The sequence below is a fragment of the Jaculus jaculus genome, chromosome X (assembly GCF_020740685.1).
Source record: "Jaculus jaculus isolate mJacJac1 chromosome X, mJacJac1.mat.Y.cur, whole genome shotgun sequence".
NCBI lineage: Eukaryota > Metazoa > Chordata > Mammalia > Rodentia > Dipodidae > Jaculus > Jaculus jaculus.
The window spans coordinates 133,726,188-134,014,545 of NC_059125.1; the positions used below are offsets into that span (position 1 = coordinate 133,726,188).

At 40.7% G+C, this 288,358-nt stretch overlaps 3 protein-coding genes and 1 pseudogene across 8 annotated transcripts; 1 reads left to right on the plus strand and 3 right to left on the minus strand.

The window, feature by feature from the left end:
• Window positions 1–49,018: 49,018 nt before the first annotated feature.
• Window positions 49,019–114,487, plus strand: Fhl1 (four and a half LIM domains 1). 4 transcript variants are annotated; one of them, XM_045140395.1, is made up of 8 exons: window positions 49,019–49,037; window positions 71,143–71,215; window positions 109,179–109,360; window positions 110,178–110,352; window positions 110,926–111,095; window positions 111,550–111,736; window positions 112,353–112,552; window positions 112,970–114,487. In XM_045140395.1, exons 3-8 carry the CDS (start codon window positions 109,205–109,207, stop codon window positions 113,051–113,053), a joined length of 972 nt encoding a protein of 323 aa, XP_044996330.1. In that variant the 5' UTR covers window positions 49,019–49,037; window positions 71,143–71,215; window positions 109,179–109,204; the 3' UTR covers window positions 113,054–114,487. The 4 variants fall into 4 exon arrangements, with proteins under 4 accessions (XP_044996330.1, XP_044996329.1, XP_044996333.1 ...); XM_045140394.1 differs by lacking the exon at window positions 49,019–49,037 and adding an exon at window positions 49,286–49,394; XM_045140398.1 differs by lacking the exons at window positions 49,019–49,037; window positions 112,353–112,552 and adding an exon at window positions 49,286–49,394.
• On the minus strand, window positions 103,337–103,432 carry LOC123456968 (annotated as a pseudogene).
• Window positions 114,488–116,902: 2,415 nt separating the features above from the next.
• On the minus strand, window positions 116,903–169,184 carry LOC123456581 (MAP7 domain-containing protein 3-like). Its single transcript, XM_045139956.1, has 23 exons — window positions 169,178–169,184; window positions 167,793–168,001; window positions 166,579–166,706; window positions 166,139–166,344; window positions 164,955–165,072; window positions 159,363–159,495; window positions 146,358–146,460; window positions 145,228–145,402; window positions 144,216–144,490; window positions 141,467–141,678; window positions 140,673–140,800; window positions 140,234–140,439; window positions 139,020–139,137; window positions 137,335–137,467; window positions 135,024–135,096; window positions 128,055–128,683; window positions 127,264–127,391; window positions 126,516–126,721; window positions 123,798–123,832; window positions 120,161–120,263; window positions 118,510–118,684; window positions 117,753–118,126; window positions 116,903–117,065 (listed from the first exon to the last, which is right to left on the minus strand). Exons 1-23 carry the CDS (start codon window positions 169,182–169,184, stop codon window positions 117,061–117,063), a joined length of 3,879 nt encoding a protein of 1,292 aa, XP_044995891.1. The 3' UTR covers window positions 116,903–117,060.
• A 2,785-nt stretch (window positions 169,185–171,969) lies between these two features.
• On the minus strand, window positions 171,970–202,916 carry LOC101609068 (MAP7 domain-containing protein 3). Of its 3 annotated transcripts, none has more exons than XM_045140897.1 (16): window positions 202,582–202,916; window positions 194,158–194,247; window positions 193,986–194,069; window positions 192,627–192,790; window positions 189,278–189,389; window positions 186,600–186,692; window positions 183,983–184,608; window positions 183,195–183,319; window positions 182,755–182,960; window positions 181,576–181,693; window positions 179,918–180,050; window positions 176,956–177,009; window positions 175,534–175,636; window positions 174,503–174,674; window positions 173,244–173,617; window positions 171,970–172,694 (listed from the first exon to the last, which is right to left on the minus strand). In XM_045140897.1, the coding sequence occupies exons 1-16, from the start codon at window positions 202,814–202,816 to the stop codon at window positions 172,690–172,692; spliced, it is 2,694 nt and encodes an 897-aa protein (XP_044996832.1). In that variant the 5' UTR covers window positions 202,817–202,916; the 3' UTR covers window positions 171,970–172,689. The 3 variants fall into 3 exon arrangements, with proteins under 3 accessions (XP_044996832.1, XP_044996834.1, XP_044996833.1); XM_045140899.1 differs by having other exon boundaries at window positions 183,983–184,161; window positions 202,582–202,915; XM_045140898.1 differs by lacking the exon at window positions 193,986–194,069 and having other exon boundaries at window positions 202,582–202,915.
• Between the last annotated feature and the right edge of the window lie 85,442 nt (window positions 202,917–288,358).

Consider the following 288,358-nt stretch of genomic DNA (forward strand, 5'->3'; position numbering starts at 1 on the left):
TCCATCTTTGTGAATAATCCACTGGAAGGATGATACAGCTTGGGGGCAGAGAGGCTAGCTAGAAAGCTGCTATAAATCTAGAGACAAGAAATATTATAGCAGCCTGGCTCCTGGTTACCCAAAGTGTGGGCCAAGATCAGCAGAGCATAGATCAGCTGGGTGTCAGGTTCTGGGTTTGAAAATGAGGAACTGAGACAAGCTGTTTCTTTGGCTCAGGGATCTTAGAACCTACATTTCTTTTGCATGGTATGTGTGTGGTATGCATCCATGTTCATGTGTGTGGAAGTTTCACATACACGTGCATGTGTGTGGAGGCCAGAAATTGATGCCAGTTGTCTTCTTCAGTGGCTCCCCATCTTATTGTTGAGACAGGGTTTCTCTTCCTCCCTCTCTCTGGGCTCACAGATTTGACTAGACAAACTTGTGAGCAAGTCGTGGGGACCTACCAGCCTTCACCTCTCAAGTTCTGGAATCACAGGCATGTGTGGCCATACTTGGCTTTTACATGGGGACTGGGGATCTGAACTTAGGCCCTTATGATTGTGTGGTGATTTTATTACCCACTGAGTGTCATCTTTCCAGCCCCAGTATCTGTACTTTAATAATATCCCAGGTGACTGATGTCCACATCAAAGTCTGAGAAGACTTGACCAAGACTACAGAGGAATAGAGAGGAGACTATACCTATGGAGACTTTTTAAGAGAAGCTGATAGCATTCACCCTTTAGTATAGCGACCTTTAAAAATTACCTATTTTTCCATTTGCTTACATCTCCACTTCTTTATTTTTTTAACTTATTTATTTATTTGACAGAGAGAGAGAGAGAGAGAGAGAGAGAGAAAGAGACAGAGAGAGAGCTAGCATGGGCACACCAGGGCCTCCAGCTACTGCAAACGAACTCCAGATGCATGGGCCACCTTGTGCATCTGGTTCATGTGAGTCCTGGGGAAGTCAGACCTGGGTCCACTGGCTTTGCAGGCAAGTGCCTTAACAGTTAAGCCATCCCTCCAGCCCCACTTTTTTTCTGAGTTTTTCTTTTTTGGTTTTTTGAGGTAGGGTCTCGCCCTAGCTTAGGCTGGCCTGGAATTCACTATGTAGTCTCAGGGTGGCCTCGAACTCTTGGTGATCTTCTCACCTCTGCCTCCCAAGTGCTGGGATTAAAGGCATGTGCCACCACACCCGGCTCTAAGTCCCACTTTTTAAAAATTCAAATCATCAACTTTTATTATCCTTAGTATCCTTAGCAGAAGGGTCAAGCCTGAAGTCCATACCAGAGCTCCAACTGACCTCACAGTCTCCTGGGTTGGGTTACCACCACAGCTGAGGAGATGGCCTTCTCATTGGGTTTGGAGTTTCCTGTAGCCAGAAAGTTGATTTCTTTTCAGGCACCCCAGCAGATGGCCCCTAAAGCAGTTCAAAATCAATCAAATGTAAAATAAAACAGTGTTGGATATTTTTTTTTTTGTTTTTGCCAAAGCAGATTGAGACTCCAGCTGTTCCAATAATTTATTTAAGTCTCTTCAAAGATGACAGTTGACTTTCATTTAGAAGTGCAGATGGGGAGGAAGGAATTGAATTACCTTAAGAAATTCAGAAAAGTGAACCGTGAGTTCTTTATTTCACTTGCCAAGGACAAAAGGTGTCCTTGGCTTTGTTGTGGATACACATCTTAAATCCAGAAGTTCATGTTTCTCTCAGTTGTCTTTAAAATATGGGCAGTCAATGTGGAACATCATTAAATACTAGAAGATGTAAAGAAGAATCCCTCCCCATGAGTAACAATTCCCATATGCCTTTTTAGGAGGAAACTGACTTCATCCTTGAGTCAAGATGTTCATTCCTATTATATTGAAAGGACAGTTACTTCTGCTGCTGACCTCTTGCTTTCTGCCCTTCCAAAATTCTAAGAAAAGCTGCCAATTAATGAAACAGAGCTCTTGTTGTTAGACTGTGGTGGCCATGGTGGAACTGCATGGAATTTCTTACTGAGGTTAGAGTAAAAAGGACTCAACACCAATTCAGCAGATATCCGTTGCGTGCTTACAAGTTGAAGGTACTGTATGAACAGGGTTGTTAGTTTCAGTCAGCCGAAGGTAACTATGATGAAATTATGGAAACTCCCATTCTCTCTCTGTCTCTCTTCTATCTCTCTCTGCTTGCAAATAAATAAATTGTAAAGTTTGACAAAAAACAAAAAGGGGTGGAGAGATGGCTTAGCAGTTAAGGCATTTGCCTTCGAAGCCAAAGGACCCAGGTTCAATACCCCAGAACCCAAGAAATCCAGGTGCACAAGGGGCACACATGTTCTGGAGTTTGTTTGCAGTGGCTGGAGGCCCTGGCGTGCCCATTTTCTCTCTGTCTCTTCTCTCTCTCTCTCCTTTCAAATAAATAATTTAAAAAATTATGGAAACTCACAGGCAGGGAATTAGGTTATAAAGTTGAGAGGAATGCTGGTGAACCAGGTTCAGAAAACAGTCCTGAGACTGAGTGAAATTCAGCATCACAGTTCCAGGGAAGCTCATCCCACAGGAAAAGATTGGTGAGGTCCTTCTGCTGTTCTCCTTGGGTGATGTGGACAGTAGCCTCACCAGCACTGCTTGTGGATTCCATGCTTGTCTTCATGGCCAATGGCCAATAGGCACCGTAGCTACTGTTATCAGAATAAACTTGGAATTGTCCCTTGGTTCTTTGTAACACTAGCTCCAGATTCTGAGTCCTGGACAGAAGTCCTAGGGTAGCTGAGCATAAGGGAAGGTCACATGCCCTTGCCTGGCCTCTGGAGGGGAGGGATAGTGAGTGTCTGGCCCTTTGAATTTCCTCAGCATAAGGTGAATCTTGTCTCTCATCAGACTTCACACTGAAGATTCCCCAATACACATTTGCTATCTGAGTTGTTATGTTCAAAGCCTGGGCCTTAGGCCCTAACAAGCTATGCTTGGCCACTGTCCTCAACAAGGCAATTAAAGAGACAAATAACAGTGAAGGCAGAGAAGAGAGATTGATTCAACGTAATCACATTGGCAAGAGGAACAACAAAGAGGTATAGTGACCCCTCTCCCCAAACTCCATCTTCTGATGAGGTTTAGATTTAAAGAAAGAGAGCAAGAAGTAAACAGAGCCAGCCAGTCCAACTCAAGATGTAGTCCTGTTCATTATTGACACATCATTGTCTGGGCTCCAGTCAGTTAGCAAGGTGGTTTGATTAGTTGTCAGAATTATGTGAAACTGTTTCCTGCGAACAAGTTTTTCTTCTGGCTGACCAGATGGAGATTTCTAGGGAAATTCCAATTCCTTAGGGCTCATTGTTCTAAAAATATCTGATAGCCAAAGAGAGTCACAAGTGTTTCTCTTTAGAATATATTCATTCTTGCTAGAATGGTTGCATGTTCCATGCACAATATCTCATCCTTCCCTTTGGCTTTAAGTCACAGGGCACACTGGTTGCTTTCTCATCAAACTTCTCTACTGAGCTCCAGACTATGTCACATGCCAATATGACACCCTACTTCACTGTCTAAATAGCCATTCAAGGTTAACTTGGCTGCTAATGAGTTCTTGACTTCTCCTATCTCACCCTACAAGCTTCAGTCTCCCTGCTTGGTGAACGTTGCGACCAATCACTATGACTTTCAACCAAATGTCAGGGAATGGCCTCTATTACTGTTTCCTTTATCCGCCACAACTACATTATAAAGATTTTCTGTGGTTTCTACCTCCATATTGTAACTCAAATCTGTCTTCTTCTCACTATGTCCATCCAACCTTTCCCCTGCAGTCCAGGTGACTATCATTCTTTGGCCTGGTACAGCCACCTGCATGGCTCAGGGCCCCAGCAGGAAGCAGCACCTTCAGAAGAGATTAAGTAAAGAGTGTTTAATGGTGGGGCTATCGACCAGGGTGTGGCTAGGGCTAACCAAACACCAAAAGATGATGACGTTGGAGTACAAAAGGAGTGGCAGCAACACAGTCACAGCCAGGACCTGGTTGAGCAAGGAAATGTAAGGCCCAGATCCCTCTCCCTAGTCCCACTTGAGCATGACTAGCTGAAGTCTGAGATTTGGAAATGCCTCCTGTTATAGTAATTGAAGATATCTTTGGGCTAAGAAGAGGGACTGCCACCTCCATCCCTTCCTACTTCCCAGGGCAGTTTCTCTTCTCCTTTTCTCATAAAACTCTCTCTTTGGCTTTCCTGCTTTGTGGTGTGCACACCCCTCTTTTCTGTCTCGCCACTTTCCTTCTCTACCTCCCGCTTCATCTCTCAATCCCTTCTTATCTCTCACGCATTGCAGTCTTAAACTCAAGAAACTGTCTCCATTCCTCTATCCCAACCCCCAAATCTAACAGGAAGGAAATGGGGTGAGTTTCCTGCTTGTACCAGCCAGTGCAGGAGCTTTGGAGAGGCTGTCTACAGGAGTCAATAATCGGGGTCAGAGAAGGGCAGGGAATGCAATGGGAAGAGAGGAAAGAGATTCAGGGGAACAAACAACACTTTTGACTGGTCACTTGTATAATTTCTCTTTTTACTATCCATTAAATCCAAAAATTTATTCTCCTCAAAGAAACCAGAATGTTCCTTCATAATGCAAGTTAAATCAACCCACGTACTAGGATGACTTTAAACCTCTGACTGCTTCTCCTTACGCTCAGACCCAAAGCTCCTCCTCACTGCCTAACTGGTGTCATGATGTGGAGCTGCCTCTTATGTATCATCTCCCACCACTCTACCCCTGCTCACCGAGTTCCAGTTATGTGCACGCCAAGCTCCTTTCTGTCTTAGCCCTTAGCCTTTGCTCTCTTTGTGTGTAATTGTCTTCCCACAGCTCACTGCCTGGCTCGCTACCTTGATAACCATTAATCATTCGAGTAATGACGTCATCTAAATCACTGGAAGCCTTGTTGTTTCAGACATTGGGACTCCAGTTTCCTACTTTAAAAACTATTTTATTTATTTGTACATATAAGTATGTGAATGTGTATGGGCACACACTTTCGTACCACTTTTTTTTTTTTCTTTTTTGGTTTCTCGAGGTAGGGTCTTGCTCTAGCCCAGGTTGACCTGGAATTCACTATATAATCTCAGAGTGGCCTCGAACTCATGGCGATCCTCCTACCTCTGCCTCCCTAGTGCTGGCATTAAAGGTGTGTGCCACCACGCCCAGTGTACCACTTATTTCCCCCCTTCTGGCTTTACTTGAGTCTTGGGGAATAGATTCCAGGCCACAGGTTTTGCATGCAAGCTCCTTTAATCCTTTAATCCCTGAGCTATCTTCCCAGCCCTAGTTTTTTTTTTTTTAAACATTCAAATTGGAGTTAAGGGGTTGTAAATATAGCATGGTACAGCAGCTGCTTAGTGTGTTCATGACACAGAGTTCAATCCCCAGAACCGCAAACAGAAATTTCATTTTAATTTATATGTAATAAAATTCATAAAATATATGTTCAGCTAGGGCTGGAGAGATGGCTTAGCGGTTAAGCGCTTGCCTGTGAAGCCTAAGGATCCCGGTTCGAGGCTCGGTTCCCCAGGTCCCACGTTAGCCAGATGCACAAGGGGGCGCACGCGTCTGGAGTTCGTTTGCAGAGGCTGGAAGCCCTGGCGCGCCCATTCTCTCTCTCTCCCTCTATCTGTCTTTCTCTCTGTGTCTGTCACTCTCAAATAAATAAAAAAAAATAAAAAAATAAAAAAATAAAAATATATGTTCAGCTAGATAATTTTAGACAAGTATGTGTCAATGTGCAAACAACACCTCAATCAAGCCAGAAAGCATTTTCATCACTTCCGAAAGTTCTTTGATGTCCCATTTCAGGGAATTACCCTTCCCACCACCCAGGGATCTGATTTTCTATCACACAGGAAGTTTCACCTGTTCATAAACATTATATAAATGGAATCATATGCCACACACTTATGTATTCACTCCCTTGCTTCTGAAATGCATCCATGTTTTCACAACCAGTGAAACAGGCCAGTGATACCAGCTACACAGGCAGCTGAGGTGGTAGAAGAGCAACTTTAAGGCCTGCTTGGCTTTTGGAAATCCATCCCTGTTGCTGCACATATTAGAAGTTGACTCCCTTTACTGGAGAATAGTACTACATACTAATTCATGACAATTTGCCCTTTCTCTGGATGATATATGCATTTTTGGTCCTGGACCTCTTATTTTTTGAGTATATGGTTACAACCACATTAAGCATTTTTATATGAGTATTTTTGCAGACATATACTTGTATTTATCTTGGATATGAAATTGTTAAATTGTAGGGTAGATAAATGTTTAACTTTTTTTATTTTTGGTTTTTCGAGGTTGGGTTTCACTCTAGCTCAGACTGAAGTGGAATTCACTAGGTAGTCTCAGGGTGGCCTTGAACTCATGGTGATCCTCCTACCTCTGCCTTCCAAGTGCTAGAATTAAAGTCGTGCGCCACCATGCCAGGCTTAAATGTTTAACTTTTTAAGGATCTACTAAACAGTTTCCCAAAGTTGTTTAGCATTTTTATACTCTAAGAAACAAAGAGTGGGATTTCCTACTGCTTTATATCCTTAGTATTACTTTCTTCTGTCAGTGTTTTTGGTTCTTGCAATTATACTGCACGTGCCACCACATTCAGCTCCACAAAAGGATTTTGATGTACAACAAATAAGAGAATTGGTTTACCCACTCTGCTGTCTTCGGAGGAATAAAATGGAATTACTAAACACCTACTATGTTCCCAGCACTGGGCTGGGTCCATGAGCTATTCAAACAGGCACTATTTTAGCCTCTCAATCCTTCTCTAGTCTGCATTCTATGTTGCCTACAGTCTGCAGTGATCATAAAAAATGGCCTGCTGTAGGATCACAGGCTCCAGAATGCTTAGCTTGTTGCTTGGCTCTATAAAATACTTTAGAAGAAACTTAAAAGTTCTGGATAAACAGAGGGGGAGTTTACAAAGCTTTTGGACCTCTTGTCATCCTGCTGTTAGTATGCTTTGGGGGAAATAACAATGTCTTTTGCAATAATCTCTGCATGTTTCATATTCTGCTTGTGAGCTATAATCTATATATATATCTGTTTGGCCGCATGTAATTAAGTAATAATCAGCAAAGTTCTGAGAAACTGATCTCTGGACCAATGTGATGGAATTTTTTAAGGGTTTGGACATTTTTTTGCATGTTAATAAAAAAACAAAAAGTAAACATTTTATTTCTTCGCTTATAGCACTCGAGTATTTACACTTAATCTGTGTTTAGCCATCTGAAATAGGCCATAAGGGTGTTTGAATTCCTGGACTCCTTTCATATTTCTGGACTTCAATTGAGTGAGATGAACACATTGCAAGGGTAATCATCTGTAAACAGGGAAAATCAACCCATATTAAGCAATGGATTGTGTAACACTCCACTTTTGAAATCTAGCTCTAGTGGAATGTCTGACTCCAACAAAATTGCCCAACTTCCCTGATTCTTAAGCTCTCTGTCTTAGAAAATGAAAATGATACTTGAATTTTAATATTACCAATTAGAAGCAATAAGCAAACAAACATAGAAATTTCTGTTAGGAGAACATGTAATTGCTCATGTGAATGTGTGTGTGTGTGTGTGTTGTGTGTACTAACTTCAAAAAATCTAAGCGAATACCAGTGATCAATCTCATGGATCACTTTATCTAAAGGAAAGATAATAACTCTGTCTTCCGAGTATAAATACCCCTAGGTGTCCTTATGTTAAAAAAAAAAAAAGTAAGACAAAGGGAAATGAACATTTAGAACAGGTGATTTTAATCAAGTTGCTTTTAAGACAGAGGTTCACTTGACTATAATGCCCCAATCTAATAGAGCACAGTACAAATTTTTTTTCTCAGGTTTCCAAGCCAGGAAAAAGGTGCACTTATTCGAATAAAACATTATGGCTCATGTTATACACAGAAAACTCTTGGGTTGCTTCCTTCTTTTCTTGGTTTATCAGAGGCCCCAAGCTAGGTTTGCAATCTTCCTGTGGCATTTTGGCATATCATTTTAACTTTATTTTTAGTTTCCTTATATTTTCTTATCCATATTTTTCCTTAGTCATAAATTCAATCTATTGATTGCATTTTATTATGTCATATTACCTAGCTTGATATGACCCACCTCACATCTTTGGACAGAGGGAGAATGTAATTAATCCAACAATTTCCTTAGTTACTTATTAACTAAGGAAAGAATTATGAACCAAGAAATGTAAGCACCGTTCCTGCCAAGCACTTTTAGATGGTGAGAGAGAAATGGACTGAGGCTTCTCCTGGTTTTGCTAGGTAACTTGGTCAAAATGATCTATAAGAAGAGATCTGTATTAAGCTGTATTCAAATATCCAGTTGAATACCTTTGAAATGTTTAAAGACAAAGCTAATGTATTATGCTTTCAGCCACTTCTCATTTCTTACTGACAGCCTGTCCCTATCTTCCCAAACAAATGCTACAAAGGAGCCACAAAGGAACAGAGGGCCAAAGAGCAGAAGACAATAAGCAACTTTTTCATTGGAATAAGAATTATACTCCTTACTGTGGGTGGGCAAGCCCCAACGAAAATGGTCCTTGATTGTTTCCACAACCTCATTTTCTTCCATTCTTCCTCTTGTTCTATAGGCCACATTGGCCTCCTTTCTGGAAAAATTTCAAAGACTTTGAAATTTTTGTTCCCACTGCTTAGAAGGTTATTTGCAAGGACAGAGAGAGGAAGAAAGAGAGAAATAATGAATAAGAATGGATGTGGGTGTGCCAGGGCCTCTTGCCACTGCAAACTTCAGATGCATGCGTCATCTTTGTGTATCTGGCTTTATGTGGGTACTGGGGAGTCAAACCCGGGCCATTAGGCTTTACAAGTAAGTGTCTTTAATCACTGAGCCATATCTTCAGCCTGCTTAGAAGGTTCTGTCTCCATCTCTGGCCATACAGGGTTCCTTCTTATTGACAAGGCCTCTGCTGAATAGCAGCTCCTAGAAGAGGCTGTCTTTGCTCACCCTATGTCCTTTTGTTTGATCTTTTTATCATAACCCACAATTAGGGTTTCCATTTATCTATGTGCATTTTTCCTGTGTCATTAAGTAGCCTGCGAGCATCTCAGTTCTAGTTCACATAAAAACATCCAGTATTGTAACAGCCTCCCTCAGTGCTTCTTACCATGCCACCTTGTGAATTCCCAAAGCTCTAATCACCACCCTAAATTCACTCCCTTTGTATTCCTGAATATAATCTAGCTCTCCTTATCAGACTACAAGCTCAATAAGGTCAAGGACAGAGTCTGACTGTTTCACTTCCATATCTCTAGTCCCAGGCACAGTCTCTGATATTGGGTGAATGACACAGGCTTGACTATTATGTTTAAGAAAAGATGCCACCCAAACCTGTTCCCAAGTGAACACTGCCTGCTTTTGATTGCATTGTCCTGACTTGCAATGGTCTTGGCTGCTGATTTCAAAGAAATAATTAAAAACAAGAAATGATCATTGTGATTACTGATGTGCACCTAAATCCGAGAGGATTTGAGTGCAGTTTTTGAATAACATCATTTGAATGTAGATACAGTTAGGCAAATGTTTAGGAGACTAGAAAGCAATTTGTGTTACTAAACTTCAATGCTAAGAACCATTTTATCCCTTGTATGCACTGTGAAAGCAAGAACAGCTTCTCATTTTTGAGCACTCTTGCAAACGTAATTTGAAAAAGCCTTTTCATATTATGAAAGCAGCAATGAAACCAAATCATATAATACAAGCTATGTTAACTGCATTAGAAATTCCAGTGGTTAACTGGTGTTAACAGGGTTAACTGCTACAAGTTGGAGCAAAAGGTCCCAAATTTTCAAACTGTTCTGAGTGGAGCAGCTAGAATTTGAGGGTTGTGGTTGAGTGGAGCTGGCGGGTTGATAGAATGAAATCAATGTGGGCAACTGGGTGGGGGGAGCTGCAGAATTTCGAGGGCCATGGGGCCTCTCGAAATTGGACTCAAGTAGCTGCTCTCGAGTTCATATCGCATAACAAAAATGAATTAAGAAATATGGGAGAGGGGGTGAGGAGGGTAAAAGTCAAATTTATTAAGGAGAATATAGATTCCTGAGAGTGGGAGCATTTCACTCAAGAAAGACAGAGGGTCTTACAGGACCAGAGGTTTGGAGCTGGGAATATAAAAGTGGAAAAGCTCAAATTGTCAGAGCAAGAATGTTTAGGATTTCAGCCTGCATCCAAAGAAGAGAAAGGGGGAAAAGAAAAAAGAGTTATTTAGTTAGTTATTTAGTTAGAACTCAGACAACCTAGCAGACTCAGCAGGGGGTGTGTCTGAACAACTGCACCAAGGAGGCTTCTGTATATTTCAGCACATTATCTTATCAAGGGGATAATTATTCCTCCTACCTCTTCAACACGTCTGTAGGTGGGGTGTGGTCTCTCCTTTATAGGGGTGATCTCTTGACCAAGTGAGTGATTGAAAGGCTCCTAAAACCAGAGAACTTTGTTCTCTGGCCAGGAGGAAGTATCTTTTCCTTTCTAATGTTGCCCAGGAGGTGGGGGGTGGTGTCTTTCCTTCAATAACCTCTAAGCTTAATATCTATATATCCATAACATTTCCACCCCCAAAGACTTAAAGTCCTAAAATCAATTATGAGGTGGGTGGTAATTCAATCCAACTTTTTCAGGCTAAAATGGTGCATAGAGGGGTTTGAAGAATGTATTTTCTGTCATCCTCACTTTAATCTTGTTGGCATCTGTAGTCTCTTGGGCCTATGTTTCTAACTGGCTACCTGAAAAATAAAATTATCTTGCTCTTAATCTCTTACCAGAAGTATAGGAGCAAAATTGAGTGTCTACCTTGTACCTAATTTTCACTAGCATGGTTTTTGCCTTCCTCTTTTGCAGCTAGCTTCTTACATTGGTAATTTATCTTCATACAGTTAACAGAGTTATTTCTTTAATTTAAGAATATTGTTTCATAATAAAGCCGTAAGACTTTAACATTCAAAGTTTAGGCAAAATAACCATTACAGATGAATTTTGTCTATAACTTGTCTAGAAATTGGGATATGAGGTTTATTTAAAAGCTCGCTGGGGAGCCAGGCATGGTGGTGCATGCCTTTAATCCCAGCACTCAGGAGGCAGAGGTAGGAGGATTGCCGTGAGTTCAAGGCCACCCTGAGACTTCATAGTGAATTCCAGGTCAGCCTGGGCTAGAGACCCTACCTTGAAAAACCAAATAAAAAAAAGCTAGCTGGGGTGGGGGGTGGGGATGTGTGGTGGTTTGAATTGGGTGTTCCCCATAAACTCATGTGTTCTGAATGCCTGATGCCTAGCTAATGACAATCTAGGAATTGGATTCTTACTGGAGGAGGTACATTGTTGGTGGTAAACTTATAGGTGTTATAGCCAGTTTCCCCTTGCCAGTGTTTGGCACACTCATGCTGCTGTTGTCCAACAGATGTTGGCCTGGAGGTGATGTCCAGCTTCTGCTCATGCTGTAAGACCCCCAGAACGAGGACCCCACGCTCTGCCCGGAAATGGCGACACCCCAAATCACTCATGAGAAACGGTCTTGATGCAAACAGCAAGAGGATTTTTATTCCAAGCGTGCTGGGGCCCACAGTCGTACACCACACAGGGGTAGAGGACTGCAGAGCCCCGAATGCAGGAACGGGACAGTTTTTATGGGGTTTCTAACAAAGCCTGTGCATTAGACCAATCATTTTTTTAACATCAGGAGCCCGTGGGGTGCGAGCCAGTCAGTTTGTGCCACTCCATAGTTTCTAAGCCAATTAGTTTAATTTGTTCAAGCCCCTCGTGGACCAATCAGTCTCCTATGACCTTGGTGGTCTGAGGCAGGCTGCTATGGCTTATGGTGCGGGCTACTAAGGCTTATGGTGTAGGCTATTCACAGAAACCAAATACGTGGTTCACTTTATTACTTATTTCCCATCCTTGAGGGCTATCTCATGCCCTTTTTACCTAGTTTTATATTAGGAGTGGGCTCTGATATAATGAGAAGAGGGATTCTTTACTTGCTTCCAACAGAGAGTAAAGCCTGGAGTTTGAGGTATGCAGGGGCCCGCTTAAGCTCCCTTTGGAGTGTGATAGTATTTCTGGGCTTCTGAATTCTTGGGCCTTTCAATGCCACTGTTCGCTCTGACATCATGAAGCTTCCTCTTGAGTCTGTAAGCCAAAATAAGCCCTTTTCTCCCATCAGCTGCTTCTGGTTGGATGTTTGTCCAACAGTGTGGAGATAACTGCAGCAGTAAAATTTGTCCAAGAGGAGTGAGGTCTTTACTACTGGAAACACAATGGTTTTGGTCATTTGGAATTAATTTGCAGGAGGAATATGGAAGGATTTGAAACTTTTGTCTAAGAGATGCCTTGCAGTGCTGAAGCAGTCTCATGGACCATTCTGGTTAATGTTGAAAGACTTGAATTCAGAAAGAACTATGGACTATGAGATTTGGCTTATGAGGACAAGAAAGAACTTTGCTGCATTCTGCCTGTCTGTATCCTGAAAACTTGTTCAGAGTTGCATTGCCTAGAAATGGACTGATGTGAGCAGAAGGATATGGGATAGAAAGAAATAAAAGCTTCAGGCTAAAGATAACAGCTCCATTCAGCTGCAATTGTTTGAGAGATTACAGCTATTGAAATTGGACCAGTTTATCTGCATTGGGATAGTAGAAAAAAATTTGAAATAAAGGGGCCTTAAGGCTGAAGGAGTTTTCCTGATCTTCAAAGTCTGTCTTATTCCCCCTGGGATTAACACATTTGGTAGCCCATCTGGTACTATGGAGTATAATAAGTGCTAGAAAGAGAGGGTCATTGGATTTGCAACATGGTTTTATTTTTTGGAAATTGCCATGGGCATTGTGAAGCAAGGTTGTTGTAAGTCCCTGCTTAGAGACCCAATAGAGCCAGGAGGATGAACTATGGGTTGCAGAGGAGACTCACAGGACATATAGAAGCCCAGTCCTGTGAGAGGGCCACCAAGAGCTGCAAGCTTGGAATGATTGCTTCCTGAGCTGTGAGCAGCCTAGCTAGAGGGGTGGAATTGAAACTCCAGACTTTTTCACTGGTTAATGATACTGGACTTGCAGCTATGGAGTTAATATTTGCCCTGTTGTTTTTTTTTTTTAATTTGGGCATGTTAATTTTAATTTCCTCCCCTTTCCTCTCCTGTCTTAGAACAGAAAATGTAATTGCTGGTCTGTGTAACATAAATATAATTAGGCTAGGCTCAGAAGCTCATGATTCAACATAGACACAAAGATTCCACATCTCTCAAAACAGTATTTAACTTTGGTATGTTGGTCTGTTACGGTGTCAGGGGAATCCACATGAATACCAATGTGTGCCTCAGCACCTATGACATCACAGTGCCAAGGGCTTGCCGGGACTAACCTACGTTTGCCAAGGTCCCTGTTTGTTTTAAAACTTGCATTGGTTCAGACTATCTTTGCTACGCCCAATACCATCTTTTGAAGTGTGAATGATTATTTATTGGTATGGTTCAGTTAAGAGACCTTGGACTATAAGAGATATTTGGACAGCATTGTGATTGATAAAAATATGGGGACTTTTAAATTTGGATTGAATGCATTGCATTTACATCATGTATGGTTATCAGTTTATGGGGGTCAGGGGTGAAATATGGTGGTTTGAATTAGGTGGCCCTCTGAATGCTTGTTCCCCAGCTGATGGCAATTTGGGAATTAGATCCTTACTAAAGGAGGTGAGTTGCTGGAGGTGGGCTTACATATGTTGTAGCCCGCTTCCCTTTGTCAGTGCTTGGCCTACCATGTACAAGGTCCTGGGTTCCATGCTCAGCACCAATAAACAAAAACAGAAACAAATACTAACCTGGCTTGTGACATTTACTACTTGAACATCTGCAGAAAACTCAAAAACTCAATAGGCAGAGTTCCTAGAGGAATCAGGAACTGCTGATTAAATACAGGATCTGTAGTCTTGAACTAGAAAGACCAGTCTCTGCCTTCCTTATATATTGATGCAGGATTCCCCTGGCACTGCTTGGAGACAGTAGCACTATTGATATTTCATTTCTTAGGCATTTTGCATCTTGAGCTATTGCTTTCTCAAATTCCAAAGAAGATTACAATTCAGAACAGAATTCTATTAAACTATCTATGTGAAAATATTCAGATCCTCGATTTTCTTTTGTTTCATTTTTTAAATTTTTAAAAATTTTTATTAACATTTTCCATGATTATAAAAAAATATCCCATGGTAATTCCTTCCCTCCCCCCCCCCCCCACTTTCCCCTTTGAAATTCCATTCTCCATCATATTACCTCCCCATCTCAATCATTGTACTTACATGTATACAATATCAACCTATTAAATACCCTCCTCCCTTCCTTTCTCTTCCCTTTATATCTCCTTTTTAACTTACTGGCCCCAGCTACTAAGTTTTTTCCTTCTCACACAGAAGCCCAGTCATCCGTAGCTAGTATCCACATATGAGGGAGTTCTTGTTTGCCACTGGGCAGGCCAGTCTCACTGGCCCTATGAACTTTGGGATTATCCTGGCTCCATCTCTTATCTCCTTGGGCTTTGGGATCACAAATGCATGTGCCATGCTTCCCATGGGTGTTGGGGAACTAACTTGGATCAGTATGTGTGTGGAGCAAGCACCTTTAACCTCTCAGCCAACTCCCTAGCCCCAACGTCTTTACTAATTTTCCATACTACTAGCTGTTCTATCTAGTCTCCTCATTATTTCCTTCTCAGATAACACCTTTTTAAAGGTAGCCATATTCTTGAGCCAATCTTTCCTGCTCACTTTTCAGGACTGTTGTACATCTGTTACTCCGAGCTTTTCCCATGCCCACTCAGGTTAGATCCAATTTCTTGAGTTCAATTTCTTCCTTAGTCTTGCTTTATTCCTTGCTCTGCTACAGATACTCTTCAGTAGTTCTTTTTTTAATAAAATATTTATTTATTTATTTATTTGAGAACGACAGACACAGAGAGAAAGACAGATAGAGGGAGAGAGAGAGAATGGGCGCGCCAGGGCTTCCAGCCTGTGCAAACGAACTCCAGACGCGTGCGCCCCCTTGTGCATCTGGCTAACGTGGGACCTGGGGAACCGAGCCTCGAACCGGGGTCCTTAGGCTTCACAGGCAAGCGCTTAACCGCTAAGCCACCTCTCCAGCCCAGTAGTTCTTTTTTTAAAAAATGACTTGACAGACATTTTTTCTTCAGTAGTTTTTACAAGTTACCAGAGTCCTCTTTCCTTGTATCCATCATTGCTGTTTGTGTGCTTGACATCATTCCTTTCTATGTGTTCTCACAAAACTTTCATGATCAAGTAATTCCTGACCAAGAAACAAAAGCAAAATTGCCTAATTTCCCCGTGGATTTGGATGAAAGCTTGTAATGAAATCAAGGATGACTCTCAGAGAGACACTGGAGAAGAACTCAACTGGACTATAAAGAATTGCATGTGAGGGCTGGAGAGATAGCTTAGCAGTTAAGGTGCATGCCAGCTGCACATAGTGGCGCATACAGCTGGAGTTCATTTGCAGTGGCTATAGGCCCTGGCGTGCCCATTCTCTCTCTCTCTCTCTCTTCCTCTCTATCTCTAATAAATAAACAAATAAAAATCAAATCTTAAAAAAAGAAGAATTGCATGTGAGATGGCACACAGATTTCTGCTGTTGCTAATGCTAGTAGTATTCTACCATAGCAAGCAGGAAATGTCTTATTGAGAAAATGAGTGTTATTTTTGTTTTTATGCTCCACATACATAGGTTGGTTCACTAATAAATGTGTAAGCCAAAAAAAAAAAAAAGATAAATGAGACAGAAAGTTTCTGAGCCATTGCATTTCTGCAAAGATCTTTAACCTCACATTTGATTAGTCTTGTAGCTGGGAACAGAGTTCTGGATCAAATATTATTTTTCCCCACATTTTTAGGCATTGCACAATTATCTTATAGCATCTAATGTTGCCTGAGGCTGTTCAGATTCTTAAAGTATACTGTGTTCTGCCATTCTGGAAGATGTCTGGAATTTTCTCTTAATCCTTGTTGTGCTGGCATTTAAAACTCTTCTGAGCTTGGTGTCTTGAAGACCTTAGGTTCCTGTGTCCCTGTTGCTCTGATATCTCCCTTGAGAACATGTGCCTTGAGCACTATGTGATTCAGAGTAAGGGTGGGAGTGTAGGTAACCAGAAGCAGGGTGGAGTGAAGGTATTGTTCAAAGTACAGCTCCAGTCATGCATCTCCCTTGCTTGAATGTCTCCATGTGGCTGCTCGACCTGGAGTAGCTTGCAATACTTCTTTTCTGTAATAACTTTCCACTTTTCTTTCCAATACAATGCTTAAACTACTGAGTATATGTGAGTGTTGACTACTCAGCCCTAAACAAGACATCTATATTAGCCTTTTCCAGACCCAGGGAACATTTTGTAAAAGAGGGTGGAAAGGCTGTAAGAGCTGGAGGCTGAGGAGGATTACAGTGTCACTCTGTCTTCTGGATATGACATGACCTCTGCAATCATGCACACATAGCAGTTGAGACCAACTGCACACACAGGAAAAAAAAGGATGAAAGAAGAGAGGGGCTTGTGGAGAGGAAGGTGATCAGCAGGAGTGGGAAAGGGATGATGGAAGGGAATGGGGTGAATATGATTTGCAGTATATTGTATATATATGTATGTAATTGTCTAAAATTAAAATAATAGGTCTGGAGGTCATAGGAAAATGAGCCCTTCATGGTTCTCTTTAGCCTATGAGGCAAAGCCACCCTTTTAAACATGGCATCAGGAAACAGGTTAACCTACTTATTCTCCCTTAAAGGTTTCATTATGCCTGGTTCTGGTCTGTAGGCCAACTGAACTGTTTGTCATTTCTTTTTCTTTTCTTTCTTTCTTTCTTTCTTTCTTTTCTTTTTTTTTTTTTTTTTTTGGAGGTAGGTTCTCACTGTAGCTCAGGCTGACCTGAAACTTACTATGTAGTTTAGGGTGGCCTCAAACTCATGACAATCCCCCTACCTCTGCTACCCTAGTGATGAGATTAAAGGCATATACCACCTCACCTGGATTGTTTGGGATTTCTTAAACACAGTGTTTCTTTTTCTTTTCTTTTCTTTTTTTTTTTTGCAAGACAAACTTTATCTTTAATTTCATGTATACAAATATGTATATATAATCAAGATTGTTCAAATAATAGTATAAGAAGAGACAAAATGAAGAAGGAAGATTCAATCCACAATGCCAGGAGACAAACCCCTAACTCTCACCCCACCCACATGCATACAAATATTTTCTAATGCACAGTAACAGATCATTTAGAAGACCGTATCAGAAGGGTAACCAAATTACCTGTGTGTACATGGATGATATATGGAGTGCCTTTTAAAAGAAATTGTATTTAGGGATATTCTGAATAATAATATATTTTTAGAATCCTGTTTCCTCTTTTTTCTTTTTCTTACTATTTTTTTGTTAACAACTTCCATGATTATAAAAAATACCCCATGGTGATACCCTCCCTTCCCCCCACTTACCCTTTTAAAACTCCACTCTCCATCATACCCCCTCCCCATCTCAATCAGTCTTTCTTTTAATTTTGATGTCTTGATCTTTACCTCCTCTTATGATAGTCTTATGCAGGTAGTGTCAGGCACTGTGAGGCCATGGATATCCAGGCCATTTTGTGTCTGGTGGGAGCATGTTGTATGGAGTCCTGCCCTTCCTTTGACTCTTACATTCTTTCTGCCACCTCTTCTGCATTAGACCCTGAGCCTTAAAAGGTGTGATACAGATATTGCAGTACTGAGCACTGCAGTTATTTCTTTCCATCACCACGATACCTTCTGAGTCGTCCTAAGGTCACTGCCATCTGAAAAGAGAAGATTCTCAACCAAAAGTGAGAGTAGCATTAATATAAGGGTGTAAACACAGTGTTTCTTGATTACAAGGAATCTCTTAGGCCAAGGTTTCAAATTCATCCACATTCCTCTCAAAAATCAGCTCCAAAAGGCCAAAGCCATACAATTAGATGTCTACCAGCAAATGACACCATTCCTCAGTATGAACCTTACTGTTGCAGTCATGTTCGCATTGCTGGCAGAAATCACCCAACCAAGAGCATCTTTTGGAAAAAAAAAGAGAGAGAGAGAGAGAGAGAGAGAGAGAGAGAGAGAGAGAGAGAGAGAGAGTTTATTTTCACTTACAGACTCTAGAGGATGCTCCATGATGGCAAGGGTAAGCGATGGCATGAGCAGAGGGTGGACATCACCCCCTGGCCAACATCAAGTAGACAACAGGAACAAGAGAGTGTGCCAAACACTGGCAATACCCACAAGCCCACCCCCAACAATACACTGCCTCCAGGAGGCTTTAATTGCCAAATCTCCATCAGCTGGGAACCTAGCATTCAGAACACCTTAGTTTATGGAGGACACCTGAATAAAACCACCACAATACCCATAATCCCTCCCCCAACAATACACCTCCAACAAGGTTTCAATTCCAAAATTTCTACCATCTGGGGATCAAACATTCAGACCACATAAGTTTATGGGGGTCACCTGAATCAAATCACCACACAGTAATTTTTCTGCATCTATAGTTTAGATATTCTTTGTTGCACAAATACTTACCATTACATACACACCCATAAATAATAATATTTGAAATGCTGTAAGTACAGCTTGATGGACTATTCTTGTCAGAGTTGAAAGACCTGGATGAAGTTAGAACTATGGACTATGGGGTTTGGCTTGTGAGGGTGAGAAAAAGCTTTGCCTGGAAGGGCTAGAAACAGTTTGTGTGAGAAGCTTGCTGTTATTCCTGTGTCCTGAGAATTTGTGCAGGGTTGCATTGCATAGAAATGGACTGGTGTGAGCAGAGGGATATGGCACAGAAAGAAATCTTTAGGCTAAAACTGCTGCCTGTTCAACTGTGATTGAAAGATTACAACCCTTGAGATTGGGCCAGCTGACCTGCCCTGGGACAAGAAGAATGCAGATTCTTTTGAAGGGGCTGAATGCTGAAGAAGTGTCCTATTCTTCAAACTCTGCTTTACTCCCCTCTGAATTAACAAATTGGCACCCTACCTGGAATTGTGAAGTATAAGAAATGCAGGAAACAAAACAAAAAAAAAAAAAAAGAAAAAGAAAAAGAAATGCAGGAAAGAGAGAGTCACTGAGTTTGCAATATGGTCTTGTGTTTTGGAAATGGCCATGGGCAGGGTGAAGCAGGTTTGCTGGATGCCTGCATGGAGACCTGATAGAGCCATGAGGATGAGCCGTGGCTTGCAGTGGAGACCCAGTGGAGATGCTGGGACCACAAGATTGCTGCCAAAGAACGCTGCTGGCCCTGGATGAAGTTTTCTAGTAGTGTGAGTAGCATAGCTGGAGGGGCGAAATTGGAACTCCAGAGACGTGTTGTTGGTTAGAATTATTGGACTTGGAGATTCGTCACTGACTAGAGTTGTTGGACTTGTATCTACGGAGTTTGATGTTTGCCCTGGTTGTTTTAAATCTTGCATTGGCTGAATATTTGTTTGCTATGCCCAGTGTCATCTTTTGCAGCGTGAATGTGTATTCTGTGCCATTTTTTTTGGGGGGGGGATTTCTTGGTATTAATGCTCAGTTAAAAGACTTTGTATTATGGGGATGTTTGAACATCATTGGGATTGATAAAAATACTGGAGACCTTTAAGGGTGGACTGAATGCATTGTTTTTTACATCATGTCTGGTTATCAGTTTATGGGGCCGGGGTGGATTGTGGTGGTTTGATTCAGGTGTTCCCCCATAAACTTAGGTGTTCTGAATGCTAGGTTCCCAGCTGATGGAATTTTGGGATTAATGCCTCCTGGAGGCAGTGTATTGTTGGGGGCGGGCTTATGAGTATTATAGCCAGTTTCCACATGCTAGTGTTTGGCACACTCTCCTTTTACTATTGTTCACCTTATGTGGGCCAGGGGGTGATGTCTATCCTCTGCTCATGCCATCATTTTCCCTGCCATCATGGAGCTTCCCCTCAAGCCTGTAAGCCAAAATAAACCTTTTCTTCCCTATGGACTCTCAGGGTGGACTCAAACTCACAGCAATCCTCCTACCTCTGCTTTCTGAATGCTGGGATTAAAGGTGTGCACCAGCACACCTGGATTCACCACCAGCTGCTTTTGATGGGTACTTTGTGCCATCAACAAGAGTTTAACTACAATAGTGAAATTGGTACCAAGAAGTGAGGTTGTTGTTACTGCTAGAAACTTGAGTATGGCTTTTGGCCTTTTTAGACTGATTTGCAGGAAGAATATGGTAGTATTTAAAACCTTTGCCTAAGAGATACCTTGCATTTCTGTAGGTACAGTTTCATGGAGTTGAAAGACCTGAATGTTGTAAGAACTATGGACCATGAGGTTTGGCTTATGAGGGTGAGAAAGAGCTTTGCCTGTACTGGGATAGAGGCAATTTGTGTGAGAGGCTTGTTGCATTCTGTTTATCTGTGACCCAAGAAGTTGTGTGGAGTTGTGTGGCATAGAAATCTGATGAGAACAAATGGATATGGCACAGAAAGAAATGAAATCTTTGGGCTGAAACTGCTGCTCATTCTGGTGCTGATGTTTGGAGATTACAACTATTGAGATTGGGACAGCTGATACATTGTCAGGCATTCAGAAAAATGTTGAGTCTTTTGAAAGTAAGGGACCTGAATGCTGAAGGAATGCCCTGCTCTGCAAAAGTCAGTTTTATTCCTCTCTGGATTAACAAGATGATGGCCTACCTGGTACTATGGAATATAACAAATGCAGAAGAGGAAGGATTATTGAATTTTCAATGCAGTTTTGATTTTTGGAAATGGCAATGTGAAACAAGCTTGTTGGATTACCAGCATAGGGGCCCAATGGAAATATGAGGATGAACCGTGGGTTGAAGTAGACACCCTAGAACTTTTAGAAATTCCAGGACTTTGAGAGGGCCACAAAGGAGAACTGCCAGCTTGGGATGCATTGTTCCTCAGGATGTGAAACAAATTGTCTCATTATAGCTAGGATTAGAGTTATGAACCACCACATCTGGCCCATGGTCATCATTTTGAAAATCCACAAAAATGTTCCCAAAGCAGGTGCACCATTTAATAACTCTGCCAATAAAAGTAAAAAGTTTAATTTTTTCTACAATTTTGAAAACAAGTGTTATTGTCTATCTTTTGAATTATTCTACTAGGCAAGAAGCAGGAGTATTTTTCAATATCCATTTACTCAGTGGCTACTGATGTTGAGCATCTTACACAGGTCTTAGCCAAAAGGCAAAGAAAAGCAATGATGCTAGACATAGTTTCATGTGCTTATTGACTATTTGTATGTCTTCTTTGAAGAATTACCTATTAAAATCCTTTGCCAATCAAAATATCTTAATTAGAGCAAAAATAAAAATTATGATTTAGAACATTTAAGTGGTATTATACACATTCACATCATTGCACAGTTATCCTTAGCCATCTCTAGAACTTTTCACTGTGCAAAATGAACCTCTGTACTCATTGAACAAATTCTTCTCACTCCTCCCTTGGCAACCACCATTATACGTTCTTTATGAATGCAGCTGTACTAGATACCTCATGTAAATAGATTTATATAACATTTAAGTTCAATATACTGGTTTTGCATTTCTGAAAATAAAAACATAGTTGAAATTTTGCTAGAGATTGCATTAAGTCACATTGGAAGGCATTGTCATCTCAACAGTTTTAAATGTTCTGCTCTTTGAACATAGATGTCTTTATGTTTATTTAGGTCTTTCTTTATAGTGTTTTGTACATTTTTTTGTTTTTGGTTTTTCAAGATAGGTTCTCAGTCTAGACCAGGGTGATCTGGAATTCACTATATAGTCTCAGGCTGGCCTTGAACTCATAGTGATCCCCCTACCTCTGCCTCCCAAGGGCTGGGAATAAAGGCATATGCCACCATGCCTGGCTATGTTTTGTATTTTTCAGAGAGCAAGCTTTACAACTTGTCTTAAATTTAATCCTTAGAATAAATTTAAAAGCTAAACATTTTTTATACTTTTTTTTTTTGGTTTTTTAAGATAGACTTTCACACTCTAGTCCAGGCTGACCTGGAATTCACTATGTCACTATGTAGGCTCAGAGTGACCTTGAACTCTCAGCGATCCTCCTACCTCTGCCTCCGGAGTGCTGGGATTCAAGACATGTGTCACCACACCCAACTTTTTATACATTTTTATTGATGACTTCCATAATTACAGATAATAAGCCATGATAATTCCTCCCTTCCCTACTCTCCCCATCACAAATCCACCTTCCATAATCTTCCCCCCCTCTCAATTAGCCTCTCTTTAATTTTGATGCCATTATTTTCCTCCTATCATTAGGGTCCTGTGTAGGTAGTGACAGGCACTGTGAGGTCATGGAGATCCAGGCCAATTTGTGTCTGGAGGAGCACGTTGTAAGGAGTCCTACCCTTCTTTGGCTCTTACATTCTTTCCACCACCTCCTCCTCAATGGACTCTGAGCCTTGGAAGGTGTGATAGAGATAGATGTCTCAGTGCTGAACACTCTACTGTCATTTCTTTTCAGTACTATGGTGTCTTTCAAGTCTTCCTAGTGGTCACCACCATCAGAAAAGAAAAGCTTCTATAACCAAAAGTGTGAGTAGCATTAATATATGGTTATGAACATAAGAAAAGTACATACCAGGCAGTTTAGTGAGCATAATAGATGCACTTAACCAGACAACAGCATGTGTTACTCTCCTAGCTCAAGACTTTCACCACCATAGGTTTTTGACTAGGTTTTTAGTACCAGGCATGTATTCCCTCCCATGGAGTGGGTTTCCAGTCCAATTAGAGAGTGTTTTTTTTTCCCCCTCATAACAGACATGCCACTATTGCACCAGTTATCACATTTGGACTGGTTGGCCAATCTTAAGGCTTACAATGTCCACTGATGTTTATCACTGTTGATGACTTTTGTCTCCCACAGGGCTTCATGCAGCAAAGATTTTTCCAACTTTCTGTTATTTGGCCCACAGGGAGGAGGTTTTCAGTTCAGTTCCATCTTGATTTCTCAGTAACCTGCAGCCAAAGCATGTGGAGTCTCCAACAATATGGTCTTACTATCTAATTCTGGTGGGAAACCAAGTGCCTTGGCAATGGTCTACAATGTTTTGGGAGCATTGGCCATGTGGCCACCAACTCACTGGAAGGTATCCCATCCCTGACACTGAGATTTTTCTAATAACAATCTATGGTTTCTGAGTGCTCTACTATCCAAAGAAATAGGTTTCCATACAAGTTATTCATAACACCTTAAATTTTGATAATCTTTTTTTTTGGGGGGGGTTCAAGGTAGGGATTCACTCTAGCCCAGGCTGATCTGGAATTCAATATGTAGTCTCAGTCTTGCCTTGAACTAATAGTGATCCTCCTACTTCTGCCTCCCTAGTGCTGGGATTAAAGTGTGTAGCACCAAGCCCTTTCTTTTTCTTTTTTTTTTAATTTTTAATTTATTTATTTGAGAGCGACAGACATAGAGAGAAAGACAGATAGAGGGAGAGAGAGAGAATGGGCACGCCAGGGCTTCCAGCCTCTGCAAACGAACTCCAGACGCGTGCGCCCACTTGTGCATCTGGCTAATGTGGGACCTGGGGAACCAAGCCTCGAATTGGGGTCCGTAGGCTTTATAGGCAAGCGCTCAACCGCTAAGCCATCTCTCCAGCCCTTTTCTTTTTCTTTTTGTTGAGGCAGTTTCACTCTAGCTCAGACTGACCTGGAACTCACTCTGTAGCTCAGGCTGCCTTTCAACTCACTTCAATCCTCATATGTCAGCTTCCTGAGTGCTGGGATTAAAGGTATAAACCACCTCGTCTGGCTTGATTCCATATTTTGATGTTATTATAAATGGAATTATTTTCTTAATTTTACTTTTGTATTGTTACTGTAACATTATGAATGAGCAGTTAAAAAACCAGCATTATCAGGCTGGATAGATGATTTAGTGTTTAAGGTGCTTGCCTGTGAAGCCTAAAGACCTGAGTTTGATTCTCCCATACCCATGTAAGCCAGATACACAAGGTGGTGCATGCATCTAGAGTTCATTTGCAGTGGCTAGAGGCCCTGATGTGCAATTGTCTCTCTAACTGCCTCTCTCAAATAAATAAAATTTAAGAAACATCATTATCAATCACTAAGTTTAAAATTCTCTCAAATAAATAAAAATTAACAATTTTTTTTTAAGTTGTGGGGTAGTGAGATTGCTCAGTAGTTAGATGTGCTTGCTTGCAAATCCTGCCAGCTTTTGATTTCTCATGTTTGATTCCTCAGCTTATTCCTCAGTAAAGCCAGGTGCAGAAAGTTGCAAATGTATCTGGCATTTGTTTGTAGTGGTAAAAGACCCGGGTGTTTCCTCCACGCACATAAATAATTGTTGTTATTTAACAAGATACTTTTTGTATGGATACATCATGTGCTAGTACCATCTTTTACTTCCTCCCTGCTCCCATTCCACTGGGGTCCCTCCTCAATGAGGCTGCTTGTATTCCCCGTGGGGTTGTGGGTTATGGGTTTTGGGATCAGCAGTCAGTTATTGGGGAGGCAATGCCTCTGGGTACGATGTCCCAAACTGTTGCTCTTACATTCTTTCCACCCCCTCATCTGCAAAATTCACTGAGCCTTGATGTGTGTGTTTTAACTCTACTTCAGTGATGAGTTCTCAGGAGTCTCTGGATTTCTGCTTTGGTACGTGTTGAGTATCCTCAGCATCTGTCTCCTTCACCCTGGCGCTGCTTGTCAGGCTCTCCATGGAAGCTATATTCTTGATCATCTCTCCAATTTCTCTGTGGTTTCACCTGGGCCTTGGCTGAAATGCAAGGGGTGGTTTATCTCTTCAGGTCTTGCTACCTTCTGAAAAAGACAAACATTCTACAATGGAGAATGAAGTCAGCATAGGTTAAATAGGATAAGCATTATTTTTTTATTTTTTATTTTTTTAATTTTTATTAACATTTTCCATGATTATAAAAGAGTAAGCATTATTAATTTAGGCAGATTTTGATAGATGTGGCCTCTCTTTTAGCCAAAAAAATAGTTTTTAATCAGATGTCATTACTAATTTTAGTTTGTTGTTTACAGAGATTCCAATGTTTTACAATGGCTTACACAGTAGTACAGCTTTCAAAAGTTATCACATTAGTATGTTTTAGTAACATGGAAACAATTGACTTCACTAATGGACTTAACATTATTATAATAATCCTATGCCAACTCTATACTATCAGAGAAAAGTGAATGTGGAACTGCTTTTTTGTTATCTTAGAAATTTGTCTGCTAGTAGTTAAAGTATTTAATATGCTCCTTGGGTAAATGATTACTTCTGTAATTATAGTTCTTTCTCTAAAGAACGTGGAAAGTTCCTTGGTGCTTGTATTAACCTCTTCCTTTCTTTTTTTTAATTTTTAAAATTTTTATTAGCATTTTCCATGATTATAAAAAAAAATCCCATGATAATTCCCTCCCTCCCCACCCCCACACTTTCCCCTTTGAAATTCCATTCTCCATCATATTACCTCCCCATCACAATCATTGTACTTACATATGTACAATACCAACCTATTAAGTACCCTCCTCCCTTCCTTTCTCTACCCTTTATGTCTCCTTTTTAACTTACTGGCCTCTGATACTAAGTATTTTCATTCTCACGCAGAAGCCCAGTCATCTGTAGCTAGGATCCACATATGAGAGAGAACATGTGGCACTTGGCTTTCTGGGCCTGGGTTACCTCACTTAGTATAATCCTTTCCAGGTCCATCCATTTTTCTGCAAATTTCATAACTTCATTTTTCTTTACCGCTGAGTAGAACTCCATTGTATAAATGTGCCACATCTTCATTATCCACTCATCAGTTGAGGGACATTTAGGCTGGTTCCATTTCCCAGCTATTATAAATTGAGCAGCAATAAACATGGTTGAGCACGTATTTCTAAGGAAATGAGATGAGTCCTTTGGATATATGCCTAGGAGTGCTATAGCTGGGTCATATGGTAGATCAATCTTTAGCTGTTTTAGGAACCTCCACACTGATTTCCACAATGGCTGGACCAGATTGCATTCCCACCAGCAATGTAGAAGGGTTCCTCTTTTTCCACATCCCTGCCAACATTTATGATCATTTGTTTTCATGATGGTGGCCAATCTGACAGGAGTGAGATGGAATCTCAATGTAGTTTTAATCTGCATTTCCCTGATGGCTAGTGACATAGAACTTTTTTTTTAGTTGCTTATATGCCATTTGTATTTCTTCCTTTGAGAATGCTCTATTTAGATCCATAGCCCATATTTTGATTGGCTTGTTTGATTCCTTATTATTTAACTTTTTGAGTTCTTTGTATATCCTAGATATTAATCCTCTATCAGATATATAGCTGGTGAAGAATTTTTTCCCATTCTGTAGGTTGCCTCTTTGCTTTTTTCACTGTGTCCTTTGCAGAGCAAAATCTTTGTAATTTCATTAGGTCCCAGTGATTAATCTGTGGTTTGATTGCCTGAGCAATTGGGGTTGTATTCAGAAAGTCTTTGCCAAGACCAACATGTTGAAGGCTTTCCCGTACTTTTCCCTCTAGCAGTTTCAGAGTTTCAGGTCTGATGTTAAGGTCTTTAATCCATTTGGACTTAATTCTTGTGCATGGAGAGAGAGAAGAATCTATTTTCATCCTTCTACAGATATATATCCAGTTTTCAAAACACCATTTGCTGAAGAGGCTGTCTTTTCTCCAATGAGTATTTTTGGCATTTTTATCGAATATCAGGTGGCTATAGCTACTTGGGCTTACATCTGTGTCCTCTATTCTGTTCCACTGATCTACATGTCTGTTTTTGTGCCAGTACCACACTGTTTTTGTTACTATGGCTCTGTAGTATAGGTTAAAATCAGGTATGGTGATACTACCAGCCTTATTTTTGTTGCTCAGTATTATTTTAGACATTCGAGGTTTTTTTGTGATTCCAAATGAATTTTTGGATTGTTTTTTCTATTTCCATGAAGAATGCTTTTGGAATTTTGATAGGGATTGCATTAAATGTGTAGATTGGTTTTGGTAAGATTGCCATTTTCACAATATTGATTCTTCCAATCCAGGAACAAGGGATGTTTTTCCACTTTCTAGTGTCTTCTGCAATTTCTCGCTTGAGTGTTTTAAAGTTCTCATTGTAGAGATTCTTTACTTCCTTGGTTAGGTTTATTCCAAGGTACTTTTTTTTTTTTTGATGCAATTGTGAATGGGAGTGATTCGCTGATTTCATCCACTGTGTGTTTGTTGTTAGCATATATGAAGGCTACTGATTTCTGTGTATTTGTTTTGTATCCTGCTACATGGCTGTAGGTTTTGATCAGCTCTAACAGTTTGCTAGTAGAGTTTTTAGGGTCCTTTATGTATAGAATCATGTCATCTGTAAATAATGATAACTTGATTTCTTCCTTTCCAATTTGTATCCCTTTTATGTGTGTCTCTTGCCTTATTGCTATGGCTAAGACTTCCAAAACTATATTAAATAAAAGTGGGGACAGTGGACACCCTTGTCTTGTTCCTGATTTTAGTGGAAAAGCTTCCAGCTTTTCCCCATTTAGTATTATGTTGGCTGTAGGCTTGTCATAAGTAGCTTTTATTATATTGAGATATGTTCCTTCTATTCCCAGTCTCTGTAGGACTTTTATCATGAAGGGATGTTGGCTTTTGTCAAATGCTTTCTCTGCATCTAATGGGATGATCATGTGATTTTTGTCCTTCAACCCATTTATATAATGTATTACATTTATAGATTTGCATATATTGAACCATCCCTGCATCTCTGTAACCTCTTCCTTTCTTTCATGAACTAAAAAAATGGACCCATTCAGATGAAAATTTTCTTAAGTCCCAAGATCAGGATTCTGCTGTTACTGTTCTGGGTGAATTTTGAGTTTTGGAGTAGACATGAATTCATACTAAACTTTTCAAGTACAGAGATCATTCCTTTATTTCTTCTCAATCTTGGCTTTAAGATTTCACAGCTAGCAAACTCTTCTCTTCAAATTCCTGGATTCCTTTGCTTTATGCTTAATTAAATAATAAACAACATTATTAAAACAGTTATTATATTGGTCAAAATTCAATTATGCAGTGAACTTTAATGTTTTAATAGAAACAATGTTTTCTTTTGATCTTAAAAATTTCTATGCTAATAAGGAGTTTAAAAATGTTTATACACATGTTGGGTCAACTTTTAGAAAGAAATTTAACAGACTGGAGGTATTTGCGAAGTTGGAAGGAACCTTAGAAAGGCAGGGCAGAGTGTCTGTCAGCCAAATTCAGCCTGTAGACATGTTTTATTTGGCCCCTGTGGTATTTTAAAAATACCTAACTTAGTAGCCAACATTAAAAAAAGATCAGGCAGTTTCACATAAAAATAAGGATTTCAGACTTTTATAGAAAAAGTCAGGAAAGCTGGTCCTCATAGCAGCATCCTAGGACCAAAGTCCTCCTGTATTCCATGTCTTCCAGTAGCTTCAACTGATCACCCCAGGAGACCTTTGAGGCCACATGTGACTCCTGAGCTAATTTTTTAATAATCTTCTAAGGTTTTGAGTCTAATATGTGGAGAAATCATTACTTCCAAACTTAGTTAATAGCTAATTATTTATCAATTTCTCAATAACTGAACTCTAGGGCCAGAAGTATTATCTGTATAACAGATAACCTTAGAGAAGGGCTGGCTCCTTATTTTATATTTTCCAAGCATTTTCTTGTTTAGATGGCATCCTTACTAATTTCTGTAAGCTTTCAAAATATAATTAGCTGGCAGGATCTGAAGGAGTAACAAGTTGTATCTATGCACAATGAACCATCATTATTTTAACCTGGATCTCACAGTTTAGATCTGGCTGCTTGAAATTTTTCTTCTTTTCATTTTTTTCCTCTTCTAAACACATATGATTTACTTGTATAGCCAGGCAAATAAGTAAGCTGATATTTAGCCCTCCAGCTAGTCAATAAGTATGATTTCCATGGGGCTAGGGCTTGGTGATAGAACACTTCCCCAGCAAGCATGAAACTGTCCCATCACCATCACTGCAACAGCAGCAGCAACCACACATGTATATCTAGCTATATCTATCTACCTCCTTATTAGATACCAGTTGCTGCTGTAGGCACTTGAAATAATATAGCAAGTTAAAGGGACAAAAATCCCTTGCACATTGAACAGTTAAGGAAACAAACAGATAAATTCTGATTTTGAATTTGTTTTCTTGACTGCTCGGTCAACCTTCCTTCACACCCTCATTTGATAGTTAGAGGAGCTATTAAAACATATGGGGGGGGGCTTGGGAGATTGCACAGTGGTTAAGGCATTTGCCTGCAAAGCCTAATGACTTAGGTTCAATTCCCCAGTACCCACATAAATCCAGATACAGTGACACATGTATCTGGAGTTTGTTTGCAGCAGGTGGAGGCCCTGGTGCACTCATTCTCTCTGTCTGACACTCTTCTCTTTATATACTTGCAAATAAATAATTTCTTTTTATTTTCAAGGTATGGTCTCCCTCTAGCCCAGGCTAACCTGGAATTCACTATGGAGTCTCAGGGTGGCCTCTAACTCATGGTGATCCTCCTACCTCTGTCTCCCAAGTGCTGGCATGTGCCACCACACCAAGCTAAAAAATATTTTTTAAAAGATATATAAAGGGGTTATCATGAGAGTGACCTGGAGTTGACAGTGCTATTTCGATAGGACAGTGACAACAAAGAACCCATATGAGGGTGTGAAGTAAAGTTGTTCTAGCAGCCAAGAAAACAAATTCAAAAGCCAAGAAATAGAAACAAGTGTGTGTTCAATGAAGTGATAGGCCACTGTGGTTGGGCAAGGAAGAGGGGGAGCATGGCAGGTGCTGAGATGATAAGAGGGAGACAAGCAGTCAGGCATACAGGGTCTATAGGCCATAGCCTATGGTTTTATTCTTTTCTTTCAAAATATTTGTTTTTTTTTATGAGAGAGAGAGAGAGAGAGAGAGAGAGAGAGAGAGAGAGAGAGGAGAGAGATAGAATGGGTGTACCAGGGTCTCTAGCCACTGCAAACAAACTCAAGATGCATATACCACCTTGTGTATCTATCTGGCTTATGTGGGTACTGGGGTCCTTAGGCTTCTCAGGCAAGGTCTTAAGTACTGAACCATCATTCCAGCCCAGTTTTATTCTTTTTCAAAGCTATTGGAGGGGATCCTAGTACATGGATTATGCTTTATATTATACACTTTTTTATTTTTATTTATTTGACAGAGAAAGAGGGAGAAAGAGAGAGAGAGAGAGAGGATGGGAGTGCCAGGGCCTCCAACCCCTGCAAATGAACTCCAGATGTGTGTGCCACTTTGTGCATCTGGCTAGTGCTGGTATTGGGAAATTGAACCTAGGTCCTTTGGCTTTGCAGGCAAATGCTTTAATCGCTATGCCATCCCTCCAGCCCCAGATTATACTCCTTTACTGGAAGACCTGTTGGCAGACTGATTTAGTGTTGAGTTCTTTGTAGCCTCTTTCTGCTTTGACAGTTTTGTTGGATCACTGTGTCTGCTCACATTACCCTGGAGCTGGTTGTCAGGCTAGCAGTAAGAGAAGTGTTCATGGTGCCACTTCTATTGCAAGTTCTCCCGGGCCCTGGAAGATGTGGAAGAGGTGGCAAGTTTCATGGTGAGCAGTCAGTCATCTTCTTGTCTTTTCGATGGATCTTGACTTTGTTTTCTATGTCATCTGCAAAATAAAGCAGATTCTCCAACCAAGAGTGAGTGCAGCTTGGGATAATGTGGGTGTACAGTTATTTGAGAGTTTTTTGCTGTCCAAGCCCATTTTTCTTGACAGAGCAGTGGGGGCTTCTCTCTGAAGTATGAGTTTCCCGACTATGGGAATCTGACTTTGGTTCCAGTACCAGGTATGTGTTTTCTCCCACTGAGTGGTCCTCATGTCCAATCAGAGAACAGTTAGTTACTTGCAGAGGCTATGTGCCACCATTGCACAAGTGTGTACTTCTGGTTCAGCTGGTTGACATGCTTTTTTGTAAATTTACTTTTGCCAATTTTATACATGTATATAATATTTTTATCACACTTGCCTGCATTGCCTTTTGTCCTATTCCTACTCTTGTTGAACCCTAGTTCCCCCTAAAAGTCTCCCTTCTACTTTCATTTCTTTCTTTTGTGTAACTCACTGAGTTTAGTGAGAATTGCTTACATTAACATGAGTGGGGGTGTTATTGACCAGAGCATGGGAAGTTTACCAGTGACTACACCATTGAAGAAGTTGGGTTTCCCTGTCACCACAACCTTTAATTGCCAATAGCTCCTCAGGGAGGGGTGAGGCTTCATGAGCCCCTCCATTATTCATGATGGAATGTTGATGGATTCATCTAGTACAGAAAACCACAACTGCTGTGGTTCATAAGTGCAACATTCATATTGTGTTCAGAAGACAGCATTCCATAGCACTCCTCCCCATCCTCAGGTTCTTAAATTCTTTCTTCCCTATCTTCTACAATACTCCTAAACCTTGCGAGGGGCTATGATATAAATGCCCCACTTAAGGCCAAGCACTACACAATCCCTTATTCTCACAATTTTGACCCGTTTGTGAGTATCTGCAGTAACTACTGCTCACTGCAAAAAAAGCTTCTCTGATCAAAGCTGAAAGTAGCAATGCTTCATATTCTGAGAGTCTTCCACTATAGACTGCACAGTAGTAAGAATACAGTAGTGAGAAAATCTGTACTTTAGCATTCATGGACTAGTTTATTATTGAGGCAGGGGCTTTGGGCAATCCTTTGGAATTAAGTAGGCTGTCACTAAGAGGAATGGAAATACCACAGCTTAGGAAAGCCCCATTGATAAAAGACAGCTACTGTATAATAAAGGGAGGCATATAGATACTGTCATGTAGCACCTCTATGGGGAAGGGAGCAAGCCTATAACTCAGTGACTCAAACTAAAAAAAAAAAAAAGATTGCATTAGTATCCGTAGTGTCCCTCTCCTGTGGTAGTCAATTTCTCTACCACTGAGCAATACCCCAATGTCCCTCTTCCAGAGCAGACAAAATAGAAAGAGGAGAAGCAGGGACCAGGTGGCATGCCAGTGTTTGTCAGTGGATAAGACTTTTGTCTTGTTCTCAAAGGACTGTCAATTGTGTGTGTGTGTGTGAGAGAGAGACAGAGAGAGAGAGAGAGAGAGAGAGAGAGTTGTGCACATGGGCAAATGAGCATGTATTGCTCTTCACAATCTGATCAGAACTTTTTAAAAAAAAATTTTTAAATTAGTTTTCTGTTCAGCAAATACAGACAGTTTGGTACCATTATTAGGCTCATCCATGACCTACCCCCTCCTCATGATCAGAACTTTGAGAGCTTGTTTTGGGGTTATATCAAGGGAGCACAGCTACCCATATACCCTTTACTGAAGACCGGTTCTCTATTCAGGGGAGGTCATCCTCTTCTGCCGAGCGCGCAGCTTCAGCAGGGACACGCATGGAGCAGTGAAGGAGGAAGGGGACATGTACATAGCCAGCCAGATCAGGCGAATCCACCCTGGCCATCAATGGAGTGACTGATGTCGCAGCCAGATCACCCTCACATCCTGATTAGACCTTTGAAATAGTTCCATAATTAAGGCAGAAATCTCACAATACAGGTCACATTAATCAACATAGGTCACTTCTTCCACCACTGAACTTTAACAGTGGCATGGAGAAGGGAATTTTACTCATTTATGATAAAAACTGTGTAAACCAATGGTAAGTCATAACCCAACACTTCTGCAAACATTTTCACCGGGCTGGGTAGATGGCTTAGTGGTTAAACGTACTTGTTGAGCAAGCTCAAGGACCAGAGTTCAGTTCCCCAGAACCCATGTAAAGCCTGATGCAAGTTAGGAACACATCTGTAATTCTTTTTAAAAAGATATTTTGGGCTGGAGAGATGGCTTAGTGGTTAAGCGCTTGCCTGTGAAGCCTAAGGACCCCCGTTCAAGGCTCGATTCCCCAGGACCCATGTAGCCAGATGCACAAGGGGGCACACGCATCTGGAATTCATCTGCAGTGGCTGGAAGCCCTGGCGTGCCCATTCTCTCCCTCTCTCTCTCTCTCTCTCTCTCTCTCTCTCTGCTTCTTTCTCTGTCTATCACTCTCAAATAAATAAATAAATAAATAATAAAACCAAAAAAAGACATTTTATTTATTTATGAGAGAGCAAAAAGAGAATGGGAACCCCAGGGCCTCCAGCCAGTGCAAGTAAACTGCAGATGCATGCATCATCTTGTGCATCTGGCTTACATGGGTACTGCATACTGGCAAATCATACCTGGATCCTTAGGCTTCATGGGCAAGTGATTTAACTGCTAAGCCATCTCTCCAGCCCACATTTGTAATTCTTAACACACCTACAACAATGGGAGTTGGAGTCAGGAGAATCCTGAAACTTGTGAGCCACCTAGCCTGACTTTCACAGAGGCAAACAAGAGAAACCCTATTTTCAAACAAGGCAGAAGGAGAGGACTGACACCTCAAGATTGTCCTCTGACTCCTACATATGTACGCACATGCACACACACTCATAACACTTGCATGCAATGGGCAAGAACACATAAGGTCTATCTACTAATGTAGAAGAAGACTGGGGAGATGGCTCTGTGGTTAAAGGTGCTTGCTTGCCAAGCCTGCTGATTGGCGTTCAAGTCCCCAGTACTCACATAAAGCCAGATGCACAAAGTGGCATATGTATCTGGAGTTTGTTTTCAATGGCAATAGGCTTTGGCATGCCCATACACTGACTATATATACATATGTGTGTGTGTGTGTGTGTGTGTAATTTCTGTTCCTCGAAAATAAAATAATTAAAAAAAATAAAGTGTAAGCCAGTTGTGGTGGTGTATGCCTTTAATCATAGCACTCAGGAAGCTAAGGTAGAAGGATCACTGTGAATTTGATGCCAGCCTAAGACTACATAGCGAATTACAGGTCTTTCTGGGATAGAGTGAGACCTTCTCTCAACCCTCTAAATAATCAGATTGCTGGGACCCATTTTAATAATTGTGTGACCTTTGTCAAGTTGCCTAACGTCTCTGAGCCTTCAGGTTTTTCATTTTTAAAACAGGATAATAGGGCTGGAGAGATGGCTTAACAGTTAAGGCGCTTGCCTGCAAAATCTAAGGACCCAGGTTTGATTCTCCAGTACCACATAAGCCAGATGCACAAGTTGGCACATGCATCTGGAGTTCGTTTGCAGTGGCTGGAGCTCCTGGCATGCCCATTCTCTCTCTGTGTCTTTTCTTAAACAAACAAATAAATAAAATATTTAAAAAATAAAATAGGACAATAGACTTTCTCCTTCAGGAAGTCACTAGAAGTAATAAATGAAGTTATACACCAATAGCACTTAAGACAATGCCAGGGGCATCTAGAACTATCAGTCATTATTTATTTCCTAATTCCTGACTTAATTTTCAAAAACACAGGGTTAAGGTAGTTAACATTTTTGTGCAATTATGACAATGAATAGTGTGTTATCTGCGCTGATATATTTTGTGGGGAGAGGACAGAACAGCAAAATCCACTCTTCACTGATTGTTCTTTCTGCCTCAGTGTTACATGTCATGACTATTCTCTTTCGTCTCCCAGAGAAACTCCCCAAATATAGGCTGAATCTTGACTCAAAATGATTCATACTCCTAAACCACTTCAGCCTAGAAAAGAAGTCAGGAATTCATTTTCCTCCATTTATGTTTAATGTTTCTCACTGTATTAATCAATAAGCAATATGAATTCTGTAAATCTTTAGCATTTGGTGGCTGTTAATATTCAGCCAGTTCTAAGTGTAGCTTCATTGTCCCAGGCTGAGTGGAGCTGGGCTTATTTGAGCCATCAGCATATATGGCAGAAACTGCATGTAGCCATCTGGACAAACACAGGATTGGCCCACAGAGGACAAACCTCTGAATCCTGTGCTGATTCTGCCTCAGTGGGTCTCTCTGACCTCCTTCAGCTCCCATAATTCCATAAAGGGAATAATGGCCTGGGCTGTGTCTGACTATTATTATTTGCAAATAAAGATTCTGACACTTTTAGGTGGTTGTCAGTTCTTAAGTAACAGAAAAATGGCTGAAAACAACATGAAAATGGTCGTATGTGTATATGACTTTGTTTTGAATGACTTTTTTCTACAGTGACACTGTGCTTAAGTAGTAAACAATGGAAATTGTAGTGGATGAAAATACTTAATTAACTCCCTTTTATCAGACACCATGTCCAGTACTATATTTAGGAACTGGACTAATAAGAAAGCCACTGAAGGATTAGTCAGCACATTGGCTTGTTCAAAAGCAAACAGCAGAGGAGGTCTTTTGTCTCCACAATGAACCAGACTGAAAATATGTCTAATTTTAGCATTTCCAGAGAAGAAAAAGATGTGAAGCACAATAATCAGGAAAAATGTCACGCACAGCTTAAGTACACATTTGTCAGAGAAAAACTGCTGGCAGGGCAGCAACCTAAGTAACAGGTCTGCCTGGAAGCTAGAATTCATCATGAGTGAACTCTTTAAAATCATTTACCATTAAAATAGTCAAACCCTCCATCTATTTGGGAAGAGGTCCTGGGGAGTAACAGGGGATATTGACTAGTTGGAGGGGATTTTTCCAAGAGCAGTTTCCTATGGTCTGCTTCAGCATTTGATGGCATCAGTGCCTCTGAAAAGAAAGGTGAGGGAAATGAAAGAAAAGCTTTCTTTACAAGGCTGAGCTTCGATTTCCTTAAGCCTTTTATTTTGAGAGGGTTCAACTAGGTGGGTATAGGTGCAAGAGAGGAAGATGTGGTTGACATGTGGATCCCTTCAACATTGTCTGGTGATTCTAAGCTAGTTAAAAATGTTTACTATCTTATGAAGACAGATTGAACATCACTTTTTGTGTGCCTATGTACATGTTCACATGGGGGTGTACATGTGTGGGCAAGTGCATGAGCATGTGTATGCCCAGGTGTGCAAAGGACAAAGGACAAAATCAGGTGCATTGCTTAGGAATACTGCCTTCTTTTTAAGTATTATTTATTTTATAGGGAGAGAGAGAGAAAGAGAGAGAGCACAAATGGGTGCACCAGAGCCTTTTGCCATGGCGACTAAACTCCAGACACAAGTGTTGCTTTGTGCATCTGTCTTTATGTAGGTACTAGAAGATTAAACCTGGGCCATCAGGCTTTGTGTGCAAGCACTTTTCACTGCTGGGCCATCTCTCTACCCAGGCCTTTTTTTTTTGGTTTTTCAAGGTAGGGTCTCACTCTAGCCCAGGCTGACCTGGAATTCACTATGTAGTCTAAGGGTAGCTTCAAACTCATAGTAATCCTCCTACCTCTGCCTCCCCAGTGCTGGGATTAAAGGCGTGTGCCACCACGCCCGGCTCCAGGCCTTTAAAAAAAAAAAAAAGATAAGGCCTTTCAGCCTGTCACTGGCCTAGAGCTCACCAAGTAGGCTAGGCTACCTGTCCAGTGTCCCTCAGTGATCTGTCTTAGTTTTCCCAGTACTGGGATTATAGATACATGCCACCACCCCCGAAAGTTTACGAGGCCTCTGGGGATCAAACATAAGTCCTCATGTTTTCAATGCAAGAACTTTTCTGACTGAGCTACCTCCCCAGTCACATTTCTTTTATTTTAAAGGAATAAAAGATGGCAGAGCAATAAAATATGCATGCACATCACACACATGCAAAAATTAAGTGTATTTTAAAAACTTACTGTAACAAGGTAGAAGGGTTAATTTAGTAAATTTAGGGCTGTTTTGAAATAGGATCTTCATAGACAGACCAGATAGGCCTTGAGTTCACTATCTAATCTGGACTGGCCTCAAGCTTGTGATTCTCTTGTATTATCCTCTCAAATGCTAGGATTTCAGAAATGTGCTATAATACCCAGCTTAAATTTTGACTAATTTAGCATCAAATTTAATAAGGACAGTAATGGTTACAGCATATTAAATAAGAGAGAGTCCATGTTGATAGTAAAACAAACGTGTTCAAAAAAGGAGGAAAAAAGGATAGTTTTCCTTTATAGGAAAGTTCCAACTAATAAATATAGAAGAAATTACAAAGATCATTTGATAGCCACCATTGTAAACACTGATTCAGGCAAAGATCAATAGAAGCTAAAACTACCAGGAGAGTACATGTTGATATAATACAGCATTCACACAGGTCTGAAATATCAATTCACTGATTATTTATTAATTTTAAAGGGGCAAAGGAGCTTTTACCACCTAAATCCAGTAATCCAAGCTCACATCAACAATAACAGAGCAGGGTGACATCAGGCACCTTCATATGTGATACACTAAGAGCCTGATGGCTTTTCTGTTGTATTCCTGCCAAGAATGGGAATAGTCAGATACATTCAAATCATGTTTGAGGAAAAAGAAGTTGAGTTAGCTTTCAAAAAAAAAAACAAAAAACAAAAAACCAAGGCCGAAAAATTATCCTAACTCAAAGGAGGATGGCTGAGTATGGTAGGGCATGCCTGTAATCCAAGTACTGGGGAGGTAAAGACAGGAGAATTCTCTGGACTCACTGGATAGCCACTGTAGTCTAATTGGTGAGTTCAAGACCAGTGAGAAACTCTGTCTCAAAAATGTTGATGGTGCCTGAGTAATGACACATAAGTTTGTCCTTTATGTACTTACATATGTATCCACACACATGTGAAAATGTACACACACACATAAACACACATATACACAGAAGAAGAAACCAATTGGATAAAGAAGAAAAATTATAGAGAACCAGCAAAACAAAAGTTGCTTCATTGAAAAGATGAATAAGTTAGAAATCCTTTGGTTTTACTCAACAAGAAAACATACAGAATACTTAAAATTTGAAAATTAGACATGAAAAAATACATTATTTTCGCATTAAAGAAGTTAAAAGAATTGGGCTGGGCATGGTGGTGCACTCCTTTAATCCCAGCATTCTGAAGGCAGAGGTAGGGGGATTGCCATGAGTTCGAAGCCACCCTATGACTACAAAGTGAATTCCAGGTCAGCCTGGACTATAGTGAAATCCTACCTCGAAAAACCAAAAAAAAGGAATTATATATTATTTCTATGAATAAATATATGCCAACAGATTAGACAGCAGAAGAAATGAAAATTTTTCAGGAAAAACACACATTTCTGAAAATGACTCAAGAAGATACAGAAAATCTGGATAGAGCTACAACAAATAATGAGACAGAACTAGTAGCTTACAAATTACCTACAAATATAAAACAACACAAATTATTCATGAACTATTTCAAAAGTATAAGAGAAAGAAACTTTTTAATATTTTATTTATTTATTTGAGAGAGAGAGAGAGAGAAAGTGGCAGATAGAGAGAAGAAGAAAGAGAAAGAGAATGAGCACACCAGGGCATCTGGTCAACTGCAAACAAACTTCAGATGTATATGCCACCTTGTGTGTCTGGCTTACATGGATACTGGGAATCAAACCTGTGTCCTTAAGCTTCACAGGCAAGCACCTTAGCTGCTAAGCCATCTCTCCAACCCTAAGAAAAACCCTTTCTAACTTTTTCTGAGGCCAGTATAACAGTCAAAGGCTATACCCATCTGAACACTCCTATTACATCCAAAGCCAGAAACATTATACATCAATAACTCTTACACATATAAATGCAGTACTCTCAATAAAATAATATCCAATAATATATAAAAGCTCTTATTGCTCAGATAAAGCACAGAACACAGATGTCCATCTTTATCATTTCTGGTCAGCATTGCACTGGATGCTTTAATCAGGCAAGAAAAAGTAATAAATTGCATCTATATGGGAAATAAATAAAACTATACTTGCAAATGACATGATATTGGATATAAGATATCTTATATAGCATACATTCACAGTAAAAACCTTATTAGAACTAATAAAAGAGTTCGACAATTTGTAGGCGGAGAAGTCATCAACAATGTTAGCCAGCAGTGGACCCTGCCAGCTTTATGGCTGGCCAGCCAGACCAAGTGTACCAAATGGTGAAACTAGCTGCTCTCTGATTGGCATTGAGGCCCTCTCCATGGAAGGCAATTCCTATCTGGTACTGAGAACCTAATCAAAAGTCTAGGGCTGGGGACGTACTTTAACTTAGGAGGGAAATTACTACTGTTGTCTGGCTAGATGGATGTATTATGGCCACCAAAACTACCCTCTAAATATTTATGTTTATGCCCATATATTAATGTCCCTCTCATTTTTGGTTAGAGAAGCTTCTCTTTTCAGATGGCAGTGATGACTGGTACAACTCAACATTCCAAACTTAAAACTGAGAAGTGACAGTGGAATGTGCTTTCCCTGAGGTCTGAATTTAAATTAGACCCTCCAAAATAATCTTGCTACTTAAGTACTTACAGCTCTCAAATAAAGATGTGGAAACTGGGATAAAATAAATTAAGTCACACTAGGGCACACATTATGGAGACACACAATCACCAGGACTCCATGGACACATTCAGTGGTGAGGGAATTAGTGGGACAATCTCTGGGTTTGTTAACACTAATCTGCCTGGGAACATTGGCTGAAGTAGGTGGATTCGCCTCTCCCACTTCTTCTTTCTCCACATTCCTTCTCCTATTTTAAAAAGGAAATAATCCATTTCCTCAGCCAATCTGACTTGTGAGCATTGCCCAAGGGATAGAAACTTCCTGGTGACAAAGAGGCAGGCAGTGTTGATGTGCAAAAATGACCCGAATCGTTGCCTTAATGGGACATTTTGCAATACAGGTGGTTTCCAATGCTTTACCTTCAACGAAGTTGCTGAAGGATCTAATGGAATTGTTAGCCAATAAATCATTAAAATTACTTCTTGATGACAGATCACCGTGGTGCATAAATAACTAAAAGAAACACAAAGGGATGTGTGGCAATTCTGTGTAACTCTTCATTCCCTTCTATTTATTTATGTGAACACAACCTCTAAATGTCTACATTTTAAAGTTAAAAGATAAAAATCAATTCATACATGTGTCTCATCCTAACAAGAAGTAATATTTACTCCAAAATACATTAATTAAAAATCTTTCCTCTATTTCTGAAAGGTACATTTCCAAAAATTTCTCACATAATATATTTAAACTCTTTATGAAATTTTATAAAGGAAATTCTTTTGTTCAATTTTATACTGAAGACAGCTGTAATTGTCCTCCTAGCAGGAGAGAATATATTTTATTTATTTTTACTTTTATGTAAATATTTTTATTTGCAAGAAGATAGAAAGAGAGAGAGACAAAGAGAAGAGAAGTCAGAATAAGAAAAATGAGAATGGGCATGCCCAGTTCTCTTGCCACAGCAAATGAACTCCAGATGCATGTGGCATGTTGTGCATCTGCGTTTACATGAGTACTGGAGAAATAAACTTGGGCTGACAGACTTTGCAAGCGACGCCTTTAACCAATATATCCCATCTCCTCAGCCCAAGAGAATATATTTTAAAGAGACTATCATATTATTGAAACAGTGGATGTCAAAGAAAAAAATTTCCCCAGGAATCCCATGCTGAGGAAACAGAAAGACTGAAGCCCTGGTGCCAGTCAGAAGAGGAACTTGTCCCAGGAAGAGATTTCACACCATCTAAAACATGTGAGACACCCAGCAGGAGAAACTACAGCCCAGGCAACCATAGTCAGTGATAAGTGGGATCACACCTGGACCAGGATTGCTTAGCTCCCTCTGTTTAAGCCTAAACCTCAGGTCAATATCTGAAAGACAGATGGGGTGGGTGATGTTGGGGCTGGGGAATCACTGGGCTCATTTATTTGTCCTTTTTCCCAATGTGACAACACTGAATGAATTTCATTGCTTTGCTTTGCACTATTACTTGTCTCTTTCATTGTGTTTGGATAGCCGGAGTTCAGGCTTTGACTTAAAATCTTTGGTAACAGCCACAAAACATTGAAAATATGTAGTACTTTGTGATTGGAGAAAAAATTTTAAATTTTAATTCATGTGCATATTTTCTTGTAAAGAAGTAAATCAAATAATCAAAACTAAAAATTTGTCCATAAAATATGTTACATTAAGATTAAATTCTGCAGCAGAAGTGAATAGAGGTATGCATCTAAAGAGGGGTAAATAACATAAAATTTCTAACCCCTAGGCATTGGTAAGATGGCAGTTGCTTGCCAAGCTTGTCAGCCCCAGGTTCAATTCTCATCCACTTAAGCCAGATACATAAAGTGACATAAGTGTCTGGAATTCATCCTCAGGGGCGAGAGGTCCTGGCATGGGTATGTACAGGCATGCACACGCACACACACACAAACACACAAATATACAAATAAATAGTTTCCAATTCCCAATGAAATTAGTTACCTGATGGTGAATATGGGCTATTTTATATAGGTTCATTTGGATAGACTTATCAAAATGATATAACCATTTTACTTTTGAATGTTAATATTTACTATAGATAAAAATAAATTTCTTTTGTACCTATTTTAACATGGGAATAAAAAGTTCATATATCCACTTTTTTTGGATTCCAAAAGTTAAATGGATAAGTTTATTTATTATTTTTTATTAGTAAATAGTTTTGTACTCAGCTAATACAGTCAAGTTGGTGCCATTGTTAGGCTCATCCATGTCCTATCCCTCCCCTGGCCCCTCCTTGTTGAGGTATATGGGTCATGCATTGTGAAGTTAGCCCACAGTTATGGGTAGGAGAAATGTCTCTGCACATCATGACCCAACGTGTGGCTCTGACATTCTTTCTGCCCCCTCTTCCGCAAAATTTCCCTGAACCATGTTGGGTTCAGTTTTGGTCTGCTTCAGTGATGAGGTGATGGGGGCCTCTGGATTTCTGGATATCTGATTTGGTAGGGGCTGATTGTTCTCTGTGTCAATCTCCTTTATGCTTGTGCTGGTACCCAGTTCACCAAGAAAACAGCTTCCTGCATGTTTCCCCAAATATTCTTAGTTTCAGCTGGGATCCTTTTGAGGTATGATGGGGTGGTTCTCTCCTTAGGATCTGCATCTATCTGAAAAAGAGAAGCAGATTCTCTAACTGAGAGTAAAGTTATCACCAGACAAATGGGATAACCCTTATTTTTTTATAGAGAATTTAATACGTGTAGGCCCTCGTGTAGCCCATGATTGGTGGTAGCTTGATAATGGAGAACAGACTCATGTTTGGATATGGTTCTGACTTGTTTACCAGCTCCAGCTATGGGCCCAGTTCCACTGAGGGGATCAGTTGGCTAAATCAAGAGCAGTTGGTTTCTTGCCATGGCTGTGCACCACTATTGCACTTGTGTGAGCATCATGACAGGTTATTTCCTGCTAAGTAGGTTAGACCATGAGTTGCTTGGACAGATATTGGTCATTGTCTCCCAGTCGCCCATGTAGCATCTTCTGGCACTATATCCCTCCCCCCCTTTTTTTTTTTTTTTTTTTTACAAAAAATAGTTTGTTTATTTATTTATTAGAAAAAAAAGAGAAAGAGGCAGATAGAGAGAGAATAGGCATGTCAGGGCCTCTAGCCACTGAAAATGAATTCCAGATGCCTGCATCATCTTGGGCATCTGGCTTACATGGGTACTGGGAATCAATCCTAGGTCCTTAGGCTTCATAGCCAAATGCCTTAATATGAAGGGAGAGGTACACAAGTTGTCAAATTTATTTTAGGGGGGCTGGGAATCTGACTCTGCATGTAAGAGTGCTTTCTGAGCAAGAAGTAGGGCTTAGAGGGCCAGTTTTGCACCAAGTTTGATTCCCTAGCACCCACCCAAAGAGCTGGGCATGGTGACACATGCCTGTAATCCCAGTCCTTTTCTAAGAGGCCAATTTGACCAGAAAATGGCAGCTCCAAGTTCAGTGAGAGACTCTGATTCAAGGAAACAATGCAAAGAAGAATGAAGGAAGACAGCCAATGTTCTCTGGCCTCTGCACACATGTCCATAAGACATGCACATCTGTGCACACATAGGCGCATGCGCGTGCATGCATGCGCGCGCGCGCACACACACACACACACACACACAATATTTTAGAAAGCATGTGAGGAAAAAATGCCTAGAAAGTGGCTGGGAAGATGGCTCAATAGGTGCTTGATTAAGAAACCTGCTGGCCTGGGTTCAATTCCTAAGCCATGAATGCGACAGGATGTAAAAAGTGGTACAAGTGTGTCTGCTGTTCATTTGCAGTGGCAAGAGGTCTTGGTGCGCACGCATACACACACACACACACACACACACACACACACACACACACACATACACACACACCTGGTGGTAGTTTCAATGAGATGCCCCCAATAGCCTCATGTATTTTCAATGCTTGGTCCTCACCTGGTGGCCATTTGGGAGGTGGAGCCTTGCTGGAGGATGTGTGTCACTGAGGGTGGACTTTGAAGTTTATTCACCTCTAGCTTTCCAGTGCTAGCTATCTTACTCTTCCTGCTTACTGGCAGCTGCTGTGGAAAGGAGTGATGCTCACCCTCTGCTGTGCTGTTCTTTCCATGCCATGATGAAGCTTCCTCTCAAGACTGTAATTCAAAATATACCCTTTCCTTTCATCAGATGCTTTTGGTCTGGTGTTTTGTCCCAGCAACGTGAAGATACTACAAAACACATGTATGGACACACACAAACACACACACACATGCACATACATAAATATATAAAGAAATATTTTAAAATGCTTGCAGACACATGCGTTTATAAGTTTCCATGAACTACACAGTCTTCAAAAGTCATGCTCAGACTTGTATATGTGTCTGCTAAGGTCATTAAATCATACCTGAGGTAGACATAAGTCTATAGATGTTGGTCTTAGTTATTAATTTCATTCAATTTAGAAACACATCATTAGATTGTTCAATATGCAGAAGGCCTTGTGCTTCACACCAGTAGGCACACATGAATGAGTAAGGTATGTTATTTACAAGAAGGTGGAAACTATAGGAGAGAAAAGCTATCCTCACAATATCTTTGCATGAGATTAATGTAATAAGGGACAGAGACATTTATGAAAACTTTTGTGGAAAAGAGAAAGATTATTTTTAAAAAATATTTTATTTTTATTTATTTATTTGACAGAGCTGAGGGGGGGGGGGGAAATGGGTGTACCAGGGCTTCCAGTTATTGCAAATGAACTCCAGACACATGTGCTCCCTTGTGCATCTGGCTAACATGGGTCCTGAGGAACCAAACCTGGGTCCTTTGGCTTTGCAGGCAAACACCTTAACAACTAAGCCATCTCTCCAGCCCAAGAAAGATTACTTTTATCTGGGGCGTCAGGAAGAGTTTCAGCAGAACCTGGCACTGGATGGACAAGCCTTCATCAAATGGGTAAAATTCGGACTATGGAAGAAATGAAAAATGGTAGGAGAATTAATTTGTCTACCTATGCATCCATCCACTCATTCATCAAAGGATCATGAGTTTAAAACAGAATAACAAGTATAGTAAATAGGCCTTTCAAAATATCCCAGTTGGACGCTGGGTGTGGTGGCACACACCTTTAATCCCAGCACTTGGGAGGCACAGGTAGGAGGATTGCGGTGAGTTCTAGGCCACCCTGAGAGACTACATAGTGAATTACAGGTCAGCCTGGGCTAGAGCGCTACCCTACCTCAAAAAAACAAACACACACACATATATATATCTCCCACTTTGAATAAACAACCTATAGAAAACATTTGGGTGACATCTATGGGATTCTGAAACCTTACTATCTATTGATATTTTAAAAAATAATTAACTTCAGTTAGTGGTGATAATGATAGCATGATTACACTAAAAAAGGAGAAAGGATGAAAGTCTTTATCTTTTAACAACATACACTGAAGTACTTATTAATGGAATGACAAACAATATTTTGCATTTGATTTAAAATCATTGAATTTGTATGCTTTGGAAGGAATGGGTTTGGCGACAAAATAAAATAAAATTAACTATGTGCTAATACGTGTTAAATATGAGCATTACATGCATGGAAGTTCATTAAGGCATTTTATTTTTCCATGCAGACGCATTTTGAAAGAACTATTAATTCAATGACTACCAGATTCCAAGAAACTGAAGGTTGCATTATATTGCCTGTCTCCAGAGAGCATGAGATCTGGTGGTAGAAATAGATGTTAAATTACCTGGTATGCTGTGAGTCTCTGCTGGGCTAATGGCATGACCCAGGTGCCATGGAAACAGTAGATTCTGTCTGTGATGCTCAGGACAGCTTGGAAGAGCAAATGATGTCACTAGTCCAGAAGTAGTAGTTTAAAGGACTTGCTATTGGAAATGAACTAGATGTCAAAAATTATCAGATATTTTTATGGGCACTTGGGATGGCATAACATCAACTGACAAAGGATATATAGGAAGATAAAAACGTAGTAATGGTGTAGGGGATTTTGGCTTTGGATCTCCTGAGTTGAGCTGGGAAGTCTAAAGATCCTTCTAGACACCAGGTTGAGGTACCATAGGGTCTGGAGTAGAAAGAGGTGGGAAGTAAGGTTGGTTAAAGAGGTAAATGTACTCACTGAGAGTTGTTTGGCTCTCTGGTGTATCATGTTCATGAAATAGACCCACTGTCTAATGTCTTGAGGTCCCATGTGGAAGAAAATCCCTGATGATCCATCTTAGCTCCCTCCCTCCTTTCTCTCTCTCTCTTGCACACACTACTGAGTATGGAATCCTGGGCTCATGCTGGGCAAGCATCCTACCACTGATCTGTATTCTTAACCCTCTCACCACCGTTTGAAGAGAACACAAAAGAATTGGCCACTTTTGACAGGAGTGCTCAGCACTGAAACATCTCTATGACATCTTCTATGGCTCAGCATCCATTGCCGAAGAAGTGGCAAAAAGAATGTAAGAGCCAAAGGAAGGATAGGACTCCTTACAATGAACTCTTCCAGACACAAAATGGCCTGGATATCCATGACCTCAAAGTGCCTGACACTACCTACACAAGACCAGTATAACAGGAGAAAAATATGATGACATCAAACTAAAAGAGACTGAGTGAGAGGGGGAGGGGATAAGATGGAGAGTGGAGTTGTGAATGGGAAAGTAAAGGGGAGGGAATTATCATGGTTTATTTTCTATAATTATGGAATTTGTCAACAATTTAAAAATTAAAAAAAGGAATTGGTTACTTTCAGTGCTGATAAATGCTCCATATTTCCTTCCAAGAGGGGGTTGAATTCTGTTGAAACTGAAGACTCTTCTCATGTCTATTACCTTACTCCCACAAACAAATAATAAACAAACTCAGATCTGGTATCACAACAACTGAACTTAGTCTAGTTAATTTCTTTATGCTTTTTAATGTTGAAACGTTATAAAAAATGTAGCTCACAAGTTCATCATTTTGGAAACTCCTTTCTTTCTGTCTCATTTGCATCATGGTGGAGAAAGCATGGCACAGCAGACACCTGAGTATCACACTGTGTCATCAGCTGGAAGGATACAGCAAGAGTGAGTTAGCTAGCTAATGAACACCCAGTAGGCTTGGACTAATAACGTGTCCCAAGTGACACATCTCCTCCAGCAAAGCTCCACCTCTCAAAGTCTCCACCTGGGCATTGAGCACAAGGCTTAATCAAAAAACACAAGATGATGGGGGACATTTTACACTCTAAACCACCACAGGAAACATCAAGAATGTCCACAGAAGGGAGGAAATAAGAGAGGGATGTAGGAAAGAAGGAAGCAGAAAGGAAGGAGTTGACAGATATGGGGAACATAAAAGGGAAGGTATGAAGCCAGGATGAAAAAGGCAAGGGAAGAAGATTTGGAAGGAATGACCCACAAAGAATACTGAGTGAGTGCATGAAGTTTCCCTGACAGAGGATTTTCAACTGTCCTGGCAGGAGAGGAGATACATTGCCCCTCCCTTCTGCTATCAGAGTATTGAAACAATACACCTCAAAGAACGAAAATTTCCTAAGGAATCCCATGCTGGGGAAGAGAAAGGCTTGAAGACCTGGTGCCAGTCAAAGGAGGACCTTGCCTCCCAGGAAGAGATTTCACACAGCTCTGACAACTTACCAGATCCCCTGGCAGGCCAGACTGCCAGACTGCCAGGACTGCTTGGTTATGCATACCTCTTGCCTTCTCTTCAAACCCAAACTTCATGTTAGTACCCTAAAGACAGGCTGGAGGGGGCCCATCATAGACCCCTGTTTGTTCCTCTTCCCAATGTGGCCACATTGAATAAGCTTCTTTTATCTGATTTTCACTAGTACATGTCTCTTTAATTGTTATACTAGGGTCTGGTGGCAAAGTCTAGCCTGTTGAGATTGCCAAAAGCCCAAGTTTTGACCCTAAAGTTTTGGTCCAGAGTCTGTTTCCATCATGGTTTCCTCTTGGCCATTTCTTTGGGGCTGGGAGCAAGGCTGGTATTTGAGGGGTGCTGCCTGCTGAGGTTCAGTACCTTTCCACAGTGGCCCTGGGAAGATTGGCTGCTTTTTCCCTAGGCAATGTGCATGGAGCTTCTTTGGCTAGTTGAGAAAGAACAAATTTCAGTGCCTCTGCAGACTCAGAACAGGAAAAGAGAATGCTTGGGCTCTGGGTGGCAAGGGAAAGGGTCTTTGCAAAGGCTTATGGTATTGGTTCTCAGGTCAAGGAAGCCACCATCTTTTCTGTGAACCATGGGGCAAAGAGGAGTCATTAGACTGATAACACTACTGCCCCACATCTTAACAACATCTGCTTCTGATGGAGGACCAATTCTCCTTCAATTCTATTCTCATTCCATCTCAGGGCTCTTTTTAATAAATTTCTGTCTACTGTCTCTGTCATCAGTCCCTCCGTAATGTCTGTCCCAATATACTGGTTGACAAATTCACCTTTCAATTTTACAAGACAGAAGGGAAGTCTCCTTTACCCTACCCATCCTTCCAGTTCTATTCCATTTGTTTCCCTTTTACAATGAAAAGTATCTAAGCACCTCTCTCTACTTCAATTCCCTCTTCAGAATCCGCCCCCTTTTCGAGACAAGGTCTCACTGTAGCCCAGACTGGCCTGTAACTCACTCTGTATTATTGGCAGACATAGAACTCAAGGCGATCCTCCTAACTCAGCCTCCTTTCCAGGGCTGGAATTGAAGGCATGAGCACCACACCTAGGTCTCTTCAACACCTTTCTATCAAATCTTGTACTTCCCTCCATTGGCAAGATCAGCATCGTTCTGGCCTCCTTACATCTGCTCCCTTTCTCTGGAAAGCTTTCACCCTGCTTCTCTGTATGGTACTTCTTTCATATCTTTCAGGATTCAGATTAAAAAGCCACCTTTTTTCCCACCCACATTGTTTGCACCCCATGCTTGTCCTTCACCCAAATGTGATTGTTTTCTCATTTCTTTATTTTGTGTTTCCCACTAGATCAGAAGTTCCCAGGCTAAGACAGAGAGTGTGGGCAGGACTGTGCCATATCTACAGCGTTCGATACAGTGCTTGACACATGGTGAGGGCTCGCTGAACCGACACAGAGTGATCGTGAATGAATGAAGGAATGAATGAAAAGTCGCTACAGCTCTACTGTGAGTGCTTTCCGAGTGATGTAAAAAGCCCTGTGGATAACGGCACTGGGCTAATGGATGAGGGCTTCTTTGCTCCAGCTTGTTATTAAGGAGAGAGGTCCTCGGTGCGCCTTTTAGTTCCGTTGGGAAGCACGAGGTTGCGCACTCGCGGGCTGGAAGGGGGTGCGCACCGGACCGAGGCGCTTTGCGTGGGGCGCGCAAGTTAGCGAGGCTCCTGGAGAGGCGACAGACCACCTTCTTGGCTGCCTCTCTTTGTTGCTCTACCTCCTCTGCCCTGGCCGCAGCCGCCTGCAGTGACTCGTGACTGCCCGCCAGCCGACGCAGCCTGCGACGTGAGGGAGGGGGACCCTGGGCGCCCCCGGCCCGCCCTCGCGCTCGGTCTTCGTGGATTCGCCCGCAGCCGCCGCCTGCGCGCAGCCACCTTTCCGGCGCGCGTGCCTGGCAGGCCAGCGAAGCTCTCCTGAGGCAGCGAGACGCGGCCGCGCCGGGTGCGTGGCAAGCGCCCCTTCCCTGTGCTGGCTGGGGCTGGTCCCGCGCGCGCCCGCCCGCCCGCGCGTGTGCGCGTTCCTCACCGCAGCCCAGGCGCCAGGGGCAGAGCCTCGGCTGGCGCGCGCCCCGCCCCGCCCCCCCTGCGTGCGCGCGCTCTCCTATCCTCCCTCCCTCCCTCCCTTCCCGCCTCCCCCGCGCGCCCCTCCCCTCGCGCCCCTCCCGCGCCCTACATCCACCGCCCGGCCGAGGGGGCTCAGTCCGCAGCCACCGCCGCCGCCGCCGCGCTCCGGCTCCTGAGCAGGCAGCCGCCGCCGCTGCGGTCTCCTAGACAGCTGCGCGGGCGAGCATCCCAGGCAGTAAGCCCGCTTTCTCTCCGCGTGTGCGTGCGTGCGTGTATGCCTCCTGCCCGGCCAGCCCGCGTCCCGGGGGAGCGGCTGCCCTCCTGCCCCGCCGCCGCCGCCGCCGCTCGGGGCCGTCCCCCCTCCGCCCTTGGGCCGGGCTGCTCCGACCTGCAGGGTTTGGTACCTGCGCTGCGGCCTCGAGGCTCCGCCGCCTCCATGCGGCTTCGGGGGGGAGGTGCCCCTGGCTGTGGGGTGCGGGACCCGGGGATGGGGATTGGGAAGTCCTTCCCCAGGCTTTGGCCACAGTGGGGATCCGAAGGGAGCGAGGTAGAGGTAGGGGGCGGGAGGGAAATGGGGGCTCCTCGCTTTTTCCTCAGCAGAGATGACATGGGGTGGGATTGAAGAAGGGGGCTTTAGCCTTCTCACCCAGGATGGCGGGCAGTGGGGGTGGGGCGAAGTGGGGTGCACCTTTTGGTGCTGGATGTGATTATGTGGGGGACTCCTTTGGTTTCTTTCCTCACCAAGGATGGCGCCTGTTGGGTAGAGGAGGTGGGACCTGCCTCGGTTCATTCCGCGAGGATGGCAGGGGTGTGGATGAGAGGGAGTAGGAGTGAAGAAGCTCCACGGTTTTCTTGTAGGTCTTCAGGGGTGGGAGAAGGGGAGGGAGGGGGCTGGTTGTGGTTATGCTGTCCTGGAGGAATGGCAGTGGTTTGGGGAATGGGGGTGAGGAGAAGGGGAGTAGATTTCAGCTTCAGCGTGGAACCTAGAGAAGCAAGAGACAGGTTCTGTAACCCAGGCTGAGCCTTAGACAGGTGGGTTTTCAGACCTGCAGGGTGTGACCTGTTTCAAAAAGCCTCAGATCCTTACTAGATCCTGGCCTAGTCTTTGGAAGACGGGTTTCTGCTTTTGAAGTTTTTCTCTCTTCCATGGCTTAGTCTTTCAGGACTAGGTACAGGTTTGAAAATCAGCAAGGCCAAGGGAAACACTGAGTTTGGTTCCTGTTACCTGCTGTATTATTTTCTGCACTTGGGAACTTGTGAGTTTCTCACTTCTTTTTAATTGCTCTTTACCATAAAATAGGGCGTCACACTAGGAAAAGGAGAAAAGTGAGATTCCAGGTATGGTTTTATAATTTTCTGAAGGGCAAGAGTTACATCCTACATCCTTCTAACATTTTTGCTTGGTTGCCAGAAGAGTAGAAGTAGTAGGAAAAATGTCTATCTTTGCTGGAAATCCTCTGTACTATTCATTGAAATTATTCCATTGGGACCATCTAAGTAAGCCCCCTTTGGTTTGAATTTGGAATAGATCCAGTTTTTCTAATTGGAGCCATCATTTTGTAATTGCTTGTGATTATTTTCTGGGTTATCAAATGTATGGCAAGCTTATAGAATACCAGGATTTTTTTTTTTCTATCTTGATTAAGACAGTTTTAATGTATGTGACGTTGCTCCTTGGAATTGAGAGCATTAGAAGAATAGCACACATTTAAATTGTGGGCCACATGGAATTAGGCAAAGATTTCCCATTCTAGGAACTCATCCCAAAGAACAGCCTTTCCCCATTCCGTACACTAAAACAAACAAACAAACAAACCAAAAAAAATCCACTGTGGGGTTTCTAGGATGGTAGTTTTGCCCTTGGAAACTCATGTTCATGTTTGCTCAAGGCTATGTATTAAAAAAGCATGGACCTTTAATGTGGTAGGGGTATAAAGCTTTCCCATTTTGGTTACATAAGGTTCCAATCAAGTCTTTATCTTCAGTCTTTAAAAATGCTTATTTTTCATTTTTAAGGACAAATATAATCTTTATGCAACAGGAAATTACTCAGATGGGCCATGATTTGTGCAAGCCCTCTCACAATAAGTACATATTTGGAGGGTACCATATACATTCTGTAACTAAATATGTCTTTTGGGAAACAAAGCTACCATACCCATATTTCAGTTTTTGGAAAAGGAAGACATGTTTTTTTAAAGCAAGTCTAGGTTTTCAGAGAAACTTAAAAAGAAATTGTCTGTAATTTAAATAAGTTAAATTCCTCTTGTATAATAATAATTCATTGGAGCAATTTACCATGTATTAAATTAATGGATCACTCAAATGAGATAATTACTGCTGAAAATTTTAAACTGGAAATATTAATATAAGTGGAAATACAATGTGAACCTCCAGGATTGAAATAATGCATTTATTTATGTGACTACATATACCATTCCTAATAGTTATATGATATATATTCTGTACTTATGCAACAGTGAGATAAATAGGATGTTTTTACAACATGATATTTTGTGTTCCTCTGTGGAATAGAATGCAGAAACTGGTAAAAAATCTCCTACAAAGAGCAGTGTGTTGGTGGGAAGTGGGCCATAAGTTTCTCTTTAGACAAAAGTAATAAACAGTGTTTTAATTGAATGAGAACTTGCTGTTATTCTGTGGGATGCAGGGGGGTGATGAAGAACTTTCAGAAATTGGCAGTATGATCAAAATATATTTTAAATATTCTTAAATATTTTGCCAATACCCATAGGGAAAAAATCAAGCTTTTTGTGAGAAATTGACTCTCATACCCTAAGTTTGGATACTATTTATTTATTTCTGTACTGGGGGCCAAACCAAGAGTCTCACACAGAGTAGGCATATGCACTTACCACTGAGGTACATCCTCAGCCCAAGTTTGGACATTAAAAAAAGCTAGCATTTTGTTGAAGAAATGGGTAGGTAATCTCCCGAGGCTTCTCCTTGTTTTTTTTTTTTTTTTCCTACCTCCTGGCTGCCTTCTTTCCCTTAACCCCCCCCCGCCCATCCCCCACCCCCTTCAGCAACATTATTTTTTATAACCTGGTGGGAGTGGAACAAAATTCCTGCTTGCTTGAACTATATGCCTTGTCTCTGGCTGGGGTCACAGGGAGTATATTGCAATTATTTTATCTTAGATCTTTTCTTTCAGCTCCTTTTCCACAAGAGTAAAGAAAGTTTCTTTCTTGTCAGCGGAGTACTCAGTTAAGCATAATATATGACCATTTGTTTATTCAACAAACATTTACAGTGTTACTTCCTTGTACCTGGTTCCTGGATACCAGGTGGATAAGAAATTGCTCCTGTCTTTCTGGTGCAGTTATTAAAATGAAACATGTAGGCCATGAGTTTGTAGGGAATAATCAAAAGAGATGCCTGGCCTTGCTTCAGCCTTGCAAAGAGTGGAGTCCTTTCTTTACAGTGACTTAGTCATTGTAACAGTTCTACCTCACCTTCCCTCTGACACATACTTTTTCATTTTGGTTAACACAAATATCCTCAGATTCAACCAGCCAGGGATTGAACCTATCTGAAAAAAATTGTATCTCTATTAAACTTGTAGGGACATTTCTTTTGTTATTATTCCCTACACAATATAATATAAAACAGTATACAATTTGCATTGTATCGACACCATAAGTCATTTGAGATGATTCACAATCCATGGAAAGGTGTGTAAGTTTTGTGAAACTACTATCACATTTTATGTGAGGCTTGATCATCTGTGGATTTTGGTAGCACAGGGAGGTCTTGGAATCTGGTGCTGAAAGATGGTTTTGATATTGTTCCTAAGCCATCTTAGACTCTATGGGCTTTCTTTAATTTTTTTTCATTATTTTTAAAACGTTTTCTGTTACTGTTATTTTGTCTTTGGTTGGATGAGGCAGGGTTTCATGTAGGCTGGCATCAAATTTCTTATCCCTTTGCCCCCTAGTGCTAGCATTACAGGCATGTACCACCTTGTTCAGTTCTTAAAAAAAATATAATTGCACATATTTTTGGTACAGTATGATAGTTTGATCCATGCATACACTATAAAGATGTTTCCTATAAATTAAATGGAACAAAGATGTACTGATGTTTAAATTCATCTTTATAGTACTGTTTAGAGTAGTGAGAAGTGGATGATTATGAGCTTTGTTATGATTTAAAACATCTTCTCATAGCAAATTGAGCCCTTCCCCAATTATTTTTCTGTGGTCAACTTTGAATTAAGGATAATCATATGATGGAGCCTAAAAGACTGAATGGTACTTAATAGTGGCTCGATGAACCTTTGATCTGCAGGGTACCTCCTGAGATCTTGGAGAATCCCTATGTTTGTGAACTGTGCTAGAGTAGTAGTTTCCAACCACAGGGAATTTGCCACACAGGGTTTGTTGGACACTGTCCAGGAGACATTTTTTGCCAGATGCACTTCCTGGCATCTCGTCAGTAGGGGCCAGGATGCTGCTTAAATATCCCAGAACTCTTAGTGCAGGACCCACTGTGAAGAAGTGTGCAGCCCGAAGTCTCAGTAATGCCGAGGCTGATGTAATTTCCTCTACAAAACACAGTAAAATGTAACTCTAAGAGAGGAAAGGACAAAAACAGTGTGTTCATGTGCCTGAGTTGGCTGAGCTCATTTGATTATACTTCAAAGTGGCCAGTTCCTGCACCTCAACCTGAATTGTTAGAATAACAGTTCCCAATTATGACACTGTTCCAGTCACTTTTATACACAATATATTCTTTTATTTGATAAATGCAGAACCGGCCTCAGAGAGGTAGAGCCACTTGCCCTAGGTCTTACAGCTGGTTAGCATTGGAAGTAAAGATCAAAATGAAGATCATGTAACTTCTTCCTCTAAGTTCATGGTTTTGAGCACACCTTTAACACCATTCAGAGTCTTAACAAAATGAAAATTTCTATATGTCCTATATACCATTGAACTTGCGTGAGAGTAATTAAAACCAGGAATGTTAAAATTTAATCATATTTGGACTAAGTTGCTTGAGGTAGGGTGCAAAGGGGAAGTGGCATTAATTGACCTACTACCTCTCAGGAAGTGTGCTAGTTGAGTCAACACCCATGATCTCATCTGATCCTCACAGCAGCTCTGCAGTGCATTTCAAAAATGAGAGTGACAGTGGGATTTGAACTGATGTCCCATAGCTAAGCCACTGTCCTTGCAGCCGTCTGTAAGATTGGTGGTAGGTTTAAGAGCTAGGTAGAAGGAGAGAGGAAAATACTTGGTACTGGATAAAAAGTAATTTCAGCTGGGTGTGGTGGTGCACGCCTTTAATCCCAGAACTTGGGAAGCAGAGGTAGGAGGATCACCATGAGTCCAAGGCCACCCTGAGACTACATAATGAATTCCAGTTCAGCCTGGGCTACAGTGAGACTGTACCTCAAAAAACCAAAAAAAAAAAAAAAAACAACACCACCTAATTTCAGAGTTGTTGACAATGGATTTAGATTCAGGTTGTGAATTTCTGTTCTTTCCTCAACTAGTGAGAATTGAATTCGGAATGGAATTTGATCTAGAGGTCTCCCCATAGTGAGTGACATTATGATTGCTATTTTGGAGAATTTCATTCTCTAGTTTACCTAAATATTTCAGGCAGTACTTTGATGACCATGAACCCAGAAGTAATCTGCTTTTACATCCTTTCAGTAAGTCATCTTCTACCTTCCTTAGACTGTCTTGTAGAACTCCATAATATCAGAAACTGGCTTTGTCTTTTTACACAATTTAAACATTTGTACTCACTGTGAAAGGTTCTAGAATAAACATCATCAAATTCATATTTGTGTTTTCCATATGGGGTGTTTTGTTTTGACAGCTAAATATTTATTTTAACTTTTGATGTGTTTTGTTTTAGAGCATAAAAATTGGGGGGAAAATCCAGTAACAATTGTATTTTGTCTGAAAAGCGTTCCTTGTGTGCATGGGCAGAGAAAGGACCTTGTATTTCATTTCATATACTTTAAGTTGGAAAGGAATCTTAACCATGATTCTCAAGGGCCAAGACGCAGGAGGAAAAAAGGAACTATTATTTAGATAAAATGCATATTTTGATAACCACAGTGGATTGTCAACTATAGATTGTGATTATAGTAATAATGACCTGATCCTTATGACAGCAATCAGCCACTTGGGTAATCAGCCACTGTAGGCAGGCATGCTTTTAATCTATTTTAGTTTATTATATTTTTGCAGTGTGGGAAATATAACCACACCTTGCGAGTGCTAAGCAAGTGCTAGACCACTGACCTACATTCCCCAGATATGCCCCACTCTTCTCAGATAAGCTTGTGAGATCTGGTAAAACTTAGAAGAATGCGTAATGCTTTTTGTAAAATCAAAATGTTCAATGATATAAAGAGCAAATTTCATTATAGGAAAATACATGAAATATAGGAAAACCTTCAAGAAAAAAATTAAAAAGCCAAGTATGTCAACTACCGAAAAATCAGTGAGATATCATGTGTATCTCCTAAAAATGCAATTTGTTTTTTAATTGTGGACTCAAGTGCATTTGAGTGTTTCCAAATTTTAAAATGTATCCTTGCTTTTTAAGTTTTTTTGGTTTGAAACTACCAAAAAATTACGTGAGTGCCTATTGCTTTTCTAGTTAGTGCCCTGCATGCAAAAGGGGAGGACCAACTACAGACTCCTGCTGGTATTCCCTTCATTTTCCTATAAAGAGACTGACACTCTCACAGACAGAGATCCTTAGAATGCCAGTGTCAAAATTTTTCCTTCTTGATTTTTTTTCAAGTTTGAATTTCTAGGTTTGTACACATATGGTAAATTTACTTTTCCTACCTAAAAACTCTTCAATGTTAAGATCTTCTTGGTGACCTTCTCAAAAAAAAATCAAGCCTTTCTGGTGGACATATCAAAATCACAATTATTTCTTAATTGTGAAACAATATCAAAATTGTAAGCAGTGTAGGAAATTTCCACATTATTTACTAAATTCAAAGTGAATATTAGTAATGCAGAACCTCTTACGTGAAATTGCCCTTAGTATATATTTCCCCCTGTCCTGTGGGGAAAGTACCAAGGTGTACGAAGTATGCCTTTGGTATATATATATATATCAACTTTAATACTCTTTTCACATGATTAACCTGGGAGACTACATGGAAAGCATTTTTTTCTTTATCAGATGAGATGTATATCTAAATTGTGGGAGAAAATACTAGCCATGCAGTCATGAAGCGTGTGCATGCACACACACACTTGTTATTTTATTTTATTTTTAAAGTATATTTCTTTCATTTTAATTTTTTGTTACTTTCATTTATTTATTTGAGAGTAACAGACAGAGAGAGAAAGAGGCAGATAGAGAGAGAAAGAATGGGCGCGCCAGGGCCTCCAGCCACCACTGCAAACGAACCAGCCGCGTGCGCCCCCTTGTGCATCTGGCTAATGTGGGTCCTGGGGAATCAAGCCTGGAACCCGGGTCCTTAGGCTTCACAGGCAAGTGCTTAACTGCTAAGCCATCTCTTCAGTCCCTCTTGTTATTTTAACTTGGCACCCCAAAATACCAGTTCTTTATGTTTCTTCCTATTTCCCCCGCATGAAGACATTTCTGGAGCTCTGTGGGTCCCACTTTCTACATGTCCCTTTGCAGATCTTTTCACTCTCAGGGTGATTGGTTTCAGCCCATCTCAATCTGCACACCTTCCATTTTCTCAGTCTCAACCTCTACTCCTTCCCTTAGCCCCATTTACCACTGTTGAAGCTAACCTACCTGGAGTAGGCCAGGTCTGTTTCTTAGCTTTTTCCAGGGCAGAGGTGAGGTGAGAAGATTTGGTGTCACTCAGTACAGAGGTATCACTGACTGGTTAGGTCAAACAAAATACACATGGAGCCAGCGTTGGTTCTGTATACCTGTAAACCTGTGGATGCCAGGGCCCTCGCACATGCTTAAGTATGCCAGATGATGAATTTGGATGCTGATTGACAAGGGTTTACTGTGTGAACAAATGAGAAAGCTGTAACCTTGCCTAGAGCTGTGCTGAGGGGCAGTTTTGTCTCTGCTTGTCACTGTGGCCTGGCAGTGGGCATGTGCACCATCAGCACGTGGCCCACTTTTCCAGCTTTCCACAGTGCACTATTTCTTGTCAGAAAATGGATTTTTTTTCAGATTTAAACCACTGAGATGTACTGCATTTTGAACTACAATAGATATAAAACGCAGAAGATTCATGCAGACTTTTGATGCATTGAATCCTAGAGAAAAGGACCCTTTAGTGCTTCTGGATTTATATTTTATTTGCCCACAGAAAATATGTGCTATATCTTCCAAGACATGAAATGTTCCATAGACATTCTAATCACAAGAATTTATAATATCTACAAGGTTTTGTTTTATTTTTATTTTCTTTATTGGAGACAAGTTCACATTGTGTAGCCCAGCCTATTCCTGAACTACTAGCAATCCTCTCTTTGCCTTCCAATTGCTGGCAGTTCAGGAGTCATCCACCACACCTGGCTCTACAGGGGCTTATACGTACCTTTCTTTACTAGAAAAATTATAGCTGGGAATACAGAGGCTTTACGGGAAAAATTGTTTTGTTGAGGATAATACAGAACTAAATCTGTTTACTTGAATAGTTAATAAATCTTATCACTTGCTTCCGTTTTAGAGTCTGGCTAGGGCTGTTGGATGCCTGTCCAATTTGAGATACGTGATTTGTTAGGAAGGCACTAAGGGCTGGCTTTTTAGTGAACTCTGTCAGGCAGTTTTATACGTTGTTCTTGTTTGTGAAGCTGATTACTAGCATAAGTGTAATCAATCATTTTCATTTTCCTGTGGCTAGGGGAGTTGAAATAACGTGTTTCTCCTGGGTTCCTCAGAAACCACATACTCTGAGTCTCTCTAAGTGGATCTAGACATCTGAAATAGCAAAATATATGCTCTTTGAAAATTTATAAGAAACATCCTATAAGTGACTCTAGTTTACTGAAAACAGTAAAATAATTTATGTATTCAGATACCTTCTAGAAACTAAAGAGGCTTTTTTAGCCTCCCAGCCAAGATTCTACACCTCCATATACATGTACATATACATGTACATGTACATGTACATGTACATATACATGTATACATATACAAGTTTCAAACCAATTCTCTTCTGGACCACAAGAGATGGCTTCTTCTTCTTCTTCTTTTTTTTTTTTTGCTCATTTTTTTAAAAATTTATTTATTTGAGAGTGACAGACACAGAGAGAAAGACAGATAGAGGGAGAGAGAGAGAATGGGCACGCCAGGGCTTCCAGCCTCTGCAAACGAACTCCAGAGGCGTGCGCCCCCTTGTGATGGCTTCTTTTAAGGAAAGAACTGGGAAGGATTTTTCCAATGTATTTTCTACTTTATTATTGTGTATTTCCACTCTGAGAAAAGACATTTTGGTACTCATAATCCTAGCATATGGGAGATAGAAACAGAAGGATCATACATTCGAGGCCAGCCTGGAACCATTCTTAAAAATAATAAAAGAAAGAAAAGAAACCAAGACAACAATTCAATATGATATGGTGGTGACAGATTATTCCTTTATGTACAGATAAAGCAGCTGGCTTAAAAAAAAAGTGTGTGTGTGTGTATGTGTACGCACATGTGTGGGGGTCAGAGGACAACCTCAGCACATGTTTATCCTGTCCTTCTACTTTCTTTTGACACACTTTTGCTGTTATGTGTGCACCAGTCTAGATGACCCTCTGGCTTCCAGATTCTCCTGGCTCCACCTCCTATTGATGTGGGCATGTTGGGATCACAAATATGTGCACCACTTTCTATCATCAGACATTACATGAGTGCTGGTAAAAGGCTGGCAGGTTTTGCCATCTCCATAGCCCTCTGGGCAGCTAGTATTTTAAGATAATATCATTTCTTTTTTTTTTTTTTTTTTGGTTTTTTGAGGTAGGGTCTCACTCTAGCCCAGGCTGGCCTGGAATTCACTATGAAGTCTCAGGGTGGCCTCGAACTCACAGCGATCCTCCTACCTCTGCCTCCCAAGTGCTGGGATTAAAGGTGTGTGCCACCACGCCTGGCTGATAATATCATTTCTGTACAGCACATTGTGTCTGTCCATTGGAGGCTTCTGATTGGATGAATGTGATAAATGTGCATATCCATCAAATTATTATCATAAATAATATATATATTTTTCACCCCTCTCAATTTTTTTCTGTGTGTCAGGCACCCACTGATCTACCTTTTTGAGAACCCCTTTCCAAACCACAGAAGGTTGTGTAACCCCTTCTAACAAAAGACCAGATTTACATCTAAAATGCTATTGCATTATCTCTGTATAAGATGAAGTAACATTACAGAGGACTTGTAGGTGTTGATGTTCTAGAATATTTTTTCTGGATTGACTTCTAGTAAACTACTTGGCTAATAGCTTAATTACATATTTGGACCAAAGGAAAGTTACAACCAAGAGAGAAATAATTGTGATGAACAGAAGAGCAGTGTGTGTTCTCGAGCAGTTCCTGTGAAATGTCAACTTGTCAAGAGCAGGATGGATCATGAAAATTTTGTATCACCCTTTTCTGTAAAGTTATAAAAAGGAAGAAATGCTTTACATTTATATACAGTTAGCAGTTTCTAAAAGATGTTTCTAGAAGGCATATTTTCTGGGAAGTTGGTCAGGTGGTTTCATCATGGCACAAACATCATGGCATACATGCGCACACCTCGATGGGGTGGCTTTTTACACATCTGTACACGTTGCAGCCTATTGCTCCTAAGTACAAACTGTAAAGCATGTTACTATACTGAATACTAAAGGCAGTCACAACACAATGGTAACTACTTGTGTATGTAAATATAGAAATGGTAGAGAAAGAGCCCATGAGCCCACAGATTTAAAGTAGATTTCAGGGGAAATTGTCTATGCACAGACTGTATGCCCTCTTTACCCATTTACATGCACAGTAAGCTTTCAGTGTACTAAATTCTGCTTTGTCATTAGTACATTCAACTGAATTAATAATAATTTTGGGGCAGTTTAAGGACTACTGTAGTGAGATACAATTTGTCCCTTTCTCCTCCCACAGATGCTCACACTGTTCCATTGCTCTCACTCTGGACTGATTTTTTATCATTTCTGCCCTCTCTGTCTGCCTTCCTGGATTTTTTCCCCTCAGTGTCTTTCCTGTCTCTTGAAGCTACTCTTCTCATACTGTTCTGCTTTCTCATGCAAAAGCCAGTTTTATAAACATTTCCCGACTGAGTGGGCAGCAAATGGAATAATTCCAGCATATAAGATAGCGTCTTTGGGCTTTGTGTCTTTTCATGTTGTGATTCAATAAACATCTACCAAAACCTGCACAAGGTGTATGGCCCAAAGAATGAAGCCTAACACAAATTATGCATTTTAGGTTATTATAATGGTCCATCAGTTATGGCACATGTACCACACCCATGAAAGATGTTAATGATGAGAGATGCTGGCATGGGAGTGTGGAAGAGGTATATAGTAATTTAGTATTTTTCCACGTAATTTTTCTGTAAGCCAAAAATTGCCCCCAAAGAGGAATTTCTTTTGACTAAAAAAAAATGCTCATACACTAGAATTTCAGAAATATGAAGACTTTATAGGCACTTTTTATTAGTTCCTTGTAGGTAAAGGTAGATACTTGCTTTTCAGTGTGAGGAAAATAAGGACTGTTATTCTCGAGTGATAGAATTTGTGGCCAGGGCCCATGGAAGGGTGAAGTATGAGAAGTCCTGCCATGCACAGTGCCCAGTTACACAATACTGGCCAGGACACTGAGCCTGGGCTTGAGTCATGCCCTTTCTGCCACCTACTGAGATACCATTCCACCTCTGTGGCAGTCTTGACCACTTGACTGTTCTACAACACGGGCTGTCCTTATGTGGCCCTTGCATTCATGGTTGTCAGTGGCAACAGTGACCTTTGATGAATTCGTGTCTGCCCCCTGAGCCATTATCCAGATCGGAGCTTGATTGCTTTGGGCCAAAGGCTATTTTGTAGCTTATAGAAGCACACACAGACCTGACACAAGCACTTCTGGCAGCCAGTTGGTATTTCAGCTCTGCAGTAAGTGTGAGGTAGGAAGCTAACGTAGGTCTGCCTATAAATGGTTTCCTTATATTGGAACTGGGAAACTGTGATGAGCAGCTACAAATATGCATTGCTTTCCTTAGCTTGGCTGTGAAAACAGAACATTCTATGGTAGGTGGTAGTACAGGGAATTACTAAGAGGGCCATTGAGACTGAGGAAGGAAACAGCTGATGTTATAGAGATGTTAAAATCACCAAAGGAAAACCCTGACAAGGCATCAAGGATTGCAAGACAAAGCTGGAGATCACACAGGCAATGGGTGTCATCAGGATGCAGGTGTCCCTGAAATTTTCCATTGGGTGAGAGAAAACTTCCTAGTTCATATAGTTCTCTGAGAAAAAAATACTACAAGGGGAGCTGATTTTAGAGTTCCCCTCATTTAAATTACTGAACTTTCTCTTGGGTATCAGAAGCAATTATGTGGCTGGAGATGTAGCCCAGAGAAAGCATGCACAGAGCCCAGGTTTCCATCTATAGGACAACCAAGGAAGTTATGAATGGATCTGTATGTATAGTTTGTCATGCTTTTATTAGACAAAGCGTTACTTACCATTTCTTGATTTCAGTGTTCACCATTGAATGATATATATGTGGTACTTCCTCTGTTTGAGGTACCAGATTTTGTACGAGGGGAGGAGAAAAAGAAGGGAATGAAAAGGTCTCTCTCTTGACTCACAGCCCTTGATGGAGGCTAGGGTTTCCAGCTCAGTAGCAAGCATAGCTGGTCACCCTGGTGGCAGTGATGAGCCACGTAGTGACATGTTCAGCTCATTCCCTTGAGTCACAGAATACATTTGTTTCACAGGTAGAGAGGGTAGGCTTGTGTTAATCTTGAAGCTCAGCAAAAATCACACTCCCTTGTCGCTGGAAGCATAGTTGTCCCCTAGTATCCAAGGAAATTCAGTCCTAAGACCCTCTTCTTGGGATGCCAAAATCTGCAGCTACTCGAGTCCCTTACATAAATTGGAGTATTATTTGCATATAATCTATGCAGTGCTCTTCTTTCAATTTTAATTCATCTATAGATTACTTTTAGTATCTAAGAAACTACCTGTGCTGTGTCCTGATTGTTACACTCTATCAATTAGTGAATAAGAACTAAAGTCTGCACATGCTCAGTATACATGCAATTTTCTTTTTGAACATTTTCCATCCAAAACTGATTGAAAGGGCATGTGCAGAATCTGTGGATGTAGAGGGTCAACTATGCCTGCAAGGATTAGTTGCAGAGGCTTGTGGGGCAAGTATATGATAGCATCATTTTGTCTGAGTAATGTTTATTTGCTTGCTTCTTTCCCTCTTTTCTCTCCCTTAATCGTCCCTTCATTCTATTTCCTCTTTATCTTTTTATTTATTTATTTATTTTTAGAGGTAGGGACTCACTCACCCAGGCTGACATGGAATTCACTATGTAGTCTCGGGCTGGCCTCGAGCTCACAGTGATCCTTCTACCACTGCTGGGATTAAAGGCGTGCACCACCACACCCATCTTCTCTTTCTCTTTTTTAAAATATTTATTTATTTAAGAGAAAGAGGGAGAGAGGGGGAGACAGAGAGAAGGAAAATGAATGTGCCAGGGCCTGTAGCTACTGCAAATGAACTCCAGACACGTGCACCACCTTGTGCATCTGGCTTACATGGGTAGTGAGGAATCAAACCTGGGTCCTTAGGCTTGGCAGGCAAGTACCTTATTCGTTACGCCATCTCTTCAGCCCTCTATACTTAGTCCAGTTATTTTCGAATTTTCTGTTAAAGAGCAAGGAGGACTTTGGCCAAAGTACGCAAACCATTTGAGCACTGTACTTTATAATTTTCTAGCATGGTGTTATTGTTGCAGTTTTTATGAATAAAATGAGGCTTAGCTATTTTGCAAAGGTTTTTGACATGTAAGTTGAAAGTGGGATTGTGTCAAGTTGTAAACTCAGTTATCATCCCTGCCACTTTTAAAAGCCCCATAATTTTTCTTTATATGTTTCTCATCATCCCTGGAGCAAATAACAGCAGCAAACATGTGGATGTGAAGGATTTTCTCTGTGGCTAATTGATTGGAGCAGCACTGCCCATTTGTTAGTTTACTGGTGCCAAATCCTGCTACTGACAAGTATGGAGCTGAGTCCATCATCACATGAAATCAACAAATGTTTGTTTAGTGCTTATTCCAATGCGCAAGGCACTTTGCTGGGCGTCTACTTGCTTTGGGGAAGAATAAAGCAGAAGTCATCTCTTCAGGCATGGAAAGTCCAATCTAATTGGAAATGCTATTAGGAACACAAAGAATATTGAACTAGGCAGGGCAGGGAGTGGAGAGTGTTAGGAATTTTTGAATCCTAGCCTGAGTTATGTCAGTACCATTTGATCCTCTGGGAAAATAATTCCCTCACTGAGAGCTTCAGTTTATAAAAAGGAAATTGGACTAGATCATTTCTTAGACATTCTGTGAATTTGTTCATAAATGTGGAGACATTTAAGAAGATGGTATATTCTCTTTTGCCAAATGAGATATCTGAATACTCAGATTTTGGAGTCATTCACATCAGAGATTCTCAAATGGCAAAATCTATACAAACATTCCAAAATTTGAAAAAAAATAAAGGACTTCTGATCCTAAGATTTCAGATAACATATACTCAACCTATGTATATACATATTTTGTTTTGTTTTGTTTTTCGAGGTAGGGTTTCACTAGCTCAGCCTGACCTGGAATTCACTATGTACTTTCAGAGTGACCTCGAACTCATGGTGATCCTCCTACCTCTGCCTCCTGAGTGCTGGGATTAAAGGTGTGTGCCACCACGCCTGGCTATCAACCTATATATGTTTTAATTGCTATTGTATGATGCCTCTATTCATACTACATACTTATATTAATTATGACTACATATCAGTACTTCTCCATGTGGTGTTCCTGGACCTAGAGCACAATTAGCACCTAGGAGCTTATTAGAAATGCAAATTCATTAGCTGTACCTCAGACATGCTGAGTCAGAAGTGCTGGGGATAGAACCCAGCCGTCTGTGTTATAACAAACCCCTTCTTCACTCAGGGAATTCTGATGCCCAGTGAAGTGTGACGATAGGAACTTGGAGCAGTGGTTCTCAGCCTTGGCTGTATATAAGCTCCATCTAGGGAAGCTTCATTGGGGTCAGAGCACTGTTTTGTGCTGCTATGTCAGAAACTTTGAGATTGTGTGATTTCAAAAGAGCAGAAATCTATTTCTTGCAGTTTTGAAGACTGAGAAGCAAAGATGTAGCTGCCACAGATTTATGTTCTTGTGATGCTACTCACCATTTTTCCAAGATGCTGTGGTACTTCACCCTCTCAAACTGAGGGATGCTGTGTCTTCACATAAAAGAAGTGGAAGCCCCAAAGAGACACCCCCCCCATCTAGTCCGTTTATAAGTGAACCTAATCCAACTCACCAGGGCTCCACCCTCATGACTTCTTCACATTCTCTGGGCTCTACGTCTTACTATTGTCATATTAGGTTTTAAAATATCTTTTAGAGAACATAGAAGCATCAAACTCTTGCATAAAGGAAGGCTAGAAGAGTTGTTAAAAAGAAGAAGAGAGAGGAAATAATATTAAGTGGGCAGCCTCAACTACTATGCAGTGTGTGGAGTTTAGCATGGCCTTCAGTAGTATCCAGCTTTGGCAACATTTTTGTTGCAGCCTCTGGCTAAGAGTCATCCTTCGTAAGCCAGGTGTATTGCACTGGGAAGGTGAGCTCAATGGGAAAGAGATCATTTGTGGTGAAAGACAGAAAGTCTAGAGTGCTGAACTAGACAGTGGAGCCTCTTTGGTAAGATCTTTAATCCTATTCCTGAGGGAGGAGTCTTCATGGTCTAATCACCCCTTAAGGGTCCACCTCTTAATACTATCACATTAGATATTAAGTTTAAACATCTCAGTTTTTTCTTTTCAATGTCTAAAGTTTGAAGGGAACACATTACAGCCATAGTAAGGACCTTGCCATCATGAGTCACTCTAGCTCCCCAGACGCAGCCAATTTTCAGAATCACTGGTTATGGGGAGAGTAGAAGCAACATTTGGTTCTGCAGTGGTCATGAGCCTATGGGACAGTGAGGCAGTCAAAGCCAGGTCTGAAGTGAGGAGTTACTTAGAGTCCTAGCAAAAGGCCTTGAATTTCATGGTAAGAAATTTGGCCCTTAAATGATAAAGAAGGAAGGTTTTTTGAGAAAGGAGATTTTTAAGTTGAGGTGGTGTATTGGAGATGTCATTCTGACACCTATATGATGAAGGAATTTTATGCATAACATTAAGAACTGTAATGAAATAGCTAAGGTACAAAATTATAATGGGTGAAACTTAAGACAACAGAAATAAAGTCAAGGAAGAGGAAGTGTGAACACTTTCAAGGGATTGGGAAAATGGTTCAGTGATTGAAGGTGCTTACTTGCAAAGCTTGCCAGCCTGGGTTCAATTCCCAAGCCTCCCATGTAAGCTCTGCTGAGTTCATTTGCAGTGACAAGGTGCTCTGGTTTGCCACGCGTGCATGCATGTACACACACACACACACACACACACACACACACACAAATATATATATTTTTTAAAGAAAACTTTTTTTTTGAGATAAGGTCTCGCTGTAGCCAAGGCTGACCTGAAATTCACTATGTAATCTCAGGGTGGCCTTGAACGCATAGCTATCCTTCTACCTCTGCCTCCTGAGAGTGCTGGGATTTAAGGTATGTGCCACTCTTCCCGGCTAAGAAAGCTTTTTACTGCAGGAAAAATGAGTAGGGCTTGGTGAGGATTGTAAGGATGTCAGATCTTAGAACGTTTTTGGTGTCAGACTCGGGAGGGTCAGTGCTCTTGATGCAGCTGTCAGGATTGTCATTTAGTGTCGATGCAGTCCTTTATCCTTCACTGCTTTGATTCAGTTTTAGTAGGGGGGGGCACAGAGAGTTACATAAAAATAGAAATTATAATCACCTAGAACGTTACCCATGGTCATCAAGTCAGAGGGAAAAAATGCGGCTTTCTTAACCAAAGAATGCTTGGAGTTGTGGGAAACTTGTAAACTTGGCAATGACTAATTCATGCCTCTCAGTCAATTAAGTGAATTTTTATCTTATCATTTGTTTTATTTGGGAGCTGCTGTAACAGCCATTGAAAGGACATTAATCTCCTTATTTTTAAAACAAAACAAAAATATCATTGGACATTAGGGCAAAGGACAAGAATTTCAAGGTTTTACCTTTTGACTTTAACAAATATTTGTCACTCCATTTTTCTTGCTAGATTTCACCAGTTGACTTGTGTTTTGTTTTGTCCCCATCTGTTCCTAATGCCTGATAATTTTAGCATTTTATATTCCATTTTGTTTTGGTTTTTCAAGGTAGGGTCTCACTCTAGCCCAGGCTGACCTGGAATTTTCTATGTAGTCTTAGGCTGGCCTTGAACTCACAGTGATCCTCCTACCTTGGCCTCCCAGGTGCTCTAATTAAAGGCATGTGCTACCATACCTAGATTGCATTTTTGAATGGTTTTTAAGATTCATATTCTATCTTTTTTTTTTTTTTGGTTTTTCGAAATAGGGTCTCACTGTAGCCCAGGTTGACCTGGAATGCCCTATGGAGTCTCAGGGTGGCCTTGAACTCACAGCAATCCTCCTACCTCAGCCTCCCGAGTGCTGGGATGAAAGGTGTGCACCACCATGCCCGGCTAAGATTCATATTCTTTTTGTTTGTTTGTTTGTTTGCTTTTCGAGGTAGGGTCTCACTCTAGCCCAGGCTGACCTGGAATTCACTATGGTGTCTCAGGGTGGCCTCGAACTCACGGCGATCCTCCTACCTCTGCCTAAGATTCATATTCTTAATGCTTTAATATACCAGTCAAAAACTAAATACATTTCTTTACTGTCCTTATTGACCAACAGATTCTTTCAAATTGCCTGAAAAAATAGCACTAAGAAGTTTTTGATAGTCTTTCGTGGAATGGTGAGAGGTACTACTCACCCTTCCACCTATTCTTTAGCTTAGTGGTTGTGTCACATCCAGAAGAAAAGATGCTTCTCACTTACCAGCTTGCAAACCTATCATAGCAGGCTTAGTGTTAGAAAGCCTTACATCTATTCCAGTGCAAAATTTAAAATAGTTCAGGGCTGTAGCTTAGGTAAATGTGTGCATTTTGTAGTTTGTGAAGGAAATGTAAAACTCTGCAGAGAAATGCAGAACAACCACAGGTTTAAATGTATGCTATTTATAGTAGATACCTTTAGAAAGCATAACTGATTTTCCTCACACTGGACAGTAATAGCACTCACCTCTAAATTATGAAGAATATTATGAATATTTAAAATAAATAGAGAAACTTATGTGGACTAAAAGACTTTTCCTGGGTACAGAATCCATCATAAGACATACTATCTACCTAATCATATTAGATGAACACAAATTGGATTTTATTATATTTCTGTAACTGGCAATATCCTTCTAGTTTGTCTTTGATTGTTAAATTAATATGTTGCTAAAGATTTAGTGATGATGTGTGTCTTGATTATGCTGCAATTATTAAAAATGAGGCATCTTTTATATCCTCTGTTTATTCTGAATAGATTTCTTCTCTGAGAAAGAGTCAATTTATCAGTTCTCCTGCTAAAGCAGTGGAGCCAGTGGCTTTCTCTGCTACATTTATTTTTACGTTTTATGGCAACATTAAGCATATGTTTTTAAGTACACTTATGTCAGCGTTTCAAACTCCCATAGTAGTACAAGACAAATGGACAACAGTAGTGTGAATGACAAATCTGGGCCCCCTCTGTTGTCATCACACGTGCTCCTAATTACGAAGATGTTTGAGGTTCACCCCACTTTGATTCCTTAGGTGGAAGAAAATATTCTGAAGGAGATGATTAAGGAGTGGTTGCCATGACAATCATATTCAAAGCATCTAGAGGAGACAATGAATCCATGGAGATCAACCATTTTGATTGATTCAGCCAGTGTGTTAAGTTCACTTAAACAGCTATTATCTCTGGGTTTTATTTTTCCACATAATTCACCCAATTGATTAGCAATTTGGGGATCATTTAAGCTTGGCTGTAAATAGCTATAGGATCATCAGTTTCTATGGCCAGAATATTTTATTATACCTAAAGGGGAACAATTATAATAAATGTTACTAAAATGAAATGACTGGCTTATCTTATAATAACATAAATATCTTGTCTACTCTCACTTATTAATTATGTCTGTGTAGGATAAGGTTAACATGATTTATTTTGAATCATGAGAATGACCCTAAAGTCATTTTGAGTTTTATTTTGTATTACTTTGTTGTCATTAAATTTTACTCAGTTTGGTTTTATTCTTTTGTCTTTCACAGTATTGTCAACAAAATCTGTATTATATCTGGCCAGAGCCACTGTTATAGTCTGCATATTAAAAAGTGCACATAAATGTATTGTGAATGTCTACATCCTCATGACCTTTACGTAGAAAACACTAGTACAGAAAATAAAATAAAATAAATAATATGGGGACATAAATGTAACTCAAGTCTCATCATAAATTTGTACTCTTTATGGACTTGTTATTGATGGAGAAACCATGAACTATGGAACAGTTGGTCCCCAGTGTGAAATCTTTGCGTTCTCAGTCTTTGCACTGTTCCCTCTTCTGCCCTCTGGAGGGTGCCAGGAAAAATGAAATACAAAGGTCCTGGCCTGGTTACTAGAAGTCGGCTTGTCCTTTCCTTTCCTATAGCCCCCCTCTGTCAGCCAGAACTTGTATAGTAGGTGGGGAGCAGTGAAACAGAGAAGGTAGGGAAGGCATTGGCAGGTCGGGAATCTTAGGAAAAGAGCTCTCTGGCTCTTTACATAGAGAATCAGATTCCTTCAAGTAGAACCCAGTCAAAATTGCATCCATCTCTGGGAAAAATAAATGCCAGAAAAGTAAGATGAAATATATTGAAGCTAGAGTGTAAAGGATTCAAGTTTGAAGTTGAACTTGAATTAAATCTAAAGAGGAGCATATTTAGTGCCAAGCATATGTGGGAGCATATTATTACCCAAATTTGATAGCATTTTGACTCTTTGCCATCTGTAAAGATAGTGATAATTATATATATATATATATATAAAATACTCAGTGAGCACCTGCTATGTGTGAGGCACCATGAGTCACTGGGCAGTGCCTCATATGTACTTACTTCTTTGACTTTGTGAAGCAGGTTACCCATACGAGAGTCAAAAGGTTGAAAAGCTAATGTGTGGTGGTCCATTGTTTCATGCCAGCTACTCTGAGTGTGACATCCCGTGTGAACAGTTGTGCCATTCCTTCACAGCTGTATGAAAGGGTGTGGCACCTTTGAGAAACAGGCCCATATTAGTAGAGTGTGTGTGGCGAGAGATAAGACTGAGTAAAAGCCTGTTGTATATACATGGCACCCTTTTAAGTACTAGGAAATAGAGTTTTGTATCTTTCATCATGAGCTCAAAGTCTTGCAGTACAAACAAAATGGAACAAACAACAGATTTTATATGATAGTACTAGGCAATATTGTCTCTACTAAAGTGTACGTAGGAAGGAGAGTAGAACGGCATTCCTTTTAATCCAGTAACTTTTAAGCAGTTCTATTTTGAATGTTAGCTTTTTACTATTGACACAAATTTGACTTGCATTTGGCTTTTTACCTTGCCAACAAGAATACTGTCCTTACAGAAATCTGATTTATCCATTTGCTCTTCAAAAGACTTATCCTCAACTATGATAAGCATCATTAAGATCTCTGAAACAGATGAGGTCATTAGCATATTAAAATCAGTGGACTCAGTCTTTACTCGACAGTAGACTAGACAGTGCATCAACATTTTGAAATCTACACCCAATCCCTGTTTACAGATCAGTCTAGAAATGGTTGTAGGGGAAATAAGTCTTAGTTTATGTTTGCCCTATTTCATGCACTCATCCTGTGTATTGGTTTTGTTCTGAGTGTAGGGTTAGAGCAGTGAAAAATCAGACAGCAGGCGATTGTGATGGCGTACACTTGTAAGCACAGCAGTTGGGAGGCAGAGGTGGGAGGATCCTGAATTCAAGGCCAGTATGGAATATATAATGAGATCCTTTCTCAAACAAACAGAACACAGGCAAGTTCCTTCTCTCAGACTGCTGTATTTTCTTCAGGGTTTCTTCAGGTTTCCTTTTCAAGTGGTATAGGGTGCAAAGTGGTGATGTGTGTGAGCCTGTAGAGAGGCCACCTGAACACAGGGAGGACAGTGTTTTGTGGCCAACTTGTGTCAGGGATGGGGATAGCACAGGGTACATCTGCTTCCTAGTACTACAGAGTCATCCCTACTGCCAACTAGCTTGCACCCCAGTCTTGTTGATAGAAGATAACTTCAGTGGTCACAGAGCACCTCATTTCCATAGCAACACCTCGAAATATTCCTCTGGTGACCTATGTTCTACATTTTGACTAGATTGGAGCCCTCCTGTGGCAAAAAATATTCTAAAGATGTTAAAAGAGAACAAAAAAGGCTCAACTAATAAATCTATTCTAAATGACTGAGTCATTTGTTTTGATTACCCGGGTGATTGCCAAATGTTAATTTAAAACTGAAATAGGCCATGAGCTCACCCCCCTAACAATGCTGAGTGTTGGAGCTAATACAGCTTGATAATGAGGGAGCCAGACCCACTGCCAGCGCTAATGTTATATGATAAACAGACATTTGGAGAAATATGCAGAACATCTTGGCAGTTTTCTGTTAACTCTAAGGGTTGTAAATACAAAGTAGAATGTGTTACCATGAGCCATTTCAAAGGAAGTTTTTTTTTTTTTTTTAAGAATGTCTGCTTTTTCTTCTAAAAAGGTAACTATGCTCATTTTTTCCAATCTTAGGCAGTTGGAGGCTGTTTTCAACTATATCCAGCCCTTCCAGGATAAATCCTGTTCTTCACACATCCAACGTGAGGTAAGTTTTACTAATTGCCACACATTCTTATGCTGATTTGTAACCTTCCAATTTGTGGCATTATACCAAGAGCATTATTTATACAGAAGGTTTAAGAGGGTTTATTTTAATTGGCCCAACCAATATCGCTGCTTACCCTAAATATTAACTCTCTGAAGAATGCCTTTTCAAGAGAATACTTCATTTGCTTTCAATTTGGGAGCTTAAAAGTGAATGTGCCAGGCACAACAGAACTGCTAGAGAGTTTTCTTGAAAATAAGAACTTACTCCTGTCTCAGTGTGAACAGTAGGGAGCAGGAAAGCTTCATGGAACAAATACTGGGATGAGCGGGAGGGAGGAGACTCCTAATGGTGACCAGAAAAGTGTGTGTCAGCCACCAGGAAGCTTTTATCCCAGAGAGGAAGGAGTGAAAGTGTGGGACTGCCACTGAAAAATCTGGTGATAGGAATGCCAAAGAGTGTTTTTGCTGGGTAACACTATACTCCAGTTCAGAAGTAGCTCTGCCATGACTGTTCAGACTTTTTTCATTTACTACTTGTTGGTTAGACAGCTTCTGTCCTCCACTTTCTTCAGCTAACAGTGCTTGATTTATGCTGTGTGGTACTAGGCTTCCTTATTTATTTCCTTGAGAGAAAGGACATTTACCTTCTATAGTAATAGAAGAGGGGGGATCTTAAAGAGGGCCCATCCAAGCACAATGCAGGTATGATTGCTCCTTTCTGTGTCCCTGTCTCCTTGTATTTATAAGAAGGGATATGACATTTACCAGTACTGAACCTATCGAGGTTTCCTGTTTCATCCATGAAAAGAATGCTGGGTTTACACCTTCTCCTCTGCCCTAGCCCACCCTACACAGAGACAGATAACCAGTATAGGTATTTCTTTTTCAATTATGGTAGATGTTCACTAGGGTCAGTAGCAGATTGGTGCGCTGTAGAAATCACCATAGATTTTTGAAATATGGCTAGACATGCTTGGAATCAGAAGCATTTCAGGTTTTGGATTTGGAAGAGAGGATTGTAGAATATGTGCATAATTAGACACAGGACCCAGGTCTAAATAGTAAATTCACTGTTCCATATGTACTATATGTGAAGCCTGAATGGGCTTTTGCACAGTAATTTTTAGCTTGCCACATTTTTCCAGTGACTCATCACATTGGAGTCAGGTGTGGAATTTCCCACTGTGGTGGGTGAATCAGAACTCAAAAAGTTTTAAATATGAGAGGTTTTTGGATTTTCAGGTTAGGAATGTTCAACTTGTATATCTAATCAAAGACCTAAGCATATTGAACCTCAAAGAGTAAAAATCCTAGGACAAATTTCTAGAGGTATATAATTGGAGTTTTTGTCATTTTCCCAATCCTGGTAGCAGCCTAAAGTGCCATTCAGTTTTAAGGGCCCAAGGGTTTAACCTAGCTAGTGACCAAACCCCAGCAGCTGAAGCAGGATTTTTATGTTCAGCTCTGAGCCCTGCTATGGATACTATTCACAGATAAGTGTTTACCAAGCACAGTTGTTTTCAGACTTGAAAAGAATCAAAGAAAATACTAGACCTCATTGCAAACGGAAAAAAAAGCCAAGCCACAGCTGCATTGGCCCAAGCAGGAGGCTGTGACTCTAACTCTCCTTTGATGAGCTGTACAGTGCTCTAACTAAAAAGCAAAGAATTTAGCTTTGTGCTCTTCACAGAGGGATCATTTTTATTTTCCCACAGAAACAGAGACGATTCTTTAAGTAAAATGTCCTCTCCAGAGGTGAGTTGGAAATGGCAGCTAGGTCGAACCTGGCAGTTCACAGGCATTGCTCCCCACCCCTTAGGAATTCCACAGCAGTTTGCAACTTCCCGAAGCTTCCATAAAAACTTTAATTGACGCTTTAAAAATATGTATATGAAATGGTTATATGATACCAATAATATTCCAATGATGTGTTTATTGGATAAAGTTTTTGTGTCTTTTGGGGTGTCTTTTGGGTGTCTTTTAGAGCATTGAGTTTTTTAGGTGAGTAAATTAGGAAGAACTTGCTAAATTCTGTTTCATAATGACAAAAATACATAGGATTACTGAGCAAAAGAATGAATGAGTTTTATATCAGCTGCTAGTTTAAATCATCTAGAAATTTAAAGATCAGTGGTTATGTATATGTTAGGTTGAAAAGAAATTGTTCCCACAAGAAATTTACCCCAAATTTTACATAATATTTCTATATAGTTACTTCTTATCTATCATTGCTTTGATAAACTTGGTTTTGTTTGGCTAAATAAAAATTCCCTAAATAAAAATAAGAAATGTAAAAGATTGTGTGGTTGTATCTTGTGTTCTTTCTTCCTTTAAGTCATTCTTTCATGCATTCATTCTGTCATTTATTCAGCATCACTATGTGCCAAGGCAGGAATGTGGTAGGATGCAACACCAAAGAGCAAGAGATTTTGGATCTGATATTCTTCATATGTACCTCAATTCTTTTCCCTTTAGAAGGCGAAGAAACTTAAAATTGCATATACACGTGTAATACACACACACACACGCATGCACGCATGCACACACACACAGCCCAATGTGGAGTAGATCATTGAAAGGTCCCATTTCTGCTCTGATTTTTGAGCCTATGACTTATGTCACCTCCATATAAGTATGTATAAACAATAAAGTAGGTGATAAGAGTTGGGGATGCAGCTGTGCCTGAGACCAAATGCCTCCAAATGAGCAGAAATTTAAAGTCTGCTTTTTGCAGACTTTTTTTAAAAAGTTTGTATAGAATTATTAAACAGTTCAGGGAAAATGTGTTTGCAGTTTCTACAGGAGGATGTATGTGTTTTTTAATAATAAGATGTCCAATTTAAAGTTTTCTTTTTATTTTTTTATTTTTCGAGGTAGGGTCTCACTCTGGCCCAGGCTGACCTGGAATTCACTATGTAGTCTCAGGGTGGCCTCGGACTCATGGCGTTCCTCCTACCTCTGCCTCCCGAGTGCTGGGATTAAAAGTATGCGCCACCACGCCTGGCCAATTTAAGTTTTATATGGCATTTATTATTATTTATTTATAGACACTTGACATTATTCCATTTGGCTGCCGCTAGTCTATGGAATGATTTGGAATACAGAGTTGAGCACAGCATAATTTTTAATATTCAGGAGCTCAGCTATATCTTAGTACTTGGGTCATGTGATGCAGTGATGATAATATTGTCAATTAATTAGACACATTTCACATTTAGGAAATATTTGTATCATTGGCATATGGTCATTTTCATTACTGATCTGACATTATTTTTTACTATTCACCAAAAAAAAAAAAAATTAAGACAGTAGTAAAGTGATTTGACATGAGCCCTTTATGTTGTCATGGCCTTTCTTCTTGGAGCCCAAGCCGTCATCCCGTAAATCAGGACAGATAGGTCACACAGCTTAAAGTGTTGAAACTTACCAATTGAGAAACAAGTTCGCTAACTGGTGGGCTAGGTCTGGCACGCTGAGGTATTCTTTTAAAATGTCTACGAAGTTGCCAGCATATAAAAATAAAGAGACACCACATTTTTACATATCTACATTTTCCAGCTTCTTTTGAAATATCAGAAGATCTGGCAACATGGAAACTGTGTTCCTGTGTGGTGACAGTAGGCCACAGCCAAATAGCTGCTGTTCCTTTAGGGAGAAAACAGTCTCCAAGTCTTGCACAGTCTCCAGCCCTCTGTGCAGTCTACTTGACTCTAAGAACAAGGGACTGTTACCATTACTGCAATGTTGCACTCACATAGGCACTTGAGTTTTCGACTTCAGTGAAAGATAAAATTGGGAGGCTGGGGAGCTGGCTCAGCAGATACGAGCACTTTCAACTGAAGCATGAGGGCCTGAGAAGGCCTGAGAGTATCTTAGTTTGATTCCCTAGCACCCACATAAAAATCTAGGCATGGCCACTCACCCCTATCCCCAGGCATTTGGGGAGCGCAGAGCAGAGGATCACTGGGGCTCAAGAAAACTGTAAGCTTAGGCATAAGTGAGAGACTTTCAAGGAAACACAGAAGTTTTCCTGTGTTCTCTGTGGGCACTCAGTTTCATACATACATTTGCACATGACCCACACTGCACAATACCACACCACACATACTACACATGCAAAAAAATTTAAAAAGTAAAGATAAAATTGTGAGTATAAACATCACATCATCCTTTCAGAAGAAATGCAGCTTGCTTATTTTCTGGTACACAAACCTAAGTGTTTTTCATTTTTAGGGGATTATTTAAAAGGGTGGTAGGTCAACACTTAATGGCAGGAATGTTTACTGATGGTTCCTGATTAAGAAGAGGAGCATCAGCAGGTGTGTGTGTTTAATCTCATTCTAGAAGATGCCTATGGATCCCCCCATTGCTTTGCAAACTTGAATGTGTAGATTTTAACACAACAGATCTGAAGCTTGGATAATTCTGGCTACAACCATGTGTTAGTCTGACACTCCATCTCTCTGAGTAGTAAGGAGACTTTCCTTTTAGTCAACCCCAAGGAAAAAGAGTCATGTGGAACCATCCATTGTTCTTCCACCAGAGAGAGAAGATCTTACTAAGGCTTGTTTAGGGCCAACCTTAGATAAACCGTAGTTCACTTCTAATTGCAACAAAATAGGTTAAAAATATTTTGAATACAACATAGCACATGTAAAGGATGAATGCAACTTTGGTTTAAATTCTTGTTCCAAAGTATATGCTTCTAATAAAAAAAAAGCTATGCATGTCAAAGCTCAAGAATCATGAAGTATGTGTTAGAGCTTTTAGTGTTACTATAAGAGAAGATATGTATGGGGCTCTTAGATTGCTCATAAATAAGACCTCGGGGGTAATTATCAAATTCATATGCTGTAAAATAACTTGTAAGCTGTATAATGATAAAAAGAGTCAAAGAAGAAGAGAGACTAACAGATTCAAATCTTTGTAATCCTACTATGAAAAGACTATAATTAAAACCAAAAGGAAATCATGGCAGAACACTTGCTGCACATATAAACATATAATTTCTACATGTGTACCAAACTCATACAGATTGTAAAATGGTGGACATAGATCTGGAATGAGTTAGATGTTCTGTAACTGTTGGCTGAATGAATTTTTCAGCATATAAGTGGATAACAGACATTCACATTATATCACAAAGTGAACAAAGACATGACATGAAACCATGTTTAGACCTACTGGTATATAAACAATTTAACATCAAGAAAGGACATTTGTTACCGTTAAGTTGGTAAAAACGAGGAAATTCTAGTATGACACCTTTGAAATAGACATGAACTTACTTGTGACTGGTGGCATTGTAAGTTGGTACAAAGTTTTTGTCACATTATTTGGCAGAGTATGACAGTAGTCATATATTGATATCCTTGAATCCAATAATTCCATTTTTGAAAATGTTATAAGCAAGAAAATCCCAAGAGAAAAATGTCCTGTATTTTAGGTATTCATCACAGTGCCATTTATAAGAATAAACAATTAGAACTAATTTAAATGGGGACAGAAAGATTCTGGCAGCAACAAGTTGAGATATCAAGGCATTCCCTTCCCCCAGAATAACTGACAACTGCTCCCACAGTGCATAAACCACAACCCCATAGGGAATACCTTGCAACCCCACTGAGGAGCATCCCCAATGGAATGGGGGCAGGGATGAGGGAAAAGAGGGTACCAACACATGATGAATCCATACAAAACATCTTAATAATAATAATAAAAGCATAAAAAAGAACTAATTTAAATGTAAATTAGATGAATGTTTCATTTACTCTATGCATTTTCAGTTCTACTGATTGAACATAGGGTTACATGAATGTTAGACAAGAACTCTACCAGAGAACTGTATGTGTTCTAACTTGTTATTTTTAAACAGAATCTTCCTAAGTTGGCCAGCCTGGTCTTGAATTTACTCTGTAGCCCACCCAGGCCTTGAAATTATGATGCTTATGCCTCTGCCTCCCAAGTAACTGGGATTATAAGCCTAAACCATCAGAACAGGTTAACAAATACTTTTAAGTCAATTATGAAAGAATATATGTAGCATAGGCTTACTAAAATGCAGGATGGAAAATTGTATATATTTATATATATATATGGTGATTACAACTATTTCATGTAATATGTACATATGGACAAAAACTAGAAGGCAAAAGGACAAATGTAAGTATCAGTTTATTTGAGGTTTCATGATATTTGTAAATTTTACCATATGCTTAGGCTCATTTTAATGTTGAGAATCTCCCTCTTTTACCAACCTAAAAATAATTCCATATTGCAAACAGAATATTCCTGTTTATCACATTGCAGGCAAATACAACAAGCTATATATCACAAATATTTCTGCTGCTCCCATAACCGTGAAAATGACAAGAACTCCTGGCCCAAACCTAAACATGGCTTCAGTGATATAGTTTCTTCCTGGTTATATTATTCCCTCACCCCTAATCATTGTTTGTCTTTCTTCTGCACTCTTAGTGTACCACATGACAAAGAAAATACTTAGCATTTCTCATTGGTGTGTGAGATATGTCTTTATGTCTCATGGTCCAGTGTGCAATGAATGTGTGCGCATGTGTGTGTGTGAGCACGTGCATATGTGTGTTGTGTAGTGTGTATGTGTGTGTATGACAGGATCTCATGTTCACTGCTGATTTTCTCCAGGCTAGTTGGTCCCCAGCTTCCTAGGGATTCTCCTGTCTCCACCTCTCGTCTTACCTATAGGTATGGCTGGGGTTACCAATATCTGCCACATAGTCCAGCTTTATATGTGGTTGCTGGGCTTCCAAAGTTGGGTATTCATGCTTGCATAGCAGACACTTTGTCCACTGAGCTATATCCCAGCCCCCGAGAAGCTTAATGACTCTCAAACTCAAGGGCAGTGCCCAATTCCTCTTCCAACTTCCTTAGTATAAGCCCCCCAAAGTTCACTTTAAGATTTTTAGCCTTCTCATGTGCCATCTCCCCTTCAGCTGCACTCCATTTGAGATGTACGTGTTTCTCTGTTGTAAGTATACTTTTCTCTTTTAATTAGGTCAGTTACCTCATGTCTGTTTTTCCTTTTTGACATGGTTTCTTCTGGCTTTGGCAACACATATTTTCCCCATATGTCATTGCCTCTAGAGCTTCATGTTGCAATCATTTTTCATGGGGAACGGAGAGCACATTGCTAACAGGGTAACTCTTGACTCTGCTGTTTGCCCTTTGCTTGAATGAGCATTCATATTTCTTTTGGGTCTAGTTCTGTTTGCTTTTGTAGTCTTCACAGTCAGTTATGTTTGGACTAAAAGATACTTTAGTAAAAATAATGGCAAGTCAGAGATATGTCTGGCAAAGGTGCAGCACATTTGTTAAGGTTTCTGGTTTATTTATCACCCTTGTCTCTATGGCGACTAAATCTGGGCCTGGGATTTAATGGACTTAATTTTGACCTTGTGTAACATCTCCTAACTTTTCCCAGCCTCTGATTTAAAAGGAATTCATTTTCACTTGAGGAAAGAAATCGCCTCACTTACAAAAATGATTCCAATCAGATTCTCAAAAGGTGCACTCTCCAGGGTCTTTGATCTGTGTAGACTTTGGACAGAGTCCACATCATACTTAGAAAGAAAGCTAGGAACACAGATATGCCATACAGTATCACTAATGTCTGAAGGAAATAATTTTCTTTCCAATAAAATAAAGTATTATTTAGTCAATGTGAAAAGAACTACCTGCAAAAGAACCTTTGTAAGTATATTAAATCAATGAGGATGTTAATTTGACATAGCAGTTATTTAAAAAATGATCTTTTATCCATTATATAATTATAAATTTACATGCATATGAATACCCAGATCATATTTTGGAGTCCCTGTGTATTAAACTATGCAGTAGAAGTACACCTGAAAATTTTGAGTTCATCAGGGTTCTTATAGAACAAGTCAGGTTCGTATTCTGAAATTCAAATCTAGTGTTGCATCCATACCCAAATGATGTGGTTACATACACAGATACCTGCTTTCTAAGGTAGCTAGAGTCAAACTGTATTGGATCTCAGTTGGTTTAAATGCCCATATAGCACTTTTCAGTGTCTTTCACATAGTTTCTTTGAGATTTCCAAAGATATTCTGGTTTCAGGAAATTTAATAAATTTATTCCAACTCAAGCTAGAATGTGTTGTAGTATTCATATCTAGTACATACTGAGTTATTCATGTGAAATTTATACATTTGTAAGTACTTTCATCTTTTCTTAGAACCAATTCATATATGTGAATTATCCTTAAAACCAAAAAAATAAATAATAATAATCAGGTTTGTACAGAGGCTGTGTGAAGGGAAGTGACCTTGGCCTTCTACCCTCGCTATACAAAAAGTAAGTATCCTATTCAAGTTCAGACTCTCATCAAGCTCCGTTCAAATTCAGTAGTAATTATTAAAAAACCATTTACTAAGATTTTTTTTTTTTTTTGTTTTTCAAAGTATGGTTTCACTGTAGCCCAGGCTGAACTGGAATTCACTATGTATTCCCAGGGTGGCCTCGAACTCACAGTGATCCTCCTACCTCTGCCTCCCGGGTGCTGGGATTAAAGGCATTTGCCACCACACCTGGACATTTACTAAGATTTTTGACATAATAAAACCTCAGTGGATATGGAAGGTTTTTTTTTTTTTTTTAAGATTGTGTCCATCATCCCTCTTCTATTAATAGGACCAGGCTGTGAGAAGCAACAGCAGATGTTCACTTGTGAAGGAGATCCATATTTGTGACATGCATGTCGGATGCTCTTTAGTTTCTAAATTGAAACGTTGACTCATGTGTCATATAACCATGAACTTAAAATTTTTATAAGATCAAGTTCATCTTCTACATTTTGTTCTGCCCAGTAGCGAAGCATAGCTGAAGTCAAAGTGCATACAGAACTCACAGTATTAAGATTCCATGCCCTCAATAGCATTAACAAGCAGTACTTTGACCACCATCATGGATTATTATTCTATAAACCCCATAGCACATGGTGAAAGCTCAGGATAGGGAAATATGCTCAGAATTGTTATAATTTGTGCCTTTCATTCTTTCTTTAATTATTAATATTTTGCTTTTAAATTTAACTAGCATGAGGGATCAAGTCAATTTAAATAGAAATGGATGAAATTTATATATAGAATATACAAAATGTATTTACAAGTGTAGCTGCATTTTCCTTTCCTATCAGCCAGATAGCTATGCAAGCTTCATATATTGTAGATCATTTCTCATTGAGGATAGTCAATTATTGGATAAACAATTAGTTTCTTGAACAGTTTTCCACATGAGGAGAAAAGCAAAAGTTTGTAGCTTGTTGAGAATTTGTAGTGTTTGTTGAGTCTGTGGCTACGTCTTACATCAAGAGATGTGTACATGTGACATGACAATTTCTATACATTCCAGACTATGAATAATAATTTTCTTAAGGCATTCTGCATGTTTCCAAGAACCAGTCAAACTGTTTGCTCTTAAAGTGGTTCAGCTGCAGACTAATTGGAGGGAACAGGATCTACTATTGGTTTGGCTTCTGTGACTCATTTGAACTGGGAGACAACATAATATGCCTCAAAATATTAGCCCACCCCTTGTGTTCCCAGCCATGTCCTCTGTTTGCCAGTATTCATACACTTTATACAGGCAGGCTCTTGACCTAACTCTTTGCCTACCCCCCTCCTTAGTGTTTCCATTTTTCCTACTTGAACAATGTAAGGCATAAAGAATAAAGGATTTGTTGAGGTTACTGTGTTAGCTTGCATTCTACTTCTCCCAGGAAATTTGAAACTCCCAGGGAGCAAGACTCTTAATATTTCCTCTTGGGTCCTACGTAGCATTTTTTATTTAGTGCCAGGGGCTTAGTAAGCATTGACTAGGGATTCAGTGGGCTAAATGAAAGGCCTTGTATGACTACACATGATGACATTAGCTGGTACTGTACAGGAAAATCTCTGGATCTTTGCTTGACTCCCTGTTCCTCTATTAGCCAGATTCCTAACATGTTTAGGTTATCCTAGCATGCCACCTTTTTTTTTTTTTTTACCATTTTTTCTTAGTTATGTACATACTCAGTGTGTAAAGAGCACATGTTGGTGCCATCCTTACCCTCATCCCTGTCCTCCCCCTCCAAAGGGACCCTCCTCATTGGGGATGCCAGTTATCCCCATGGGGATTGTGGGTTGTGCATTGTCCCCCTCAAACTTATATGTTGTTTTTCAGACCAAGAAGTTGAAATTATAACAATGAACGGCATTCCTACTGTCTAGGTTCTATAATCAAACACTTTACTGCATTTGCTCTATAATATATCTGTCTCAATTTTTGGATGCCTTTCATAGGAAGTTCACTCCCTAACAACTTGGCATATATGTTAATCTGTGGCCTTAATTTTGACATTCTTGGAGATATTAAGTTTCTGACATTTGTTTTGGTGGTGGCTAAGAAGAGGTGATAACTTGAGTGTGGAATGTGTTCAGTTTTCAGACTGGTGAGTTTGTTTGTTTTTACCAGCAAGTATGCAAACACATATGTATTTCTGCTCTTTTTCCCCCACATTTCATCACATTATTTGCACTATTGAAACTTGTAAAGCTATCCTAGAAAATACAATTGATGGTTCTTTTATGTGAATTAAACAAAAAAAATAGGGTCTGAAGAGTAGAGCAGAAAGTTAGACTTGGATACTTCAGTGGTGAGAATAGAATTAGATACTGTGGAAAGGAGGTGATCTATTTGCAATCAGGAAGTAACCAGTGCTATGCCACTTTTTTTCTATGAATTTTAGAGAGAGTTTAGGGCTTATGTTACCTAAAGGTCATAGATTTAATAAGATTTAAGGGTACAAAAATCCTCTCAGGCTGGTGTGTTTCACATTATAGTCCATTGAACTCTAGAATTTATAGAGGCATTTTAAGAGGATTCAACCATTTTAATTAATTTATTTATTTGAGAGTGACAGACAGAGAGAAAGAGGCAGAGAGAGAGAGAGAGAGAGAGAGAGAGAGAGAGAGAGAGAGAGAGAGAGAGAGAGAATGGGCCCGCCAGGGCTTCCAGCCATGGCATACGAACTCCAGATGCATGCACCGTCTTGTGCATCTGGCTTACATGGGTCCTGGGGGATCGAGCCTTGAACTGGGGTCCTTAGGCTTCACAGGTAAGAGCTTAACCGCTAAGCCATCTCTCCAGCCCCTTAACCAATTTTTGACTTAGATTTTTTAACTTTATTTACTTATTTGAGAAAGAGGGAGGAAGGGAGGGGGAGAGAGAGAGAGAGAGGGAGAGAATGGGCACACCAGGGCCTGCAGCTACTGCAAACGATCTCCAGATGCATGTGCCCCCTTGTGCATCTGGCTTACGTGGGTCCTGCAGAGTCAAATTGGGATCTTTTGCCTTTGCAGTTAAACGCTTTAACCTATAAGCCATCTCTCCAGCCCAACATATATATATATATATTTTGTTTGTTTGTTTGTTTTGCGAGGTAGGGTCTCACTCTGGCTCAGGCTGACCTGGAATTCACTATGTAGTCTCAGGATGGCCTTGAACTCACGGCAATCCTCCTACCTCTGCCTCCTGAGTGCTGGGATTAAAGGCGTGTGCCACCACACCCGGCAGCCAACTTAGATATTTTTAAAGTATATTGGATTATTTTAAAACAAACTAATAAAGGTTGGGGTTTTAGTTCAGTGGTGGAACACTTGTCTAGCAAGAGCACAGTTCTGGGTTTAGTCCCCAGCAACCCCCCCAAAAAAAGGAAAAAAATGGTTACATAAAACTTTTTTTTTTAGTAAACTTTAGCATCCTGGAGGAACAGTTACTGATTGACTTTAAGATAAATAAAGGCTATTAATGTCAACCTAAAATAAAATTCTTAATAGCACTTATCAGCCATCCATCAAAGTCTGAGTAATATTTCTGTTTGAAGCCTAAAAACAAAAGATCTGTAGTGAGGCCATTACACTAAAGCCATGGGTATTAAGGCACTGGCCTGTGAGAGCTGATGTTACATTTAGGTTTCCAGTTACCATGAGCACTTATCCATCTGTTATAATTAGATTTTTCTCTAGGACCTTTAGGAATCTGGAAAGAGATGGGAGTATGCTTTAAACTTGCAATAGCCATAACTGAGGAGTTACAGTTAAGACTTTGGAGGCTGGCTAGAGTGTCTTCCTTCAGATGGGGCTGCCTCTGTGGATTAGGGAATTTACCTAACCAGACAGTTCCAGACACATCTAAAAACTTATATGTGCAACACAGCCATTCTTATGAGATATTTTAGGTCTTCTCTGGTTGTGGGTGAAAAACCTTCAAATGTGTTTGGGGATTCCTTTCATTCTGAGGCAGCGGTACTCACTTTGGTTCCTCCACTCCAGATAGATCTACCTTTTGTGCTACCATGAAAACCTTTCAGAAGTCAGCTCTGGCATGTGTACAGTTGCAGTCAATTTTTCAAGTTTTTGCTTGTCTATTTTCTTTTCCCTAATATTTGTGGTTTTTTTTTTTTTGAGCCAGAATCTCATGCAATCCAGGCTAGCCTCCAACTCACTGTGTAGTTGAGGATGACCTTGAATGTTTTATCCTCTTGCTTCAACCTTCTAAGTGTGGGGACTATAGGTGTGTGCCACCACACCCACTTTTGTGCAGTGCCGTGGACTAAACCCAAAGGTTTGTGCAAGCTAAGCATGAACACCATCAACTGGGATATATCCCCAGCACTACCATCACATACATCTTACTACAAAGAATTTTCAAAGTTGAGATGATTTTGCAGTGGCCATTTATATACTTGTCATATGTAGTCTGCCAATAGCAACATTTTGGGCTGCATTTCAAAGTGAAGCTAGTAGATTTCATTACCAGGCAACTTCATATATTTTATGTATTAACTGTCTAGCTTTTTAAAATACTGCTTTTATTTGCAGGGAGGGGGTAGGAGAGAGAGCGAGAGAGGGAGAATGAATATGAATATGAGAGTTTGGGGGCACCAGGGCCTCTTGCTACTGCAAAGAAACTCGAGATTCTTGTGCCACTTTGTTTATCTGGCTTTCTGTGGGTACTGGACATTTGAACCAGAGTCAGCAGGCTTTGCAAGTCATATCCCCAGCCCAAAGCCTAACTTCTTGAATGCTATACTAATGTGCCTAAAGTGGCATAGCATGCTGGGAAAAATTCAGTAGCCTCATTTTAGAAGTAACAGGTTTTTTTCTTTCTTTCTGGAATTCTGGCATGGAGTTGGAAAAAATCATGGGCTTGTTTTAAAATTTGAATATTGTTGTGACTCAGGCATTGTTTGACCTCCAATTAAGCAGGACATACTTGCAAACGTTATTCTCAGGTAGAAGCCATATAGAGATCAAGGATCGTTTTTTTAGGAGTCGTTATCAGGTGCTGGTCCTTGCCATGGAATGTACCGCCTCTGGAAGATAGAAGTGCAGCTAGGTGAGGGCTAAGTTGCTCTGTGCTGGATCCATTACCAAACCTGGTGTTAAAGAGTGTTAAGTGCAAATTGTTAAAACAATACTCTTGTTACAAATTGGAGAGGGGGGGAGAATGGTCATGAAAGGTTCCAATGCATGGCTTTGGTCCCTATTTGTGTGTAAAGCCCTCTCTATGTTCTTCCAAAGTTGTGTGGTTCCCTTTTGTCTGTCCCTCAGTTTATGTCCAAAAACTCCCTTGGTCCATGAGGCTGGCTGGGCATACTTCCTTCTGGAAGTCTTCACTAGCACTCTGGCATTAGCTGGCAGGAGGTCCCTTAAAAGCAATTCCAAGCAGTTTTTCCCACTCCCTATAGGGGCTAACCCTCTACTTTCCACTTCAATTTCAGTTGCTGTTACTTGGGTTGAGAAGTAAACTTCTGCTATGGTTCTTATTACCATATGGTCCAAGGAAACTTGATAAGAATAACTGGAGGAGATCTTTAGAGCCAAGATTCGATGGAGGATAAAGATGGAGAGCATTGTCATTAGATGAGTTTAAATTGTGCCAGGAGAGCAATTAAAATATGTATAAGTAGTTATATAAAATCATTCGCCTCCTTCAGACAGACATATGACCATCTAATACCTTTAAAACCTCCTTGGTGAACTGGAATAACATATACTTTGGTCTTTGGAGAGACTATTAGGTTGCAAAGTTTTTTGATTAATCCACCACTGACTTGCGCTTTGATCTCAAAATGAGATTTACTTGTCCTGTAATTTCTTTATAATTGTCCACAATAAAACTGATTTACTTATATATGACGTAAGAGCTGGGTTTAAAGCTATATCTAGTTTCTGTTAGATTTCAAGCTTATTAATTATTTCATTCAGATTTATATGTGCAGATTAAACTTTTGAATCGGATTTTATTAGTAAAAACTATTTTGTGTAGTAATGCATCATCATCTAGTATTCATGTGAAAAAAATACCAATCTTAGTTACATGATATTTCCACAACTCAGTTGAGAAGATTGATTTTGTTAACTATAAGGCACATGTTTAAAATACATAAAATTTGATTAGACTACATAATTACAGGCAGCAGAAAGGTGAAAAGTTTTCTAGATTTATGCTTAGGACATTTGAAAGTACTTATTTCTATTCTTAGTGTGACTTTATCCCCTTCTCTTAAGGTAAGACATTTAATCTTTTAATATCTTAGTTTATCCACCTATAACACCTGTAATGCTATGTTGTGAAAATAGTACCTGGTTTCCATTTTACAGCATTTTAGGGCTTGACACAGGAGATGGCACGGAAGTTCAAATTGCTAGGTAGTGTGAGTAGAGTATTTGTGTGCAGAATGATAATCTTGACAAATTACTAATTACTACATTTAGAAAGTTACAACTCTGGAGGGAATGGATATTTGATATTGTTGTCCTGTGTGTTCTAAGTTACCATCATAACAGTAGGAAAATAAAGCCTTTGCTGGCTGTGGTACAGAAGGATTAACTCACTTCTTCAAGTTGTTGTTAAAGTGCTAGCCCTTTGAATAATAGAAACTCGTGTGTTCCTTATTTTTATTTACATTTTCCTAAATAAAGGCCTTAGAAGTAACATGAGTTTAATGATTTTTTGTCTTTTTGAATGCTTTCTAAGTTATTTTCTTTGAAAGGAAGGAAGGATGAGCCAGGTTAGCTACTTAAAGCAGTTTAAAATAGTTTCTACAGAAATCTACAGAATGCTTCTGATTTTTAGATCAAAGAACCAAGATTATATGGAGCTTGCCTATTATAAGTTTGCTCCTACCTTCTTGTGCATTTTTAAAGACTTAAATATTAACTAAATACAAGATGATTAACCTAATTTGACTTACTAAGTAAATCTGTAATACCAACATCACCATTTTATGAATTCTAAATGCTTAAAAGTTTGAGTTAACATGTAAGAGAGAATCTCTATCATGGAGATTGCCAGTCTTTTCTTTATGTTCTCCCTCTAGGCTTTATGTGTGTATGTTCATTGTGAAAATTATGTCATGAAAAAATAAGTCCTTCTGAAAGTAAAAGAGAGACTTATTGAGATGGGGAGGGGATATGATGGAGAATGTAATTTGAAAGAGGAAAGTGGGGGAAGGGAGAATATTACCATGGGATATTTTTTATAATCATGGAAAATGTTTTAAAAAATTGAGAAAAAATAAAATAAGATAAGATTTTAAAAAAGGAAATGAGTTCTGCTAGTTAGCAATTCAGAAATCAGATGTTTGGATTCCATGTTAGTGTTCTTGCCTTGAGTTACAACACAGTAAAGCCAACAAATCAGTACTTTTATTTATTTATTTATTCAAAACAGGTTTGTTACCCATAAATTAACATTTACACTCTTATCTCAATGTAACTTTACTAGCTCAACTTATAATTGATGTTTTAGAAAAAAATTAAGATATGGTTAACTTAGTAGGTAGCACAAGCTGGCCTGAAACTTGCTATGTAGATCAAGGTGGCCTTGAATCAGTGGTAAACTTTTTTGCTTCTAGCTGCCAAGCGCTAGGATTATATTGTGTATCACCCATACATGGCTTGACTTTTGAACCTACTAAAAATGTTTGAAAATTAATTCTGTTTCACTACTCCGGAATTCATCTCTTTTCTGTATATTTATTGGTCCAGTCTAATAACTTACATAGTCTTAAGCATTAATTGTGACAGTTTGAAGAGGAATATAAGCAATTAGGATTAGTGACTTTCTAATAAACTCTGGTTTGCCACATTGAATTGTTGTAACATCATAACTGGGGATCTCCATTTTAATACCTAACAGAAATAGCTAGTGTACATATCTTTAACATGGTTTGCATATATTTAAGCTGATTTATAAGCATCAATTCTTCTCTTGAAATCCACAGCTAAATGTGTCAGTGTTCACTGTGAGATTGGAATAGGGGGTTGGTAATATCTCCTTTTCTTTCTTTTTTTTTAAATTTTTATTAACATTTTCCATGATTATAAAAAAATATCCCATGGTAATTCCCACCCTCCCCACCCCCACACTTTCCCCTTTGAAATTCCATTCTCCATCCTTTTCTTGTTTGTTTGTAGAAACAGAGGTATAGTCTAAGTTGATGAATCAGTGACAAATAGCCATCGACCACAGTCCCTTGCCTTTAGTGTGTTATGTGACCTTTAACAACCAAGTGCTTGTTTCGGAAAAGACTGCTCTTTGAGGCTGCAGACATCAAACTACACTTCTGTTTTACAGTAGGAACAACTGTAGGATTCATTGAAAATTCTAGTACAGGTTGAAGAATTGAAGAAACCCTGACAAACTTATATAATGAACAAGGATGTTATTTTGTTTTCCTAGCATGCAGTCTTAAGGTCAAACCTGTGACTCAGAGCTGTGCACTTTCATGGTGGTATGTCTCAGTGACATGTTGCCAGGCTCATCATCCAGAAGGCCTTGTGCCCAGCTCAGGTTGCTCTATTATAATCCCTAGCTGAGAGGCTACCTTTCATTTTCTAAAATAGATAAAGAAGACAACATGAACGTTTGAAAGTCAAGTGCTATGTGTACTTTACAGATTTCAGCCTAAGGCCTTGGTGAAGACTAAGGCACCATCTTCATTTTGAGAAGTAGATTCTCCCTTGCTTCTAATCTATAAAGGAGCAGCTTGACATGAATGTGTGATGGGGCATTGTCAGTATTAGCATTTAACTAAGTTTAATGCTTGAAAATTTGTTGGCAAGGCACTGATTTTGTGTGTAGAACACTAGATGGAATCAAAGTCCATTTTCTCTCTGGGTGATTTCCTAGCTAAACGTGATCTTGGTAAAGCTGGTGTGGGAGTTCCAGGTGGCAACTAACCTCATAAAACTAATCTACCATTTCCTCAGGCTCTGGTGGGTCTTGCCTGATCTTATGATCCTTTCATCCAGTTCCTTATTTCCTTCTTTCTCTCTCTCTCTAAATTATAGACTTCTGTTTTTTTTTTAGTGCAACTGATTTCTCTTGAATGTTGAGTATTAACTCACATTTTCAGTTGGTACATCCTGTCTTTAAAAAGCACATATTTTTACAACACTGTCATAACAAAGTACTAGAAACAATTTAAATGTCTGTCAGTAAGGGACTAATTAAGTAAACCATGGTATATTTATACAGTTGAATACTCTGTGTGTGTCTTAAAAAGGAAAGTTTTTTATGTACTGACATGGAAATTTCTCTAAAGATAAATAGAAATTACAACAGAATAAATATAATAAGCAAGTTACAGATGAGAATTATAATATACTAATATTTGTCTTTTTTAAAAAATGGAATAGAAAACAAATATATAACTACCTACTTTTTATGTTTAGCACTTTTGGAAGACAATGATAGTGAGGAATAGTGACACATGCCTGTGATTCCAGAACTTGGGAGGCTGAGGCAGTAGGGTCATGAGTTCAAGGTCAGCTGGAACTACACTGTGAGACTATGTCTCAAAAAAAAAGGAAAAAAAAAAAAAAGAAGACAGTGGTATCGACCACGGCTTATGAACTCACAAGGGAAAGTAGAAGACTAGTAACATGCATGAGGAGAAAGATTTTTCACTATATACTTTTAAAATTTATTTATTTATTTGAGAGAGAGATAAAGAGACAGACTGAGTGAGTGAGTATGGGTGTGCCAGGGCCTCCTGCTACTACAGATGAACTTCAGAAGCATGTGCCACTTTGTGCATCTGGATTTACGTGGGAACTGGGGAATCACACCCAGGTCATCAGGCCTTGTAAGCAAGTGTCTTTAACTACTGAGGCGTCTCTCTAGCCCACTATATACTTTTATACCTTTAAAAACACACATTTAGGGCTAGAGAGGTGGCTTAGCAGTTAAGTGCTTGCCTGTGAAGCCTAAGGACCCCGGTTCGAGGCTTGATTCTCCAGGACCCACGTTAGCTAGATGTACAAGGGGGCGCACACATCTGGAGTTCATTTGCAGTGGCAGGAGGCCCTGGTGTGCCCATTCTCTCACTCTCTCTATCTGCCTCTTTCTTTCTCTCTGTCCATTGCTTTCAAATAAATAAATAAAAGTATACAAAAAATTTTAAAAAATGTACATTTAATAAAATAAACTATATATACAAAGGAATACTCATTCTATCATGGATGGTGACAGAGGGCAAAAACACCACATCAAAGTAGAAGAGGAACTAGTTGAAAAGAAGGGGTTCAATGAAAGGAAGTAAGGAGGGTGGACAAGAGAATATTACAGCAGGGGATGATGACAAAAATACATTATGTACATGTATGAAAATTGTCAATATAAAACATTTTTAAAAGGATTCAAAGAGGAGAGCTTCACGGTATTTCTATTATGCCTTCAAGTGTAGACAGTAAATTAAATGTAATGAGGAGTATGTCCTAATTTTGGAGCTCTGGATTGCATTATTCATAGTAGCTATAAAGTAGGGCCAACCAAAATGTCAGCTGATAATGTGGAAGAACAATCTGTGGTGTATTTATACATTGGAATATTATTCAGCCACAAAGTAGAACAAAGTACAAATTTATTTTTAAATTGTTTTTAATTAGCTTATTTATTTATTTGAGAACGATGGAGGGAGGGAGGGGGAGAGAAAGAGAGAGAATGGGCACACCAGGGCCTCCAGCCACTGCAAGCAAATTCCAGATGCATGTGCCACCTGGTGCATCTGCCTTACATGGGTCCTGGGGAATCGAGCCTCAAACCAGGGTCCTTAGGCTTCACAGGCAAGCACTTAACCATTAAGCCATCTTTCCAGCCCAAGTATAGATTCATGATATAACATGGATAATACTCGAGAGCTCCAAGCTAAGTAAAAGAAGTAAAACACAAAAGGCCACATACTGTGTGATGTCTGTGACAGTTTGTATTGATTGTTAACCTGACAGGACTTAGAATCAATGAGCGTCTGAACATGCCTGTGAGAAATTATTTTGTTTAGCTTAAGTGAGGTGGGAACACTCACTTATTATTATTATTATTTTTTCTTTTTCAAGGTAGGGTCTCACTCTAGCCCAGGCTGACCTGGAATTCACTATGGAGTCTCAGGGTGGCCTCGAACTCACGACGATCCTCCTACCTCTGCCTCCCGAGTGCTGGGATTAAAGGCATGCGCCACCATGCCCGGCAGGAACACTCACTCACTTTAACTATGATTGGAACCATTTCTATACATTGGGATCTTGGACTGTATCAAAAGGAGAAAGCTAGTCAAACATTAGTATTTATTGCTCTCTGCTTTCTCAACATGGACTAAATATGACCAGCTGCCTCATGCCCCCTCCACCATACCTTCTACACCATGATGGACTGTAACATCCAACTGTAAGCTGACATGAATTCTTACTTTCTTAAGTTGTTCCTGGTCAGATATTTGTCCACAGCAACAAGAAAGTAACAAATACAGACAGCCTACCTTATTCATTAACAATCAGTAGGGCAAGCCTTTATTTGTATTGGGAAGTCTGTTAACTGTAATCAGAAAGGATCTCATCACCCATGGGATAAATGGGCCCTTTCTTGGTAGAAAGGATGTAGGAAAAAACCTTTAGCCCCAAATTAGGCAGGTGACCCATATCTCCTGGGCCTTCCCTTGAGGATCCAAAGAGCTTTGTTCTCCTGGTTTCTATATTCTGTTCATAAACCTTCCTTACTCATGTTTGGATATGTAGCCATTTCTCTCTGGCAATCCTGTGGCCACATGCCCATTTCTCTGGGTTTTGAGGACTTTGACCTTTGTTCTAAGGTGTTCCAGTAATTCTCAGGCTCACCTTCTTTATAGCTTGGTTCCAAGCCAAAACTCTGAGCTCTTTTCCACATACCTTGTATGAATTGGTACACTTGATAAATTCTACCTATAGGAAGATGGTGCTTGGGGCAGCTACAATTTTCAGAGTGTAGTTAAATAAATATATATCTAGTGCTTTATGTGCCAGTCATTTTTCCAGTACTTCTTTATTTTTCAAAAAGATCATATCACATTGGTCCTATAAATATCACCATTTTACAGATGAGCAAATTGAGTCACAGAGAAGTTAGATAAAGTTCGTTGATTTTATTACAACCGGGAAATGGTGAAGGCAGAGTACTTAGGTTGACATTCTGGCTCTAGAGTCCATGATATTAGCTGCTCCTACACAATATTCTCCCTAACTTCATTAAATAAATGCACTAAACTTGGGAAATGGCCCATATCATTTACCTTGAAACTTTCAATGATTGCTTATACAGTCTTCATAAAATTAAGGTTTTCATGGAGACATTTGTAAATGACTTTATCTGAAGTTTATGAATGTAGTAGAATGTTCACTATTACTTTTTGTTTTGTGTTTTATTTATTTAGGAGAGAGAAAAAGATAGATAGGGAGAGAGAGAGTGAGAAAGAGAGAGAAGGAGAATGGGCATATCAGGGCCTCTAACCACTGCAAACAAACTCCAGATATATGTGCCATCTTGTGCATCTGGCTTATATGGGTACTAGGGAATCAAACCTGGGTCCTTCGGCTTCCCAAGAAAATCCCTTAACTACAAAATCATCTCTCTAGCCCTGTTTCGTGTTTTATACCTAACTAATATGGCCATATTTACACCAGGTACATACTTCACATGTTTGTTGTCTTTGATTATTACCCTGCTTGGAAATGAACAAGAAAGGTTGAGATTAAGGTAAACATAACATAATCTTTCCAATGTGTATCCTTTAGCTGCTTCTGCTACTCTAGACTTAGCTGCATGACTTATTTTATGAATGCTCTGGATCAAGCCACGGACCTTGCATATGTTAGGCATGTGCTCTACCACTGAGTTATACCGCAAACCCTCGGGCCCTCCTGTTTGTGAAGCCTTTTCTGGACTGTGTGTTCTTATTTGCTACCTTGCATAGAGAACATACTGCTCAACTCAGAGAGCTTTGAAATCACTTACTCTTGTTCTTAAGTGTCAGCTGTTCTGCTAGACCCTGCATTCCTCCTTTCAACCTACTTCTGTCTCTCATATCAGTGCCAACTGCCACTTCCAAGTTATCTCAGCCAAAGTTTATGGTCTCATCCAGTAGACTCATGTTACAATCTACAGTGATGCATCTCAACTCATACAGTTGTCCCTAAATCTCTGGGTCTGTGACCCAGATTAGCCTCTGATGATGATTATAAAAGTTAAGAGACAATGAACCTTATTTGCTGTAAACTTTGTTCCAAGGTTTTGTATTTTCATGAGCAAAGACCCCTGGCTAGGACTACAGTTTGATAGGGTACAAGGTACAGTGCCATGAGTTGGATATCATCTTCAATATGATCATGAAGCAATTGTTATGTAGGTTAAAATACCACAGACCTGGCCCACTCCATCTTCAGGACCTCTAACTTTTGGAGGAATGTATACTGTGTTCTCATTATGTGTAGCCTGACCAGTAAGGGAGACAAATTACACTTCAGGGCAGTAGTCTATCGGTAGACCACACACAAAGATCACTTGGTCAGTTTTCACAAAACAGTGCCTGGCTTGCCACAACAGAATAGCTCTTTCCACAGAAAGTTATTCTTGTTTGCTCTCAGAATGAGTCATTGTGGCCTACCACCCTCTCATACCCTTGAGTATAGTCTAGATGTAGACACTTCTGGGGCAGACAAGTAAAGGCCCTTTGGGAAATAAATAGATGGACGTAAAGCAAGCTTTCACCATCTGTGTTGTTTTAGTTCTCCAGAAATCTCGATTTATCCTTGCTATCAAAATAGTCAACTCCGGTAGCTAACAGATAGAGACTTACTAAATGACATCGAGGTTACTTCTTGTTTTTTTTTTTTGCTCCTACCAGAGAGCTCATGCCCCTCACTTCTGTGCATCATGTTAAATTCAGATGTGGTGTTGAACAAACCTTACACAATCACTCATGAGTGCTTTCAGCCTTAATCTTTGATTCCAGGGCTATCCTCTGTTGGGGTTTAATAACAGGAGTGCATAAGAAGTGTTCAATATAGTCCTTTGGTAAATGAAGACATTATAAGCTACTACCCTTAATATTTCACACCAAGAAGCAGGGCTCATAAGTACTATGGGTTCTTTCCATTCAAAGCAGCTAGTCATAGATCTCAGCATATTGCGAGGTGAGGCTAGAGCTCAGCTACAGCCTAGCATGCTCACAACCCTGGGTTCTATCACCAGCATCACAAAAAAAGGACAAAAGTATGGATAGTATATTTGTAAATACTCTATTATTTACATATTTATTTATTTGAGAGAGAGAGAATGGGCATACCAGGGCTTCCAGTTGCTATAAATGAACTCTAGACGTATGCGCCACCATGTCTGGCTTATATGGATTCTGAGCAATTGAGCCTGGGTCCTTTGGCTTTTTATCTCTCTGGCCCTAGATACTTTATTTTACTGTTATTTCCTATTATAGATATTAATCAGCTGGGTAAATTATAGACTAGGGCCATGGAATGTTTAGCCCTCAGGCATCTATCAGAGGTCTGAAATGCCCGTTAACAGGTGGGCTTGGTAAATGCCAGGACTTAACATGATTGAAAGGGTGTTTTGAGTCATGGCACATAGCAACATGGAAATAAAACAGATATATCACAAGTGGGTGGTAGAAATAGACTGGAAGAAAATTTTAACACCTCATATATGACAAAGATTTATCTATACTAGTAGCTTCTCTGTTTCATGAGACATTCATTTCCCTGTGATCTGAGATTCTATATCTGTATTATATATTTCCTTCTAAAATTCTTTCTGGTCACTATTTTCTTGTTTCACTTTTTCTTAAAACTTTATAAAAATAGTATTTCAAACTGTGCAGTCTCAAGAATCCCAGTTATAAAAAATGCACAGATTTCACTTGGCATGCCAGCACCTTCAGCATTCTGTGTCTGGTTTGTGTGAGCATCTCCATTTTCCAGGGTTATTCCCATTCTTGCCAACATCTGCTCTTCCCTTTTCCCCTTGGGGTACCTTCCTTCTCTTCTTTGTGGGAGCCTTTTTAGGCTTGGGATCTGGCTTTGGTGAAGCAAATTTAGCAGACAGACTTGCAGATCCCTGTAGTTCATCCTTCATCTTGGATTTATCTCCTTCAGCATCCCTTTCTATTTGGATATGGTGGCAGTGGAGGGATGTAGGTGCTGAATGTGGGGATGCAGCCAACTTGAGGCTCTGGCCATTACAGTGGTCATCCTCACTTCTTCCAGCATCAACTTTTGAAAATGAAAAAAGGATAGAGTTCATTATATTAGCTTGCTTTGAAAGTCATTTGTTCACTCTTATCTTGGTAACCACTTGTGGTTAGAGTCTCATGAAAAGTATCTAGGATATTGTTGGAATAGTTCTTGTTTCTCGTTGAGGGTCTAGTAGAAACATGGGAAAGGGCAGATATTTGGGCAGGAGATATGTAAAACTATTATTAATCATGGAATGACATCTTGAGAAATTAAATGACAGGGGTCATGACACATGCATTTATTTTTTTAAAATGTTTTAAAAATATTTATGAGAGAGGTAGAGAGAGGATGAAAATGGGCACACCAGGACCTCTAGTCACCTCAAACAAACTCCATATACATGCTCCACCTTGTGCATCTGGCTTTATGTGGTCCTGGGGAACTGAACCTGGGTCCTTTTAGCTTTGCAGGCAAGCACCTTAACCGTTAAGTCATTTCTCCAGCCCGTGCCTCAATTCTCAATCCCCAATTGAATATTATAGGGAGACCTTCTAAGTCCTGGTCAGTTTTGAAATGAATAGTCTTCAATAGAGTTACTTGGGCATTTTCAAGTTGCCTTCCTGTTTATGTAATCTTTTTTATATCTCTTATGTCCTTTGTGACGGATCTTCTTTTACTAATCATCCTTTGCTTGAGATTCATAGACCCTTTGGAAAATTGGAGCTCTGGGCTTTCTTTTGGTTTCTACTTTGTGAAAGCCCCATCCTGTGTCCCCAGGGTGCTCCTTTATTTTGCTCTTTAATAAGTGTGCTGGGAATTGTGACATTTAAACAGTGACCTTGCAAAATTGGACTTGTCAATAGGAAAAGTACTCTTTCCTTCCTAAAGATTGACAGGAACCTGAGATGGCTGAAGTTTCTCTGGGCTTTTTCTGGCAAGAGTACATAGGCAAGAAATACTCCGGAGAGTTCAACATTGAATCATATCATATCATAGTACATGACTAGGTGCCTTAATCTTGCGTTTGGACTAACTCAGGAGAAATTGTTGGCAGAGGTACTAGTAGCCTGACAAAATTATATTGAGAAAAAAATGTAGTGTGTTAATGTAAGAGGAGAATAATGTAAAAAGAATTACAGATAAATCTATAAGACTCCATTCCAGGTTGTAATCAGGCACTTGCTTCTGGCTGTGAGTAAATAGTAGTAATTGAATAAGTTTTCAGTGATTTGGAAATATCAGTAAAAGGAAAATGAACAAAAGGAAAAGGGTGGCCACAAGTCACTCTGTGAAAAGAGGAGCTCTTGAGATGTGCATGGGCCAAGTAGGTCACCATATTTGCTATTTGACTCTTGGGTTTTACTCCTTTGAACTTTGAATTGTGATCTTCCCATTGGTGTTTCAAAGGTAGAGGAGTCAAGGATTACATTGCAGTGTGAGATTCCTCACAAAAAGGATCCCACTGTGATCTTATGCACTCTCTCTCTCAACTTGAATAACTGGGTACCACCGAAGCTGGGTGGGGGGGATCCTCCGGTTAACATTGCAGAAGTACCTCAGTTTCAAAGCAAGTGTCTAGTAAAGTGCCACTCTTGTCTATCTATGCCCATTCTGCCTTTCATAGTCTCCATTATTTTCTTGCTCACTCAGAATGTCAACCTCAGAGGAATTATTGGCCCTGCCCCTTCCTTTGCATTTAGTCAGCCATAAATTATATCCCTTCTATCTAGTCTTTTTTCCACCCATTGTCACTGACTCCATTTATTCAGCCCTGTCTTATATATCATACCTTAACAAATGCAATTCCCTTCCAGGCAACTTCCTTCCCCTCGTAACAGTGCATCTCTTTGGATCTCACCCCTTCTTTTGCACCAATTACAAAAAGACCCTCTGTGCTCTGCTTTTCCCACCTCTAATTTTGGATCCCAGCACTCCCTTATCACTACATTCCTATCAGCCTCCCCACTCCCAGGCTGTATTCTGATTCTTGAGAATACCTGTTTCCTTTATAACTTAAGCTCAGTCTACCTTTCTCTTGGAATTGCCCCTTCCTCATTCTCTGCAAGCTACACTATTCCCTATTCAGGAGCCAGTAAAATGCCATGATATCCATGATTTCTACCAGTGACACATTGTGACAACACTGTATATATATCTCTTATAATTCCATGCTCTGCCTTGCATGGAGTAATTTGTGTATTTATTTTAGTACACTTGTTAAGAGCTGTATTTTATGTTCCCTGTCAACCAAGGTACCTTGTACTGCATAGTAGGACATCTATTCCACAAATATTTGTCACATAAGAGAAATGAATGTGGAAATAGTATGTTCATAGAGAGTGGGAAAGACAAAGATGAGTAGATAAACTCTGATGTGATTCTCAAGGTCACATGTTAGAAGGATCTGAGGGTCTTTGATGCCTAGCAGTTACTGTCAAGTCATTCTGACCTGTCTAGCACAGGAGTCGTGCTAAAGAGAGTTGTCCACGACCTAGCAGGCAGCTCCACCAACAGTATATAGTCACTTTGTAACCAGTACTGTGATTATGGAGGATGTCATTAAATACCACACTGTTAATGTGTAATAAGATCATCTCAGATGTCATTGAAGTCATTGGCTGGGGATCTGCTAAGTAACCATCAAGGTGTCTACACCACTGACCCAAACAGGACACTTTGCTAACTCTTCCTACTAGGAAATTGTTTTTCTCATGGTAGCAGGCCTTTTTTTTGTTGTTTGATTTGGTGAAAAGTCTATTTTTGTGAGTTGATGACATTAGCAGTGAGGACCAATGTCCAAGTAGGCAATAATCATGCCTCATGAAGTTTTTAGGAAGGCAGAAGGACTGAGTTGGTGTATGTTGCATTTAGAATAGATGTGATTATAGGGTTGAACACCCAGCTCACACTTGCTTGTCATAATTAACTAGTAGTCACAAAGTAATTCGTTTCTTTGTATGTCCTCCTATCGTTGAAATAATTTAGCCCTAAGTTTCTTTGCCATCTTTCCAAAGTGCTTTATGTCCATAGTATAATTGCTTTTCAAAATGATCTGACACCGAAAGGAGCTTGCGATAAGAGCCTAGGTTCTGGAGCAGAAAGATGGCTCAGAGGTAAAGAGAACTAGCTGAGCAAAGCTCAGATCTCGAAAAGCCACATAAAGCTGGATATAAATAGCACACAGACCAATAGCACCAAGCGGTGGGAGTCAGACTCAGGAGAATCCTGAAGCTGTCAGGCCAGGTAACCTGGCTCACAGTGGTAGATAGCGAAAGACTCTGCCTCCACTCAAAATAAGGTGCAAGGCAAGGACTGACTCCCTGAGGTTGTCCTCTGACCTACACACACACACACAGAGAGAGAGAGAGAGAGAGAGAGAGAGAGAGGGAGGGAGGGAGGGAGGGAGGGAGGGAGGGAGGGAGAGAGAGAGAGAGAGAGAAACATATGTTCTAAGGTCTAGCTTGAGACTAAACTTGGTCTCTAAAGGGAAACATTTGATAGGCTAAGCTTATTATTCATAGCACTGTATGAAAGGCATTGACTCTACCAAATACATTGACTGTACCAAAAAGTATGCCTCACTAAAATTAAATGTTTATGAAGTGTGAAGGTTAATTATCTAATAAAATAAAAACATTTTTCCCTAGGTGAAAAGTATAAGTTTATTTTAGGGGTGCGGTAATGTGGCAACTGCTCAAACTTTGTCATAATTGAATCAGAAGACTAGAAAGGTGTGAGGCAGAACACAGTGTCACATACCTTATTTTTATAGGCTTACTTTTTGACCTGAACATCCTGAATTTTACTCTTGTCATTCTCTAGCTATCTAAGAGTTAGTGGTAATTTCATTTATCTTTTAGAGTAACTTTTCCTTGAAGACTTGAACGCCCAAAGAATTGGAAAACCCTTTATCTCATTTATCCATTAAACATTTGCCGACTCAATGCCGTAGGAACATACAGACGAGCAAAGCACTGTCCCAGCCCTTGCCTGACAGGGGAAGAGTGTGAATAGGGTCAGAAGCAGTCACGAACAATCAGACAAACTAGAAGCTATAAAGGGATCAGGCCAAAGCCCTGTTTCAGAATGAAAGTCAGCTACCTTTCTTCAAGTTCAGTAACCAAAGCCACTTTTCTGATTCTAGGTAGGGCTGTGTTCCGGAGGCTTGATTGATGCTTTTGGCTACTTTTCAATACATTCCTCTAACAGACGGCATTTTAGCACCTCCTGGGAGCTGGGTTGTGTTTTAGGTGAAGCCATAACAGTGAAAAGCCACCACTACCACCACAGAACAGAGGGGAGAATCAGTCAGTCAGTGAGAGCGGTCACAGGGATGTTATGTTCAAAGAGCTTAAGCACTGTAGAAAGAATAGCTTCCAAAAGAGCATTAAGAAAAGAGTTGAGAACATGGCTGCAACTTGGACTATGAGGGTGATCAAAGAGGTCTTCACTACCTAAGTGGCTTGGCGTGAAGGCTTGACAGGGGTAGAGGAGCCACTGGAGAAGCTTTGTGCTGAGAGGGCTCAAGGATTCAAGGAAGCCAGTGAGATGGGAGCCAGGGTAGGAAGCAGGGTCCTGGAAGGACTTGGTGGCTTTTCCTAGAACCAGTATCCAGTCAGTGTTAGCCTGTGGAGCTACCCTACTGTATGACACTTGATGTCTTTATTCCTGTTTTTATTATTGCTCCGTTAGCAAAAAGTGTAAGACAAAGTGTCTTTGCTGCACATATACATAACATGTATATTCATATACATGTCCCCATTCTATTCTGCTGTATCTAATGCTGGGGGTAGAGTGATTAGAATTGCTCCCCATTCCCGCAGTTTGCTGATATCTGGTACGGACCCAGGAAGATGTTGAATTAAGAGTTGAAGTACCTAACCCCTTTAATCACATTGGTAGCAGAAGCTGCCTCTTATAGTTCCCTTTGTTGTCAGCGGCACACAAATGCATTACTTATAGGGCTAAAGGCAAGCTCTTGAGGCATATAAAGTGGATTAATAAGGTTGGCTCAGCATTAAGCTATGTCAGAGCTGAGTCCAAATTTTATTCTGGTACAGGGATGACTTTCTATGTGGCCTCTCTGGCTCTGGAGTTAATTTGGATGCTGAGTAGCTCCACAGGTATTTATATGTAGTGCTTGGTATTTTTACTGGGTCCTATTCTTCTCCCTTGGATCACCTAAAATGGTTAAGAATTTTCTAGTGGGATTAAGGTTGTGATCTCGGGGGAGGGATGGGACATCTGCTCTTGGTTATTTTTGTGTGAGCTGCTTCCCCTTAAATGTATGTTCACAAATGAGCCACAGCCTAATCAGCTGGGGTTGAAGGAAGACACGACTAGGTGCTGCTCCTGAACTTGGTCTCTGAGTCATGGCTTCTCAAAAGCACTCAGGTAAAAGCTTTCTGTTCTTTCTTTATCTTGAGCACAATCTGTTAGGTCAGTGCATCTGTCATCTGTCTAGAAGATAATTTTTTTATTAAGTTACTCTAGTTTCATCTAAATGGCAAATAAATCATAGTTTGTCACTTTTGTTCTTGCCTTCTCATGCTCTTTCAAGGATGAAAGATGATTCTTACTCAAGTAAACTCAGCAGTTTGAGTGACCTACTTTTTATGACTATATTTTAAATTTTCAGGATGTCTTGTGAAACTAAGAGATTATAGTAATAAAGCAGGTATTTTTGCTAGGAATTTTTGGTCTTTCATAAGATAAGTTATCATCTTGACAGAAGTTGAAATCTAATTTAAGGTTTTAGGAAAAGGTAAATTGAAAAACAAGAAGAAAAGGTAAATTTAAAAAAAAGAAGAGGTAAATTGAATAGGGAGCAGGAGGGAGGAGGATTATTTGTAACCAGGAATTTCCATGATGACTTACCACATATTTCCTTTTTCTGAACAATATATTTAATATTCCTAAAATGGCCATGACTCTCTTTGCTATGACAAATACTAGTTATGCTTAGCTGGCAAAGTTACCCATCCCCTTAGACAGTAGGGACATGACTGAGAGCCTTCTTCTTGTTTGGTAGCCTGGCATTAGGGAGCATTTTGGCCATGAACAAGAAGGCCATGGAACAGGAACAGAGGCTGGATGACAGAAGCCCAGTACTGTGGAGTCAGCCTGTTGCCTGGGTCCTTCTCTAAGATCAGGAATGTGGCAGTTGCTCTGTTGCCCTCTGCCCAAGAAACAGTTCTTTTTCTTGGAGCTGATGAAGTAAGCTGGATAGAAACCAAGCACTTTGTCCTATCTCTGAGCTTTCAGGTTAAGGGACAGAGCAATTACTGATGGTAGTTTATTATTTTTTTCAGGAAGTTTTATTTCTGAAACTTGTGATTGCCTGTTGATTGCCCAACAATAGAAATACTTTTTGTATGTTTTTAGTGTTTTAAAACACATATTCTGTAATGGAGTTTCCTACTTTTAAGTAATTCATAGAAATGTCTACTTTGCTTCCAGACATTCAATGGCTGTCTGGTTATTTTTCTGTAACCCCCAGGAACTGTTTAACAAGCATGGCACCACAAGCATTGGACCACATGCCTGAGATTGTGGTTATCAGACAATGTATGCACTCTGTAGCTGTAGGCAGCCAGCTATACCAATTGTCTTAGTAGACCTTTAACACACATTAACTAGAAATGAAGTTTGCTTTAGTTACTAATTTACAGACAGACAGGAAAATAATTTTAAAATGTGACATGGCATACCAACCTTGAGTATAACAGGACATTAAATCTTTACAGTTTCTTGCATATCTGAATCTTGGAATTATAACTGTGGTTCAATTAAATTAATGCTTTTGACATTGAATGATTTGCCTGCAAAATTTGTATCAATACATTTTTGTTAATAAATTATTTAATAGAGAGAGAGTGAGAGAGACGGAGACAATGAGCACGCCAGGGCTTCTAGTCACTGCAAATGAACTCCAGATGCATGTGCCACCTTGTGCATCTGGCTTATGTGGGTCCTGGGGGATTGCCTTAGGCTTCACAGGCAAGTGCCTTAACCACTAAGCCACCTTTCCAGCCCCCCTTTTAAAAAAATATTATTTATTTATTTGAGAGTGACAGACAGAGAGAGAAAGAGGCAATAGAGAGAGAGAAAATGGGCGCATCAGGACCTCCAGCCACTGCAAACGAATTCCGGATGCGTGCGCCCCCTTGTGCATCTGCCTAACATGAGTCCTGAGGAACCAAGCCTCGAACCGGGGTCTTAGGCTTCACAGGCAAGTGCTTAACCGCTAAGCCATATCTCCAGCCCCTTATTTAGTTTTTGAGAGAGGGAGAGAGAGAGAGACATTTTCTTTACTCTTCGCTTTTGAGTCAAGGTCCATGATAGAGATGTGGTGGGAACTATGATCATTTGTCCTAATCTGCACAACATTCCTTTTCTTGGCAAGATGAAACAGGAGGGGTGAGATGAAATTAATCAAAGTAGATTGGCTTCTTAAAATCCGTGAAGAGTGGTAAGCAGGTTTAGTTGAGAGTGAAGCTGAAAGAGTCATGCTTTTAATGACCACAAAATGACAGCCTGCCATTTCACCACAACTGGAGAGACCGAGAGTACATGTTCCGTGGCTGTGTCACAAACACTTTTCTCCCATATGAAGAATAGAGCATGTGACATGGAGTACATGCAACATTAGGAGAAAGTAAGCACTAGGTCATAATTTGGCCTGTTGGAAGTTCAGAGACACATAGTTTTTTCATTAAGTAATCTTTTTCCAACCTCCCTGACACCAGATATAACCTAAAATGGTATGATCTATACATCACTGGACCAGAAAGACTTTATTTTTTTTTTCCTAAATGCAGCATTCAAGTGAAGTTACTGGTAATGTTGGATCATGTGTACATATTCTATTTTTAAGAAAAAAAAACACTCGTTGAATATTCTATGAAATTCTAGGAAAGACTACTTTTCAGCTATGACTAATAAGCTCCGTCTCATTGCAGCTATTTTTGTGTCTATTCGCAAATGTCTGACGACACCTCCAGGTGTGTTAGCAGGCCTGTGCCACAAGTGTCCTATTAATCAGCCGCGGCTTCCTCCCATCTGTTGAATGTCGTCAGGATAGTAATACACCCTTTCTTTGGAAGCCAGCGTTTATATGTGGTCACCATTGTACAAATATGTTGGACTTAGCAATTTAAATTTAATTTTACTTATAAGTAAACGGAAAGTTTTTCCCATTTAGGTTGCTGTTCAGTGTTTGCACTGTTCTAGCTGTATGCCACAGCACTCATGGAAAGCATATAGTTATAAGAATGCTATCTAGTTAAAATATTCACTATCTCTTGAAACATTATTTTTAGCCTCTTGGGTTTAAGAGAGAAATATACATTAGCAACACATGAACTTACGAAAAGTATATAAAAGCACAACTAAGACTTAAACATAAACCAAATCTTTTCTAAGAGATTTATAATTTTTAAAATACAGTGTCATATTACTTGTATATGTGAATGATTAAATTTGAAGCCAACTTTTTTTTTAATTATTATTATTCATGTCTCCCCATTCACAATACAGACCAGGCACAGTGGCTCAGGCTGGGGTGTACTTGGGGTTAGGTTTCCTTTGCCTCCTCTTTCTATGAAGCCAACTTTTTTGTTGTTGTTGTTGTTTTTTTTTTTTTTTTTTTTTGAGGCAGGGTCTTGCTCTCACCCAGGCTGACCTGGAATTTACTATGTAGTCTCAGGGAGGCCTTGAACTCATAGTGATCCTCCTACCTCTGCCTCCCGAGTGCTGAGATTAAAGGCATGCACCAACATGCCTGGCTTCGAAGCCAATTTTTTTAAAGATTTTTTTTATTTTTATTTATTTATTCATTCATTCATTCATTTATTAGAGAGAGAGAGAGAGAGAGAGAGAGAGACAAATGGGTGCACTAGGGCCTCTGGTCACTGCAAATGAACTCCAGACACATGTGCCACCATGTACATCTGGCTTATGTGGGACCTAGAGAATTGAACCTGGGTCCTTAGACTTTGTAGGCAAGTATCTTAACCGCTAAGCCAACTCTCCAGCCCGAAGCCAATTTTTTTTTAATTTATTTTTCATTTGAGAGAGAGAGGAAGAAAAAAAGAAGCAGATAGGAGAGAGAAAATGGGTGCCGCAGGACCTCCAGCTGTGCAAACAAACTCCAGACACATGCACCACCTTGTGCTTCTGGCTTATGTGAGTCCTGGGGAATTGAACCTGGGTCCTTTGGCTTCATAGGCAAACTCCTTAATCACTAAGCCATCTCTCCAGTCCCTGAAGCCAATTTTTTTTTTATTAAGATACTCAAGTTTCTCTAGGCACCTGTTAGCATGTTGGATATACATCAAGATTTTTTTTTTTTTCAGAAAGAGGACATTTGTTAACTGAAGAATGATAAGTCTTTTGAAGCAGGCATAGGAAGAAAATCAGACTGCCACCTTAAAATAGATACCTAGCATTCATTAACCTAGTCTCATTTCTAACTGCATTCTAGCTAAGCTAGAATGTGGTTTCCGGAATGTATTTCTATTAAACATCTGTGTCTTAGAAAATCAGGTAAAATCTGACATGACTATAAGGTGTAACTTAGGTTTCAGCACCCAAGGGTCATGGAAAATGATTTTTCAAATCTAGTTGTAATATTTTACATTTGATCAAATTCCTTGGTCCATGAAAACAAAGAAAATATTTCCATGAAGGAAAGAGAGAGAGAAATTTCCACAAGAAAAAAAAAATCAGTATTGCTTGGAAATAGAGGCACAGCTCATTGGATGGAAAATTATTTTGAATGCTTGTCCATGCACTGAAGTTTTGATGTTAGTCATAGTATCTTAGCTCCTTTTGTCCATCAGCAGGGTACATGGAGTGACTCTGTATGTAAGGTCCTTCTGGTATAGATACTATGGATCCTACTATTGTGGAAGAATTTTGTGTTACAGAGAAATCTCACTGCTATTTACAAATGTACACCCCGACATTAAAATTTATCAAAGAGCTTACCCTAGGACCCACATAACCTCCACAAATAGGTAACAAGAGACATGGAATTCTAATTATATGCAGCAAACTTTGCATTTGATGATGGGTGGCATGGCTTTTCGATAACTATCATAGGTCAAGGCAAATGTGTCTGGAATGGTAGAAAAATAAAAAGCTTCAACATTCTACGCGCTTACAGATTAGGGGATAAAAATTATTCCCTAAGAGATAAATGAGATAAAATAGAGACAGAGAGGTAAAATGCCACCTTCCCCTTCCCCTCTTCCATGGTCATTTCTAAGAGGGGAAAGTGTAAGCTTTTTTCCTCTTGTGAAGCCAGGGCCAAACCATGACTCTGCCTTCTGGGGTGCTCACCACTTGGGATATTTATTCTCCTTCGGGGTCCTCTTTGTCAACTAGGTTCTTAGAGCTGTTAACTCCTATGAAGACAAGTACCAGCAAAACATTTTGGTCTTGAACATATCACCCATATTTTGTGCAAAGTTTTGATAAGATGTCTGTCTTTCCAGTGGAAATGTACCTTTCAGCTTCATACTAAAACCTATGGGGTGACAGTATGAAATAGTTTTCTACCAAATAATCATGAAGTTAGACAAATAAGAGGTCAGCTAATGCAGGTTGCCTAAAGTTCCACTAGATTTCTTGCAAAACTAAAAAAGGAAAAGGAAAAAAAAGTATTAAAGTTTATGAATTTGTCTTAAGCATTATTAACATACTTTTAAGTATTTCTAGCCTGTTTTACTCAATAGGCAGCAAAGCCAACATTGCTAGAAGTGCCTATTTTGTCTTGATTAATAAGTATTTCTACACATAAACATGACGTAAGTCAACTGTTGAAATCAATTCTAAAATATGCCCTTTGAAATCTTTTCTTTCATTTGGATACAGTCTAGGTTTAAGCATACAGTGTTGGGGAATATAAGGTGACCATGATTTTCTCATACTTGCAGAACAGAAAAAAAAAAACAAGATTTATTGCCTAAAGCTACAACTCAAAAATACCAAGACATGAGTCCTTTTTATTGGTACCATTAACTCAGAGTTGACTTGTTTAATGTGCCTTTTGTGTGGTTTAAGGAATGATACTGTGGTGTGTGGCTTCATTGACTGACATTTTCAACGCACTTTGGCACTTCCATGTTCTTTGGTGAGCCATGGATTATTTTATCATCTGGATGCCTAGAAACTGAGCAAGTCATGTTCTAGAACGATGAAAGTAAACAGTGAAGAACTTGGTGTTGGCAGTGTAATGGTTCTGAAAGTATGTGCTTTAAAAAAATGAAAAGGCCTGGCAGGTAAGATCTCTCTGGTACTGTGAACCACCGTGGAGTTTTTCCTTTCTTCAAACCCCCTAGAAACCAGCCAGGCATGTTGACTTATATGTGTAATCCCAGCACTGGGAAGGTGGAGGCAGGGAGATTACCACAAGACTGAAGCCCGTCTGAACTAGAGAGTGAGACCCTATCTCAAAGAAAAACCCAAACCAAACAAAACCTCTCAATACCTCTAAATGGAATTTGTCACATTTTCAAGCATTTTTGTTACGATACTAACATCCTTATTTTAACCACAAAGCTAGGGCTCAAAAATACCAAAAGTTGGGACTATATATGGGACTCTAGATATTACTTGAGTATAAAAATAGTTGGAATCCATTTCTGCCTTAGTAGACATTAAAATGAGTACTTTCACAGCTCTTAGTGAAGGAGAACAGAATTTTCAAATATGGTCCAAGAAGGTAGCATCCGAGGGGCTCCACCCATCACAGTTACCATCTGGATAGAAAATATATGCTATCTAATTATATAAATTCCATTATCTTTCCAGTGACATTTAGGAGCTACTGATCATTTAATTTCTTTACATTTACTCTTTATTTTATTTTTCTGGTACTGAGAATTGAGCTCAAGGTCTCACCCATAGTAGATCAGGACTCTATTCCTATGGTTTATCTCCAGTCATTTTGGAAAATTTTGAGACAAAGTCCAACTAAGTTGCTCACACTGACCTTGAACTCATTGTGTAGCAAAGATGGGCCTTGAACCTGCAATACTTCTGCCTCAGCCTCCTGAGTAACTGATTATAGGCTTGTGTCCCAGGCCTGCCTTAGCATGTACCCATATTGAGGATTTATTTGGTTTTTCCACTCAGCTTTTAACAAGAAAGCAAATCTTTGTTGAGGGTATAGTTTCAGCATGGCAGACATGGCAAAGGGAAGTCAAAGATCTCATGTGAGATGAGAAAGACCAAGGAGAGTGACTGAAGGTGAGTGATTTTCCACATACTGTCATGGCCACAGGTACTTCTGCCTATAGACTGGAGGCCACGGATAGCTACACAGCTGCCTCCCACCTCAAGGTACCAAAGGTCACAGCAATAGGTCCCGGTTTCATTGTGTGTGCATTTGGTGGGAACCCAGTCACACAAGAAAACATCCTAGTGTTCTTTTCAGAGAAAAGGGCAAATAAGACCAGTCTCTTGTCTTCTTTAGTCTCTTGATGGGTGACACAACTGTGCCAAGCAACTGTCCTTGCACAAGAATGCCACTCATTTGCCTCCCCTGCCAGCTGTCTCAGCAGAGGGGGTCTGGGTGATGGAGGCATGAGGCACAGGGCATTGATGTGAAGGTTCCCTTGCCTGATTTCCCTTGTTGGGAGGCTGGCTGCAGAGGACCGACACTGGTTTGAGGGAGAGTTCACTAGCCTTGGCTCAGGCGAGTTCCCAGACACAGGGTGTGGTTTCCTTAGCTCACTCTCTGCTATTTGGTTGCCTGTGGCAACAGGAGCCAAACAATTTGAACATGTGGTTGCATTAAAAAAAAAAACCTGGGAATGGAACCCAAAGTAGGAGTTTGGGGCTATTCAGTTGGTGGAAGAGCTGTGGTGAGTATCGGGCAACTGCTCATTTATTTTTGCTCATTCTTTTTCTCTAAATTACACTCTAGATGTTTGTTAGCATAATAACTATGTGTATAGATAGTTTGACTTAAAACAGCCTCAGTTCTTGCTTTTCCAACACAAATTAAATAACTGCTATTTATACTCGTGTTAATTTCTTTTTCCAAGGAAGAGGGAAAATTAGCATATGTCTAAAGAAATTGAAAACCAATAGAAACTTACATTTGGTATCTTCATGGTGGCAGGACAGTATAGAAAAGGACTTGGCAGAGGGGCTACAAAAGACCTTGGCAGTGCTCAGGATGTGCAGCCTGTTGTCTTAAGACCACAGCTGGTCTGGGGGTGGGGAGCAAATGGAGGTTGTTCAGAGGAAAAGGATGGAGGAGATTCTGCAACAATTCAGCTTAACCCTTTGTAAAAGTCATTTTATTTCAACTTCAATGTTTAGAACAGCAAATATGCCAAATGGTAACACTTCAGTGAATAGACCAGACCACATTGGTTGACCTGAAGGGAATTTGATTTTAGTATGTCACAAAACCACACATCATTGTGACAAGCAATTCTCAGCTGCCAAATGTGCTGGCATGAGGTGCGAATGCCACTTTGCTAAATCCTGTGTAGCCCTATGGCGCAGGCCCCAAACATCAGCAAGCGATCTAGAATAAAGTTCTTTGGGATCAATTCGTGGACTAAAATGGTTACTGCCACATATCAAGTACATTTCAACGTTTTAAGACAATTGATGATGTTGTGCCTAGTGTGGTAGTTAGCTGTAACGTTTTCGTTCAAATGAATAGATTTGTATGGACAAAAAGGACATGAGGTCTCCAGAGAATACTCTTTTTCCCTTAAAAGGTGACAATGGAAGAGGCAAAAGCCAACAGGGAGGCTTCCTGATGGCATGTGACATGGCGGGGCAGCTGTGAGAGCACAGGGCTCAGCCCTTACCCTCTCCTGCCCTGGCTTGTCGGTGCTTCCACAAGACCATACACACTCTACACCAGATGCCTTTCCTTCTTGAAAAATTGTTTCTGCTTCCTTGCTTGCTCCATTACACCCCCTCCACTCATTTTGGTCTCTGCTCACAATAGCTGCACCTCCCAAAATCCTTGTAAGGTGACCTTGGTGAACACAAGCTCTGGTTTACTTGTAGCCCTCAGTGTCCTTTATGAGTCAGCGGAGTGGTACATCTGAGTTGGGATTTCTGCCATGTCCCCGGGAAGTCTCTGGCACTTGGAGTTTAACTGAGAGGCACTTTCTTCCTGGACACCATCGCAAAGTATCAGTTACCTTGGTATCTGGTAGATAGCCAGGCTTAAGTGGAAGGTGGGCCCTGGTCCCCATGGCCTGTGGAATAAGAGGTTTTCTTAGCCACATGCAGCTGGACATAGCTGCCTCCAGGACTCTTCACAGCAGTGTCCTTGTTTTGCCACTGCTCATTTCTTGTACCTGCTTGACCCTGCAGGTCCCTCCAGCTATAAAGTGGGCACTATGGCTGAGAAGTTTGACTGCCACTACTGCAGGGACCCCTTGCAGGGGAAGAAGTATGTGCAGAAGGATGGCCACCACTGCTGCCTGAAGTGCTTTGACAAGTTCTGCGCCAATACCTGCGTGGAGTGCCGCAAGCCCATCAGTGCGGACTCCAAGGTAACCATTATGTTGGCTCCAAGTGGAACGGGACAGAGCAGGGCAGCCTGGGCATTTCCTGTAGCCTTGACATTATAACTATCTTTTTGAGTTCTTTTCATCATAGCAACCGCCTTGAGGCTTTGAGGGAACTTCTGTGGTCCCCAGACTGCTCCTAATGTCCCTAGCTGCTTAATATGGGTCTGGAACTAGATCGTTTTATAGGTTGAATGTCTGTTATCTGGAATGTTCAGCAGTAGAAGTGTTTCTAATTTTGCATTTTTAAAATTTTGGAATACGTGCATATATTTACGGAGCTGTTTTGGTGACAGGACCCAAGCCTAAACACAAAATTTGTTTGTATTCCTTATGTACATAGTCCAAAGGTAATTCTATATAATGTTCTAAGTACTTGTGGGTCTAAAACAAAGTCTGTGTATCACAGCTGAAGGGGCTAGGAAGGTCTCATTTTCCTTGGGGACACTGAAAAAACTGTGTGTTGCATACTGTTATTTTGACTGTAACCCAGCACATGATGCCACTTGTGGAGTCTGTTGGCCCTCAGAAAGTGTCAGACTGTGAATCATTTTGGATTTAGGCTTTGGGATTAGAGTTGTTATATCTGTACATTTAAATATTTCCGGAATTATGAGTTTTTCTGTCTCCACTATAGTGTTGTTTCTGTTACTCCCAAGAACTCTTACCACAGGGACACCCCCACATGTAACGGTCTATCTAAGCAGTCGGTCAACCCTGGGGAACCTGGCATTGATGAGAGCACTGTTTCTACTCTCTGGGTGCTCCTCATGTTGGCTGCCCTGCTATTCTTGATTTCCAGGAGGTCCACTATAAGAACCGCTTCTGGCATGACACCTGCTTCCGTTGTGCCAAGTGCTTTCACCCCTTGGCCAGTGAGACATTTGTGTCCAAGGACAACAAGATCCTGTGCAACAAGTGTGCCACTCGTGAGGACTCTCCTAGGTGCAAAGGGTGCTTCAAGGCCATTGTGGCAGGTACTGTCCCCCTCCTACGCTGAGGGCAGACAGGATGTGGGTTTGCTCATTACAGTGGGGATAATGTTGCTGTGAGCTGCTTTGAGATTTTTAGCATATATATGTACACATATACATACACGTATATATGCGTACACATATATGCTCGCACACACGCACACACTCGGAGACTAAAGAACACTGGCGAGAACAGCCTGTGGCAAGAGAATGAAGTGAAAAGTATGTAGCATTTTCTCCTTTGGGTGTAGTAAGTGAACAAAGCATGCTTCCTCCTCAGGTCTACTTCTGGGTCAGTCAGCCCCTTAGTGAATCTCTGAGTCCATGCAAAGGGGTAGAGCTGGGGAAGTTGGGATTCAAGCATCTCATCCTAAGTAATCCTGCAGGGGTCCCCGCCTTTGACAGAACCCTGGGTTAGCACAATTGCAAGGAGCATATGGGTAGGTTAGTTGGAGGTGGGAGGCCAGTGACTGCAGGGCCTGCATCCCCTCACCTCTTGGGGGCACTGGGGAGCTGAGTGGATGCAGCCCCCTGCAGAACCTGTCAGTGGGGCTATCCAATTGCTTCCCCCTGCAGGAGACCAGAATGTGGAGTACAAGGGTACCGTCTGGCACAAAGACTGCTTCACCTGCAGCAACTGCAAGCAAGCCATCGGGACCGGAAGCTTCTTCCCTAAAGGGGAGGACTTCTACTGCGTGACTTGCCATGAGACCAAGTTTGCCAAGCATTGCGTGAAGTGCAACAAGGTATGTTGTCAAGGGAGTTCTGCATTATTGTTTCTAGAAGCGTTTGCCAGTTTGCAGAGCATTTGCACACACACTTATTTCAATCCATCCTTACAGTAGCCCTGTGACATAGGAATTATTGTGCCCATTTTACAGATGTGGACCCTGGGATTAGAAAACAGTGCCATGGCCAAGTCAGGCTGTCAGTTTCTATTCTCACTCCAGTGGCATGGGTGGCTGGCACTGTGCTCTTCGCCTGACACTAGAGACCTGCCTCTGCCACTTCATTGCGGCATAACTTTGCAATGGGTCTTACCTTATCTGGGCCTTGGTCTCTTCATCTGTGAATTGGGGATAATAATAGCACCTGCCTCCCATGGCTATTGTGGTGACTCAGTGAGATATTGTATAGCAAAGCACCCAGCACTATGCCTGGTTGTGGAATCTGAATCCGGTGCTACACCCCCCGGTCTAGGCCATCACATCTGGAGGAATCACTTACCAGGATCAGCCCTGGCATGGCGAGTGCTTTGTGTGTGTTACCTGCTCTAAGAAGCTGGCTGGGCAGCGTTTCACCGCTGTGGAGGACCAGTATTACTGCGTGGATTGCTACAAGAACTTTGTGGCCAAGAAGTGTGCTGGATGCAAGAACCCCATCACTGGTAGGCTAAAGAATCCTTGCTAAGTCTGGCAGGCTAGGTTTTGCGCATGGTTACCATCTCTCATTTTCCTGTCGTCGGTTTCATCCACAAAGGCCCCTAAAGAATACCCTTCCACCATTTACCATTGTGGTACAAAAGGTCCTCAAAATAGTTTGGATGTCCCCCAGGTCAGGTTAGCTTTTGCAATGCAAAATACTTCCTCACTACTGCTGACCAACTAAACATGGCAGGAGGTCACAAGCATGAGACCTACCAGGCCATGGGCAACAGGCAGGCATTGCCCCATTTGAATGGGGGGTGGCAGGGGGAGAAGATGGGAAGGGCTGGCAGTGTGGGAGAAAGTGGGGAGTGGAAGGGGGAGGGCTAGGGTGGCGGGAAAGCTATAACCTGGCATTATTACACCCCATAGCTGAAGGCTAGTGCAGAGGGACCTGCTGGAGGGTTTATTTTTCTTTATTTTTAATTTTTTTTTGTGATCAGAAGCAAAGCTTATCACTTCATTTCTCATCTCGCGGCCGCGATCCACGTGCCCTGAGCCCTTTCCCCTGCCTCCAATATTCCTATCTCCCCGGGGAGCCTTGAAATGTACATTTGAGAAGACTTTTGCCATCCTCAGGGAAAAGGACTGTGTCAAGAGTGAGCCACCCAGTCTCTAAAGCTAGGAAGCCCCCAGTGTGCCACGGGAAACGCTTGCCTCTCACCCTGTTTCCCAGCGCCAACCTCCGGGGCAGGCATCCGGGTGGAGAGAGGACTTGTCCCTCGTGGGTGGTGGTTCTTTATAGAAAAAATCGAAGCTTAGCAGCTCCTCGAGGCCCGGTAAGTGCACACCCCACAAACAGCCCAAGTTTGCCTCCTGGTGGCCACTTTGATGCCATGGTCCTGACCTAAATCAAAGAAACTGGTTATGCTGGGAGGTCGGTGCGCGTCACAGGGCGATAGCAGTGGCATGGGAATGTGGGTTCTTTAAATGATGGAAGCCCTGGCCTGAGCTCCAGCACCTTCTCAAGTTCTTGAGAGTCATAGCAGGGTTGCGGCGGCGCGGGGGACAGTGGCGGAGACAATGCACGGTGGGGGATAATGCGCGTGGAGTAGGGGGAACAGGAAGTCCGGGAGACCCTGACTGCCTGCTTGTCGCCTCTGTGAATGGGCAAGTCATCATTTTATCTCTGAATCCAGGCCTCCCCATCTGTTTTCATTCAGCTGTCTCTCTATTTTCTTTTGTTTTCTCCACAGGGTTTGGTAAAGGCTCCAGTGTGGTGGCCTATGAAGGACAATCCTGGCACGACTACTGCTTCCACTGCAAAAAATGCTCTGTGAATCTGGCCAACAAGCGCTTTGTATTCCACCAGGAGCAGGTGTATTGCCCCGACTGTGCCAAAAAGCTGTAACTTGACAGGGGCTCCTGTCCTGTAAAATGGCATTTGACCCATGCTTTGTGTCCTTGCTCTCTCTACCCTCTGCACCATCGATAAGGGAAGAGTGGGTTTCACCTCTTTAAATTCCTCTGTCTGTCTTTTCTCCCATTTTACAGTATGATTCAAAAAAGGGCACACCATGATCATATTAGGATATAGTGAAAAGTAACCTTGCAGCCAAATTAATTTCTCTATGCTGCAATGGGAAAACAGAAACTTAGACTGACTCGTCTGCATGTTTCTCATAGAGCAGAAAAGTGCTAGCCATGTAGCCACTTCGTGAAGTAAGAAGCACAGGTGGTAAGGCCCCACTGAGATGCCTTTGGGGACTCAGTTGGAGCCTATCCTGTTGTGTCCTCGGCACATGATACTCAAGAGTTGCAGCGGCTGCTGCCATCTCACTGCTCACCCCTTCTGTGAGCAGAAAAAGAACTTGCCAGAATGCATGGTTTAACTTACTCATGAAAACTTTGACTATCTTTCTGTTTCTTTCTGCTTTCACGTGACTAACATAAATTTCCAGAAAATTAACATTTGATCATAGCTATAATATTCAACTGACCTTCCCCCATACTAACATTTGATTTTTTTAATGTGGCACATTTTCTGGGCATTCCCACTTTAAAGCAGGGAACAGACAGGTGATTTGGAAAGTCTGAGCAGACCTGAAAAAAGAGCCTGTTTCAGAACATCGCCACAGTGAACATTTCTGGAAGCTTAACAAAACTAACCCTCCTGTCCTTTTTATTTTTTAATTAAGATTTTTGTTTCAATGAATAGCAAAATAGATTATGGGTTTGGAAACTTGCATGATAATATTTGAGCCTCCTCAGACACTTTGCAGTTTTGCGATTCGTCTTAGAGAAAGGGAAAATAAAATTCTAGAGGGGTAGCTGAGCAGGCACCAGGGGTGCCATCAAGGTGAATATGACATTTCAAAACCGTGACAAGTTGAATCCCTTGTAACATAGTATTGTCTTCACTTTGTCCATGTGTTCAAGAAGACTGCAAAGTCTCTTTTCTTGTGATTCTTAGGACTTTTTCTCAAGAGCTTAGCTGGATCTCTGGGGGAACTGGAGGCCACCGTCCTCACAGGCGGAACTGCTTTTCACCTCCTGCTTCCCTGAAATGCAGGATCATCTACTCACTGTATTCTCCGTTATGATATTACATATATAATGAGACAATATCAGAAGTAAACATGTAATGACAGTACATATTCACATTCTTGTAGGAGTGGTTGTAGACACCAATGCATTTCCGCATTGTCATTAGCTGTTACCATCTAACGTTGACTGCAGTGTATCCATTCAAGAATAAAGAAGCATAGAGAGAACCTGCCTCCAGACTTTTCATTGCTCCCAAAGGATGCACCACAAGGATACTACTACTAACTGAGACCCTGAAGGACCTTTCTCCTGACTTCCAGTTCCATTCAGCTCAGTGTGGTCACTGGGTATAGGAAATAGAAACAAAACAATCTTCAATCACCACTGTGATTCAGTATAAGAAAACAGAGACCACTCTGACCCAGGTGTTTCTCAGGTGTTTTATTCCTCCAAAAGGATGAACTGCTTTGCTTTGGCCAGGATGGTGCAAATGAGGAAGGATCCCAGAGGAGTCATGCCACTTGAGGGGTCATGGTTCCTATTCGCTTCCTCATACTCCTTTCTCCTTGTGCCATGGAGATCAGGATCCATGCTAAGTGCTATTGTGTCTTCACCACCTGCCCTTGCAAACCCTCATCTTCTGTGTGCCCAGGCCTCCAGTGAGGGGACCAGAGGAGGAGGTGTTGGCAGATTCATGCTTCCCCTCAGCTGTGGCAGCTACTGGGTCAGCACACGCCTGCACAGTTGACACACACGAGGTTCATGCTATTGGGTCCACCTACACCTGTGTCTATTTCAGGGGGACTCAAGAGACCAAGACCAACAGTGGACTGCCACACTTACTTCCACCTGTGGAACAGTAAGCTGTGCCTTTCTGCTAAAGGTAGATTGGAGAGAGGGCAGTGTTAGGCTTTAATGCACCCATCCCCAGGTGGCAACACCTTAGGGCCTGTTATTTACCACCTGAGAAGGGAATTGAACTAAGTCAGTGAGAAAATCACTAGGTTTTGTGTGTGTGTGTGTGTGTGTGTGTGTTAGGGATTGAACCCTAAGTCTCAAACAACGATTAAGAACATACAAAAGAGCTGGAGAGATGGCTTAGTGGTTAAGGTGTATGTCTGTGAAACCTAAGGACCCAGGTTCGATTCTCAAGGTCCCATGTAAGCCAGATGCAGAAAGTGACACATGCATCTGGAATTACTTTGCAGTGGCTGGAGACCCTGGCATGCCCATTGTCACTCTCTCCCACTCTCTGTCTCAAATAAACAAAATAGATAAATAAAAAAATTAAAAAGAACATAGAACATTCCCCCTTGTGTGTCTCTCTCTGGGACGATTAGCTGTTGTAGCAGTTACCTTCTTTGTTGCATGAACAAAACACCTGGCAAGAAGCAGCTCATGGGAGGAGAGGGTTTACCTCAGGTTTACAGTTTCAAGAGGAAGATGGATCAGGGAAGAGGAAGCTGGCTTGCTTCATCACACTTCCACACTGACACAGAACAAAGAGTCAGAGCTCAAGTAGATTCTGAACACAACGTAACACTGGACTCCTCATGTCCGAGTCTTGGCTCTAACAGTAAACTTCCTACAACAAGACTCCTCCTCCCAAAGCATCTTCAGAAGAAAATACCTTAGACATGTGGTGGCATATCCTTAGAGCCAATTCTGGTCCCATTGTTCCAGTCTTTCAATTGAGCAAATGGAAGTTCAGAGAGGTTATGCTTTCTGGAGGTCACACACAGCTAATGAATGGGTGACAAACCATACCTTGAGCATGTCACTAGTTGTGCATCAATGAGGATACAGCTTTGTCACTGAAATGGGCCTATCACAATGAGGAAATTATCTGTGTGGTGCTAAATAATGTAGAAGGCACCTGTCTGATCGGTGAAATTTGTAAGGCTCAGGTGGAATGAGAGAAGTTTCTAGTTTCCCCATGGTCGGCAAAGAAGCATGTTCTCCCTTATAGAAATAGAACCAGAATCTCAAGGATGCAGCAGTGTATGACAAACATGGTGAAAACTGGAGCCAGATTAAAAACATTCAACCTTCAAGGAATTAAACATACCTCATGCGACAATAGCCAAGCACTGCTTTGTATACACAACAGGAATATTCAAGGGATTTTTTTGTTTACATGTTAACCCCAACATGTACGTCAATTGAGTGTAAACAATGTTGGTGGTTCCAAGGTTGTATGTGGCAATTGGGGTATCAGTACTCAACACTGCCAAGGGTTGAATTGAAAATATACATAAGACATGGTAAAATTTTAGTTAACCTTTGGTATTTGTACATTAGATGCAGTATAAAACAACCTTGTGACTCGTCTGAGCCCCTTGCATAATCTATTATGTACTCTACAATATAACATTGAGTTTTTAGTTGTTAAAAATTATGTCATTGTTAAACAAGGTAGTTATTACTTGAAGATTTCAAATGCATGGTGAAAGACAAAAAATCCTTTAATAATCCTTGAGAGACTCAGCATTATCTAATGAATGCATTTTTGATGAACACACAGGAATCTGTGCATTAGTAGGAAAACAGAAGAGATATAATGGGAGATTTTTCAAGGAAACCAAAAACCTCTTTACTTACAACTGTCACTCAAGAAGGTGATATAAATAGCTTCTGTTGTATATGGCCTTCACTTGTGTTTATTTGTTTTCCTTTTTAAATGCATATTTCTTTTGCAAGGATCAATATGACACAGAAATTCTTGTGTTATTGGCTAGGGAATTTTGACACAGAATGGAGAATGGATTGATCATCTTTCAGGCCCCATGAAGTTGTATACTTAATCTGGGAAGAAAAGAAAAGGAACATTAGCTAAAGATGTTAGTTGTCTCCCAGTAGATTGCCCCTGGACTCCCTTTGGGGTGAGTCCTGGACTCTTGTCACCATCTGGAGTTCCTGGACCCTGGTACTTTTCTAAATGTCCCCTACTTCAAGAACCAAAGGAACCCACACTGCCTTCTGTCCAAAGAGAGTTCCTTAAAGAGATAAACAATGATCTTTTGGTTTTGAAAACATAAGATGATGGAATAATTCCAAAGCTCTCTAACCCTCCACCCCACAACTGAGCTTGTCTAGCAGCCAGAGAATTGGAGGCTGAAAGAAATCTGTATTTTAAATATTTGTTATTTATTTATTTATTCATTTATTTCAAAGAGACAGAGAGAGAGGTAGATAGAGAGAAAGAGAATGGGCATGCCAGGGCCTCTACTGACTGCAAACGAACTCCAGACACATGAGCCACCTTGTGCATCTGGCTTACATAGGTCCTGGGGAATCTAACATGGGTCCTTAGGCCTCACAGGCAAGTGCCTTAACCACTAAACCATTTCTCCAGCCTGAAATCTACATTTTGACAAGGACTTACTTCTGCATATCTCACAGGAAACACAGGACATAATAATTAGTATCAGGTAATCATCTTCCTCATTAAAACAAACTTAAAAATTTCTACAGATTCATTCCTAAACTTACTCTGATCTCCTTCCTCCTGTCTTCCAAAGTCACTTCTGGAAGCAGTGAGAGCATTAATGTCAGATGGCTTTGGAATAGAGCAACGCTGTGGACAGGTCTTGCTCAAAGGAGCTGTAGGATTGCTTTGTTTCTTCTGGTCTGAAGGTTCCTCAGGACCCTGAAGAGATGTCACAATAGACTTCACTTCATGTTTGCTGCTATTATTAGGAGTGTTGATAGCAGCAGGTGGTCTTATGTCTTGATCCGAGTCACTAATTCTGCTTGAACTCCACCACTGAACTGCACTATCACTCTCGGTGTATTGGACGGTGTTGTTGGCTCCCTTTGTTTTTCTGTTTCTCATTGTGCGGGTGTACTTCTTTTCTGTAGATTTCCTATAAATCAATATTGTGGTTACAATTCTGCTTATTCAAAATCAAGGCTCTACCACGAAGTTAATAGACTTCTAAGAAATGCCTGGGATACCAATCAATTTTGAAAATCTTGAAAAAGGCCAGAGTAACCCTGGAGATCACAGAACACATGATACATAATAAACACATAATACAGAGTGCTTGTATTAAAAAGATGGGCATGATGACCATGACCTAGCAACACTATTGTGGGCATAAGTTGATTTCCATTAAGTTGAATGTTTGACATAGTGTTTGTTATGTGCAAAACAAGAGCTCAATAAACAACATTGCTCACTGTTCTAATAATGTCAGCTCTAGTCCTGCTACATTTATTTCGATAACTGAAATGGTGAGTGACTTACCTGGAAGCTTCTACTGTTGGACCATTTTGTCTATCAACTTTCACATTGCCATTAAAATAGATTTTTTTCTCTGTATCAACCTCCCCAGTTTTGGCTTGCATCAACACCAACTGTTGAGGCTGTCTCATAGCAGTTGCAGAACATGATTTGCGTTTGGTAGATGAAGTTTTAATATCTAGTGAAGAAAATAAATTCAATGAAACAGGAACTTCAATAACAAATACAAGAAAGAGCAAAGCCTCTTGTTATAATTCTATGGGATAGGGATACCTGCCCACGGCAGTCAACACTCTGGGGATCTAGGTCCAGCTAGGCCTGAGCTGCCTCACAATCTGGGCTGCAACCTAGCCTCTGTCCACAGCATGCATTAACCTGTGTAGCAGACATCTTCAGGTTCGCTGAGATTAACTTTCAGACCAGGCACAGTTATGGAGGAAGGGATTTATTGAAGCTTACAGATCCAGGGGAAGTTCCATAATGACAGAAGAAGCTGGCCTGCCTTCACAGGCCTAAGCAGACAGAGAGAAAAAAAGCACAAGCCAAAAAGCCAAAAACCACAGCACATTTCAGGAACTCCAGCTAGGCACACTTTTCATATCTTTAGATTGAAATCTGAAACCCACCACCACATCTTAAGATCCACCCAGCGACACTGCCTCCAGCCAGGTGGCTGCAGATGCAAACTACAAACAATAAAGAACTGAATATATTAGGGGCCATCTATTCAAACCACCAAAACCTGGCTCTCAGCATAGATGAGCTGCCTTTAAGAAACTTTCCTCTCCTTTGCTAGTTAAGACTAGTGGACCAAATGTTGGTTGGGATGGCTCCATCCTTCCCCCGCACCCTGATTGCCTCCTTAGCCAACTCTGCCTCCATGTTTGTTATCACTTCAGATGTTCCTTACTGCCTTAACTTTCTTCTCATCCAAAAGAAGACCAATTACATTTATTTTAGATTGTATTGTACTCACAGGTAGCTAACAATCCATTTTATAGCACCCTCATACCATGATCCAGATGTACTTTTCTTTTCTTTTCTTTCTTTCTTTCTTTCTTTCTTTCTTTCTTTCTTTCTTTCTTTCTTTCTTTATTTATTTATTTATTTTGGTTTTCTGAGGTAGGGTCTTGCTCTAGCTCAGGCTGACCTGGAATTCACTAGGCAGACTCAGGCTGGCCTCAAATTCATGGGGATCCTCCTACCTCTGCCTCCTGAGTACTGGGATTAAAGGCATGTGTCACCAAGCCCAGCTTAGCACTTTTCTTAATTAAGTGGAAAGATGAATTCCACCTGTCATCAATCATGATGCTTCTCTGGGCTTTGAGCTGTGAAAAGCCAACAACTGTCACATTCAACTGAGAAAGAGCTTCCATAATCACTGGTCTACTAGTATTCACTGTAAAAGTAACAGTGGCATCAGCAGATAACATCTAAAAAAAATATCCCATTTCAGGTACTGTTCTTGACACTGGGTATATTTATCATGTCATTGAAACCTCATGCCACTCTAGGAGGAAGACAGCATTAGCTTTCTCTTTTGTGGATGGTAAAGCTGAACACACGGAGGTTAAATGACATGACCACAACACTTCAAAGTAGAAGATAGGAAATTCAACCTGTCTCATACATGATGATTTAGGAGCAAGCAAACCTGATATAAATATGTCATTGAAAGAGTCCTCATGACTTTTTGTCCTGTCTTCATTATCAGGCTCATCCTCTTTGGATATGTCCTTTTCAGATGTTTCTGTAGACTACAGTTAAAAAGAAAATAATGACTACATAATATTTAATCCTAGACCTAAAATTACACAGAAGTCAGATTTCGCAATTAGACCAACAGCAAACTTTTGACATTTCAAATAAAAGACTAAAAATGTCAACATTCTTAAAATGTCCCCAAGAATCTGTAGATGACAGGGGCATATGGACCTACCTAGTCTTTCATCTAGGGAGACAGTCAAGAATGGACTGTTTCTGTGATCAAGAGCTCAGGGATCACAGCTTTGGACTTGCTTCTGTCCTCTACCTGTTTAGAATCCTAATGAATACAGGAAGGCAACAGACAGCAAAGAGCTATACCAGCTCAAGAGCTGCACCTTGAGGTAAAATGTCTTGAGACAATGAATTAAGTGAGCTGTGAGTTGGTGCCTCTCAGCACTTTAAAAAAAAATTATATTACTAACATATATTCTCATGTGAATTGATGATGGGAATGACAACAGAGAAATTGGGAACAGACAAAATACCAGTTTTGTAACACAAAATGTGGAGCACAGAATCTGGAGAAAAGGGGTCTTGAATGCATGTGCTACATTCAAAAAGACATGAAGTCATGGAAAGCAAATAATTATAAAGCAGACCCCAAAATCATTAACCACAAGTAATAATATGATAAATTCAAGTTTCCTAAACTGAATTCTGTGTCTCTTTGGTGCAATCAGATAGTGTGACTGGCTGTTAGCCCAAGGTTGGTGGTTTGAGCCCACCCAGAGATAATAGACATCAATTTTAACTGCTTTTTACCTGAATATCAAGGAAAGAAAATGAAGAATTTCTGGTTCATCACAAGATACATATCCAAAAGATTGCTAATAAGATCAGGGCCTGAATAGTTGGCTTCACAGTTAAGGCACTTGCCTGTGAAGCTTAAGGACTCAGGTTCCATTCCCAAGGACCCAAATAAGCAAGATACACATGATGGTGCATGCATCTGGAGTTTGTTTGTAGTGGCTAGAGGCCCTGACATACTAATTCTCCCTCTCTCTCTCTCTCTGTCTGTATGTCTCTCCTTCTTTCTGTGTATCTCAAATAAATAAATAATATTTAAAAGTATATAAATGAATTTGGAGCTATTAACTCAGCAGCAGGAGCCAAAATTCTTCCATTTCTTATAAGTTCTGAGAGGATTCATAAAGATTCCTTCTCAAAGAATACAAGTGCATACAATCATTTAGGGAAATTAAATGTAACCACTAATAATAAATGAAAATATAAATTGAGCTATGGTAATAATTCAAAATGTGAATAGCTTTAACTCAGTTCAGGGACTCATTTGTTCAGAGATACGAATTTGGAAGGCTGGGACCTTTACATTGGTCAACGTGATGATTGTAAGTGTTCACAGGGAGTCATAATTGCTCACTTTCATACCTGTTGGTGGGGAGGGAAGGTGAGGTGCAGTTGTGGCACCCTGAGTGGCACTATACTATATACGATGGGGCAATGAACCTGGAACCTTTCACTGAGATTTCAATCTGAAGGACTGCTAATCTATAATCTGCTACTTTCTGTTTTAATTTGTTTCCCTAGTCAAACATTCTGGAACTCTGACAAAGATGGATAAGGATGACTTGTAGTGATATTAGGTAACAGGCAATTTTTTAGAGACTGTAATGGAAAAGTGCAGCCAGAGAATGCTGCATCTGCCCTGTGACACGGATAGCTGCTCTGGGTTTTAACTGAACTTTACTAGCTGGTTATTAGCCTCTACTCAAGAGTGGCACCCACAAACCTGTTGTTCTAGGGCCTCAGGCTGCTCACAACCTCCCGTTTTCATCCGATCCTGTCCTAGCAGCTCAGGTTTGCATTTTGGGAATTCTTTGGCTCGGCCTTCAATTGATCTTTCTGTCACAGCATTGCTAGCCACACGGAGAGTATTTAAATATGGTTAGTATCTACATTAGCCGTAAGTACATGCATGTAAGTATTTATACTGAAATTAATGGTGAATAGTAACCTAACATACCTTTATACCAGATATACTATATTTCTTGTGTTCTTACTACAAAGTACTTACACAATTTTACCCCTTTGGGTTGGGGAAACTAACCCTTGGGACTGGGAAAGGATACGTAAGAGGTACTAGACTACTTTGCACCTTAAAACACACACACACACACACACACACACACACACACACACACAGAGAGAGAGAGAGAGAGAGAGAGAGAGAGAGAAAGAGAGAGAGAGAGATACAAGAGAGAAATTAGCCTTTTCTGTTTAAAGAGAGAACAGTTTCCCAGGCCCTATTAGCATTTGCTAGCATGCAAGTGCACCCAGGGAAGGCAGGGGTAATTGAGAGGAGGGTATGATGGTGCCACAGTATTCCATGATGACAAACACTAAATTAGCTCTGTTTACATGAGGCAGCAATATCTTTCCAATTATAATTTCTTGCTATTCAAAAATGTTCCCTTCCTCTAAGCACAAGAAGAGTATATGGAAACTATGTGACTCCATTGTAAAGAACACTTGAAACTTGAAAACTTAGTCAATATTACAGATTTTCCTTACAGGCAGTAGTCAGAAATTTACATTACATATTACAGCACATCTTTATTTCAAGTTCAAAGGAACATTGTTATATTGACTTGTTACTCAAAGGACATCTTTCTACTGGTGATTCACTGGTCAGATGAGATTCAGGTGTCACAGAGATCAATGCAAAGTACCCTCAGTGGATTGATTCAGGTGTCCCCCCTAAACTTAGGTGTTCTGAGTGCTGGGAACCCAGCTGATGGCAGTTGGAAATTAAAGCCTCCTGGAGGCAGTGTATTGTTGGGGGCAGGCTTATGAGTATTATAACCAGTTTCCTCATGCCCGTGTTTGCACACTCTCCTGTTGCTATTGTCCACCTTATGTTGGCCAGGGGGTGATGTCCACCCTCTGCTCATGCGATCATTTTCCCTGTCATTGTGGAGCTTTCCCTTGAGCCTGAAAGCCAAAATAACCCTCTTTTTCACACAAGCTGCTCTTGGTCCTGTGATTTCTGCCAGCAATGAGTACCTGACTGCAACAGCACCCAAAATACAACATGAGTCAGTATAATTGCTACATTTACAAATCCTAAAGTTACACATTTTTCATTTTAAGTAGAGTGAATGGAAATAGGAATGTCATGTGGGCATTCAGGTGCTATTGCTGAGATGGATGCCTGCACCTGAGTTCAGTCTCTTTCCATAGTCTCCTAACACACCTGCTGGTACAGGATATTGAGAGAATATGTAAATGTTTAACAAGTCACAAAGCCTGGCACAAGTGATTCCTATGCATTCTTTTTCTTTACAAGAATCCAAAAATTAATGAACTTCACTGCAGAAAAAGTCAGCTGCTCTTTCAGAACTTAGAATCAATCCATGGGTAGCATTTCCAAGTTTGATCCCAGCAGGATTTAGAGACAAGAAAGGATGATTTTGTGCTAACCTTGGTTTTTTTTCTTTCTGGCAATCCTTTTTTTCTTTTTTGTCTTTTTGTTCATAAGGAGGATGCGGTCTTGGTAACAAAACCTTCATGGCTTTTGGCATAATTTTCTTGTCATATTCTAGTTTAAGCAAACATGTGAAATAGTTAAAGAAAGTTATAGTCTCTGGATGAAACAAAGAAGTAAATGCTCCTACACCATTATAAAAAAAACAACTATGAACATAGATCAATGTCAATCACATGTAAACTCATAATGCTTCCCAAACAAGAGAATTAACATGTTTAAACAAATTCATGTAAAAAAATACAACAATGTCTCAGTAGCAGAGCCAGTAAGGTAGAAAAGATATAGAAAGGGAAGAGAAAGGAAGGGAGGGAAGTACTTAATAGGATGGTATTGTATATATGTAAGTAGAAGAATAGATTAATTGGGGGGGAGGCCCAAAACGAGGTATGGGAAAGAATTTCAGTAAAGGAAAGGTGGAGGGACAGCTAATCAAAATCTAAGAGAATATGAATAAAACGTATGTAATCCTACTTTTTTGGACACTGGAACACTCAGGAGCCATAGGTTGTTGCTAGAAAATTTTCAGTGCCAGGGATGGGATATCTTCCAGTGAGTTGTTGGCCAGGGAGATCCCTGATGCCCTAAAAACATTATAGGCCATTGCCAAGGCTCTTGGTTTCCCACCAGGAATAGATGGTAAGACCCTATTCCTGAAGACTCCACATACTTGGGCTGCAAGGCCACTGAGAAATCTTGCTGGATCTGAGCTGAAAACCTCCTCTATGTAGACGAGCTGACAGAAAGCTGGAAGAAGCCATCTGCATGCAGTTCAATGGGGGAAAGAGAAATCACCAGTGAAGATACTCATCAGTGGACACTGCAAGCCTTATAATTGGCCAGCCAGGCCAAATGAGCCAATGGGTGCAATAGTGGCACATCTGTTATGGGGGAAACCAACTGCCCTCTAATTGGACTGGAGGCCTGCTCCATGGGAAGGGAATACATCCCTGATACTGAAAACTTAAAACAGGGGTAGTCATGAGCCCTATGGTTGTAATGTGTGCTGTTGTTTGGCCAAATATATATACTGTGCTTATCAAACTGCTCAGAAAGCACTTCTGTTAATGTTCTCACCCTTATATTAATGCTGCTTTCACTTTGGGTTGAGAATTTTCTCTTTTCAGATGGCAGCGACCTTGGGACAAATCAGAAGGTATCATGGTAATGGAAAGAAATGACCCCAGGGGCTGGAGAGATGGCTTAGTGGTTAAGTGCTTGCCTGTGAAGCCAATGGACCCTGGTTCGAGGCTTGATTCCCCAGGACCCATGTTAGCCAGATGCACAAGGGGACACATGAGTCTGGAGTTTGTTTGCAGTGGCTGGAGGCCCTGGCGCATCCATTCTCTCTCTCTTTCTCTGTGCCTCTTTCTCCCTCTGTCTGTTGCTCTCAAATAAATAAATAAATATTTATTAAAAAATCCCACAGTGCTCAGTACTGCAACATCTGTATCACACCTTCCAAGGTTCAGGGTCTAATGCGGAAGAGGTGGCAGAAAGAATGTATGAGCCGAAGGAAGGGCAGGATTCCATACAACATGCTCCCTCCAGATACAAAATGGCCTGGATATACATGGCCTCATAGTGCCTGATACTACCTGCATAAGACCATTATAAAAGGGAGAAAAGATCAAGACATCAAAAGTAAAAGAGAGACTAATGGAGATGGGGAGGGGGTATGATGGAGAGTGGCGTTTCAAAGGGGTAAGTTGGGGGAGGGAGGATATTACCATGGGGTATTTTTTATAATCATGGAAGTTGTTAATAAAAAAAAATTAAAAAGCCAAAAAAGAAGTGAATATACCCAACATCATAACAGAAGCAAAAAAATAATATACATATACAACAATGTATTTTGTTTTAGCTATCTCGAGAAAGTTGAATAAGATGACTATGGGGAAAGATTAAAATATGTTAAAAATCCAATGAACAGTAAAAATCTTAAATACTCAACTTATCAAAACACATCTAGTATGCAGGTGTATATTTGTGCCTATTTTTATTATTATCTAGCTAAACTTGAAAACATTATACCTCTGGTTATCAGGAAGTAGCTAGCTGTAGATAAGAAACAAAGATTATAAGGTAAATTCATAGAGAGATATTAATATTTAGACTATGTAATTAATGCATTTATTTTAAATATACCATTGGTGAATATAAATTGTCAAGAATGACTGATTTGTAATGAAAAGATCATTTGTTATATAGCATCCACTATGTAATTCTCTATAAATACAACATCCTCTAGTGTGTTTGAAGTTAAATTGCATCATCAGCATGTATCAGAATGCATGTGACAGATAAAATAACAAAACAACACTTTCAGGAACCTCCATTCAGCACAAAGGAGGCATGTCACATTATGGTGCAAACACAGAAACTGACCTGTGACTGATAAAAATCTATTCCTTCATGAATGGCTAGATGAGCTCTCTTCAAGTACCATCTAATATCAGAGATGGAAGGGTCCAGAGGTATCACCTACACAACCTCAACTCTCACTCAACACATGCTTTTTAACAACAGTTCTAAAAATAAAATTTCCAAAACAGAGGGGTAAGTATGACACTCTGACAGATCGTAAACAGAGAGTGGACTGAGATTGGTTAAATCTCTGACATAATGATCACTATTTAAAGTCTGCTTGATTAGGGAAATAGAACAAAGTTTATCATTCCCAATGTGCCTTGGGATTTTTTGTTTCTGTAATAAATTTCTTAGTGAAATAACTTACCTTTATTGGCCATGTGTGTTGGGCTTAAAGTCTGATTTTCTTTGACTTTAGAAAGTATTTCTTTCATCTTTTTGGCAACATCTTCCACATTTGGCACATAAAGGATATCCTGAAGAGTTTTTCTTTTATAGGGCACAGAAATCTGTGTTGGTAATTTTGATGTGCCTGGTAAAGCTAATTGAGGTTGGCTCTTTTGAATTTCAGTGCTGAGAAAAAGTAACAAGTATTTGCCATTTAATTTTTAGTATGTGATTACATATAGTATATTGATATTGTTAGTTAATGATACAAGCCAGAAAATTGTATAACAGACATATGCAAAGGTATTTTTCATTTATATTTGTGTCATCATGCATACTACATTATAAAACATTGCTATGGAATTTTTCCGAGTAAGGACCTATCAGAAATAATTGTAAATAAGACAGATTCACATGTTGTCTGGAGTTTTTTGTGGTGCCTAAATGCCCTAGTGCACTCATTCTCATTCTCTCTAATAAATAAAAATAAAGTAATAATATAAATATAGATGATATATTTATATGTGCACATCTCACGTTAAATTCTCATGTGTGTATGCCCACATATGCATATTATACTCAGAGCTAAATAAGGAATAATTACATGTAAGGCTATATGAAACTCTCTTTTTTTCTCATTAATTATTGGATGTTCTGTTCAGTTTTCTAAAATAAAAAATACTTAATTGATCCTCAAAAAAATAAATAATTGTAAACAGACTACTTACATATTTTTCACGGGAGAAGGTAGACGCCACCCAGTTGATGTAGATGACAGCCATCTGCAACATGATATATTGGATTGTGGTTGTTTCTTTGCCGTAAGTATTGAGTTGTGTTTGTCCATTTCTGAATTCTGAACATATCAATTCAGTAAGATAAAAAGTTATAAGCAATTATTTCATTGTAGCTATCTTTTATTTTATTAGAAAATATTTTAAATAAGACATAATTATAGTTCATTAAATCCTTAGCATTCCTTTACTGCATGAAAACTAGTTACATTTTTTAGGCTAATAAGTTATACTATATAAGTGGATCACAGAAAAAATGTACTTCAGAATCTATTTATATTTCTAAATCATTTTTTTAAAAGTTTTTTTATTGCTTTACAAGGAGAGAGAAAGGGCATGCAAAGGCCTCTAGCTGCTGCAAACCAACTCCGCATGTATGTGCCACTTTGTGCACCTAGCTTTAAGTGGACACTGGGATATCAAACCCGGGTCATTAGGCTTTGCAGACAAGTGTCATAACCACTGAACCATCTCCCCAATTCCCATTTCTACATCTTAATTAAGGGTTTGGAACATTTCTTTAAAAAAGCTTTCCTGAGAGTTTATAAACACTTCATGCTTAAAATAAATGCTGGAGAGTCTCTGCCTTTATCTTTGGGAAATTCTGTCATGCTCACATTGGAGAACACCTCAGGAGGCATGTGAATACTTCCCTAAGGCCTTGCTCCTAGCATCACTTCAGAAAGGGCCCCCACCCTCTCCTAAGGTGACATTGTCACACTCACCTGGAGTGTCATGTCTCCATTCACATCAGGGGTTGTTTTATCATTTGGCTCCACGGATGCTTCCATCATTGACGCAGGATATGTTCCTATGTTTCTTACTGGGAGCTCCTCCATAATTTTTGATTCCTTAATGGAATCCAATGAGGGATCTTTATTTGTATTTGATGAGGTGTCGATGCTGACTATAGGGGAAATGTTCACTCTCACTAAGGAGGATGATCCCACATTTGTACTGGGAGAAAAATCCATGCTGGCAATTGGGGACAATTTGTTATTAGGAGACATAGAGTACCCTTTTATGTTCACCTCAGTTGGTACCTCAATGTTCACCTTGGGGAAAACTTGTATACTAACTTCAGAGGTGTCTTCTATGTTCCCCTCTGAGGGTACTTGCACATTTGACGGGGACAGGACTTTTACATCCACTTTAGGTGGTACATTCATATTCACATTGGTTTGTACCGCTACATCTTTCTTGAGGGATGTTTCTACATTCTTTGGTTCAGTTATTTCTAATTTTGTTGGAGCAAGCATTTTCACTCTTGGTTTATAAAACATCATAGAGGCCTTCAATTCATCATCAGTAAACACTGGCACACTAACGGGACGAAACACATGTCGAGTGACTCCTGTAAGTGAATGAACAGAGAATGTTTTCATAAAGCTGGAAATTTGACTAATGAAAGATCTCATGTGCACAGTACAAGAATATAAACTAAGGAAAGTGACTCTTTAGTAGGAACTTACGGGAATCACACAAATCTTAAGATGTGGTCTTTGAAATGCATTATAGACAATGGGCAGAACCATTACAAATTCAGTAGTATAGAAACAACACCCACAGTTTTGCTATGATAGGCAACTTTATATTATCCATAAAATATAAGATTGTTCTCCAAAGTTGTTGTTTGCAATAAGGAATTTCTATTCAAGCAACATTTCACTTTAGAATAATTGTCATAAAAACTTCAACATCTCCATCACTTTTCTGATTATGGGTCTCATATGCCCCAAACTAGCCTCAAACATGCTATGTAGCTATTGGTGATCCTGAGCTTCTAATCTTCTTGCCCCTATCTCACTAGTGCTGGTATCACAGAACCGTGACACCACACATGGTGTAGGCAGTGCTGGGATCTTGGCAACCACCGTACCCAATGTATGAAGCTATATTCTCAGCCCTCCATCACACTTTAAAAGTAATCCAGGCTGGAGAGACTGTATAGTGGTTTAGGTACTTGCCTGCAAAGCCTAATGAACCAGTTTTGATTCCCCAGAAACCACATGAAGCCAGATGTACAAAGTGCCCATTCATTCTCTCACTTTCTCCCTCTTTCCACTTGCAAAGAAATGAATAAATAAAAGTGATCTGAACATTTTTGCTAAGGCTAGAGATCTTACTATTACAAGAGATTTTGTAAGATATTACACATTTGATTGCTTTAGAACAGAATTAAGAAATAATACTTTGCAGTCATACTAAGAGCTATACTAGAGCCTGGCATGATATAAACGAATAAAAAGTGCCCACTCTCAAATTCATTAACTAATAGAAATTTAATAATTTTAAATAATATTTTTGTTTTAATGAAAAGCAAAATAGATAATGGGTTTGAAAACTTGCATGACAATATTTGAGCCTCCTCAGACATTTTGCAGTTTTGAGATTCATCTTAGAGAAAGTGAAAATAAAATTCTAGAGGGGTAGCTGAGGAGGCGCAGGGCTGCCATCAACGTAAATATGACATTTCAAAACTGGGACAAGTTGAATCCCTTGTTACATAGTATTTATTGTCTTTTCTTTATCCATGTGTTCAAGAAGACTGCAAAGTCTCTTTTCTTGTGATTCTTAGGACTTTTCCTCAAGAGCTTAGCTGGATCTCTGGGGAACTGGAGGCCACCGTCCTCACAGGCGGAACTGCTTTTCACCTCCTGCTTCCCTGAAATGCAGGATCATCTACTCACTGTATTCTCCGTTATGATATTACATATATAATGGGACAATATCAGAAGTAAACATGTAATGACAGTACATATTCACATTCTTGTAGGAGTGGTTGTAGACACCAATGCATTTCCGCATTGTCATTAGCTGTTACCATCTAACGTTGACTGCAGTGTATCCATTCAAGAATAAAGAAGCATAGAGAGAACCTGCCTCCAGACTTTTCATTGCTCCCAAAGGATGCACCACAAGGATACTACTACTAACTGAGACCCTGAAGGACCTTTCTCCTGACTTCCAGTTCCATTCAGCTCAGTGTGGTCACTGGGTATAGGAAATAGAAACAAAACAAACTTCAATCACCACTGTGATTCAGTATAAGAAAACAGAGACCACTCTGACCCAGGTGTTTTATTCCTCCAAAAGGATGAACTGCTTTTCTTGGCCAGGATGGTGCAAATGAGGAAGGATCCCAGAGGAGTCATGCCACTTGAGGGGTCATGGTTCCTATTCGCTTCCTCATACTCCTTTCTCCTTGTGCCATGGAGATCAGGATCCATGCTAAGTGCTATTGTGTCTTCACCACCTGCCCTTGCAAACCCTCATCTTCTGTGTGCCCAGGCCTCCAGTGAGGGGACCAGAGGAGGAGGTGTTGGCAGATTCATGCTTCCCCTCAGCTGTGGCAGCTACTGGGTCAACACATGCCTGCACAGTTGACTCACCTGAGGTTCATGCTGTTGGGTCCACCTAAACCTGTGTCTATTTCAGGGGGACTCAAGAGACCAAGAGCAATAGGGGACTCACTTCCTCTGTGAAACAGTAAGGTCTGCCTTTCTCCTAAAGGTAGTTTGGAGGGAGGGCAGTGTTAGGTTTTGATGTACCCATCACCAGGTAGCAACATCTTAGGGCTTAATATTTACCACCTGAGAAGGAAATTGAAATAAATCAGTGAGAAAATCATAAGGGTGTATATGTATGTGTGGAATTCAACCCAGAGTCTCTAAGAACATAGAGCATCCCCCCCTTGTGTGTCTCTGTCTGGGACAATTAGCTGTTGTAGCAGTTACCTTCTTTGTTGCATGAACAGAACACCCGGCAAGAAGCAGCTCATGGGAGGAGAGGGTTTACCTCAGGTTTATAGTTTCAAGAGGAAGCTGAATCAGGGAAGAGGAAGCTGGCTCACTTCATCACACATCCACAGCAAGACAGAACAAACAGTCAGAGCTCAAGTAGACTCTGAATACACTGTAACACTGGACTCCTCATGTCCAAGGCTTGGCCCTTACAGTAAACCTCCAACAACAAGACTCCTCCTCCCAAAGTATCTTCAGAAGAAAATACCTTAGACATGTCGCAGCAAATTCTCACAGCCAATTCTGGCCCATTGTTCCAATCTTTCAACTGAGCAAATGGAAGTTCAGAGAGGTTATGCTTTCTGGAGGTCACACACAGCTAATGAATGGGTGACAAACCATACCTTGAGCATGTCACTAGTTGTACATCAATGAGGATACAGCTTTGTCACTGAAATGGGCCTATCACAATGAGAAAATTATCTGTGTAGTGCTCAATAATTTAGAAGGCACCTGTCTGATCAGTGACATTTGTAAGGGTCAAGTGGAATGAGAGAAGCTTCTAGTTTCCCCTTGGTCATCAGAGAAGCATATTCTCTCTCATATAAAATAGAACCAGAATCTCAAGGATGTAGCAACATATGACTAACAGGGTGAAATCTGGAGCCAGATTATAAACATTCAGCCTTTAAGGAAATAAACATACCTCAGAGGACAATAGCCAAGCTCTGCTTTGTATACACAACAGGAATAATCAAGGGGCTTTTTTTGTTTTCATGTTAACCCCAACATGTACGCCAATTGAGTGTTAACGATGTTGGTGGTCCCAAGGTTGTATTTGGCAATTGGGGTATCAGTACTCAACACTGGCAAGAGGTGAATTATAAATATACATATGACATGGTAAAATTTTAGTTAACTTTGCATTTTTACACTAGAAGCAGTGTGAAACAACCTTGAGACTAATCTGAGCCCCTTTCATAATCTATTATGTACTCTACAAGATAAAATCAAGTTTTTAATTGTTAAATGTCATTTTAAACAAAATAATTATTATTTGAAGATTTTAAATGCATGCTCGAAGAAAAAAAATCCTTGATGAACACACAGAATCCCATGCATTAGTAGTAAAACATATGAGACATAATGGGAGATTTTTAAAGGAAACCAAAAACCTCTTTACTTAGAATTGTCACCAAAAAGGTGATAGAAATATCTTCTGGGGTATATGACTTCCAGAGGGTTCTTTTTGTTTGTTTTCATTTTCAAAATTGGTATTTCTATTGCCACGTTCAAGTATGACACAGAAATTCTTGTGTCATGGGCTTGGGAGTTTTAACACAAAGTAGAGGATGGACTGACAATCTTTCATGCTCCATGAAGTTGTATACTTCATCAGGGAAAAAAAGGAACATTAGCTAAATATGATAGTTGTCCCCCAGTAGCATGCCCCTGGATTCCCTTTGGGGTGATTCCTGGACTCTTGTCAATATCTGGAGTTCCTGGACCCTAATACTTTTCTAATTGTCCCTCACTTCAACAACAAAATGAACCCACACTTTCTTCTGTCTAAAGAGAGTTCCTTAAAGAGAAAAACAATGGTCTTTTGGTTTTAGAAACAAAACATGATGGAATATTTCCAAAGCTCTCTAACCCTCCAACCCACAACTCAGCTTTTCTAGCAGCCAGAGGATTGGAGGCTCACAGTTTGGTTGGGTCTGCTCCTTGCTTTCCCCACACCCTGATTGTCTCCCTAGCCAATTCTGCCTCTAAGTTTGTTATCACTTCAAATGTTCCTTACTGCCTTCACTTTCCTCGCATCCAAAAGAAGAACAATTACATCTATTTTTGAGTGTTTTATACTCACATACGGTCAACAATCCTTTTTATAGGAACCTCATACCATGACTCAGATGAACTTTTCTTAATTAAGTGGAAAGTTGAATTCCACCTGTTATCCATCATGATGCCCTTGGGCTTTGAGCTGTGAAAAGCCAACAACTGTCACATTCAACTGAGAAAGCGCTTCTGTAATCACTGGTCTACTAGTATTCCCTGTAAAAGTAACAGTGGCAACAGCAGATAACATTTAAAAAATATCCCATTTCAGGTACTGTTCTTGACACTGGGTATATTTATCATGTCATTGAAATCTCATACCACTCTAGAAGGAAGGAAACATAAGCTTTCTCTTTTGTAGATGGCAAAGCTGAACACACGGAGGTTAAATGATGTGACCACAACACTTCAAAGTAGAAGATAGGAAACTCAGCCTGTCTCATACATGATGACTTAGGAGCAAGCAAACCTGATGTAAATATGTCATTGGAAGAGTCCTCATGACTTTTTGTTCTGTCTTCATTATCAGGCTCATCCTCTTTGGATATGTCCTTTTTAGATGTTTCTGTAGACTACAGTTAAAAAGAAAATAATGACTATATAATATTTAATCCTAGACCTAAAATTACACAGAAGTCAGATTTCGCAATTAGACCAACAGCAAACTTTTGACATTTCAAATAAAAGATTAAAAATATCAAAACTCTTAATGTCCCCAAGAATCTGTAGATGACAACGGCATATGGACCTACCTAGTTAGGTCTTTCATCTAGGGAGACAGTCAAGAATGGAATGTTTCTGTGAATAAGAGCTCAGGGATCACAGCTTTGGACTTGCTTTTGTCCTTTACCTGTTTAGAATCCTAATGAATATAGCAAGGGAGCAGTCAGCAAAGAGCTATACCAGCTCAAGAGCTGCACCTTGAGGTAAAATGTCTTGAGCCAATGAGTTAAGTGAGCTTTGAGTTGGTGACTCTCAGCACTTTTTAAAAAATTATATTACTATCGTATATTCTCATGTGAATTGATGATGGGAATGACAACAAGGATATTGGGAACAGACAAAATATCAGTTTTATAACATAGAATGTACAGCCCAGAATCTGGAGAAAAGGGGGTCTTGAATGCATTTGTAACACTCAAAAGTCATGATGTCATGGAAAGCATATAATTGTAAACCAGATCCCAAAATCATTCACAACATGATACAAAATGTTAAATACAAGTTTCTTAAAGTGAATTCTGTGTGTCTTTGGTATAGTCAGTTAGTGCATCTGGCTGTTAGCCCAAAAGTTGGTGGTTTGAGGCCACCCAGGGATAATAGCCTTCAATTTTAACTGCTATTTACCCTAATACCAAGGGAAGAAAATGAAGAATTTCTGGTTCATCACAAGATACATATCCTAAAGATTGATAAGTAGAGTAAGTAAAAACTACAAATCAGTAAGAAAAAGGCAGGAGACAAAATAGATCAATGAGGAACATGAAAAGGCATATCTACAAGAGGTCATTATATGTGACAAGACACTTGACTCTCTTAGCAGACACTGATAAATCCCCATTAAGAGTAGGAGCTTGTACTCAACAGAAGACGACAATGAGAAGCCACCCAAGGAGAAGGTATCTATCCCACACAGGCAAAAACAGCAGCTACCAGAATATTCAAAGAACTCTAAGTTTTGGGAAAAGAGGACCTAATCAAGCATTTCATACAAGAGGAAACATGAAAGCAAGCTAAAGATAGGAGAATGTGTTCAATATTTTTAATGATTAAGAATATACAAATGCGATACGTCATTTCATTAACATCAATTGGCAAAATGCAAAAAATAAGTTAGTAAGAAAGTGAAGCAAGAATTTTTATACTCTCTGGTAGAAGTATGGAGGCTACCTTTGAGGCATTCACATCTATTTTTCTTGTCCATTTCATTATTTTTTCAAGTCCCTAAAGGAAAGTAAAAATTGAAAACCAGTGTTCCTAAGGCACTTGACTACCTTTGTCTGACTGAAGTAGGCAATACTTTTGACTGTTCTACAATCACACAACTAGCAAAAGACCTAGGGTTCCCTTTCTGACCCTGGTTTCAGCTATAGTAGTAACAGCTGCACTTACCATCATAACTCAAACACACAAAAGACAACATCTTGTTCTTATTTTCATACATGTGGAAATCAGGTACTTCAAACTAAGCACATATTGCAAATCATTTAGAACATTCAAAAGGGTTTTAATTTTAGACCATTTCTACAATGAAAATAATGCACCTTAATGATGCCTCAATAGCAAGGCACCTTCTTACTAAACAAAGAAGACAGAAGGCAGAAGAAGGATGTAGTCTAGAAAGGAATAAAAATTCCACCACCCCATCATAAAGTGAGGAGAATTGTGGCCTGCTGGCTGCTCAAAAGTGACATGGGATCTTACCACACTTCAGTCTGGGCCAGATCTTCTAGATGAGCCCCTCAATTGGATAAAGTATGGCCCTACACTACAGTCTGTACCCTGGCCTCACAAAGACACCTGCACTCTTCACACAGACTTACTGAAGATTCTAGCCCAATTCAGAGGAAAGTAATTCTTTTAACAGGAGCATTGATCACAAAAGTTTGATATGTTGAGGCATTGCCCTAGTGACCACCAAGGGTCCACGAGGGAAAAGTTTGATCAATAAGAGGAGATGAATCTGTGTACGAGTCAGCTCTATAGATAAGAAAGTAGAGTAGGGAAACATCTAGGAAATGAGCATTCATCTGATTTGGGACTTTCAAAAACATGTCTTGTTATTTTCCACCCATACTGCTCAACATATAATCAAATTCTCCCAAACAGATAATTACCTTTTTCCTTTCTAATATATCCCGATAATTTTGTAATGTAATTCTCTTGTGTTCCTTGTATGTATTTCAGTGTTGTCCTAAGACTTACTAATGGTGCCCCCTTTCTAGATAATATGTATAAGATATTGGTTAATCTTGTGGCTAGAGAGATTTCTCAGTGGTTACAGGTGCTTGCTTACGAAGTCTGATGGATGGCCTGGGTTTGATTGCCTAGTACCCACATAATGCCAGATACTCAGAGAGGCACATGCTGCAGTTCATTTTTAGTGGCAGGAGGCCCTGGCTTTCTCACTCATGAATGTTCTCCTTCCCCTTGTATATAAATATAAAAAATATAAATATAGAGCCAGGCGTGGTGGCGCATGCCTTTAATCCTAGCACTTGGAAGGCAGAGGTAGGAGGATCACTGTGTTCAAGGCCAGCCTGAGACTACTGAGTGAATTCCAGGTCAGCCTGAGCTAAAGTGAGACCCTACCTGCAGAAATAACAACAACAACAAATTATATATACGTATATATATAATATTTAAAAAACACAAAAGTATTGGTTAGTCTCAATATATCTGAGTGATATTAGAGCAAACTAGTTAAAACAGTTAAACAGTTGCTGCCATCTTTTGATTGACGGATATATATTCATGCCTTATGTTTTCAAAGCCAACGTTAAAGAGCACAGATTGAGGGTTGAATAGTTGGCTTAGTAGTTAAGGCACTTGCCTGTGAAGCCTAAGTACTCAGAATCGATTCCCAAGGACCCAAATAAGCCAGAGGCACATGGTGGTGCATGCATCTGGAGTTTGTTTGCAGTGGCTAGAGTCCCTGACATATCCATTCTCTCTGTCTCTCTGCCTCTCCTTTCTGTGTATCTAAAATAATAAATAAGTAAAAAATACTTAAAAGCATACAAATGAATTTGGAGCTATTAACTCAGCAGCAGGAGCCAAAATTCTTGCATTTCTTATTAGTTCTGAGAGGACTCATAAAGATTCCTTCAGAAAGAATAAAGGGCATACAATCATTTAGGGTACTTAAATGTAACCACTGATGATAAATGATAAATGATAATATAAATTGAGCTATGGTAATAATTCAAAATGTGAATAGCTTTAACTCAGTTCAGGCATTCATTTGCTCAGAAATATGAATATGGAAGGCTGGGACCTTTACATTGGTCAACGTGATGATTGTAAGTGTTCACAGGGAGTCATAATTGCTCACTTTCATACCTGTTGGTGGGGAGGGAAGGTGAGGTGCAGTTGTGGCACCCTGAGTGGCACTATACTATATACGATGGGGCAATGAACCTGGAACCTTTCACTGAGATTTCAATCTGAAGGACTGCTAATCTATAATCTGCTACTTTCTGTTTTAATTTGTTTCCCTAGTCAAACATTCCTGAACTTTGGCAAAGATGGATAAGGATGACTTGTAGTGATATTAGGTAACAGACCAATTTTTAGAGACTGTAATGGAAAAGTGCAGCCAGAGAATGCTGCATCTGCCCTGTGACACGGATAGCTGCTCTGGGTTTTAACTGAACTTTACTAGCTGGTTATTAGCCTCTACTCAAGAGTGGCACCCACAAACCTGTTGTTCTAGGTCCTCAGGCTGCTCCCAATCTCCTGTTTTCGTCCGATATTTTCCTAGCAGCTCATGTTTATATGTTGGGAATTCTTTGGTTTGGCCTTCAATTGATTTTTCTGTCATAGCATCCTCATTGCTAGCCACATGGAGAGTATTTGAATAATGGTTAGTATTTACATTAGCCACTAGTACATGCATGTAAGAATTTATAGTGAAACTGATGGTGAATAGTAACCTAACATACATTTATACCAGATATTATATTTCTTGTGTTCTTAATATAAAGGACTTACACAATTTTACCCCTTGGGTTAGGGGAAACTAACGTTTGGGACTAGGAAAGTATATGTAAGAGATAACTTGACGTCTTTGCACTTCAAAACATAAGACACACACACACACACACACACACACACACACACACACACAAGCACCCACGCACACACATAGAGATAAGAGAGAGAAATTAGCCTTTTCTGTTTTAAGAGTGAACTGCTTCCCAGGCCTTATTAGCAATGTGCTCACACACATGTACATCTGAGGAAGGCAGTGGTAATTGAGAGGAGGGTATGATGGTGCCGCAGTATTCAGTGATGACAAACACTAAATTAGCTCTGTTTACATGAGGCAGCAATATCTTTTTAATTATGAATTCCTGCTATAAAAAATGTCCCCTTCCTCTAAGCAGATGAAGAGTATATGGAAACTATATGACTCCATTTTAAACAACACTTGAAACTTGAAAAATTTGTCAATACTACACATATTCCTTACAGACAGCAGTCAGAAATTTAGATTACACATTACAATACACCTTTATTTCAAGTTCAAAGGAACATTGCTATATGTGAGACTTGCTACCCAAAGGACATCCTTCTAGTGGTGATTCACTCATCAGATAAGATTCAGGTGTCACAGAGATCAATGGAAATACCTGTGGTGGATGGTTCAGGTGTCCCCCTTAAACTTAGGCATTCTGAGTGCTGGGTTCCCAGCTGATGGCAGTTGGAAATTAAAGCCTCATGGAGGCGGTGTATTGTTGGGGGCGGGCTTATGGGTATTATAACCAGTTTCCTCATGCCAGTGTTTGCATACTCTCCTGTTGCTATTGTCCACCTTATGTTGACCAGGGGCGTATTGTCCACCCTCGGCTCATGCCATCATTTTCCCTGCCATCGTGGAGCTTCCCCTTGAGCCTGTAAGCCAAAATAAATTTCTTTTTCCCCACAAGCTGCTCTTGGTCGGGTGATTTGTGCCAGCAATGAGAACCTGACTGCAACAGCACCGAAAGTACAGCATGAGTAAGTATAACTGCCACATTTACAAATCATAAAGTTACACAATTTTGATTTTATGTAGAGTGAATGGAAATAGAAATGCCATGTGGGCATTCAGGTGCTATTGCTGAGATGGATGCCTGCACCTGGGTTCAGTCTCTTTCCATAGTCTCCTAACACCCCTTCATGGTGCAGGATGTTGAGAGAATATGTAAATGTTTAGCAAGTCACAAAGCCTGGCACAAGCGATTCCTATGCATTCTCTATTCTTTACAAGAATCCAAAAATTAATGAACTTCACTGCAGAAAAAGTCAGTTGCTCCTTCAGAACTTATAATCAATCCATGGGTAACATTTCCAAGTTTGATCCCAGCAGGATTTAGAGACTAGAAAGGATGATTTTGTGCTAACCTCGGTTTTTTTTCTTTCTGGCAATCCTTTTTTTCCTCTTTGTCTTTTTGTTCGTAAGGGGGATGCGGTCTTGCTAACAAGAACTTCATGGCCTTTGGCATAATTTTCTTGTCATATTCTAGTTTAAGCAAACATGTGAAATAGTTAAAGGAAGTTATAGTCTCTGGATGCAAGAAAGAAGCAAATGTACCTGTACCATTACAAAAACCAATTATGAACATAGATCAATGTCAATCACATGCAATCTCCAAATGCTTCACAAACAAGATAATTAACATGTTTAAATAAATTTATGTAAAAAAAATACAACAATGTACTCTGTTTTAGCTATCTTGAGAAAGTTGAATCAGATGACTATGGGGAAAGATTACAATATGTTAAAATCGAATGAACAGTAAAAATCTTAAATACTCAGCTTATCAAAACACATCTAGTATGCAGGTGGATATTTGTGCCTATTTTTATTATCATCTAGCTAAACTTGAAAACATTATACCTCTGGTTATTAGGAAGTAGCTATCTGTAGATAAGAAACAAAGATTATAAGGTAAATTCATGTAGATATAATAATATTGAGACTATGTAATTAATGCCTTTATTTAAAATATACCATAGGTGAATATACAATATCAAGAATGACTAATTTTTAATGAAAAGATCATTTGTTATATAACATCCACTGTGTAATTCTTTATAACTACAAAATCCTCTAGTGTGTTTGAAGTGAAATGCATCACCAGCATGTATCAGAATGCATTGTGACAGATAAAATAACAAAACATTTTCAGGAACCTCCATTCTGCACAAAGGAGGCGTGTCACATTATGGTGTAAACACGGAAATTGACCTACAACTGATGAAAATGTATTCATCCATGAATGGCTAGATGAGCTCTCTTTAAGTACCATCTAATATCAGAGATGGAATGGTCCAGAGGTATCACCTACACAACCTCAACTCTCATTCAACATCTGCTTTTATACAACAGTTCTAAAAATAAAATTTCCGAAACCAAGGGGTGAGTGAGGAAGAAACTCTGAGAAGGACCAGCTAACAGAGAGGAAACACAGAGTGGACTGTGATTGGTTAAGTCTCTGACATAATGATTACTACTTAAAGTCTCCTTGATTAGGGAAATAGAACAAAGTTGATCACTCCCGAAGTGCCCTGAGATTTTCTGTTTCTGAAATTAATTTCTTAGTGATAGAACTTACTTTTACCGGTCATGTGTGTTGGGCTTAAAGCCTGATTTTCTTTGACGTTAGAAAGTTTTTCATTCATCTTCTTGACAATATCTTCCACATTTGGCACATGAACAAAATCATGAATAGTTTTTACTTTATACGGCAAAGAAATCTGGTGTGATAATTTTAATGTGTCTGGTAAAGCTGATGGAAGTTGTCTCTTTTCAATTTCAGTGCTGAGAAAAAGTAAGAAGTATGTGCCAATTAATGTTTAGTATGTGATTACATATAATATGATATATTGATATTATCATGTAATGATAAAATAAGCACAAAATTTCACAACAGACAAATGCAAAGCTACTTTTTATTTATATTTGTGTCACCATACATACTATATTATGAAACTTTGCTTTGGAATTTTTCCAAGTAATGACCCATCAGGAATAATTGTAAATAGAATGCTTACATATTTTTAATGGGAGAAGGTGAATGCCACCCAGCTGATATAGATGATAGGCATATATAACGTGATATATCAGATTGTGGTTCTTTCTTTGCCATAAGAGTTGAGGTGAGTTTGTCCATTTTTGAATTCTAAACATAAAAATTTAGTAAGAAAAAAATATAAGCAATTATTTCATTATAGCTATCTTTCATATTATAATAAAATATTCTAAATAAAATATAGTTATAGTTCATTAAATCCTCAGCATTCCTTTATTGCATGAAAACTAGTTATATTTTCTAGGCTAGTAAGTTATACTATGTAGGTAGATCACAGAAATAATGTACTTCAGAATCTATGTCTATTTCTAAATCATTTTTTAAAATTAATTTATTTATTGCTTTACAAGGAGAAAGAATGGGCATTCCAAGGCCTCTAGCTGCTGTAAACCAACTCCAGATGCATGTGCCACTTTATGCACCTGGTTTTATATGGACACGGGTTTATCAAACCCAGGTTATTAGGCTTTATAGACAAGTGTCATAAACACTGAACCATCCCCTCAACTACCATTTCTACATCTCAATTAAGGGTTTGGAACATTTCTTTAAAAAAGCTTTCCTGAGATTTTATAAACATTTCACAGTTAAAATAAACAAACGTTGGAGAGTCTTTGCCTTTATCTTTGGGAAATGCTGTCACACTCACATTGGAGAATGCCTCAAGAGGCATGTGCATACTTCCCTAAGGCCTTGCTTCTACTATCACTTCAGAGAGGGCCTCCATCCTCCAAAAGGTGACACTGTCACACTCACCTGGAATGTCGTGTCTCCATTCACATCAGGGGTTGTTTTATCATTTGGTTCCGAGGATGCTTCTGTAATTTCTACAGTCTTTGGTGGAGTCATTGCTAATTTTGTTGGAAAAAGCCTTTTCACTTTTGGTTTATGAAACATCATAGATGCCTTCAATTCATCATCAGTAAACACTGGCACGCTAATGGGATGGAACACATGTCGAGTGACTCCTGTAAGTGAACGAACACAGAATGATTTCATAAAGCTGGAAATTTGACTAATGAAAGATCTCATGTGCACAGTACAAGAATGTTTAGTACGAAGTTATAGGAATCACCCAAAGTGTAGGATGGGTTCTATGAAATGCATCATAGACAATGGGCAGAGCCATCACAAATTCAGTAGTATAGAAACAACACCCACAGTATTGCTATGATAGGCAACTGTCTATTACCAATAAAATATAAGATGGTTCTCCAAAGTGGCTGTCTGCAACAAGCCATTTCTATTCAAGCAACATTTTACATTATAATAATTTTCACAAGAATTTCAACATTGCCATCACATTTTTGATTCTGGGTCTTATATAGCCCAGATTAGCTTCAAACATGCTATGTAGCTGAGAATGATCCTGAGCTTTTAATCTTCCTGCCTCTATCTCACTAATGCTGGTATCACAGAACCGTGACCACACATGGTGCAGGGAGTGCTGGGATCTTGGCAACCACCGCACCCAATGTATGAAGCTATATTCTCAGCCCTCCATCACACTTTAAAAGTCATCTGTGTACTTGCCTGCATTGCCTAATGACCCAGTTTTGATTCCCCAGTACCCACAAGAAGACAGATGTACAAAGTGGCACATGTATCTGGAGTTTGCCTGCAGTGGCTGGACGCCCTGGCATGCCCATTCATTCTCTCTTTCTCTCTATCCACTTGAAAAAAAAATAAATGAATAAAAGTGACCTGAACATTTTTACCAAGGCTAGAGATCTTACTATTGCAGGTGATATTGTAAAGTATTCCTCATTTGATTGCTTTAGAACAGAATTAAGAAATAATATTTTTCAGTCACACTAATAGCTATAATAGAGAGAGGGCCTATAACAATGAGAAAATTATCTGTGTGGTGCTCAATAATGTAGAAGGCCCCTGTCTGATCGGTGACATTTATAAGGTTCAGGTGGAATGAGAGAAGCTTCTAGTTTCCCCATGGTCAGCAGAGAAGCATGTTCTCCCTCATGCAAAATAGAACCAGAATTTCAAGGATGCATCTATGTATAACTAACAGGGTGAAATTTGGAGCCAGATTATTAACATTCAATCTTCAAGGAATTAAGCATACCTCATAGGACAATAGCCACGCTCTGCTTTTTATACACAACACAAATAATCAAGTTTTTTTTTTTTTTTTTTTGCTTGTTAACCCCACATGTACGCCAATCAAGTAGAAACAATGTTGGTGGTTCCAAGGTTGTATTTGGCATTTGGGAGTATCAGTAGTTAACACTTGAAAGAGTTGAATTATAAATATATATATGACATGGTAAAATTTTAGTTAACCTTTGGTATTTGTATATTAGAAGCAGTATGAAATAACCTTGTGACTCATCTAAGCCCGTTGCATAATCTGTCATGTTTTGTACAAGATTGAGTTTCTACTTGATAAAAATTATGTCACTTTTAAACAAAATAATTATATTTGATGATTTGAAATGCATGCTCAAAGAGATAAATTCTTTTATTACTCCTTGAGAGACTCACCATTATCTAATGAAAGCATTCTTGATGAACACAAAGAAACCCATGTATTATTAGGAAACAGAAGACATAATGGGAGACTTTTTAAGGAAACCAAAAACCTCTTTACTTAGATCTGCCACTCAAGAAGGTGATAGAAATAGCTTTTGTAGTATGTTACCTTCAGATATATTTTTTGTTTGTTTTTCCTTTTTACAATTGCTATTTATTTTGCCAGGTTCAAGTATGACACAGAAATTCTTGTGTCTTGGGCTTGGGATTTTTAACAGAGTGGAAGAAGGACTGACCATCTTTCAGGACCCATGAAGTTGTATACTTCATCAGGGAAAAAAAGGAAGATTAGCTAAAGATACTAGTTGTTCCCAGTAGCTTGCCCCTGGATTCCCTTTGGGGTGATTCCTGGACTCTTGTCACCATCTGGAGTTCCTGGATCCTGGTACTTTTCTAAGTGTGCCTCACTTCAACAACAAAAGGAACCCATGCTGCCTTCTGTCCAAAGATAGTTCCTTAAAGAGATAAATAATGGGTTTTTGCTTTTGGAAACATAAGATGAAGGAATATTTCCAAAGATCTATATCCCTCCACACCATAACTGACCTTGTCTAGCAGCCAGAGGATTGGAGGCACGGAAAAATCTAGATTTTAAATATTTTTATTTCTTTATTTCTTACAGAGAGAGAGATGGAAAGAAAGAGGTAGATAGACAGAAGGAGAGAATAGGCATGCTGGGGCCTCTAGCAACTGCAAACAAACTTCAGATACATGAGCCACCTTGTGCATATAGCTTACACAGGTCCTGGGGAATCTAATCTGGGTCCTTAGGCTTTGCAGGCTAGCGCCTTAACTGATAAACCATTTCCCCAGCCCAAAATGTAGGTTTTTTTTGACAATGACTTAGTTCTTCATATCTCTGCAGGAAACACGGGACATAAGAACTAGCATCAAGTCATCAGCTTCCCCATCACAACTAACTTAAGACTTTCTACAGATTCATTCCTAGACTTACTCTGATCTTCTTCCTCCTGTCTTCCAAAGTCACTTCTGGAAGCAGTGAAAGTATTAATGTCAGCCGTCTTTGGAATAGAGCAACGCTGTGGACATGTATTGCTCAAAGGAGCTGTAGGATTGCTTTGTTTCTTATGGACTGAGGGTACCTCAGGACCCTGAAAAGATGTGATAGTAGCCTTCACTTCATGTTGGTTGCTATTATTAGGAGTGGTCATTCCAGCAGGTGTTGCTATGTCTTGATCAATGTCAATAGTTCTGTTGCTAGAAGTAAACCTGTAGATCACAGTGGACATGAAGGTTTTCCAATTGTATTCTAGAAAGCCTTAGAGTATCATAGAAATTCCAGGGCTCCAAGACAGCTAACTGTAGCAAGCTTCACGAACCCTGTCCCCCTTCTTAAAGTCCATCAAGGATACAGCCAGTAAAGGGCAACTAACAATTAGTATAGGAGTTGAAATTGGTTCTCTTTCTCCACCATTGCAATTATCATCACCTCGCAGAGCTTTCTGGCAGACTCCCTCTCCCATGAATCTCATAGTCTCAGGTCAATAGCCTGGGCAGAGTTCCTTTTCAAGAGGACAGTTCCTGTACTCCTGACCTAACCACTGAACTAGTTTTGGCATATGTGAAAGGAAGATCATACTCTGGGTAGTAGTAAAATGAAGATAGGTACTATAAAATGCCTGGTTTGTAGCACACAATCAATAAAGGAAACAACATTTAATATATGAACTACAACGTTCAGAGTCATATGAATCTGGATTTGAACTTAAAATAACGTGTGAAGCCACTCTGTACCCAGAGTGCTTGTATTAAAAAGATGGGCATGATGACCGTGACCTAGCAACACTATTGTGGGCATTAGTTTGTTTCCATTAAGTTGAATGTTTGACATAGTGTTTGGTATGTTCAAATCATGAGCTCAATAAACAACACTGCTCACTATTCTAAGAATGTCAGCTATAACCCCGCTACATTTATTTTGATAACTGAAGTGGTGTGTGACTTACCTGGAACCTTCTGCTGTTGGATCATTTTGTCTATCAACTTTCACATTGTCATTAAAATAGATTTTTTTCTCTTTATCAACCTCCCCAGTTTTGGCTTGCACCAACACCAGCTCTTGAGGCTGTCCCATAGCAGTTATAGAAGACGTTTTGTGTTTGATAGATGAAGTTTTAATATCTAGTGAAAAAAACAAATTCAATGTAACAGGGACTTCAACAACAAACACAAGGAAGATCTATGGGATAGGGGTACCTGCTTAAGGCAGTCAGCACTCTGGGGATCTAGGTCCAGCTAGTCCTGAGCTGCCTCACAATCTGGGCTGTGACCTAGCTTCTGCCACAACATGCATCAACGTAGCTCTCAGCATAGAGGAGCTGCCTTTAAGGAACTTTCCTCTCCTTTGCTAGTTAAGACTAGTGGACCAGAGGCTGGGTGGGACAGCTCCTTGCTTCCCCCACACCCTGATTGTCACCCTAGCCAATTCTGCCTCCAAGTTTGTTATCACTTCAAGTGTTCATTACGGCCTTCACTTTCCAGTCATCCAAAAGAAGACCAATTACATCTATTTTAGAGTGTTTTCTATTCACAGAGAATCAACAATACAGGTTTTTTTTGTTTGTTTTTGTTTTGTTTTGTTTTGTTGTTTTTCTAGGTAGGGTCTTACTCTAGCTCAGGCTGACCTGGAATTCACTATCAACCATCCATTTTATAGGAACCTCATACCATGACCCAGTTGTAGTTTTTTTTTTTTTTTAATTAAGTGGGAATTTGAATTCCACCTGTCATCCATCATGATGCCCTTGGGCTTTGAATTTAAAAAGCTTGTAACTGTCTCGTGCAACTGAGGAAGAGCTGCCATAACCACTGGTCTACTAGTATTCCCTGAAAAAATAACAATGGATCAGAGATAACATCTAAAAAATATCCCATTTCACGTATTGTTCTTGACACTGGTTATATTTATCATGCCACTGAAACTGAATGCCACTCTAGAAGGAAGGAAAATTAGCTGTCTCTTTTGTAGATAGTAAACTTGCACACATGGAGGTTAAATGACCTGACCACAATGCTTCAAAGTAGAAGATAGAAAACTCAGTCTGTCTCATACATGATGACTTAGAAGCAAGCAAACCTGATGCAAATATGTCATTGGAAGAGTCCTCACGACTTTCGGTTTTGTCTTCATTATCAATCTCTTCCTCTTTGGATATGTCCTTTTCAGATGTTTCTGAAGACTAAGGTTAAAAGGAAAATAATGACTATGTAATATTTAATCCTAGACCAAAAATACACAGAAGTCAGATTTCATAATTAGACCAACAGCAAACTTTTGACATTTCAAATAAAAGAATGAAAATGCCAAAAGCCTTAGCTTGTCCTCAAGAACCTGTAGATCACAGGGTCATATAGATCTACCTAAGGAGATCATCTAAGGAGACAGCCAAGAATGGAATGTTTCTGTGAATAAGAGCTCAGGGATCACAGCTTTGGACTTGCTTCTGTCTTCTACCTGTTTAGAATCCTAATGAATATAGGAAGGGAGCAGTCAGCAAAGAGCTATACCAGCTCAAGAGCTGCACCTGAGGTGAAATGTTTCGAGCCAATGAGTTAAATGAGCTTTGAGATGTATAATCCCAGCACTTTTTTGAAATTATATTACTATTATACATTCTCATGTGAATTGATGGTGGGAATGACAACAGAGAAATTGAGAACAGACAAAATATTAGTTTTGTAACACAGGATGTAGAGGCCAGAAGCTGGAGAAAAGGGGTCTTGAATGCATGTGCTACATTCAAAAGCCATGATGTGATGGAAAGCAAATAATTATAAAGCAGACCCCCAAATAATTCACCACAAGGAACAAAATGATAAATTCAAGTTTCTTAAAGTGAATTCTGTGTCTCTTTGGTATAGTCAGTTACTGCCTCTGGCTGTTACCACAAAGGTTGGTGGTTTGAGACCACCCAGGGATAATAGCCCTCAATTTTAACTGCCTTTTATCCTAATACCAAGGGAAGAAAATGAAGAATTTCTGGTTCATCACAAGATACATATCTTAAAGATTGATAAGTAGAGTAAGTAAAAACTACAAATCAGTAAGAAAAAGGCAGGGGACAAAATAGACCAATGAGGAACATGAAAAGGCATATCTACAAGAGGCCATTATATGTGACAAGACACTTGACTCTCTTAGCGTCTGCTAAATTCCCATTAAGATAAATCCTGATAAATCCCCATTAAGAGTAGGAGCTTGTACTCAACAGAAGATGACAATGAGAAGCCACCCAAGGAGAAGGTATCTATCCCACATAGGCAAAAACAGCAGCTACCAGAATATCTCAAAGAACTCTAAGTTTTGGGAAAAGAGGACCTAATCGAGAATTTCATACAAGAAGAAACATGAAAGCAAGCTACAGATATGAAAACATGTTCATTATTTTTTAGGATTAAGAATATATAAATGTGGTGACTTCCGGTCAAGATGGCAACCGCCTAGCTGCACTACAAACAACAAGGGGAAAAAAAAGGCAAGTATTCAAGGGAAATTAGGAACTTTTTGAAGAGGAAGGGCACAGATTGGGGTAAAAGAGGGAAGCGCACCCCCCCCCCAAGCGACCCAAGCCCCGCCAGCCCGCCCACCCCGAATCACCACATCGGGCGCATCCCGGCGCCCCAGCGGCCCGGCGCCCCGTGCGCACCAAGCCCCACGCGCCCCACAACCCCAGCGCCCCACGCCCATGCACCCCCCGCCCCCCCCAGCACGCCCCTCCCCCCCAACACACCCCAAGCTCCCTATGGCAGGCGCAGCCCAGCAAACCCAGGCTTCCCGCGCCCCGGGCGCCCAGGCCTGCCCCGCACCCCAGCGCCCCCACGCCCCCCCCCGAGCGCCCCAGACCCCTGCGCGCCTCGAGACTCCCCCTGCGCGCCCCACCCCCTGCGCGCCCCACGCTCCCTATCCACACACTGCAGGCGCGCCCCAAGCGACCCGGGTGCCCAGGCGTGCCCCACACCCCTGTGCCCCCCCCCCCGCCTCTCCCAGACCCCCGCGCCCCACCCCCACGCGCCTTGAGACCCCCCCCGCGCCCCGCCCCTGCCTCCCCCCACACCCCCAACGCTCCCTACCCACACGCAGCAGGCGCACTCCAAGCGCCCCGCAGCGTCCCGCGCCCGGGCGCCCCCCACCCGTGCGCCCCACCCCCACCACGCGTCCAGAGTGCCCCGCGGTGTCCCGCAGCGTCCCGCACTCCATCTTACCTCAGCTTGCTCCAGGACCCTTGAGCGACCCGCGACCCCCTTGACCCCCTCCCCCCCCCCGCGCGACCGGCCCCCTCCCCCCCGCGAGTCCAGAGCACCCCGTGGCGTCCAGCAGAGTCCTGCGCCCCCGTGCTCCTAGCCGCCCCCCTCCCCGCGCACCCTGCGCCCCCACCCCCATGCACCCCGGAGCATCAGTGCCCTGAGCCCCGTGTGCCCTGAAGCGCTCCCTGCCCCCCCTGCGCCCCCACCCCGCACGCCCCTGTCCCCCCGCTGAACGTGGCCCGGGCACCCCCACGCGTCCCGAGCACGCCCCTGCGTGCCCAGGCGTGCCCCGCGCCCCCTGTGCCCCACCCCCACGTGTCCTGCGCCCCAGCGTGCTTCAGTGTACCCCACCCCCCCCTCCATGGCCCGCGCACCCCGCGTGACCCCCTCGACCCCCCCCACAAGCCCCGCCCCCCGTGCTTCCAGAGCACCCCACGGTGTCCCTTGGCATCCCGCACCCCGGTGTGCCCTGCGCCCCCTACCCCCACGCACACCCTGCTCCCCCCATGCACCCCATGCACCCCCCACGTGCCCTGCGCCCCTAGCCCCCCCCCCCCGCTCCTCCTGCACACTCCCCCGCACCCCCCTGCGCACCCCGTGATCCCCGTATGCCCCCGGGTGCCCCGTAACCCCCCGTGCCCCGCACACCCCTCTGCATGCGCACCCCCCCCCCGCGCCAACAGCACGCCCCTAGCCCCCTGCCTGATCAGAGCGCCCCACGCCCCCTGCCCCTCCAGGGCACCCCACCCCGCGACCCCTGAGCCCTGCCACCTCCCGCACACCCCACCCTGATTGCCCGGTGCCCCGGTGCAGCCCGACCCCCCCCCCCGCCGCGTGCCCCACTCACTCCATACACACCATCGCACCCGCACCCCCTTCCGCCCACCCGCCCGCCCACGCACCCTCCGCACATCCTGCATGGCTGTGCTCTGATCGGGCACCCACCAGTCACACCTGCCAGCCTGCTGCACTGAAGCTGAGACCTCCTACCTCGCCCTTGTTCTCTGATCCTGCGAGTAGACCAGCCACGTGGTGCTCGGTTCGCAGGCCTGTGGGGGCCACCCCTGCCGTGAATAGGTGGCTGCCAGATCCCCTGCTGCTGTGCTCACATCACCTGCCACTGGTCAGCTTCTGCTGTGTCCTGATTCCGTACCAAATCATCTGCCTCTGCACTACAATTGCACGTGCAGCGGGCCCAGTCCCACAGCAAGAGCCACATAAGTCCACACTGAGTCTAGCGCCAGCGCAGGTGCCATCCCCTACCTGTACATCACCACCCATCCCCCACTCCCCTGTGGAGGAAGAGCACAGACTGTTTACAGACCCCAGTGTACCCAGCCAGAATCTAGGCACCTTCAGGGCTTGCTACCTCAGTCCCCTTTGAAGCTCAAAGGCAGGCAGCTTAGGTGCATTACTGGGTGAGAATTCAGGCAACTTTGGTACCCCTGTCAGGCTATAGGTAGGTGGCTTTGGAAAGAGTGAGCAAAAACCCAGGCTGCTTACAACTGCCCCAGGCTGCCTTGGATTCGCATTAAGCTAGATCCCAGGCTGCTCCACCCACCTACCTGCCCATACACTGACATGGGTAGACCACAGCACAAAAGAAATAACACGAAAAATAAAATGGAAGAAAATCCAGACAGATCACCCAGTCCAACAAGGATCACAACTAACCAAAACATAGAAGAGTGTTTAGGATCAGAACATCAAGTGGAAGCAATGAACAATGCAACCCTGACCAAACTACTGCTAGAACTGACAGGAAAACTACAAAGGATAGATAATCGTATGGATGTTACCATCACTAAGCTAGAGCAATATGATAAGACACTGGAAGGAATTCAAAGAGAGCTAAGAGAGTTGAGGGAGAGTGAAAAAAAAGAGGACCTTAAAAATCAGCTGGCCACACTAAATGAAAACATAAAGAAATGCAAGGATGATTTCCAAGAATCATCAAGAAAATCAGAAAATGAGACAAACAGGGAGCTGGACAAAGCGATGGAAGTGATACATAGGAAAGTAGTAGAAAATGCAAACTTAATTGAACAAGTCCAAAACTCAGTAGAGGCTCTCAAGAATAGAGTCAGCGAAGTGGAAGATAGAAATTCTGATCTGGAAGACAGGATGGAAGAAACAGTTTGAGAGTCCAAAAATTTCAGTAAGTTCAAAAATTCCTGTGAACAGAACATGAGAGAATTGTGGGATACACTTAAACGTCCTAATATCAGAATCATTGGAATACCAGAAGGAGAAGAATTTCAGACCAAAGGCATGGAGAACTTATTTAACACAATAATTGAAGAAAACTTCCCCTGTCTCTTAAAAGAAAGGCCCATCAAGATTCAAGAAGCAAACAGAACTCCTAACCGACTAGACCAAAGGAGAAACTCCCCAAGGCATATTATCATTAAGACTCTAAACATTGACACCAAGGAAAAAATCCTAAAAGCAGCTAGGGAAAAACAGCACACCACTTTCAAAGGAAACCCCATCAGAATTACTTCAGACTTCTCAATGGAAACCCTGAAAGCTAGAAGGGCCTGGAATGATACTCTCCAAACTCTAAGAAACTATGGCTTCCAACCCAAACTACTCTACCCGGCAAAAGTCTCCCTTATAATAGATGGTGAAAGGAAAACTTTCCATGACAAAACTCAGCTTTACAATTATATTAACACAAAACCAAACCTACAGAGAGTACTCCAGGAAATTCTCCACAGAGAAGAAACAAATAACCAAACACAAATGCCTACAAGAAGCAGATCACAGCAACCAAACCCAGAGTAGATAGGAAAAAAAAAATTAAATTCCATGGAAATGCCAACACACCTCTACCACCACAACATGACAGGGATAAAATCAAATCTCACAGTCATCACCCTAAACATTAATGGCCTTAATTCACCCATCAAGAGACACAGGCTAACAGGGTGGATCAAAAAATTAGACCCCTCAATCTGCTACCTTCAAGAAACCCACCTTACCACTAAAGACAGAAACCTCCTCAGGGTGAAAGGGTGGAAAACAATATTCCAAGCAAATGGGAATAAGAAACAAGCAGGTGTAGCTATATTAATATCAGATAAAGTTGACTTCAAACCAAAAACAATCAAAAAAGACAAAGAAGGCTACTTCCTACTTGTAAAGGGAACAATCCATCAAGAGGATATTATAATCATAAATCTGTATGCACCAAACACAGAGGCACCGCAGTTCATAAAACAAAACCTACTTGACAATAAAACAGAAATAACCACCAACACCATCATAGCTGGGGACGTTAACACACCATTATCAGTAATAGACAGATCATCCAAACAGAAGCTCAACAGGGAAGTAAGAGAGCTCAACAAAACCATAGAGCACTTAGACCTAACAGACATCTACAGAACTTTCCATCCCAAATCCACAGACTACACATTCTTCTCAGCAGCCCATGAAACATAATCTAAAATAGACCATATACTGAGTCACAAAGATAGCCTCCACATATTTAGGAAAATCAACATAATTCCCTGCATGATATCAGATCATAATGCTATATTCCTAGAAATCAACAACAAAAAAAACCAACAAGAGCCCCAACGGCAACTGGAAACTGAATAGCACACTCTTAAACAATAAATGGATAGTGGATGAAATAAAAAATGAAATTGCAAAATTCCTGGAATTGAATGACAATGAGAACACATCATACCAAAACTTGTGGGACTCAATGAAGGCAGTCCTCAGGGGAAAATTCATAACACTCAATGCCTTCATAAAAAAGACAGAAAGATCCCAAATCAATAGCCTAACCATCCACCTAAAGGCATTGGAAAAACAAGAAAAATCCAACCCAAAGAGCTCCAGAAGGAAAGAAATAATTAAAATCAGAGCAGAAATTAATGAATTGGAAACCAAGGAAACAATTAAGGCAATTGACAAAACAAAGAGCTGGTTCTTTGAAAAAATAAACAAGATTGACAAACCTCTGGCCAATTTGATCAAGCAAAAAAAGGAGAGACTCCAAATTAACAAAATTCAAAATGAAAAAGGAGAGATTACAACAGACATCAGTGAAATCGGCAGAATCATCAGGACTTATTTCAAAAACCTCTACTCCACAAAACTGGAAAATGTGGAGGAGATGGATAAATTCCTGGATGCATATCATCTACCAAGGCTAAACTCAGAGCAGATCAACCACCTCAATGAACCCATCACGCTCATGGAGATTGAAAAAGCAATAAAAAACCTCCCAAAAAAGAAGAGTCCAGGACCAGATGGATTCCCAGCCGAATTTTATCAAACCTTCATGGAAGAACTCAAACCAATCTTCCTAAAACTGTGCCACACAATTGAAGAACAGGGAAAACTACCCAACTCCTTCTATGAAGCTAGTATTACCCTAATCCCAAAACCAGGCCGAGATGCCACAAGAAAAGAAAACTATCGGCCTATTTCCCTAATGAACATAGACGCAAAGATCCTCAACAAAATTCTCACAAACCGAATCCAACAACACATCAAAAGCATTATCCACCTTGACCAAGTGGGATTTATCCCAGGAACACAAGGGTGGTTCAACATATGAAAATCTGTCAATGTAATACACCACATAAACAAGCTTAAACATAAAAATCACATGATCATTTCGATAGATGCAGAAAAGGCCTTTGACAAGATACAACATCACTTCATGATCAAAACATTGGAGAGAATCGGCATGACAGGTTCACATCTTACCATAATAAAGGCAATATACAAAGCTCCAAAGGCCCAAATAATACTTAATGGAGAGAGACTGGAGGAATTCCCATTGAGATCAGGAACAAGACAGGGATGTCCTCTCTCACCTCTGCTTTTCAATATAGTTCTGGAAGTCCTAGCCCAAGCAATAAGGCAGGAGAAGGAAATAAAAGGGATACAATTTGGGAAGGAGGAAGTTAAGTTAGCGCTATTCGCCGATGACATGATTGTATATGTAAGAGACCCGAGAGACTCCATCCCAAAACTCCTGAAGGTGATTAACTCCTATAGCAAAGAAGCAGGATACAAAATCAATGCACAAAAATCGGAAGCATTTCTGTATGCAAATGACAAAGACACAGAAAAAGAAATAAAGGACATAGTCCCATTTTCAATAGCAACAAAAAAAAAAAATAAAATACCTTGGAATAACGTTAACCAAGGAAGTAAAAGATCTATACAACGAAAATATAAAAACTCTCAAAAAAGAAATTGAGGAGGACTTGAAACGATGGAAAGACCTCCCATGCTCCTGGATAGGCAGAATTAACATTGTGCAGTTGACAATCCTACCAAAGGCAATATATAGATTTAACACAATTCCAATTAAAATCCCTACAGTGTTCTTCACAGACATAGAAAAAATGATCTCAAATTTCATATGGAAAGGCAGAAGGCCTCGCATATCCAAACATATTCTCAGCCAAAGAAATACCTCTGGTGGCATCACAATACCCGATATAAAGTTATACTACAAAGCTATAGTAATAAAAACAGCATGGTACTGGCGTAAAAACAGGAGTATAGACCAATGGAATAGACTTGAGGACCCGGATTTTGGGCCAAGCAACTATAGCTACTTGATATTCAACAAAGGCCCAAACAATATAGACTGGAAAAAAGATAGCATCTTCAACAAATGGTGCTGGACAAACTGGATAACCACATGCAGGAAACTAAAACTTGATCCACACATTTCACCATGCACAACACTCAAATCCAAATGGATCAAAGACCTCAACATAAGACCAGAAACTCGAAAACTACTGGAAGAAAATTTAGGAAGTACTTTCCATGATATAGGAATGGAAAAAGACTTCCTGAATAAAACCCCAGTGGCTCAAGATCTTAAACAGTCACTCAACCATTGGGATCATATGAAGCTGAAGAGTTTCTTTACAGACAAGCATATAATAAGCAAAGCCAATAGAATACCCACAGAATGGGAGAAAATATTTGCAGGTTATCCAACTGATAGAGGCCTTATCTCTAGAATTTACAAAGAACTCAAAAGTCTAAACAATAAGAAGACAAATACCCCACTCACAAAATGGGGCACAGAGTTAAACAGGCAATTCACAGAGGAAGAGATACAAATGGCAAACACATACCTAAGAAAATGTTCATCATCCCTAATCATCAGAGAAATGCAAATTAAAACAACTATGAGATTCCACCTTACCCCAATAAGGATAGCCAACATCAAAAGGTCAAATGAAAATAAATGCTGGTGAGGATGTGGAGAAGCAGGGACACTCATTCACTGTTGGTGGGAATGCAGGATGGTACAACCACTTTGGAAAGCAATATGGAGACTCCTGAAAAAGCTGACTATAGAAATACCAACAGACCCAGTTATACCATTACTGGGCATGTACCCTAAAACCTTCAAACCAAAAGCCAGAGAGATTTGCTCAACCATGTTTGTAGCAGCTCAATTCATAATAGCTAAAAGCTGGAATCAACCCAGATGTCCATCATTAGAAGAATGGATAACAAAGATGTGGTATATCTACACAATGGAATTCTATACAGCAGTAAGAAAAAACGACATAAAGAAATTTGAGGAAAAATGGTTGAACCTGGAACAGATCATTCTCAGCGAACTTACCCAATCACAGAAAAAAAATCGACACATAGTCTCACTCATCTGCAACACCTAACCTGAATCTGCCCAAGACGCCTTACATACCCAGCAAGCACCTCATGGACTAGACAATAAGATGGATGGGAGGGCGGGGAGGGAATCAAAGGGTGGAAAACAGTAATCCGGACCCAAACGGCAATGGTACTATAAAATTCTACTTCCTAAAAGACAGAACAAATGGCTGAACCTTCACTAGACCCTTACAGTAAACACGAGAACCACAAGACACTGGAGAGGGTAGGATCAAGACTGACCTAAATCTCCTACATCTTCCCTCCCTCCCTCTCCCCCTCTCCCCTCTATCTTTTTCCTCAATTTCTTAGTGGACACTGACCTGTAACCCCCACTTCCAGCTTGGGCCTACCATCCACAATGAGCTTTTGATCAGAGAAACCTACAAGGTTTCCCAAAACAATGACAGACTTCTGTCAGAGTACTTGATGACCCACCAAAGGCCAGTGATAAGACCCTATTGCTGAAGACTCCATACGCAGCTGATGCGTAAAATGGAATGACATGGCTGGAAGCCAGGAGAGAGTCAGTCCCCAGACAGTCAGCGTGTCTAGTGCCAGAAGGCGCTACATAGGTGACTGGGGGAAATGACCAAGATCTGTCCAAGCAACACATTGTTTAACCTAATTAGCAACAAATAACCGGATGTGATGCCCACACAAGTGCAATAGTGGTACACAGCCATGATGAGGAATCAGTTGTTCTTGATTTGGCTAACTGATCCACTCAGTGGTACTAGACCCTTAGCTGGAGCTGGGAAACAAGTCAGAACCATACCCAAACACAAGCCCACTCTACAATATCAAGCTACCATCAATCACGGGGTATAAGAGGGCCTACACCTACCAAACTGTCTATCAAAAAAGTAAGTGTTATCTCAATTTTCCGGGTGCTAACTTACTCTCCGTTGGAGAATCTGCTTCTCTTTTCCAGATAGATGCAGATCCTAAGAAGAGAGCTGCCGCAACATACCTGAAAAGGGGCCCAACTGAAACTAAGGACAACAGGCGAAATAAGCAAGGGTGATGTTTTCCTATGAACTGGATACCAGCACAAAGGGGAAGGAGATCAACGCAGAGAAAAATCAACGCCTAACAAATCACAGAGCCAAAGCCTCAGAGGCCCCCAACACCTCAGCACTGAAGCAGACCAAAAATGAACCCAACATGGCTCAGGGAAATCTTGTGGAAGAGGGGGCGGAAAGAATGTCAGAGTTACATGTTGGGTCATGATTTGCAGAGACATTTATCATACTAATAACTGGGGGCTAACTCCAGAATGCACGATCCATTTTCATTAACAAGGAGGGTCTAATGGGAGGGGGTAGATCACAGATGAGCCTAAATAATGGTACCAAACTGCCTGTATTTACTGAAATGAAAACTAATAAATTAAATTAAAAAAAAAGAATATATAAATGTGATACATCATTTCATTACCATCAATTGGAAAAATACAAAAAAATAAGTTAGTAATTTTGTGAAGCAAGAATTTTTATACTCTCTGGTAGAAGTAAGGAGACTACCTATGAGGCATTCACATCTGTTTTTCTTGTCTGCTTCATTATTTCTTCAACTCTCTAAGGGAAAATAAAAATTGAAAACCAGTGGTCCTAAAGCACTTGATTACCTTCAGTTCACTGAAGTAGTTAATGGTTTTGACTGCTCCACAATCACACTACTAGCAAAACACCTGGGGTTCACTTTGTGAACCTTGTTTCAGCTGTAGTAGTGACAGCTGCACTTGCTATCATAATGTAAACATGCAAGAGGACATCTTTTCCTATTTTGATACATGTGGAAATCTGGTACTTAAGAGTAAGACCCTATTGCAAATCACTTAGAACTTTCAGAAGGGTTTCAGTTTTAGACCATTTCTACAGCTGACATAACAAAAATAATACACTTTAATGATGCCTTAGTAGCAAGACACCTTGTTACCAAACAAAGAAGACAGAAGTCAGAAGAAGGATGTAATCTAGGAAGAAAAAAGAATTCCTGACCCCATGCAGGAAGTAAGGAGAGGTGTAGCCTGCTGGCTGCTCAAGAGTGACATGGGATCTTAGCACACTTCAGTCTGGGCCAGAACTCCTAGATGAGCCTCTCAAGTTGGGTAAGTGTGGCCCTACCTTACAGTCTGTACCTTGACCGCACAAAGACACCTGCACTCTTCACACAAACTTGCTGAAGATTCTAGCCCAATTCAGAGGAAATCCTAACTAAGTTCCATCAAGCCCTGTCAAGCTGGAATCATTCATTTAACAGGAGCATTGATCAAAAAGTTGGATATGTTGAGGTACTGCCCTAGTGACCACCATCAGTAAGAGGAGATGAATCTGTGTACGAGTCACCTCTATAGATAAGAAAGTAGAGTAGGGAAACATCTAGAAAATTAGCATTCATCTGATTTGGGATTTTCAAAAACATGTCCTGGTATTTTACACCCATACTGCTTAAAATACAATCAAACTCTCCCAAACAGATAATTGCCTTTTTTCTTTCTAATCTTTCCCGATAATTTTGTAACACAATTCTCTTGTGTTTCTTTCTATGTATTCAGTGTTTTCCTGAGACTTATTTGTGGCACCCCCCTTTCTAGAAAATATGTAAATATATTGGTTATTCTTGGGACTGGAGAGATTTTTCAGTGGCTACAGGTGCTTGCTTACAAAGCCTGACGGCCTGGGTTTGATTCCCTAGCACCCATATAAAGCCAGATGCACACAGTGGCACATGCTGCAGTTCATTTATAGTGGCAGGAGGCTCTGGTTCTCTCACTCGTGCATGCCCTTCTTCTCCTTGCAAATAAATATAAAAAATAATATTTTTAGAAAAGACAAAAATGTATTGGTTAATCTCAACGTATGAGTGATATTAGAGAATACTAGTTCAAACAGTTAAACAGTTGTTGCCAACACTTGATTGCGGGATACACATATACATATATTCATGCATTATGTTTTCAAAGCCAAAGTTAAAGAGCACAAATTGAGGCCTGAATACTTAGCAGTTAAGGCACTTGCCTGTGAAGCCTAAGGACTCAGTTTTGATTCCCAAGGACCCAAATAAGCTAGATGCACATGGTGGCACATACATCAGGAGTCTGCAGCGGCTTGAGGCTTGACACATTCTCTATCTCTAATTTGCTCTCTCTCTCAAGTAAATAAATAAAATAAAAATCTTTAAAAATGCACAGATTGAGGTTAATGCTATTTGGATAGCCCATGGGATAGATATCACAGTTATCATTATGAACATAAGGCTGGTTTACTATAAAAAGCATATGAATGGGCTGGAGAGATGGCTTAGTGTTTAAGGTGCTCCTGTGAAGGCTAAGGACCCATGAAGTATCCACATAAGCCAGATGCACAAGGTAGCATATGCATCTGTAGTTTTACAGTGGCTAGAGGTCCTGTCACAACCATTCTGTCTGCCTCTGCTTCTTTCTCTCTCTCCCTCAAATAAATAAATAAATAATACATAAAAGCATATAAATGAATTTGGAGCTATTAACTCAGCAGCAGGAGCCAAAATTCTTGCCTTTCTCATAAGTTCTGGGAGGATTCATAAAGGTTCCTTCCCAAAGAATACATGTGTATACAATCATTTAGGAAACTTAAATGTAACCACTAATGATAAATGATAATATAAATTGAACCATGTTAATAATTCAAAATGTGAATAGTTTTAACTCAGTCCAGGCGTTCATTTGCTCAGAAATATGAATTTGGAAGGCTAGGACCTTTACATTGGTCAATGTGATGATTGTAAGTGTTCACAGGGAGTCATAATTGCTCACTTTCATACCTGTTGGTGGGGAGGGAAGGTGAGGTGCAGTTGTGGCACCCTGAGTGGCACTATACTATATACGATGGGGCAATGAACCTGGAACCTTTCACTGAGATTTCAATCTGAAGGACTGCTAATCTATAATCTGCTACTTTCTGTTTTAATTTGTTTCCCTAGTCAAACATTCCTGAACTTTGGCAAAGATGGAGAAGGATGACGTGAAGTGATATTAGGTAACAGACCAATTTTTAGAGACTGCAATGGAAAAGTGCAGCCAGAGAATGCTGCATCTGCCCTGTGACACGGATAGCTGCTCTGGGTTTTAACTGAACTTTACTAGCTGGTTATTAGCCTCTACTCAAGTATGGCACCCACAAACCTGTTGTTCTAGTTCCTCTGGCTTCACACAACCACTAGTTGTGGTGAGATCTTGTCCTAGCAGCTCATGTTTGCATGTTGGGAATTCTTTGGTTCGGCCTTCAATTGGTTTTTCTCTCACAGCTTCCTCATTGCTAGCCAAATGGAGAGTATTTAAATAATGGTTAGTATTCACATTAGCCACTAATACATGCATGTAAGCATTTATACAAAAATTGATGGCGAATAGTAACCTAATTTACATTTATACCAGGTAAACTATATTTCTTGTGTCCTTACTATAAAGGACTTACACTAGTTTACCACTTTGGGTTAGGGGAAACTTATCCTTGGAACTAGAAAACGATATGTAACAGGTAGTTGACTATTTGCACCTTACACACACACACACACACACACACACACACACACACACACACACAGATACAAGAGAGAAATTAGCCTTTTCTGTTTAAAGAGAGAACAGTTTCCCAGGCCTTATTAGCATGTGCTCACATGCAAGTGCACCCGGGGAAGGCAGGGGTAATTGAGAGGAGAGTATGATGGTGCCACAGTATTCCGTGATGACAAACACGAAATTAGCTCTGTTTACATGAGGCAGCAATATCTTTCCAATTATAAATTCCTGCTATTAAAAATGTCCCCTTCAGGCTGGAGAGATGGCTTAGCGGTTAAGCACTTGCCTGTGAAGCCTAAGGACCCCGGTTCAAGGCTCTGTTCCCCAGGTCCCACGTTAGCCAGATGCACAAGGGGGCGCACGCGTCTGGAGTTCATTTGCAGAGGCTGGAAGCCCTGGCGCGCCCATTCTCTCTCTCTCCCTCTATCTGTCTTTCTCTCTGTGTCTGTCGCTCTCAAATAAATAAATATTAAAAAAAAATGTCCCGGACTTCCGGTTAAGATGGCGGCGTAGGTACCACGCCAAAGCAGCCTAGGGGGGAAAAGGACCAAAAAAACTCAGCAAAATACACACTTTTACTAAAAAGTGAGGTGTATAGGAAATTGAGGCGGCAGCGGAGGAGTAGAAGAGTTATAGAGCATCCAGAGCCTGCACAGGCGGGAAAAGCGGCTCCAGCAGCTCGGCCAACCGCCGCAGCCGCGGCGCAGCAGAAAGCCGCCAGACTCTCGGCTCAAGCTGCAGGAAAAGCCAGGTGCGGGATTTTCCCCTCACACCGCGCTCTCCGCAACTCGGGAAATGTGAGGGGAGAGCGGCAGTGAGCAGCGGAGGAGCAGAATGCAAGGTAGAAGATCACGTGGAGCAGCGAGACAACCAGAGCAGCCGCGGCTCCCTCCCCTCCCCCACCGCCTGAACCCAGCTCCAGCGAACACAGCAGCGGCCCGGGACCCGGCCACGCCAACTTGGGCTGACAGCGGGACCCAAGCAGGAGCAGAGTTCGGCAGCAACTTCAGCGGCTCCAGCACCGGTACCAGCGGCCCCAGCACCAGCAGACCCAGGAGCGGCAGCGGCGGCAGATCCCGCAGCAGCAGCTTTGGGGGGAGCAGCGGCGGTGGACACACCAGTGGCAGCTTCAGCAGCGGTGGTGGCTCCGGTGGTGGCAGCTACGGCAGCAGCAGAGGCAGCAGCAGCGGCTCGGTTTGCCCCGTAGGAAAAGCAAGTGCCCAGCTCCAGAAATCAGAACAGCAGCCCGACGACCCAGGCAGCAACTTGACTGAGACCACAATCACCCAAGGTAACTGGGATTGCACCAGGGAAGGGTCTCACTTGGTCACAAGCTGACTTGGATACCTCAACAGACCAGAAATCTAAACCTCTTTGTTGATAGAGGATCTGGTCATTATAATAACTACTCTTGCATACATACTCGGGGCTGTTTTTGATGGAATGGGTACAGTGTTTAGTTAAATTTTAGAATCTACCAGTATATTATTCCACTCAGCCTGCTTGAATACTCCTATAGCAGGGAAACTCAACCCCTAAGAACATCTTTGTAGATACTCTGAGAGTCTTAAGAGCCACACCTAATACCTTAAGGTCCTACCCTGAAAATATATTACATCAAATCAATTGATACAGCTAAGAATACACAGCTAGCTAGAAAATCCAGGCATTAACTTACTTAGTCCTACAGCGACTGGGAATAGAAGGAACATATCTCAATATAATAAAGGCTATTTATGACAAGCCTACAGCCAACATATTACTAAATGTTGAAAAACTGGAAGCTTTTCCACTAAAATCAGTAACAAGACAAGGGTGTCCACTGTCCCCACTTCTATTTAATATAGTTTTGGAAGTCTTGGCCATAGCAATAAGGCAAGAGACACACATAAAAGGGATACAAATTGGAAAGGAAGAAATCAAGTTATCATTATTTGCAGATGCATGATTCTATACATAAAGGACCCTAAAGAGTCTACTAGCAAGCTGTTAGAGCTGATCAAAACCTACAGCAGGGCTGGAGAGATGGCTTAGCGGTTAAGCGCTTGCCTGAGAAGCCTAAGGACCCCGGTTCAAGGCTCGGTTCCCCAGGTCCCACGTTAGCCAGATGCACAAGGGGGCGCACGCGTCTGGAGTTCGTTTGCAGAGGCTGGAAGCCCTGGCGCGCCCATTCTCTCTCTCTCCCTCTGTCTTTCTCTCTGTGTCTGTCGCTCTCAAATAAATAAATAATTAATTTAAAAAAAAAAACCTACAGCAATGTAGCAGGATACAAAATAAATACACAGAAATCAGTAGCCTTCATATATGCTAACAACAAACACACAGAGGATGAAATCAGAGAATCACTCCCATTCACAATTGCATCAAAAAAAATAAAATACATTGGAATAAACCTAACCAAGGAAGTAAAGAATCTATACAATGAGAACTTTAAAACACTCAAGTGAGAAATTGCAGAAGACACTAGAAAGTGGAGAAACATCCCTTGTTCCTGGATTGGAAGAATCAATATCGTGAAAATGGCAATCTTACCTAAAGCAATCTACACATTTAATGCAATCCCTATCGAAATTCCAAAGGCTTTCTTCATGGAAATAGATAAAACAATCCAAAACTTCATTTGGAATCACAAAAAACCTCGAATATCTAAAATAATACTGAGCAACAAAAAAGAGGCTGGTGGTATCACCATACCTGATTTTAACCTATACTACAGAGCCATAGTAACAAAAACAGCATGGTACTGGCACAAAAACAGACATGTAGATCAGTGGAACAGAATAGAGGACCCAGATGTAAGCCCAAGTAGCTATAGCCACCTGATATTCGATAAAAATGCCAAAAATACTCATTGGAGAAGAGACAGCCTCTTCAGCAAATGGTGTTTTGAAAACTGGATAAATATCTGCAGAAGGATGAAAATAGATTCTTCTCTCTCGCCATGTACAAGAATTAAGTCCAAATGGATTAAAGACCTTAACATCAGACCGGAAACTTTGAAACTGCTAGACGAAAAAGTAGGGGAAACCCTTCAACATATTGGTCTTGGCAAAGACTTTCTGAATACAACCCCAATTGCTCAGGCAATAAAACCACAGATTAACCACTGGGACCTAATGAAATTACAAAGATTTTGCACCGCAAAGGACACAGTGAAAAAAGCAAAGAGGCAACCTACAGAATGGGAAAAAATCTTCGCCAGCTGTGTATCTGATAGAGGATTAATATCTAGGATATACAAAGAACTCAAAAAGTTAAATAATAAGGAATCAAACAAGCCAATCAAAAAATGGGCTATGGAGCTAAATAGAGAGTTCTCAAAGGAAGAAATACGAATGTCATATAAGCATCTCAAAAAATGTTCTACGTCACTAGTCATCAGGGAAATGCAGATTAAAACTACATTGAGATTCCATCTCACTCCTGTCAGATTGGCCACCATCATGAAAACAAATGATCATAAATGTTGGCGGGGATGTGGAAAAAAAGGAACCCTTCTGCATTGCTGGTGGGAATGCAATCTGGTCCAGCCATTGTGGAAAACAGTGTGGAGGTTCCTAAAGCAGCTAGAGATTGATCTACCATATGACCCAGCTATAGTGCTCCTAGGCATATATCCAAAGGACTCATCTCATTTCCTTAGAAGTACATGCTCAACCATGTTTATTGCTGCTCAATTTATAATAGCTGGGAAATGGAACCAGCCTAGATGTCCCTCAACAGATGAGTGGATAATGAAGATGTGGTACATTTATACAATGGAGTTCTACTCAGTGGTAAAGAAAAATGAAGTTATGAAATTTGCAGAAAAATGGATGGACCTGGAAAGTATTATACTAAGTCAGGTAACCCAGGCCCAGAAAGCCAAGCGCCACATGTTCTCTCTCATATGTGGATCCTAGCTACAGATGACTGGGCTTCTGCGTGAGAATGAAAATACTTAGTAGCAGAGGCCAGTAAGTTGAAAAGGAGACATAAAGGGTGGAGAAAGGAAGGGAGGAGGATACTTAATAGGTTGATATTGTATATATGTAATTACAATGATTGTAATGGGGAGGTAATATGATGGAGAATGGAATTTCAAACGGGAAAGTGTGTGGATGGGGAGGGAGGGAATTACCATGGGATATATTTTATAATCATGGAAAATGTTAATAAAAATTAAAAAAAAAAAAATAAATAAAATAAAAAAAATGTTCCCTTCCTCTAAGCACAAGAAGAGTATGTGGAAACTATGTGACTCCATTGTAAAGAACACTTAAAACTTGAAAACTTAGTCAATACTACAGATATTCCTTACAGACAGTAGTCAGAAATTTACATTACAAATTACAACACACCTTTATTTCAAGTTCAAAGGAACATTGTTATATGTGACACTTGCTACCCAAAGGACATCTTTCTACTGGTGATTCACTGATCACATATGATTCAGGTGTCAAAGAGATCAATAGAAAGTACCTGTGGTGGATGGTGCAGGTGTCCCCCTTAAACTTAGGCGTTCTGAGTGCTGGATTAAAGCCTCCTGGAGGCGGTGTATTGTTGGGGGCAGGCTTATGGGTATTATAGCCAGTTTCCTCATGCCAGTGTTTGCACACTCTCCTGTTGCTATTGTCCACCTTATGTTGACCAGGGGGTGATGTCCACCCTCGGCTCATGCCATCATTTTACCTGCCATTGTGGAGCTTCCCCTTGAGCCTGTAAGCCAAAATAAACTTCTTTTCCCCCCACAAGCTGCTCTTGGTCGGGTGATTTCTGCCAGCAGTGAGAACCTGACTGCCACAGCACCCAAAACACAACATGAGTCAGTATAATTGCCACCATTACAAATCCTAAAGTTACATATTTTTCATTTTAAGTAAAGTGTGTATGAAAAGAAATGCCATGTGGGCATTCAGGTGCTATTGCTGAGATGGATGCCTGCACCTGAGTTCAGTCTCTTTACATAGTCTCATAACACCCCTTCATGGTGCAGGATGTTGAGAGAATATGCAAATATTTAGCAAGTCACAAAGCCTGGCACAAGCGATTCCTATGCATTCTTTATTTGTTTACAAGGATCCAAAAATTTCTGATCCTCACTGAAGGAAAAGTCAGTTTTCTCTTTCAGAACTTATTATCAATAATACATGGATAGCATTTCCACATTTGATCCCACCAGGATTTAGAGACTAGAAAGGATGATTTTGTGCTAACCTTGTGTTTTTTTCTTTCTGGCAATCCTTTTTTTCCTCTTTGTCTTTTTGTTCATAAGGAGGATGCGGTCTTGCTAACAATAACGTCATGGCTTTTGGCATAATTTTCTTGTCAGATTCTACTTTAAGCAAACATGTGAAATAGTTAAAGGAAGTTATAGTCTCTGGATACAACAAAGAAGCAAATGCACATATACCATTACAAAAAGCAATTATGAACATAGATAAATGTCAATCACATGCAAACTCCAAATTCGTCCCAACTAACAGAATTAACATGTTTAAACAAGTTCATGTAAAAAATACAACAATGTACTTAGTTTTATCTGTGTTGAGAAAGATGAATCAAGTGACTATGGGGAAAGATTGAAATGTGTTAAAATTCAATCAACAGTAAAAATATTACTCAGCTAATCAAAACACATCTAGCATACAGATGGAGGTTTGTGCCTATTTTTATTATTGTTTAGCTAATCTTCAAAACATTATACCTCTGGTTATCAGGAAGTGGCTAGCTGTAGATAAGAACAAAGATTACAAGGTAAATTCATAGAGACATAATAATATTTAGACTATGTACTTAATGCCTTTATTTTAAATATACGATAAGTGAATATAAAATATCAAGAATGACTGATTTATAATGAAAATATCATTTGTTATATGGCATCCACTGTGTAATTCTTTATAACTACAAAATCCTCTAGTGAAGCATGTATCAGAATGCATGTGACAGACAAAATAACAAAACATTTTCAGGAACCTCCATTCAGCACAAAGGAGGCATGTCACATTATGGTATAAACACGGAAACTGACCTACAACTGATGAAAATGTATTCATCCATGAATGGCTGGATGAGCTCTCTTTAAGTACCATCTAATATCAGAGATGGAATGGTCCAGAGGTATCACCTACACAACCTCAACTCTCACTCAACACATGCTTTTATACAACGGTTCTAAAAATAAAATTTCCAAAACAGAGGAGTGAGTGAGGAAGAAACTCTGAGAAGGACCAGCTAACAGAGAGGAAACACAGACTGGACTGTGATTGGTTAAGTCTCTGACATAATGATTACTACTTTAAGTCTCCTTGATTAGGGAAATAGAACAAAGTTGATCACTCCCAAAGTGCCTAGAGATTTTCTGTTTCTGAAGTTAATTTCTTAGTAAAAGAACTTACCTTTACCGGTCATGTGTGTTGGGCGTAAAGTCTGATTTTCTTTGACTTTAGAAAGTTTTTCATTCATCTTTTTGACAATATCTTCCACATTTGGCACATGAACAAAATCATGAATAGTTTTTATTTTATACGGCAAAGAAATCTGGGGTGATAATTTTGATGTGTCTGGTAAAGCTGATGGAGGTTGGTTCTTTTCAATTTTAGTGCTGAGAAAAAGTAAGAATTATGTGACAAGTAATTTTTAGTTTGTAATTACACATAATATTATATATGGGTATTATCAGGTAATGCTAAAATATGCCAGAGAATTTTACAACAGATGAAACCAAACCGATTTTTCATTTATATTTGTGTCACCATTCATACTATATTATGAAACATTGCTATGGAATTTTTCCTAGCAAGGACCCATCAAGAATAATTGCAAATAGACTACTTACACATTTTTCATGGAAGAGGGTGGATGCCATCCAGCTGATATAGATGATAGCCATGTATAACATGATATACTGGATTGTGGTTGTTTCTTTGCCGAAGGGGTTGAGGTGTACATGTCCATTTTTGAATTCTAAACACAACAATTCAGTAAGATAAAAAATTATAAGCCATTATTTCATTATATCTATCTTTCATTTTATAAGAAAATATTTTAAATAAAATATAATTATAGTTCATTAAATCCTTAGCATTCCTTTGCTGCATGAAAAGTAGTTACATTTTCTAGGCTAATGAGGTATACTATGTAAGTAGATCACAGAAAAAAATGTACTTCAGGGTCTACTTCTATTTCTAAATCATTTTAAAAGTATTTTTATTTATTTGTTTACAAGGAGAGAGAATGGGCATGCCAAGGCCTTTAGCTGCTGAAACCAACTCCAGATGCATGTGCCACTTTGTGCACCTGGCTTTATATGGACACGGGGATATCAAACCCAGGTTATTAGGTTTTGCAGACAAGTGTCATAACCACTGAACCATCTCTCCAACTCCTATTTCTGAAACTTAGTTAAGGCTTTGGAAGATTTCTTTAAAAATTTTCCTGGGAGATTATCAACAATTCACAGTTAAAATAAACAAATGTTTGGAGAGTCTATGCCTTTACTTTGAGAAATGCTGTCACACTCACATTGAAGAATGCCTCAGGAGGCATGTGCATACTTACCTAAGGATTTGCTTCTACCATCACTTCAGAGAGGGCCTCCACCCTCTCCTAAGGTGACATTGTCACACTCACCTGGAGTGTCGTGTCTCCATTCACATCAGGGGTTGTTTTATCATTTGGCTCCAAGGATGCTTCCATCATTGACACAAGAGATATTCCTATGTTTCTTATTGGGAGCTCCTTCATAATTTTTGATTCCTTAATGGAATCCAATGAGGTTTGTATACTTTTATCTGGTGAGCTATCCATGCTGACTATAGGGGAAATGTTCACTCTCATTAAGGAGGATGATCGTACATTTATACTGGGAGATAAATGCATGCTGGCAATTGGGGACAATTTGTTACTAGGAGACATAGAGTACCCTTTTATGTTCACCTCAGTTGGTACCTCAATGTTCACCTTGGGGAAAACTTGTACATTAACTTCAGGGGTGTCTTCTATGTTCCCCTCTGAGGGTACTTGCACATTTGCTGGGGACAGGACTTTTACCTCCACTTTAGGTGGTACATTCATATTCACATTGGTTTGTACCGCTACATCTTTCTTGAGGGGTGTTTCTACAGTCTTTGGTTCAGTTATTTCTAATTTTGCTGGAACAAGCCTTTTCACTGTTGGTTTATGAAACATCACAGAGGCCTTCAATTCATCATCAGTAAACACTGGCACACTAACGGAACGGAACACATGTCCAGTGACTCCTGTAAGTGAATGAACACAGCATGATTTCATAAAGCTGGAAATTTGACTAATTAAACATCTCATGTACACTGTACAAGAGTATAAACACTCATCTCATTTCCTTAGAAGTACATGCTCTACCATGTTTATTGGTGCTCAATTTATAATAGCTGGGAAATGGAATCAGCCTAGATGTCCCTCAACTGATGAGTGGATAATGAAGATGTGCCACATTTATACAATGGAGTTCTACTCAGCGGTAAAGAAAAATGAAGTTATGAAATTTGCAGAAAAATGGATGGACCTGGAAAGGATTATACTAAGTGAGGTAACCCAGGCCCAGAAAGCCAAGCACCACATATTCTCTCTCATATGTGGATCCTAGCTACAGATGACTGGGCTTCTGCGTGAGAATGAAAATACTTAGTAGCAGAGGCCAGTAAGTTGAAAAGGAGACATAAAGTGTGGAGAAAGGAAGGGAGGAGGATACTTAATAGGTTGATATTGTATATATGTAAGTACAATGATTGTAATGGGGAGGTAATATGATGGAGAATGTAATTTCAAAGGGGAAAGTGTGGGGGTGGGGAGGGAGGGAATTACCATGGGATTTGTTTTATAATCATGGAAAATGTTAATAAAAATTTTTTTAAATAAAAAATAAATAAATAAATAAATAAATAAAAAGAAAAAAGTTTAAAAAAATAAATGGGATAAACATTTAAAAAAGAGTATAAACAAAGGAATGTGACTCTTAAGTAGAACGTTGCAGGAATCACAGTAAGCCTAGTATATGTACTGTAACATTCATCATAGACAATGGGCAAAACCATCACAAATTCAGTACTATAGAAAAAACACCCACAGAGTTGCTATGATAGGCAACTGTGTATTACCAATAAAATATAAGATGGTTCTCTAAAATTGTTGTTTGAAACAAGCCATTTCTATTCAAGCCACATTTCACATTAGAATAATTGTCATAAAAACTTCAACTCCACCATCACTTTTTTGATTCTGGGTTTAATATAGTCCAGACTAGCTTCAAACATGCTATGTAGCTGACAATGATCTTAACTTCTAATCTTCCTGCCTCTATCTCGTTAATGCTGGTATCACAGATCTGTGACACCACATACGGTGTAGACAGTGCTGGGATCTTGGCAACCACTCTATAAGTTGGGCTATATTCTCACCCTCCATCACACTTTAAAAGTAATCTGGGTACTTGCCTGCAATGCCTAATGGTCCAGTTTTGATTCCCTAGTACCCTCAAGAAGCCAGATGTACAAAGTGGCACATGTATCTGGAGTTTGTCTGCAGTGGCTGGATGCCTTGCCATGCCCATTCATTCTCTCTTTCTCTCTCTCCACTTGCAAGTAAATAAATTAATAATGTATTAAACATAAATAAATGTGATCTGAACATTTTTGCCAAGGCCAGAGATCTATTACAGGTGATTTTGTGAAATATTCCGTATTTGACTGCTTTAGAACAGAATTAAAAAATAACATTGTTTTGGTCATTCTAACAGCTGTTCTAAAACATGATGAGAATAAATAAAACATATAAACTCTCAAATTAATTATTTTAATAGAAAAATAATAATTTTAATTGATGTTTTTGTTTTAATGAATTACAAAAGATTATGGGTTAGGAAACTTGCATGACAATATTTGAGCCTCCTCAGACATTTTGCAGTTTTGCGATTCGTCTTAGAGAAAGGGAAAATAAAATTCTAGAGGGGTAGCTGAGCAGGCGCTAGGGGTGTCGTCAAGGTAAATATGACATTTCAAAACCAGGACAAGTTGAATCCCTTGTAACATAGTATTGTCTTCACTTTGTCCATGTGTTCAAGAAGACTGCAAAGTCTCTTGTGATTCTTAGGACTTTTCCTCAAGAGCTTAGCTGGATCTCTGGGGGAACTGGAGGCCACCGTCCTCACAGGCGGAACTGCTTTTCACCTCCTGCTTCCTTGAAATGCAGGATCATCTACTCACTGTATTCTCCGTTATGATATTACATGTATAATGAGACAATATCAGAAGTAAACATGTAATGACAATACATATTCACATTCTTGTAGGAGTGGTTGTAGACACCAATGCATTTCCGCATTGTCATTAGCTGTTACCATCTAACGTTGACTGCAGTGTATCCGTTCAAGAACAAAGAAGCATAGAGAGAACCTGCCTCCAGACTTTTCATTGCTCCCAAAGGATGCACCACAAGGATACTACTACTAACTGAGACCCTGAAGGACCTTTCTCCTGACTTCCAGTTACATTCAGCTCAGTGTGGTCATTGGGTATAGGAAAAAGAAACAAAACAAACTTCAATCACCACTGTGATTCAGTATAAGAAAACAGAGACCACTCTGACCCAGGTGTTTTATTCCTCCAAAAGGATGAACTGCTTTTCTTGGCCAGGATGGTGCAAATGAGGAAGGATCCCAGAGGAGTCATGCCACTTGAGGGGTCATGGTTCCTATTCGCTTCCTCATACTCCTTTCTCCTTGTGCCATGGAGATCAGGATCCATGCTAAGTGCTATTGTGTCTTCACCACCTGCCCTTGCAAACCCTCATCTTCTGTGTGCCCAGGCCTCCAGTGAGGGGACCAGAGGAGGAGGTGTTGGCAGATTCATGCTTCCCCTCAGCTGTGGCAGCTACTGGGTCAGCACACGCCTGCACAGTTGACACACACGAGGTTCATGCTATTGGGTCCACCTACACCTGTGTCTATTTCAAGGGGAATCAAGAGACCAAGACCAACAGTGGACTGCCACACTAACTTCCACCTGTCAAACAGTAAGTTCTGCCTTTCTGCTAAAGGTAGATTGGAGGGAGGGCAGTGTTAGGCTTTAATGTACTCATCCCCAGGTGGTAACATCATAGGGCCCAATATTTGTCACCTAAGAAGGGAACTGAAATAAGTCAGTGAGAAAATCACGAGGGTGTGTGTGTGTGTGTGTTAAGGATTGAACCCAGAGTCTCAAACAACAATTAAAAACATGGAACAGGCTTGGAGAGATGGCTTAGAGGTTAAGGCATATGCCTCTGAACCCTAAGGACCCAGGTTTGATTCTCAAGGTCTCACGTAAGCCAGCGGCACAAGGTGACACATGCATCTGGAGTTCCTTTGCAGTGCCTGGAGGCCCCGGTACACCCATTTTCTCTCTCTCTCTTTCTCTCTCTCCCACTCTCTGTCTCAAATAAAATAGATAAATAAAAAAGTTTTGGAACATTCCCCCTTGTGTGTCTTTCTCTGGAACGATTAGCTGTTGTAGCAGTTACCTCCTTTGTTGCATGAACAAAACACCTGGCAAGAAGCAGCTTATGGGAGGAGAGGGTTTACCTCAGGTTTACAGTTTCAAGAGGAAGCTGGATCGCTTCATCACACATCCACAGTGACACAGAACAAAAGGTCAGAGCTCAAGTAGGCTATGAACACAACGTAACTCTGGACTCCTTATGTCCGAGTCTTGGCCCTAACAATAAACCTCCTACAATAAGACTCCTCCTCCCAAAGCATTTTCAGAAGAAAATACCTTAGACATGTGGTGGCAAATCCTCTCAGCCAATGCTGGTCCCATTGTTCCAGTCTTTCAATTGCGCAAATGGAAGTTCAGAGAGGTTATGCTTTCTGGAGGTCACACACAGCTAATGAATGGGTGACAAACCATACCTTGGGCATGTCACTAGTTGTACATCAATGAGGATACAGCTTTGTCACTGAAATGGGCCTATCACAATGAGAAAATTATCTGTGTGGTGCTCAATAATGTAGAAGGCACCTGTCTGATCGGTGACATTTGTAAGGCTCAGGTGGAATGAGAGAAGTTTCTAGTTTCCCCACGGTCAGCAGAGAAGCATGTTCTCCCTCATACGAAATAGAACCAGAATCTCAAGGATGCAGCAATTTATAACTAACATTGTGAAAACTGGAGCCAGATTAAAAACATTCAACCTTCAAGGAATTACACATACCTCATAAGAAAATAGGCAAGCACTGCTTTATAAACACAATAGGAATAATCAAGGTTTTTTTTTCAAGTTCTGCCCAACAAGTACAACAAGTGAATGTAAACAATGTTGGTGGTTCCAAGGTTGTATTTGGCATTTGGAAGAATCACTACTGAACACTGGCAAAAGGTGAATTACAAATATACATATGACATGGTAAAATTTTAGTTAACGTTTGATATTTATACATTAGATACAATATGAAACAACTTTGTGATTTTTCTGAGCCCCTTGCATAATTTATTATATTCTCTGCAAGATGAAATTGAGTTTTTAATTGTTAAATTATGTCACTTTAAACCAAATAATTATTATTTGAATATTTCAAATGCATGCTTAAAGAGAAAAATCCTCTTTGAGAGACTCAGCATTATCTAATGGAAGCATTCTTGATGAACACACTGATAACCCATGCATTAGTACAAAACACAAGAGTCATAATGGAAGATTTTTCAAAGAAACCAAAAATCGCTTTACTTAGAACTGTCACTCAAGAAGGTGATATAAATAGCTTCTGTTGTATATAACCTTCAGTTGTGATTTTTTTTATTTGTTTTCCTTTTTTTAATAGTTATTTCTTTTGCCAGGTTCAATATGAGACAGAAATTCTTGTGCTATGGGCTTGGGAGTTTTAACAGAATGGAGGATGGATTGATCATCTTTCAGGCCCCATGAAGTTGTATACTTAATCTGGGAAGAGAAGAAAAGGAAGATTAGCTAAAGATTCTAGTTGTCTCCAAGTACATTGCCCCTGGATTCCCTTTGGGGTGATTCCTGGACTCTTATCACCATCTTGAGTTCCTGAACCCTGGTAGTTTTCTAAATGTCCCCTACTTCAAGAACCAAAGGAATCCACAGTGCCTTGGAGGCTCAGGAAAATCTACATTTTAAATGTTTTAAATTATTTCTTTAAGAGAGAGAAAAGAGAGAGAGGTAGATAGACAGAATTAGAGACTGGGCATGCCAGGGCCTCTGGCAACTGGAAATAAACTCCAGACACATGAGCCACCTTGTGCATCTGGCATACATAAGTCCTGGGGACTCTATCCTGGGTCCTTAGGCTTTGAAGGCAAGTGCCTTAACCACTAAGCCATTTCCCCAACCCAAAGTGTACATTTTGACAAGAACTTATTTCTGCATAAATTGCAAGAAATGCAGGACATAAGAACTAGCATCAAGTCATCATCTTCCCCATCAAAACTAACTTAAGAATTTCTACAGATTCATTCCTAGACTTACTCTGATCTCCTTCCTCCTGTCTTCCAAAGTCACTTCTGGAAGCAGTGAGAGCATTAATGTCAGATGGCTTTGGAATAGAGCAACGCTGTGGACAGGTCTTGCTCAAAGGAGCTGTAGGATTGCTTTGTTTCTTCTGGTCTGAAGGTGCCTCAGGACCCTGAAGAGATGTCACAATAGACTTCACTTCATGTTTGCTGCTATTATTAGGAGTGTTGATAGCAGCAGGTGGTCTTATGTCTTGATCCGAGTCACTAATTCTGCTTGAACTCAACCACTGAACTGCACTATCACTCTTGGTGTATTGGACGGTGTTGCTGTCTCCCTTTGTTTTTCTGTTTCTCATCGTACGGGTGTACTTCTTTTTTGTAGATTTCCTGTAAAGCAATATTGTGGTTACAATTCTGCTTATTCAAAATCAAGGCTCTACCATGAAGTTAATAGACTTCTAAGAAATGCCTGAGATACCAATCAATTTTGAAAATCTTGAAAAAGGCCAGAGTAACCCTGGAGATCACAGAACACATGAAGGTTTTCCAATTATAGTCCATAAAGCCATAGTATACCCTAGAAATGCTGGGCCTGCAAGGTAGCTAACCATGCCAATCTTCACGAACCCTGTCCCCCTTCTTAAAGTCCATCAAGGATACAGCCAGTAAGGGGCAGCTAACAATTCGTGTAGGACTTGAAATTGGTGGTCTTTCTCCACCATTACAATTATCATCACCTCGCAGAGCTTTCTGGAGGACTACCTCTCCCATGAGTCACATAGTCCCAGGTCAATAGCCTGGGCAGGGTTCCTTTTCAAGAGGACAGTTCCTGTTCTCCTGACCTAATCCCTGAACTAGTTTTGGCATATATGAAAGGATATTACTATCATATTCTGGGTGGTAGCGAAAATGAAAATAGGTACTGCATAATGCCTGGTTTATAGTATTTAATCAATAAAGGAAATAGCATTTACCATGTGAACTACAACAACTGGAGTCATATGGATCTGGATTTGAACTTACTAAGTAACATGTGAAGCATCTCTGTACACAGAGTGCTTGTATTTAAAAGATGGGCATGATGACCATGACCAAGCAACACTATTGTGGGCATAAGTTGGTTTCCATTAAGTTGAATGTTTGACATAGTGTTTGTTATGTGCAAACCAAGAGCTCAATAAACAACATTGCTCACTATTCTAAGAATGTCATCTATAACCCTGCTACATTTTGCTACATTTATTTTGACAACTGAAATGGTGAGTGACTTACCTGGAATCTTTTGCTTTTGGATCTTTTTGTCTATGAACTTTCACATTGCCATTAAAATAGATTTTTTTTCCTAAATCAACTTCCCCAGTTTTGGCTTGCAAAAACACCAGCTCTTGAGGCTTTCTCACAGCCTTTGTAGATGTTTTGAGTTTGGTAGATAAAGTTTTAATATCTAGTGAATAAAACAAATTCAATGAAACAGGAGCTTCAACAACAAATACAAGGAAGAGAAAAGCCTCTTATTCTAATGCTATTTGATAGGGGACCTGCCCACGGCAGTCAGCACTCTGGGGATCCAGGTCCAGCTAGGCCTGAGCTGCCTCACAATCCGGGCTGTGACCTTCCTCTATCAACAACATGGATTAACCTGGCTCTCAGCATAGAGCAGCTTCCTTTAAGGACCGTTTCTTTCTTTGGCTAGGAAAGACTAGTAATGCAGAGGTTGGTTGGGACGGCTCTTTCCTTCCCCCACACCCTGATTGTCTCCCTAGCCAATTCTGCCTCCATGTTTGTTTTCCTTCAAGTGTTCCTTACTGCCTTCACTTTCCTCTCATCCAAAAGAAGAACAATTACATCTATTTTTGAGTGTTTTGTACTCACATACCACTTTATAAGACCCTCATACCATGACCCAGATGAACTTTTCTTAATTAAGTGGAAAGTTGAATTCCACCTGTCATCAATAATGATGCCTCTTTGAGCACTGAGCTGTGAAAACCAGCATCTGTCACATTCAACTGAGAAAGAGCTTCTGTAACCACTGGACTATTAGTTTTCCCTGTAAAAGTAATGGTGGCATCAGCAGATAACACCTTAAAAATATCCCATTTCAGGTACTGTTCTTGTCACTGGGTATATTTATCATGTCATTGAAACCTCGTGACACTCTAAAATGAAGACAGCATTAGCTTTCTCTTTTGTAGATGGTAAAGCTGAACACACGGAGGTTAAATGAACATACCACAATGCTAGGAAGTAGATGATAGGAAACTCAGCCTGTCTCTTACATGATGACTTAAGAGCAAACAAACCTGATATAAATATGTCACTGGAAGAGTCCTCATCGCTTTCTGTTTTTTCTTCACTTTCAGACCCATCCTCTTTAGATATGTCCTTTGCAGATGTTTCTGTAGACTACAGTTAAAAAGAAAATAATACCTATATAATATTTAATCCTTGACCTAAAATTACACAGAAGTCAGATTTCACAATTAGACCAACAGCAAACTTTTGACATTTCAAATAAAAGAATGAAAATGTCAAATGTCTTAAATTGTCCCCAAGAACCTGTAGACGACAGGAGCATATGGACCTACCTAGTCAGGCCTTTCATCTAGGGAGACAGTCAAGAATGAAATGTTTTTGTGAATAAGAGCCCAGAGATCACAGCTTTGGACTTGCTTCTGTCCTGTACCTGTTTAGAATCCTAACGAATATAGCAAGGGAGCAGTCAGCAAACAGCTATACCAGCTCAAGAGCTGCACCTTGAGGTAAAATATCTTGAACCAACGAGTTAAATGAGCTTTGAGATTGTGATTCCCAGCACTTTTTTGAAATTACATTTCTATTGTACATTCTCATGTGAATTGATGGTGGGAATGACAACAGGGATATTGGGAACAGACAAAGTATCAGTTTTGTAACACAGAATGTAGAGCTCAGAATCTGGAGAAAAGGGGGTCTTGAATGCATTTGCAACATTCAAAAGTCATGATGTCATGGAAAGCATATAATTGTAAGCCAGATCCCAAAATCATTCACCACATGAAACAAAACGATAAATACAAGTTTCTTAAAGTGAATTCTGTGCCTCTTTGGTGTAGTCAGTTAGTGCATCTGGCTGTTAGCCCAAAAGTTGGTGGTTTGAGGCCACCCAAGGATAATAGCCTTCAATTTTAACTGCTATTTACCCTAATACCAAGGGAAGAAAATGAAGAATTTCTGGTTCATCACAAGATACATATCCTAAAGATTGATAAGTAGAGTAAGTAAAAACTACAAATCAGTAAGAAAAAGGCAGGAGACAAAATAGATCAATGAGGAACATGAAAAGGCTTATCTACAAGAGGTCATTATATGTGACAAGACACTTGACTCTCTTAGCAGACACTGATAAATCCCCATTAAGAGTAGGAGCTTGTACTCAACAGAAGATGACAATGAGAAGCCACCCAAGGAGAAGGTATCTATCCCACACAGGCAAAAACAGCAGCTACCAGAATATTCAAAGAACTCTAAATTTTGGGAAAAGAGGACCTAATGAAGAATTTCATACAAGAGGAAACATGAAAGCAAGCTACAGATAGGAGAATGTGTTCAATATTTTTAATGATTAAGAATATACAAATGCGATACATCATTTCATTAACATCAATTGGCAAAATGCAAAAAATAAGTTAGTAAGAATGTGAAGTAAGAATTTTTATACTCTCTGGTAGAAATAAGGTGATTACCTTTGAGGCATTCACAACTGTTTTTCTTGTCTTCTTCATTATTTCTTCAACTTCCTAAAGGAAAGTAAAAATTGAAAACGAGTGGTCCTAAAGCACTTAATTACCTTTGACTGAAGTAGACAATACTTTTGACTGTTCTACAATCACATACCTAGGAAAAGACCTGGGGTTCCTTTTCTTATCCTGGATTCAGTTATAGTAGTTATAGCTGTACTTACTATCATAACTCAAGCAAAAGACAACATCTTGTTCCTATTTTCAATATGTGTGTAAATCAGGTACTTAAGAGTAAGCCTCTATTGCAAATCACTTAGAATTTTCAAAAGGGTTTTATGTTTAGACCATTTCAACAGCTGACATGAATAGAATTAATGCACTTTAATGATGCCTTAGTAGCAAGGTACCGTGTTACTAAACTAAGAAGACAGAAGGCATAGGAAGGATGTAGTCTAGAATAGAATAAGAATTCCATACCCCATGCAGGAAGTAAGGAGAGGTGTAGCCTGCTGGCTGCTCAAGAGTGACATGGGATCTTACCACACTTCAGTCTGGGCCAGAACTCCTAGATGAGCCTCTCAAGTTGGGTAAGTGTGGCTCTACCTTACAGTCTGTTCCTTGGCCTCACAAGGATGCCTGCACTCTTCAAACAAAGTTGCTGAAGATTCTAGCCCAATTCAGAGGAAATTCTAAGGTCCTTCAAGCCCTATCAAGCTGGAATCATTCTGTGAAGAGGAGCATTGATCAAAAATTTGGTATGTTGGGCTGGAGAGATGGCTTAGCGGTTAAGTGCTTGCCTGTGAAGCCTAAGGACCCCGGTTTGAGGCTTATTTCCCAGGACCCACGTTAGCCAGATGCACAAGGGGGCGCACGCATCTGGAGTTCGTTAGCAGTGGCTGGAGGCCCTGGCGTGTCCATTCTCTCTCTCTCTCTCCCTCTCCCTCTCTCTCTCTGCCTTTCTCTCTTTGTCTGTTGCTCTCAAATAAATAAAAAATAAAGAACAAAAAAAAAACTGGTATGTTGAGGCATTGCCCTATTGGCCACCATCCATGAGGGAAAAGTTTGATCAATAAGAGGAGATGAATCTGTGTACGAGTCAGCTCTATAGATAAGAAAGTAGAGTAGGGAAACATCTAGGAAATAAGCATTCATCTGATTTGGAATTTTCAAAAACATGTCCTGGTATTTTACACCCATACTGCTCAACATACAATCAAATTCTCCCAAACACATAATTGCCTTTTTCCTTTCTAATCTTGCCCAATAATTTTGTAATGTAATTCTCTCATGTTCCTTCCTATGCATTTTAGTGTTGTCCTGAGACTTATTTGTGGCACCCCCTTTCTAGAAAATATGTACAAGATATTGGTTAATCTTGGGGCTGCAGAGATTTCTCAGTGGTTACAGGTGCTTGCTTACACAGCCTGATGGCCTGGGTTTGATTGCCTAGTACCCAAGTAAAGCCAGATGCTCAGAGTGGCACATGCTACAGTTCATTTTTAGTAGCAGGAGGCCCTGGCTTTCTCAGTCATGAATGTTCTCCTTCCCTTTGTATATAAATATAAAAAATATAAATATATAAAAATATTTTTAAAAAACACGAAAGCATTGGTTAGTGTCAATATATCTGAGTGACATTAGAGATAACTAGTTCAAACAGTTGAATAGTTGCTGCCAACGTTTGACTGAGGAGTGTGTGTGTGTGTGTGTGTGTATGTATGTATATTATGTTTTCAAAGCCAAAGTTGAAGAGCACAGATTGAGGGCTGAAGAGTTAGCAGTTAAGGCACTTGTCTTTGATGCCTAAGGACTCAGATTCGATTCCCAAGTACCCAAATAAGCCAGATGCACATGGTGGTGCATGCATATAGAGTTTGCAGTGGCTTGAAGGCAAAATACATCCATTCTCTCTCACCCTCTCAAATAAGTAAATAAATAAAATCTTTTTACAAAAATGCACAGATTGAGGTTAATGCTATCTGGATATCCCCTAGGATAGATGTCAAGGTTATCATTATGAACATAAGGCTGGGTTACTTGAAAAAGCATATAAATGGGCTGGAGTGATGGCTTAGTGGTTAAGGTGTTTCCTGTTAAGCCTAAGGACCCACGAAGAATCCACATAAGCCACATGCACAAGGTGGGTACATGATTCTTGTGTTTGTTTTGCGGTAGCTAGAGGCCCTGACATACCCATTCTTCCTTTCCCTCTCCCTCTCCCTCTCTCTCTCTTTCTCCTTCTTTTTTAATCTCACAAAGAAATATATAAAAATTACCTAAAAGCATATAAATGAATTTGGAGCTATTAACTCAGCAGCAGGATCCAAAATTCTTGAATTTTGTGTAAGTTCTGAGAGGATACATAAAGGTCCCTTTTCCAAAGAATACAAGTGCATACAATCATTTGGGGTACTTAAATATAACCACTAATGATAAATGATAATATAAATTGAGCTATGGTAATAATTCAAAATGTGAATAGCTTTAACTCAGTTCAGGCATTCATTTGCTCAGAAATATGAATATGGAAGGCTGGGACCTTTACATTGGTCAACGTGATGATCGTAAGTGTTCACAGGGAGTCATAATTGCTTACTTTCATACCTGTTGGTGGGGAGGGAAGGTGAGGTGCAGTTGTGGCACCCTGAGTGGCACTATACTATATACGATGGGGCAATGAACCTGGAACCTTTCACTGAGATTTCAATCTGAAGGACTGCTAATCTATAATCTGCTACTTTCTGTTTTAATTTGTTTCCCTAGTCAAACATTCCTGAACTTTGGCAAAGATGGATAAGGATGACTTGTAGTGATATTAGGTAACAGGCAATTTTTTAGAGACTGTAATGGAAAAGTGCAGCCAGAGAATGCTGCATCTGCCCTGTGACATGGATAGCTGCTCTGGGTTTTAACTGAACTTTACTAGCTGGTTATTAGCCTCTACTCAAGTATGGCACCCACAAACCTGTTGTTCTAGTTCCTCTGGCTTCACACAACCACTAGTTGTGGTGAGATCTTGTCCTAGCAGCTCATGTTTGCATGTTGGGAATTCTTTGGTTCGGCCTTCAATTGGTTTTTCTGTCACAGCTTCTTCATTGCTAGCCAAATGGAGAGTATTTAAATAATGGTTAGTATTCACATTAGCCACTAATACATGCATGTAAGCATTTAAACCAAAATTGATGAATAGTAACCTAACTTATATTTATACCAGATATACTATATTTCTTGTGTTCTTACTATAAAGGACTTATACAATATACCCCTTTGGGTTAGGGGAAGCTAGCCCTTGGGACTAGAAAATGATATGTAAGAGGTGCTTGACTACACTGCACCTTAAAGCACACACACAAACACACATGCACATGCATGCACACACACACACAGATACAAGAGAGAAATTAGCCTTTTCTGTTTTAAGAGAGAACAGTTTCCCAGGCCCTATTAGTATTTGCTCACATTCAAGTGCACCCAGGGAAGGCAGGGGTAATTGAGAGGAGGGTATGATGGTGCCACAGTATTCCGTGATGACAAACACTAAATTAGCTCTGTTTACATGAGGCAGCAATATCTTTCCAATTATAATTTCCTGCTATTCAAAAATGTCCCCTTCCTCTAAGCACAAGAAGAGTATATGGAAACTATGTGACTCCATTGTAAAGAACACTTGAAACTTGAAAACTTAGTCAATATTACAGATTTTCCTTACAGACAGTAGTCAGAAATTTACATTACAAATTACAGCACATCTTTATTTCAAGTTCAAAGGAACATTGCTATATGTGACACTTGCTACCCAAAGGACATCTTTCTACTGGTGATTCACTGATCACATATGATTCAGGTGTCACAGAAATCAATAGAAAGTACCTGTGGTGGATGGTTCAGGTGTCCCCCTTAAACTTAGGCGTTCTGAGTGCTGGGTTCCAAGCTGATAGCAGTTGGAAATTAAAGCCCCCTGGAGGCAGTGTATTGTTGGGAGCGGGGTTATGTGTATTATAGCCAGTTTCTTCATGCCAGTGTTTGCACACTCTCCTGTTGCTATTGTCTACCTTATGTTGGCCAGGGGGTGATGTCCACCCTCTGCTCATGCCATCATTTTCCCTGCCATCGTGGAGCTTTCCCTTGAGCCTGAAAGCCAAAATAACCCTCTTTTTCACACAAGGTGCTCTTGGTCATGTGATTTCTGCCAGCAGTGAGAACCTGACTGCAACAGCACCCAAAACACAGCATGAGTAAGTATAACTGCCACATTTACAAATCATAAAGTTACACAATTTTGATTTTAAGTAGAGTGAATGGAAATAGAAATGTCATGTGGGCATTCAGGTGCTATTGCTGAGATGGATGCCTGCACCTGGGTTCAATCTCTTTGCATAGTCTCCTAACACCCCTTCATGGTGCAGGATGTTGAGAGAATATGTAAATGTTTAGCAAGTCACAAAGCCTGGCACAAGCGATTCCTATGCATTCTTTATTTGTTTACAAGGATCCAAAAATTTCTGATCATCACTGCAGAAAAAGTCAGTTGCTCTTTCATAACTTATAATCAATCTATGGGTAACATTTCCAAGTTTGATGCCACAAGGATTTAGAGACTAGAAAGGATGATTTTGTGCTAACCTCGGTTTTTTTTCTTTCTGGCAATCCTTTTTTTCCTCTTTGTCTCTTTGTTCATGAGGAGGATGCGGCCTTGCTAACGAAAATTTTGTGGCTTTTGGCATAAATTTCTTGTCAGATTCTAGTTTAATCAAATATGTGAAATAGTTAAAGGACGTTATAGTCTCTGGATACAACAAAGAAGCAAATGCACCTATACCATTATAAAAAGCAATTATGAACATAGATAAATGTCAATCACATGCAAACTCCAAATTCATCCCAACTAACAGAATTAACATGTTTAAACAAGTTCATGTAAAAAATACAACAATGTACTTAGTTTTATCTGTGTTGAGAAAGATGAATCAAGTGACTATGGGAAAAGATTAAAATGTGTTAAAATCCAATCAACAGTAAAAATATTACTCAGCTAATCAAAACACATCTAGTATACAGATGGAGGTTTGTGCCTATTTTTATTATTGTTTAGATAATCTTCAAGACATTATACCTCTGGTTATCAGGAAGTGGCTAGCTGTAGATAAGAACAAAGATTACAAGGTAATTCATAGAGTCATAATAATATTAAGACTATGTACTTAATGCCTTTATTTTAAATATATGATAAGTAAATATAAAATATCAAGAATGACTGATTTATAATGAAAAGATCATTTGTTATATGGCATCCACTGTGTAATTCTTTATAACTACAAAATCCTCTAGTGAAGCATGTATCAGAATGCATGTGACAGATAAAATAACAAAACATTTTCAGGAACCTCCATTCAGCACAAAGGAGGCGTGTCACAGTATGGTGTAAACACGGAAACTGACCTACAACTGATGAAAATGTATTCATCCATGAATGGCTGGATGAGCTCTCTTTAAGTACCATCTAATATCAGAGATGGAATGGTCCAGAGGTATCACCTACACAACCTCAACTCTCACTCAACACATGCTTTTATACAACGGTTCTAAAAATAAAATTTCCAAAACAGAGGAGTGAGTAAGAAGCTATGAAAAGGACCAGCTAACAGACAGGAAACACAGAGTGGACTGTGATTGGTTAAGCCTCTGACATAATGATTACAACTTAAAGTCTCCTTGATTAGGGAAATAGAACAAAGTTGATCATTCCTGAAGTACCTAGAGATTTTCTGTTTCTGAAGTTAATTTCTTAGTGATAGAACTTACCTCTACCAGTCATGTGTGTTGGGCTTAAAGTCTGATTTTCTTTGACTTTAGAAAGTATTTGTTTCATCTTTTTAGCAACATCTTCCACATTTGGCACATAAAGAACATCCTGAATAGTTTTTCTTTTATACGGCACAGAAATCTGTGATGATAATTTTGATGTGCCTGGTAAAGCTGATAGAGGTTGGCTCTTTTCCCTTTCAGTGCTGTGAAAACATAGCAAGTATGTGTCAATTAACTTTTAGTATGCAATTACATATAATATAATATATTGGTATTATCAGGTAATGATACAATAAGCCACAAAATTTTATAACAGACCTAAGCAAAGCTATGTTTCATTTATGTTTGTGTCACCATGCATATTATATTATGAAACATTGCTATGGAATTTTTCTGAGTAAACACCCATCAGGAATAATTGTAAATAAACTACTTACATAGTTTTCATAGGAGGTGGATGCCACCCAGTTGATGTAGATGATAGCCATCTATAACATGATATATTGGATTGTAGTTTTTTCTTTGCCATAAGGGTTGAGGTGTGTTTGCCCATTTTTGAATTCTGAAGATATCAATTCAGTAAGATAAAAAAAATTATAAGCAATTACAACTATCTTTCATTTTATAAGACAATATTCTAAAAATATAATTATAGGTCGTTAAACCTTCAGCATTCCCTTATGGCATGAAAACTAGTTACATTTTCTAGTCTAATAAGTTATACTATGTAAGTATATCACAGAAAAAAATATACTCAAGAATCTATTTCTATTTCTAAATCATTTTTAAAAGTTTTTTTTTATTGCTTTACAAGGAGAGAGAATGGGCATGCCAGGGCCTTTAGCTGTTGCAAACCAACTCCAGATGCATGTGCCACTTTGTACACCTGGTTTATGTGGACACTGGGATATCAATCCCAAGCCATTAGGCTTTGCAGACATTTGCCATAAACACTGAACCATCTCCCCAACTACCATTTCTCCATCTTAATTAAGGGTTTGGGACACTTCTTTAAAAAAGCTTTCCCGAGGTTTTATAAACGTTTCACACTTAATATAAACAAAAAGACGTTTGGAGAGTCTCTGCCTTTATCTTTGGGAAATGCTGTCATGCTCACATTCGAGAACACCTCAGGAGGCATGTGCATACTTCCCTAAGGCCTTGCTTCTACCATCACTTCAGAGAGGACCCCCACCCTCTTCTAAGGTGACACTGTCACACTCACCTGGAGTGTCGTGTCTCCATTCACATCCGGGGTTTTATCACTAGGCTCTGAGGATGCTTCTGTAATTGACGCCAGAGATGTTTCTATGTTTCTTACTGGGAGCTCCTCCATAATTTTTGATTCCTTAATGGAATCCAATGAGCCATCTATACTTGTATCCGGTGAGGTGTCCATGCTGACTATAGGGGAAATGTTCACACTCATTAAGGAGGATGATCCAACATTTGTACTGGGAGATAAATCCATGCTGGCAACTGGGGACAATTTGTTACTAGGAGACATAGAGTACCCTTTTATGTTCACCTCAGTTGGTACCTCAATGTTCACCTTGGGGAAAACTTGTACATTAACTTCAGGGGTGTCTTCTATGTTCCCCTCTGAGGGTACTTGCACATTTGCTGGGGACAGGACTTTTACATCCACTTTAGGTGGTACATTCATATTCACATTGGTTTGTACCGCTACATCTTTCTTGAGGGGTGTTTCTACAGTCTTTGGTTCAGTTATTTCTAATTTTGCTGTAACAAGCCTTTTCACTGTTGTTTTATGTAACATCATAGCGGCCTTCAATTCATCATCAGTAAACATTGGCACACTAACATATCGGAACACATGTCGAGGGACTCCTGTAAGTGAATGAACAGATTTCATAAAGCTGGAAATTTGACTAATTAAACATCTCATGTACATAGTACAAGAATATAAACCAAGGAAAGTGACCATTTAGTAGGAAGTTACAGGAATCACACAAAGTGTAGGATATGTTCTGTGAAATGCATCATAGACAATGGGCAGAACCATCACAAATTCAGTACTATAGAAACAACACCCACAGTGTTGCTATATTAGGCAACTGTCTATTAAAATATAAGATGGTTCTCCAAAGTGGTTGTTTTCAACAAGCCATTTCTATTCAAGCAACATTTTACTTTAGAATAATTGTCCTAAAAACTTCAACCTCTCCATCACTTTTTTTGATTCTGGGTCTCATATAGTCCAGACTAGCTTCAAACATGCTATGTAGCTGACAATGATCTTAACTTCTAATCTTCCTGCCTCTATCTCGTTTGTGCTGGTATTACAGATCTGTGATACCACACATGGTGTAGGCAGTGCTGGGATCTTGGCAACCACTCTACCCAATATATTAAGCTATAATGTCAGCACTTCATCACACTTTAAAAACAATCCCGGGCTGGAGAGATTGCTCAGTGATTAAGGTACTTGCATGCAAAGCCTAATGAGCTAGGTTTGATTCCCCAGTACCTACATGAAGCCAGATGTACAAAGTGGCACATGTAACTGGAGTTTGTCTGCAGTGGCTGGATGCCCTGGCATGCCCATTCATTCTCTCTCTTTCTCTCTCTCCACTTGCACATAAATAAATAAATAAAGAAAAGTAATTTGAACATTTCTGCCAAGGCTAGAGATCTTACTATTACAGGTGATTTTCTAAAATATTCCATATTTGATTGCTTTAGAACACAATTAAGAAATAATACTTTTCAGTCATACTAACAGCTATACTAAAGTCAGGCATGATGAAAGCAAATAAAAAGTACCCACTTTCAGAGTTGACATATAAATAAATTCAGGGCCAGAATAAGGAAGGTGAACTGCTATAAAAATATCAACTTTTAACATGACAGGAATGAGCACTGTCATTAGGTCAGACTGCACTGGCAGACACCTGACTATAGGAGGCCCACCCTGGCTGACCACAATAACCCAAAGGAAGGAAAATAGATGCACTGAACAGAACCATTTCCCACTGTATATAATCTCTATGGAGAAACTTACAAATGGAGAAAATATTGCTGATAACAAAACAACTTTTACTGGGATTCCTATAGATAGACTGTTGAGCATCACAATGGTCATGTCTACTGACAAAGTTTATTGCCCAAATCTCCTAGGGAGAAATGAATGTTGCTGTAAGTATTTTGTTCCATGAATATTTATAAAGATCATTACAGCAATGTCATTTGTTCCCATTGGATTTAACCTGAATCAAGTAAAGAGTATTCTGTGAAAATGAATTTGTCTGAAACAAAAAGCCAGGGAATACATATGAAAGGAAGAATCGCTGAGGAAAAAGTCTTGAAAAGAAAATTACATTAAATCAGGTGTGGCGGCTGATGCTTGCAATCCCACCCCTAAGAGCATGAGGCAGGAGGAGTACAATAAGTTCAGTGCCAGTTTGGGCTACAGTGTGAGACTCTGTCAAAAAAAGAACTTATTTTAAATAAGTAATATTTTAAATAATAATTTTAGTAATAATTAAAGTTTGTGCAAAAAGCAGTAGTAAAATCAAGCAACAGACTGAAGCTTTGTTCAAAATTTTAGCTAATAATTTATAATTTCCAGAAGCAAACTGAATTGAAGAAATGTCTGAAGTGAACTGAGTCCTCCCTTATAAATCTTTCTATACCATCATTGTGTAATTCATCTCTTCGGCTTCATTCTCTTCTCTTCAGACACTTTGTGAAATAATGGCAAGAATTATATACTTCAGTTGAAGACGGGCTTTTTTGGTGTAGTTTTTAGTCCAAGAAGGGCAAAGCAACTCAATACTTCTTTCACTACTTAAGATTTGAACTTGGAAGTATCTAATTACCAGATGTGTTGCCCATTTGATCTGGGTCCAGACTGGAATGTGCTTTGTTCTTTCTTCTATTCAATGATGAACTTCTTCTACTTTCTGTTTTTCCTAAAGATCAAGTGCATATAAACATCACTTTTCCAAAACTACATATATACATTATGTCATGGGTGATTTTTTTATTTTAATGAACACTTTATCTTCTCTACCCTTCTAGTAAGATCTTGTCTATTTTCAAATATTGTGTGGAGCCAGGTGTGGTGGTGCATGCCTTTAATCCCAGCACTCAGGAGACAGAATTAGGAGGATCACCGTGAGTTTGAGGCCACCCTGAGACTACATAGTGAATTCCAAGTCAGACTGAGCTAGAGTGAGACCCTACCTGGAAAAAAAAATATTGTGCAGAGTGTATACCCACAAATTTAAAAATTATCTGAAGTGAAAATAAATTACTTGGAAAATGACAAAATAATAGGGAAAATATATAATACTAATAATACCAAAGTCCCTAAATTGGAAATATATAAGATTTATTTTAAATATAACCTTTGATGATGTTGTCTAATGATAAAAGTAATTTATAATTCAATTATACTTATTTTTAAACAAAAATAAGCATTAAAATTTGTTATAAATATCATTACATCAAGCAACCTAACCATTCTTAAGGGAAAACAATAGTTTTATGAAAAAATTTTCAATTTTACTTCAAATGTTCTACCCTACCATACTGAGGAATATATGTTGAAAAAAGGTATTTTCGGAGACTTGTAAATTAAACTTTATATTGATAATAAAACATCAAGTGAAAATTCTTTGAAGTAAAAATGTGATTGATCAGCATAACTACAGAGGTGCAAACAATTAAATCACATAGTTAATTCATGTTGTTTACCCCAGTATACTTTAAGAAATATCACAATAATTTGAGCAATTATTAATAAAAATGGGCAAACAGGAACAAAAAGTGAAGTATCAACAGTTTGATAATCCAATGTTATGTAAAACAACATGTATGGTACTATAAAGAATTTTAAGGTAGATTATGGCAATATAACTATCAATAAACACCATTTATGAGTTTCTTTATTGGCAAAACAGACTGTTACAGAAAGGATAAAATTTATATATTATGAGTCATCAATCAAATGAACAAAGTGTAAGTCATAAAGGAATGTAAAATTAGAAATCTCTGACTTTCTTGAGTTCTTAACTAACTATACAATAAGGAAAAGAATCACACTTGCTTGTCAATTTCACAAGCTTATTGTGGATAACAAATGATATATGTAGAGCAGATCAACCTAGTATCTACATATGCTATTAATTTCCTATTTTTGTCAAATGAGGTAATACTCATGATACTTTCCAGAAACTGAAAGGCTAGTCTAATTAAACCTGAGATAACAATTTCAGTTATGGTTTATCTATAATATGAATTAATTTACAAGTAAATAATTATACTATTTAATGGCAATGTCTTTTGGCCAAAATGTTTCAGCTTAAGCTATTCCTCATGATATGATTAACACAAGGTTTTATAATGATAGACATACAAACTAGTCAAGAACATCTCTTTCTACTGTAAAAGTAACATAGTACTCTTTTGAAGTAAGTCTCACTTTTACACAGCCAAAATGAGTGGTACTCAACTGGTGCTAGAACCCAGGAAGCTGAGGCAGACTAGGCTAAATAATGGGTCTAAGGCCAGCATGGGCCACATGACAAGACCTAGTCTCAAAATAAATGGCCCTGTAAAAATTCATATAAATAATTTCCTCTAGTTGATACTCGGGAGAATACATAAAATAGTTTAGACTTGGCAATGACATATCTATTTGTTTAATGCAAGCAAACGAGCCTTGCTAATATTTTTCAGTTGATGTAGATTTATTGAGTGAGAAAAGATATACTTAATGTAATAAGATCAAGGAGTAACATATTAGCTTAAGCAAGTTAAAGTTCTAGGTTGTAATCCTATGGAGCATAGATATGAATTAATTTGGTACACAATGTTATTATCAACCATTCCTTCCAAACTATATAATTGTAAGTTTCATTTAATAAAATAAGTATTGCAGGGCTGGAGGATGACTCAGTAGTTAATGGTGCTTGTTTACACAGCCTGCCATCTTGGGATCAATTCTCCAGCACCCACATGTAAAAGTGTATGCATCTGTGACCCCAATGTGCCTACAACAATGGAAGATGGAGCCAGAAGAATCTGGAGCTTAGAGGTTTGCTTGTCTGACATTCATTTGTAGAGTTACACTTCTATTGCAGTGGCAAGAGACCTTGTCTCAAAGAAGGTAAGCACAGGCACCTTGAAGTTGTCCTCTGACCTCCATACATGTGCATGACATGTATGCCCATACCTACCTACCTCTCTCTCTCTCTCTCTCTCTCTCTCACACACACACACACACACGAAAATAGTTTTAAAAATGAGAATTGGATAAGCTACAGAATTATTGATCAGTTTTTGCTTATTACAAATTTAAATATAATTTGGGGTATCTTGAGTCAAAATCAAATCTATCATAAAATCTTACCTGTTTCTTCTACATTGGCATATCATATAAATTTACCTTTTAGCTTAGGACATAAATATTAAAGCCTTGCTATAGATTTAAACTTTTATGAATAGCTGACAGTGAAGAATGAACTTAAAATTCAACAATTATATTGCTTACCAGATTTGCTTTCGGGCTTCACCATAGAATCCTCCCATGACCATCTCCTTTGCCTTTGATCAACACGGTTACATCGCTCCATAGTACGAGATACAATAGCTTTAAATTTTTCCTATTTAAAATAAATGACAACAAATCGTTGTATATCCATTAGGTTATCTTAATTTTGATGCATATTTATTAACCTTCTCATGAAATTGCTTTCTCAAGTAGAAGGTGCTTTTTTTTGGATCAGATAAAACTTTAAACTCATTGAAGCCCTGCCTTTGACTTATTAATCAGTACAAATATCATCCTTGAATAATCTGTTATCTGGTAGGCACTATATCAAGGAACTAGTCATTCTTTCCTCTCTGCTTATATCATTAGAAACTCATAACCAAAATTTTGCAGCAATCATACAAAGACCAAGTAGCATAGTTTTGCATATGCTAATCATATCTTAAGCTTTACTATTTTTGCTGACCTCAGTTTTTCCCTCAGCTTAATTCCTTTGAACATTTATTTTATTATCTGAAGCATTTAATTTTGTGGAATGAAACAAGGAAATGTGAATGTGTATGTAAGTAAAATCTATGCCATATTTCATCTAATTATTCATATCTGTAACCACTTAAATTCTGGTGTTAATAAAGCATCAACAAAGATAATCAATGTCTTTGTCTTGACCTTAACTGAACCCTAAACTTGTGAGGATAACACCTAATCAAATTTATGCTACATTGTGGTTGGACAAGTACACTTACAGATATGAGTTATGTATTCAAGTATTTCTCATCTCTATTGTATAATATATCATGGAATATATTTGAGTAAGCAAATCAATTTCAGGGCCAGAGGTTTTCTTTTCTTCCCTAGCAACAACCATTCCATAGCAACATCATCTTCACAATTTCTGCACTATTTTTCTGAGGGAAAAAAAAACATTCTAAGAAAATGAGATAAAATTTATCTAATTGTAACACTTGAAAATTATATTCTCTAATAGAAAGTTATTGTAAATTACTTAGAACCCTGAAACTATAATAAACTAAAACCAGAGATGAACTCTGTCTTATTAAAGCATATCTGATTCTCACTATGTTCTAATGCACTGACCCTTTGTATGCTCTTTTTCAGGCTCACATGCATGTTTTAATTATTATATACAGCTCCATCCTATGCTCACACTTCCTTCTCTGCTTTCTAGAATTACACTATTTTTCTATACACAGCCTACTGACTGTCCATTGCCCTAGCCTGAGCTGAATCTCACATGAACTAGCTCTGAGGTCAATTCTCTTTTGACCCCTCTCCTTGTCTTCTGTCCCTTCTTCCATGTCTCTGGCTCCCTTTCTGTCTATACGGACATTTGGCTATATTCTTGCTGGGCCTTGAGAGGCCCGGATGTGAGGCCAAGTGGAACTTCCTGAGCCTAACTGCCTCCGCCCAGCTAAGACTCAGCAGAGGGCCAAATGGCCCCTGGCCTGCTGCTTCCACACAGGAAATTATAATTTCTGCCCGTGGGCACTTAGAACTCAGCAGGGGGCCAAATGGCCTCTGGCCTGCCACTTCCGCACAGGAAGTTAGAGTCCCCGACTCATACTAGCTTAGAACCAATCATCTCAAAGGTCGTGGTATGCTATTGACCCTTACATCTCACCCCACCCTAAAGTCTCTGACTCAGTGTGGTTTTTCTCCAGTGGCCAGGAGAGGTTTCTGGGTCATCCACAGCGCATCATCCTCCCTCAACCCCTAGGGAGGAACCAGCAGGCCTGGTTCTTCCCTTGGCACTACCTGAGCAGGAAGGAGCCCAACATATTCTGTTCTTGCCTGTTTGTCTCAACTTCCTTCTTTCAATAAATTGGGACTGTCTCCTCCAGGGACTTCCTTTTTTTTACCTAGTTCCCTATTTTATGTTCTTTAGCTTTCATACTATCTTCATTTAGTTTACACTCTCTCTCTGGCCTCCATTTCTTTACTACTTGTAAGTATGTTTCACAGGAGCCGATGGCAAGTGAGAAACTCCCAATGAGTTTTTACTAAATACTGGACCCTAAAAAACATAAAGCACAACTGTTCAAAGTAAAAGGTTCAGAAAGACATCAATTAAAAGTATAACATAATGTGAGGGGGGGGAGAAATGGCCCAAGAATACTAGAATCCTTCAGGAGATCCTCAGGCTGGACACAGGGATTGATTTGAGGTGTGTGTACAGGCAACTATATACACTATGAGGGAGGGCACATGAGCACCAAAAAGAAAGCCAAACAAGTCTCCTGGGAGAAAATGGACTAAAAAAGAAAATTATAGCAATGGAAAATAAGACAAGGAGATAAAAACATATTTATACCAAGACAATGACAGCAGAGTTTGTTCAAGTGGTGGGGAAGTGGAGAGAAGATAAGACAAAGAAAATACAGAAAATACAGAAGCAAACAAACTGCCTCAGGCAGACAAAGATCAGAGTCAGATACTCTACAATTTGTTTAGGGATACTTGAGAGTCACTGGAATAAAGAGAGAGAGACAGAGAGAGGGAGAAAGGCATCAGAGAGCATGCCAGTGTCTGTAATTAAGCATACTTGATAAAGTAGTGCTATGACCTACAATAGAAAAAATCAGTGCCTGAAAGCAAAAATCAAACACAATGGAAGACGGATAGCCAGATGGCCAGTATAAGCAACAAAAGACAAACTAACTGAAGAGGTACTGAAGGGAACAGAGAACATAACAAACCCACTGGCTCATACCAACAATGTGCCAAACATACCAAAAGAGACTCTGGAAGGATAGAGAGGGGCAGTGCCACAAGAGATAGAATGCTGACTATAAGCCACAGGTCTAAAGGGAGCCTTTCCAGAAAGAGATTGTGAGGAACAGAAGAGACAGGGTGAGGAGCAAGAGCTGAGAAGCATTCAAGAGTGAGCCAGGAAACCTACAAGGGGCAGCAAGTGCTCTATTTTGGCTGGGGAGTCACATAATTATTGCAGATGGGAGAAATCAATCCTTTAGCTGGGGCCTGTCAGGGAGGTGAGGTGGTAGGATCTCTGGGCAGTACTGGTAGTTGAGAGAATAGCTCAGAACCATCCCCAAACCAAGGCACCCCATGCACTATATCCTTAAGGCAAATGGGGCTCTGTTTTTGGACCATCAAGACTTCCTCCTTCATGAAGTTAGTGTGTCTGAGCTCCTGACACCTTACCAGAGAACAAGGCAAGATGTAAATGTGGAGAAGTAAAAGGGAAAACAGAAAAAGAAGAGATTATTCCCTTTTCAAATGGCCAGTTAAAGATAGGGGTTAAGAAGACATATTTCAGAACCAGGCAACATTGTGTGTCATTTTATGACCAGCAAGTAAATGGCTGCACCTTATCATCAGCTAGCTTCTGTTTTCTTTTTTCTTCCACAGATATTCTCCTTTGCTCGTCTTTTTCCTTTTGTTCTTTAATTTTTTGCTGTTTTTCTTCCAAATATTTTTCATATTGCAGCTTGGCCCTTCTTTCTTTTTCCAGCAGTTGTTTTTCTTTATTGGCTGAAATATTCCAAATAAATTTGCAAGGTGTAAAAACCAAGAACAGTTTTCTTTATTACATACGTCGGAGGAAAAAAGTTAATCTATCTCATTATCACTTAAAATAATATGCCTATTCTATTAAATAATTATTACATAAGTGAACATAGGTGGCCAATGAAGAGCCATTTTCACTAGGAGCTCTCATAACTAAAGATCAGGGTTATCTGAGCCAGATGATTCTCATCCTGCCCCTAACTCAAATTCCAAAGTAGGAAGAAATGTTTCTTTCATGTGACATTTTTGCACATTTCAGCTGAAGTAAAATGCTACCAAAATAATATACTGTGTTTTAAAACATAAATTAAAACAGGAGGGCAAAATATAAGTTTCTTTCTACTTAGAAGTTTCTTCCAAAGTCTTCATCTATGCAGATGGTATCAAGCATACAGGTGTTACATGAATTGGATTAGTAGTATGCCTACCACTAATTTTCCTGTATTCAAACCTTCCTTTATTAAAGCCTGAAGGGGATTCATATCTTTGCAGTTGTAAAATATTCCCCTAGGGCATTATTATTTATCTCTCTTCCATCAAAACAAAGATCATTTATACTACACCTGAATAGAGTGGAGTCTAGTTTTTTCAAATTGGATCAAAGAAGAAATATAGTTGAAATGCATGTCATCAAGCTGTAGATAGTCTTAACATAGAAAATCAAAATTTAAAACTAGCAAATCAGTAAAGAGACACCTTTTTAATGTTCTCTTTTAGAATCACTTTTACTGAAATTCCATTCTGCTTGTTTCAACAAATGTCAAAGAAATTTTTACTCTTTAGTTTTCAGATAATCAAAGCTCACAAAAACTACTCCTTCAAAAATCAAATGACTTAAGCTGGGTGTGGTGGTGCATGCCTTTAGTCCCAGCACTTGAGAGGCTGAGGGTAAGAGGATCACTGTGAGCTCCAGGTCAGCCAGGGCTAGAGCAAGACCCCGCCTCTCAAAAACAATAACAAAAGATTAAATAATTAGGCCCAGATTTACCATGGGACTTCTTTATATTATTTAGTAAATTGACTTAATCCAACATATTTTACATAATAAAATTATAGTCTAACATATAAACATAATAGGCAAAGTTAAACAAATTCAGAAATATAACCTTTATATAAAATTCATTCATTTTGATATAAAGAAAAAACATCTAAATTATACCTTCTTGCTGTCTTTTTCTTTCTTCTCTGCGTTCCTTTGCTAATAGTTGTTTGATATCATTTTTAATAACAGAACCATCAATGACTAAAAAATAATATAGTTAGACATTACCATGACATTCAATTTAAGATACAACACTTTGATACTTATCAAAGCACTAGAGAAAACATACCATGTGTATATGTCGTTATTTTCTTTGGAGCTGCAGAGAAGTTAACACCATGTTTGTATCGCCGTTCTGTAATTTCTTGAGCCACAGATGCTGAAATATTGGGAGGTAAAAGAAAGTTACTTGGTATTAAGAATACAACAGTTAGGGGCTGAAGGGATGGCTTAGAGGCTATGGCCTTTGCCTGCAAAGTCAAAGGACCAGGTTTGATTCACTAGGACCCACGTTAGCCAGATACACAAGAGGGCACACACATCTGAAGTTCATTTTCAGTGGCTAGAGGCCCTGGAGCACCCATTCTCTCCCTCACTCTCTCTATTCCTCCCTCTTTCTCTGTCAAATAAATAAGTAAAAATAAAATATTAAAAAAACAATATAATAGCTAATACCAAGTTTAGAAAACTATAGTATATCTGTGGGGATAAAAGTTCAGATTACTTCTACAAGGTAAAATCATTACTGCTTAATCTGGATCCACAACAAAAGATGTACTGAGTACCTATGATGTTCAGCAATACTTTAATAAGGAATTAAGTGCCTGTTTGTCAAGACATATGTGTGGTTATAAAGACTATAACAATTGTTAGTGTCAGTGACAGAACAAAAGCTTGGGAGTAAGGCAATAACTTTTCAAAAGGTTTCAGAGAAGGCATTGCATCAAATATTTGACAAAATGAGCTGGCAAGGAATTGAAAAAAAATTGCCATAAGTTTAGAATTTACATAAAAAAGAAGTTAAGAGTTTTTAGATCTGAATCAGGAAACAAAGTATTAACAGTGATCTGCAAAAAAAAATGGACCAAATATTAAGCAAGATATTTATAATTTACCTAGACCAGGGTCTTTCTATTCTGGTTACAGAGTAGTTACCATGTATTCCAAGACATTAGCAAGACTGACTTTCTTTTCCGAGTATAGGGCTCAGGCACTTAGAATTTTTTTTTAAAGAACTCTGTTCTATTTATTTCTTCATCTTTTGGTGCTTGAGATTTAAGTTAGGGCCTCCAAAATACTCAGGAATACATCCTTCCTACAATGAACCACATCCCCACACCCTCAGCTAACCCAAGCTCTGTTCTGTTATACTGTGAAAATGAGAAGACAACCAGTATCTAGAAGAAGGAATTGTCAATGACAGTGCCATAGTATCATTCTAAGTTGAAAATCAAGCAAACATGTACAAATTATGCAAAACAGCTAACACATGACATGTAAACAGGCACAAAGGTGATAAACTTCTATAAGAGTGATATGTAAAATTAAAGAGCACAAATTGAGGAAAAATAAGACAAAATACAGGACGATAAACTTGACGGTTATTACAGGGAATCCCTGAAACCTTTTATTCCATGCATGGCTGCATCTAAAACGTGAAGCCAGCCTGGACTCCAAAGTGTGTTTCAGATCAGCCTGAGCTAGAATGAGATTCTATCTCAAAAAAAGTCCCTCAACCGTGAACCCTGGGCAAAGTGCAGAGAAAAGTACTGAAAACTGTTTTACTACTATTGTTTAAAAACACAGAAAATATGACCCTAGAATACTGCACACAAGGCTATTATATCTAAAAAATTTCAATAAAGATAGACGGGTGAAATAAGGGAATAGATGAACTGTTCTTGCACTTATAGAATGAATAGACTGTTAGGGTAGTTGCAAGACACAAAAGATATCTATCTGGGAGTCATTTTAAGGTGTAACCTTGAAAGTAACACTGCAATTGCTGGGTAGGGATCACCATTTCAAAAGAGAGAAAAAAAAAAGGATTTCTTCCTTTCTCTCTCTCTCTCTCTTTCTCTCTTCCTTTCTGTCCAAGGGACCTAATATCTTAGATAAGCTTATGACCTAGCTAAATTTGAAGATTATACTTTCAGGTTCCCAAATGAATCCAACTACATGAATGTTTGTACATCAAAATTATTTTCTAAAGTTGACCAACAGTGTATTAACAAAAATTCTTAAATACAACCTATAAATAAAATCTTTTTATACTTCCCACTTACAACATTTCTATTTGAGTGCATACCCACAAAAATCCCCACCATGCACTTTTTAGTATTTTTTATACATATTTGGTTCTCCAGCTTAGAAGTGTTAAAGATAGGATATTTTATTGGGCATAATTTAGCTGACCACAAGGATATTTCTCTCAAAATGTGCAATTGTATCATATTTTCCAAAAGTCTTATTAAACAGAAGAAAATTAAGTAGTAGTTAAGATAAGAACAATGAATCAAAATACTTAAAGGGGGACTTCCCAGTAAGATGGCTGCATAGGAGTCACACCAAACCAGTCTGGGGAGGGATTTAAGCAAATCCACAGCAAAATGTACTTTTCTTCTGAAAAGTGAAGGTGTATAGGTTTTGATCAGCCATAGTGGAGAAGCAGGAGAGACCAAGATGTACTAGAAAGGAGGAAGAGTCAATATTGTGAAAATGTTACTCTTACCAAAAGCAATCTACACATTTAATGCAATCCCCATTAAAATTCCAATGGTGAGCCAGGCATGGAGGTGCACACTTTTAATCCCAGCACTAGGGAGGTAGAGGAGGAGGATCTCTGTGAGTTTGAGGCCACCCTGAGACCACATAGTGAATTCCAGGTCACCCTGACCTAGAGTGAGACTTTATCTCAAAAACAAAACAAAATTCCAATGGCATCCTTCACAAAAATAGTAAAAACAATCCTAAAATTCATTTGGAAGCACAAAAATCCTCGAATAGCCAAAACAATTTTGAACAACGAAAATAAGGCTGGAGGTATCACCATACCCGATTTTAAGCTATATTACAAAGTCATAGTAACAAAAACACCACGGCACTGGGACAAAGACATATAGAACAATGGAACAGAACAGAGGACCCATATGTTAATTTAGGCAGCTACAGCCATCTGAGTTTTGACAAAAATGCCAAAAATATTCATTGGAGAATAGATAGCCTCTTCAACAAGTGGTGCTGAGAAAACTGGATATCTATATGTAGAAGGATGAAAATAGGGCTGGAGAGATGGCTTAGCGGTTAAGCGCTTGCCTGTGAAGCCTAAGGACCCCGGTTCGAGGCTCGGTTCCCCAGGTCCCACGTTAGCCAGATGCACAAGGGGGCGCACGCGTCTGGAGTTCCTTTGCAGAGGCTGGAAGCCCTGGCGCGCCCATTCTCTCTCTCTCTCTCTCTATCTGCCTTTCTCTCTGTGTCTGTTGCTCTCAAACAAATAAATAAATAAAAATTTTTTAAAAAAAGGATGAAAATAGATCCTTGTCTTTCTCCATGCACAAGAATAAAATCCAAATGGATCAGTGACCTTAATATCAGACCTGAAATTCTGAAACTGCTAGAGGAAAAAGTAGGGGAAGCCCTTCAACATATTGGAATAGGCAATGACCTTCTGAATATAACCCTGATTTCTCAGGAAATAAAACCGCTAGTCAACCGCTGAGATCTCATGAAATTACAAAGCTTTTGGACAGCAAAGGACACTGTGAGTAGAGCAAAGAAATAACCTACTGAATGGAAGAAAATCTTTGTCAGCTATACATCTGACAGAAGATTAATATCCAGAATACACAAAGCTCAAAAAATAAAACAATAAGCAATCAAACAACCCAATTAAAAATGGGCTATGGAATTAGAGTGTTCTCAAAAGAAGAAATACAGATGGCATATAAACATCTAAAAATGTATTCTACGTCCTTAGCCATCAGGGAGATGCAAATTGAAACTACTTTGTGAATCCACCTCACTCCTGTCAGAATGGCTACCATCAAGAAAACAAATGGTGATAAATGTTGGTAAGGATGTGGAAAAGGGGGAACTCTTCTAAACTGTGTGGGAACGTAATCTGGTATAGCCATTATGGAAATCAGTGTGGATTCCTGACATAGCTAAAAACAAATTTATCATATGATCCAGCTATAGCACTCCTAGGCATATATCCTAATGACTCTTCTCACTACCTTAGAGATACTTGCTCAACATGTCTATTGCTGCTCTATTCACAATAGCTAGGAAATAAAACCAGCCTAGATGTCCCTCAACAGATGAATGGATAATAATAATGTGGTACATTTACATAATGGAGTTCTATTCAGCGGTAAAGAAAAATGAAATTATGAAATTTGCAGGGAAATGGATGGATCTGGAAAGGATTACACTAAGTGATGTAACCTAGGCCCAGAAAGCTAAACACCACATGTTCTCTCTCATGTGAATCCTAGCTACAAATGTGTAGAGTTGTGCAGGAGCTGGAACCACAAATCGGTAGCAGAGGCCAGTAAGCTAGAAAAAGGCTATAATAGATGGAGGAGAGGGAAGGATTTAAGAGGTTGGTATTGTATATATGTAAATAGAAGAACAGATTACAGGGAGTGGAATGGCCTCAGTAAGGCCAGGGAAAGAGATTAAATAAAAGAAGGATGGAGGGAAGGATCAATCAAAATTCAAGATATTCTGAATAAGACATATGAAAAGCTTCTCTTTTCAGATGGTGGTGACCACTGGGATGACCTAAAAGGCAACACAGTGCTGAGAAGAAGTGACGGAGGCATGCTCAGCACTGAAGCATCTCTATCACAACCTCCAAGTTTCAGGATCCATTGTGGAAGAGGTGGCAGAAAGAATGTAAGAGCCAAAGGAAGGTTACCACTCCTTACAATGCAACTTCCCAGACAGAAATTGACCTCAATATCTACAACCTTGCAGTGCCTAGCAATACGTTCACAAGACCCTCATAATAGGATAAAAAGACAATGACATCAAAATAAAAGAGAAACTAACAGAGTGAGGGAGAGCATATGATGGAGAGTGGAATTGTGAAGAGGAAAGTGGGGGAGGAGAGGGAATCATCATGGTTTATTTTCTGTAAGGATAGAAGTTGTTAATAATAAAATTATACATTAAAAAACACACATAGGCCGGGCGTGGTGGCACATGCCTTTAATCCCAGCACTGGGGAGGCAGAGGTAGGAGGATCACCATGAGTTCGAGGCCATCCTGGGACTACATAGTGAATAGGTCAGCCTTGACTAGAGTGAGACCCTACCTCAAAAAAAAAAAAAATACACATAAAGGTCACTGTAGTAATACTGTCAAATCTAATAGTTTAGACCTCTGTATGCAAGTTCATACTGGCAGGAAATTCATTCACAAAAAGAAGACGCTTTAAAAAGTACACAAAATATTGAAGCAATGAGAGAGAGTCTTCATGCCTGGATTTAACCAAGTGAACATTTTCATTTAACTTCAGTGAATGAAGGAATTTTCTTTACACTCCGTTGGAAGTATGTTTTCATGCATATACATACAAAAGTAACTGCAAGGTGCAGTTAGTATTACAGTATCTTATTCTAAGTCTAAACCTTCAGTTAAGGTAAAAGTTACTTTTTTGCCAGACATTGAATTACAGAAAACATAAAGAATTTATTACTTGTGATACTTACTTAAAAATTGTCACACAAAGCCAGGCTTGGTGGCACATGCCTTTAATCCCAGCACTAGGGAGGCAGAAGTAGGAGGATTGCTGTGAGTTCCAGGCCACCCTGAGGCTACATAGTAAATTCCAGGTCAACCTGAGCTACAGTGAGACCCTATCTTGGAAAAAAAATGTCATAACAAATCATTTATATCATTTGACTATAGAATGTAATTGCTTTACCCCATCTAGTTCTTATAGCAATCCTGTAAAAAGGCATTTCCCCCACATTCCTTGATTAATAAAAAAACTGAGTATAAAAATAACTTTCTGAGATAATACTGGCAGTAAGTGGTAAAGTCACAACTTAAGTAACTGTACATTAGAAAGTCATGGAGAGGATGAAATTATTTGCAGTAAAGTGCATGCAAATGGAGATTATCACACTAAGGAAATTAAGTCAGTCTCAGAGAAATAGAGCATGTTTCATTTGTAGATATCAAATTATTATATAGATACATAAAAATCATGTGTATAGATGACATGAAAATAGATGTGAAACTGTCTAAGGGAAGAAGGTGACTAAGGGTGGGTAAGACAGGGGAAGAGGGTTGTGGGGGATATCTTCACAAAGTACTTAATATACTTATATATGAAAATATCGTTATAAAACCCAGTATATATGATGAACATATGCCAATAGGAAAAAAAAAGTTTAAAAAGCCACTTGAGTTTTATGAGTAAAAATGCAATAAGACGAAAAAGAAATTGCAGTTGGGGAACCACAAAAAAAAAGACATATTCATAGAATTTGGTCAAAAAATAGCAACAACCAAAGTTACAAGGCTGAGAGGTACTTCCAACAATCCCCCCTGCCCACCAAGCTCAAAGACAGCATGTGTTGAATATAATAAAAACTAGGGACAATTTTCCACCCATTAGAGCTGTCTATAACAGAATGGAAAAGTACTAAGCTCCTCTTACAGTACACATGCTAGTTATAGGAACTGCTAGACTATACTTTTCCAGCTCTACAACTCTGATAATCTGGCTCTCAATCTCAGTTATTTTTACATTTGTCAAAAATATTCACTATATAATTTATTCTAAACTCAGAAATCATTTAGAAAAAAAAGTCACAAAAACTTTGGTAGCAAAGTTTCTGATACTCTTGTAGTTGAAATGTTTAAATTTTATGTAAAAACAATTGAGTATAAAATATGAAATAAGATTTATTAAAATAAGTATATTTCTTTGATAGACTACATTACTACAGGAGACTCAATAAATGCATATGCATACATTTATATAATGAACATGTGCATATATAAGGCACCCATAAATAAATGTATGTAGACTGTACTATGTACTTATGTAGGTTATCTGTTTAGATAACTTTTGTAATCTCTGCAGTTAGGTTCCCAGCAGGAAATGAAATTGACCTTCTAGCAAAAATGTTTCATTTTTCTCCTGACTCAGGAGGGCAGTTCTAGTCAGTCCAGTGCCACAGTGCAAGTCTACCATGTGATAGCTTCAATCCAAATGTGCAAGGCACAGCTAGCATGTAAACTAGGGTTCTGGATTAAGTCTTATTTTGGCATGGCTTTTGAAGTTCTTAGTTTTAAATGCTATACATTCACGCAACTCTCCCATAATTTATTTTCCAATATTCAATAAACAAATGATTTTAGGGTATTTTCTCCTTCAACATTCGGGAATGCAAGCTGGTTAATTTTAATTACTTAAAAAATATCAGGAAGGGCTTGAGAGATGGCTTAGCGGTTAAGACACTTGCCTGCAAAGCCAAAGGACCTAAGTTCAATTCCCAGGACCCATGTAAGCCAGATGTACTAGGTGTCACATGCATCTGGAGTTCATTTGCAGCAGCTGGAGGCCAGGATGCGCCCATTCTCTATCTGCCTCTCTCTCTCTCTCTCAAATGAATAAATAAAAATAAATATTTAAAAATATAGCAGGTAGCCATGGGTGTCAATTAACAATACAGTAATTTATTGTAAACTCTAGGTGAAGAACAAATTAAGGCACAAGGAAGGTTGACTTTCTCCCTATATAATGATGCAAGTAAATTTGCTTCTCACACTTCCTTAGGAGAGTTGCTTCACAGTGCTCTCCAATACCTTAAAATGCCCCAATCTCAGCCTATCTAAGTCATCCTTTGAATTACAAATGAAAAACTGCCTAAGGATTTCAATGCTGATTAAAACAATTGTTTTATTCATGGGCATAGCTGAGGAAACTAGCCTTCCAACAAACTAAAAGCAACCAAAGCAATCTCCTACAAGCACGAAATAAACCTCTCTCAGGTAGCCTTGCAATCTCCTGAACGGAGCAACTTGCTAAGATTGACACTTCTTTTATTTCTAAGCGTGTGTGCGTATGTGTCTGGGGTGTTGGGGTGGTGGGGGGAGAGTGGAACCTGTTGAAGAGAAAGCACTCCAGGGTACTTACTGATGCTCCTTCCAGTTCAGCCTCGGGACTGCAAGACATCCCAGGAAAGGGAACATCTTTCGGAACTCATGTGCTACATACAGCTGACAAACCTTGCCCCTTCCTTCCTTCGCAGGCCCTGCTCCCTCCCTGGACCTTGGACCCAACAAGATGGTGCGGGTACCCTGGGAAGGGAGGAACCACCACACTTCACCATCCTATCCTGGCAGGGCTGCGGAGGCTTCGCGGCTGTCGGCCACAGGACAACAGGCGTGGCTCCAGGACGTAAAGTGCATAAAGTGTTCCGCAGCACTTCTCTGCTCCGCCTGCCGCTGGCCGGCCATTGACAATGACAGTTGGGACGTCGGTGCCCTAGGGCAGGCCCTTCCCCTCCCGTCCCTGGCCCAGACCTCCCGGTCTCATGGCGGGGTGTGGGGGGGGAATCCAGCGGGGTGGGGACCCAAAGGCGCCTGGCCACTCCGCCGAAAAGTTTTGCGGCGCGCAGGGCCGGGCTGCTCCCTCTGCCCGCCCGCCTCTGGTGGGGCCCGGAGCGCCCCTTCCCCGCTGCCCGCTCACCAAGGCTTTTGCGTAGATCCCGCTGAGACGTGCTGCTGCCGCCGCCCAGGCTGGGCCCGGCTTGCTCCGCCATCTTCGGAGCCAAGTTGTGAACCACCAGTGGTTCTGCGACGGCAGGGCGCAGGCGCCTCCGCCATCTCCGCCGCCGGGGTTGGGGCGGCGACCCTGGGGGGAAGGACTGGGCGTGGCTCCGAGAGTCACCGCTCGGCTCCGACACCCTCAATCTCGGTAGCATAGCTCTTCTTAAGCCATGTCGCTACATCGACTGGATGGCGACCAGCTCAGTCTAAAGAAATAACCTGGCATACAGTGATGCTCTGCCTCAACGGAGTTCGAAGTTCCAGCCAATCAGAGGCCGACTTGGCCCCTAACGTTCTTTTCCTTTTATCACCTCTACCTAGCAACACAGTAACATTCCATCTTTCCCGTCCACTGGTGCACTCAATGGCCACTGACCGAGTGCTTTCTTGTATCACGAGTCTACTGTCTGAAACACCACATTAAAAAAAAAAAAACATGGGGGGGGCACCCAGGGAGTGGATGGGAGGGGAATAAGTGGCTGTGAGGTGCTAGGAGACTAACCTTTCATACAGTTTCTTACCCTTTTGCGGAACAAATTGTGACACAATATATTTAGATCTCTAAGTTACGTGAAAAAGCTTTAGGGTGTTGGAGGGCATTTAAAGTGATGGAGAAGACATGTTGACATCAATCTCTCTAGACTTGGGAGGAGGCTATTAAAAGTTGCAAAACATGGGCTGGAGAGAAGGCTTAGCGGTTAAGCGCTTGCCTGTGAAGCCTAAGAACCCCGGTTCGAGGTTCCATTCCCCAGGACCCACGTTAGCCAGATGCACAAGGGGGCGCACGCGTCTGGAGTTCGTTTGCAGTGGCTGGAGGCCCTGGTGTGCTCATTCTCTCTCATTCTTTCTCTCTGCCTCTTTCTCTGTCTGTCACTTTCAAATAAATAAGTAAACATAAAGCAAAGAAATTTTAAAAATTAGCAAAACACTTTTTTTTCGTGTTCACAGTAGAAAAACCTAATTGGCTTGAGGCATGTCACTTAATGGGCCCTTGACAGTCCAGTACAAGACAGCCACCCCTCTTGTTACTGAGTGTGATTGTGACACATGATTGTATAAAAGCAACTTATGGTTGGGGCTATAGATATGGTTCAAGATAACCCAAAATGGGACAAGGGACTTCCTGTGGGATAAGCACCTTAATGACCCATTGAGTCTTAAATGGCATGGGAGCTGTAACATGTAAAAAGCTAATAATAGCTGCTCTTGGTTTACTATTTACCCACGCTGTTCTCACTGCACTACATACATTAACTCATTAGTGCTCCTAAACTACCTCATAAAGTATGTACAATTACTATCTCCATCTAAGAGATGGAAACTAAAGGAGAAAGAAGTTTAATCACTTGTTCAGAGCCTCAGAATAAGTGGCAATACTGAAATTTGCCCCCAGAATATCTCATTACAGTATCCATGTGTCACTCTTGCACAATACTGTTTTGTGAGCGTTGAGAAGCAATAGAAAAATAATAAATGGCATTGTCTACAATCCACAAAGATCTAAAAGCACAAAAGAAAAGGAAAACCTCCAGAAAGTGGGCAAAAGGCCTCTGGCCTCTCACAGAAAATCAAACACAAATGGCTAATAACCAAAACAAATGTTCTAACTCTTTAGTACTCCATACTAATGAAAAATACCACCAGATGGCATGTTAGACCTACAGATTTGGCACAAATAAAAGACTGCAAAATAAGTTTTCAAGAGAGTGAAATCAACCATAGCACCTGAAGTCCTGCTTCTAAGCACATATAGCATTTTACAAGGGAGTCATGGTTATTACTATGACACACCTGTGTTTATGGGCACCAGCAAAACACACACATAAATAAACAGAAGTTCAGGGCTAGAGAACTGGCTTAGCAGTTATGGCACTTGCCTGTGAAGCCTAAGAACTCAGCTTTGATTCCCTAGCACCTGCATAAGCTGGATGCACAAGGTGGTGCACGCATCTAGAGTTTGTTTGCAGTGGTTGGAGGCCCTGGCATGCCTATTCTCGCTCTCTCTTTAGCTGTCTCTCTATCTCAAATAAATAGAGAAATAAATAAACACAAGTTGAGCTTTTATGAACTTACCAGGAACTTCACAAGTAAAAAATTTGAAGAAACATAACACCATTTCTGTAATTTCACATTAAAAGCAAAGATTGGAGCCCAATCTAGCAATGAGAGAACATTAAGAAAAATCCAGACCGGCATAGTCTTAAAAAAAAAAAAAAAAAGAAAGAAAGAAACTCTCCTTGTTGCTTCAAATCGCCAATGTCATGAGGAACTGAAAATCAGGAAAGTGTTACAGAGTGGACAGTAAACAGAGCAAATTCAGTGCATGAACCTTAACCCATACCTGGCTTTAAAGATAGCTTTCAAGGACTCCTTTAATAGTGTGAGAGATATAACTCAGTAGTAGAATCCTTTCCTAGCAAGTGTGAGACCCTACGTTCATTTCACCTCATTATGGAGGAGAAGGCATTAATTATTGAAACAATTGGTAAATTTCAACTATGAATAATAATACTTTATCAAGGTCAAATTTCCTGGGGTGAGAGGAATATTGCAGTCATATATAAAGACACTATTTTTTCTTGAATGATTGCTAATAAACTTAGGTGTGGCACATCATAATTTAGGAAACATAGTGCCATGTGGTTCCAGGAAAAATCCAATAATAAATACCACAAAATGTCAAAAATTTAGGTAGTTACATACAATTTATTTTATTTTCAACTCTTCTGTATTTCTGTTTTCAGCTTACTTCTACCTATCACCACATGGAAAAATGAAATTTGGTCAGACATAATGTGAACTGGCACCTACATATTTTTTTTTCAGTATTTATAGCCTCTTAAGACCTTATGCAAGCCAGAGTGTTGCAGAGAGTGGGAAGATCAGACACAAGGAATCAAAATCGGGTAAAATATAAGAGTAACTAGGTGAATAAGTCAAATACATTCTAAGGGCTCAAGGATGAGAACTTAGCCATGTTTGAGATGACTGAAGAAGCCTTTAGAGAAGAAATGCCAGTCGCTTTGTACCTGAAGAGGAGACAGAGGGAGCTGCTCTACTTCCAAGACAGCAAACACTCCTTCATTGCAGCCCCTGGTCACTGGGTTAGCTTTTTGAATCTAGATTCCAGTCTAAAATCTCTTATTTTAAAATAATGGCAATACTTGAAAGTTTCTCAAAGCACTTTACATTGGAAAATATCCTAGCCAGGGTTCAAATTTCTAGTTATCTCACTACATAATGGTTGAATCAAAAAACCCAAACCATAGCTGGGTGTGGTGGTGCATGCCTTTAACCCCAGCACTTGGGAGGCAGAGGTAGGAGGGTCACCATGAATTAGAGGCCAACCTGAGACTACATAGTGAGTTCCAGGTCAGTCTGGGCCACAGTGAGACCCTACCTCAAAAAAACAAAAAAAAAAAAAAAAAGAAAAATTTTAAAAAAAGGTCCATATACTATTTCTATTGATATGCCCCTTTCATTTTGGGGAACAAGGTCTCACTATGTCTCCCAAGCTTGCCTTGAACACATGATTCTCTAGTCTTGGCCTATCCAATGCTGACTTAGCCACCACATTAGACATTGATATGTATATTCACTACCTTTGAATCTATTTTTATTCTAAGATCTTTGACAGTTTGATGTGAAAGTTAGCTTTCATGCAATATATAAGTCATTCAACTAAACATTTACTGACCACATACTCTACTGGATCAAAAGAGGCCCTGCCATCTAGGCTACAAATTTCATCACTTCTAAGCCTTCATAACCGAGGACTCAGACATTTTCTTGTTAGAGCAGTTACCTAAGACTTCTTAACTGTTTATTTCTCGGAAAAAGATTGGAACTGAGGGCTTCTTGCCTGGGGAGGGTGGAGTTGATTTGGGAGCCAAAATAGACTCAGAGCTGGGAAAGAACTCTAGTGGTTCCTCTCCTCTCCTCCCTGCATTTGGAAAGCATATATGCCCTTGTGGGCAAAAGAGAATTTGAATCCTGCTCACTTGTTCTCTAACTTGGCTAGTTCTTCCCCTTAAAACTTACTCAGCAGGAAGCATATTCAGAAACCACAGCCATAATAAGTCTCAGAATCATTCCCCCACCTTTTTTTAAACTAAAGAAGACTTCACATGCTTGGGCTTCAGGCCACTGAGAAATCAAGTTGGAACTGAGCTAGAAACCTCCTTCCTGTTGACTAGCTATCAGAATGCTGGAAAGAGCTATGTAGCATGCAGACTTTTGGGAGGGAGATGTTACCAATGGTGTTAATTAGCAATGGATCCTGCAAGTCTTATGGCTGCCCAGCCAGTCCAAATGTGCTAACTGAAGCAATAGTGGAACATCTGTTATGGAGGAAACCAACTGCTCTCTGATTGGAGTGGAGGACTGCTTCCTGGGAGGGAATGCATGTGTGATACTGAAAACCTAGTCAAAAGCCTACGGCTGGGAGGGTCTTAAGCCCTAGGGGAGTTATGATTACTGTTTGGGTAAATGGATAGATTACCCAGCAGCCTGCTCTCTAAACACTTATATTTATGCCCATATATTAATGCTGCTTTCACTTTTGGTTAGAAAAGCTTCTGTTTTCAGATGGTGGTGACCACTGGGGTGACTCAAAACTCACATAGTGCTAAGAAGTGATAGTGGAGCATTCAGTACGAAATAACATAACTCTATCACACCCTCTAAGGCTCAGAGTCCATTGCAGAAGAGGTGGCAGACAGAATGTGAGAGCCAAAGGAAGGGCAGGACAGCTTACAATGTTGTCTTCCAGATACAAAATCGCTTTGATAGTTATTCATGACCTTACATTGCCTGATACTACCTACACAAGCCCTACATAATAGGAGGAAAAAAAATCATGACATCAAAGTAGAACAGTGACTAATGGAAAAGAAGAAGGGATTCAACTAATGGTGGATTTGGGAGAAGGCAAACAAGGGTGTTGGGAGAGAATTATCATGGTTTATTGTCCATACTTATAGAAGTTGTCAATAAAAATTTTAAAAGAAAGTTTTGAAAACTTGACATCTAATAAACATTCAGAGAATTTACAAATTCTAACAATTTGCATTAAAAGTGCCACAACCCTTGCAGTGTTCTGGGACTGGTAAACTTACCAGCCATGTGACGTCTCATTTTGACTATCTTAACTACCTGTATGCTTCATCTAGCCCACCGACACTCTAGTTTTGCACTTTCTCTTTATCTGACTCGTGCTCTGCATTAGTTGCATCTTGGCTATGATACACAGGAAGAGGGATGCTTCGGTCTGTACACATCTTTACCAAACCTACCTCCATGCTTGTTTCTTCAAAACAATACTCTCTTCCTATGGTACTGACTTGTCTTGGGGGGGGTAGTCATTTCTTGGTTGGATCACGATGGTCTGGTCAACTCCAGAATTTCCACTGCAAAACTGCAGCACCCTCTCCAACTGACTCTTCGGCCTACCTTCCTCCTTTTCTTTGCACAGATGACTGGAGGAGCTCCACTCACCAATTTTAGCAGGCTTTTCTCATTTCAGGGAGTACTTGGTTTTCACAGGGTGTGGAGCTGATTGTCATTGCCTGAACTCACCAGGATGGGAACAGCAAATTGGAAATTTAAAGCTCAGAAAGGAAAGGGCATGTCAGTAGTGGCAATATACTTGGAGTAGTAAGCAAGTCTTGGATGCTTACAAGTAGATCAACCTGATTTGTTGAGTGACTACACAATGGAAGGCATAGGGCTAGAGGTCTGACATGAATTACTTCATGGAATCTTCACTGTAATTTCATGAACTAATTTCTGTTATCATCCCCATCTTACACTTGTGGGAACAGGAACAGAGGGATAACAAATTTGCTCAGGCTTAGCACAATCAAGAAAGTAGCAGGGTTAGGATACAAATGTATGTGTATCTGACTCTTGGGCTCATAATTCTTTAACCTGGCCTCCAGATTCCCCACTTGATACACTCTAGTACATACTTATTTTTTTTTCATTTTTATTTATTTGAGAGCGACAGACACAGAGAGAAAGACAGATAGAGGGAGAGAGAGAGAGAATGGGCGCGCCAGGGCTTCCAGCCTCTGCAAACGAACTCCAGAAGCGTGCGCCCCCTTGTGCATCTGGCTAACGTGGGACCTGGGGAACCGAGCCTCGAACCGGGGTCCTTAGGCTTCACAGGCAAGCGCTTAACCGCTAAGCCATCTCTCCAGCACTAGTACATACTTATTTATGAACCCATGTCCTCTGCTTTTCTTTCTCGTAACTTAGCCTTGAACTCCAGGATCCACCCCTAGTGATGCTTCTACAGCCAGGGGGCTAGAGATCCAAGTTACAAGCTTTACTGAAACACATGAGTTCATGGGTGCATACATCCAAACTACCATGCCTGTTTATATATGTATTAATGAATTGTCAAGTCTCATTGTTCAAAAAAGCCTTTAATCATTAAGACTTTGAGATGCTAGCCGAAATTATTTTTAATGGCTACAATCTACCCTTACTAGTATAGCTGTTCTTGAGAATTTCCATCTGCAAAACTTGATTGCCATTGTGCTGATTCTGTTGTGTTGGTGAAAAGCTGCACTGTGAACCACATTGCTTCTTCAGGGCCAGCTGGATCTATTTAGAGAATGTGTACTTGGGGAGGCAAACAGGACCAAGAGTATAAAGTGTCTTGTGTGCACACTCTCCAGGGCATGTGGGCCCATTGGCAAGCACATGTGGGCAGCTAAGACCAGAAGTAGGTTTCATCCATGGCTTCTCTTCATCTCTGTATGCAGCTGGGCTGAAGGACTCAAAAATAACAAAGCAGGACTTCTAAGACACTAGTTGGCCAAAAAGTCAACTCTTCCAAACTCCAAGGAGTGTTTAAAAGAAGACTCAGCACAATGGGGGAGGGAAAAGAAAAAAGAAAGGTGAAGATTATCTTGGAGCTGGGGGTAAATAGAGCATATTTCTCTGCTCTCATTAACGACTTTGTTTTCTTTACTTCCTGTTTATTTCTGTTGATGACAGATCACAGAATGTCAGTGCTAGGAAGTATAGTCAAGGCCACCTAGTTTAGTCTGATTTTTCCCCTGAGGCACAGAGGTAGGACTTGACTGAAGTTACAGCTGAAATCCAGCTCTTCTGACCTCTTTTCTGGTGATGTCCTGTCCTCTACACACATGTGAAAGGCTGCCCAAACAATCTTTTGAAAGAAACATGAGCTTTGCTGATCCCGAGCTGGGCAGGAACCATTATGCAACCCAGCTGGAATTGACCTATATCCTCCTGATACAACTACAAAAGAGGTGGGAGGGGAATGAAAGGACATGCTACAAGGTTGTGAAAGGCCCTACTTCCAGGCTGTTCTGCAAGCCTTTTTGTAAAGGCTCCTAGGAGTTAGCTTCACCCTGCTGTTCCAGACTCATTTCTCACTGCTTCCTCCCATGCAATCATCTTGGCCCAGGTGCCTCTGCTTCCCTTTCCCCCAGCTCCAAGTGACATACATAATGCAGTCAGGAGAATCAGACTCCTGAGCTCAGGAGCTTTACAACCAGTCTATTGAGAAGCCAAAGGAAGAAAAGGCTCCTAAATACAGTGCATGGCAGCCTAGACTAAGGGCTAAATGAACCACCAAATCTGTGAATCCCAGAGTGGATAAATACCAGTGTACCCGAGGCTTCACGGGAGAAATGCCTCTTCTGAGTTTTGCGAGGGATTGTTGTCTTTTGGATAGAGTATATTTTATTTTGAGATAAGGCCTTGCTCATATTTGCCAGGCTGGTCTCGACATCATGGGATCAAGCGAGCCTCCTACCTCAGGTTTCCCAGCAGCTGGGTCTTCAGGTGTGCACTACCGCACTGGGCTGGATGAGTTATCCTCAGTAGTCAGGGTTGTGTTGTGTGTTATGTGTGTGGTAAGGTATTTTGTTGTGGTGGTAGTGGTGGTTGTTTTTCTCAAGGTAGGGTCTCACTCTAGCCCAGGCTGGCCTGGAATTCACTACGTAGTTTCAGACTGGCCTCAAACTCACAGCCACACTCCTAAGTTAGCCTCTAATAGGTGCTAGGATTAAAGGCATGCACCACCAAGCCTGGCTATGTTTGGTAAGTTTTTATTGATGTTGACGACATTTGCTGTTATGCTTGGGAATAATTAATTTAATGGAAACAGATCAAGGAAAACTGCTCAGTCTTTTGGAACTAACAGTTATTTTCTCTTTCCTTTTTCCTGGTGGAGGCATAGGGAGACTCAGTTCTGGGTTCTTCTGGATGTGTGTACACTGGCATACTGTTAATGAGGTCCATTCAAGAAGGAAGGTGTGAGGCATACAGCACTGACTTCAATTTTGGTTCTGTCGAAATATTTGAGTAGCCTGTTTTTTGGTGCTTTCATGATTCAAAAAGACCCAGTGTGTGTGCTTACCAGGAACATGGGCCCCCAGCATGCCTGGCATATGCCTTTTTTTTTGCCAGCTCCATATGTTTCATTTATATCTTCATCCATATCCTGCTGAGAACTAGCTGTGCAAGGCAGCACTTGGAGGACCCCTGTCTATTGGTTTCATGCTATTTTCTTAGTCTATGGTATTCACGCATCCTCCACTATGAACTGGAATTTGGCCCTGGGCCTGTGGAATTGCCACAGGGCTAACTGCAGGGGAAAGAAAATCTGAAATGTGAAATTATTTTGTTCAAATGTGAGTCAGGGATGTGTTCTTTCTGTTCTTAGAAGAGGGAATGACATTTGGAGGAAATTGATTCAGGGAGAAGGGCTGTCATTATATAAGCATTCAAATGTTAGTAACAGACTAGCTAGAAGTAACTGATTGGCTAACTTGTAAAGGCCCCAAATATGTCATTTATCCACCACTACATGGTGAAAAGAGTGTGGGTTTTAGAACTTAATACTTCTGTGTCCAGGACCCGGTTCTACTACCCAAAGACTATGCGACCTTCAGTCTTGGTCTCTTCATCTGTAAAACAAGAGTGATAGCAGTTAGTTGCTCATAGCTGTTTTATTAGAATTCTATTCATTTGAAGGAAAAGATCAGTTACTGTTCTCCCACTATGTAGTACAGGGTCCAAATAACATGGTTAACAGTAATAATAGCAGTTAATATCGGTTTGTAGCAGGCACTTAATTCAACACTTCAGTCACATAGCTTCACTTTCTCAACAGTAATCCTGTGAGGTCAGTAGAATTATTCCCTAAAATGCCAGTACTGTTAGTAATAATGATGTACCACACAGCTCAGGTTGAAATAGCGAGTCCAATGCCTACGCATCCTGCCCTGACATCAGTTACTGAAAAGCCTCTTCTTCTCCCAGGCCCTCCTCCTCTCCGTGACCTGAAAGTCTTCATGTGTGGGCCGAGGGTTGTAAATGTTTCACCAGGTGATCAGCCCATTAAGACAGGAGAACAAGAAGGCAAGCACTTACAGTCCAAATGCTAGCAGAGGGCTTTGCAATCAGAGACAAGTCAACTTATTCAAGCCAAGAAAAACTCCTTAACAAAGACACTTGTTTGCTAGGGAGGATTACATATAAGAGTTATTCATACATATGAGGGGACTTCTGGTCAAGATGGTCTCCGCCTAACCATGCAGCAACTCCTGGGGAAGGAGAGGCAAGGCATTAAGGTGTCATTGGCTCCTTTGGGAGAGCAATCTCTAATAGATGTCCAGTGGGAGGGTGCAGAGGGGCAAAAAAAGGGAATAAGCGGATTCCCACACTCTTGGGTAACCGACCAGTTCCCCAACCCTCTCCACCCCCAGGCAGCCCTCCTAGCCAGAGTCCCAGCCTCAGAATACTCCCTCACTAACTGCACGCAAGGGGACCCAGGCCAGTACTTCCACCTGCGCAGCGGGGCACACCCGCACATCCTCAGACCCTCTCCACTCCACTGCAAAATCCCCCCCCCCACCGGGGACCCCTCTTCGCTAAGCCCAACCCCATTGTGACTTTGGACCCTCTCCGGTCGCCCCCCCCCCACCAACTTCGTACACTCTCCGATTGGCCCCGCCCACCGCGAATTCGGACCACTCCACTCGACCTTGCCCTTGACTCCAGGCACACTCCATTTGGTGCCCCCCCCCACTTCAGACTACTCTGCCCCGACCCCCACCACATCCACCCCCACTTCTTCCTGCTCCATTGGTCTCGCCCCTCCCGTCACAACTTCGGACAACTCCGCTCTGCCCCGCCCTCCCCTTGACTTTGGACCACTCCATTCAGCCCCGCCCCCGCCCACTGCAACTTCGGATTACTCCGCTCGGCCCGAACCCGTTGACTTCGGACCACTCCGTTCGGCTCGGCACCGTGAACTTCGGAAACGCTCCATTCGGCCCCGCCCCCACCCACTGGGCCTTCGGACTACTCCGCTCTGCCCCGAACTCCATTGACTTCAGAACCACTCCATTCAGTAACCCCCCCCCCAACTGCGGACTGCTCTTCCCCGAACCCCACCATCCCCCCTCGACTTCGGCCTGCTCCATTCGGCTCAGCCCCTCCCATCGCAACTTCGGACAACTCCGCTCTGCCCTGCCCTCCCCTTGACTTTGGACCTACTCCATTCGCCTCCAAGAACTTCGGACCACTTTGTTCGACCCCAGCCCCACCGAGCCACTTCAGACCACCCTGCTCTACCCGAACCCCAGTGATTTCGGACCCACTCCGTTTGCCCCCGCCAACTTTGGCCTGCTCTGCCCCAACCCACCACTCCCCCCCCGCCCAATTTCCGGCTTGCTCTGTTTGCTCTCTTCCCCCCCAACCCCAACCCCGACTTCGGATCATCCCCCAACCAGCAACTTTGTAATGCTGTGCTCTGTCCAGCCCCTCTACTTTGGATCCAATCCGCTCTACCCTGCCCCTAGCGCCTTTGGCCATCTCTGCTCTGACCCCCAACCGCATCTCACACCTGCTGCGCTCCACCTCACACCCCCATGACTTTGGACCCACCACGCCCCCTCCCACTTCAGGATCGCTCCATTTGGCCCCTTCCCCCAGAGACTTCAGACCCTCTCTATGCCCCCACCCATGACTTCAGACCACTTTTCACCGTCTGCCCCCTTTGACTTTGGACCCAATCCTCTCTGCCCTGCCCCCCAGGACTTTGGACCCTCTCTGCTCTGCCCCACACCCCCAACATTGGGCCCACTTTGTTTGCCCCACTCTCCCCCTGGGACGTTGGTCCCATTGTGCACCAAACCGGTGACTTTTGACCTGCCCTGTTTGCCTCCATCCCGCCCAACTTTGGATCCGCTCTGTTTGGCCCCGACCCCCACGTGATTTCCGACCCACTCCATTTGGCATTCTCAACTTCGGACTACTCTGCCCCCACATGCCCTCCCCCACCCCATCCACTTCGTACCTGCTCCGTTTGCTCCGCCCCTGTACCCGCACTTCGCGCCTGCTCCATTTGATCCATAACCCCCCACAACTTCAGACCACTTGGCTCCGTCCTGCCTACCAAGACATTAGACCTACGGACTGTTCCCTTCGGTCCCAAGCCCTCTCACTTCACAGTCTTTCCGTTCCCACCCACCCGCGACTTCAGACCACTCTGCTCTATCCCGTTCCGCACCCCAGAACTTAGGTCCTTCTCCACACACCCAGCTCCGCCTCAATCCCCCCACCACTTTGGACCCTATCAGCCAACCGCACCCAAGACTTGGAGGACCACCCTGATCAGTCCCCCCACCCCGTGATTTGGACCAAATAAGCCCCACCCATCCCCCAGCAACTTTGGCCCCCACTGCAACTAGGACACACTCTGTCCTGAACTGCCCCTTCATGAATTCTGACCCACTCCACTATGCCTCGCCCCACCCCTCCGTGACTTGGGACCTGCTCTACCCCCATCCCACTTTGTATCTAATCTGCTCTACCCCCTTCCCACTTCAGACCCACTCAATAAGGCCCCGCAACCCCTAGACTTCAGATCCTCTCTCTGAATCCCCCTCGACTTTGGACAACTTCACTCCATCCCCCTCACCGCATCATTGGACCCGATGGTTTCTGCCCTGAGCCCTGTGACTTCAGATCTGCTCTGCACCCCCAGTCCCCGAATCTGGACCCATTTGGCCCTGCCCCCACGTGACTTTGGACTACTTGGCTCTTCCCCGAACCCCATGCACTGTGTTCACGACACCGCCCCCCCCATCCCCAAACTTCAGACGTGCACAGTTTGGCTCCTCCCCACCTCCATGCCTGGGGGCAGCTCTGCTCCATATCCCCTTCATTCGCCCCCATTCATTCGTTCCCCCACCCAACTGCATATCCTCGCTGCACCACCGACCCTCCATCCTACCCACCGTAACTTTAGACACACTGGGCCCCACCCACCCTCTCAACCACCCTTGTGATTAGTACCTGCTCCTTAGGCACACGCACCCTACAACATCGGATCTGCTCTGCTCCACCTCGCCTTCCACTTCGGACCCATTCTGAGCCCCGCCACCAGCAACATCAGACGACTCCCGGCCCCCCTTCCCTGCTCTATTCGCCCATTGTCCCCTCTGCGACTTTGGACCCTCTGCTCCTGCCCCACCTGCAACTTTGGAACTCTCCGATCCATTCCCCAACCCCCACTTTTGATCCACACCGTTAGGCACTGCCCCCTACTCCATTCACACCTCCCACACCCCTGCAATATTGGATGGCACCCCACACTTCAAAACTGCCCAGTTCTTCCCCGCCCCCCCCCCCTTGGTGACTTCAAACCCTCTGCCAAACACCCTGTGACTTTGGACCTGCATAGTTCACACCACCCCCACACCCCACCCTGTGACTTAGGACCCACTCCACTCTGCTCAATCCTGACCCCCCCCCCCCGGGACTTCGGACCCCATCTGCTCAGCCTCGCATCCCTGCAACTTTGGAACAGCTCTGATCGGCTTGCCGCCCCCCCCCCCCCCGCAACTTCTGACCACTCCACCCGCTCCACTTCACCAGCCCCACCAACTTCGGACCACTCTGCTCTGTCCCGCTCACCGAGACTTTGACCCTTCAGTCCCAGTTCCAATGACCTCAGACCCTCTCACTACCCTCACTACCCTCAGCCACCCCCCCCCACACGCCCCTCTCTGTTCCACCCTCCCGTTCGGACTGGTCCACACCGCTCCATCCCCCCCCACGCAAATTTGCGCCCACTCCATCCCACCCATAGCAACTTCAGACTCGCTCAGCCTGACCCCTCACCCCCAACTTCGGGCCCACTCCTTCAGCCCTTCCCACACCCCTCCTCAAGATTTTCCACCTGCTCTGTTCATCCAACTGGCCCGCTCTTGGAACTTCCGACCCGCTGTGTTAGGCCCCTTGTTGGAACTTGAGACCCATTCTGTTTGGCCTGGCCCAACACTGAGTTTTTGGATCAATCCTGGGTCACCAGCCACCCCCTTAACTTAGGACTGCTCTACCCCGCCCCTCCCCCTTCCTGCAACGTTTGCTCCCCGCCCCCGCCCCCTCCTCCCCACAACTTTGGACTTCTCCACTCCGTATTTCCCATGTTGGTCCCACTGTGCTCCAAACTTCCTACCCATCCCCCCATCAAACCCACATGTGACTCAGACCTGTTATGCTTTGCCCCGCACTCCCCACCAATTTGGACCCTGTTGTGGTCAGGTTCGCATTGCTAGTAGAAATCACCCAACCAACAGCAACTTCCGAGAAAAAGAGGCTTATTTTGGCTTACAGGCTCCAGGGGAAGCTCCACAATGGGCAGGGGAAAACAATGGCATAAGCAGAGGGTGGACATCACCCCCTGGCCAACATAATGTAACAGAAGAGTATGCCAAACACTGGCATATAGAAACCGGCTATAACACCCATAAGCCTGTCACCAACAAAAAATTCCCTCCAGGAGGAATTAATTCCCAAATCTCAATCAGCTGGGAACCTAGCATTCAGAACACCTATGTTTATGGGGGACCCCTGAATCAAATACCATAGACCTGCTCCTCTTCACCTCCCCCACTCCCCGACTTTTGTCCCACTCCATTTGCCTCCCCATCCTTCCACAACTATGTACCTGCTCAGCCCCCCCCCACTTTAAACCTGCTTCGTCCCCCCCCACTTCCGACCCACTCCGTTCTGCCCCACTCATCTCTGAGACTTTGGAACACCCCGCTCTGACCTGCCCCCCCTTGACATCAGTCCCACTCTGTTCGGCTCCTCCAAATTTGGACTGTTCGGCCCCAGGACCCCTGCAACTTCAGAAGCTCCGGTGCCTCCCCCGCCCCACATCATACTGGTCCTCCCCATCCCCCCTCACCCCATGACTTTGGACCCGCCGCACTCTCCCCCACAACGTAGTAACTACTTGGTTCAGTCCCACACCCCATAGTGTCTGCACTGTTCCTCTCCCCCCGCCCCCCCACGACTTCGGACCTTTCCCCCAGTTCAGATTCGCAATGTTTGACACCGCCCCGCTCGGTGACTGTGGACTGCTCTGCATCGCACCCCCCTCGTGACTTTGGAACTGAACCACCCCTCACCGTGATATAGGATCTGCCTCACTCCACCTCACCCCTCCTCACCCCCTTCCTGTGCAACTTCGGACCCACAGAGCCCACACACTTCGGACACGCTCCGATCGCCCCACTTCATCAGCCCTTCCCCCCTGTGACGTTGGAACCTCTGTGTCCCAACCATCCACGACATTGGACGCTCTGCTCTGTCCCACCGACAGTGACTTTAGACAAACTGGGTCTGCTCACCCTCTCACCCCCCTTGTACAGAGTACCCGATTCTTAGGCCCCCGTGACATCTGACTGCTCTTCTCCCCAATGCCCGCACCCCCACCTTGCTATTCTCCACCTCCCCCATGACTTCGGGCCCTCTCTGCCTGCCCCATTGATGACTTCGAACCTCTATGCTCCATCACCTAACACTGACTTCATACCCGCTCTATTCAGCCCTGACCCCCAGAATAAGTACCAGCTCCATTCACGACCCTCCCCCGTGACATATTGGACCACCCCATTTCAGAACCCCATCCTTCTGCCCCGCTTCCCTCCATGACTTTACATAGCCCCGCCCCACAACCGGTGACTTTGGACACGCTCAGTTCACACTCCTCAATCCCCCCACCCCGCGAATTTGGACCCACTCCACTCTGCTGCGTACTCTCCCCTGCGACTTCACTCCCCGTCTCTTTGGCCCTGTGCCCCTGCAACTTGGGACTGCTCCCCTCTGTCCCAGCACCACTTCGACATGCTCCACTACACTCCACCCCCACCACAACTTCAGACAGCTCCACTCTGTGCTGTTCACCACTATTTTAGACCCACTCCGCCCCATTCCCAGCAATTTCGGACCCTCTCCCTTCACTCCCTTCAATATCCTCAGCCACCCCAAGCACAACACCCCCTTCGGACTACTCTGCTCCACAACGACGTTTGTCACGCTTGACTTTGTCCACTCAGCTCCATCCTGCCCACACCAACTTCAGACCCGCACCCCTGACTTCGGAGTCACTTCTTCAACCGTCACGCCCCCCCCCCCTTGATGTTGGACACACAGGCCCCAACCTCAGGTCTTTAGACCATTCTGTTTCTCCCCCCCACCCATGGAACCTTCCAACCCTTTACGCACCACCCTGGAACTTCAGACCCTCTCTGCTTGGCCCCGCCCCTCTCTGCGACTTCCGCTGTGCCCTGAAAACCCCTTGTCTTAGGACACACTTGGTTTGGCTCCCTGGAATTTCAGATTGCTCTACCCCTCGCATGCCTAGATCGTTCCTGCTCCGTTAGATACCCTGCCTCCCGCGAATTGACGTTCTCCACTAAGTCCCACCCACTTTGTTCCTGCTCTGCTTCTGTCCCCTAGATATCTCCCCATCACCCCACCATGACTTGGATATGCTCTGGTTGGACCGGAACCCCTTGGGAATTTGGACCCTGTTGCAGTCAGGTTTGCATTGCTGGTATAAATCACCCAACCAAAAGCAACTTCTGGGAAAAAGAGGTTTATTTTGGCTTACAGGCTCGAGGGGAAGCTCCACAATGGACAGAGGAAAACAATGGCATAATAGAGGGTGGACAACACCCCCTGGGCAACATAAGGTAGACCATAGTAACAGGAGAGTGTGCCAAACACTGGCATAGAGAGACCTGCTATAAAACCCATAAGCCTACTTCCAGGAGGCATTCACAGTTTAGGGGTGACAACTGAATCAAACTACCACAGACTCCCTCCTCTGTGACCCCTGCCCCCCACCCCATGCAACCATGGTCCCTCTCCATTCTCTCCCCTGCCCCCCAAAACTACATGCCTGCCCTGCACCCCCACCTCGAACCCTCTCCGTTAACAGCCCCCCACTTCCGACCTGCTCTGTTAGGCCCCACCCCTCCCACCTTGACTTCTGACCTCCCCGCTCTGCCCTGCCCCCTGACTTCAGACTCACTCAAGTTTGGATAACTAGAATTTGGACTTCCCTGCCCCACCCCACACTTCTACTTTGTGTCTCTCCTCTTGCCACCCCTCTCCCCCCTCAACTACAGCTTCCTCAGTTCTGTTCTGACCCCCAGAACTTCTGTCCTGCTTTGTTTGGCCCCGCCCCCTCTGCGACTCGGGCCTGAACCCCACCCTAGATACTTTGGGTCCAATTTGCTCTGCTCCGACCATAGAGACTTTGGAACCTCTATGTTCTGCCCCAACCCATCTCTCCCAGTCTCGAAACACTCTGTTCAAGCCCCCCCTCATTACCACCCCCAACTTCAGTCCTTCTCCCAGCACCTGTACCGCCACCCCCCGTGATTTCAGAACCTCTTTGCCCCCCAAACAAGGGATTTTTGATCACTCTGCATCATCCCCCCCCCCACCCCGCAACTTTGGACCTGATGCGCTCTGCCACCAACCCTGCTGTGACTTTGGAGCTGCTTTGTTCAGCCCTTCCCTTAGCGATTTCCCACCTGTTCCGCTACCCCAAACCCGACTTCAGACCCCAGTCAATTCGGTCCTCACACATCCCCCCACGAAGGACCTGCTCCGCCACAACTCTGTGACTTTGAACCCACTCTGTTCACCCTACCCCATTAAGGTTGGATCTGCTCTGTTCAGTTCCCCCACCCACAACCCCCACCCCCAAACTTCAGACCACCCTGCCCCAACCCTCCCTGCCTTTGGGCTCATTCTGTTCGTTCACCTCTCCTCCCCAGGAACTTTGGACCCACCCCATTCGGCTCTGACCCCCACCCCAGCTTTGGTTGAACCTCCCCTTGAATTCAGACCCAATCCATTTGTACACCCCAAACTTCAGACTGTTCTGCCCTGACCTCCATACCCCTTCCCCCCTCCCACGACTTCAGACTCTCCGCCTCCCCCCACTTCAGACAGCCACCCGTTGGGTTCTGACCCCACCTCCCAAACTTCGGACCCCTCCACCCTGCTGGCCCATCATGACTTTGGACTACTCCACTCCATCCTGCCGCCCTAGTGACTTCAGACCCATGCCACTGCCCCCCTCCTCACTTCAGACCCACTCTGCTCGGCCTTCACCCCCACTCCCCGTGACATTGGACACGCTTTGCCCCAACCCAGCCACTTTGGCCTCACTCTGTTTCCCCCCCAACTTGGGATCCACTTCGTTTGCTCCCCCAACTTCGGTGCACTCTCCTCTGCTCCTCCACCCCTTGACTTTTGACCCACTATGTTCAACCAGCAAACTCCTCATCCCCATTTCTGACCCACTCCGTTCATTTTCCCCCAACGTTGCACCCACTCCATTCGGCCCTGCCCCCACAGTGTGTCTTCGGATCACTTGGCAGTGTTCCGCACCCTTCCTTGAATTCACACCCACCATGTTTGGCCAGTTCAATTTAGGACTGTTCTTCCCCTGCACACCCCCTGCAACTTTGGCTCAATCTTCCCCCACCTTCAGACCCGCACTGTAACTTCTAACGCTCTGTTCTACCCCCCATCACAACTTCAGACCTGATACTCCCCGCACCGTATGACTTCCACCACTCTGTTCGCCCATACCCCTATTTCTCTGGACACCTCTGCTCTGCTCTGCTCTGCTCCCCCCACAACTTTAGATCCTGTGAGTTCAGACAGCTGCGTTAGCCCATTCCCCCCACTCTCCTGCAACGTTGGAACCCTCTGTTCGACGTACATCCCCCCCCCTGCTTGGACCCACTCTGGTCTGCCTCACCCCCCCACGACTTTGGACCACTTCTCTCAGTCCCATCCACCACGACTTTGGACCCACTCTGCTCTGCCCCCCTACGGGCCTAATTCCCCCCCAATCTACCCACAATTTTGGATCTCCTCTGCTTGGCTCCGACCTCCTTCCATGACTTTGGACCTGCTTGGATCCCCTTGCCCACCCCAGCATCATCAACCACTCCACTCCCTCCTACCCAACAGACTTCAGAACTCTCCACTCCATGCCCTTCCTTTCCTCTCCAGCCCCGCCCCATGACTTCAGACCCACCTAGCTCTACCGCACCCCAAGCAAATTGGGATCACTCTGTTCCATCAGCCCCCACCAACTTTGGACCCATACCATTACACTCACCCCCTTACCCCTGACTTCAGACCCACTCCTTCCCACCCTCACTTCTGCTACCCCACCCCATGATGTAGGACCGCTCTGCCCTGACCCAGTGACTTTGGACCCGCTCTGTTTCCCCACCAACTTCAGACCCGCTCAGTTTGGCCCCACAACCTCACCCGAAATTTGGTGCACTCTGATCATCCCCAGCCCCCACGGACTTCAGACCCACTATGTTCCAACCCCCACCTTTGGAATGCACTACCTTGACCCCCATCCCCCCACCCCAGAGTTCTGACCAGATCCATTTACCACCCCCTTCACTTCCTACCCACCAGGAGTTTGTCCCTGTTTCTCTACACACTGCTACCAGGGCCTACAGTTCCTCTCTGTGCTGCTGTTTCCCCCTCCTGCAACTTTGTATCACAGTGACTTTGGACTATTCTGCCCCTACCTCCCCACTTCTACCTGCTCCATTCATGCTAACCCCCCACCCCTGCGACTTCAGATCACCCTCCCCAAGTTCAGACCCACACAGTTCTGCTCTGCCCTCCCCCTGACTTTTAACTGCTTTGCCTAGCCCAGCGGGACTTTGGACCTGATCCACCTTCAACCTGTGACTTCATGCCGGCCTTGGGTGGGTAGGTAGTGCTGAGGAGGGACCAGGCCCACTGGTTCCTCCCAAGGGGTTGAGGAAGAGGGGTGAAAGTCAGATGACTCAGAACCTCTCCTAGTCACTGGAGAAAAACCACACTGAGTCAGGAGTCTTGTTGAAGCAGGAACTCACTTTATTGTAACAAGCAGTTGCCTATATAATGTTGAGAACTAAGGCGGGGATTTTAGGAGGGGGGAGGTAAGGGCCAATAGTAAACTGTGACTATTGAAATGATAATTCCAACTCCTGTGTGGAAGTAGCAGGCAAGAAGCCATTAGGCATCTTGCTGAGTCTGAGGCAGATCACCAAACTTTAGCTAGGCTCAGGAACTTTCACTAGACCTCATGCCCGGGCCTCTCAAGGCCCAACATCTCCCCTTTTGTTTTTGTAAAAGCATTAGTCACCATGGCCCCTGTCTTAGGTTGTCCCCCTCTGGGGATCTAACCCGTCACTGGGTATCATATGTTTAGCTCACTGAGAACCCACTCCATGGCCTATCTTAGGTTGTTTCAGTCAGTCTGAGATCTTACCTGTCATTGGTCACATGGAGGGCAGAGGAGGTGGCAGTGGGTCATCTGAGGAACTTAATTCCTTAGTTGCCAGCCTGTGGTAATGTATCTCAACCTGAGGGAGTTTTATTGCCTCTAGCCGCTGGTGAATAAGTTGTGTAATTTTGTTAATTACACAAGGCCCAACAGTGAGGATAAGGAGGAGGGGAAGGAGGGGCCTAAGTAGAGGGAGGAGGTAGGGTAAGAATCCATGTAAGCCCGTCCACAGTGGGCTGTCCTGGAGGTCCTGCCACCTCCTCTCCATGTCTTCCTGGAGCCTCTTAATCTTGTCCTGGACAATTCCCGATTTACTGGTGTAAAAGCAACATTTTTCCTGTAAAAACAAGCATATGTCTCCCTTTTCGCCTGTTAGTAGGTCTAGTCCCTCCTGTTTTGTAGGACTACCTCAGCCAGGAAATCTAGCTTCTAGGAATGATATCTACATCTGGGATTAAGGTGGCTGGGGCACAAAGGCCCATCTAATTGGTGGGCAGAAAGTCATAGGCCATCCTGCCTCCACATAAACCACATAAACCACATAACCATTCCAGAAGGTGGGCAGCACTGGGCTCAGTTGCGTTAAAAGTACATAAGGAAGGACGAATGCACCCCACATCTATACTGGAATTATTAGGGGAAGGTGGGGCCCAAATGCCCAGAGGAAACATTGGGAAAAGCTGGACGGGGATGGGGAAGGTGGCTGAGCAATTTTTTAAGGTTGTATGGGCAACTGTATTGCAAAAAGCCAGAGAGGCCCAGATCAGAGGCAAAGCCAGCTCCAGGCCCCAGTCAATGGGTCCCTCCATCTTACCCAGATAGAACTATAGGTAACGAATGAGGACCAGTGTTTTTGAAAAGGGGATAATTGTTTATTTTCTTTAGAAAAATTTAAAATATTTAGGGTAAATAACGCCTTTTTTAGTTGGTCATGTGGGGGTAAGGATTCCCCCTTTTGTTTTTGTAATTGAGACTTGAGAGTCTGATTATCCTATCTTTAAAATTTTAGTTGTACTAGGGTAGTATAAGCCTTATATATGAGGTATAGAAAGTAGACATATCTCATATTTTAAATATCTAATACTTATAAATATCTCACACTTTAAATATTTAACATTTATAAACACAAGCAGAACCTGTCACCAGTCTTGAAAACAGTACCAATTGATTTGTAGACTAACTCATTTAACCTAGAAATTTTTAGTACCTGTGTTTGACAACATCTCTGATTAATTTAGATACCTGTGTTGGTACAAATTACCCAGAGAACATTAGAAACAGAACAATAGAATTTAATAACTTTTTAAACCAAAACAGCTAGCTAAATTTTAATATAACCCTTAATAAATCTTTTTGAAAGAAAAAACATTATTTGACAACTCATGATTTTGGCTTAAGCTTGATAGTTATTGATTTTATGTACCACAGAAACTTTTATTAACATAAAACAATTTTGTTTTACCCATGACTTAAATTTGATAAAGCTTAAGCAAGCTATCCTAACATATCCCAGGAAGATGAAAGTTATTATTATTGAAATTAAATCACTTAAACCTAAGTGATTAAACCTAGTTATGTCCATTTAATAGAATTAGCATAAATAAGACAGAAGCTATTTTTAAAGTCACAATGTCTTTAGGTATGAGTACGTCACCTTTGGAAAATAACCACTTCTATGTGAACCTTTATCTTAAGAATAGTTAAAACCTTGATGAAAAGAGGAACCTAATTTACTTTACTAAGAGAGTCTTAAAGCCAGTTTTATAACCCTTAAATCATAACAAATTAGCATCAGTGACCTGTTAGTGAGTGAGGTCTTATCATAAGACTCAGTTTATCCACTGATTAAAACCTTGGCATCAGGTAGACATTAGATTTAATCCAATTAAGTGTTTTAATGAAGGAGTCCTTTCCCTGATATACACGTTAGGTAAGTCTGATGCTTATCTTATGTAAGGAGTTTGTAACCTGGTCAAATACCTTGACTCAGTTTACCTATTTAACATGTTGTCTAGTGAGAAACTTTATCTAACAGATGTGACTTTAGGTGTTTAAAAGAGAAGAACTAAAGAGAACAACAGTTATATGTTGTACTCCTTTTTCTTTGTCAGAGACAATTGGACATTTTGTCTCTAGTCAGAGTCTGGGGTACACGTGGCTTAAATTTGTATGGAGTCTGAGATAAAGGGGGTTTTATTCATTTTTTTAGAGTCCAGGTTTCCATGAATTTAAGTAGCATATGTTGGAAAGCAAGAGCAAAATGAAATTACAGAGCAGAGAGATAAGCATCTTGACATTTCTTATCCTATTCTGAAGTTGTTTGTTTTTACATAGCCAATTTACCCATTTGCAAAACAGAAGGTGATAGACTCTTCTCTATGTTGCACCTGGTTAAACCTCCAATTACATCTGTACTTAGGACTTTGTGACTCACCTAGCATAGGCATCACCTGTGTCTAATGTAAGATGAATTTAGATTAAGACTATGTCCCTATATAAAACTTTTAGAGTACCCTTAAGAGTCTCTAAACAGTTGAAAAATCTCTAATTTTTGACATGGCATTTAGGTTTAGCCTGAAAAATTTTTCCTACATACTCATATTAGTCCATTACAAATTTAACCTTGATTAAACTCTCTGGGACTGGGCAGCAGGATGCAGCCAGCCCTTATGCCAGTAGCCCAGTTCCAACAAAGTCCTCTGCAGTCTTTCCTTTCCCTTAGAAAGCTCATAAGCCAAGCCTCGACATTCAATGCTGTCTTCACTTAGCATTCTTAGACTCTCATCAGAATACTCCAAAAAAATTTGGCTTACCACTCCAGAAGACACCTTCAGTTGCAAACACCAAGTCCATGCCTATTCCTCCAAAACAAAGGTTCCAAAATATCAACATCCACATGGTCAGGTTCATCTCAGTCCACTCCTTGGTACCCATTTTTGTATCAGACAGCTTCAGGTTAGCTGAGATAAACTTCCAGACCAGGTACAGTTATGGAGGAAGGGATATATATTGAAGCTTACAGATCCAGGGGAAGTTCCAAAATGGCAGAAAAAGCTGGCCTGCCTTCAAAGACCCAAGGGGAGAGAGAGAGAGAGAGAGAGAGAGAGAGAGAGCGGGGGAGGGAGAGAGAGAGAGGGAGAGAGAGGGAGAGAGAGAGAGAGAGAGAGAGAGAGAGAGAGAGGGAGGGAGAGAAGTGTGGGGGGAGAAGCACAAGCCTAAAGGTCAAAAGCCACACAGTGTGTCCACTAGGGACATATGACCCATTCAGAAATATAAAAGCCACAGATGCAGCTTGCTGGGACCTGTTTAGAAATTCAGAAGCCGCAGATGCAGTTTGCCAGGGAACCAAAAGTGAAAGGAAAGAGAACGAAGAGATGTTGACAAACAAGTACAGGTTATAGAAGCAAAGTTTAGCACATTAAATATGAACACTGCCTCATAACTTATGAGGGTACGCTCACTCGCACACCGATTGACTTCCTCAATGAATGCCTCTCAAGGGGCACTAGTCTGCCAGGTTCCCGGAGCCCCACATTGGGCGCCAGATGCCAGGCTCCTCCCTGGTGGGTAGGTAGTGCTAAGGAGGGATCAGGCCTGCTGGTTTCTCCCAAGGGGTTGAGGAAGAAGGGTGGAAGTCTGACGACTCAGAACCTCTCCTAGTCACCAGAGAAACACCACATTGAGTCAGGAGTCTTGTCGAAGCAGGAACTTGCTTTATTGTTACAAGCAGTTGCCTATATAATGCTGAGAACAATGGCGGGGATTTTAGGATGGGATGTGGGGGAGAGAGGTAAGGGCCAATAGTAAACTGTGACTATTGAAATGATAATTCCAACCTCTGCGTGGAAGTAGCAGGCAAGAAGCCATTATGCCTCTTGCTGAGTCATAGCTGGCCAGAGGCAGATCACCAAACTTTAGCTAGACTCAGGAAGTTCCACTAGGCCTCAAGCCCAGGCCTCTCAAGGCCCTCCATTGGCCCCTGTGACTGGAGACCACTCTGCTCTGTCCCACCTAGTGTGACTTTGGATCCTGTCTGCCTCCCCCCCCATCTCAGAGCCTCTCCATTCACCCCCTGCCTTCAGACTGCCCTCCCTCACTTCAAACCTGCAGTATTAGGCCCCTCCCCCATGTCTTCTGATCGCTGTGCCATGCCCCCTCTTGTGACAAGTCTGCTCTATCTAGCCCCCTACCCCACAACTTCAGACCTGATCCACCTCACAACCTGTAACTTGGGACTGGCTCAATTCCACCCTCCTCCCACAACTTCAGACCAACTTTGCTCTGCTCTGGTCTGCCCTCTGCAACTTTGGACCCCATCTGTTTGGTCCCATACCCCACAACTTGGCCCGCTCTGCTATGCCTTGTTGCCCCCCCCAACCTCCAGACTTCGGTCAGTCCATATTGCCCACCATGACTTTGGGCCCTCTATGCTCCCTCCATCCTCTAGCAATGGAATACCCTCTCTGCTCCACCTATCCCTCCCCTCTACTCCTCCTGGCCCCCTCACCTTTGGGCCCCAACCCCTCAGGAGAGCATGACTTTGGACCCACTCTGTTCTGCCCCAACCCCACGAGTGTGTCTTTGGGCTACTCTGCTCAGCCCCTTCCCATGACATCTGATCCACTCCGTTAGCCCCCTCCCCACCTTCAACTTGGGAACACTTTGCTCTGCCACTCACCCTGTGATTTTGGACCCTCTCTGCTTGCCCCCCCCCCACTTCTGGGATTCAAAACCTCTCCATTCAGCCCTGTCTACCCCCATGACTTTGGGCCTGCTCCCCCTCCCCTCCCTGGGACTTCAGCCTGCGCGGCTCTACCATGCCCTCCCCTTCCCACGACTTTGTATCGTTCCTTTCGACCTGCCCTCCCACCCCAACTTCAGACCTGCTCTGCTCTGCCCCACCCCCATGACTTTGGCCGGGCTCTGTCACCCCCCCCCCCACTTCGGGTGGCTCCATTTGCTTTCCCCTCCTGTGACTTCAGAGTGTTTCGCCCCCTACCCCAAGTTCTTTTTACAAAGAGGCAATTTCTTAGTGGATCTATACATCCATTTTCTTGAATTTGAACATTAAGCCCACTGGCCTGTTCTGACTTTAATTTCTTACAAATTATTATTAATAATATTTTTGGAGTGTTGTGTCTTTTACTTTATGTGCTCTCTTATGTAACCCTCATAGCAATGCTCAGTATGAGCTTCTTTACCTTCATGTTATGGCAGAGGAATCAAGGGCTAAGGGATGTTAGGAAATGCCAGGGCTGTGATATGATCTTAAATTCATCTGATTGGAGGGCTTTTGTTCTCTTTTGGTATTATTTTGTTTTCTAAGCAAGAATTTCTATGTTGTTCAGTCTGGCTCCAAACATCTGGACTGACATGACAGTGATGTCCCAGCAACCTGAGCTCCCGAGTGGTTGAGTCATAGGCATTCACCACCATATCAGCTCTTCTATGTTCTTGATCTTGTTTTTCCCCAAGCCTGTCCTCATCATGAGATAGTGACTTGCCATACTGACTTCATACTTTTTTTCAAGGATTGAACGAGTTAAAAATCCCAAAGTATCATGTAAAGTGTCAACATGCCCTTCACATAATTATGTAGGCATTTTGTAAATGTAAGACATTATCATCACCTGGATTTCATTTAGTATGGTGGTTCTAAAGGCTGATATCAGCCACATAATCTGGCCTGAGAGTTATGTAGCTGAAGAGACTCAGTACTTTCCGTTGTAAGGATAATTTCTGAGGAGTGAGTCCCTAGTGATGTCTACACTAGGCTATTTGCCAATGTGATGCTTATTTGTATGAGACTCACCTGTGCTGTTTTTTTTGTTTCTACTCATGTCTTCGAATGGGTTTGATGATGCAGATATATTTCTAAGAGACTGCCAAGGAAAACCCAAGTCTCCTACCTCAGGTCTTTATAGGTGATTGGTGAAACTGAAGAAACTTCCCTCACTTCCTCTCCTAAGGGAGAGACCCAGAATTAGACACGTTGTATTTTCACACTAATATCAGGGACCATTCACATTGGAAGAGGCCTAGGTAGCCTCTCATGGAACACTCACTTGGTCTCCCATTTCATATTTCTTCCATCTAGCTTCATTAATAGTTCTTGTTTAAAATGCATTCACTGTTTAGTATGGGGAAAGAATAAAAATTGTATGTAGTTATGTTGTATCCGACTTCATTGCAGGAAATTAGGGTACACAATGCTATCAGACATCTCTGTGTGTAAAATGCCTACTGATGTATCCTGTCAGTCTCTGCATGTGACATGCTTGCTTGTGTGGCTTGTGTGTGGTATACCTTACTGAGTGTGATGTACCTCTCTAATTTTTACATGAACCATCTAATTTAATACTGACAATAAGGTAGGGCTAGTAATAATAATAATAGTAGTAATAATTGCTATTTCTATATCACAGATGATGAATTTGAGGACCAGAGGGATTAACTAATCTTCAACAGGATACACAGTTACTAAATGAAGCTATTGGGTGTATTCACCTACCAAAAAGCAAAGGGAAAGAGATCAGGATTAAGGGTAGATTTGAGCAACTAAATACTCTTGACTTCAGGCAAGCCACGCTAGTTCTGTAATTTAAAAGGTCACATTCAGTTATTCCCTTTGTCCTTTCTTGACTTTATATTTTACACCTTTTGGAATCTGCATAATTATTTGTGATTAGTTTTAATTAAACATACTTAGTTATTTAGAAAAACAAAAATAGAAATTTGAATTATGGAGATGTTCTTAAATCAAATATTGATAATAAAGAACATAGAGGGCTGGAGAGATGGCTTATCAGTTAAGTACTTTTCTGTGAAGCCTAAGGACCCCGGTTCGAGGCTCAATTTCCCAGGACCCACATTAGCCAGATGCACAAGGGGGCGCATGCGTCTGGAGTTTGTTTGCAGTGGCTACAGGCCCTGGCGCGCCCATTCTCTCTCTCTCTCTCTCTCACTTTCAAATAAATAATTAATTAATTAAAAAAAAAGAACATAGAAACAACTGGTTCACATGCTGTTTAGACAAAGCTGACTGTTACTGCCACCTAGTGAGAAGAAAAGAACATGATTTTCATACAAAGTCAAGTCGTGTGGAGGCTCCCTGAAAAACAAACAGCAGTCATCCACTTGTGCAGACACTTCATGAATTCCAGTGATATATTAGCAGCATCTTATTTGCTTCTTTATCTTCAAGAAAGTATTCTCTTTCAGAAAAAAAAAACTGTGGTTGAAGAAGACCTAAATTTGGTTGAGTTAAGTACATGTGATCTTTCCTCTCCAAACATCTGCTTGTACTACCTTACTCTCCCAGCTAGAATTCCAGATCCCTAGAACATCCAAAAAGGGAAAGCCTACCCTAAAAGAATTTCTAGGACCTCATCGTATACTGCAGAGGAAAGATAATATGACTAAGATCACACAGAAAGTTAATGTAGGCATGATGGTCTGATAAAATGTATCTAAACCGAACGAAATTGGCTATTTGTCAAGTCACAGTTGCAACTGAATAGAACTCCTATGTCAACAACAAGATTAGGAGGCAAATAAATTCTGTGAACATATTTAAAGTTGTTTTTGGGGCTGGGGCATGGCTTAGTGGTTAAGATGCTTGCCTGCAAAGCCAAAGGACCTAGGTTTGATTCCCCAGGACCCATATAAGACAGATGCACAAGGAGGTGCATGCACCGGGAGTCCGTTTGCAGTGGTTGGAGGCCCTGGTGCACTCTTTCTCTCAAATAAATAAAAATAAAACCCAAAAAAGAAAATATATGGGAAGTGTTCTAGAAGTGTCCCCAAACCTGGAGAAACTGAAACTTAGGGAGTTTCAGGCACTAGAAGGAGCTCTCTTCTGGGCTAAAGGAAAAGATTCCTCACTGGGACTTCCCCTCACTAGGGGGCCTGAACTTCAGTAAGACCCCTGCCATATAGTGAATCTCTAACTTCATTAGATAAAGTTTCATCTTGGGCTCTCAGCATGACACACAGAATATTACTGTTTCCTCATGTGTCAGGAAAGTATTTCACAAGTGAAAGTGAAAACAATAAGTACAGGATAGTCTATATTTGCCAGATTTTTTTTCAGTTCTAAGGGCTTGAATGCAGTGCCTCACCAATGATAGGCAAGCATCCTACTGCTGAGGTATATCCCTAGTCCTCCTCTGTCCTTTTTATTTTGATACAGAATCTCACTAAGTTACCTGGCTGTCCTTGAACTACCTTTGCAGTCTGAGCAGGCCCTGAACTGGTGATTGTCCTGCCTCGACCTCCAGAGTAGCTGGATCTAAGCCATCAGGATCAGCTTAGAATGTAATTTTACAAACTCAGATGCCTTTCTTTCCACTATATTAAATATAACAAACTCACCTCTTCTAGTTCAGAAAATCTACCTGTTTTCATGACTCTCAGTACCATCAATGATCTTAGTCATAATACTACGAGTAATAATGAAGGCTGTATCACCAAGGACATACATTGTACCCAGTGATTTGCATTCATTTTCTCATATATTTGACAATAGCTCAAAAAGAGTATTATTATTACCCCCATGTTACAGTTGAGTAACCTCTGGCTTAGAGAAGAGTTTATCCAATATCACATAACTCTCCCTAATGATCTCAGCTCCCAATTGACTAATACCAGGAAGCAGGAGGTGTGTGTACAATCTAGATCCTAATGGGCATTTATCTTTCTATCTCCAGGATGAGATCCCCTCCATACTAGACCCCTTTTGTAAATTCATGCACAGGTGGCTTAGCATTCCAGCCTCTCCTTAGGGAGCTGCTCAGCTGGCCTGTAGGGGGAGAGATTACCTAGGGAAAACATTTTCCCTCATGCATAAAAATATTGCTGGCTGTGGGGTGGAGAGGTAGACCAACTGTGGGAAGATAGGTGACTAACTGATGAGAAGATATTTTGATTATCTGTTCTTTCAGATTATCAGAGCAATTGCTTCTGTCTATAAATATGGATAATTGAATGAATAATTAACTCTAGTGAAGAAATTTTAATTTTTCTCCCTCATAGGGAAAATCTTTTCAGCAATAAACAAGCATACATAGGCTGGGCGTGGTAGCGCATGCCTTTAATCCCAGCACTCAGGAGGCAGAGGTAGGAGGATCGCTGTGAGATCGAGGCCACCCTGAGACTCCATAGTGAATTCCAGGTCAACCTGGGCTAGAGGGAGACCCTACCTCAAAAGACCAAAAACAAAACAAAACAAAAACAAGCATGTACAGAACAACTCACAGAAAGGAATGGTCTTCTTTCTGGTGTTCATTGTTGAGTATGATCCCTTCTTCTTCCCATTGAACTAGTGATTAGATGAAAAGGATTGCTAAGCATCTATCTAAAATTTATTTATTTATTTACTTATTTATGAGAGAGAAACAGGAGGGAGGGAGAAAAAGAGAGTGAGAATGGGTGTGCACCAGGGCCTCCTAGCCACTGCAAATGAACTCCAGATGCATGTGCCCCCTTGTGTGTCTGGCTTACAGGGGCCTGAGAAGTCAAACCTGGGTCCTTTGGCTTTACAGGCAACTGCTAAAATCTGCTGTTGCAGTCAGGTTCAGATTGCTGGTAGAAATCACCCAGCCAAGAGCAGCTTCTGGGAAAAAGAGGTTTATTTTGGCTTACAGGCTCGAGGGGGAAGCTCCAGGATGGCAGGGAAAATGATGGCATGAGCAGAGGGTGGACATCACTCCCTGGCCAACATAAGGTGGACCATAGCAACAGGAGAGTGTGCCAAACACTGGCATGGGGAAACTGGCTATAACACCCATAAGCCTGCCCCCAACAATACACTCCCTCCAGGAGGCGTTAATTCCCAAATCTCCATCAGCTGGGAACCTAGCATTCAGAACACCTGAGTTTATGGGGGACACCTGAATCAAACCACTACAACTGCTAAGTCATCTCTCCAGCTCTATCTAGCTATCATCCATTTTTTGTTGTCTTTGGGCTCCTTTTTTTATTTTCTTTCCTTAGGGAAAAATATAGGGTAACATACATTTATCATTTTATATTGCTTCTCTGTAGTTTTTTAAAAAATGTGTGTGTGTATTAATGAGAAGAGAGAGAGAGCAAGAGGGAGTAGGCATGCCAGGACCTCTTGTCACTGCAAATGAACTCCAGATGCATGACTTATGTGGGTGCTGGAGAACTGAATCCAGACTGGCAGGCATTGCTAGCAAGCACCTTTAACTGCTGAGCCATCTGCATAACCTCTCTGTAGTTTTTATAAGGGCAAAGAATAATCAGCAAGGACGTTTAGAACATATGAGCAGGAATAGTTGGACCCAAGTTGAGAATGCCATTAAAAAAAAAGAGAAAGTGAGTTTAGAACTAAATAAAACTGTATTCAGGGGTCATCAAGAAAAAGCCTATTAACCAAAAATAGAGTGGGCAAATTTCATGTGTACTAAATTAGGATGTGCCCTAAAATAGAATGATAAGGAGAAATTTCAATTTCTAAAATAAGCCAGAGATACAGGAAAACAAGTTCTTCACCAGGGATTGACAGTTAGCCCCATGCATCTTTAATTTTTCCCATGTCATGTAGCCTAGTGTTTAACATGAAATGTATTGTAAATCACAATGAGCTTCATGGGACTAGGGATGCAGCACAGTGGTAGAGATCTTGCTTCACATGTGCAAGGCCCTGTGTCCAGTCCCCAGTACCACTAATAACAAGAAAGACATTATAGGAAATTCAAAAACATTGGTTTCAAGAATTAAGTTGGGAGTAGGGAGATGGATCAGTAGTTAAAGGCACTTGCTTGCAAACCATGTCAGCCCTGGTTCAATTCTCCAGAACCTATGTAAAGCCAGATGCTAAAAGAGGTGCATGGCATTTGATTACAGTAGCAAGAGACCATCATGCATGTGTACACACACATATATCAGTAAATATATTATTTAAGAAAAGAATGAAGTTTTAAGTCTACTTCAGTGATGGGCACTTAGGAGCCTCTGGATCTCTGCTTTGGTGGGTGTTGAGTGTCCTCAGTGTCTGTCTCCTTCACCCTTGTGCTGATATCAGATTCACTGAGAAAGCAGCACTCTTGCTCATTTCCCCAATTCCTCTGTGGTTTCAGCTGGTGCCAAGGTGTGCTGGGTCATTCATCTCCTAGGGTCCAGCTCCCATCTGAAAAAGAAAAGCAGATTCTCCAACAGAGAGTGAAGTCTGCACTGGTTAAATGGGATAACCATTATTAATTTATTATTAATTTAAAGGGTGGAGGTCCTCTTATAAGCCAAGTTTAGTGGGAACTTGACAATGGAAGGCAAAATTGTTATCTGGATATGATTCTGACTTGCTTCCCAGCTCCAGATATGGTTTCCTTTCCACTGAGCAGATCTGTTAGCCAATCCAAGAGCAGTTTGTTACCTTCCATGGCTGTGTGCCACTGTGGCACTTGTGTGAGCATCATGTCAGGTTGTTTGCTTCTGAGTTGCTTACACTTTGAGTTGCTCAGACAGATGTTGGCCACTTTCCCCAGTAGCTCATGTAGTGCCTTCCAGCACTAGATGGGCTAATTATCTGGGGACTGGCTCTCTTCGGGATTCCAACCAGGTCTCTCCATGTTCTGTACTGACAGTATATGGTGTCTTCAGCAGTAGGGTCTTACCATTAATGTCTGGTGGCTAATCAAGTGCTCTGAACAGAAGTCTGTCTTGTTTGTTTTGGGATACCTTGTAGGTCTCTCCAATCAACAGCTCACTGTGGTTGTTAACCTCATCCTGGTTCAGGGAATTACAGGCCAGTGCCAAGGGAAAAGAAAAAAAGCAAAAGACAGAAAAGAAAGAGAAAACAGAGACCTTTAAGGTTATGCTTCATTTCACCCTCTCCAGGGCTCTTCAACTCAGGTGCTCCCCTTAAGGTCCTCTTGAGGGTTCCACCTTTTAGTCTAACTTCCAGGTTATAGGTTTCTATGGTACCAGTTTAATTTGGGCTCAGTTTTGTGTCCCCCCCCCTTCCCCTTCCCTTAAGCCCTACCCTCCCTATTGTCCAAGCTTCAAGATGCCACTTAAGTATGTCAGCAACTTGGGCTCATTCAGGTTAGGAACTACAGATGTGTGAGACCATGCAATGATTGTGTTTCTGTGATTGTGTGAGTTTACTTCATTCGATCATTTTTCTACACATTTCATTGTGTCATTTTTTCTTACTGCTGAGTAGAATTCCATAGTGTAGTTATACCACATCTTGGTTATCCATTCATCCAATGATGGGCAGCATGGCTCAGGGAATTTTGTGGAAGAGGGGGCAGAAAGATTATTAGAGTCACAAGTTGGGACATTTTGCACAGAGACATGGTTTCTCCCCCATAACTGACTACGGCCCACACTATGCATGACCTGCAATCCCCATGGGGTTGACCTGCATCCCCAACAAGGAAGGCCTCTTCAGAAAAGAGGCAGGGACAAGGGAAAGGATGATATACCAACATGTGTTGTTTACATACTTAGTATGTCCATGTCTAATAAAAAATTTTTTAAAAAGAATGAAGTTGTGTTAAAAATAAAAGCACTTGTGATGCTGAGATAGGAGCATCTCTGTGAGACTGAGGTCAGTCTGGTGAATACAGAGTGAGATCCAAATCATCCTGGGGCTACAGTGGGACCATGTCTTGAAAACAAGCAAACAAACACTACAGAAACAGACTTATTGCTGTTTAATTCTAAGTGGGACATCTATATCACCCTTTCTGAGGCTATGGGAACAGCATAGGAGATGGAGTAGAAAAAAAAATATAAGAGCCAGATGAAGGGGAGGAATGGTGTGGAAATTCATCTTCTGGATGTGACCTGGCTGTTGCACTCATGAACTCACAGCAATTGTGATTACCTGTACAAGACTGTTCAAGATTGGGTCCATCAATAATTGGTCATGGATGGTACAGGAAGGACTCATGAAGCCCTCATGGTTGCTAAGGTAGGGACATTTTTTTCAGTGTTATAGTCACTAGTTAAATGACCCATGCTTCAGTAAATAACTCCTTATCCATAATCATGCAAGCAATTCTAACTAAACTCAATGGGTCACCAAAGAAAAAGACATAAAAATAGGAAGGGGACTAGTTGGGAAGAGGAAGGGGTTTAGTGGGAATGGAACAAGAGGTAATGATGGTGAATATGATCAAAATACACGACATCCATGAGTATAAAATTGTCAAAAATTAATTAAGAACAGCAAAAGATACGAGAAACTACAGAGACTTCATTTCAGAGTGTGAATGGAAGATTGTAAAGATAGTTTAAGTTCTTATCTCCGTTGTTTGAATCCTAACTGTGATAATGTAGCACATATGAGCAGTTTCTCAATGACTAGTCACAGCCCCTTTGCAAATCAGCTGTCTACCTATAGTGGACAATTCACCCTAAAGCAACATGTTAATTGAAAACCTATGCACTTGTGTGTGTTATATATATTATACAATATATGTTATATTATATGTATATACATATTATATGGGTGATATAGATGTCCCATTTAGAATGATATGTAAGTTGTATGTATATATTTTATAATTATATATATATATATATATATATATATATATATATATATAATTTATCTCCTCTTATTTCTCCCTGACTCCAATCACTCTCCTGGCTTAAGAGCTCCTGGCAGCTTACTACACAGATGTGCTATGGTTGTGTTTGCCTGAGTATCTGCCAATTTGGTTAATATATAATATATATATATATATATATATATATATATATATATATATATATATATAATTTATAGAAGTTAGCATTGAATTTTTTTCAAATTAGGACAATTTAAGCCAGGCATGGTGGCTCATGCCTATGATTCCAGCACTTGGGGATGGAAATAGTATGATTGCTGTGAGTTTGAGGCCAGCCTGGAGCTACAGAATGAGTGTCAGGTCAGCCTGGGCTATAGTGAGACCTACCTCAAAAAAGAAAGCAAAAAGAACTAGGACAATTCTTACTACCAGAAGTCTGTGTGGTCACTTCTGTAATATGGTATGTGAGAAGTTACAAAAGATATTTCCTTTTGTCCATAGCTCTCCCATGCCTTTTTCTCTGAGCATGAGACTGCTACTTTAAATCTTCTTGTTATTTAATGTCTTCAGGTAATCTGTTGAATTGTGTGTTTGAGGAGCACTTATATATATCATGCTCAGTGCTAATAAATAGGAAGATTAAAACATTTTCAACCCAATACTCACCAGGAATATTCAGATTGAAGCCACAGTAAGACCTCACTGCATACCTATTAGCATGGCTAACACAAAACCAAAGACCAACACCACAACAAATGCTCACAAGGACGCAGAGGAACTGGACTCCTCATATATTGCCAATGAGATTAGGAATCCTCAAAGACAGTGGGATGAACTGTGTCATAACCTTGATCTTTGAAGGAAAGAGTTAACTTCATAATATTAACCTGAAGCCTGGTGTAACGAGAATAGCTTATCTGGCATTATTATTATTAAAATTACATACTTCTGGAAGTAAAACATTAAACATCTGCTTCCTGCTGTCTTTTAGCTAGAAGATTTATGTACAGGTTCCTGGGATCAGTGACTCTTGGAGAGCAACTGATAAGGGTATGCATGTGGTCACAGGATTTACTGTACTTTTCACAATCAATATTGATTACTTCCCCCTCATTAATGGCCTCTGTTTTAAGCAAGTGTAGGGCAACTCCCAAGCTCTGCCATTTCCGCAAGAACTATAAATTATTGTCAAGGTCTCCTCTTATTTCTCCCTGACTCCAATCACTCTCCTGGCTTAAGAGCTCCTGGCAGCTTACTACACAGATGTTGCTATGGTTGTGTTTGCCTGAGTATCTGCCAATTTGGTTAATATAGGCAAATAAATGTATGCTTTGTACCTTTTGCTTCTGAAGGAGATGTATCTGGAGTTAATTGAAATAGAGAGCATTGAATGGCCTGAACAAACATACACACATTACACAGGGCAACTGATTCAAGCTGAAAAGTAATCTGAAGTGATGACTGGTATATAGAATCAGGTGCCTGTGTTGTTATTGTGTGCCTGGATTGCTCATTGGGAAGCCATTTTCTTTAAGACTGGAAAATGACCAATGCCTGTATAATCAATGGCACTGCCATCTGGTTGATTTTGTTCTAGTTAGTTTGGCCAAATACCATCAAATAGAAGGTAATCCATCTGACTTCAGTCATTTCTAATTGTTCTGACATAATTGATTGGGAACTTTTCTGTCCATAGAAACCAACTTGTTTTGTATGGTTTTCATGGTTAAGAATTTGGAAACCTTGTTCTTCTGTAAATGATTCAAAAGCTCCATTCTCTTTCATGAATAAAACACAAATCTGCCTGAAGGCAGAAGGTTTATACTATATCACTTATTACTTGTATAATGGAATCACTAAATGTGCTGAAAATTACCTTCTTCTTCCCCTCCAGTCCTGCCTTATTTTGGGGGTAACTTTAATATCTGTATCTCTCTCCAGTTACAGTATTTCTTGACTCCTAGCATCTCCTAGCACATACAGGGCCCTGTTGGAATGGGTTCTATGAAGTTTAGCTGTAATAGAACTGTCTATCTGTCTGTCTCTCTCCATCTCTCTTTCTCTCCTGGTGGGACTCAGTGCTGGGCAGCTAAAGAGCACAGAAAGAAAATGCTTGGGGCTGAATATGTCATCCTTTACTGGCTATCATTTCCCCTCAAAATCTCATGGAAGGGGAACAGGAAGTGGGCACAACAGCAAACAGGAGAGAAAAGGAGCAGTGAATGAGAAGCAGCCAGGAAGCATCAATAGATTGAGCTGGTAATAATCATAATAACTGTCATTTACTAATTTTCAGACCTAGTGCTTGATATTTTCCCATGTCTTATCTCATTTCTTCCTCATGCTATGTCTCTGTGTGAGATATTATCTCCATTGATGCTGTAGAAACTGCAGATGAGTTTGGTACAGAACTTGGCAATGTTCCCATAGTACTCCAGGGTGCACAAACACTGCTGTTTTCTCCGTTCCCAGGCAGAACTCCCATTCAACAACTAACCCATTAGCTAGAAGAAGAGTCTAGATACATACAGAGACGCCTATGAGAGCAAGATAAAAACAGCTTCCAGGATGCACTTCAGTCTGTTCCTAGGGAACTAGACAAAAGGCATTTGTTTACTTATTAGGCAGGGGACCTGTGGGAACAGAATCCAGCCAGGAGGAGGTCTAGATGCAGAATGAGGCCAGAAAGGGGCTGGCTGATAATGCACAGAAATATCCCTCACCAAAAAGCACTCTGGGCTTGCTTTTGGGGAGTAAAGGAAGAATAGACATGGACTTACAGTGCTGTTGGCAGTCTCAGTTGCCCAAGGAGACATGGGCTGCTGCTGCTGTGCTTGAAAATAAGTAGGCTTGAGAGGAGCCAGACTTCTAAGTTGTAGCTAGATCAGTGCTCCCAGTTCCAGTCCTGCCCTGCTCTGAAATCTGGACTAAGCCATAATGGAAGCTGAGAACTCAAGGCCTTCCATGCTCATCTTAGCATTGTGTTACAGAGCACATCACTATAAATGGAATCAGTACCATTGGCCTGTCCTGGCCCTCACTTAACTTATCCTACCTATGGAGACTCTCTGTTTCCATTCTGTAACTACTGGGAATGATGCAAAAGAGGGAAATGAGAAGCAAAGACACAGAGAAAGATCAAGGGAGAATTAATTTACCACCAAGTGAAATGAAAATGTACCAAAGTGTGATGGAATTTCATTAACTTCGGAAATGATGATGAATGCTGTCCAAATAATTCCTACTAATGCATAATTCACAGCTGAAAATAGAGCCAAATCCTCCTAAAAAGCACATCCATTTAAGCCCCCAAATTAATTTGGTATGCTATTCAGAATAGTTGACAGCATAAAAGATCTACTATGAAATGTAATCATCTATTAAGTTTGGGAATCTATGAGTCTTTCTAGTTTAGTAGATGATGGTAGCTGATAACAAGTGGCACCTTGAGAGTCAGACACCCACAGTCCTCATACCCATAATTTGAATCTCCCCAAAGACATAATTTCAGACATAACCACAGAGAAGTTTGGATGAGCTTTAAGATCTCCATAGCAACCATGGCCCAATTCATATATGTACCTAAAGCAAATTTAAATCAGTTTCAAAAGATTCAAATGGGGTCAGGAAAAAGGCCCATAAATATTCTGACTGGCAATGCAATTATTAATCAATATTATGTGTTTATAAAATATGTAAATTATGTAGATAACATATGCATTTACATATAATTAGAGATTTTTAATATCTTTCCCATTTTTTCACAATGTCTATCCTATTCTACAAACTCTCAGTGACATTTTGCACTTAATGTCTCAAGCTTTTAAATAATCTCTTTAAAAAACTCTTATATGCTTTTTCTATACTCAAGAGAGTGGTAATGGGAGAGAGACCTTTTCACCTTTACATCTGACATAAACCCCACCCATGGTTGGCAGAGAAAGAGAAGACTATTCTTAGATAAGAGGCCACCTAGTGGCTCAGTTTTCACCAATGAGAATTGGTACAGTCACAGGCCTCTAATCACCATGTAAACATTATGGGTCTTTCAACCTTTGGGTCTGTTAGCCAGAGCTTTGGTCAGATATGTGAGTAGTTTACTTAGAAATGGCTTTTGCAACCCATTGAATTCCTTCCTCTTGGTATGAAACACTACACTGAAGGGAAAATGGTCTGGGGAGACCTAAACCATCCAAGGCTACTTGAGTGTATGACAGTAAGTACTGGCATGAGAGCCATCCCACCATGGCTGGTAATACAGAAAACATAAATAAGAATGCAGATATTGACAAGTTCCCACCAGTGACTCACAACGACAACATCACAGCTTCTTTTTAAATTTAATTTTATTTTTATCTTTTATTTATTTGAGAGATAGAGAGAGAGAGAGAGAAGCAGAGATAGAGAAAGAGAATGGGCATGCCAGGGCCTCTAGCTGCTGCAAACGAACTCCAGAGGCATGTGCCTCTGGCTTATGGACATCCTGGGGAATCAAACCTAGGTCCTTTGGCTTTTCTGGCAAGTGCCTTAACCACTAAGTCTTTTCCCCAGTCCATCATGGCTTCTTTACAAAAAGGATCTTTTTTTTTTAAAAAATTATTTATTTATTTGAGAGCGACAGACACAGAGAGAAAGACAGATAGAGGGAGACAGAGAGAATGGGCGCGCCAGGGCTTCCAGCCTCTGCATACGAACTCCAGACGCGTGCGCCCCCTTGTGCATCTGGCTAACGTGGGACCTGGGGAACCGAGCCTCGAACCAGGGTCCTTAGGCTTCACAGGCAAGCGCTTAACCGCTAAGCCATCTCTCCAGCCCAAAAAGGATCTTTTAAACCACTCACAAAACAACTTATGTAACTATCTGGGCAGTAAGAATACAGATATGGGTTGGAGAGATTGCTCAATGGTTGGAGGTGCTTGCAATGCCTGACAGCTCAGGTTTGATTTGCCAATACTTACGTAAGAACAGATGCACAAAATGGTACATGTGTCTAGAGTTCATTTACAGCAGGAGGAGGCTCTTGTGCACCCATTCTCTCTCTCTTTCTCTATCCTCTCTGTCAAATAAATATTTGTTAAAAGTTAAGAAATATAACATGTACAACATCTGAAATTGTATAATGATATTCTTCTCTGAGACAGACTGTGAGTATAGATGTGGACATATAACAAGGGAACACCTATTTATCTTAATGGTTAGACCTATGGTCTTGAGTTCTATGGTGCTAAGTTAGCACATTATTTGTGGCGACAGATAATGTCATGGGGAAGTAGGGCAGCAATTGAGCCAACTTCTGCCCATGGGAAATCAGGAATAGAGAGTACATGGTGTGTAGTACAGAAAGCATCATAGCTTCTCTCTCCATGTGTCTTGTAGGCTCTGAAAAAATACCCATACTGAAATGGGAAGAGTAGCGTGTAGACACTCAATTACAATGGTATTACTTTGAGAAGAGATAAAATCTGCAAGGCTCTAAATTCTGAATTTTAAGAGGATAACCTGAAGATGTAAATATCATACAATGAACACTTCAAACTAGAATCATATTCAAGATAGAAACATGAAAAGACATTCTGGGATGAATAATGAATATATAAACTGGTCAAATAGTGGCCTTGCTAAGTGGAAGGACAAATATTTGTTCTTCAGTGGGAACCTCAGTGAAGAGGTTATCAGCATATCAAAAGAGGCCACATGGCTTCTAACTATTGGTGTTCCAGTGAGGGTGGGATACAGCTCAGTGGCAGAACATTTGTGTAACATTAAAAGGTTTTGTGTGAGGAGTAATGTGAGAAATGATGTTTGATATTCCTTTTCCTGGGTACAGTGTAAGGTATGAGTAAGTATAGTTGTAATTTGAGAAATTCCACCTTCTAGAATCACAGGTGAGTTTTTTTTTTAAATTGTTGTTCATTTTTATTTATTTATTTGAGAGTGACAGAGAGAGAGAGAGAGAGAGAGAGAGAGAGAGAGAGAGAGAGAGAGAGAGAGAATGGGCACGCCAGGGCCTCAAGCCACTGCAAATGAACTCCAGACACATGTGCCGCCTTGTGCATCTGGTTAGCATGGATCCTGAAGAATCGAGTCTCGAACCAAGGTCCTTAGGTTTCACAGGCAAGTGCTTAACCACTAAGCCATCTCTCCAGCCCACAGGTGAGTCTTAATGAAAGACCCTAAAATATAGAGTTTTATGGTGTTAAAGTGGCCAATTGGCTACAGTGACAGGTGATATAATCATGAAAAAGGTCTAGTATGCCTTATGATATCAATGAAAACATGAAGGCTCATTCTTTTCATAGGATCCACCAGCATCTCTGGTATCCTTATTCTAAAAAAAAAAATGAATCATAATGAAGAAATCTCTATTCATTATGGAATTTATGACATCTGTACTACTCAAGATTCTGTCCTTTGGTAGGGTGTGGATTATATCTTCCCACCCTCTCAAACAAATAAACAAACAAAAAATCACACAAATAAATAATTAAATAAAATGATTGGACTTCTATGTGAGTAGGAATAAAACTCAGTAGCAGGGACCAGTAAGCAAGAAAGGGTATATGAAGGGAATAGAAAGGGAGGGAGGGGAGGACTTAATAGGATGGCATTGTATATAGGTAAGTAGAAGAACAGCCTAAGTGAGGTCTGGGGAAGAGATTGGATAAAGGAAAGGTGGAGGGAAGGCTAATCAAAATCTAAGAGGATATAAATAAGTCATATGGAAATTTAGTTTTTTAGACAATGGAACATCCAGAAGCTATAGATTATTACTAGAATATTTTCAGTGCCAGGGATGGAATGCCTTCCAGTGAGTTGTTGTCAAGGGAGGCCACTGATGACCCCAAAACATTACAGGCCATTGTCAAGGCTCTTAGTTTCCCACCAGGAATAGGTGGTAAGACCCTATTGATGAAGACTTCACATACTTGGGCTGTAAGGTCACTGAGAAATCCTGCTGGAGCTGAGCTGAAAACCTCCTCCATGTAGACCAACTGACAGAATGTTGGAAAAAGCTATGGTGCATGTAGTTCAATGGAAGAAAGATAAATCACCAGTGGACATACTCAACAGTGGTCAATGCAAGCCTTAAATTTGGCCAGCCAGACCAAATGAGCCAACAGGTGCAATAATGCCATGTCTGTTATGGGAGAAACCAACTGCTCTCTAATTGGACCGAGGCCCACTCCATGGGAGGGAATATATCCCTGATACTGAAAACCTACAACATGGATAGTCATGAACCCTAGGGGTGTAACATCAGCTGGTGTCTTGCTAAATGTTTATACTATGTTCACCAAACTGCCTGGTAAGCACTTTTCTTAATGTTCATACCCATACATTAATGCTACTCTCACTTTTGGTTAGAGAAGCTTCTCTTTTCAGATGGCAGTGATCTTGGGATGACTCAGAAGGCACCATGGTGCTGAGAGGAAGTGACAGAGGAGTGTTCAGCACTGAAACATCTCTATCATACCTTCCAAGGCTCCTAAAAATATGAGAAATCCTATCAACCTTAGTGGCTGACTGTATTATGTGGAGGACTGGGCTGATATAGGGGCATATTTACTGTAGAGACAGATGATGTCACTATAAAGGAACAAAGCTATTAGCTCATGTTGCACCAATAAGCAAACCTCACAAAGTGTACATGATGCCTTCCAAAGGCCATTTCACTGCTACAACTTTTAATGGGCCCCCTTGGCACTTGAAAAATCCTTGTCCTGAAATGTGTATAGTTATGTGTAGGAAAAAAAAAAAAACTTAAAAATAGGGTTAAGTCTGGAAATGATGACTGCTACAAAACTGTCAACTGGGGGCTGGAGAGATAGCTTAGCAGTTAAAGTGCTTCTCTGCAAAGCCTAAGAACCCAGGTTCGATTCCCAACATAAGTCAGATGCACATGGTGGTGCATGCATCTGGAGTTTGTTTGCAGCAGCTAGAGGCCCTGGCATGTCCATTGGCTCACACTGACATAAATAAATTAAAAACAAAATTTAAAAAAATCTCTGTTGGGGGCTGGAGAGATGGCGTAGAGGTTAAGTGCTTGCCTGTGAAGCCTAAGGACCCCAGTTCGAGGCTCGGTTCCCCAGGTCCCACGTTAGCCAGATGCACAAGGGGGCGCACGCGTCTGGAGTTCGTTTGCAGAGGCTGGAAGCCCTGGCGCGCCCATTCTCTCTCTCTCCCTCTATCTGCCTTTCTCTCTGTGTCTGTCGCTCTCAAATAAATAAATAAAAATTTAAAAAAAAAATCTCTGTTGGGTCTGCTAGGAAGGATATCTTTTGTGAAGATAAGAGGTCATTTAGGAAGCAGTACTTACATGGATTATCATTATCACTGTATGATTAAAACATATGATTTAGGGCTGGAGGGATTGTTTAGCAGTTAAGGCGTTTGTCTGCAAAGCCAAAGGACCCAGGTTCTATTCTCCAGGATCCACATTAGCCAGATGCACAAGGGGGCGCACATACCTAGAGTTTGTTTGCATTGGCTGGAGGCCCTGTCTCCCCCCTTTCTCTTTCTCTGTCCAATAAATAAATAAATAAAAATAAAATATTTAAAAATATTTTTAAAAAACATATGATTTAGATTCTGTTGTCAGAATACAGTGGGTGGGAAGGTTTTAGAGGAGAGACAGTGTAAAGAGAAGGAGGAGAGGAAACTAAAGATGGTATGAATAATTACTATTGAAAGCTACTTCTTCAATAGCTAATTTATAGGTAATTTTTTAAAGAGAGAAAAATTGGGCAGAAGTACCCTGCTAGGGATGAGAGAAAACTTTACCCTGAAGCCATAGGTTGTTTCAGGTAAATCCCAGTGTCACCCCTCTCTCTATGGAGCTGTTGTTCAAGGACAACATGATGGCCCCCACAGTAGACAGTTTAACATCACTGAGATGAACTTCCAGGCCAGGCACATTTATGGAGGAAGGGATGGAGAAAGGGATTTATTGAAGCTTACAGATCCAGGGGAAGTTCTACAATGACAGAAGAAGTTGATCCTCTGTCACAGGACCAAGCAGAGACAGCGAAGCCTCAAGCCAACAACTAACTATTGGACAATCCTAAACCATGTTTGTGGTACTAACCCTATGATTGGTTATTTTGTGGTGAGAAGGTAGTGGCATGCTGGCTTTGTGCACAGTGGCCTTGAGGAAGCAGTGGTATAGACACTGTTCACACTTGCCTAATGGAAACTATCACTGGAGTGCTCACCCATACTTCAAAATGGCCTCTATCTTCTTGGGATATGTGCTGTTCAATCTCAGAGAGCATCTTACACAGATGAATCAAAATTAATGTCAGGCATATGATTTGAAATACTCTATTCTCCTATTCTGGGTAGAGTGTCAAGTATGGTTGCATAGTCGTAATTTGGTATAGTTGGCCTTCTAGGCTTTGAGTCTTAATGACAGTTATGATATGGAATTTTGAATGGTAAATTGGTCCTATTGACCATGAAAACAGATGATGTCACCATGAAGGAGGACAGTGATTGGCTCAATTTCTACCAATAGGAAAATTTGGATAAAGTAGCTATAATGCCAAGAGAAGCATCAGGGCCCCTGTCTTTGACAGGTTACATCTGCATCTCTAGTTTGCTTGTGCTAAACAATGAATTGTAGAATGGAGGTAATTCTCTTAATATTCGATTCATTATGAAATTGATGACTTATATCCCACTCAACATTCTGTCCTCTGGTAGGGTGTAGCTTTTATGACTGTATTGATGTCAGGGAGGGAGCATGGTTGAAGGTGTGATTTGGGGTTGTGAGCTTGTAAGTGAACACAGTGGCTGTTCAATGCTGTTAAACCAGTACAGTGAGGGCAGAACCTAGTGATGTCATCACACAGGCGGGCAACCATTGGCCCATATTCCACCCCTAGGAAACCCTGAGGGTAAAAATATTAATGGTGTTTCAAAAAGCAGTATTGTGGTTTCTACTTTCCTTGGATCCTTTTTGCCCTCAAAATCAACCTGTATTGTAAAGTATATTGTAACATATAGGTAATATTTGAATAGACTCATTATTTATACAATTAACGACATTTTCTGTATTCTGAGTCCTTCCTTGTTCATGACTGAGTGTCCTATGTGGAGGTGCAGATGGCATAAAGGGCCAATATTATTCTGACATTGAGGCTAAGAGGGTTGATCTAAAACATAAGAAACCCTATCACCCTTAGTGGCTGACTGTATTATGTGGAGGGCTAGACTGTTATAGGTTCATATTTGCTGTAGAGACAGATGATGTCACTGTAAAGGAGCACAGCTATTTGCTCATGCTGCACCCATAAGCAAATCTCAGGAAGTGTACATGATGCCTTCCAAAGGCCATTTCACTGCTACAGCTTTTAATGAGTCCCCTTAGCACCTGAAAAATCCTTGTCCTGAAATGTGTATAGTCATATGTAGGAAAAAAATCTTAAAAATAGAATTAGATCTGGAAGTGATGACCTCTACAAAACTGTCAACTGGGGGCTGGAGAGATAGCTTAGCAGTTAAAGTGCTTCTCTGCAAAGCCTAAGGACTCAGGTTCAATTCCCAACATAAACCAGCTGCACATGGTGGTGCATGCGTCTGGAGTTTGTTTGCAGTAGCTAGAGACCCTGGCATGCCCATTCTCTCACACTGTCATGAATAAATAAAAATAAAATTAAAAATCTCCGTTGGTTCTGTTAGGGACGATATCTTTTGTGAAGATGAAAGGTCGTGAAGGAAGCAGTACTTACCTGTATTATCATTATCACTGTGTGATTACAACATATGATTTAGGTTCTGTTGTCAGAATACAGTGGGTAGAAAGGTTTTAGAGGGGGATATTTGAATATACTCATTATTTATAGAATTAATGACATTTTCTACATTATGAATCTTTGTTCATGACCAAGTGTCCTATGTGGAGATGCAGATGGCATAAAGGGCCAATACTATTCTGACATTAAGGTTAATGGTTGTCCTAAAAATATTAGAAACTCTGTTAGTCTTAGTATGATATGGTCTTAGTATGATATGATAGTATGATAGTATGATATGGACGGCTGGGCTGTTATAGATCTATATTCCCTGTAGAGACAGATGTTGTCACTATAAAGGGGCACAGCTATTGGCTCATATTGCACCAATAAGGAAACTTGCACAAAGTGTACATGATGCCTTCCACAGGCCCTTTCATTACCCTACCTTTTAATGGGTCCCCTTAGCCTTTGAAATGCTTTCTTCCTGAAATGTGAATAATATTATGTAGATACCTAAAAGTAGGTTTACATATGGAAATAATGACAGCTATAGCAGTATCAACTGAGTCTGTTAGGGCGGATGTCCTACCTGAAGGTTGAAGTTCATGTAGGAAGCATTATTCACCAGGATTATCCGGATCACTATTTGTGATTCAAGTCTATTTTTTATGTTCTGTTTTCAGTAAACAGTGTGTGGAATGATCTAAGGTGGGGGAGTCAGGGGAAATGGCAGGAGAAGAGATGTGGGAGGGATGTACAAAAGTAAAGATGGTATGAATAAGTACTATAGAAACCTAATTCTTCATTAGCTAATTAAAAGACATATTTTTTAATTTTTTAAAATTTACTTATTTGAAAGCAGCAGCCAGAGACAGAAAGAGGCAGAGAGAGAAAGGGAGAGAATGGGCACATCAGGTCCTCCAGTCACTGCAAAGGAACTCCAGATGCATGCGCCACTTTGTGCATCTGGCTTACATGGGTACTGGAGAATTGAGCCTCGAACCAGGATCCTTAGGCTTCACAGTCAAGCATTTAACCGCTAAGCCATCTCTCCAGCCCAAGTCATATTTTTAAGGAGCTAGAGAAATTGGGCAGAAGACTCCTGTTGGGTGGAGAAAGTTTTACCCTAAAGCCATAGGTTGTTTCATGTAAATTCCTCTGCATGAGATGAGTCACCCTCCTCCCATGTGAGCTGTTGGTCATGAAGGCCCATGATTCCTCCCCCTAACTACTGTATTCCATCACTGAAGTACTTGGATACCTATCAGAATTATATGGCAAGACCTTATTGCAGAACACAGTGCATGCTGTTGTTATAGGACATTGAGAAATCAAGCTGGAACTAAAATGGAAGCCATCTTCCTGCTGGATAGCTGCCATAGTTTTGGAAAGGGATATGTAATCTACTGGGGGATAAAAGTCACCAAAACTGTGAATAAGCAGTGAATCCTACAAGCTACAAAACCAACCAGCTAGACATGATGTAACCACTGGTGCAATAGTGACACATAAGTTATGGGCATAATCAACTGCTTTCTAATTGGATATTTAGCCTGCTCAGCAGGAGGGAACTTGTTTCTGGTACTGAGAATGGAATAAAAACCCTATGCTTGGGAAGGTTTTAGACCCTAGACAGAAGCTGCCATTGTTGTTTGGCTTAATGGAGGCATTATGCCCATTATAAAGCCTTCTCAATGTATGTCCTTTGATGAATGCTGTTATCAGTTTTGGTTAGAGAAACTTATATTTGTAAATGAAATCAAATTGTGGGGATACCCATCAAGATGATGAGAACAAGAGAAAACCCAGTGCTTAACACTTGAGTAGCTTTCTCCACCATACCCATTGGAGTCCAGGGAACATTGCAGAAGAAGAGTGAATACAATTGTTGCTCTAATTGGTAGTCAGAGAAGCTTCTCAATGGAGATGGTGGTTGTGCTAGTTTGAATGTATGTTCCCCATTGATTCAGGTGTTAAAATTAAACTTGTAACTTGGATCTACAGTTGGCTGGCTGGAAAAGGTTTCACTGAGGTGAATCCTGGAGTTCAGCCCTAAGGTGTCACTGGGGATAGATCTGAATTCCAGACCAAAGGTATGCAGAGTGGTTTGAGCTCTGGCAGGGTCCTTCTTGCTGCTGATTGTATGATTGTTACTTTTTGATGTTTGCTGGCTGCTGGTGGTTTCTCTGCTTGGATTTATGAGTGGGAATCAGCTTCTTCCACCATTTTTGGAGCTTTCCCTGGATTTGAAAACATAAATTAATAAAACTGTGTCTGGTTGAATGTTCATCCCAGCAAAGTTGGAACTGTCTACAACAGTAGTCTACACTAAGGACACTCAAAAACATATCAAAGCAGAAAATGTAGGCTGCGGGGAGCTCAACAGCATACAAGATTCCTATTATGGCCTCCAAGCTTTAGGGGACATTGTGGAAGAGGACGTTGAAAGATTGTAAGAGCCATTGGGTTGGAAGGAGTATTTTGGGGCACTCTCCTCAGTACATGAACCAATTAGTGTATTCACGACACTGCAATAGTTACCTAGCCCATTATCATGACAAGACCTGCACTATTCTGAGCCAATTAACAATTCCATAGAAATTTGAGAACAAAAGGAATGTGATAACAAAACAGAGGAAGGACTGAAAGAAAGAGGAGGGTCCTTGGGGGTAGAGGAGACAGACAAAAGTGTGTTATGCATCTGGAATAAAATCAAATCACAGTATGTTCATATGTTAAAATTCCAAACAAAAGGAAGTAAGCACAGTGGCTAGTAAAACACTTGATTTGATTAAAGATGAGAAATGAGGGCCAGTTCACTCAAATGGGTAATGTTACTGCAGAGGAAATCAATGCTTCACAATGGAGGCATCATGGCTTTGTGCTAGAAATCTAATCATCCACTCAGAGAATACACTGTGTAAAGACATATGGAGTTTAATATTAGAGATTAAGCTGAAATCTTCTATTCTAGTTCCATGGGTAGGGTGAGGGGTATGGGTAGTTATGTTTAATGTGGGAACTGCTATGTTCTGCAACCACACCTATCATTCTTTATGGTAGACTCATCTATATTTACTATGATGACAGGTAATGTCATTATGAAGAGAACTGCCATTGACCCACATTTCACTAATGAGAAAGGGAGAATGGAGAAGCTGTGCTTCCTCAGAAAGGAGGCCTCATAGTACCTCCTATCTATGAATCCCCTCAGCCTCTGAGAAATCCAAACATGAAATGTGAATAAAAATTTGTCAGTCATCTATTAAGATGCTCTTGGTTATGGAAGTAATAAAACATGTGCTCTTCAACTTCTGAACCTTCAGGGATGTCCATGTCCTAAAGGGTCCATTAACTCCTTGTCCTATTGTTATCAATATTTATAATACCAACCTTATGATTAGATTTCTTTTGATGAGAAGGCAACTTTGCTCACTGGAAAAAAATTTTACTTGAAAGGCCACCTACATTTCATAATGGAGGTACCATAGCCTCTGCCTGCTAGGGGTACTTTACAGCCAATCAAAGGGAAACTTAAATAAATATGTGTAAAGTAGTATCAGATGATATGATTCCTGAATTTCTATTTTCTATGCTGAGTAAAGTGTGGGGTATTGGAGTGAAGTTGGAATTTGGGAAAGTCTACTCCTTTTGTTTACCTATGGCTCTTAATGCCACACTTTATGACATGGAGTCCTGTGATGTTAAATCAATTTAAAGCAGTGAAAGATGATATTATTGTGAAGGTAGACATTGGTCGAATTTCTACCAATGAGAAAACCATGATGTCTAAGGAGGTATCATGGTTCCCTCTTAATAGGTTTCCTCAGCATCTCAGATATCCTTGTGCTGAAAAGTAAATTTCAGTATCTAAGTAATCTTTTTAAAAAAACTTATTTATTTATTTATTTGAGAGAGAGAGAGAGGAAGATAGAGAGGAAGGGAGGGAGGGAGGGAGAAAATGGTCACAGCAAGGCCTCTGGTCACTGCAAAAGAACCCCAGATGCATGTGCCACCTTGTGAATCTGGCTTATGTGGGTACTGGGCAATTGAACCTGGGTCCTTAGGCTTCACAGGCATGCACCTTAACCATTAAGCTATCTCTCCAGCCCTAGGTAATCTCTTAATATTGGCTTTATTTTAGAATTGATAACAAATGCACACTCAAGATTTTGTCCCATAGGGAGGCTGTGTCCTTTGTTGAGTTGAAGATGCCATGGAGAGAGAATTGCCTACTTCCACAATCCCACTTTCTATTCATGGTTGAATGTATGGGGCTAAGTTCTGCGGTGATAAGTGAATACACTGCCAGGGTACTGAGTCTGCTTTGACTAAATAGGGTAGTTATTGACAATAATTGTAAATGAAGATTCTTAGTGGGGAAGACGTCTCTGCCTCACAAAGAAGCTTCAAGACTCATTCTTGCTAAGAATTCCTTCACTCACAAAGTACCTTTTATAGATATGTAAAGAATAATTAAGGGTTGACAACCCCAAACCATTGCTTTCCACATTTCCACCACATTCAGGAAATTCAGAACCCATGTTTGGAATTCAGTACCATTAAACCTGTACAGTGAGGGTGGCAACTGGTGACGTCATCCTGAAGAAGGTCAACCATCGGTTTGCCTTCTACCGATAAGAAAGCATAGAAAGAGAGCCCATGATGCCACTCAGAAATGGGAGACATCATTGTCCCTCTCTTCCACTAACTGTTTCGGCCTCTGAAAAATTGTCATTCTGAAGTGAAAATAGCAATAGTTATATTATCTATTAAATTAATTAGTTATGGAAGTATATAACACTTGTGATCTCCAACTTCTATTCCTTATGAAGTGTGGAATGTGGGAAGGTACAGATGTCCCCTGAAAGTATCATTAACTTCATTTTGAACATTATTTGTGGAATTATCCTTATGTTTTTGTGTTTCATGTTGAGAGGAGTATAACACTGGCTAGTTAAACAGCATTATTTTTTAAAATATTTTCTTTTTTAAAAAAATATTTGATTTTATTTATTTGACAGAAATAGAGAGAGAGAGAGAGAGAGAGAGAGAGAGAGAGAGAGAGAGAGAGAATGGGAGTGCCAGGGCCTCCAGCCACTGAAGACAAACTCCAGACACGTGTGCCCCCTTATGCATCTGGCTAACATGGGTCCTGGGGAATCGAACCTGGGTCCTTTGGCTTTGTGAGCAAACACCTTAACTGCTAAGCCACACCTCCAGCCCTAAACAGCAGTTTTAACTTAGTAGAAGCACAGCCATTGGTCATTTTCCTTCAGTGGGAAATGTTACTGAGGAGACTACCCATACCTCACAATGAAAGCCTCGTAGCCTCTACTGGTAAGGGGGTCCTGTCAGCCAACCAAAAAGACCCTTTTGTAGGCTTGTGAAGAGTAATGTCAGACATGAGTTCTGAAGTTCTCTATTTTCCTGTCCTTAGTTGATTGTGAGGAATTGGTATTGAACTGTAATTTGGGAAAGTCCACTTTCTAGGCTCACCTTGACAAAACTCATGAAATGGAGTTTTGAAGTGTGTTAACCTGGTTTACTGACCCCAGTGACAAATGATGTCATCATGAAGGAGCATAGCTCTTGATCCAATTTCCACCAATGGAAAAATTTGAATGAAGAGGTAATGATGTCAAAGGAGTCATTATGGCTCCTCCCTTTCATAGGTTTCCTCAGCATCTCAGACCTCCTTGCACTGAAAAGTGAATTGTGATATGTTTGAATCTTAACACTGAATTTTTATGAAATTGATCATATCTCTTACTATCAAAATTCTGACCCAGGGAACCATGTTCCTAGGCAGAGGTGCAAATGTCATGGAGGGACCACCACCTTCTTTCACTCTCCAAGTCAATGGTCAAGGCTTGACCAATGATTTGAGTTCTGTGGTTAGAAGTAGACACAATGGATACCCCAGAACAAGCAGTTTTGGTTCAGTGGGAGCACAACTATTGGGTACCTTTCTTCAATGGTCTGTCATGGAGGTGCCACCCCTACCTCACAAAGGAGGTTTACTGGCTTCTTCTATCTAAGGATGCCTTCAGCAATTTCCAGAGCACCTTGCACAGATGTGTGAAGGGTAATGTCTGAAATGACTTCTCCAAACCTGTAATTTTTCTTTGGGTGGAGTGCAGGGTATTCATGTTTAGATGTAATGTGGTTGTGTTTTCTAGAACTTCCTTGTGTTAATGGCAACATCTACCATGTGCTCAGTAGTGTTGAATTAGTATATTGAGTATAAGAACAAGTAATGTCATCAGGCAGGAAGGCAATCATTGGCCCTCCAACACTCACAGAGGAGGCCTCACCCTTCATTTACCTCCTTTACCTTTGAGAAAATCTTGTGCTGTAATGTTCATAGGTGGTATTTCAATATTAATTTTAAGGAAATAGTGACCTTTATATCACTCTAAATACTTTGCTCACCAGTGGGCTACCGATGAGGATGTATAAATATCATGTAGGGCCAATACTTCCTCTGCCATGAAGACTGATATTGATAGTAAAAATATACAATTTCTCTGCCTACATGTCTGGATGATTTCTATGAAGGTGGAGATAGCATAAAGGGCCAATAATTTCTGAGACTTACTCTGCCATTAAGGGTAATAAGGTGGCAGCTTGACATGGTGGTCCTGCCTTTAATGCCTGCACTTGGGAGGCAGAGGCAGAAGGATTGTCATGAGATTAAGGCCAGCCTGAGACTACCTTATAAATTGCAGGTCAGCATAGGCAAGAGCAAGACCTTACCTTGAAAAAACAAGCCGGGCATGGTGGCTCCCCCCTTTAATCCCAGCACTTGGGAGGCAGAGGTAGGAGATCACTGTGAGTTCGAGGCCACCCTGAGTCTCCATAGTGAATTCCAGGTCATCCTGGGCTAGAGTGAGACCCTACTTCAAAAAACAAACAAAAAAAAACGCACCCCTCCAAAACAGTGAAAAGGTGTTTCTAGAAAATATTACTATCTGTATCAGTCCTTGTGGCCAGCCCTATGATATATAGCTATATGTTTTGAAGGTACATATTCACTCTGGTAACAAGTTGGCCAATGTTCCACCCATGATAAGGCTTCCTTAAAGGAGGCATGATGCCATCCAAAGGCTGCTCTCATCCATGGATCCCTTTACCACTTGGAAATACTTGTGGCAGTAATATGTGATTAGATATGGAAGGGATGGCTGCTGCAACACTCTCAATTGGGTATGCTGGGGACAGTTTCCTGTATAAAGGTGAGATTTAGCTATTGGGTTTATAAGAATCACTATTCATGTGTTCAACTTGTGATTTGGGTTTGCGTTGTTAGAGGCAAACACAATGGCTAGTCAACGACTGGCTTTGATTAAGGAGAATAGCACAGGGCCAATTCCTTCTAATGGAATACCTTCATGTAGAGCCCATAAGTACCTCACCATGAAGGCGTAATGGCTTTGTCCTGCTAGTGGTATCTTCAGCTACTCAGGGAGCACACTGTTCAGACACATGGAAAGTAACATCAGATATGACTCTCCTATAATCCTCTTTTTTCAACCACCTGAGTAAGATGCAAGGTATGTGTGTTATCTTTTAAAGTGAGAAGTAAAAAGGAAGTCTGGAGAGATAGCTCAGAGGTTAAGGCACTTGTTTGTAAAACCAAATGACCAGAGTTAAATTCCCTAGTACCCATGTAAAACCAGATGCACAAATAGGTCACATGCATCTGGAATTAATTTACAGCGGTTAGAGGCCCTGCTGTGCTCTCTCTCTCTTATCTTTCTCTCTCTGCTTGCAAATAAATAGATTAAACTGGTGTATTTACTACTACAACAGATAATGTCATGAAGGAAGAAAACACTGGTCTGCCTTTCCCCAGTGGGAAAGCCTAGAGTGGGAGACCATGGTACCTTCTTTCTCAGGCATAATAGTACTTCTCTTCTATAGATCCCCTCAGCCTCTGAGGAATTTTCATGTTGACCTGAAGATAGCAATATGCTAATAACCTATTAAAAAGAATAGTTTATAGCGTAATCTCAAAGTTCTGTTCGTTTGAGACTGTAAAATAGTTTTAGGCCCAGATGTCCTAAAAGGAACATTAATCCATGGTCAGTTCTCACTCATATTCATGGTATTAACCCTAGATTGATTGTTATGTGGTGAGGAAGGAGCAGCACACTGAAGACTTTCACAGTGATCTTGAGTATATAGGTACATAGTCATCGGTTGCTCACTCCCAATAATATTACCAGAGAGATCATCCTCACCTCACAAGGGAGTGGTCATGCTTCTGCCTGCTTGGGGTTCCTTTAGCCAATCAGAAAGTGGCTTGTACAGATGTGTGAATAATAGTGTCAGATAAGACATCTATTCTGGGTGGAGTGTCGGGTATGGGTATATAGTTGTCATTTGGGAATGTCCACTAAAGTCTCCTGCCTGTGACCTTTTTTTTTTTTTAATTTTTTGAGGTAGGGTTTCACTCTAGCCCAGGCTGACCTGGAATTCACTATGGAGTCTCAGGGTGGCCTCAAACTCATGGTGATTCTCCTACCTCTGCCTCCTGAGTGCTGGGATTACAGGCATGCACTACCACGCCCATCTAACTCTTAATGATGAACTGAGAGTTCTCACTTGGTAAACTGACCTATTTCATAAGGTGACAAATAATATCATTCTGAAGGAGGACAACTATTGATTTAACTTCCATAAATAGGAAGGTTTGGGTAAAGTCAGTATTGCCAAGGAGGCACCTGTCTTCCATAGGTTCCCTCAGCATCTCAGGTATACTTGTGCTAAAAGTGAATTGCAATTTATTGGCAATCTTTTTAAAAATGATGACATTTGTACAACTCAAAATTTTGTCTCTAGGAAGGGAATATCCTATTTAGGGGTATAGATGCCATAGAAGAACTTATACCTCCTTATATTCTCCAGTTCAGCTTTACTATTGAAAGTATGATTTTGCCTTCCTTGAATCAGTGGCTTTGGTTAAATATAAGGACCACTGTTGGCCACCTTTCTCCAAAGGACAGCCATAGTGGTGAGGCCATCAAAACCTCACAGTAGAAACTTCATGGCTTCTAACTACTCAGGGTCCCTTTAGTCATCTACAGAGCAAAACTTATTCAGATATGAGAATGGTGATGATGACAAGGATGGCATCCCTAAACCTCAAATCTCCTTCTCCAGGGTGCTATAGAAGTGTAATCATTGTTTCCTAGAGCTAGTCCAAGATGATTAGTTATTATTATTGATTATTACAATATTATTATAATAATTATTGATTATTATTATTAATTATTAACACTTATGAGGTAGAATTCAATACTGTTATACCAGTACATGGCAACAAATGATGTCATCTGGAAGGAGAACAGCCATAGGCCTCGCTTTGACCATTGGGAAACCCTGGATAAAGTGAGCACCATAAAGGTGGTATTATGGTCCCTGCCTTCCTTGGATCCCCTTAACCACTGAGATAAACTTGTGCTAAAATGTTCATAATAACATGTGGGCAGTATTTGAATATTTGTACTACTTATTGAAGCGCCGACATTCCTGATACTTTGTATCTTTGCTCGTGGATAGCTTCCCTGAATAGATATGCTAATGTCATGGAAGGACAATATTTCCTGAGACTTCCTCTGCCAATAAGAATATAGAGTTGAGGGCTGGAGACATGGTTTAGTGGTTAAGGCACTTGCCTGTGAAGCCTAAGGACCCATGTTTAACTCCCCAGATCCCACATAAGCCAGTCACACAAGGGACACATGCACAAGGTCACACATGCACATAAGGTAGTACACTTGTCTGGAGTTCGATTACAGTGGCTGGAGGTCCTGGCATACCAATTCTCTCTCTCTCACTTTCACTCTAGCTCCCATTCTCGATCTCTCACACAAACAAAAAGGGCCAGTCTGTTGGGCTTGCCTCAAACAATAAGACTATAGAGTTGGACCTAAAAATTGACTGTCATTATCAATATTAATGACGACCCTATGATATGGAGTTCTGTGCTATTAAAGACCCATATTTAGAATAGTAATAGATGATGTAATAAAGAAGGAAGAAAACCATTGGCTCATGTTGCATCAATGAAAAAGTTTCCATAAAACATACATGATGCCTTCCATGGTGTGGTAGTTTGATTCAGGTGTCCCCCATAAACTTAGGTGGTCTGAATGCTATGTTCCCAGCTGATGGAGATTTCAGAATTAATGCTTCCTGTAGGGAGTGTATTGTTGGGGGCAGGCTTATCGGTGTTATAGCCAGCTTCCCCATGCCAGTGTTTGGCACACTGTCCTGTTGCTATGGGCCACCTTATGTTGGCCAGCAATGCAAACCTGACTGCAACATATAGTATCAGCTTTCCATTTCCTGCCTTTCTATAGGTCCTCTTAGTCTTCTAAATAGTTTGGTGCCAATATATGAATAATAATACATAGGCAATTACTTTAAAATGAGATCAGATGTTGAAGTCATACAAATTTTAATAGTTTCCACTGGGTCTGCTGTGGAAGGTTGTCTTGTGTGAAGGTGCTGAGATAATATGGAGGGACCATGACTATACTGATCACTATTCATTGTTCAAACTTTTATTTAGGTTCTGTTGCCATAAGTGAACACAATGACTAGTCAAGGCATGTTTTTGACATGAAGGACTGTGTCAGTGTTCACTTTTCTTCAATGGGAAACCTTCGTGGAGAGGATTTGAATGTGTCCTAATGGAGGCTTCATGACTTCTTCCCACTAGGAGTAGGATCAACTACCAAGAGAGTACAATGTGTAGACACATGAAGAATAGTGTCTATTTTCATTCTTTGCGTAGAGTCTAAGGTATGATTAATGGGAATTAATGTGGGAAACAGTATGCTTTAAGACTACAGGAATGAATCTTGAGGTTGGGAGATGGCTCAGAGATTAAAGGTTCTTTCTCACAAAGCCTGTTTGCCAAGGTTTGACTCCCCAGCACCATATAAAGCCAAATACAAAAAGTGGCACAAGCATCTGACATTCATTTGCCCTGACATGCTTCCCCAATACACATGCACACATATGTGCAAGTAAATCATAATAAAAAGCATCAGTCTTAATTACAGGCCATACCATATGGAGTTGTTACACTAATGTATTGACTATGGTGACAAATTATGTCATTATGAAGGAGGGCAGCCAGTGTTTTACATTGCAATGATGAGAAGGCTTGGATAGAGAAACCATGTTGCTTCAAGGGGTAGCATTATATTCCCTTCTTAGCCCCTGACGAATCCTTCTCCTGAAATGTCAATATCAATATGTTTGTAATCTATTATTAAAATTGGATTCTGTGGGGATGGGAGATGGCTCAGTGTACAAAGCATTTAATGCTATAGCCTACGTACATGACCTCAATCTTCTGATCCCACAAAAAATTACAGAGATAATGGTGAACTTCCATAATCCTGGCATGCTGATGGTGAGATAGGATGTAGAGACAGGAGAATTTCCTGGAATCTTTTAGCAAGTGCAGCAAGCAAAAAATAATTGCAGAACAGCACCAGAGAAACCCCACCTCAAATGAGAAACCCCACGAAAAATTGTCTACTGACCTCCACATGTGTGCTGTGGCACATGTGCTCCCATATTCATATACACCAACACATATACATATGCCCCTACACAAATAAATATAGAATAATTAAAATGGAGGCTGTAATGGAAGGAATAGTATATAATTTTTAAATTCTGTTCTTTAGGAAGTGTGTGGTCTGTTTATAGGGGCAGATATCCCAACGGGAACATTAACTCTTTTTTTTTTAAATTTTTTATTTATTTATTTGAGAGCGACAGACACAGAGAGAAAGACAGATAGAGGAAGAGAGAGAGAATGGGCGCGCCAGGGCTTCCAGCCACTGCAAACGAACTCCAGACGCGTGCGCCCCCTTGTGCATCTGGCTAACGTGGGACCTGGGGAACCGAGCCTCGAACCGGGGTCCTTAGGCTTCACAGGCAAGCGCTTAACCGCTAAGCCATCTCTCCAGCCCGAACATTAACTCTTGACGTGCCCCTTCCAACACTCATTGTACTAACACTGTGATTAGATAGCTTGTGGTGATAAGGCAACAACACACTGGCTACGAACACAGTGGCCTTGAGTCTCTAGGTGCAAGGCCATTAGCTACTATCCCCAAATAGGAAATATTATTGAAGAGGGAACCCACACCTCACAATGGAAGCATCCTGGACACACTTTCTTTCTATGGTCTTAGCCAATTAGAGATCACCTTGCAAAGATATTTGAAAATATCAGATATAACTTTGGAAATTTTCTATGTTCCCATATTGTGTAGAGAATTGAGTGTAGATGTGAAAGTGTAATGGTGGATAATCTAGTTTCTAGGCCTACCTTTGAATTTACTTATTTATTTATGAGATAGATAGAGAGGGGAGGGGGAATGGGTTGCCAGGGCTTCCAGCCACTGAAAACAAATTCCAGATGTATGTACCACCTTGTGCATCTGGCTTTCATGGGTCCTGGGGAATCGAACTGAGGTCTGTTGGCTTTGCAGGCAAGTGCCTTAACTGCTGAGCTGTCTCTACAGCCCCATATCTGTGAATTTTAATGACAGACTTTATGATATGGAGTTTTATGGTATTAACTGACTTATTTCCTATGGTGACAGATGATGTCACTGTGAAGAAGGACAGCTATTGGTTCAGTTGCCACCAATGGGAAAGCTTGGATAAAAAAATATGAGCCAAAAGAGACACATCTTTTTGCTTTCAAAGGTTACCTCAGCATCTCTAATATCTTTGTGCTGAAAAGCAGGTTATGATACGTGGTATTCTCTTTGCCTTTTATTTATTATGAAATTGATGACACCATGGTAAGGCTTATCCTGTTTGGAGGTACAGATGTCATGGAGGGAGCATTACCTACTTGCACTCTTCCATATTGTTAAGCATATGATTTTAGATTCTGTGCTTGTAAGTGAACACAATGTCTGGTTACCTAATTGTCAGATATGACTAAGTAGGAGGACAGCTTTTGTCCACCTTCCTTCAATGGGAAGCCTTGGAGGCTTCATGGCTTTGTCCTGCTAATGTTTCCTTCAGGCACTTATACAGCATCTTGGGCAGATGTGTGAAGAATAACATCAGAGGTACTTCTACAATTCTTTAATCTCCTTCTCAATTAAGAGGGGAGAGAAACGCTGGGCTGAGTGGCGCATGCCTTTCATCCCAGCACTCAGGAGGCAGAGGTAGGAGGATTGTGGTGAGTTCGAGGCCACCCTGAGAGTACTTAGCGAATTCCAGGTCAGCCTGAGTCAGAGTGAGACCCTACCTCGAAAAAACAAAAACACACACGAAAAAGAGGATAGAGAATTGATGTGGAGATAGAATGTGGGAATGACTATCTTCTAGAACTGCCTCTATCAGTATTGATGGCAGCATCTATGACATGGATCTCAGTACTATTGAATGAGTACATTGAGTTTGGCAACATGTAATGTCATCAGGAAGAAGGACGGCCAATGGGCCACCTCTCACCACTTGGAACCCTCACGAAAGCTCATGACAACCTTGTGTGTCAGTCCTCATCTTCCACCTTTTCTGAGACAGGGACTTTTGTTATTTTCTCTGTGTATTCCAGGTTAGCTGGCCTATGAGCTTCCAGGTAGTCTCCTGTCTCTACCTCATATCTCACCATGTGTGTGCTCACTGGAATTACTGAAGTGTACTCAACATTCTTCTTTATGTGGGTTCTGGAGATCAGGACTCAGGTCATAATATGTACACAGCAAGCCCTTTTACCCACTAAGAAATCTGCCCAGATCCTGAAATGTGAAGTGTAATTATTAATATGTAGGTAATTATTTTAAAGGGATTAATCCTGGAAGTGATGACAGCTGCAACACTCTCACTGTGTCTGCTAGGGATCCTGTGTATGAAGATGCCAAGGTCATGGAGGGAGCATTACTTACCAGGACAATACTGATCATTCTTTATGGTTCAAAACCTGTGTTTGGGTTTTACTGTCAGAGGTGAGCATATTGTCTAATATAAAAGTGACTTTGATAAATTAACAACATTGAGAGCAATTTTCTTCCAATGGAAAACTTAGTGAAGATGCCATTAACCATATGTCTTACAGTGGAGGCACCTTGGCCACTTCTTGTTAATTTTCTTCAAAATTAAACTCTTGAAAATCAAACTAGGCAGACACATGAATAATACAGTCAGTTTTTTCCCTTTATATATGTGTATTATTCTGTGCATGCATGTTGGCATGTGTATTTGTATGTATGTGCCCACATATGTGTGTATGCTTGCATGTATGTGTGCATGCATGGAAGGTAGAGTTTGTTGTGGGCTGTCTCCCTCTATATCTTATTCTTTTATTCTTATTCTCTGAGACAGTGACTTTCACTGAACATAGAGCTCACTGATTTGGCTGGATTAGCTACCCAGTAATCTTCAGGGATTCTCTGTCTCCACCACCCCAGCACTGTAATTACTACCATGCCTAGAATTTTACATGGGTGCTGTGGATGCAAACTCAGATCCCAGGCTTATGTGACAAACAATTCACCCAGTGAGCCATTTCTGCAGTCCCAAGCTTATCAGTTTTAATGGCAGATGATGCTTCTTGGGCTGTTAATCTAGATTATTGATTATGGTGACTGATCATGCCATTATGAAGAAGGGCAGCCATTGGTTCACCTTTCACCAATGGGACAGCTTGGAGTGAGAGGTCATGATGATGGATAGGAAGCATCATTGAATTTCCTCTCCATAGACACCCTTAGTCTCTCAGAAATATTCATGTTGAAATGTGAATAGCAATATGCAGGTATCTATTTAAAACCCAATAAGATATGGAAGTAATGACAGTGTCATCTCTGAATTGTTTTTCTTTATATTACTTAAGGAACTGATGACACTTCTGACAGTTTCAATGCCTTGCTCATGGCTGAGTGGTCTGTGTGGTGGTCCAGGTATCACAGAGGGCCAAAGACTTTCTTGGACCTATTCTTTCATTAAGACTGATTGGGCCATTGGACAATTATGGCAGGCCTTGTACTATGGAGTGCTGTGTTTAAAGATACATATTGATGGTGGTAACAGATGATGCCATTGTGAAGTATGGAAGCCATTGGTCCATGTTCTATGAAATAAAACCTTCCATAAAATGTACATGCTGTCTCCCAAAGCAGTATCCTGGACCCATCCTTTCATGAATTTCCCTAGCTTCTGAAATATTCTTGTACTGAAATGGGAATACTGAAGTGTAATCACTTAAAATGGGATTATATATAGAAGTGATGATAATGGTAGTCATCTCCACTAGGCCTGCTAGGAAAGGTGTGGTGTGTGAAGGTGTGTTGAGGTCATGGAGGGAGTATTACTTACTGTGACTATTCTGAGCACCATTCATGATTCAAAACTATGATTTGGATTCTGTTTACAAACTCTGAACCCAATGGTTAGTCAAAGAGTGGCCTTGATTAAGGAAGAATGCTCAGGGTCCCATCAATTCAATGGGAAACCTTAATAGAGTGATCATCAATGCCTCCCAATGAAGACATCATGGCTTTATCCTGCTAGGTGTTACTGAGAGAGCACAGTGCATAAATGTGAACAGTAATATCAGAGATGACTCATGTCTTCCTCTATTTTGGTTTCCCTATGTAAGGTCCAAGGTACAGTTTTTGAGATTTTATGTTGGACATGCAATGTTCTAAGACCACAGCTATCAGTCTTAATGGCATAATATAGTATATAAAGTCCTGGGCTGTTAATGTTTTTTTTTAATATTTTTTGTTCATTATTTATTTATTTATTTGAGAGCGACAGACACAGGGAGAAAGACAGATAGAGGGAGAGAGAAAGAATGGGCGTGCCAGGGCTTCCAGCCAATGCAAACGAACTCCAGACGCGTGCACCCCCTTGTGCATCTGGCTAACGTGGGACCTGGGGAACTGAGCCTCGAACTGGGGTCCTTAGGCTTCACAGGCAAGCGCTTAACCGCTAAGCCATCTCTCCAGCCGGGCTGTTAATGTTTTGACAGATGGTGACAGATGATGTCATGCAGTCAAACGCTTGGCCACTGAGGTATACCCCAGATGATGTCATTATGTAGGAGGGTGGTCATTGGCCCATCTTCCACCAATGAGGATGATTGAGCAGAGAGTACACAAGACCTCAGGGATGAGGCATCATACTACCTCACATCCCTGCATCCTTTCAACCAGTGAAAAACCCACAGGCTAACATGTGAAAAGGAATATTTAAAGGGTCTATTAAAAATACAGTCTTAAATGAAAGTGATGACAGTGCAATCACCAAATTCTGCTTCTTAGGGAGTGTGATATGTATGCATGAAATTGTAGATTCCTGACTGAGAACATTAATAACTACATGATTTTCTGTTTGTGTTTTTCTTTAAACTTTTTTGTTCATTTTTTTATTTATTTGAGAGAGACAGACAGAGAGAGAAGGGGAGGGAGTGAGGGAGAGAGAGAGAGAGGGAGAGAGAGAGATAAAGAGATAGAGAGAGAGAGAGACAGAAAAGGCATGCCAGGGCCTCCAGCCACTGCAAACGAACTCCAGACACGTGCATCCCCTTGTGCATCTGGCTAATGTGGGTCCTGGGGAATCGAGTTGTCAAACCAGTGTCCTTAGGCTTTACAGGCAAGTGCTTAACCACTAAACCATTTATCCAACCCTGTTTATGTTTATATGTATGTATTTTATTTGCATGTCACCAGGTTGCTACACAGTGGACTTTTAGATACAAGCATCACCATCAGCTAATTTCCCCCATGGGAAATGTTACTAAAGCGGCCTCCCGCACCTTACAATGCATGCAGCATACTGTCTGTCTCCTCAGGACTCTTTTGACCAATCAGTGCGCTTCTGCACAGATGAGTGAGTTATTTAAGTGTTATTTCATACATAACTTCTGACATCCTCTATTCCATTATGTTGGATAGACTGTGGGGTTTTTGCATTAAATTTTAATTTGGTAAAGTCTACTCCATTTTCTCACCTGTGTGCCTTAATTCTAGTCCTTATAACTTGGAGTCCTGTTCATGTTAAACTCTCCTATTGGCTGTGGTGTCAGATGATGTCATTATGAGGAAGGGCAGCCATTGTCCCAACTTCCACCAATGGGAGAACTTGGATAAAGAGGCCATGACCCCAACAGAATCATTATGACCCTTGTCTTTGACAGGTTTCATCATCACCTCTGGTATGCTTGTGCTGAAAAGTGAATTGTCATATGGTAGTAATCTCTTAATATCAGATTAATTATGGAATAGGTGACGTCTGTACCACTCAAAAGTCTGTCCCTCAGTAGAATGTGGCTTGTATAGCTGTACAGATGTCATGGAGGGAACATTGACTTAGGCACTCTCCAGCTTCCTCATGGCTGTAGGTATGACTTGGGGTTAACACAGTGGCTGGCCCCTTAATTGGTGGTGTGGTAACATAAGATTACAGATATTGGCCACATCCCTTCAACGGGAAGCCTAAGTGAAGAGGTATCCATGCCTCACAGTTGAGGTTTCATGACTTCTTCCTGCTAAGAGTACCTTCAGTCATTCACAGAGTACCTCATGCAGATGTGTAAAGAGTGTGTCAGGTGATACCCCAAATTTCTAATTTCTTTCTCCTGGGTAGAGCGCAAGGTATTGTTATGAAGGTGTATTGTGGAAGTGACTACCTTTTTAACCTGCTTATATCAGTCTTAATGACAACACCTACAATTTGAGGTTCAGTAATGTTACAAATACATGTAGTGTGACAGCATGTGATGTTATCAAAAATTAGGGTAGTCATTGGTCCACCTTATACCACCTGGAATTCCTGAATGATGTGCTCATGCTGTGGTCCTCCCAAAGGCATGTCACAGCCATGCCTTTCAGTGATCCCCTATTTTTGTCTGTGAGATTAACATTTTTGAAATTTCAATAAGAATATATAGATAATCTTTGAATTATTAATTATTGAAGTGATGACATTTTGGATACTTTAAATTCTTTGCTCATGGCTGTGTGTTTTTTATGGCTACAGATGGTATAGAGGGCAAGTATCTCCTGAGAGTAACTGTCATTAAGGCTCATAGCGTATTCTTAGTGGCAAACACTAAGAGCTACAACACACTCAACTGGGTCTTGTTGGGTGTCCTGTATGAAGATGTCAAGGTCATGGAAGAAGCAGTACCTACCGTGATTATACCAATCACTATTCATGGTTTAAACATATAATTTTCTATTTTGAGAATTGAACACAATGTGTGGTATTGAATTAGGATGACAGCAGAGGACCACTCCTAGCCAGTAGGAAACATTAGTGTAAAACCATTAAGGCTTACACTGGAGGTATCATGGCTTTGTCCTGCTAGTGGTCACTCAGTTCTTTAGAGAGTATGTTGTGCAGACACATGGAAAGTAATTTCAGAGATGATTCCTATAATCCTATATTCTTGTATCTATAGGTAGAATGCATGATATATATGTTGCATTTTATGTGTAAAATACTATGTTATTTAATAATGAGTATGGTGAAATCATTATGGTGAGATCATTATGAATGAGAGCAGCCATTGGCCCACTTTCTATTAATGAGAAAGCTTAAATAGAAAACCCTTAATGGCTAAGAAATGAAGCATCATGGTCCCTTCCTCCCACGAATAGCAATATGCAGGTAATTTTTAAAAATCAAATTAGTTATGGAAGTAATTAAACATATAACTCCAATTTATGTTTCTTAGGCATTGTGGTATGTTTGTGCGTCAGATGTCCTAATGGGAATATTAACTCTTGATCTTTCACCATCCAATTTATTGTGCTAACCCTATGATGCATGTTTTGTGGTGAAATGGAGCCTCACACTGTCTAGGAACATAGTAATCTTGATTAAGCAGTATCAGGACCATTGGCCAATTTTCCCCAAAGGGAAAATGGTACTGGACAGCCCACTCACACCTCATAATTGGGGAGTCATTTTCTCTGCTTCCTTTGGGTCCCTTCAGCCAATCAGAGAACCCCTTGCATAGATGTATAGAAAGATGAAGAGTTATTTTAAAAATGACTCCTGACATCCTATTATCCTCCTGACATTCTATTATCTTGGATAGATTGTGGAGTAATTGTGGGAAAGCCTACTGTTTCCTCACCTGTGAGTGTTATGCCATTCCTTATGAATTGGAATTCTATTATGTTAAAGTGACTTATTGCCTATGGTGTCAAATGAGGTCATTATGACATTGGCTCAAGTTCCACCAATAGGAAATCATGGATAAAAAGGTCATGGTGCTAAAGGTGGTATATGGCTCTTCCTTTCCATAGGATGTCTAAATCTCAGATAACCTTTTTCTGAGATATACTTGTGCTTAATAAAAGTGAGTTGTAATATGTAGGCAATCTCTTTACATTAGATTCATTATGGAGTTGATGAAATTACAATACTCCAACTTTTCTCCCTTAGATAAAGTGTGTGTCCTGTGTGGAGGTGCAGATGTTATTGAGGGAGCATGACTTACTTGCATTCTTCTTTTCATTCTTCATGACTGAACGTATGATTTTGGGTACTGAAATGGACAGTGAACAATGTCTAGCTCACAAATCAGCTTTGATTAAGTAGGAAATCAATTATTAGCCATCTTCTTTTAATAGGAAGCCTTATTGGGGAGACCTTCCATAACTCTCAATGAAAGCCTTATGGCTTCTTCCTACTAAATGTCTTCAACCACTCACAGAGCACCTTGTGTAGAGGCATAAAGAATAATGTCATGAATGAGTCCCCAAAATGTCTAATCTCCTTACCATAGGTGAATAGCGTAGTATTGCTGTGGAGGGTTAATGTTATAAATGCCATATTTTATAACCATGCCTATAAGACTTCATGGAAAACTTTATTAAGTTTCATGGTGTAAAGCTGGTATATTGACTATGGCAACAGATGATGTCATTTTGAAGGCCAGCAACTATTGGTTCACCTTTTACCAGTGACAAATATTGGGCAAAGAGGTCATGATGCCTCTTTTCTTCAGTAAGGTGGTTTCATGGCCCCCTGAGTCCCTAAGCCTATGATATGTACTTAAGTGTCAGTGTCATTGAAAATGTTTAATTATCTAATAAAATGATATTAATTTTGGGAATGGTGAATTCTGGAAGCCTACCATCTATCTTTTTGGGTCTGTGCTGTGCTTATAGAAGTACTGATTTCAGCAAACAATTTTTATGTCTAGAGAATACCCCTGTCCACTGTTGTGCTGTCGCTGTGTGTTTTGGCATTCTTTATTGATTAATGGGAACCTTTGTCTACTCAAGTGGAAGACTAGCATTGGGCACCTTCCTCCAATGAGATACCTTAGTGGATATGCTTTCAACACTTCATTTTGCAGGTATTAGGACTCCTCCTCCCTGTTATTTTTAGGCAGTTAATGATAACCTTTTCCTAATATGTGAATGATAATATATTATCAATGTATGTGATGACCACATACTATCCATTTCCTTTCAGATCATGGTGCATGTGTGGTATTCTTGGTATTTCTGGGGGAGGAAATAGTATGTCATATTTTTTTCAGTGATATCTAGCTCTTTTAATGATAAAATCCCATGATGTTTGATATTTCCATAGCAATCAAGGACATTGGCTTGATGAACTAGGAGCTCCCATTGGTTCACCTTCCACTAATTGGAATCATTTGTTACATAGGCCATTAGTGTCTAAATATAGAGGCATCAGGGCTCCTCCTTCACATAGATTCCTTTTGCCTCTTAGGAAGAACTTTCTGGCATGTGTAGCAATGTTAGAGAATGAATGTGTGTGGCCCTCTAGAACTGCTTCCCATAAGAAAGAGTGCCCCTACAGATTACTGTTTGAACTAAGAAGGCTCTGATGTATCTCTTGGTCCTGCTTCTCCCCCCATCAACAGTCCCCACCCAGACTCTCAGCTAATATAGTAGTGTCATAGACTCATGTCACAGTAACCTGGAAACCTTTGTTAAGTGCAGTCACATGGAAGCACATCATTTACGCTACTATCCACCATACTTTCTACAACGCATCTCACATTAAGCTTTGTGTCCTTTCGACCCTTTTGTGTAATGCTGAGTGATAGCAGGCATTTGGGATCCTGTATCATTTGTTAATTTTCTACTCACTCTAGAGTCCTCCCATGGCTCCTCCCACAATCTCTGTTTCTTGCACTTCACTCAGGCCACAGTATAGGAAATCCTGCTCCCTTCTAGTCCAGTGCTTCTTCCCCACCCAGGGACTACCACTTATTTTTCAAAGTCCAGGTTCATGATCCCCTTTGAAGCCTTCTTCCAGCCCCTAGTTTAAATGCTTCCTTTTGTTATAGAATGTATCGAGATCCTAAAACTGAATCTTTGCCTTACTTTTAGACAGTGTTATCTTAGTAACTATCTCTTTGCCCACTATTTCTTACCATATTTGAAACTTGTTTATGTTGAGTGAATCCTTATATGCTGTCTCCAGTTCTCTTTAGAGAAAAACAATCTCCACATGAATAGTAAATAAATAACCTTTCTTGGAAATCCCCCCTACTTTAATCTGGCTTGGTGACTCCACTGGGCTACGTGTTCTGTGTATCCCATCCACTGTACCTCCCGTTGCCCTCTATCTCTTGTTAGCTAGGTCTGCTTTTTCATATGCACCTTGATTGATGTTAAATATAATTGTTCAGCTGGCTTGTGGAGGGTTGTTGGTAACTCTCTGGAATAAGCCTCCTAAAGATGTCTTCCTGAAGGCTTTTCTTCAACCACTGAAATGTCCCAGGGAAGGAGCAAGTATTTGTGTCTTGGCCCCATCCAAACTGCCTTATTGTGGTCTAAGCAAGCTACTATGACCTCACCTGAGGTATGATATAAGTAGGCTGGGATAGGTTATATATGAGTATATTTAAATGTTTGAATACTTCACAAGTTAGAAGAAACACGTTCATGTATAATCACAAAGACTGATTTAATAATTGACATAAACTGTTCTGATATTCTTTAATTATTTTAAAGTTTTTTTGTTTCGATTTTCAAGGTAGGGTCTTACTTTGACTAAGGCTGACCTGGAATTCACTATGTAGTCTCAGGGTGACCTTGAACTCTTGGTGATTCTCCTACCTCTGCCTCCTGAGTGCTGGGATTAAAGGTGTGTGCCACTACGCCCAGCTAAATTTTATTTATTTATTTATTTGCAAGGAGAGAAAAGGGGAGAGAGAGAGAGAGAAAGAGAGAGAGAGAGAGAGGCGAAAGACAGAGAAAGAATGGGTATACCAGGGCCTGTAGCCACTGCAAACGAACTTCAGACACATGTGCCCTTTGTGCACATGGCTTACGTGGGGAATCGAACCTGGGTCCTTTGGTGTTGCAGGCAAACTGCTTAATGGTTAAGCCATCTCTCCAGCCCTGTCCTGACAGTCTTGAGGTATAATCCCCCTGTCCTTTTGTTTATAAAGCTTCTGAACAAACACTAGCAATATCGGTACAATGACATGGGATATCATCAGAGACCTATTGCTTACTATAGTTTTTCATTAGTCCAGTAGCCAAGACATATGTCTTTAATTAAGTGCTATGAGAGTAAGACTTCAGTTAAACTTAATTGTTCTTCATTCTGTGTGGTGGTTTCAATGGAAAATGTTTCCTATAGCCCTGTGTGTTTGTAATTAAACCTCCTACTTAGTCCTCAGCTGGTGGAGTTTTTTTTTTTAATTGGAGCCTTGCTGGAGGGGTGCACCACTGGGTCCTTTGGCTTTGCAGGCAAGTGCCTTAATCACTAAGTCATTTCTCCATCCCCCCCCCCATTTGCTTGTTAATGGCCTCTGTATGATATGCAGGCTCTAGGTTTAGACTGGTGGAAAAGGTACGAGAGAAAAGTTGCTCTCTAGACTCCATGGAAAGGACTTTACCAGATACTGTTATCAGCTGAGGCAGCTTTAAAACGGCATGATGATGGTGCTTGAGTTCATGTTTCCCAATTCAAAGATGCATATGAATTTATCCTCATTACTGTATATCAATTTTATGTGATGACCTAAAACTGGGTTCTTAGGAATTATCTACAAACTTCAGAGATGGACAGTTTCCACCCAAGTTGACAGAACATAATTAATTTTCTGATTCTGCAACTCCCTTTTCTGTTCCTGTACACTTATATCTATCTTGTCTATTATTCCACATAGATGCCTTCTAGAATACTAATGTGACATCCTTTATCTCCATCCTATTATTTTGGTCTCCCTGTGTACCACTTAGAAAAAAAAAATAAAAGTCTCTTGCATGTTTTTCCTATAACCACAGTTTTGAAGTTAGCTGATTGTTGCACATGTCACCCCCTGCCTAATCCTGCTGACAAAAATGTAATAGCTGTTCCCTTAAGCACTTCAGGAGGTAGATTCCCTTTTACAGATTTCTTCTGGTACTTGTTTCCTTCACAGCATGATGCCCAACCTTTAGTCTGATAACAATTGGATCTTGACCTCACATCTACAAAATGCTTCTACTTGAAGTCATGATAAGGATAGCAGAAAGATTAGGTCAATTAGAAGTGGACACTTATTTAAGAGATATCTTGGTTATAGTGGTCACTTTGCTCCCTTCAACCTTCTTTTCTGGGATTATTTTACTCTACTAAAGGGATTTGCCCATTTTGAGATACACCTTTTAGTAAATGGCAGTCATATTCCTCGTATGATCTATTTATCACTATGGTACTATGGTACTACTTCTTCTCTATGTCCTTTATACCTCCTGCCACACAGTATCCTAACCTGGATACTTGGGATTGTTTTTTTTTTTACAAATTTAAAACCCACCATTCCTGTAGAAATGACACATAAAAGCCTCCAGAATGAAGCCAACACAAGTTTTTCATGCAAACTTCCAAGAGAGATAATCAACTAACTCTTTATGCCTACACTCTGCTGTAATTTCCATAGTGGGCATTATACAACTGGAAAGACAGTCGGCAAGTCATCGCTAACCTAATAGAAGTCATAAATGATAGGCTTCTGCTGTGGAAGTCCAACAGACTAGTCTAAATTCATCAAGTAGTTTGAACATAGGTCATCATAGAGCCCTTAATTTCTTCCTAGCCAGGCAAGGGGGACTTTGTGTTATTGCAAATATTACTTCTTACATCTATGAAGACACTGCAGGAAAAGTATAGTAGTTTGTGAGAAGGCTGAACAAAAAAGGCATCTAGTTGTCTAAAACCAATCCAGTGGGATTTTGGAACATTTTCATTGTCTGTGTTTTATTATCTAGTCTTTTTGACTTTGAGACCTGTCATTGATATATATTTCTGATGTTGCTTGTCCTATAATTGACTTAAACAATCTTCTCAGAGTCTTTTGTATTGAAATCTTACTATGAGGCCTTTTTTTAATATCAGAGAATGAAACAACCCATCCTGCAAAAAGGAGAGACTAATCATACATAGTCCAAGTACAGACCACAAACTCTAAGGCATCTCCTGATCCACAACAGGGAGAAGCTGGGCAGTGCGGAGCAACATCCTGCTATGTGGCACCATCTGCCTTTGACCAGTAGAGACAGAAAAGCAGTGCTGTTTCACGTCTAAGAACTGGTCTGATGCTCACAGCTAGGCCTCAGTGTTTGTATAAGCTGGCTTCTAGCTAAAGCATGTTATTCTCCCATGGAGCATAAACAATTGTACATAATTATATCAGATAAGGTACTCCAAGATCATGACACTGTGAAACTGAATGCCATCATTTTCTAAGCATAGGCAAAATCAAAGTCACTGTGCAGCCTGCAAAATGCAAACCATCTCCCTCTCTTGACTACTTCTTTACCAATTAAACTTTATCCTAACTCTAGTTCACTCTGCCTCCTGAAAACATTTACTGAGATTCCAAATGATAGAATGTAGAATGAATCCTGACTACTTTAAAGCTTCTCCAAAGTCACCTAACAAAAGTCAAAATCTAGTAATCTTGTTTTTACTCACTTTTACCTAGATAGTCCACAATCCCTAATCCCCCATGGTGTGTGTGTGTTTCCCTTGTTCCAACACGTAATAAATCTAACTTATTGTGCCAAGATTTGGTCCTCATAGTCTGTGACTGGAGGGTACTGAGGCCAGATAATTTTTATGGTTGCCAAGAGCTACTAATGAGACTCATTTTCAAGCCTCTGAGGAAACATTTAAGAAAGAAAGAAATATCTTTTCCTGTGAACTAAGTTAAGGTGTCTTACATAGTTTCCCAGCTGATTAAATGACCTGACTTACTTGGATAACCTTAGGTCCCTACCAAGGAACAAGAGGAAAAAGGTTATTATTCAGCTTTGAAAAGATTTGGAGGGCAGTAGGGAATGCATTTGTTCTTAACAGAAATCTCAAAACTCAACTGAATTTTGTCTTCTAGTCAAACCTTGATCTCTCTCTCTTTCTCTCTTCCTGTCCACAAACTACTTTTGAGGTATGGCCTGCTAATATCTCTAGGTTAGTTTGATCAAGTTTCTTCCATATTGGAAGTCTTGCTACTGTTGTTTAGTCTTAAGAACTCCAGAACCCCAGCTATAGTTTTTCACCTGTGTTATGGGTACAGGCCCTGGAACCTGAGCTCTGTTGGGCTTCATGCAAAAAAGATTAATCTATATCCTTGATATGTTAGGAAAAAGGAACCATGAAGGATGATTTGATCTCTCCTGACATTTCCAGAAAAGTGAGGTTATACCATGTTCCCATGATATCACAATGACCGGAATGATAATTTACTTCAAATGAAGGCTCAAGGAAAACTTTACAGAGGCAAAAAAATAACTTCATTGAATCTTAGAGGATAACATAGTCAAGGAGTAGGGCCAGGTTGTGGAAAGAATATTCTGTGCTCAAGGAATAGCATTTGCAAGAGCATAGAAAAATGAAAAAAGGATGGTACTTTGGAAAACTCTAAATGGTTCACTATAGACAAAATCAAGGCAAAATGAGGAAGAAGAGCAGTGGGAATAATTGTGGAGAAATCCAAAGGGATCAGACCATGAAAGACCTTTCTCTGTAATGCTACCAGCTTTCAACTTTATAAGTGATATCATCTGTCAGCATGTGGGCAGCAAAGCCACATGGCTAGATTTGTATTTCAGAGAAAGAAGACTCCTTTGTTAACACAAATGCACCTTCCTACTTTCTCCTTAGACTTCATTAGAGAAAATGTTTACCACAGCAGCCTGAATGATCCATTTAAAATATAGCAGATCATGTTACTTTGTTGCTCAAGCCTGTCATTACTCATGCCTCTGTTTCTAGATGCCATTTTCCTCTAAAAGAAAACAGAGATCCTTAGAGGAATGGTGAAGTCTAGCCACAAGGCAGAGGAAAAACACAAACTTGTAATATCTTGTACAAGAAAGGAAGGAAGTGCTCCAAGAATCATGAGGAATATGTCAAATGGACACAGAAGCTAACTTGAAAGGGCTAAATTGGTAAAATTTGGGTCTATCTGAGCATCAACATATTTTATAATAGACTATGACTCATTGCTTCCAGTAGGAATCCATGAGTTCATACTGATCAAAAAGGATTAACGAATATGAGAGAAGGGAAAGCTTTTCCTTTTAGCAGAGAGCCAACATATAGAAAAATGAAGATAGAAAAATTAATGTTTGAAAATTCCAGAAAGCACAAGATATTTATTCAGTTTCAAAGTGTTCTCTTCACAGATCAGTTAGAAATTACAAATGAGAAAAGTGGTAAATAAAAATAGGGTGATCTAGCAGATATCACCTTAACTAAACGAACAAAGTTAGTGTTCTGGAGAGTAGGACAAATTGACATTGTATGTGTCATAATGTGATGCACTCAGAAAGACACAAAATCACTTCTGTGCTGCTCCTGCCTAAAATGCATAACCTGAATCATGAGGAAAGGTTAAGCAAACCCAAACTGAGGGACATTCTATAAAATAGCTGGTCTGTATGCTACAAAAATGTCAATGTTGGGCTGGAGAGATGGCGTAGCGGTTAAGTGCTTGCCTGTGAAGCCTAAGGACCCCAGTTCAAGGCTCGATTCCCCAGGACCCACGTTAGCCAGATGCACAAGGGGGCACACGTGTCTGGAGTTTGTTTGCAGTGGCTGGAGGCCCTGGAGCACCTATTCTCTCTATCTGCCTCTTTCTGTCTGTCTGTTGCTCTCAAATATAAAATTTTAAAAAAAGTCAATGTCATCAGAGCCAAAGAAAGACTATGGAACATTTCCAGATTAAAGGAGACTGAAAAATCATGACAACTAAAAGCAATATGTGCTGTTTGATTGGATCCTGGGTCAGAAGGGAAACACAATAAAGAACATTAGTGAGAAAGTTGGCTAAATATGAGTATGGACTATATATGGATGACATCAATGTAACTTCTCATCTGGATAATTGTAGTTACGTAAGAAACTATTCCTGTTCTTAAGAACATGCCTGCTGAAATATTTTGAGTGAAGGTACATGATGTGTCCAATTTATTCTCAAGAGCTTAAAAATACACATAAAGGAGAAATACAGGGGCTGGGGAGATGACCCAGCAGTTAAAGGCACTTGCTTACAAAACCTGCTGACCTGGGTTCAATTCCCCAGCACCCAGTAAAGCTGGATGTAAAGTGGCACATGCATTTGTGATTCCAAGTTGGCCTTTGACAATGGAAGACAGAACCAGGAGAATCTGAAACTCATAGCACAACTAGTTTGACATTCCTTTGCAGCAACAAGAGACTGTTTCAAAGAAAGTAGAACCCTGGGCCCTTTGACCTCCACATGCATTCTCTGGCATATATATATATATATATATATATATATATATATATATATATATATATATATATATATATACACAAATTATATTTATATATGGGGAGAGAGAAAAAACAGTAGAAATGGCAAAATGTAACAATTGTAGAATCTGAATGATGTGAGAGAGTTCTTTTGCATTGTTCTTACCACTCTTTTATAAATGTGATTCTATTTAGATGTAAAATGGTGTTTTTTAAAAATCCCAGCAAGATATCCCTATTTCCCCAATGCAAAACTAAAGTCACTGAAAAGGCCTACAAGACCTTGTATGATTTGGCCCCTCACAGACTCTCTATCTTTTCTCCCTGATTTCTCTTAGCTTTCTGGACTTAGGCACACTGACCTTAGGACTGCTTCTAGAAGCACTTCAAGTGCCTGGTTGCATTCAGGCCATTTCTTTCTGAAAAGAATATTTCCTCCGGTACCCTCATGGCTTATTCCTTTGCTTCCTTTAGAGTCTCTGGTCTAAGGTCATTGCATCTATAAGGATTCCATTAATTGTTCTATTTCACTAGTCACTTTTCCTTATTTTTTGACATATTGTCTCATGTAGCCCAGGCTGGCCTCCATCTTGCTATGTAGCTAAAGATATCCTTGATCTTCTGCTACTACCTCCAAAGTGCTGGGATTATCTGTTCTTGGTATTTTTTTCTCTATTTAAAATTGCATTCCCTACCTTGCTTCCAAAAGAGCTCATCTCCTTTCCCATTTCATTTTCCTCCTGGTGTTTATGTTATATGTTCTACTTATTTTTCATGTAGTGTCTGTCCAATCCCCCTATAATGTAAATTTTATAAGGCAAGATAAAGTTATTCTATTTTGTTCACTGCCAAATTTCTGGTATCTTTTAATTATGCCTTGCATTGTGAGGAGCCACATGTTGACTAAATGAATACTATCAAACTTGATAACTAACTGGAATAGCACATAATAATAGCCAATACTTATAAAGCATTCATGATGTACAGGCAGTTGCTCTAAGTGTTTTATGTATATTATCTCATTTATACCATGAACACACCAGAAATTGATATTATCATTATCAGAATTTCTTCTTCTTCATCATTATCTCTGTTTTCCACTGAGGCAGTAAGGCATCATGAAACATAAGCATTCTGGTTTCAGAGTGTACCTCATTAGCTCCTATGCTGTACTGACTCTCAAGATATGGTACATTTTATATCATGCTTAAAAGTATGCAAATTTACATATTTAAAAACATGTAGTACCATACAAAGCAATATGATGTATTGTTTAGGGATGGCAATGTATATAGTAAAAGTATAACAGTGCACATGGGAATGTCAATAAGCAGGCAATTAGTTGGATGGTATTGTTGTTTAAGGTAGTATTGCAGTTTCCTTCATGTTGCTGGGACAAAAAATTTGACCAAAAGCAACATTATGAAAAGAAAGAACTTATTTTGGCTTATAGTCTCAAGGGGAAGTTTTTTCATGGTGGAGAAATCATGGCACAGCAGAGGCTGGGTATCATTTGTCACATCAGCTGGGAGGCAGCAGCAAAGGAGTGAGCTGATCTCTGGCAAGAGGGAGCTGGCTATAATACCCCAAAGTCCACCCAAGTGACACACCTCCCCTAGCAAAGCTCTATCTCCCAAATTGTCTCCAGCTCAGGAACAGGTATTCAAAACAGATAAGCCTATGGAGGACATTTCACTCAAAACAGCACAAGTGGCAATTAAATATAAATTAAAGTTGTTTTTATTTTTTTCTTAGGAATTAACTGACACAGGTGACTTTTTCCTTCAGTATTGGATTCTTTCACTACTTCCATGACTGAACCCAACTTCAACAGCTAGTTTATAGTTGGGAGCCATATTGTAGAAACCTTTATATGTCCAGTTACCATGATGAGATGCTTACACCTAAAATAGGAAGAGGGAATGGTGACAGCTTGGACCTCCAGTACATTACAGTCTTTTCTAGTGTCAGAAATGGGAACAGAGACTGACGTCATCTAGCTCAGCCTTGTCTGTGGGAAGGCAAATAGATCAGTAGAGCCATATGGCTATCTAGGCCTTTGAGTTTCCAGGGATGGATGGATCATAACATCCTGTGATAAAAACCAGCCTTTTCTGGTATTTATCAACTCCTATAGTCAATAATGACTTATTTATGTATAACCTCTATCCCCCACTGCAATTTCAATCTATTTTCTATTACTCTGCAGATATGGAAAACAGATGGTCAACATTCTCCTCACAACCTTCCATGGAGAGGAAGATGCCTACTGAAGCCCTCTCAAGTGACATTTACTTTCCTGACCAAACTTCATTTTTTCATACAAGTTTCATTTTCTAGTTAGTTATTTCACTTGAATTGTGTTACATTTTCTTTGAAAATCTATACAGTGTTTTCTTTGAAAACAACCATACAAGCAGGCCATTAAATTTTCAACATTACAAAAACATATGCAGTGAAAAATGAAATTTTCTCTCATTCAAGACCCCTAAGTCTCTCTCTCTGGAAATACCTATTCTCACAAGTAACTCCTTTCAGAGAATTTTCCTTTTTTAATTTGATTTTTTTTTTAGCATATAAACATACAGGTAATTAGGTTTCATTATGGTGTGTTTTTATACATTTCTTATTTCCCTTCCCTTCTTCTTCTCTACTTTTTCCCTTTGTAATCACCCTCATAGTCTCCCACTTTGATGTCTTATGTGATCTTTTTGTCTTTACCCTTTTCTCCACACCTCTTCCCCCCCTACTGATCTCTTATCTAGTTTCCAGGCCTCTACTCTTTTTCATGTCCCCCTATTTACATACCTAAAAATTCTAAGTTAGGATTTGTTTAAGAGAACATATATATTTTTTTCCTTCTGTTCATTTTTTTATTTATTATAATTAACAACTTCCATTATTGTAAACAATATCCCATGTTAATTCCCTCCATCCTCCACCTTCCCCTTTGAAACTCCACTCTCCATCATATCCCCTCCCCATCCCAATCAGTCTCTCTTTTATTTTGATGTCATGATCTTTTCCTCCTATTATGATGGTCTTGTGTAGGTAGTGTCAGGCACTGTGAGGTAATGGATATCCAGGCCATTCTGTGTCTGGAGGAGCACGTTGTGAGGATTCCTACCTTTCCTTTGGCTCCTACATTCTTTCTGCCACCCCTTCTGCAATGTACCCTGAGCCTTGGAAGGTGTGATAGAGATGTTGCAGTGCTGAGCACTCCTCTGTCACTTCTTCTCAGCACCATGATGGCTTTCAGTCATCCCAATGTCACTGCCATCTGAAAAGAGAAAGTTCTCTAACGAAAAAGTAAGAGTAGCATTAATATATGGGTGTGAACATTAATAGAAGTGTTAACTGGGAAGTTTTATGAGCATAGTATATACATTTAGTCAGACAGCAGCAAACGTTACACCCCTAGGGCTTATGACTACCCCTGTTGTAGGTTTTCAGTATCAGGGATGTATTCCCTCCCATGGAGTGAGCCTCCAGTCAAATTAGAGGGCAGTTGGTTTCCCCCATAACAGACATGCCACTATTGCACCTGTTGGCTCATTGGCCTGGTTGACCAAATATAAGGCTTGCAGTGTTCTGTGGAGTATCTTCACTGGCGATTTCTCTCCCTCCCATTGAGCTGCACACAGTGTGGCTTTTTCCAGCTTTCTGTCAGCTGGTCTACATGGAGAAGGTTTTCAGCTCATTTCCAGTAGGATTTCTCAGTGACCTTGCAGCTCAAGTATGTGGAGTCTTCAGCAATAGGGTCTTACCATCTATTGCTGGTGGGAAACCAAGGGCCTTGGCAATGGCCTATAAAGAACATATAAATTGTGGTCTTTATTGGCCTGGTGTACCTCACACTTACTCACTACTTGTAGAAGTGTAAACTGGTACAGTAACTATGGAAAGTAGTGTAGAAGTTTCTCAAAGAGTTAAGAATTGAACTACAATATGACCCAGCTATACCACTCCTGGGTAGATACCCAAAGGACTTTGTATCCTACCACAGAGACACTTGCACATCATTGTTGCTATATTCACAATAGCTATAACCAGGAAATGGAATCAGCCTAGATGTCCATCAATTATTGACTGGATAATGAATATGTTGTACATACACACACACACACACACACACACACGTGTGTGTGTGTGTGTCTATATATATTATATATATGGAATTTTACTCAGATGTAAAGGAAAATGAAATTTTGAAATTTGCAGAAAAATGGATGGAAATGGAAAAGAGTACACTAAATAAGGTAACTCAGAAGATTTTTTCTTTTAATTTTTTTGAGGTAGGGTCTCAATCTAGCCCAGGCTGATCTGGAAGTCACTATGTAGTTTCTGGGTGGCCTTTAATTTACAGGGTCCTCTTACCTCTGCCTCCCAATTGCTAGGCTTAAAGGTGTGCACCACCTTGCCCCACTCAGAGGAACTTTTTATTTATTTATTTATTTATTTGAGAGCGACAGACACAGAGAGAAAGACAGATAGAGGGAGAGAGAGAGAATGGGCGTGCCAGGGCTTCCAGCCTCTGCAAATGAACTCCAGATGCATGCACCCCCTTGTGCATCTGGCTAACATGGGACCTGGGGAACCAAGCCTCGAACCGGGGTCCTTAGGCTTCACAGGCAAGCGCTTAACTGCTAAGCCATCTCTCCAGCCCAGAGGAACTTTTTTTAAACTAACATTTCAAAGTATGTGTGAATATGCTCTCCTGAAATTATTTTCATCATTATATTACTAAGATTTCTATTGTTAAAAACATAATATAAGACACAGAGTACCTATGAAGCGAAGAGTTTTTTTTAATTTAAAAATATCTTTATCTATTTACAAGAAGAAAGGGAGAGAATAAATAATAATAGGTACAATAGGACCTCTTGCCTCTGCAAACAAACTCCAAATGCATGTGCCACGTTATGCATCTGGCTTTACATGGGTACTTGGGAATTGATTTCAGGCTGTCAGACTTCACTAGCAAGTGCCTTTAACTGCTGAACCATCTCTCCAGCCTTGAAGAGAGAGAGAGAGAGGTTTAAAAACAGAGGTTCGCTAATCTCCTTTGAAAATATGTCCCCAATGTCCTAAGAAATTCTGAATATTGCCACCCTGGTGCATAAGCCTTTACAGATGGTCTTTTGGGGGAGATTTTTCATATTAAAACCATAGTAATGTTCAATTTAGTAACTATTCATTAAGAAGCTATTATATGTCAGGCACATTATTTCCTGGAACAGGACACAAAAAGAATAGTGATGTGTTTCTGCATTCATAGGAAACATACACAGGAAACATACACTACAGTAGAGGAGAAAAGCATAGACATTCACATATCCAATGTTGACTATGCATCCTCTATGTGCCAGGCCATGTGTGAGTCCTGAAAAACATGGGGTTCCTTCCCTCCCACAGCTTAATATGTGGGCAAACCAATGAGGAAGTACAGTTGTGGAGTATCAGCACATGCCAGGGCAATGTTCTGATGCTCTTTCACAATTGTACTGCAACTTCTTGTAAGCCAAGGGTGGTGGAGGTAGCAGGCCACCAGGCCTGAGCCTTATGCCTAATTGAAGGGAGACACCTTGGAGTCCTAGTCTAGAGCTGTGGAGGTATGATTCTGAGCTAAACTTCTTTACACATGTTATGTCATGTAATCTTCACAACATGTGACTACATGGTTTACAAGCAAGAACAACTGGGACTTTCGAGATGTCAAGGAACTGACTCTAAGTTACATGGTTGAGAGCCAGTCCCACATCTGTCTTTCTGCTAAGCATATCAGTCACAGCTTCTGTGCTTGGAGGTGAATGATGGGTGGTTTCCATACTCCCTCTTTTGCTTTCTCCTGTGGAGAATCCTGGACTTCAGACTGGTTGGGTGATCCTCCTCGTGGACTTTTCTTTACTCAAGGCACAGATGAAGAAGGATATACACTGATGTGGAGAGTCAAGAGATCTACCTTTGCAAGCTTTGTGGCATCAAGAAAGTCAGTATACTCTGGAGGCCTTAGGGTGAAGTATGTAGGCTGATGAGGATCATCTCTGGAACCTTTATGAGATTTGGTGGTATGCCAGTGATATTCATAATAGGCCCAAGGCTGTAATGATGCATTCTGGGACAAAACAGCAACCCCCTCTGAAGGATGATGCAAAAATCAGTCCAGTAAATCTATTATTTATCATCAACAAAGATGTTGAATGTTTTAATGCTTCCTTGGTTTTTGTTTTCTACTCATAGTTCTAAACTCTCCTCACCCCCCCCCCCCATTTTCCTCAATAAAGTGAAATGAACCTTAATTAAATGAGCTAGTATCTATTTAATATATCCAACCTAATTGAAGTCATAATTAACTGGAATCAGAAGATAATCCTTAATGAAAATTGGGAATGAGTCCTGAAATTAATGAGTTATTGCAGGTATGTAATAACCTGAGAACTTTGCTCAGGCTGATTTTATGCTTAAGGGAGCAGCCCTGTGACATGCTGCATGTCACAAAAAGAGGATCTACACTGGTCAATAAGCCCCATAAAGCTGAGAGCAGATAGGCTGCTTTAATCCAGACAAGAAGGGGACCAGGGCATGGCCAGCAGGTGATAAGTCTCCTGGTTTCTGTTTGTTCCACTTCCAACCCAATGTAGACATTCAGAGGCCAGATCTCACTGGCATAGCAAACTCTTTTTTAGGACTCCACAAAGATACAAAGGTGGGAGGTTAAAGGAACCCTATTCTCAGGTAAGCCCTTCTCTTCCTGACTTCCTCTTTCACTCTCTACTTTCATTCCTTATGTTCCTCTTTCTCTTCTCTCTCCTTTTTCATTCTTCATTTAAACTTTTTATAATCATCAGAGTTACAATTATTCATCCTAAAACTAAATTTCATGTAATATAGACTATAAATCCTCAACAGTCACCTTTTCTCTTTCCTATTTCATTTATCTTCCTTCTTCCATTCTATCTTTTATTAATCATGAAAATGATGCATACTCACTGTAAAACATCAAACCATACAGTCACAAATGATATGAAGGAAATATATTTAATTCCCATTCTTACTTCTTTATTCTTCTGTTTTTACTCCCATCCTTCCTTCCATTTCACCTTCATTTATCTTTTCCTTCAATGTAAAATATCACATAAGTAATGATGATAGTCATAAAAGACTCAAGCAAAATAGGGTTGTACTGTACATACAGGCAATACCACCAAGCTCCTTTCCCTTCATCATCCCACGTTTTCGTGCCTGACATACAGATTACTCTTATTCCTTTTAGTGGCTGCATAGTATTCTGTGGTGATTGTCCATTGATTTATTTATTGGATGTCAGGTTATAAAAGTTTAAAGAAAATGGAAAAAAATAAGATCTAAATTGGCTTGTTTGCTGCTGAAAATTCCATTTTGTAGATAGCGATCATATCTATTTCAATAGCACTTTATACTTTGAAAATTGCCTTTGAAATATCATCTTATTTGATGCCTTTCTGGAGCAGCTATGGGAAATAGGCAGATTATAATCACCAATTTTTTTTGCAGATAAGGAAACTGAGGCCCAGGGAAATCAAAGGATAGAAAAATGTATGGTCTCACAGGTAGTTACTGGATTCCGAGTCTAGTTCTCTTATGATACTTCAAATTTAAGCTTCATTTCACCTTGCAATTCATAAAAGATTTGGACACCTCCTTACTTCTAAGCATGTAGTTTAGATTTACCCAAGTCATACAAATTCTCTTATTATTCTAATGAGAATGCTAGTAGAGTACTTGGTAAATATAAAGAGCCTGATTAATGGCTGGTGCTCATAGCATGCTCAAGATTCATTTGATTTCCTAATTGGCTTCTGTTATATTAAATATAAAATGAATCTATTAATTCCAAACCCCACATAGATGTGGAAAGAAATACAATATGTTGCATTACCCTATAGGAGGAAAAAATACTTAAATCAGTAGTAAATCATTCAGGGGTGTATTTTATTTAAAATTGGAAGACGCCTATCAGAATCTTATTGCCAGCTTTCTGTAATACATTTCAATAGGATTTCTGGCTTTAACCACAATTTTCTACTACTACAAATTGTGGTTTAAATTAAATTAAGCCACAATTTTGGTAGTAGAAAAGGTGGAGGGTTCAGCATATTTCCAAAACAAGAACCTTCAGTTACAATTAATTAAGGAGAAAAGCTGGGTGAATATAATGAGATGGTGGTCAGATTTCTCTAAAAAGGTCTGCGTTAATAATAAGAATGAGTTTTTGTCAATAAGGTGATCTTGCACAGTGTTCCTTCAACCCTGACATAGTCATCACACAAAGTATACATGTATCAAAGCTATACATTATATCGTACAAATATGTATTTTTATGTGCCAATTAAAATAAAAACAAAACCAACTAAAAGCTTAAGGATCATTAAAACTGCAAATAATTGGGTTGAAGTGCAATGTGTTAAGGTTGTATCCATTACACGTTGTGTTTTTATTCTGTGGTGCTAAGGTTGGAACATAGGAGCTCATGCATGATAGGCAAGTGTTCTCCTACTGAGCTACCATCCTGGCTCTGAATGGATCACACTTTGTAATTATACATTTTATGTATAATTATATCTTTCCACTAGGCTAACTGCCCCAAGGTAGCTATTTCTAGATCATTTCAGTGCTGTAGTCACAGTGCATAATGCAAGGACACATAGTAAGAATAGAATAAAATCACACAGTGAGATTTCAACTATACTATACTATACTATACTATACTATACTATACTATACTATACTATACTATACTATACTATACCATACCATACCATACCATACCATACCATACCATACCATACCATACCATACCATACTAAATAACAGGCAAGTTATCTTTGAGGTTGTTTAACATGGTCTTAAACAATATGGGGAAACCACTTGGGTGAAATGTGAATGGTATGATCACATGCACTTAGAAATTATTTGCTCTGTATCTGAACTTGGCATATTTTGACCTTTTGAATACAGGTTTGAACAATGAAAGCACACGTAATATATCAGAGGCTTTATGGATTGATTCTTGTTTCGAGTTTTATCTGTATTTCAGGTATGGAAATATACTTTTATTATGTCTTTCAATGTCTCACATATATTAGGTTCTAGGATAAACCATTTGAAATATCCTTCTAGTGGAGACGTGGTGGGCTGCCTCTCAACAGCCTCCTACTGGTCAGTATGATGATAGGACAAGCCAGAGCTTCAGTTTAGGGATATGTTCGCTCAGTATTTTATTTATTTATTTTTTGTGACCTGATCTTGATTGTTTCTTTCATTTGGGAATTTTGAGTTCTTCTTTCACCAAAGCCTTCGGGTGGATCATTGTTACTTATTTTGTGAAGCAGACATTTAGAGCTATAAACTTCCCTTATAGGCATGCCTTCATTTTGTATGATAAGTTTTTGTATGCTGTGTTTTCATTATCACTCATTTCTAGAAGTTTTTATTTTTTAATTTCATTTTTGCTTTCTTTTATTTTGACCAAAAAATTGACCTTTATTTTGCCAAGCAAGTACTAAGGACTTAAAATTGTTCTTTGACATCATTCTCTTATTTTTGATTCTTTTATTAATTAGTTTTGTACTCAACGAATATAGTCAGTTTCATACCCTTATTAGGCTCATACGTGACCTACCTCCTCCCCTTGGCTCCCCACTGTTGAGGTATATGGGTCATGCATTCTGGAGTTATCCCACAGTTATGGGTAGGATAAATATATCTGCATATCATTCTTTCAGCCCTCTCTTCCACAAAATTTCCCTGAGCCATGTTGGGTTCATTTTTGTTCTGCTTCAGTGATGAGGTGTTTGGGGCCTCTGGGTCTCTGGATATCTGATTTGGTAGGAGTTGATTTTTCTCTGTATGGATCTCCTTCACCCTTGTGCTGGTAACCGGTTTACCAAGAAAACAGCACCCTTGCATGAATTATGGGGATCTGGCCTTGAGTAGGCAGAAACTTGAACTACTACATCTGATATTTCTCTGAAATGTCATTTGATGGCCAGTGTATACCTACTAGAAGATTTGGGCTTTCTTTTGGGCTGTTTCTTCTCATGCTTTATGCTTCATTTAAAGTTCCCTGAAGTATTGTAATGTCATATTTCTGCTTCCATTATATGTGTATGGAAATGATCATAGAATCCAGATAAAGAAACTGAGGTATGCTGAATCTATTAAGTGATTCCCAGTGACATGTAGGCACATATTTGAAAGGGTTAAGACCTTACACTCTGTGACAGGAGAAGAGATAGAAGCTTTGTTTTTATTTGGTGATGAACAGATGATTAAAACAGTTTATGGGAGTACCTGACAGTTTGAAGATATAAGGAGAAGATTGTCTTGGAAATATGCAATCTCATCCATATGAGGTAAATTCATTTGATAGCATTGTTTATTTAGCAAATCAGTCCTTAGCTAGGTCATCCATGTCAAGGAGTGAAAATCCTGATGAAACTGACCTAGTGTTTAATCTGAACAATGCTCAGATTTTAGAGTTAATTTCTGGAAAAATAGTAAATCATCATCACTGTCAATAGCAAACACTGGCTGGCTCCTTACCACATGCAGGGCTGATGGGAAACCATGTTTCTTATAATAAAGGATGAAATGGGACCTACAGGGCACAGTGACAACTCTCTCACTTGGCTTTGCCTACCTGCTAAGATGTTGATTTATCTTCCCCCTGCCTGCTTCCTGAAAGACTGTTTTTGTCTATTTCCTTATCCAAAATATCCAGCACAGGTTGTGACACATAAGTTAGACTCTTGGTACACATGGACTCATTCCATAAATTACTTCAAATTGAAATAATAAAATGTTAGACATCTGCATGATGGTGGTATATATGACACAAACCTTCATGGGTTTTGTGTGAACAGTCATGAGGAATGGCATAAGGAAACTAGGAAAAGATGGGATAAAAAATAGAAGAGTATAAGGTACAGAAAATTGCGTTTGAATTTTAAAATGTCTTATTTTAGTCATTTATTTGAGAGATGGAGAAAGAGAATGGATGCACCAGGGTCTCCAGCCACAACAAACAAACTCCAGAGCATGTGCCACCTTGTGCATTTGGCTTTATGTGGGTCCTGGGGAATTGAACCTAGATCTTTTGGTTTTGCAGGCAAGTGCCTTAACCGCTAAACCATTTCTCCAGCCCATGAATGATGTTTTAAATTTTTTTGTTTATTATTCATTTATTTGAGAGAGACAGAGAGAGAAAGAGGCAGAGAGAGAGAGAGAGAGAGAGAGAGAGAGAGAGAGAGAGAGAGAGAGAGAATGGGCATGCCAGGGCCTCCAGCCACTGCAAACAAACTGCATGCACCCCCTTGTACATCTGGCTAATGTAGGTCCTGGCGAATTGAGCCTCAAAATGGGGTCCTTAGGCTTCACAGGCAAGCACTTAACTGCTAAGCCATATTTTCATCCCCCTGTGTATGAATTTTTAAGTAATGTTCTTAGTCAATTTAAATCTGGAGTATATATATATATATGTGTGTGTATTCTACAATTTATATATCTCTCCATCCTTAAGATGTTGCTTTAAAGCATGACAAGACTGTCCAGAGTATTTTCATCTCAAATTTATGAGTCAAGGCAATGTTCTCTTAGGTTATCAAATAATTAAGTTCAGGGGTTCTTCAACTGGTGAGAAATACATTATTTTCTTCCTGGAAAAAAAGACTCAGCCTTGAAATGCTAATATAACACAGGTTCAGTTTCCTTTGGGTTCCTGAGGAGTCACCAACATCCTGTGAAGGTCACTGTGAAGGAGACATTAAGGCCAGGTCAAACAGAGGGGGCTGATTCAGAAAAGCTCTAACAGCATGGAGGGAGAGTGGAGCAAACTGCATTCATAGGGTCAGCAAGAAGAACACAGAGCAGTCATAAAGTCCAGGGGGCAAGAACAGGTCCAGCAAGAAGACTCAAACACTGGGCTCTGGGGCTAAGTAGTTGCAGGATGACGCAGGAAGCAAAGCTTAAGGCAGGAATGAGCGGAGAGGCCAGTTATTTAGGTTATTTGAACGATTTGAGTCCCCTGATGGGCTGCTTTGGTTGGCCAGGGCTGCCATGAGAAAGCCCCAGGGACTGAGTGCTTTGAAAGAAACACACATTCACTTCTTGCAGTCCCAAATGATGAAAAATCTAAGATCCAGGTGTAAGCCAATTTGTTTCCTGGGAACAGCTCTCTACCTAGCTCTCAGATGGTCACTTTTGCCTAATGTCTTCACAAGGTTGATAGGGGAGAAGGAAGACTAGGAGAGGGAGAGAGGAAAGGAAAGATGGGGAACAATTGCTATGGGATAGGTTTAGCTGTGTAAAGAGTAAAATGTGATTTTATTTATTTATTTCCAGGCAGAGCCTTAGTACCACTGCCTAGGCTGGCCTTGAACTCAGGGGCTTCTAGCCTCAGCCTCCTAAAGTGCTATGATTATAGGCAAGTACCAGCTTGTGACATAATTCAGAGCATTCTTTGTCCTTCCTCCATTTATCTAATTCTTTCATAGAAAACATTTATGTATCAATGGTTTCTTTACATTTATATTAATATATATATTATGAGCTTCACAGGTGTGTATAATATACTTTGAACATGTTTATACCTGTTACTTTCTCTTACTCTTTTTCCACTATTTATCCTTCCCTTCTTACCAACAAGTTCTCCTTTAATTTGATGTGTCTTTTTTGTGACTTCCTGAGTTTAATTAGAGTTGCTTGCATGGCCATGGGTAGGGGATTATTTAATGGGACACAGGCAACTTACATGGGCTATACCACTGAAGGAAGATGTAGAAAATGTCCCCTCCCTCCTCCAGCAAATATTAATTGCCCATAAATTCTCAGGAGGAGTACAGCTTCCTGCGACCCTCCCCATCCCTGATGGAATATTAATGGACCCAATCTTACCCAGAGTTGAGCAGGTAACCACAAATGCTTCAAGTTCATGCAAAGCCACATCATGTCTGGAAAATAGGGTTGCACAGCATTCTGTCCTTCCTGTCTCTACATTATTTCTGCAATGATCCTGGAGTCTAAAGAGGGGGTATATAGATATCTCATTTGGAGCTGAGCACTCAACAGTCATTTATTCTCAGTATTTTGACCAATTATGAATCTCTACAGTAGCAAGCACCCACTGTAAAAAGAAACTTCTCTGACTAAAACTGAGAACAGTACAAATTTATGGACATAAACATAAAAATTTCAAAGGAAATTTGACAGATGCATCATGTCAGTTTATCAAAAAATCAGTTGCTTCTCCACTAGAGCCTATGATCTCCCAGCCATGAGCTTTTGACACAGTTTACAGTACCAGATGTGAATTCTGTCCAGTGGAGTGGGTCTCAAATACAATCAGAAAGTGATTGGTTACCCCTAAAATAGTCATACCACTATTGAACCAGGGGACAAATCTTGCCTAGACTGTCAGTGGTATAGCATGTAGAGTCTACAACTGAGTAAGACTGTTGATGACTTTTCAACAGCCTGTGTAGCATCTTCCAGGATTATGACAGTTAGCCAGTAGGGCAGAAGCTTCCAGTTCAGTTCCAACTATGTCTTGCAACCAAACAGTATATCGCATTTAGTAATATATTTTTGCCATCTAGTTGTAGGGGACAACCAAGAGTAGTGACAACCACTTGTATTATTTTGGGGATTCTCAGGGGCCTTCCTGACCAACAACTCATTCAGAGGTAGTCCACTTCTGATATTGGGATTTAATGGATGGATCTGGAAAGGATTATATTTAGTGAGGCAACCCAGGCCCAGAAAGCCAAATGTTACATGGACTTCTGTGTGAATTGGAATAAAGCTCAGGAGGAGAGGCCAGTAAGCTAGAAAAGGGATTTTAAAATATTTTTATTTATTTATGAGAGAGAGGGAGAGAGAGAGAGAATGGGTGTGCCAGGGCCTCTAACTACTGCAAACAAACTCGAGATGCATGCACCA

Excerpts from the sequence above, each read along its gene's own strand:
- LOC123456581 (XM_045139956.1), bottom strand. Across the intron at positions 166,345-166,578 it reads CCCTCTTCCATGAAAAATGT|CACTAAAATTGAAAAGAACC; the intron begins GTAAGTAGTCTA and ends ACTTTTTCTCAG. Across the intron at positions 118,685-120,160 it reads CAATGACATATTTATATCAG|ATATTAAAACTTCATCTACC; the intron begins GTTTGCTTGCTC and ends TTTCTTCACTAG.
- Fhl1 (XM_045140395.1), top strand. The coding sequence starts at position 109,205 with ATGGCTGAGAAGTTTGACTGCCACTACTGCAGGGACCCCTTGCAGGGG. Across the intron at positions 110,353-110,925 it reads CTTCAAGGCCATTGTGGCAG|GAGACCAGAATGTGGAGTAC; the intron begins GTACTGTCCCCC and ends TTCCCCCTGCAG. Across the intron at positions 111,096-111,549 it reads ATTGCGTGAAGTGCAACAAG|GCCATCACATCTGGAGGAAT; the intron begins GTATGTTGTCAA and ends CCCCCGGTCTAG.
- LOC101609068 (XM_045140897.1), bottom strand. The coding sequence starts at position 202,816 with ATGCTACCGAGATTGAGGGTGTCGGAGCCGAGCGGTGACTCTCGGAGC. Across the intron at positions 181,694-182,754 it reads AACACACATGACTGGTAGAG|AATCTGACAAGAAATTTATG; the intron begins GTAAGTTCTATC and ends TGATTAAACTAG. Across the intron at positions 174,675-175,533 it reads CAGTGACATATTTATATCAG|ATATTAAAACTTTATCTACC; the intron begins GTTTGTTTGCTC and ends TTTATTCACTAG.